Source organism: Hippocampus zosterae, chromosome 6 (genome assembly GCF_025434085.1).
Source record: "Hippocampus zosterae strain Florida chromosome 6, ASM2543408v3, whole genome shotgun sequence".
NCBI lineage: Eukaryota > Metazoa > Chordata > Actinopteri > Syngnathiformes > Syngnathidae > Hippocampus > Hippocampus zosterae.
The window spans coordinates 15,367,601-15,600,845 of record NC_067456.1 but is presented as its reverse complement, the minus strand read 5'-3'; the positions used below and the strand labels follow the sequence as shown (position 1 = coordinate 15,600,845).

Genomic DNA, 233,245 nt, shown 5'->3' with positions numbered 1-233,245 from the left:
CATTGTTTAGTCGCTTGTCATTGTATTGATAGGTTGCACCTATTGCTCTATTGTTAAAGCCACGTAGTTCCAACTATATGCGACATGCCATACTGATCAATCGGCCAGGCCTCTGAGGGGCGCAATGTTCCCTGTGCATCTGTCAGACATTCCAGGCTCACTCATTGTCAAATGCGCTCTGCACTCTTTTTTTGCCGGAGCTGAGATGCAGATTTATGCCAGAGCAATGCCGGTTCTTGCATATTAGATGAAAGCCTTGTTTGCATATACCCACTCTCTCACTCTCTCTCTCCCCCCCTCCCCGCCCTCCCAGTGAGGCGTCACTTTAATATGTATGCAAATGGGCTCCGCTCCACGGGCAGATATGTGTGGAGTCCTGTCCTGCAGTCAGGAGGTGTAGGAGAGATTGTGTTTGTATTTATGAGGCATGGGCCCTGCCGCTCTTGGGAGAAAAATGCAGCGCGTAGTGTGGTGGAGTCTCTGCAGTGCAGGCAGAATGCAGATATGCCAATAACAGAGGTCATGCTTGTCGCTCATGATAAGAAGAGACAATTAGAATGTAGTGTAGCTGTAATGTAACCTCCCCATACACCGTCTTTGCACACACTCCAACAAATCCACAAGGCTGCAAAGCCCCGCTCTGACATAAAGAACAAAGCAAAGGCAACCAGCTGAAGAGAAGATGCCTTTTGGTGAATGCTCTGTTGACTGCTGAGGGTCTTCACTTTGTGTTGGACTTGGATGGGAAATGCTGGGTGATTAGTTTGAGTCAAAGACAAAACTATTGACCCCTTGCATCCCTCAGGGGAAAGGATGACTGTCAGGGGCTGAGGCGGAGACGACAAGGTCAGGTCACCGAGGAGAACGGCACCTTCAGCTCATTTCATCAAGCTGATGACTCCCGGACAGGACGCAAGAGCCTCGGATCAATCACATCTTCTAATTGTACCGAAAGAACTACATTCATAACTGCAAAGCAGACATTTCTCCAATAGTTAGTGTCGGATCACCCGCGCCTTGGCATCAGTTTTTGAATTCAACAATCGCCTATGCAGAGGAAACAAATTCAGAATTGAGTTTTTTTTGTGTGTATAACTTGAAACTATATACAAAGCAAACACATGAACTTTCGCACATGGCGGTTCTTATATTCAACCCATAATAATACCTTGGCTTGGTGCCAATCAGTAATCTACCAAAGCAGCGCACACACACACACACACACACTCACACACATACTTGAACGCAGGACTGTGTGCAAATCAAATGTTCTCTCTCCCTCCCTCTCTCACACGCTCACACACGCACACACACCCCTTCCTCCATCATGAATAAACCATACTGTGTCTATGAGTCATATACCACCCCCACATCCCTCTGACCCACTCCCCTATTCGGCGCGGTTGAAGTAAAAAAAAAAGAAAAAGAAAAAAACCCGCTAATTAACGTGATGGCTAGCTCCAGCTCCTGTCAGCAGCTTGTGGGGGCCTCTCAACGAGCCAGACTCCTCTGGTCTCTGGTTTGAGCTGCTCTCTCCCAAACTGCCATCTCTGGAGAACCGGGGTCCTTCATTCATATTCAGCCCCAGTCACAGGCACCTGGAAGCAGCCAGCACCAGCACTTCCACCCCATGAGCACATTACAACCACAACGTCTATCACCCCCCCCCCCCCTAGTACTGGAAAACACCCCCTCCTCCCAAAATTATTATTTGGTTTCAACCCCACAAGCCCAAACAGAAATTTAAGAGATGTTGGAGCTTGAAACCTCACCTAGGCGGTGACACAACCCAACTGATGGGTTGAATCACCCCGCGGTGGACGGGGAGAGAGATAGAGAAGAGAGAGATAGAAAGGAAAAACAGAGAGAGCAAGAGAGAGCTTGCCTTGGTAGACTAGCTCGGTAACCATGACAACGCAGCCGGGAGAGCAAGAAACAGGAACATACAGAATCTGTTTCTGCTGAGACTTGCACATGTGGCACAGTGCTGCATTTTCTCTGAAAAGTGGAGGGGGCGTGTGTGTGTGTGTGTGTGCGTGCGTGCGTGCGTGCGTGTGTTCTCCTTATGAAACATACATGGCTGCTGCCTCTCCAACTCAAACGTCTCCGAGTGAGTCACACAGACATTATGGTGCAATTGAAGAGCACAGCCTCTTTCAGTGGCAGCTCTTTGTCTTTAGTTCCAATTGCCAAACATGTTGAGGTAGAATCTGTCATGCAGTATGAAGAAAGCGAAATAAAAAGCAAAACATGAAGGCAAGAATAGACCGCATTCTCCCTTTGCAGCCGTTGTTTTTTTTTGTGCCTATTTTCTTTCTGTGCGCTTCAGCGCCGCTCCCCTTCTGCCTGTCTTTCCTTTTCCCTCTTGCTCCCTCTTTCTACAGGCTCAGTCTAACCTCCCCCTCCCCTTTCCTCAAGGGAATAAAGGTCGTAACGCAAATGATTACTCAAACCCGAGTTGCCATAGAAACGTAGTCATGTGACTGGAGCAGGCATGCATAGACCACAACAAAGGGGTGGATCAGGAACCAGCACTGGAAAGAGCTGTGGCTCGCCTTCCTGGTGCCTGAGTGCATTTCTCTCAAATTCAAGCTTTAAAAATAGGCGAGCAGCATGAAACGGGGAGAGAAAAGCGCAGAAAAGCTCAACTCAAAAGAGCTGCGAGCTACGATTATGGACTGTAATGAATCCGGGCTCGAACACTGCAGTGTGCCTTGTATCTTACCATTCACTAGCATACCAAGGGTGTGTCCTATTCATCATGTCCTTCTTGGAGGCAGAACTCAGGCGCCAGTTGTCTGGAATTTGTGAAATGGCGTCAGTTGTAGAAACGTAGAGGGTGGTGCAAAAAAGGAGTCGAAGCTGCCGACTTTTTGCTGCGCAGCACTTTCAAGTCTGTCTGCCCTCAAAGACCAAAAACAAACTTAAATGGACACTTGCCCGAAGCACCGTTATTACATTATATCTTCGGTTGCTCTCTTTTGCCGAGGAAAGATAAATGAAAAGAGATTGTGGAAAACACATTCAGAGTTGCAATAGCAAAGATGTTGAAATGCATAGTTATGGAGGGACACAATGTGTCTGTCCCACCAGATATCTCCAAATTACAGTATTCGTGTTGTGATAAAATTTGCACAAGTTGGGTTGGTCAGGGCACAATAAATACATGACTTAAAACTCATTCACCGTCAGCCATTTTCAGACCCATCTATATACTACCACATGAAAAAAAAAAATATATATATATATATATATATATATATATATATATATATATATATATACACATACATATCTGGGATTGAACGCCTGAATTCTCAAAAAGACATAAATATGCAATATGTCACTGGCAGCGAATGAGTTTCATTCTCAATGTTTTTCACAAACATGTCAGCTTATTTAACATATATACAGTGCGTAGACAGTCAAACGTCTACACACCCCTGTTCAAATGCCAAGTTTTTGTGTTTGAAAGAGACCAACATAATTCGTGTCAAACACCCCCACCCGGTGAATATGACCTATGACCTGTAGAACTCAACTGAAAATAGGAGGAACTATTTTACAGAGGTGAAATAAAAATAACCAACTGAGATATTGTGGTTGCACAAATTTGCTCTTATAAATGGAAATGTGGTTGTGTTTAACATTAACCAATCACATTCAAAATCATGTTCAATGGGAGTCAGCACATAGCCTAAATAAAGTTGTTTCATTTTGCTTTTCCTGACATACTGTATTTGTAGTCACATCTTATAACACAAGCCATGGTCCACACAGTACTACAGAGAACACATTATTACTATTATTATTAATTAACATATAAAACATGTCAGAAATGCTGTTGATTATGAAAGAAATAGTTTGTGGCAGACCTCATTTTGATTGGGAAAAAAATTCTTTCTCTCCCCCTTTGATGCATGCATTTTGATAAGGAAATGAATTCAAACAACAAAGAAATGACACTGGAAGCTACACACCGGTTAGTGGTGTTGCATTGGTGTGATTATGGCCATAACCGTTTTTGTTCTTAATGAAGTGACTGTTGCTAGCTTGTTGCTTGGTCTGATTCATTCAGCAATGCGTCACACGTACTGAGATGTGTGTTGCCACCCAAACATTCCTCTCTGAAAATACAGCAATTTGTTTTTTTATCCGTTTCTGAATCCGAAAATTTTGATCCGATGTTCATTTTTAACAGGCAAATCGCCGCTCTTGGACAGACACCACCAATTTATGCACAACCCAAGTGGTAGTAACTCTGGGAAACCAGTTGCCGTAGTGGCTGGTGAGCAAAACAGTTAATGTCAATGCCTTCAATATACTATGGTACACAGTAAAGTGGAGAAAATATGGCACAATAGTGACAATACTAAGAAATCAATACCCCTACAAATGATGAAAAGACCGAGACGAAAACTGGTCGGGGAGACTGCCAAGAGGCGGACATCGACATAGAAAGGCTACAGAGATTTCTGGCAAGAATTTCTGGCTATTTAGTACATGTGGTAGCAATCTCACATCTTCATATGTCTTGGCTCTGGGGTAGGGTGGTTTATTTTTACTTCTACTACCTCTTGAAAAGATTACTTTTTTTCCAATTAAATTTTACAGGTTATAGGTCACATGAATGGAGGAAAAAATTGGAAATAATTTCCAATCTCTTTTTTGTATATAAAAAAACTGGCATTTGAATGAGGGCGGGGGAGGGGGCGGGAGCAGTGTGGACTTGTTTTATCTACTGTACGTACATCTAATAAATTCAGTTTTTTTTACATTCTCCATTGAATGTATGTCAGACAGGACTGCCGTGGAGGGCTCTGTATTTAGAACCTGGGCCTTCACTTCTGTAACTGCAACCTTACTCAGTTCCCAAGCAAAATGTACCAGTTTTCTCTTTGTCCCATGCAACACCCCTTTCATAGATTGTTTTTTTTCAAATGTTGTTGAACATATAAACACAACATAAAAGACATGAAAATAAATACAAAGAAAAAAAAGGCCAATACATATCTTAGTTCAGTGCAGTTATACTTTCAAAGGGAGAAGGAACAAGCAGAAAAACCTAGCTAGTCCTACCCTTGGTTCTCTACAAATCATTAAATATCATGTTATCCATCCATCCATCCATTTTCCGATCCACTTTATCCTCACAAGAGTCGCAGGGGGTGCTGGAGCCTATTCCAGCCATCTTCGGGCAGTAGGCAGGGGACACCCTGAACCGGTTGGCAGCCAATTGCAGGGCACACAGAGAGGAACAACCATTCACACTCACACCTAGGGACAATTTAGAGTGTTCCATGAAGCTGCCATGCATGTTTTTTTTTTTTTGGAAAGTGGGAGGAAACCGGAGTACCCGGAGAAAATCCACGCAGGCTCGGGGAGAACATGCAAACTCCACACAGGGAGGCCAAAGCTGGAATTGAACCCGGTACCTCTGCACTGTGATGTCGACGCGCTAACCACTGGACAACTAGGTTGATGTTTGTTCTAGTCCTTGATTTTATTTTTTTGAAAGACACTTGTCCCCAGTCAACTAACAACCATCTCTGATTTCAAACAGCTTCCGGATGTAGTGACAAAGTTGCTTGCTGGTTGCTTTGTACATTATTTACAGGATAAAGTATGTCATCATTTAAAAAAAAAAAACTTTTGATACACAGCAAATGTCATTTACATAGAGTATAACTAGTTTAGGACCAAGCACAGACCATTGAGAGACTCCTTCACTTATCTTCAATTCGTTCCAAAGTTTTATGAAAAGCGGTTCGTTATTTATTATGTAATCCTGCTTTGCTAATGTTTCCTGATTTAAATTTTTCAGTCATAAAAGTCAAAAGCCTAATTTGAAACGGATAATTTTAAAAACAAAGCTAGTAGTGGCTAACACTTTTGCACAGTCCTGTAAATGTCATAACTGTCAAAGTTCAAAATTGAATTTATCGAGATACTGTTTGGTGTGCTTGTTTCTCGTACAAGCACTCCAAATGTGACAAATAAAATGCCGAGCCGATGGACGCGGCCAAGGACAAAAAAACCAAGACTCCAATCCATTGTTATTCTTTTGTTTCCCCATGGAACACACAATGATAGGAAGTTTGATTGACAGTCAGAGATGTATTAATTTCACAACAGGTTCCACACTAACTAAATGAATGCTCATAAAGATCTAATATAAGTTAGCAAAGACCATGTGAAATGAATAACTCTCCACGTGTGTTCACCAAAAATGAACAATGACATTCTTGAATGCAGATCTGTCACTTGTAAGCCATGAATCAATTTGTATAATAATTTGTGAGACCAAGGGCAACCATATATTGAATTTCCCACCATTTCCCCATGAATAAAAAAGGTGTCTGCAGTTGAATAAGAAGGTGTCCTGTCCCAGCAGGATTCAGTCATCCTGCAACCTGTCCACCCCCACCGAGATTAGTCCTAGGCCATAGTTGAACCCATCGACACTGCAGCCATCTTTCAATGCTGAGAAACCAACCTACCTCCCCCACAGTATACCCACACGGCCACAGCCTCTACTTGCAAGACGATAATTACAAATATCTTACAACACATAACGTATAGGCACACAGGAATATAGCATGTCAGGATCCAGAAAGAAATCCAAGGTTTGATCTTAGTTTGAGCACCCATCGTTCTAGCGTGCTCCATCAACACCAGAAGAGCAATAGGACGGGGTACATTTTTTACTGATGAAGTCACCACATCTGTGGTTATGAACACTAAGTGCTCTGTGCTTCAACTCCCGCTCTCGCTTTTCCTTGTTTCTTTCCCCATCTCCCACACGATGGTGAAGCATTGCTTGCCTCCATACTAGCAAACACCTAGTTCAAACGAGCACACAAATAAGCACTCAGTCTGAAGGGGCATGAACGTTGTGAGCCCCTAACTGACTGCTGCTGCTCTCAAGTCCACCTCAAGTCCCATGAGGTTTGAGGCAGCAGCTGAGTGTTCAGTGATGTCTGCAATTATCCCGTGTCTAGACAACGTCTAGTGATGCACATTCTGCTCAGGCACAGCTCTATAGGAGAATAGGCCTGGAACGCATATGATTTCTTTCAGTTGATGTCGTGCTACACTTTGTCCATAAAAAGGCTCAGCGCCAGGCTAGGAGTAACAAATAAGCATCCAAATTCAAGTTGTTGTTTGTGGTTCTCGAAGAAAACAACTGCTGATGTCAAATATAAATTTGTTGAGTTAATGACGAATGCAATTATGTATTACATGCCAACATACAGTATTGTGAAATTGTAGGAATTTCATGACAGTGTCCATTCATTCATTTTTTACGGCTTTTGGCAATAGACAGAATGTCTGTCAGAAATGCATCCCCCCCCCCCAAAAAAAAAACACGCAATATAGAATAATGTGCATATTACGGTGTGTAAAAGGGGAGTTTGATTCCCTATACAACTCAGCCAGAATTTTGGCTCCAAGCCGGTGCCCATGTGGCACACAATCAACCAATGACCAGTACAAAATCAGGTACTCCTTAAACTCCTCTTTTCATGTTTAAAGCACACCTGTGCTATGAATACATTTTAACCTTCCACTCTCTGTGGGCAAAGCTGGCAAAAGATGTCTGGGACAAGATTGTTGACCTCCAAAGGCTAAAGGGTTTACAAAACTATCACCTAAGATTATTGGCACCATTTTTTTCAACAGTAGAAGACACAAAAAGGCCATTATTTGTCCTTGGTGTGAAATACAGAATCTTGTGGCATGAGGATGATAGAAAGGTAAAGGGCCTACCTCACTGGTGGAGACGTCGTGGTGACTGCCGTGACTGGTTAGTCGCAGCAACTCAGGAGGCCAAAATATTGCTTGTGCTTTCAAAGGCATTACTTTCTGCGGACACACATTCGCCCCGAACACACCACAGTGTCGATCTCAGAGACCTACCAGAGACCTTGAAAAAGTATTCAAAAGGTCTCTGGAAGAAAATAACTGTGAATTTACTGCGACTCCCTGGCGACTCACCTATTTTTCAAGAGATGTTGCTGAGGCAAGCTCTGCAATCAGCTAAGACTCTCGTCGCTATCAGGTCACCCACAAGTGACCTGAGATACTGTCGGCCCTTAAGGAAGTAGCCTGAAAGTATACTGCACAAACTTGTTAATGAGCTGAAGACATTTGAGACCGCAGTCACCATGAACACAGTAAAGGATTCAAATCTTGTAGTGCCCGTAGGGCCCCTCTGCTCAAGAGGGCACGTACGCGCCCGCCGTAAATTTGCCAGTGAAAATGACATCGAAACGACTCAAGGAGGGCTTGGAAGAAAGAGGTGAGGTCAGATGAACTAAGTTGATGTATTTGACATCTATTGGACCCGTCATGCTTGAAAGATGAAAAAAATGTCAATATGACCCAAAGAATCTACTGAACCATCACCGTGGTCAAGCATGAAGGTGGAAACATGGAATGCTCTAGTCAGGCTCCAGATGCAGTTGACCACAGCCAAAAAGCTGAGAGCTGAATATTCAACTTTCTAAACTGCAGCCAAGCAACTTGAAGGACTTAGAGAGTTTCATCCGAGTATTAAATGCAATTAAATATGGATTTTTTTTTAAATATTGGACTTGTTTGCATATTTGAATAATATTTTGTCAATGATCAAAACCAATAATCCACCAGATCAATTAAAGATTTTTTTTCTTTTTTTTTGTATATCATGAAATTCGTTGAGGCAAAATGCTTATTAAGACGAATCACAAAAAGTTGTGGCTATTTGGGAGTCGAGCAAAATTTCAGTTAGAACCTAAAATGCATTCTAACCTTGATGAATGTAATTAGACACTCTCAAAATTTTCATTACTTGAAAGTGTTTTTTATTTGTTGAATGAGTATAATCTGTCAAGAAGTGGCACAGGGCCAAATGCAGATTTTGAAAATGAGTCCAACGCCATAAGAAACACAATCTATATATATATTGCGCGTCGTCCCGCACGCGGTCTGTCCTTCCATCTGTCCCTTTTCAAAACGTACCTACTTCACCGCGCCGCTGCGCGCCGCCACTGCGCCGCTCAGGCAGTGGCTCACTACGATCGCGCGGGCATCTTAGCGAAAAAATGTTGTCTATCCACAAGCATAGCAATAAAATTGTTAGTTATTTAGTAGAGCTAAACATCTCTTCATTTTCGCGATAAGCAATGAAGATGAACAAAAAGTTGAACCAAGCAACAACACTTTTGTGGGCCAAAGGCCCACCTTACCAGCCTTCCGCAGGAACTAGCTGATAAGCCGCCCGGAGGGCGGCGAACCAGCTAGTATTACATAAGTCTGAATGATGCTGGTAACTTTAAGTCTCCGAATTAACAAAAATGATTTGAAATATCTGGCGTGATGCAGTGCAATTTCAGTGCATACCACGGGGGCAGAATTATTGACAGCAGTTTGTTGAGTGTCATAAATATCAATATCACATATTTGGTAGGGCAGGAAAAGTGAGGTTAATATTGTAGCGGGGAATTTGTGGTCAGCAATTGTCTCAAGAAATATTTTATGAATCAGATCGCTACATTCTTTAGTATGCATTAAATATCTTGAAAAGACAAGAACCATTGCAAGACTTTTATTTTAAAATTACTTTGGAATAAATAAGAATAAATCGTGAGCAATATAGTATGAGCGTCACCCCCTCTTCCCATAGACCTCTTTAGCACTAGGACATTAACTTTTGAATTAAAAACTTTTTTAAAATCAAGATCTAATTGTGAAGAGAAGTCTGTCAGTGAAAAGTAGAATTTGAGAAAATGAAGGCAGTAGAAAACATGCAGGGGCTTGAATCCAAAGGTTGTACGTTAGGGGCTGCAGTGTAAGAAAAGGCTGTGAGAGAACAAGCAGGTGTGGTAGAAAGACCGATGTGCTTCAGGGAGAGAATAGATCAATAACTAATTTCAGTACCAAGCTTCACCCGCACCGTTTTCCAATAAATGCTGGATGGAGAGGACAGACTTAAGCGCCCCCCCCCCCCCCCCCCCCCCCCGCCGCCACTATCTCGATCCTATCACCTTCTTCAAACTGGCCGTGGATACTGTGGAAGGAGGCTTCTTCGTCCCGTTTTAAAAGAGATACGCCACAGTTGATTGCGTGGATTACGCTTCCACGGCTCTGCACAATGTTAGCCAGCTTTGCTATTTCCATGTGTGCTCCACATATGTCATTCTCTGTATCTTTAAAAGATCGAGCTTCCTGCATTTCCCCCTCCCTTCCTCTCTTTCGGCCACGGCCGGTGTTGAGGTTTTGTCAAGAGTATGCAGGGAGATTGAGGCAGACAGGAGAGTGAAGCGTGTGTCATGCAGGGCTGCTGCTGCTGCTGCTGCTGCTGCTGAGGCTCTTCTCCTCAGAGGCTGTGACCTAGATAACCAAGAGGAGCTGGAGCGCCTGCAAGCCTTGGAGCCACTCCAGCCTCAGCAATGTCAGGAAGGGGTTAGTTGTGTAACACAATGTCCTATTTAGTTTGCTTGTCACACATGGATGCAAGCACCATATAGCGTATGGAGCCTATATGGTCAAAACCCTACTCCGATTCTCATATGTGGGCGTTGTCAAAGAGGAGACAAACGGGTTCTGGAAAAAGGAGGGACACCATTAGAGGAAAGAAATCATCCCTAAATGCATCAACATTAAGACTGGTCGGTCAAAGTTTCCATGCCACGGGCTACTGCAGGCACATAGGCACTGAAGTACAGTACAAGCATGCATGGGTCACTCATGCTGCACCTTTGCGGTCAACATATTTGATCAATTTACCCTACTGCGGGTTGGTTGGTTGGTGTGAACATGAACAACGATGTTTGGTTAACTCGGTAGTTTAAATGTGAGAGAAACATGCACACTCCTGTCTTCAGAGTCAGTGAAAGGAAGTAATGTTGCATTCTCACTGCATCATTTATAATTACCATGCTGAATCATTTTTGGTGTAGTATGTTGACCAACAAGACTGTTTCATCACCAGACTGTGACTTTTTATGAGTCAAACTTCAGCTTGAGTGGGAAGAAAACAAACTTCACATGACACTGGCTTTGAGAAGGTAAGTCAATTCAATTGTGTTTTAACTTGAACAGGCTGCAGCCTAAAAGACTCAAAGAGAAATACTGCCATCTGGTGGCATTTACAAAGACTTGCAGCACACTTGACAGCATCAAACACTTCATAATCTTTATGAAATTTGTCTTTTGCGTCTTGCAGTAAATATAATTAAAAAGCACAAATGACTGTTTCTGAGCCCCGTGCCTCAATGGGGTTTTCCCGTTATAGTTGATGATTAACGCACAGCCGCTTTACATGAAATTTTGCATGATATGTGAAATACTGGAACAACACTGTGAAACGGCAGATGATCAGAGATGGCTTTGCCTGGGCTTAAAACGGTCCCAACCAGGCTTTGGCTTATATGTGAGCTCAGGAAGAAGGAATCCTTTCAGTCTGCCTGGTAATGGCAAAGCATTGATTCTCTCTTCCAGTGGCCAGGGTTGGAGGTGGCTCCTAATAAATGCCCTGCAAATGCACTTGAGAGCAGCAGGGCACATATCTTGCATGACTACCTGGCTGTATAAATCTTGAAGAGCTGGAGCACATGGGTGAGGGTCTTGTCCAAACGTAAGCACTTCCAAGATGGGATGCGGGCTCAGTCTGGGGTAGTTCACTCTCGCTAGGTCCAACAACAACTCAGCTTGCTCAAGGAGCTCGGAGGCATAATTCGGATCTGAGCAGTGCCGCAGGGCTAACTGAAGCCGCTGGAAAATAATCGTGGGAGCTTGCCAGCAGGAGTCACTGTCCGCAGAAAACAAAGAGGCTCCGCTCTGGATTATGAGCACAGCCAGTGGGAAAAGAAGGTCAAAGTGCTCCAGGCTTGTTTGGGTCAGGGAGGACTCGCTGTCATTGGCATCGCAGCTGGGGTCCATACCATGGGCCAGCAGTAACTGTGTGGTTTTCAGGCAGAATTTCCCCATCTCGGCAGCCTCCTCGGCACTGCCGTCAAGCGCCTCCTTGACCAGGAAGACCAACGAGGATGCAACTGTTTCACCATCTTCAGTAACAGCTTTGACATCAGCACCTGTGCAGAAGGTGCACATTCTTTCCTATCCTTTGCTATGACTGTGACTGATTTCAACTCTGTTACAATTTTGCTTTTCCAAAAGCGCTTCAGAGACAACAGCAATGTGCGGTCAATACCTCGCTGAAGGAGAAGCTGTATGTTCTCTGTGTTGTTCACGGTTAGGCCATCGCTGCTGGCCAAGGCATGAAGCAAAGGGGTTTTTCCTTTTGAGACAACAACATAACCATCACTTGTAAACAAAGTGAGTCTACAACTATTCAACCTTGTTTATGTGAGACTGCTTTCAAACAACAGCGGTGCTGTTTAGTCCTCCCTTAAACACGAGGATGAATAAAATGCATACTATTAAAAATCTGTCTTAAAGTGATTGTTTGGAAAACGCAGGCTATTTTATTCCCCAGACTATTTTTGCGCATGTGCTGCTCAAGATAAGTAGCTTGATAATGTTGCTACGAAGAAGTGTACACTCCTGTAACTCAAATTTTCAGCTGGCATTTGCCGTGACTAGACCAGCAAAAATATGGTTGGGAGAAGACAAGCAATTGGTGCACTTGTGATAAACTTTGAATGTTATAGTATCTTCTGGTGTGTTTGCAGCTTTGTGTCAATGGGAAATTCACACCTCAAGTCAGAACATTTCAAAAGTGCAAAGAAAGAAAGAGAGAAAAAAGGTGTACTTCGGAGGCTAACATGAAAGCACCTCGTTTATCTCTTGCATTCACATTGGCACCCAGCTCAAGCAAGGCAAGCAGGCAGGGCAAACGGTCCGAGTCCTCACTGGCAAGATCCAACGGGCTGCTCTCATGGATCTAATGGGTGACAAATAAAAGATCTGTACAGTAATCCTTCTTTTATCGCAGGGGTTACGTTCCAAAAAGAACAAGTGATAACTGGATTTATTAAAAAAAAATGTGAGAGGGATGATAAAGTTGTACTTGGTACTTGATAGTTAGCTTTATTTTTTTTTTTAGTTATTATACAATATAGAACTATGTATACAATGCAGACTGCAGCTTCCCCTAAAATGTCAAAAACTAAGTGATCAAATATATGTTTGTATGTACAATTGTGTGGACATTGCATTTACTAAATATGCACCATAACGTGCTCAACTTTTGTTCCGAATCAGCTTCTTATTACTGGTTACAATGCAAGTCTCTTCTCATTTATTCCCACAGCTTCACTATGCTTTAAACTGTGAACGCTGAGCGTCTATCCGCTCGGACGCTGGGCGTCTAGAGAGCTGTCCCAATGCATTGAAACGAGACGAGTCATTGGACAAATGCTGGTTTTGTCCCGCCTATTGGACGCTCACCATCTCTGGGAGTCTATGGACAGTGGGCGTGCAGAAGCTCAGCTTTTCTTCATGATGATCTCGCTGATGCTTAATCATTTTTGATTGACAGCGAAATGAGCCAATGATCTTATGGTGAAGGCATCCTTTTCATTTTTTTTAAGGAACGGAGAGTATAATTCAGGTATAAATAAACTGACACATTTTATGATGTACGCCCGAAATTAAGCTTCCCCTCCTTGACAGACCACATCCGCCACTGATACAATGAAACCAAAGAACCTAAAAATTGCAAGGGTAAATTTGACAAGCTGTACAGAGAAAATGTGCGAAGAATGTTCACGTCGGTCAGTGCCTTAGCCAAACAGGATGCAGAACGCAATTCACTGTATAAAATCATTTAAAAAACTGCATTAAAAAAAATCTGTGAAACAGCAAAGCCGCGGAAAGTGAACCGCATTAGAGCGAGGGATGCTGCAGCTGCTGTGAAAGCACTATATAAATCAGGATGTATTGTATTGTATTGGACTTATGCATTTGGTCAAAAAATAAGGAACACTGGCACAAGCAGTGATACAATACATGAGCCTCGTCAATAACACATACACACACAAACAAAAAAAGGCATCCATTAATTTTCTATCGCACTTGTACCGTATTTTTCGCACGAAAAGGCACCTGTACTACTGTGTTGCCACGTGACTAAATATTGTGAACCAAATATTAGATACAACCCTGCCTCTTGATGTAGCAATGCAATTTTCTGCCACTGTTGCGATAATTAACAAAAACATTTTGAAAAACACTGGTATTTGACTTCATTAGCCATTTAACCAGCTGGTCCTATTTTTTGACTTACCCGGTCTCTTTTTTCAATGTCAGCATTGTGTTCAACAAGCAATTTCACCATATTTGGTCTGTTTCTCAGAACTGCTATATGCAGTGGACTGTAGAAGGACACTGGATCTGGAGAATTGAAGAAAAAAACGTGACACGATAGAATGCAATGTTTTCTCTTTGTGAGGGTTTTTATCATCGCATTATAATAGACCCTGGCTAATCAAGTGGGCAGGGTTACTTGAAAAATGTATTCCAACACAGTTTCAAGTTATCTGTTAAAAATAGAGTCAGTAATGTAATCTAAGTACCATAATATTAAAGTAATGTACTTGAAAAGATATTTTGAAGTACTTTTGGATTACTCCTAAACCAAATATTTAGCAAGAATGCCAAATACGTTGCAACAATCCAAACAAACAAAACAACTCTGTAGGACATATATTGTCACATATTTTTCTGGTCTTTTCTGTCTTCTGGCTTTTCAATATGCATGGTTTTGGAATGCTCGAGGAAGCCTGAGTAACAGCAATTAATTCCACTTGTAGAGCATACTCCAGACAAACAGATAAAAGTCACCATGTGATGGAAAGTAAATTTGTGAGCTATTGACAAGTTTTTCAATCTCTCTCTCTCTCTCTCTCTCTCTCTCTCTCTCTCTCTCTCTCTCTCTCTCTCTCTCTCTCTCTCTCTCTCTCTCTCTCTCTCTCTCTCTCTCTCTCTCTCTCTCTCTCTCTCTCTCTCTCTCTCTCTCTCTCTCTCTCTCTCTCTCTCTCTCTCTCTCTCTCTCTCTCTCTCTCTCTCTCTCTCTCTCTCTCTCTCTCTCTCTCTCTCTCTCTCTCTCTCTCTCTCCTCACCTTCAAATCTAATACTCAGTGAATATTTTCACAGACAAATACACACGATGTGTTGCATATCTGTTTTCTGTATGGACCCACTGAGCATTTTTTTAAGTGGTGATAGATAGATAAAACCCCTGATTTAGATTGAACTCGATGTTTTTAATGATTAAACGATGACACAGGAAAGTTAAGCAAATATTTTATCCCAAAAAACTACAATTGGATATGGTCTACTCCACAGCCTACAAGGGGAATTTGTCAGAATTATCAGTGTGGGAAGAAGGGCATGCAGGGAGAGAGAGGCATGTGAAAGACAAATTATTTTCATTTATTTTCCCATCATTAAATCCTCAGGGAAAAATGGATTTCACAGCATTTACATTTGACAATTTACGGTAAGATATAAAATTTATATGGAGAATAAAATTACTCCCTCTACATTGGACGTTTCTTGAAATAAGCTGACAAGCTGGCTAACCTGACAATTTTAATAGAATTTATGATGTTCAATTTTTTTGTGCCAATTTTAGATTGAAAACCAGAAAACAATGAAACCTGCAGTCAAGAAAGAAGACAGAAGTTTTGTTTCTACTGTTTCATATGCTGAAATCAATTGTGGCATTTGCCATAATATCGTATGTTATATTTAAAAGCACAATATAGGTAATGAATACTTGATCGTTCTAAATTTAAAGACAATTACGGAGCTCACTGGGAAAACACTGAAAGCGAAGTTGTATTTATGCTCACCCTCAAAACTAAGATTTGCTCTGTACTGTAGAAGGACTTCAGCAGCCTCCACCCTTCCTTGCTCAGCCACCTTAAACAGAGAATAGCTGATCCCTTCCAAGAACACTTCAGATTGGGACTCTCGCTCCAGCAGCTCTATTAAAGAACTGCATCGATGTCTCTCATCTTCTGGTCTTCGGTGTCAGGAAACAAAAGAAGAAATACAATTAAAGCACATTATAACTGTGAGATATGCTGCCTGTGCCTTGTTTTTAATACTGAACTGACAAGAAACACACGAAGAAAGTTTTTCATTTTTTCAAATACCTGCTCTCATGATTACCGTCTCCTTCCTGCCCAACCACACTCATGACAGCATCCACCAATGGCTGATACTCATATACGATCCTTCGAAAGCCGTGGAGGTAAGGCATGGCTCGACAAATCCAATCCAAAAAGGCAGTGTTTTCCAACCTTAATCCAGCCAAGGCACATTGTTAACAGTCGAAAAAGCTCACGACACATCACCAAAGAAAACAAAACAAACCAAAAAATATGTAGACGTTATGATAATCTTGACTCAATTTATTCACAAACTTGGTTGAAATGTGAGTCTATTTTGTTGAACACGGAGCTAGAATTCTTTATGAAAAAAGACGGCGCCTGCGCAGCTTTAATTGTATATATATTTAAATACACACACACACATAACATCACTTGATTACTTTTACCAAATGAGTAATTTAAGTATTTTGTTCCAAAATGGCATTTTTAAAAGGTATGCGCGTGTGTGTTGGCAACCAACAGCTTGAATGTCTTAACGAACTCTCTGGCAATTCGTCGAAACACATTTAAAACCTTCCAGAGTGTGACCAAGGTACAAGAACCAAATAAGATCTTGCTAAAAGCTACGTGCTTTTCAACTTCATTGGTAAATTACTCGACTTTCAACCTTCCACTTCTTTGTTGCATATTGCAAAAACAATCAATCACAGAATATGGTAAAATCTTGCCTCGTTTGGTGTCTTCTTTCCGTTGGGTGTTGTAATTAAACATTAAAAAAGGATGACAGAGTCATCGCCGGACTGCAGTATCATATACTGTAAACTTCATCAGTAAACACTCGCTGTCCGCTCTGACATTTTGAAAACCGGAAATGTTTTTTGCTCCATTGATGTTTGTTCCCCAAAGAAACACAATACTAAAATAGTTCCGCTTTGCCCTTGTTGAACACGGTTATATTTCTGAATCATTTATATATTTATATATACATATAAAAGTCGCCCCCCCCCCTCGTCTTGAACTGGTGGAATGGTAGTCGACTGGGGTACGGTCAGAGTTCCTGCGGTTCGATTTCGGGGTCTGGCCTTCCTGTGTGGAGTTTGCATGTTCTCCCCATGCCTGTGTGGGTTTGCTCCAGGTATCCTGGTTTCCTCCCACATGTAAAAAAATGCATGGATAGAAGGTTAATTGAACGCTCTAAATTATTCCTACGAGGCGTGATCATGAGTGTTGCATTATTGGTTGCATTATTTACCGATGTTGCCCCTTAGATGCAAGTGCAGCGATTCAAACCAGTAACACTCTTCTCAATTAAAAATAGCAGTTAAGACCTGTAATCGTTCTGACACTTTCACAAATTCAAACATAGCTCAGGAATAAAATGTATTTCACTGTCTGCTACTTTTGTGACTGCAAAATGGTTATCTAACCCTGGCACTTCAGATCCTGTTTCTCAGGTGTATTGCAACGCTATAATGAGGCTCTCTCCAGTGGCATTAAAGAAAAAGTGACCAAGACGAGTCATTTGGAGAAGAACCCTTCAATCCGCATGCAACTTCCTGAAGTTCTTTGTGGCATTATTCTCCACAGTGATCAACCCTTTTGAGCTATTTACGTGTGAATTTTACTTCATTTAGTGTCAGGCGGCGGCCCAGTGGTTCGCGGGTCGACCTCACAGTGCACGCATAAAATGGTCTTGTTTTTTTTTGTTTGTTTGTTTGTTTTTTTTTTGCTTACAACTTTCAGTGCCAATAGGTTTCTTTTGTGTTGTAATCAGATAGTACTGTTAGTAGAGCTCCAGTCATGGTTAACCTCTCTGCAGAGATTTACAAAACCGCAAAGCATTTTGCCCAATGAAAATAATGTATTGTTGTGACGTAATGTAAGTTGTCGTGTGAGGTAGACGCAAATAGGAGACTTTAATTGTTGCGATTGCAAATGCAAAGTACTTTTGAGATGTGATGACACATACAGTAGCTCAAGAAAGAGTTGCACACTTGGATAAAAGGGGCGGAGTTGAAGGTGGAGTCAGAGAAATGATAACAGAGCAGCACAGCTTTCTGAATTGGTTCTGTTCAGTATGGTGACGAGTTTTTTGAATTATCTGACCAGCAAATCCAGGCCAAATATCCTATTTTGTTGGAAGGATCTTGCTGAGTGAAGATTGTGGCTGGAAATAATCAGCCCCTTTAAATGTCAATGGAAGTTAAGGACACAAAGTGAACCATGACTGTGGCTGATAAGACACAAGTGTCTCTGGAAGGAAGACATCACCGTCTCTCATGAGTTCTTTTCTATTGGGCAGTGAGAATAATCAAAAGGAGGGCGCAGAGAAAATAATGGACAATTTATCATTCAAATGAGTGGCTGGCGACCAGCTCAGCGCGTATCTTTCCTGTTGCATTAAGTTAGCTGGCATAGGCTCTAGCTCACTCATGACCCTAATGAGGAAAATGGATTGCTGGATAATAGCAAAAAACAGACCTTTGTCTGGGATACTTTTCAAGTTTCCGAATGTGCTGACACTACTTGCAACAGTGAAATTTCCGAATTTTCACTTTCAAAACCATGATTTAATATCGTTGATAGATCGATGGTGCATATTGTATATTAGAAAAATCTCGTTACACGCCACTTAACAAAATGTATAAAGAGGTTTATTGTATCTTCTGTGTTGGCATGGTGGTATAGTTGTTCGCACATCTGACGAGCAGTTCTGAGGTGGCAGTTTGATTTTGGGCTCTGGCCTTTCTGTGTGGAGTTTGCATGTTCTCCCCATGCTTGCGTGGGTTTTCTCTGATTTCCTCCAAAGTGGGTTTGGAGATGGAATGGAGAAGTAATGGTCAGAGGTGGAAGGCAGGGGCAGAAGGTAACGGCAGATGGTGCAGATTCAAGGCAGATTATAGGAAGGCAGAGTCTGGAATGTCAAATGACACCAATTAAAGCATGTACAATATTCAACTCAGTATTACACATCTGAAACAGACACTCGGAATAAGACTTGAAGATATAGAAATGAGATGAGAATCTACAATAAAGGGGGGGGGGGCGCTGTCAACATAAACAGTATTTCAACGGCTTTTGGAACTTGGAAGTCTGCAGCCTAAAAAACTCAGAGAAATACTGCCATCTGGTGGCACTTATAAAGACTTACACACCTGACAGCCTCAGACACTTCATAAATCTTCCTTCCCATCCCTTCACAAATGTGATGCTGCAATACATTTGCCTTTTGCGTCTTGGATTAAATATACTTGATCAAGCACAGATGATTGGATCGGAGCCACATGCCTCAATGGGTTGTAGTTTTTTTTTTTCGTTGTAGTTGATCAGAATCAGAATACCTTTAGTCGTCTGACAATGGAGAATTTCCCGTGATGATTAACGTATAGCCGCTTTCCATGAAATGTCGCATGTTGTCATTCGCTTACCGCAGGACCGAATCGGGAAGCAGCCCTGATCGACTGTTTTCTAACAGATCTGAACCCCCCTTTTAGTCCCCCCCATTCTTGCGGTAACACAAGGTCGCGAGGAGACGGACGTTCTTTTACATGAGTCGATCCCGAAAAATATACGGCTAGGTTCCTAACCGCCTTTGATTTCACGAAGCCAATCTGGATCCGCCTTCTCTTTTTCTTAACTCGAATAACTAACCGAGAATCAGAGGTTAATCAGCGACGTTTTGTTTTGACGATGGCTCTCTCTCATTTTTCAATATCTGGTGCAATTGTTAATGACCTATTGTTTGATTCAATAATCCTTGTCAGGATCAGTCTGATTTGTTTTTATATGTTACGCCGGAGTAAAACATTTTATTTAATAAACCAATACGCAGATGGATCACACGGCCCGGGGTTAGTGAGCTCGGAACCTTTCATTCATCGATAAAGGTTGAGTGGCAATGTGCATTAAATTCATAATTCCACAGGGGTAGATGAAAAAAGGAATTCTGACAAATTTATTATGATGATCATTGTAAAACATGCATTAATCAACCGTCATACCTGCAAGACGCGGAATACTAACGTCAATGACAAAATCATTATTTGGATGGTAATACTCAACTTGAAATCAATTAGGAACAATAACACAACACACACTGATTATACTCGTAAACCTGTCTATCATCAGTGAGGTTTTCAAGAGTGATCAAGTCTTAAAGCGCCCCAAAGATTTAACTTATTATTTGGAACATCTCAGCAGCGTAACATGATATCATGTATGCACAATCATGTTGCTCCAACATCTCCCTTGTAATGAACAGGTCTTGATCTTGTCGTATTCTTCATCAGGAGATTTGGGAGTAAACAACATTCTGCAGCAATCATTTTCCACAAAGCAGTTTCAAAGCGTTCATTATCATAACACAAAACTATACTACTAACTAAATGAATGATACCATGTTATTATTTCAAGACAGCATTCAAGAAAGAAATAACAATGAAAGTCATAAAACAACAGTTCACCGTAAACACTGCAGAACTGTGTAATCCAACTATAAAGCTCATCTTAATGCATTACTCTGTCATCATCATTTTGTTCTTTGTTCAGCATTTTTTCAGGGCATTGGCTTTGGTATGTTTGAGTTAACCACGTTTAATTTGTTTACGCTGGAGACGGACCTGTTGCGAGCTGGCGAGTGCTTAATGCACAATTTTTTCTGACCACTTCTTGTGTTCAAATTGGGAAATGCCTTCTTCGGCTGAATTTGGGTCTCGTTCTTAGGCCAATTTATATTTGTTGTTTCTTGTTTTCTGTTGAGAGGGGAGAAATTTCATCTGTGCTGTATGTTGCACATACAGAACATTTGACAATAAAGTTGTATACGATCCAATTTAACTTTAGCAATTGTACCATCACTTTTACCATGAAATGGCACACCTTATGAGAATTTTCAGTGAAACACTGCACTGTGACACGGCGGATGATCAGGGATGGCTTTGTTTGTTTTGTTTCTTAAACATAAAAACATATACGGTCATAAAATTGACAGAAAGTAAGGTAAGTAAAATAGTAAAAGGGAAGAGAAATCTGTCAGCATTCAACACAATTATTATGTTCAAGGACTAGAAGTAAAAAAGCGTATCTAGTTCTACTCTGTGTTATGTGTTTCGATATGTGATTTGTGGGTTCCGTATATTTGGATCTATTAATAATTCGGATTGCTATTTTTTTTGTAGTTTCAGAATAGTGAGTGTGTTTGTTTTATAGGAATTTCCCCATATTCACACAGTAGGTCATATATGGTAACAATAATGAAGAGTCTCTTATTTAGCACATCCTCGGTTTTGTAGAGGATCCCTATAGTTTTGTTACAGCTGTCGCTGTTGTGAAAGCGCTATATAAATCAGTATGTATTGTATTGTATTGTATATCTTCTTCTTCTTCTTCTTCTTCCTAACCGCTTGATCCTCACTAGGGTCGCGGGGGGTGCTGGAGCCTATCCCAGCTGTCTCCGGGCAGTAGGCGGGGGACACCCTGAATCGGTTGCCAGCCAATCGCAGGGCACACAGAGACGAATAACCATTCGCACTCACACTCACACCTAGGGACAATTTAGAGTGTTCAATCAGCCTGCCATGTATATTTTGGAATGTGGGAGGAAACCGGAGCACCCGGAGAAAACCCACGCAGGCCCGGGGAGAACATGCAAACTCCACACAGGGAGGCCGGAGCTGGAATCGAACCCGGTACCTCTGCACTGTGAAGCCAACGTGCTAACCACTGGACTACCGGGCCGCCTTGTATTGTATAGTTTTGGCATTTTTTTTTTTTTTTACGTTATCGATATGTGGCTTCCAACATAGTTTTGAGTCTCTACTAATTCGGGAAACTTGGTTTCAAACGCTCTTTCTACCTCAATTGAGTTTACCATATTTTTAGCTTGGCGTTTGATTGGTCTTGTGCCAAAAACAATTAACTTGGATTTTTTTCAAGTTAAGTGACAATTCATTACTTTCTAAACAGTTTTTTAATTTGTATAATTAGTTTTCTACGGTTGTCAGGAGCTGTTTCAGATTTATTCAAGAACAGTAGAAAGTTGGATCATGAGCAAATGGGACACATTTAAATTGTTGTTTTGAGACCTTGCAGATATCATTTACATACAAGATGAATAGTTTTGGACCAAGCACTGACCCGAGGGACTCCATGAGTGATTTTCTGTTGATTATTTTTTTTATTGTTGAGCTCCACATACTGATATCTGTTATCTAAATAACTTTTTATCCATTTATAAGCTACATATCTAATGCCATATGTTTCTAGTTTATCCAATATTATACTATGATCTATTGTGTCAAAAGCTTTTTTTAGATCTAAGAAAATCCCAACAGTAAATTCTTTGTTGTCTATATTAGTGGCTATTGCTTCCACAAACTCCGTAACTGCCATTGAGGTGGTCCGTTTTTCCCTGAAGCCATATTAATTCTCACTTAACAGCGCATGTTTTTGTATCAAGCTATCAAGTCTGCTCGAAAATAGTTTTTCGAATATTTTTGAGAATTGTGGTAGTCGTGATATTGGTCTATAATTTGAAAACAAATGTCTTTCTCCACTTGTATAAATTTCAATAACTTCAGCAAATTTTCATTTTTGATGGAAAGATACAAGTTTTGAATGACAGGTTGCATATGTGCGTGAAAGGTCGCACTACGAATTCTATACAGTAATCTGTTTTATTGTTGTCATATCAATATCAAAGCAATCAGTTGACTTTTCATTTTTAAAAGTTCTTACAATATTTGATACTTCTTGTTTTACAGCAGTAAGGAACATCATGGAGTAGTTTTTGTTTCTACGTACAGTGTATCGATCTATTTCAGTGTATCTATTTCAAACAAGTTTGTTGGATCAGGAATTTGTTTTGCTAGGTTACTGCAGATATTGACAAAGTACTCATGAAATTCAATTGCTATTTCTGCAGTTTTTTAAAGAATAGATTTTTTTGCCTTTGATAAAATACTCTGGATAATCCACCTTTTTAGGACTATTATTGATAATTGATTAAGTACTTTCCTTGTTTGTTGTTTGTTACTTTTATTCTACTTTTATTCTGTTGTTTGTTACTTTTATTCTGCTCTCATAGTGCATGATAATGGTCTCTCTTGCTGTTTCTTATAATATTTACTAGTTTATTTTTATAGGTCTTATATTTTTTTTCTGCCTCTTCAGTTCTCAATTTTATAAGCAATTTATAAAAATTGTTTTTCTTTTTATATGCATTTTTCTATGCCTTTTGTTGTCCATGGCTTACTTGGGTCTTTATAATTTTTGAAGACTTTAGTTCATGGAAAAAATGTATCAAATATCGAGATTATGGTAGACCACGCATGTCCAGCTCCGGGCCTGGAGGGCCACTGTCCTGCCTGTTTTCCAGCTCTCTCGGCTGCAACACAACTGATTCAGGTGATCAGCTCATCAGCCAGCTCTTAAGCAGCATTACAATGACCCTGATTATTTGAATCAGGCGCGTTGCTCCTTGGAGAGCTGGAAAACACGCAGGACAGCGTCCCTTGAGGACCGACTTTGGACACCCCTGTAGACTGATCTACATCAAACGCTGTATTTGGATCTTCGTTTGAGTAGACCTCCGTCTAGTTTTGTTTTTTAGGTCTTGCTTAATATTCGGGCTTAAAACAGTCCCAACAAGGCTTTGACTTATGTGTGTGCCCAGAAAGAAGGAATCCTTGTGCGTTTGGTAATGGCAAAGCATTGATTCTCTCTTCCAGTGGCCACGGTTGGAGGTGGCCCCCAATAAATGCCCTGCAAATGCGCTTGAGAGTATCTTGCAAATGCGCTCAAGAGCATCTTGCATATAAATTTTGAATACCTGGAGCACATGGGTGAGGGTCTTGTCCAAACGTAAGCGCCTCCAAGATGGGATGCGGGCTCAGTCTGGGGTAGTTCACTCTCGCTAGGTCCAACAACAACTCAGCTTGCTCAAGGAGCTCGGAGGCATAATTCGGATCTGAGCAGTGCCGCAGGGCTAACTGAAGCGGCTGGAAAATAATCGTGGGAGCTTGCCAGCAGGAGTCACTGTCCGCAGAAAACAAAGAGGCTCCGCTCTGGATTATGAGCACAACCAGTGGGAAAAGCAGGTCTTTCCTATCCTTTGCTATAACTGTGACTGATTTCAACTCTGTTACAATTTTGCTTTTCCAGAAGCGCTTCAGAGACAACAGCAATGTGTGGTCAATACCTCTCTGAAGGAGAAGCTGTATGTTCGCTGTGTTGTACACGTTTAGGCCATTGCCTCTGGCCAAGGCATGAAGCAAAAGGGTTTTTCCTTTTGAGAGGCCAACATAACAATCATTCGTAAACAAAGTGAGTCTACAACTATTCAACCTTGTTAATGCGAGACTGCTTTCAAACGACAGCGATGCTGTTTAGGCCTCCCTTTAACACGAGGATGAATAAAATGCATACTATGAAAAACAGATCTCAAAGTGATTAGTTGGAAAATGTTGGCTATATTATTTCCCGGACTATTTTTGCGCATGTGCTGCTCAAGATAAGAAGCTTGATATTGTTGCTCCAAAGAAGTGTACACTCCTGCAAATCAAATTTTCAGTTGGCATTTGTCGTGAGGAGACCATCAAAAATATGGTTGGGAGAAGACAAACAATTGGTGTATTTATTTTGTTGCACTTATAAGTGCATAATATAGGATCTACAGATGTATTTGTAGCTTTGCGTCAGTGGGAAATATTTTGATCACGCATTTACCCAGAACATTCTGTTACTCTGAACTGCTTCATGCAGTGGACTGAAGAACATGTTGTCTGGGGAAATTGATGAAAAATACATGAGTCTTCATTCTGCGTCATCTTCTCTATGTGTGCCCATGATGTCGATCCCGATCGACCGGTAGGTCGATGACTGGACCCACGTCCATCCGAGGGGTGTAGAGGTGAAAAAAACAACAACAACCATTTGTGTCTTTGTGCATATGTCAGTCATATATCCATCCATTTTCCGAACTGCTTGATCCTCACTAGGGTCGCGGGGGTTGCTGGATCTCAGCCGTCTTCGGGCAGTAGGCTGGGGACACCCTGAATCAGTTGCCAGCCAATCGCAGGGCACACAGAGACGGACAACCATACATGTCCACAGTCACACCGAGGGACAATTTAGAGCGCCCAATCAGCCTGCCATGCATGTTTTTGGAATGTGGGAGGAAACCGGAGCACCCGGAGAAACCCCACGCAGGCCCGGGGAGAACATGCAAACTCCGCACAGGGAGGTCAGAGCTGGAATCGAACCCGGTACCTCTGCACTGTGAAGCCGACGTGCTAACCACTGGACTACCGGGCCGCCCATTATAAATATATATTAAATATATTTTATTTGTATAATAATCGGACCAACTGAATGAATTCGGATATTTTTTTTCTCACCATGTATCATGATCTTTCAAGGTGTGTGTGTGTGCGTGTGTGTGTGTGTGTGGGTGTGTGTGTGTGTGTGTGTGTAAAGAGTGAGAGAGAGAGTGGAGAGGACTCCAGTCAGAGCTCTTCAAGGTGAAAGTTGGGGTGAAGCAGGGCTGTGTCTTGGCTCCAGTGCTTTTTAACATCCTCCTCTCTGCCACTATGTGCCTCTTCCACCGTGGCATGGGACATGAAGACGGTGTCCATATGGAGTACCGCCTAGACGGAAGCCTCTTCAACATCAGACGGCTCCAGGCTCACACAAAGACAAAAATGTGTCAGATCTGTGAGCTTCACTATGCTGATGACTGCACTATACTAGCTCACAGTTCAAACTCTATGCAGCATGCCCTGGACACCATTTTCAATCTGTACCAATCCTTTGGTCTTCAGATTAACATTAAAAAAACTGAGGTAATGTTCCAACTCGCTACCCCAACTTCCACATCCCCCACCTTTCACATTAATGGCACTCCACTAAACGTAGTGGACCATTTCATCTACCTTGGCTCCACTTTATCTTCAAACTGTTCCCTTGACACTGAAGTCCACACCCGTATTAATAAAGCATCATCATCCTTTGGTCGCCTACGCAGCAGGGTCTTTGAAAACCGAAACCTGAAGACCCGTACCAAGATTGCTGTGTACAATGCAGTATGTCTCTCCACTCTGCTCTATGGGTCAGAGTCATGGACTCCATATCGCCGGCACATTACTACCTTGGAAGCCTTCCACATCCGCTGCTTGCAAAAGATCCTTGGCCTGTCCTGGGAAGATCGAATTCCCCATACAGACATCCTCAAAAGCACCAATTCCATCTGCATGGAAGCGGCCGGGGCGAAGAAACATCTTCGGTGGATCGGACACACCATTCGCATGCCAGACAACCGCCAGGTCCTCTATGGCCAACTGAGAGGTGCAAAGCGTTCTGTTGGGGGGCAAAAGCGGCGCCTCAAGGACTATAGCAGGGACCTCCTAAAGCGAGCCAACGTCAACCCCACGCAGCTTGAAACATTTGCACTCAACAGACGAACCTGGCAGATCACTTGTGCCACTGCAATCTCTCAAACACACCAAATTAACCAAGCCAGACGAACCGAGAAACGCATTCAACGACATCAGCGGGCAGCTGGTACCCCCCTGGTATCCGGTTTCCCTTGCTCCATCTGTGGTCGAGTCTGCGGCTCAAGGATCGGTCTCTATGCCCACGAGAAGTGGCACCAGCGACAGAGTCGCTGACCCCCCCACCACCACCACCACCCCACACCCAACCCATCCTCCCCTCCCTTGGAGCAAGTGTCATCATCAGACATGATGGACAGCTAACATGTGTGTGTGTGTGTGTGTGTGTGTAAAGAGTGTCACCGAAGGATATGAATGAACATAGTGAAAGGCTCACTTTACAGTGGTGATCTGTTATCGTCCACTCATGGCGGTCTGCTTGCAATTCCTTATGAGCACACGTTTTGTTCTCAATTTAAAGAGATTTAGAAGAGCTACATGCATTGGCAGGGAAACAAGCCAGCTGTATTCACTCCCACAAAGGTGCAACTGCCCGTTTGTACCTGTGGTCATTTACAAAAATCCCAAAAAGAAAGAAAACTCAATCCTGCGCCCTGCGCTTTGCATTAGACTGTTGCTGGGGCCGAAAATAGTTGCCTCGAGTCTTATTTTTTGCGCTTGGGTTCCACACCAGTCACTGTAACGAATCATTCACCTGACGTCTGTGCACTCAGTGTGCGTTCAATTATCAGTCAGTGGCGGTGAGTAGGTGAGGATGAGAAGTTCAAGGTTGTCTGTCCTCATATGTGCCTCGTGATTGCAGGATGTCGTCTCCCTATGGCCCATACTCAGATGGAGTAAGCCACATTGCCCTGCAAACAGGATAAGCGCTATAGAAAATATACGGATGGATTGTCACTGCCATCTGGCATGTATTAAATATTTCTTGCCTGAAAAAGTATCCTTTCAGTTGAAATTACTCCCATGAATTGATGTTTTACAATGATGTTCATTATAGTTCATATAAAGAAAAGGCAAATCTTATCTACAGTCATTTAATGGTAGATGCTATAATCGTCGTTTGAAAAGGCTTTTTGCAGAAATAAGGCAGGAATTGGAAGGACAGACAGTTCTGAATTGTGCCTCGCTGCACTGTAGGGCAGAGGAAGGTCACTCGATTTCTTTCTTCTGGGCATCGGGCTTCAAAATGAAGTGACAGACCCAAAAAGGCTGATAAGTAAATACAGTTTTAATGGCCTACGAATGGATGGTGGAGATCTGCACAGGCCTGGAGGTGGGCAAGGCACAAAGGGCGACAGGGTATTTCGCAGTAGTCGTTATTAATGCTATCATAGATCAGATAGAGCAGAAGGGGAGAACAAAAGGTGGTGATGAATCTGGGCCTCCTGTCCCCAACTGACATTCGGAAAAGCTACTGTGGCTGGTTAAGGTCATGGATGAAGGATACCTCCTCAATAGACTTATGGAATGATTTATTCGACCCAATACAAAGAACGGGAAAGCGTCGCGGTTCCGGCGGCGTCCGGTGAGCCCCCGTCGGCCCTTGAAAATCCGGGGGAGAAGGTGTAAATCTCGCGCCAGGCCGTACCCATATCCGCAGCAGGTCTCCAAGGTGAACAGCCTCTGGCGTGTTAGAACCTCCTTTATCCCAACACCCCTTCACTGATGCTGCGCTCATCTGATGTTGGCCTGCTTTCCAATTCAAAACCTCCTCAAGAAGCATATTTTCAACAAAGCTCATTCAATGACATGAAGACACACAAACACACACACACACACACATGCACGCACACACACACGTGCAGTGACTGCATATGTAATAAATGGAAAGTTCACAAAAAAAAGAACTTTCACAAAGGTTTGTGCAGCCTTACATGTGTGGCATTTCATTCTTTGGGTCAATGTCCAAGGCATGAGAGCTTCAAAGGCTTCAGAGACTTGAGACCTTTTACCATACATCAAAGTCTCCAGTCAGTCTTCCGATCTAAATGCCACATCTGTTCACACACAATCAACTTGATGTTATACTTTCATGTTGCACCTCTCGAAGAGCAAACCCGCTTTGCGTGGGTACTTGTCGGACAGGAGACGGATGATGTGTGCGTTTTTGCAGCCGGCAACACCTCGGTAATTTGGCCTGCAAAATGCAATTTCCATATGGAGAGCCTCAAGGAGTTCAGACATTTTTTATTGACTTGCAGCGACAGAAGATGTAACCTAAGCCACCAGGGCACTGCATGTTGCTGTATTTGCTTTCCAGCTGTTCAATGGACCTCAGTCTGACCTTGGTTTCAAGGGATTTATTGGAGTGTCAGAAAGAAAGAACTCTTTTTGGATGATTATATAAGCCCACCAGCTCACCATTAAAAGGAGCAAGGGGACTTCTCTCTATTAACACTTTATGCTACCCCCGCTTTTAATGCTTTTTGGAGAAAGATTCCAGCATCAAATTGCACACATCTTGGCACTGTCACGTTGCATGGTGGTGGTGGACCCCAAAAAGCAGGTAGGAGAGAGGAGCAGGGTGTATTTGAAGATGTGTATTGATAAAACACAGAAAACTAAATCCTAAGCAAACAAAGTCCAAAGTAGTAAACAAAAATCATGACTGAAGATAAAACATAACAACCAAAACATGACTCAAACAAACATGACAGTAGCAAAAGCAACAATGACTCGACACCGAGTCTTCGGGCAGGAGTCCTTTTATAGGCCTGATTACCTATGACCAACAGGTGTGCAACTGCCAGGGGAGCCCTACAGTGCCACCTGTTGGTCCCTAAACCGAATCGTGACAGGCACAAGCAAATTTCTGTATTTCCTGAAACTAATAGAATGAAAACTCACCAAACAGATGTATTACAAAGTTGAAAGAAGAGGTAGAGTGAGTCTGATCTCATATATTTGCAGTTTATCCATCCATCCATCCATCTTCTATTCCTTTTATGCTCACTATAGGTACAACTTGCAATGATAATGAATGGATGTCCATCCACCCATCCATCCGTTTCTTACCAATAGCATTATGCTTTTCATGACTTAACTTAATCTTAAAATAGAAAATGACTGCAACTCTAACCCGATGGTTCCAAAGCAGTAGTCCTAGTCACAGGTGAGCTACCGGTGCCCTATATTAATCTATTCATCCATTTTCCGATCCGCTTTCTGCTCACAAGGGTCGCGGGTGTGCTGGAGCCGATCCCAGCTGTCTTCGGGCAAGGGGTGGGGGGGACACACCATGAACTGGCTGCCAGCCAAATGCAGTGAATAGATTTCTATAAATAAAAATAATGTGCACATTGCAGCCCTCATATTCTAAATCCTAAATGATCAGTCTTCTTCAAGTCAAGTCAAGTCAGCTTTATTGTCACATACGCTCTACGTACAACATACAACACAATTGAGATTTCTTTCTTAGTACTGTAGTTTCAGAGATCATATTGTAGGAAAAAGGCTAAATCAAATAGGAAATAGACTCAGTGATTGAAAGCCCAAAAATGTATGTTTTAGCTGTTGGCGACTCTTGTGTTTTATTCCGTTTCCAAATGACTTCAATTATAAATAGATTTTTTGAAATATGTTTTATGGGCTACTACAGAGCATGCATTATGATTACTAAATTGAATAATAAACCAGCGTGTATTCAAATGAATGCGGTGACTTTGTCTTTCACAGAGGTCTAATCTGTTCATTACACCTCTTTGTAATATCCACGAAATTATCAGCAATCATGCCTGAACGCCTCTTCGATTGTCAGTTGAGTAGTCACAGCGCAGGGGGTCGCTCGTACCCTCCAAGAAGTGCACGTCCATTCACTTGGCGGAGCAAGTTTGCAATCTCATAAAAAAAAAGTCATCCAACAATACTGCAAATGGTCAACATTATTAAATTACAACAGACGACAGTTTTGTGTCCGACATTGTATTTGGATTCAATGAGATGCGCGAGGACAACATTGTATAGAAGACCTGACGTTTTTGGGTGTGCGTGTGTGCGTGCGCGCGCGTATATAACTGTGAGTGCGTGCACGCGTGCAAATTTGTATTTGTTTAGTGAAGAGCTCGCCCCCCTGATGGGTGTCTGTACAACTTACTATCCCCCGCTATTGGCTTCTTCCTTTCTCTTTTCCCGACGCGTTTTGGTGGCAGGAGCCAATAACCTGCCGGCACACGCACGCTGCGCACGCACGAAGTCGGACTTTCGTAGAATATTTTGAAGCACCTCATGCCAAAGTGGGTTGGAAGCTTTCCTTGTATTCGTCTTTGCGTCTTGTGCAGTTGGAGCAGCTGGAGTTCTCATCCGGACTTGATGGATGCTTTCATGGGAGCGATGTGTGGTGTTTGGACTTGAACTGTTCTTTTGTTTTCGTAGCGCATTTTCCCCCCCGCAGTTTACTTCAGGATCCTTTTGCCACGCAAACGACGAAGTGATGCTTTGAGGAAAGCCATTCAACATATTTCGTACCTTTTTCTTCTTTGGGACACACCATTTAATCCTCCGAAAATGATTGAAAGAGGCTCAAAAATGCGCGCAAGTTTCCCCTCTTCATATTCAAGGCAGAGAGGACGACAAACAATCCAACAACAAAGGCACCTTTTATAAAGGTTTATTTTAGAATTGTTTTGTTTAGCCCGGAAGAAATTTGCATCGTCTTTGCTTTTTTTTTCTTTTATAGAAGGATGCAAGAATTGCAATTTTCCCTTTGAATTAATACATTTTGCTTATATTTTATTTTGGGGTGAGTTCCCCTCACATCAATCCAAGAAACATGTTGAATATCTTTGTGCCGCTGTCCGTGGTGTTCCTTTTAATAGGTAAGAACATTTTCAACCTTTCCTCTACCCCCATTGTCTTTAGTTATACACTTTCACTTTTCATTTTTTCTCAAGAGACAAGGGGTGAATGGTAGTAATTGTGACATTTTATCTTTGCAGTAACACCCAGTATGTACAGTGTGACATGCCAATCGATTTGCACCTGTCTGCCCCCCATAAGCTTTGGAACTATTATACATAACATTTGTCTCATGATTATTTTCAATTGGACTGCACTTCTGATGGCTACATAAGTGTTATGCTTTATTACTTACTACATTATACACATTTTCTTTGAAAACCTGAGAGAGGCTTGTAGGGTTTGAGACCTTCAAATTAAATCAGGCATCACTGAATGGAGAGGGGAAAAAAAGTGCAGTAATGCTGGAGTTTGTCCCTGTGCGGTTCTTGCTGACTATGCAAATATCTGTTTCATGACCATGAATCAATTACCTGGAGCCCCAAAGGAGAGAGCAGTTTAAGGGAGCCTGAAACCAGAAGCCGATCTAAGAGTGAATAAAGCACTGTCGTCTGTGCATCAAATGTAATCCCAGAATCAATTGGAACATATACTTTGCTCAAATTGTGACTATTTCCATAGGTCAATGCCTGACACTGCATATTTGTTGACAGGAAATTGAGCCAAACTGGTAACTCGTTAAGAAACGAACCCCTGATTCACGTGTTAATTTTTTCACGCGTATTTGCCCTTACAGACGAAAAAAAAAAAAAAAAGTCCAGTTCTTACTTTTGAACTGTGATCTGGTCAATGCTAAATGATCGGACTGCATCTGACATGTCAATTGTCTGCACCCACCCTTGAGAATGCTTCAAACTTCACAGATGAAGGCTCTGATTTGACATTTCTCGCACGATGGGGGTTCCTGACTTATTGTTTCTTAATGATGTTTGCCATAGTTCAAGGCCGATCTCAAAAGTCATATAGGATGATCCTAATTGATACAGTGCGCCATAAAGCTGCGGGACGCCACTTCTTACTATATGTTGATGAAAATTGATAACATTGTCTCCGGAGGAAAATATCTGCACAGCATCAAGCGTCCATTCGGAATGGTAGTTCTCTGCTATTGTTGTTTGGCTTGAAATGTTTGTTTTGAAAAATTGCACAGACAATGAGAACACATTGCACAGTAAAGCGATGGTTGTCCATTTGTATTCTCAAAAACACGGGTAGATAATAAAAGAAAAAAGCGCCTCTCTTTTATTGAAGAGAAGATCATTCCAGTGAGAAGACTTGGTGGTATTCCTCAGAGGAATATCCAATCTTCTGTCACTTCGTTTTATCCATAAGCTTAACAAGATCCAAAAACGGATCAAGGAAGCATATCCGTCATTCGACATCTCTAAGTACTTGGTGCACATCCCATGCTGTCGGCTCTTGCACATCTGGATTTGGCTTATCCTTAAGGATTTTTCAGAAGACACCAGCCGTTTATGTAGCCGCGGGGACTCTCTCCATCAAAGGTTCTCATCTGTAGTGCCAGTAAAAGCCACGTTAGTGGCCCTGTACTTCATCGATGGAACAACCACAACTTCAGTTGAGAAAGCAGTGTAAAAGGCAGATGGTAAAGTAGTTGACGTAAAAGTCAGATAAAACACAGTTTCACAAATTGCAAACAGGACAGACCTTAATTATGCGGAAATGAGTTTTTCTCTGTCATCTTCCTTACATGCATCAGGTTTTGAGCATCTCTCCAGCAACTAGTCTAGCCCTCACATTCCTTAGTCCGTAGGAATCTGTTGTTTTTGTGTCCATGACAAATATTTATTTGTCTGCTTCCATTTCTCAAATCGGTTCTTTGTGGATGAGCCACCGGCGCCCACCACCACAAGCCCTCACAATTGCTTCACGATTAAATGTCAATCTGCATGCTTTGCCTGAACGATTTTTCTGAAGCACATTGAGTAGGTGGACACTTAGCTCAATCTCTTGTACTGTCATTATCCTTAAAGTGTGAGTGGGAAGCCGACATTGTTGCTTTCCATTCATTGAATCCAATGAGCCAGCCCCCCCCTCACCCCCCCCCCGCCTTAAATTCATATGTCATCATTATACAGTTCCATACTAATTCTGCTAAATCCATTTGCCTTCTGGTAATTGTGTCGTTATTAGAGCCATGAACTGAATGAATGAATTAATCATAAGGGGGAGGAAATCTGGGAAATCACGGTGTGTGTTGTTGCTGCTAATGTATTTTACGTGATTTTAGAGAGCAGTGAGGGTCGTGGAAATAATTAAACATGCTGATGCAGTGTTGTGTGCACTCTTAGCAGTCAAAGTTGTGTCCCAATAAATCTGTTCATGACTTTACAGCCCGTTTCAACTTGGCATGGCATAAGAAAAGCCATTGCTTACAAATCAACTTGCTAGAACAGTCCACTTCTCAGCACACAAGTATTTGATTGAATTTGTGGGGCTGGTGACATTTGTTTTTACTGCCCAACCATTTCTTGCATTACCAGCATACCACAAACTGCAACACATGCACATGTGAACAGGTTTGCTCCTATTACGCTCGACCTCACCATCTTGCATTTAGTTTCTCAAGCACATTACAAGATTTTTTTTTTTTTTTTGCTGGTGTGGTACCCAACCTAGAGTATGTATCCCTTTGGTGAATATGCTCGGCTGAACCAAGTTCATTTGATTTCCAAATGTAATGATAGAGCGCGGAAATGTCTGTTCTAAATGTACAAATCTGCAGAGCGGGAGTATTTCCTCTGGTCCCGGCCTACTTTATGATTTTCTTTAGCCTTGTGTAGTTCGCACAAAGTACAATCATGCAGCTTAAATATTTAACAGGTGGCACCTTTGGTTTGTGGATTCCCTTGACAGTTATGGTGCAAATTAGGTTGAACTCAAAGAAAATATTCCACAACTCTCATGAAGCAATACAGTTTTACACCATCATAAATTATAACCTCCATAATTAATGTTGATTCGTGCCCAAAGTCGCAGGACGCAGATCGCCCGCATCCCTAATGACATAGGCCCGCATAGGTGTCAAACTCAGGTCCTGGAGGGCCGCTGTCCTGCATCTTTTCCAAGTCTCCCTCCTGCAACACACTTGATTCAAATGAACAGATCATAAGCAAGCTCTGCGGAAGCGCTGACATTGAACCTGCCTTTGATTGGTCCATTTTTCTTCCTGCCTTAGAAAGTGCATTTTCTACTCACAATTGCTATGGCGTCTTTATTTGAGAGATGATAATAATAATAATAATAATAATACATTTTATTTATAAGCGCCTTTCAAGGACACAATACACAATACACAATACACACAAACAAAAACACAAAAAAATACCGGTTGAGCAGCGGCAGCCAAAACGCGCCAGCGTTCACTCAACCTGGAAGTCAGAACGAAACCACAAGGGAGGGAGAGGGGAAAAAAAAACCACACGCTCGAACTACCCTCATTTTGAGGATAATTTGAGTGAGGCAAAAAACTCCTGGACAAGCATATGACAGTTACAACAGATCACAAGACAGATCACGGACATCTGGCATCTGTGAGAACAGAGCACATGCATGTGTGCGGAGCTGTGGCAGTCTATTAGAGGTATGAGCGGCCAATGCATTAGAGGAAATGAAGTGACAGGTACATATTGTCAAGGCCCATTGACTTCTTTGCAGTGTGGCTGATGACTGTCGAGAGTACGGTATGTTGAAATGGTGGTTGTGAGCTTCTCTGTTATTCAAATGTTGTGCTCATGCAGCAGAATTTGGATTTTTAAAACAAATTAACAGCATACTTCTATTGAGCATTTCGTATTATCGAAGTATCTGAACAATGCACTGGGGAAATAAAACCCAATCATAGAATGTGTGTATTTTTTGAGGGGGATTACTCAAACCGTTTGTTGTTGTAGGGCAGGATCTTTTATACATGCATTGATGATGAAATATATTAAGATACTGTGATGCACATTGGATCAGCAAACTGACTTATGTATATGTTTTGTCCATATTTAAATGACATTTTTGTCATATATCTGCCTCGGAAGTGTGTGGTCTTGTGCGGGCCCTCAGGAGCGCTAGATTGTGGCTCCTTCCATCATTTGAGTTGCCAATTCCTAGTCTAAAATACAATTGCATTTTGATTTGCACATCAGGGCATTGTAAAATTGGAATGCAAGTATATTGTATGTGGATGTCTCCAATTAGCTTTGAGAGATTCACTACTCACTAATCAGTGTGATGCTAGTAGCCATGTTAAACACTAATTAGTACAAGTTACTCTGTCAGGCACAATTTTTATGAGCTACCTCTTTCAAACCCATATAAATGAGTGGAGGGGCCTCTATTTTCATTCTAAAGTCTACCGCAAAGCACAATCTAACTGTGTGCATCGGTTGAATTTTCTTTCATTTGGTATTTAGCCAACTTTGCATAGGTAGAATAGGCGGTACGGGGCATTGGCGCCGTTGTGCACCATGGTGGGATAGAACGTGCCTTTTCCTGGCCAATTGTGGTGCCATTCCTCATTTGCATTAAAATCAAGGCGCTTGGAGCGCAGTTTACCCACGTATGCTGCCATACTTGACATTGTGGAAACAGAAATAGACTCACTGGGATCCGTGTAAGACATTGGCAGGCAAACTGCAAGATCTGCTCATGGGGATGATGTAGTCGGCCATGCATGCGACGTGGGCAATTGGAGGCTGCCTTGCACCTGCAGGACTATGAGTCTGCATGTGACATGCAGTCGTAATGGGGATGCAGTTAAAATATTCTTAAGCTGATAAGGATTCATTCAGTGAGTTGATTTATAAACAATGATTAAGAGGAATTGTCCCATTGACATATGTATGATTAACGTCAAACTGTACATGTAGGTTTATGTTTCTGATAGTGTTTACGCCTGCAAAGAAAGCTTTGAAGGCCCTGAGGGAACACCACTGACTGAGTCGTGTTACACCTTCTTAGTCAAACTCCTTTTGAAAAGTTGAAAATGTTGTCAACTTTTGGTCACCAAATTGTGAGATGAGCCACAGGGCACAGAAGTAATACCCAGTGAGACGCAGCATGTTGACCACATTGACAAACACACTGAACTATACCATTGCTCCGGCATGAAAATGACAAATTGTCGGATGAATCTGTGGCAGGGAAACTCCATGTGCCGGAATACCCAAATGGGTGCAACACGGCCCCAAACATGGTGGACTTGAGCTGGCACGAAAATGAAGTTATGCCCGTTATTAAGCCGAGCGCACAGGCGCTAGTCTAGAAGAATCGGGTTGTTAATGGGGTGGCTGGTTAACACATCTACCTCAAGGTGCAGAGGTCGTGGGTTCGAATCCGGCCACAGCTTTTCTGTGAGGAGTTTGCATGTTCTCCCCATGCCTGCGTGGGCTTTCTCTGGGTACTGGCTTTAAAACCAGGAAATGGGTGTGTGCAGTGGATTTCCTTGCCACATTAAGAAATGTCGAGATCTGTCGGCCAATCAGAAGACAGTGATGCTATGGCCGCCACTCAGTGTCAGAGTCGACCTGCCTATGAGAAACATCTCAGAAGAGGTTTTGAAAAGCGGCTCCATTGTGACCACAAGGCCCCAAAAATATCTAATGGAAGAACGACCACTCAGAGCCAAGCAAAGCCGGTCCGTTGTGAAATAGCTAACATGAAAAAGGGGCTTTAGATTTATGGAGTCACAATATTGTCAGTGTTTGAAACATGACTCACTGGCGGTTTGGTGTTCAGGGGTGTTATCCAAGCTTGTGTTGACCCAATATCTGCTGAAGCTGATTCCCTCCCGCCATCCCAGAGGCCGTAAAAACTCTGAAATTGGATAGTTACCCCAAGACAAATGAGAATGGCACAAATAGCAATGCAAATTAGGACTTAAGAGGAAAATACGAGGAAATGTAACAATAAGACAAAATACAGACACCATAAAGTAGCCGCTAGTTTACAGTTTCACTTTACCATCAAAGTTATTAAAAGAAGTATATCGCATACAAGCATCTCAGCATCCATCTCACTCAACAATTCCTCCCGTAGATTGTTTTTTGCGACACTTGATAACAATTATCTTCACATTCTAGATTTTTTTTTTCCATTTACAATCATCCCAACAAGATGATTCTGATTCTGAAGTCTTAACCTACATTTCATTTCTCCAACGCTCCTGGTGTCGATCATTTGACAATAAGGCAGATCTTGATGTGGTTTTCTCAAATGACATGCAAACTGTTCCCTCGCACAAGTTAAGTGTGAATAAAGCAACCTAAAATCACTCTTTGGCTTGGTGAGCTGCTTGTGACTTGGATTGTTGTCTGTTTTGATGCTACTTTTCTTCGTTCTCAAAGGAGTCTGAAATTCAAATTGATGTCTTTATTCATGATTGCAAGTTTTATTTCGTAGGGCTAATTTAGCTGCAAAGAGTGAAGTAACTGAAGTGCTTTTGTCATCTTAGACTGTCCACGTGTCTGACGTCTTGAACAAATTATATTTTCTACAGCTTCTTTGGGATTAACACGAATATGATCTATATTGCTTTGACAGAGGGGTTACAGTGCTAAGTAGGCATAATTCTTTTAGCAACATCCATGCCAAGGACAGGGCCCAGAAAAAAGGATAAAGGACATATAAAATTGCTAAGCTTGTCAGTTGCTGTACTTATCTAGTCTTTTTGCCGATGGGAGGCAGCGGAGTTTATTTAAAAACTTTTTAATCTGACCTGTCAGAAAGCCTGGAAATATGCTCTATGCAGACATGTGGACTATTCCAGCAATATCTAAAACGGAGTTCAGGAACCTTGATATTAGGGGAAACTTTGCCAGGGTAACTTGACTGTCTGTGGAGTAGCTTTAAAAGTGACTTTTCTTTGTCACTCCATGTCAGAGTGTCAGATTACCGGTACCCAAAAACATCTTGCCCTCACCTCATTATAATACATGTACCCTAAATATTTGTCAAGATACAAACACAAAAGTGATGTCCATCAGAAAGTTTGTAGCTCATTAATTTTTATTGAAGTATAAATAGATGACAAATGTCCTCGTCATGTACTATAAGATCCACAAACACGGATTTATTTTAGTTGAAACCTAATGGGTCACAAAAACACAAACACATGACTATTGTAACATTTAAAGGTCATGTTGTATATATCAGTGGAATTAAAACATGCAGCACGTTTGGCCAAGACTTATCCTACCCGCCTCCGTCTCCAACACTGCAAAAAACTAGGCTCCAGGACCCCCCGCGAGGATAAAGCGAATCGGAAAATGGATGGATGGATGGAAGATCAATAATCCAGGTTGTTTCAAAAATAATTTGGATTCATCTTTTTTTTTTTTTTAAACCAAACCACGTTCTTCTTTCCTTTCACTATAATTGTTTTTGTTCTTCAGCTAGTGTTAATTTCAGCCATTGATGATGAAAAAGGAAACCCCACAAAACCCACAGACAGATGTGCGGCTTAAGCCAGTCTTGCCTCAGCACAGCTGTCGTTTGTTTGTGTACAGAAATATGAACCAAAAGTTTTAATTGACTCCGCACACTCACATCCTAAGACGTTAATTTAGATATGTAGTTACTTTTCTTTATTCACTGCAGCAACAATTTCCGCTTGCCTGTCATTTTGTTAACGGATGGCATCTAATTGCTGACTCAGCCAATTGTCAATTCTTTTGATGAGCTCATGGCTGTATTGCACAATCCACTGTTAGTTTCCTGCACAATAAAGTGTACGTATGAATTATATCAGTCACCCAAATGAGACCAGATTTTTTTTTCCCACCATGAGTTAACAGGTTTTTGTTGATGTAATCCAATGAAATCATACTGCAACTCAATAAAATAATGATGCTACGTTTTCCAACTGCTGTCCCAGTATTTTTTGAAAAGAGATCAGAATCTTCCCGTGCATCCCATAGGCATACAGGTTTTTAGCAAGATTTATTATTTTTGACAGCACATTTTACAATCCACTGACTAATTTAGGAAGAAACTGAGTTGAATCTATACACACACAGACATATTTTACACTAGGAAGTACTTTAACGTGGGCTGAATGACTCCACTGGCGCAATAAAACGATGATCAGATAACGATAACTGGCTGTCACGCCATAATATTTACTGTTTCCCAAAGCAAAGAAATGATAGAGAGTGTGCAATATGTGGAAACGTCTCTCAGAAGGCTGGCAGTTTGTGCTCGTCAGAAATAAAGCGAGATTACTGCACAGCACATGGACCTGGATTGTTTTTCCTCTGAAATATATATTCCAATGTCTTGGTTTCAGCTTTGGATTTGCATATAATAGAGCGATAAGTGATGGTCTGGTGGATTTGCTTTCCGTGTGTACTTTTAAAAGAAAACTAAACAGCCTGAAGTGTCCTATTTCCATGATATGAGCAAGTTAGGCAGATTAGTGAATATAGATTATTTAATATAGGAAGTTTTCACCACAATGTCTTATTTTCACAGCAAGAGATTCATTATAATGTGTGTCAATAATGCATCTCCCTCTCTGCTTGATTTTCCATCTCACATTAGTTTACCTGGAAAAATCATGTTTTTGTGAGGCTTGCTGAGAATGACTCAGAGAAGGAGATTTCTATTGTTTCTGCAGAGTAGCATACACACAGCAGCCATGAAATTATCATCATCTTCCATTTCCATGCGAGTTTCTTTTCCTCCTTAACATATCAAAAAGCTTTTCTTGTCTTTGCTGAAGAAGAATCCCTTTTGTCCTTTTGGATCGCTACTGACAACTTGAGCTGGATAGTAAGCCACTGTCAATCACACAATGAAAGTTCATCTTGGCAGCCGGATAGGAAGCCTACGGAAAAAAAGTGTGACCTGTATTGCGGGCTGGCGATGTTTTTATTTTGTCACTGGTGAGTGAAAGCTCTCCACTTTTCTCTCTAATTTAATCTTACGTAGAAGCACTTATCTCGCCTTGCTCGAGTATCTTTGGAGAAATAGAATATTTATTTTTAGGAACTTACTATCTGCTGTCAAAGAAGTTGTTGTGACTTTATTCTGCGCAAATAGCATACACTGGAGAACATGCTGAGTGGGGTCGTGTTGTCACTGTCATCTGATTGTCCGACAGCGATGCAGCAAGCGAGACAGAGCCGCCCAGTCGCCGTCGCCAAAGTCATAGAAATACATTAAATACTTTTAAAAATATGATAATACTGAACCATATTAACAATTAAACATGTCGTAATGGAATGAAATATTAAAGTGTACACAATATTTTCACGAACACACGTGCCACTGTCTGGGTCCATTCACTTGAATGAGAGGTCTTCAGCCACAGAGCGGACCCTCGCCATTCCCCGGGCCCAACAGTTGTGGCTCCCGCCTCGGGGTTGGCGGCTTTTGGGCAGCTGCCGGAGGGCTTCCGACACCGGAGTGAGGACGATGACCCAATGACTCAGTGAGGCGGCCAATGGAATGAGACTGAGCTTTCCACTCAGAATGAAGGAGGGCTGGCGGAAAACTTTGCACGACGCTCGGGAAATCACTATGGCACTATTTCATCCACGGTCCTTACCCATATGAAATTGTGACTCTGGTTCAATGTTGATGTACGAAAACACCAAAATATATGAAGTGTCTATATCGTATTTTTGTCTAGTTAGTGGCCGGCACAGTACCCAGCGATGTCTTGCTGGCTTAAACCGGGAAATAGATTTTTCGTCTACACGTGAAAGCTTCTCTGCATTTGATGGGCTGTACTTCACATAAAGTTGCAGACAAAGAAACAAAACAACAAAATCCATATCAATGAAAATAACCCAATTTGTGGAGCGAGCCAATTGGTGGAGGCTGATCTCAAAGCGGCTGCAGTTGCGGACATTCGTCCTCAATAAAGACACCCTATACATGACTTACACATTGGCCAATGTTTATTGAAGGTGTTGACTTTGGACGGATCTGTACAACTCTGACTTGCCCCGTTTCGCTCTACCTCAGGGGTACCCATTAGGTAGATCGTGATCTACCGGTAGATCTAAGACAGGTCCCAAGTAGATCCGAGGAGTGTCGAGGAGAAAAAAAAACAACAACCATTTGTGTGTTTTTGTACATGTTAGTAATATTTTTGTGTTAATGTACGCTGCACCCTAATCATCCTCAGTCTCATTTACATAAGCAAAAAAATAAAAAATAAAAATAAAAAATGAAATAAAGCAGGTAAATCTTAAATTTACAGTGGCGCCTGAGTACGTCACCGCAAGTTGTTTGCGCTCAGCAGTCTGCAATTGCAGCTTGTAATCAGAGCTGTTGCGCTCTATCTTTGATCGTTATTATTCTCATTCAGAGTTTGCTTCATGTACAATTCACCAAGGGCACGGGCAAAGAATAGGAATCTCGGAGGGCCCAGGGAAGCACTTTAAAACTGTACGTGTGAGCTACGATAGTTAACAGGCTGCAAAAGTGCATCGCACGCCTCAGTTTCAGGCTGTTTCTCATCATGGCGTTCTAGTGTGCGTGTGTGTGTGCGCGTGCCGGTAAGGGTAGATACCGGGATGTTAGTTGATGTAAAAGTAGATCTTCGGTCCAAAAAGTTTGGGCACCCCTGCTCTACCTCATTATAAACAAAAGTCACCCCTCTATGCTAACTGTTTGAAGTTATTAAATTTAATAAATAGCCTGTAACAAGTAGTCTGTTTGAGTTTTTCAAAGTCAGATGTCTTGACATTAGAGAGGTTTCAACACCATTTCCTACATGATGTCAAGCTACCGTGATGATTCTTAGAAATCTGTTTATACATCCTGATTTACAATATCGTTCTCCAATCAAAGCTCGTGTGCGGGATAATTCCGGGGCAGAGTTTATGTTTTAGTGTGTGGCGTAGCCTCAGGAATACTAATTGGTACACAGATATTTGCTTGTCTCAACCATGGAAGCCAAATACTTTCAGCCCCTTTGGCCCACGGCCATGTACACGGAATGGCTCAAAGGATGTGTTGTTTTCAGGAGGCTCTGGGCTTTTGCCTCCGACTCTGCCGTCCACTGTTGTGATAACACTGTTCCCGACATGTCACAGCACCTGGAGGCCATTCTCAGAAAACCCTTAATGACACCCCCACTGACCAGAGCAGCCACTAACAGTGATGTGATTTCTCCGTTCCTCTTTTTTCATCCAGTTTCCCCCAAATAGGCCAGTGGCTCAGTGTTGCAGTATTTATCCTTCATCGGTCGATATTCTTTAATCCCCGAGATGATGCTTTCTCTCATGAACTCAAAATAGCTCTTCCTTCCCCCAAGAGAAGGCAAAAGCCCATTACTCTTTATTACCTCTTAGCATCTTAAATGTGGCCATCCGTTTGAGGCAAAGCAACAAACACCCCCTCCAGTTCCCTTTGCAGCCTGCCAACATTATATACACACATGCACACGCACACACACACGACCTCATTTAAGATAAACATTAAGCAGGAGCAATAAGTGCACATTGAATTCTGCTCATGTCAAACATTAGGAAGCACATTCTTCGTTCAAAACTTCTCATTTTGGTGTTACGTTCCCCCTTGATACCTTGTATTTATCAGCCAGGCGGACTCGGCAGACTTCTGTCTGCCTGAATGATTCTTTTTCTATGCAGGGCGGTAAGGAGTAATACCATACTGTGTCATGTATTGATTTTATTTTTCTACACTCCTCTTTTCTTGAAATTTTCGGCTATTCAAAAGCATAAATCATCTCCAAATGATACCTGAAGGAAATATTGTATTTATTATTCTTGACTCATAGTCACAAATCCATCCATCCATCCATTTTCGGATCCGCTTATCCTCACAAGGGTCGATGGGGTATGCTGGAGCCTATGCCAGCTGTCTTTGGGCAGTAGGCGGGGGAAACCCTGAACCCTGGTTGCCAGCCAATCGCAGGTCACACATAGACAAGTCACAAATCCAATAGCGCTTATTCATTGAAAATGTGATTCAATGGGACGAGACAATTTTTTTCTCATCCTTCATTTCCGTCTTCTTTGGTTGTCAATACACACACAGTGTAATTGTTCAGTTAACTGGAATGAGACAATCTGGATTAAAAAAAATGTTTGATGGTCATTGGAAACTGAATACAATCCAGTAATGGTATAAACACATTTTTCTCCTTCCATCTTTAAAGCTATCACATTTGCTTTCTGCTGATTTCTGTTCAGCTTCTGAGCCTTTCCTCTGGTGAGTCGTGACGTGTTTGATGAAGCAGAAACTGACCATCCAGTCACCCGGACACTTATTCCACTGTGTCCACCTATATTATTTTGGAAATAGGAAGGAGGGACATGGCCCTCCCTTCTTTTCCTGGCGTCCCTCAAAGAGTTGGATGTTCATTTACTTTTCTTTTTGCTCCATCAGTCCCATTTCATCGACTACATAAGCTCACGCAGTCCCCCAGAGCTGGCCTAAGTAAGTCTCTGCCTGTATGATGCTTGGTAGCTACCGCTCATCTGAGACCTGCCTCCTCTCCCTCTGACCAACTTGTAACTGTCTTTGCAGGCTTACTGAATTTTCCTTTTAAAATAGCCGAGGCTTAGGCTACTCGGTTGTCATCAGCATTATCTCATACAACTGATTTTTCCCACCCCTTAGACAGTGAATAGATACCCTCAGGATGAATGAGGCTGCACCAAAAATTTAGGGAAGCAAACATTTTCAACAGAGTCAGCAAATCATCTTTTCGAAGTGCAATGATATTAACATAAAGAGAATGAGAACAGCAAATACGAAAATTTGATTTTTTTTTCTGGCTCAGCATTATGCGAGCTAGTATTTTACAATTAAATTCGATAGGATAGGTTAATTTAATTATGCATGCTGTGGATTACGATTTGTTAGCGGAATGTGGCATTTTTCTCTTTTTATTTCTATTCTGCACTGTTAGTATTATTCAAAACATGATTTATTTCAGAAATATGAATATCAAATGTGGTGTCTTCTGATATGTATAATTAATAGAACCGTTTACCCAACTAATGCCATTAATATTGCACCTTTCATTTGGTGCATTCAAAATTTTTGATACGGAACAAATCAACAGTCATCATATTGTCGTTCTCTTAAATTTGATTTTTAATATTCAATTGTTTGATGTTCATCCTCTGTAATACCTGTTGGATAAATGATTGAACAGTGATGCCATGTTGCCAGACAATAATGCAAATCGATGACCTGTTTGCAAAGTGGTCTGTTTTAAAATTTGCCTTGTTTGTGAATGAAAATGCCCACTGTTGTCAAGTGTGACTCCAGGCTTACAGGTTTTTATACAGGCCGGGCAATTCACACTCCAAACCAATATAATGCCAAACGAATCTATTCATCTGTGTTTTTTCTTAATCTACCAGTATTCATCTTTCTGACTTCGTTTACTATATTTGGGTTTTGATATTTTCAAGGAATATTCTTTTCTCGTCGCTTCAGTTGTCTCACTGACATTTTTCAGCTATTTTCCTGAACGAGGTTTGCTGATATGTTTGTTTGTTTGTTTGTTTATTGAACATAAAACATATACAGTAATAATTTGACAGAAAATAAGGTAGATAAAAAAGTAAAAAGAAAGAAATCAGTCTTCATTCAACACAGTTATTATGTTCAAGGGAGTAGGATGAAGTAAAAAAAACGTATCTAGTCCTACCCCATTATGTGTTTTTATCTACTAAATCATTTTTATATCAATCAGAAAAGAAAAAGTAAGAAGTCTCCATTAAGGCTCATACTTTACCCTTAACCTAAGTAAGTAAGTGTTAAGTAAGTGTTTTTTTTTTTTTCCAAGATGGCGCCCGAGTAGGCAGCCTTCGGCAAGTGCTCTTCAAGAGCCTTGCTTTTTTGTTCTTTTTTGCTGTTTTTGTCTTTTGTTTTGTCACATGTTGTTTGTTGTTTCATTGTGTGGACCTGATATGGACTGTTTTCAGCGCTTTTTGGCCACGACATTCGTCAAAGGAGCAGTATCTGTGCTTGGTGGTTGCGCCTTCTCGGCAGCACGCCTGTACCAGCACAGATTTTGATTGGGAGGAATGTCGGCGCCATTGACTGTCGGTGCTGGACAGACCTGGGGCGCTTGTGTTTTTTGCGCCAGTAATGGGCAGCATTTTTCACAACCCCGATTTGTTCAGTGGCTATGTCAGCGCTGTTGGACAGTTGGCGTTGGTGCGGCTGGATGGATGGCCGCTGAAGTTGAGGATGAGGAGAGAGGAGCGTTGGTGAAGAGCGCCGATGCGTATTTGGAACCGTGAGTTGCCGCTTGGAATTGAAATGGATTTCCATGGGACAGGAGAAGTGAACCAATCTCTTTTTTTGTCAATGGATGCTACAGCTTCTTGTTGACTTTGAAACTTAGCTTGTAGCCGACGTGTGCACATTTTGAGCATGACGTCTCTGATCCACTGGTTAAAGGCCACTTTGATTCTCTCCTCTTTCATCTCAAACCGCTTCAAACAACAAAGCGTGTGACGGAAAAGTGGTTAGGACTGCACGACTGTCTGTGTTTTATGTTATGTGTTGTGTTTATTATTTTACCTTATGTTAACTGTTTTGTAAAGCGCTTTGTTACAGCTGCCGCTGTTGTGAAAGCGCTATATAAATCAGCATGTATTGTATGTATTGTATTGTATTGTATTGTATTGTATTGTATTAACCGTGATATTTTCACAACTTTTGGTTTGTATCGGGATTATATACATCCTCACCCTGGCACTCTTGTGTCAATTTTCTCTTGTATTCTTAATGGATATTTCAATACCTTTCTCTATTTATCAACTTAGTTCTGATTTATCATTATATTTAATGTTTAGAATTTATCATTTTAACTCTGATTGGTGTAGGTTGTTTGTACTATTTTTTTGAATTTGTTTTTGAACTCAGCAAGCGATTTACTCATTTTTAGGTCCGTTTCGAGATTATTCCACAGATTAACACCTTTGCTAGATACACTTCTTTGCTTGATGTTTGTTCTTGTTTTGAGTTTTTTGAATAAGTTGGTACCTCTTAATTCATAGTTGATTTCTCGAATTTCAAAAAACTTCTGAATGTTTTGGCAGAGCAGGTTATTGTGTGCTTTGTACATTAATTGGGCGATTTTAAAGTCAACCAGGTCATAAAATGTCATCGTATTTAATTTGATAAATAGTGGATTTGTGGGTTCCGTGTATTTTGATCTATTAATAATTCGAATTGCTTTTTTTTGTAGTTTGAGAATAGGGAGTATGTTTGTTTTGCAGGCATTTCCCCATATTTCCACATACCGACTGCTGTCAGGCTGATGAATAAAAAATAACAATCATAATAATAATAATAATTAAATGATGTGAAGGAAAATTGTAAATACTACAAATTACTACTTCACATTGTATTTAATTGAAAGATGTTTGTTGTTTTTTTTATTTTTTTTTCTCTTTCTCCTTTCTTCTTTCTACATACATTCTTGCTGCTGGAGGCTGTAAATTTCCCCAGTGTGGGACGAATAAAGCATATCTTATCTTATCTTATCTTATATTTCCACACAGTAGGTCATGTATGGTAATAATAATGAAGTGTATAATGTGTACAAAGATCTCTTATTTAGCACTTCCTTGGTTTTGTAGAGGATCCCTACGGTCTTGGCTATTTTTCTTTTTACGTTATCGATATGTGGTTTCCAACATAGTTTTGAGTCTATTACTAATCCGAGAAACTTGGTTTCATACGCTCTTTCCATTTCAATTGAGTTTACCATAATTTTAGCTTGGTGTTTGATTGGTCTTGTGCCAAAAACAATTGACTTCGATTTTTTCAGGTTAAGTGACAATTTATTTCTGTCGAACCAGTTTTTTAATTTGTTTAATTCGTTTTCTACGGTTGTCAGGAGCTGTTTCAGATTTATTCCAGAACAGTAGAAAGTTGTATCATCAGCAAATAGGACACATTTAAATAGTTTTTAGACCTTGCAGATATCATTTATGTATAAGATGAATAGTTTTGGACCAAGCACTGACCCCTGAGGAACTCCGTGAGTGATTTTCAGTTGATTCGTTTTTTTATTGTTGAGTTGCACGTACTGATATCTGTTTTCTAAATAACTTTTTATCCATTTATAAGCTACACCTCTAATGCCATATCTTTCTAGTTTTTTCAATAATATACTGTGATCTATTGTGTCAAAAGCTTTTTTTAGATCTAGGAAAACCCCAACAGTAAATTCTTTGTTGTCTATATTAGTGGCTATTGCTTCCACAAACTCCATAACTGCCATATGTGAGGTAAAATGGTGTCCTATTGCTCTGTGACGTGTGCTATATGCTATGGTATTCACTGAAATGGCTGCATGTCAAAAAAGGATTTGCACCTACAACTCTCCATTTCATTTTTATTTATTATTTTTTTTATACAGTGGCTGCAGCTGTAACAAAACGCTTTACAGAGCATATTTGTACAAATGAAGCAAGCATTACAAATAATTTAGAGTAGATTTAGTGTATTGTTTTTAAAAATTTATTTAAATGGTATCAAATTTAAATTGAATTAATATAGATTTTGGAATTTTATTTCCTCATCTCCTCTGGACAAAATTGAATGAATTGTGCTTTCACACAAGACACAGCTTGTTGCTTTTCCTTATAATGCATATACAGAATACATTGGACTTCAAAATAGGTAGGCTCAGCAGTTTGACCACAGTATTACATCCTTGAATAAGCTCCACACTCGTTTCATGAAAAGCGCCCCTATTTACCACTGTGCTGTAATTTGAAGTAGGTTGGAGGGTGATTATTCTTGTCTGGATGATTTTTCTTCTTGCTGGTGTCATTATTATCAGAGCATTATCACAGCGGCCCTGCAGAGCTTAAAAAATGCCCCCCCTCTTAGAATTTCATTACTGTTTTGATAATGATTTTTTAAAATCACTTTTTAATCTAAAAAATAGACTCACCACCACCATTTGTGGTTGCTGCACAATGTTCATGAAATTTATGTTACACAATAGACCCTGGGTAGGCAAATCATGTCTATATACTGAATTCCATTCCTGTTTATTTTTGTACTTAGTAAACAGAAGGTGTTTACATCTGCTCCGAGGACAGTAAAATACAGCAAAATTGTGATGGCTTGATACCAGGAGCCTTTTCCTTTGCTTTGACTTGAAAGCTCAGACATAAGCGTAGTGATGTTACCCTGGGACACTGAGACAAGCCTTTGTTCCTGTCTGCGTTTACGCTCGCTGCATATTTGTTAGCCATGTAACGCCTACAACAATTCTTCTTGTCAACAAACAACTCTAACCTGCTGCTTGTTTGTTACTCTGTTGCTCCAAGATCATTTTCCCCTCAAAGGCAGCCTGGATCTGAAGCAATGAGGTGATGCTTGAAGTTGGAACATCACTACATTTGGGTTCAGGGTCAGCAGCTGCATTTTGTCACAACATACAATTACACCGGGTGATCAGTGGAAATAAATAATGTGGTAGATAATGAGGGTGTGGTGCAAACGTGTAATCACAGAGCAAATTGGAGTTTTTTTTTTGAGAAAAAAGTAAATTCTACCTTTTCTGATGTACAGTACATTCTGCAGTTTTTCAACCAGGAGCTTCTGGCACAATCTTATACTTTACTTGAATTCAACTTTAAGCTCATTGGAAGTATTTTGTTGTTGTTGTTGTTTTTTTTTAAGCGTACGGTATTAAAGTTTTACTGGAGACTGATGTCAGTCTAAAAATGTGACTCAACTACTCCCCTCTCTCCCGCAGTTGCCGACAGCCGAGTCGTAGAGGGATTGCAGAGATATACTTCGATCCCCACATATCTACCAGTCACCTACCAGATGCTCAACACTGACTTGGCTTTCTTTCTAAAGGAAAACAACCAAGACTTCATGAGGAACTCTAGCCAGATGTCACGCACCGAGTCTTTCTTCATCTACCAGGCCAGGAGTTTGCCCTCAGTCAACTCCAGCTATGGGCCACTTTCTGTGGAGCAACCGGTCCCCATAGAACTTCTGCAGAATCCAGGCTCCTTTCCCGCCTCTTCACTTTTTACGGTTAATTGGAAGGTTCAGACTTTTATCATGAATACCAAGATCCACCTGGCTAAGCCCAAAGTTCAGGTTCTATTTTACATTGCAGGCAGGGACTGGGATGACTACAGTGCCATTAACAAGCTTCCCTGTGTCCACATGTTTGCGTTTCATGAGACCCAAGAGGTACACGGCACCTGCCAGCTAAAGGGGGAGCTGGGGCTTTGCGTGGCTGAACTGGAACCCTTGGCCAGCTGGTTCAGCCCCCCAAGTGTCGTGCCAGGACGGCAAAAGAAACTGGAAGCATCTGAGGGAACCCCAGTGGAGCTCTACTACATCCTGCAATCCACAGAGAGAGGAGAGTGCCATTCAGAGGAGGTCAAGAAGGAAAATTTCCTCCACTCAAGCCAGGAAGGGCACTTTGGTTCTTATACTTCCACGCCTTTAAGAAGGATCGGCGGTGTGAGGCTCTACCAGAATTCCATTCCACTCCAATTGGCTGAACACAGACTGGATCATAATTTTATGGTTTTGGTGCCTGCCACACCCGTCAGTCGGAGAGAAACTGTCTCAGCCTATGTCACCGTGTCAGCCTATTCTGATGTGGAGATGTTCACTCTCAGGTAAGGAATAACCTTTTTTGTGTTGTTATTTGTCTAAAGTGTATATTTTTCCACGTTTCTGACACAGGTGTGTATTCTATTCAGGTGTGTAGTGCATCACAAGTTATTAGACACAGGCTAAATGGTTTTCTTTTTCCTCAGCACTTTTTTTCCCTTCCCGACATAAGCGGATCTTAATTCAGCTCAAATGCTGCCTGCTAAGAAAGGTCAATTTTTTTCTACCCTTCATCAAATAATGAATACGGGGGAACAATGAAGCTGTCTGACAAAATTAAGTAAAATACAATAGAAGTGTCTGATTGGCTGTGTGGACATTCTGAAGACAGGCAAGAGTTTGATGTAGTTTTTATGTAAACATATTGGGAAATCAAATTTATAGAATCTTCACATGGTGACGCAACACACATTGGGCTACATCTTTTTACACGTCTGATCATTTTTCATTGCATCTCTGATTTTCAGTTGAACTGCTCTAATCAAATATTTTTTGATTGTGTTGATCAAACCTGAGCTTATCATCTTTATGACACCAATTTTTGACACAGTTCTTCTACTGGAGCTCATTAAATTGTGCAGGTGTACCTGCAGTGCAAGCACGCAAGTTCAGTTGAAAATGTTTTCTCAGTAACTGCAGCACAACATAGTGGTGCTGTTGCCGCTTATCAACGGAAATGCTAATTTCAATATAGAATATATATAGATATATATATAGAATATATATATTTCAAATAGAAGGTTGTGGGGTTATGCTCCGGTGACACCTTCATGGTGGGGTAATTGCAGGGCACAGAGGAGTCAAAATTATCTGCATAATTAACGTGATAGAACTGAGGATGTCATTAATTAAAATACTGTCCATTAGTGTAACGACTGAAGCTGATGTTAATCATGCTGGTTAAGAACATTTCGGTCTAACAAACTCAGTGGAGAAGCTGCAGCATAAAGATAAACAATTTTTATACAGAACATAATTACAGTACTGTACATGTGAAACAAATGATTATAACAATATATTTGAGAGACAAAGCATGCTATTTGGCATCATTCAAATCTAAAGTGCAATTACATTTGTAGATGAATGGCTTCTGGTTTTTGAAATGTAAATGACATCATAACTTCTCCTCAGCTGCCGTTTAACTTGGCTGATCTTCGACCCACTTTTCTCCAGATTGTCACTACGTTTCTCCATTTTCTCGTTTTCTCTTCTATTATTTTCTTCTCACCGTTATTTTCTATTTTTCTTCTTTGTGCTACCGTTATTTTATTTTTATTCTTCGTGACGGGTTCACTTTGGCCTGCGGATTGAAATTCAACATTCGCTTCAATGATATCTGGCGCCATCTATCGTCGCGAATGGGTTTAATGTCTAGACCCCGAATATAAGACGGCCTTATTTCAATGCAAAAAACACTGACTGATATTCGAGCCAATACGGTCATTACCAACTTTTTCTGAAAAAAAATTATGCCACGTAAAACTTAATTTTTCAAATAGGATACCGTAACTCTGAGGGGATGTGAATTATTTATTTCAAGAGCCAAACAAGCAGGCTGACCACCGAGGGAATTGTTGTGATGTTTTTATTTGGCAGCGTGTAACAGCGGGCACAGGTTGGTCGTCTGAAAGTGACAGATACGCACAGGCCGGTGTGGGTCTCAGTGATAAGAATGTCCTTGTATATGCATTCATTAGGAAACTTAATCGCACGCGCGTGGAGACTTTGATCTCTGCATTCACAACATCATTATCGCCTGTGTACAACACAGCTCTGTGACAGACATTGTTAGCTGGGCAGCCCTGGATTGCTGGAGCCAGTCAGACCTTCTGCTGCTCTCAAAATGCTCAATATTCAATAACAAGTTTGACACATTTCGAACAAAATCAAAGGCCAGAGTGTTTCTCTTTAGTATACTCGAATAACAGCATGACTGAGTAGAGCACAATTCAACCTAAATTCTAGTAGTATTCTGGAACTATTTGCCTTAAGTGTCACACAAATTGTGGGCAGTATCATCATCTTCAAAAGTATTATTCCAATTGCTTTCTCTGGGGGTAGGGACATTTTATCTGAAAGAATGATAATTTGTTAAAAGGAGTCTTAAAAGAAGCACAAGAATGGTGAAGTTAGCAGACTCACGTAAAGCAGTAAAGAGAGTAAAGTCCAAGCGTTCCTTCTTTAAAAACGTGTTTAGTGCTGTTGCTAGTTTTATTTTGATAAGCCTTTCTTGGGTCCCAAGACAAGAAGGCGTATTCGAGTGAGTACAAATAGTGGTGCCTTGAGATACGTGTTTAACTGTCTCGCATCACAGCAGTGCACAACGATGGCTGAACCGATTTAAATGGATTAAACTCAAAAGTGTTTGGGTTTAAAAAAAAGATTGTTGATTTTAGGGCCCGGTGAAATGGACTAAACTACAAATGGAATACCTTCATGGAAATGGTATTGTCACAATACAAATACAAGTGTAAGAATTATAATGGGAGTATTGTATTTCTGAATGAATTGAATGGTCCTGGCCGGTGTTGTTTTTCTCATCTCGTATCTCTTTATGCTGTTGTTCTCCAGTTTCAGCTCCAAGTTCATTTTGTACTGCTCCTTTGCCTCCTTGGGTTGGATTGTTACTTCCTTCTGCATATACGTGACCTCCTTTAAATCACCATCTTTGAAGGCCTTCTTCGAAGTCTCGGCACTCTTTGGCTTTTTAGATGCCCAGTTTGCTGGCTTTCTACCGAGGTGGCAAGCTGAATTTAATTTGATTGACTCAACGCTCAGTTTATAGGCTTTGTCATTCAAAACTTTGAGACTGCATTTGAGTGTTCTCTCTTCACTTTGGTTGTTGGAATATGAAGTACGAGCTGCTTTTAATTGCAAACTCCTCAATATATTTCTATTTCGTGTCTGGTCCTCTGTCATGCAAGTCATCCACAGGAGATAAGTGACGTCATTTAGGAGCGCCAGGCTGTGGATGTATTTTAAAAGCAGATTACATAAGATGTTTGCTATCTTTAAGCATTTTCATTGCGGCATTAAAGCTGAAGTCCAGTGAGGAGTTGAAGTGGAGGGGATTAATGGCCCTATTTTAGGCAGGTTTATCTTCGGCATGTTAAAAATCATTTTAATTTATTGTTTCAAGAATGCTGATCATCCTTTGCCCTTGAGCCTCACAAAGAGTCCAAACATTAAACTCAAACACAGAATGTCACATTTCTGTTTTTATTTGTGATTGTACATTGTTGCAAAAATCATTTGTATTGTGTTGAACGTAAAATTGAATTGAATATTTGAGTATGCGGATTAAAATGTATATACAGCATATATATATTTATCCATCCATCCATCCATCCATCCATTTTCTGAACCACTTTATCCTCACTAGGGTCGCGGGGCGTGCTGGAGCCTATCCCTGCTGTCTTCGGGCAGTAGGCGGGGACACCCTGAACCAGTTACTAGCCAATCGCAGGGCACACAGAGATGAGCAACCATCCGCGCTCACACTCATACCTAGGGACAATTTGACAGCCTGTTGTGCATATTTTTGGAATAGGACGCCCTATAGGCCCTATAGGGCGGCCCGGTGGACCAGTGGTTAGCGCGTCAACCTTGGAGTGCAGAGGTACCAGGTTCAATTACCGATCATCCTGTGTGGAGTTTGCATGTTCTCCCCGGGCCTGCGCGGGTTTCCTCCAGGTACTCCGGTTTCCTCCCATATCTATCTATCTATCTATCTATCTATCTATCTATCTATATATACACCTGAAAAAACATTTAATATTTTGTTTTGGTCAATACACTACTGTGTTGTTTACGTAATAATCGAAAAAATAAGGATGACTACTTAACGGATTTCACTTATCACGGATTCTTTTTGGAATGTAACCCCCGCGATAAGCGAGGGATTAATGTAGTTCTATTTGCGACTTTGTCTTTGGGCACACAGCCATACAGCAGCAGTGTTTTGATTGTTAATAAAGGAGAGTTCACTGACTAATACCTCTGTAATTCATATTTGACGCTGGAATATGTTAGGGTACCCTAACATGACATTGTGCTACAATGTAAATCTAAATCACACCGCAATCTGTGTGCTGGATTAGTTTTCAGACATAAGTTTCCCTTATGTCAAGAATGGAATAGGGCACCATCTGACAAGAGGTCTGACTCAGACCGGATGGAGTGTGGATCCCACAAACGCAGACTCAGATAAATGGTGATAACAAAAGAGGTTTCTTTACAGAAAAGCAAGACACCGACAAAGTAGTCAACCAAAATCGCTGATGACAAAAAGGCAGGAAAAACAAACGATAAGAGAAAGCGCTTGCCAATTGCAAGGAAAGAACGATCACCGTGAAAAATACAAAACGCAATTAGGTTAGTTCAATCACACAAAACCAAAAACAAATTCAACCAATTAACAAATAATCACAAACCAAAAATTCTATCATTAGGAGAGCAACTAGGAACAACAACGAGAGCTCTTGAAAATAGCACTTGGGCATAAGCAGCAAATGAGCACTAATCCGACAAAAGAGACAAGAAATCAGATTCCTTAAATAAGCAGCCACTTGATTGCCTTGATCAGACACAGGTGCACCGCTTAAGGGTGACACCCGACACTCCACCTGGTGCTGAAACAAACAAAAAAACAAAACAAAACTGAGCAGAACAGGACACCCGCCACAACGTGCCTCCCTTTTCTTTCACCACCGTGCTGCCACGAAAGGCATGTTTGCAATCGCATTAAGGATTTGGGGTGATATGCGTCCTAACTTGCAGACTCTGTTGTTAACACCTGCTTGCCATGACACCTCATTAGCCATAGTGCTTCTGTTTACATCACAGATGACCCGGCTTACTACTACTGCTCATATACGTCACAGACAGGCAGATGGCCAGCAGGAGCAGTGAGTGATGAGCATGGGCATCTTTGCTTCAATGAATAAATAAATAAAACGACTGACAACCGCAACATTCAAATTAATGGTTGGCAATGTTGACGTAGTTATCATTAGTTGACTAATCTTAGTAGGTTATAGGTTATAATGTCTACACATGCTCGATATGAGCAGAATGTCTTCAGTGAGCAGATTCTGTACAGATGCAAGTACGGGTAACTGAAAAGAAGAAAATACACTGAAAGACCATTTTGTACATGGTGGCCATTTAATACTGCAAGTGATTTAAAATCCATTATCATAATTTGAATTTTTTTTCTGGTATAACTATGTGAGCAGTCTCGATATAGAATGGTATTGATAATTAATTATAATCTCTTAGTATTAGGTCATTCATATGCAAATTAAATGCAAGAAGGAAATTGTATTTATTTCCCCTCGTAGTCTCTCGTGGCATGATGATAGAAAAAAAGGTCCTGCTTCACCTTGTTGTCACAAGAATTTAACACATTTCAAGTTAAAGATGAGAGGTCTGTTAGCTACAAACGTGTATAAAGGTGCACAAGTGCAGCACATCTCAGGTTTATTGAATCACATTGGGTGTACAAAATAATCTATTTTCATGAAATCCTTCTTGAACAAGTGTATTGAATTACGTGGAATTTTGTGCATTTGCCAGATAATACCATGCGTGAGCCTGGTTGCAAGTTTGCGCCCATTTTTGTAAAAGGTCAGAGTATTGTTTTCTTCACTTAAGATGATATGGTACCCCTCAGGAATCCATTCTATGACCCAGTCTTTTTTAATATGCCTTACTGTCTAATTTATACAGTGTCTAGCTAAATTTGTTGCTGAAACCGTTTAACATACAGCAGAGAAACCCCCAAAGACTGGATCCATGTTCCCACAGTTACCGGTTGAATTACCGTACACCTATCATTTGGTTTTGCGAGTACCGAAATACCTAGACGTCTAAACTTAACACATACATCCAAGGTGAGAGCTGATTCAGATTGGATCCATGAACCTTGTTGCTTCTGAACCTTTTGATGTTCAACAATTAACACCCCTATGCTTTTGGTATCAGATTCATTCGCTGAATCAGAATCATAACCTGAATGTGTGCAAACTACTTTGTAAATACTGTATGCCCCTTTCCTTCAGAATGTTAAGTTGGTCCTGAATATCTTCCCCATTATCCATAATTGGATATTACAGTGGTGAAGATATTGATCGATGGAAGCGCTTAGTTTAAATGGTTTTGTTGTACAGTCTCCGTCCTTCTGTCTGAAATAAATGGAGTCCTGTGGGACCTGGGCGGTGATAATGTGGTCCATGCTTGCTGGAAATTGTTGCTGCTAGTTCGGATATCCAAATTGTAATGGTCGTGGTTGTACTTTCAGTGTTTATATTTGCATGCAAAGTGGAGGTGGAAGCTTTCCTGACGTGGGTTCTCAGTGTGCAAATCCAATGTGTGTCGAACAGAGCCCTCGGGGTCCGTGTCATCCGTGACCCTGTGCTTAATTGGCCGAATATTTTGTGCATGTTAGAAAAATGCTGACATTTTGCTGCATTTTCTTCCAAGGGAAAAACATGCCATCAACTGCTATTTTTGATGTCGGTTTTCTTTTTAAAAAAAGGCAGTGTATTTGTGCAGCGTATTTACACACGTTCACCAACCATTGACATAACACTGAGCCTCATTCTGGGATCGATGATCAAAGAACAATGTGAAAATGTGGGAAGCATCAATCTACTGCACGATATTTTTTTTTCATTGTCTCACCTGTGTTTGCATATCATGCATTCTGATATTCAGCAAACGCATACTGTATGTTGCATTACCAAATTAAGTGTAATATCATTGTATTGTATCTTCTTTGTTTGTGTTTGTGTGCATATACTGATAAATACCAGAAATGAAATGATGAAATCCAATTCTTTCCCTTCTGGTTACCCTTCTTATTTTGAAGTTGAACAACCCCCCCCAACCCCCATTTCCATCTGTTCCGAATGCCATGCCTCCATTTTGAATCAAATTTGCGGATATGAGACAGTTGCTTTATAACTCACATAATCATTATTTTTAAAAGCCAAGGATGCTGGTTGAACTTTAAATGCATCCAAAACAAAAACAGTCGAACTTGAATCCATGTCAATGTACAAGTAATAATTTTGTGGCTTCACTGTCAGAACGTCCCTTGAGTGAAGACACCCCTCCTCTATACAATTAAAATCAGCGCTGCTCAGAATATTTGTCTGATTCCTTTTGGTGACTCCTGGCATGTTCTTCTCTTCTCATTATGTTATACCAGTTCTCTGATCTCATCTTTTTTTTTTCCTGAACAAAAATTGCAAAAATCCAAAGGGAAATGCATAACACAGCACTGATGCCGGCGGAAAGAAAGTTCTCAATATTCACTGACTGAAGACGTGCTGATGCCATGTAGTATGACAGTTCGAATGTTTTTTTTTGGTCAAACTTTAAATTTCAGCCCTAACATTTACCCTCTAATAACTCGGAATACTTTATATACCAATAAGTGCAAAATATTGGGTTCTCAGAGCAGCATGTCATGTATAGCGCAGGGTTACACCTTTTGCCATGTAAACATCCCATTATAAATGAAGTATAACACTAATTGGAATTTTTGATGCCCTCTGTCTGGTGGGATATTCACTTTGTCTTTGATTTAGTCCCCTTTTTATCGTATAATTAACCACGAAGCAAAGCTAAAGACTAAGCATTGCATTGTTGATGAACAGCTACTTGTAATTTTTTTTTTTTTTATTGTCCGTCTGTTCATCAACGTAATGAGACAGCATTGTCTACACTGGGTACATTGCATTTGGAACTACTTTAATTTCCTTTCTGGAGATGAATGCTGAACATGGCCTGAGGTTAAGTTCTTTCGGATTCGATTACATTGTAACTGAGGACATGACTTAGCATCAAGTGTCTGAATTTCCTTGACTGCACTCACTCACCGACGTTTATCTGTGAACAGAGGAGATAAGCCGGCTTCTTCGTCGGCCCAGCATGATATTGCATACAAACATGCTGACAGTGACATTATGAACAAGCAGTAAGGTCGGCAACTTTATCAACCGCAATTTGGACTTGTCACGTTTGAACATTTGATAATCGCTTAGTTTTTTTTTGTTGTTGTTTTTTTTTTTAGTGCAGCGGGTAGCTTGTATTCTCATGTATTGCTTGAAATTGGGTCTCACCGATGGCGCTGCATGGAAATGTGATTACCGGTCATGCTAAGAAGAGCATGAATGGCTGCACTAAATGTAATTGCCAGAGGAAAAGGCAGGGAAGTACAAAGGCAGTGAATGCAAATCTATATTGTTGCGAAAACCATTCCAATTCATCCACCATTCTTTGCCAAGACTATTTGGGCCTGCAATAATTAAACAAAGGCATTAGTAATGTTCAAATTCAGAATATACTGTATAACTATTGCAATCCCCTTTCTAAAATGGCAATTTATTCATGAGGTATGTCAAAATATCCAAATGAACAAAAATCCACACTTCTTCTCATTATCAATGCTGTCCTTTTATGCATATTAGGTGCTGCGAGCTACTATTAAACAACAGCAAACCAACGCACTTAAAATGTGTCCACGATATTTGTCCATGCAAGAAAAATACTGCCTCATGATTTTTGTCAAGTTTGCCATTTTGATAAATGATTGTAACATCAACCGGCTCCTGAAATGCGAATTGAAGCATAGTTCTATATGATCAAATTGATGAATGTTCAAAAAAAAATGTAAAGAAGGGGCAGCCCCTTCTTTACATTTCATCCTCCTCTTCCTATAATAATCTGTGGAAGAAGCTGTTATTAAGAGTTATCATGTGACCCTGATCTCATAAAATCGGAAGCTCGAATGTGAAACTACTTACAGATTAGATTTTATGCCGGGAATCTGGGAAGGAATCATGTAATATTTGGCTTGCATTTTAAAACCTTGTTTCAACAACCAACGCAAGGAAAATGCTGTCATAATAATTGAATCATGCAGTTGCTTGACTATTCTATCAGATCAGACTGCAATGCCGTTTTGTCTGCTAGAGGTAGTAAACAGCCCTCACATTTACTGAGCAACCAGTGGTTTGACTCCATGACGTGTCTCATTTTCCACACATACTGTACTTCTAAGTGTGCTGCACATTGGACTGATCAACAATGGCAGTCAATTATTTGTTAAGATCTTTTCTGTCAGACTGTTACTGCCTCCTTCTTATCCACTTAATCAGTGCTGCTTCAGTTTAACCGACAGTTTTCACCACTCCAGCGCCAGTAGATATTTAGATGGATGCACTTGTGACCAGTCCTTCCTTATAGATGCATCTTCACGATAAGAGATGATTGCTCCCATTTTCCCTTGCAGCTCATTGCACGTTTCTTTTGTTTCACTGCCACTTACCTTTTTATCAGTGTGGGCCGACATGTAGAATACAATGGCTCCTTACGTGGCAATGCGCCATGATCTGACATTGGGCAAGGGGAAGCAGAGCAAAGTGGATGATGGTCCGAGTGGCTCAAGACCGAGGGAGATGAACCATGGGGGCCTTATTCCCAAATCTCATGGGCTTCCCCTACCGCAGGAAACTCAAGGATTCATGACTGACCAGATGGTCACATGTGCGTGTGTAATCACAGTGGCTGGCTTAGTGTGGGGCTAAATGGAAGACTAATGGGACGTGCGTGCAGGGCTGACGTGCTCCAAGGAAACCTGCTCCTTCTCCCTCCACCTGTCATCCATCACTGATCCTGGAAGATAGTTGTCCCATGGTGATGGGGGTGGGGGTGGGGGGGTGCAAAAGAGCAGTACAGTTGTGAGGTGTCTAGCGGCTGGGGCTGGGCACAGGGACAAGGGCCGATTAAGGCAGTGATGAGGGTGCCACTTATGCACTCAGACCAAATGCAATAATGTACATCCTGCGAACAGGTTGAAATTGCAAAATTAAAATGCAATGCTTTCATTTTAATTCTATATAACCTCCTAGGGGATGAAAGTGATTTACTACAGTAACTTAGTATAACAACGATGTGAATGAATGGCTTAGAAACTCACGGTTAGGAATGGAGCTTTCCCTTGGCACATTTTGGCTTTGTGTCTGCATAAACGGTGCATGTTTTTTTCCTTTTTAACGACTGATGTTCTTTTTTTTTTCCCCACGTGGAGCTTTCAGATGAAACTTTTCATATAATCATTTAGTATGGTTTTCTAAATGAAACGACAGGCGCCTTTACAAGTGCACACATTACACTCTTGTGCACGCCCGCAACAAAAGCCAGTGAAATGGCTTTAGAATGTCCTTTTATAGCAGCAGAGATAAGAGTTCTCTTAAAAACAGATGTCACCTTGAAGGCAAAGAAAAGAGATTATGGATTTTTTTGATCACCTTTCTACAAGGACTACTTTACCAAACCCTCAGGCGACATGCTCTTCAAAATCGGCGGCATTAATCAGATAGACGCACGCCTCGAACATTTGTGCTTATCATAGCAGTTAGATAGAACTTGAACAAGTCATCCAAAAACCACAGTCTGATTCAAATGTAAAATAATAATGTGCAGGTTAAAAACAGCAGCCTCAATACAGAAATGTAAAAGACCAGCCGAATGATTTTTACACACACACACACACGCACACACACACACACACACACACACACACACACACACACACACACACACGCAAGAGGATGTCTGTGCATACAGCCCTATGTCCTCTAGTCGGAAGGACACCTGCGCTGGTGGAATGACAAAGAGCTTTCTGCCCAGAGAGCTGCAGGGTGAGTTCTGACAGGTGAGTCTATGGGCCGTCCTCTGCTCTTTGACTTGTGCGCAGGAGAAGGACAGAACTTCCACTGGCCACTTTAATGCACTGTCTCCTGGTCTGTGATAGGTTCTGACACCTGTCAATAGAAGTTCACTGACGTTGGTCGCCTTGACCCGTGGTGATAATGAACTCAGTCCATTAAATTTGGGTCAAATAATTGTGAGCTGGAATAGAAGAAATGGAAAGGTAATGCTTTTTTAATAACAGCAGTTAGATTATGTCCTTTGGTGCCTTATCAAAGGTTACCAAATGCTTGAGGTATAATCAAAATTCAACTCAACCGTTCTCAACCAAATCATCAGTCATGGTTGTCATATTGTAATGAGAAGCTTGTCACTTTGAGTGTCCATACTTTCTATGGTGTAGAAGAGTCGACACGGACTGTGTAGCCATCTGGACACGTTATCAGACAGCAGCTGCATTGTTGTGTTGGTCTCTATGCAGCATCATTTCAGCACAGCAGGAAGAAGGTTGGAAAGCACCAAGACAGAACCAATGGTTAAAAAGTGTTTTATCTTTCAAAGATGAGAAAAATTGCTTCACTGTGGGGTAGGCTGAAAGTGGGCCAGAGTTGAGTGGGAACTGGGTGAGGTTGAAGTGGAAACCAAGGGGAAGTTGGAGTCGAGGGAAAGGGCTTTTCATTGAAATCCCGCAAAGAGGAGGGATGAGGTGATGATTGAATCGTGTTGGGGGAGCTACAAAAATACAAAAGAATACAGCTTGGTCAATTCAACAAAAATGCAAATTTGGAAAGCACCTGTCCACTTTCAAGGTATTCTTGAACTCAATGATTCATGAAATGCCGGAAGGAGCAGACAGCAATCTTGTCATGTCTACACGGCCACCGTGAGCCTGTTTTTTGTGAGAATTTAGCTGGATTTTGCAACATGTTTAAATTAGCCGGAAAATCTGGTTTCCTTGTATTTCACGCTGTTCTTGTCATTCGTTTGGTACAAATGTATAATGTTGCATATCATTACTTGTCACAGCACAAGATTGATACGCCAACGTTACCTATCAATACTGTGCCATAACACACACTTGCTCAAGAGTTGGATATCGAGAGGGAACAACAGAAAATACATTCTGCTCAGTCTGGCGCATGGTTCTTGTTTTCTTCAGTTATTATCAAAAACCCTGTAGAATATTTTTTATTGCTCTGAAATCTTTTTGAAGTTAGCAGTGTTAAATTAGTTATAGGTAGACTTCTCTTGGAAACATGAAGTGGCTACAGATACCAGATGATGTTCTTTCCCCTTGCAATGGCAACTTTAAACTTCATACAATGCTGACCATGTGCACTAATAAATAAAAGAGGTGTTCATGTATTTTTAGCTCAGTTTTAAATCAACGGATCTGAATATGGAACATGTCCAACAAAAACCATGTACAGTCACAGTGGAACCTTTTATAAAGTGGCTGATTTTTCCATTAAAATGAATGACAATACTATCAAATGAATTGCAGTGTAGGAACAAAGTCACTTTCGCACCCGGTCGGCGCAGATGCCCACTGCAGATGCCCAGGAGCAGATGTCAGGGCCCCTGGCCGATGCGGCCAGCTGTAAATTAGCACAGGCGTTGAACTGCCGTCACCCTGCTAGATTGCCTACCCAGACCACAGCTTGGGTGAAGCATGGTCAGTAGGTCCAGCGCACGCTCAGGCACGCCAAAAAGAGCTTCCTGGAAGAAGTGATTTTCCAAAGGCTTCCTCATAGTACAACCGCTTGCACTTTTCATTGTCTTAGGAAGCATACTGGAGGATCATTTTGAGTCAACATATCATGATACCGGTTTGTGTATGAGTGATTGATTGTAAGAGAAAGCGTAGCAATCGTCATCCGTTAGAACAACAGGCGTCCGTGACAGACTGACGGACCTTCCATCATACTGACGGAATGCCCACCTCTGGAAAATAGAGCCCTCTCTGGAGGTGCAACGTGAATGAAAAACAACCGGTGCAGAGTGTCATCTGCCTTTCTCCTCAGTCATTTGGGATAGGCTCAAGGTTTCCGCGACCTTGAACAGGATTAAGTGGGATAGAAATTTAAAGGGTGGACGATGAAGACAGCTGTCCCGGTGGTGACTTTTTTTTGTTGTAGCAGTAACAAGAAGTCTTCCTCTAATTCATTATGTAAACAAGGGCCAGCAAGTGCAGCGACTCCCTGCATTTTAGGTGTCAGTCCTGCAGATAATGATTTGATTCCTCAACAGCCGATCCAATTTACTCTCCATGCTACCAGGCCCTGCGTGGCTTTCTATGGTTGTGCAAGATTTGAAGTATTATAGCGATACATTCGCAGCCAGTGTCTCTTTCAAATCTAATTGACTTGCGGTTATAAAAAAAAAGGTGCCAGCACAGCCACTCTACGAAAAGAACAGACGGCTGTCGCTGTGGAAGAAGCAGCCCCACTTCACTTGACATCACCGGCGAGCTTTATTGCCTTTTATCTTGTGAGTCTTCCAAATGAATATTTAAGGCCCACTCATGCCGTTTAAAGCTTGCAAAAAGTTGGTAACAAGACAGCTCGATACAAGAGATAGCAGAGCTCTCGTGGTGTAAAGCCGTGGCCCACTTGCCTGCTTTCAGCTCTTTCCATCCATCTGATGTTCTATTGCTTTTGTAATGGGAACATACCACTGCTATAGTTCAAATGACTATAGCCATTTGCACATCTCCCGCAGCCCTCTCTATCACCTCTTTGCTGTCTCATTTAACAAAGCTGTTATTGTTTTATCTCTTAGTCCGTTGATGTGTCGCCAAGGTGGGCGGAAAGTGCTCTCACTGCTTCCTCTCTAAAGGTCATTGAGTCATGGGTGAATTTTGTGCATCAGATGACTGACAGCTAATTTTCATCAAAGGAGCAGCCGTGGGTGAGGCGTCCCAGAGTGCCTGGAAGGGGGGGGGTTGTAGGTTGGAGGGGTGCACTCTTCTCTGAGTACTAAGCTACTGTACTCACTCACTTATTGCCTGCTCATGTGGTCTTGGATCTGTACTTGGAGTCTACGAGAGTCAAGCAATTTTTTTTAGGTTTGGAGAAGCTGTGTCAGATTTTTGCTTTATTCTCTTTTGAGCACAAAGCGGCCAGGACAAACAATCTAAACCAAATGTGGTTGGGTGGACATTAAAACCATCCCTTTGTACAGTGGTCTCCCACCTTTTTTGTGTCACGGACCGGTTGAGACAAGTCCATGTTGTTTGTGAATCGGCCACCATTTTTGTCATCACTTTTAAATTGCCAGTTTTAAAGCGCTACTGACAACAAAGATAATCATTGTGTAATTCAACATTTTATTAACATTCATTCATTTCAAAGAGTTTTTCTACTGCACAACAAATGTAGAATAAAATCAAATAGCACAGTGAACTATGAAGAAATGGATCAATTCGGAAAAATAAATATGCCCTATAATGTATAACCATTTTTTAAGTGATGATCCTACCTACAGTGTTTGAATCATTGCTAGTTGCAAATGTGACTGATCAAAAGGTGACACGACCGATTGCTGTTTCTCTGCTTAGGCATTTGGCTGACCAAAGTGGACCCAGAGTGAGTTTTTTGACTTTTCATATATAATTCCAATGCTGCCATTTTACGCTGGGATGGCGTCTCTTAGTTTCCATAGCAACCACTTTTCAGTGGCGACATTGATTTTCGAGAAGGGTCACCTGGTCTATTAAGGAGAAAAAAACGTTATACAGTAGAAGAGGCATTAAATCTACTTCAAAATATTGACAAGCCTGAGTGGTCACTGGGTAGCTCTTCCAAGCAGCCCCCTCGTGAAGAGAAGCCGTGTCGCCCACTCCACCAATAGTGGCAACCTAGTTCAAGATATTATTAGCTTATCGTAAAATATAAGCTGTCAGATGTGATAGACATTCAGAAGACCAAAAAGCGCAGGCATTTAGCAATATTGAATTTATTTTGTCTTCTTTTGTTTATTTTACAGCCCTTAAACCGAAGGCAACTTTGCCGAAAACCCCAGTGGAAAGGTGGACCCAAAGTTAATTTTTAGCGATTCTTGAACCATTTGGAGTGTCAGCATAGTTTGGTCACTTTTTGAAATATTCACAATGTCACATTTTGAATATTTCTCCCGTACAGGAAGAATTAGTGAAAGTGCTCCTATCACTGAACTATGGATGTTTGAAAACAGAAGAAAAAGGCGAATCTTGTGTCCGTCTAATTTTCTTATATTTTCTTATATACAATATCTGCCTTGAAAATGGATTTAGAATGTTGATTAGGACTTCAAAACACTACAGGATCAAAGCTTAAATCTCCCCATGCTTCGGTTCAAATTTGACAATTGTAACATGTAGGGTACCATTCAAATCGCCAGAAACTCAGCTTTTAAAAGATGTATAACGTGTTCATACATGTCGACATGCATCAGCGTACGGGGCCATCCTAACTCTAAGGGGCTATTCATCCATCAATTTTTCAATCTGCTTATCCTCACAAGGGTCGCAGGGGGTGCTGGAGCCTATCCCAGCTGTCGTCGGGCAGTAGGCGGGGGACACCCTGAACCGGTTGCCACCCAATCGGAGGACACACAGAGACGAACAACCATCCGCGCTCACAGCCACACCTAAGGACAATTTGGAGTGTTCAATCAGCCTGCCATGCATGTCTTTGGAATGTGGGAGGAAACCCACGCAGGCACAGGGAGAGCATGCAAACTCCACACAGGGAGGCCGGAGCTGGGATTGAACTCGTACCTCTGACCTGTGAGGTCGACGCGCTAACCACGGACCACCAGGCCACCGTATTTAACTACAAGGCAATTATTCCTTGAACTGTGTCACCACTTTCAATGGAACGGGCGAGATGGCTTCGCCGGGGTGAGGCTGCTCTTGCTGCTCAGCACGCTATCAAGTGACCACTCGACCTTGTCTATATTTTGTAATGCCTTTTCTACTGTAACTTTGTTATGGACCAAGGAAATCTACATAAAATATCTGCTCAGCTCTCGAGCTATCTAGAAGCAATAATTGAAATCGACTTCTCATGACTTCTACAGTGGCGCATGCCTCCCTCTCTCAGATTTACTGGCCTGCGCTCACCTGAAAAATGACCAACCCCAGGTCTGACCCATCTCTGTGGCAGAGTTAACACGCTACAAGATGTGGGAGTATTTATGCCTGAGTGCTCGTGTTCCATCTCTGAAATTAGACGACAAATTTGCTCAACATGTTTCGCCAATGACATACACATGTATACACATCTTTATAACATGCAGGTGATAAAAAAATCTGTCTTTTGTATAAAAAGCATAGTTATTGTCATCGTCAGACATAAAGTCAACATACTATATTTGGTAAATTTACATACAGACGACATAGTCTGGCTATCCTTTCATATCCGCACAGAATGTGAACATCTGTCAGTCCTTTCACATCCACACACACAGTAAAGAAATACACTATATATTATAGAAGTCTTAAACTCTCTATGGCCACACCTTTATTGTATTCCAAACATGTTTTGCAGTCATCTATTCTCCTATACAAGTTCAGAAGCAGTTTTAGTTGCACAGGGTTAAACAATGCCAGTGTCATGGAATCTGCTTATTTTTTTCTTTACTCTGGGAGATTATTTGAACAAAGATGGATTTCTGGGGATATACTCATATACCATTCCCTTCATTTTGTCCATAAGCAGCAGATGGGCATGAGCGTGTCTCACAGTGTCCCTGCACATGGAGAGCAAGGGTTGGAGGTGTGCATGCTTAATTCTTGTGTTGTTCTAGCCCTGTCAGTAGCAGCATCCGTGATATGAAGCTTATCTTTACAAGAGGGAAACTTGTAAATGATGCACGTGGCTCTGGTAAAGAACCGTGTGCTCAGGAGACAGTAAGAACTTAATACCATGCTGAATATTAAGAGGTGTCCTGAAAGGAACCTATACTTTTTTTTAAGGTGACACAATACAGTTGTCAACAACAAAATAGTCATTGACTACAATCATATTGACCACTATGTTTTTTTTTTCTAGTCTAAGAAGACCTGATTTGTGTTGAAGTAATTTAGTGAAGTTATATTCCAGGAACATCCATATTTTATAAATGAAAAAAATATATACATTGAAAAATAAGGTCATTATAAAAAATTGTCTGGTCTCCTTTTACCATTCATAGGAATGTGTTTGAGTACAATTCACGTTTTTGTATTATTCTATAAAGTATTACCAGCCTAACTCCCACATTCCAAGTTTCTCTGGATTTTCCGTCTGGAAGTTGGGCTCGCCTGGACGGGGTATCTCAGGATCTGGTGGACATCCAACCACACCCGAACTGATATTGTTCTCCACCATGGAGATGAAATAAATACATGAAAAACAGGCGCTTTTATATACCTATTTATTTGGAAAAGCAATTGTCACAGCAGAAGGAAGCAATTTTCGTCCAAGACAACTTTGTCTTTGCTATGGGGTAGTGTGGCCTTGTCCAAACTACTTATCCTCACGAGGGTAGCAGGCATCCTGGAGCCTATCCCAGCTGTCTTGTGACAATAGGCTGGGCATTCCCTGAACTGGTTGCCAGACAAGCACAGGGCACACATAGATAAACAACCATTCACATGGAGGAAACCAGAGAAACCCCACACAGGCACGCAGATAACATCTAAACTACACACAGAACCCTAGACCTCTTTACTGTGAGGCGGGCGTTCTAACCAGTCACCCACCGTGCCACCCATAAATTTTAATATCCACTGTAAGTTTTATAATTCAAGGAAATGTGGGTATTGTTTTACTCCCCATGCCCCCAGCAATGTTAGTCTCAAGGGCTCTGTGTGCCAAAGAGACGAATTATAAAAATGACCAGTCCTGCTACAAATCAATCCATGGGATATGTGCTGCATTCAAATTGTTGTGATATTCACAACACAACATTTTCTACACAGTCCTATACTTCAAAAAGAAGGTAAATATGTGTAGGCGTGGGCTGATTACCGGTTTGATAGTTTATCACGGTTTGAAGAAGTCAAGTTGTTTTTTGTTGTTGTTTTGTTTGTTTGTTTATTGAACAGAAAACATATACACAGTAATAATTTCACAGAAAATAAGGTAGATAAAAAAGTAAAAAGAAATAAATCAATCTTCATTCAACACAGTTATTATGTTCAAGGGAGTAGGAAGAAGTAAAAAACGTATCTAGTCTTACCCCGTTATGTATTTATGTAACGGGTTTTCAATAACCGTTATAACTGTGTGTCACAAGTAATGAACGTTTTTCTTTTAGTTTTTGAGGGGACTTCTCAGAAAGGGCATGTACTGCTGCAATGTGATCGGCTGCTTGCAGAGATTAAGTTAGTCACCAAAAAAGATGCCTCTTTGAAGTGAGTGACAAGAGGCGAGAAGCTTATTTTTTTTCCTGCATGCATGCACGCACATGCGAACACACACACACACACACAAACTGGTCCAGAACGAACCAAATAATGTTTTAGGATCTCAGAATGGTAGACACCAGACAAAACTCCGAAACAAAAAACATTTATTCACACAAAAACACAAAGTAGAAACAGAAATTGCTGGTCAAAAATGACCAGGGAAAGAACAACAATAACCAAAGCGCTTGCAAAAGTCAAGGAAGAGATAAACCCGAGACTACCAAAACAAAATGCAAAGAATCCAATTCACACGACGCAAGAACAAATAACAAAACTAAGAATATACTTACGAATACATAAAACCCAGAGAACCAGTACAAATATGATGAGAGGTCTCGAAAAATAATCACTTGAGCAATAGCAAGGTCAACAATAATCTGACAAACCGCTGAAAGTTTGTCGGTCCTTAAATACATGGCTCCATAATGACAAAATTGGAAGCTGGTGTACACACTGCAGGATGGACTCCAGTCTGTCACCTGCTGGGGAAACAAAAACAGGAACATGACAAATAGCTGAAGGTGTTAGCTTCACTTGTTAACTGTACATACATGAGTTCTTCCATCTCCCATTCTCACAATCTTTTCATGAACATGAAAAACTTGGTCAAGCTGTTACCAAACCTATCGTGTGGAGTACAACACAATGTTGCATTTTGATTTGTATCTGACTATTCATTTTCTGTAGGAAACAATAAGCATTTCTTGCAATTTCCTCCGGGTACTCCGGTTTTCTTCCAAATTCCAAAAGCATGCACGATGGGTTAATTGGACACCCTAAAATGTCCATAGGTGTAATTTTTATATCGTGCATGTGTGCTCTGCGATACCACAATTGGGTGTGGATTGCACAAAGACATCTGGGATCCTTGTGAGGATAGCTGTTCAGATGATGACTCAATAGATGGAAGTAAAAAAAGAAAAAGTTTGAGACATGAACAACACAGCCTTCATCTCAGTTCCTTGAGTGAAGACCTCCTCTGGGTTTGCAACTCTTTAGTTCTCTTGGTTTTCTCAATACCGAAAACAGTTGAAAAGGAGAAAAACAACTGCAGCAGAGAAAACTCTTTTGCCAAAGGCGATATGCTTGAGCAGTTGCCTAGTCACAACTTGACGAATGTTCCTGTGTCTGCGCAGATGCGTGGTTAAGACATGCACCTTGTCGAATGTGTATTTGCCCACACGTGTGCATTTGCTGCGCCTTACCACTGTAAGTTTTTGAAAATGTTTACTGTTGCTGTCAGGTTAGTCCAAATTGACACTCAAGAAAAACCAAAAGGAGGAGACGGAGACTCGATTCTGGTACCAGGAGGGAACGAGGAGAAGCGTTCGGTTTCAGTTCTCCACACGTAACCCTAACGATCTCCCCCTTCACCTCCTCATTTATTGGGAAAAGCTACTACATAGGTGTGTCCAACCTAAAGGGTGGGGGCTGTTGAACACACACTGAACTTGTTTGACTATGTGTGTGTATGTGAGTGCAATTTACGTACATGTGTGCAAATAGACATAAACATCCCGTTGCAGCTGGTGTTGATGTCTCCATTCACGGTTCAGCCTTGCTCGCTGTTTAGTCTTAACAGTTATCTCTTCCCAGCCACGTCCTCGGAAAGGTGGTTGCGACCCTAACTTCTCACACAGTACAGCAAGCAAAAGTGAGCACATAATGAAGAACATATAATGATTATAGATGTGAGTAAATAATAAAGGATAAATCTTTATTGAAAGCATAAGCGTTCTTCATTGCTGGCAAAGCAAACTAATGATTGAAAGCATAAGCGTTCTTCTTTGCAAGCAAAATCAAACTATACTGACAGGCGGAAGCATTCTTCATTGCGAGCATAAAATGACGACACGAGAATCAACCGAATAATACGTGAATGTATGATTACTAAAAAATAATAAATCCAACAGTTGCGCTCAGAATGGAAGGCTTAGCATCGGCCTCTTTTCTGATCTGCAGATTAGCCTGCAGCTGACTGCCCACACCAATGCAGGATGAGCAAATACACACCTTCCAGCGCCCTTTATTAAATGATCACTTGAAATCAGCCTTTTTTTGGTCCACCAGAAATATCCTCTTTATGATGTAACACTTTTCTGGCTAAATGGCGTCTGAATTCGAGGGGGCGGGGTGTAATAGAAAGACTGATGTGAACATTTAGGATATATTGTGGTACCGTGATTTAAGAGTCCTCCCATGTATTATACAAGTTCCATTTGTGCTTAGTTGGTCTTTATTTTTTTTTTTAGTTCCCCGTCACTCATCATTCACCAGCAAAATGGGCGTCCATCAGTAACGGACTGATGGACCTTCCGTCAGTGCTGATGAAATGGCCTCCTCTGTGCAATACTGTCACACAGGGGAGTAAAATTGGCAAAATGTTACAATGGAATTATGAGTCCACTGTTTTCGGAGTTATTGACAAGGGGGAAGACGCTATTGGATTGTCTGCTCTTTTATGCATAGTTTAGTCGCGGCAACTGTACCTATGTTGGTGCAATTCAGGGGGACGCTGCGAATATACAGTAGTTACATAGAAATGCAATTTCATGTTTATTCTACAAAATACCCCACTTTTCACATTGTTCGTATCATCCATGCACTTTATATTTGTTCTATGGTGTCTGTTGCATGTTTAAGCGTGACCATTGTGTCCACATGAAATCGTTGTTAACATTCTTACGGTGTTGGTGCAGCTAGTAAAGGTATATAAAAATGCAGTCGATTCAAGTTTGTTGTGGTAGCATTTGGACAAATCAGCCAACCTCCCACACCCGGTCCGCAGAAGTTATAAACTTGCATGAACCTGTCCGTGGCAGAAAATGGGTTGAGGACTACTGCTGTACACATAGTGTACTGTAGCTTAACCCCCCCCCCCCCCCCCTAAAATCTGAAGAAACATTTGAAGTCACAGCACGGTACCTTGAAGTTTACAGCAGTCCCAGCAGGTTGTGTGAAGCAGAGCTGCGACTGAAGCAGGATCCTTCAATATTTATCAACTGGGCTACGCAGCTGGAACCCACGACCAGCGACCAACCAACCAAACGCCAGCGAGCGTGAGGGAGCCGGTAAACCCACTTGCCACGTTAGAAACACCCAGCAGCAAGCCTACTGGACACGTCACGAACTAGCATACAACCGGCTAGCAACGAGATCCGACAAAATGCCACCCAAACAGAAGCAAGACACAAAGCAGGAAGAGGATTCCATGGCCCTCACTCAAATAAATGAATTACTCCAGCAACAAAAAGTTTTTACGGCGCTCTTGCAACAACAACAGGAAAATTTCAAAGGATTTGTCAAGATGATAATAGACTCAACAAACTCACGACTTGACACTTTTACCAGGGAAGTCCAAGAAATAAAAACCAGCATCAACTTTACCCAAAAAGAGGTAGACGACATTAAAAAAATCTAATCTGTCAAACTGGCCATTCCAAAGACACGCAAACAGAATTCTACAAAGTATGTGACGGCATGCTTGTATTAACAGACAAGGTGGACTACTTGGAAGGACAGTCAAGAAGAAACAACTTAGTAATTGATGGAATTGAGGAAAAACCGGGAGAAACGTGGACTGAAACAGAGGAAAAAGTTCAAAAAATCTTGAAGGAGAAACTGCTGATACAGGGGCAAATTGAGGTGGAGAGAGCTCACCGCACAGGAAGACAAGACCCTGGAAGACCTCGACCAAGGCCAGTTGTGGTGAAATTTCTAAGATACAAGGACAGATCAAGGATCCTACAAAAAGCAAAATACTTAAAAAGCTCCAACATCTACATCAACGAAGACTTTACAGATGCCGTACGACAAAAAAGAAAAGAGCTCCTCCCAAAATTAAAAGCTGCCTACTTAAGACATAACAAACTTATTGTCCACCCCCGCACCAGTACTCCAACACAACAAGCTCGAGTTCAACACCATCGAGCAGCATACTGAGAATTATTCACCACCCGACAATAAAAACTCTGACCCTACTGAAGCAGGAAATTCACATAACAAAAAACATGGACTTCGAATCCTTTGATGACCCTTCCAACCCTTTGATGACTTCCAACCCTACTGACCACAAGACGTTTGACCCTGAGAACAACTTGGACCCGGACAATAACTTTTTCAAGACCAACCGACCACGAGGGAGCCAGCGACGACTGACCGTGAGGGAGCCAGTGATGACCGCGAGGAAGCCAGCGACGACTGCAGGGAAGCCAGTGACCGTGAGGAAGCCGGGAGACAACCAGCCTGCGACCACCGTGAGGAAGCCAACGACGACCGCAAGGGAGCCACAGACCTAATAGGAAACGAGCGACGACTGCAGGGGAGCCAGTGACCGCGAGGGAGCCGGGAGACAGCGAGCCTGAAGCAGCCGGGAGACAACCAGCCAGCGCGCGTGAGAGAGCCGGGAGGCAGCCAGCCGGCGAGCGTGAGGGAGTCAGTGACGACCGCAAGGGAGCCAGCGACCACGAGGGACCCAGTGATGACGGCGAGAGAGCGAGCGACGACAGCGAGGGAACCAACGACGGCCGTGAGGGAGCCATCGACGACCGCGTGGGAGCGGGAAATTCACATCCCAAAAACATGAACTTCCAACCCTTTGAAGATATTGACTATAAGCCATTCGATCCCGAGAACAAACAGACCACCTCAATGGCAGTTATGGAGTTTGTGGAAGCAATAGCCACTAATATAGACAACAAAGAATTTACTGTTGGGGTTTTCCTAGATCTAAAAAAAAAAGCTTTTGACACAATAGATCACAGTATATTACTGAAAAAACTAGAAAGATATGGAATTAGAGGTGTAGCTTACAAATGGATAAAAAGTTATTTAGAAAACAGATAGTACGTGCAACTCAACAATAAAAAAACGAATCAACTGAAAATCACTCACGGAGTTCCTCAGGGGTCAGTGCTTGGTCCAAAACTATTCATCTTATATATAAATGATATCTGCAAGGTCTCAAAACTATTTAAATGTGTCCTATTTGCTGATGATACAACTTTCTACTGTTCTGGAATAAATCTGAAACAGCTTCTGACAACCGTAGAAAACGAATTCAACAAATTAAAAAACTGGTTCGACAGAAATAAATTGTCACTTAACCTGAAAAAATCGAAGTTAATTGTTTTTGGCACAAGACCAATCAAACACCAAGCTAAAATTATGGTAAACTCAATTGAAATAGAAAGAGCGTATGAAACCAAGTTTCTCGGATTAGTAATAGACTCAAAACTATGTTGGAAACCACATATCGATAACGTAAAAAGAAAAATAGCCAAGACCGTAGGGATCCTCTATGAAACCAAGGAAGTGCTAAATAAGAGATCTTTGTACACATTATACACTTCATTATTATTACCAGATATGACCTACTGTGTGGAAATATGGGGAAATGCCTGCAAAACAAACACATTCCCTGTTCTCAAACTACAAAAAAAAGCAATTCGAATTATTAATAGATCAAAATATACGGAACCCACAAATCCACTATTAATCAAATTAAATACGATGAAATTTATGACCTGGTTGACTTTAAAATCGCCCAATTAATGTACAAAGCACACAATAACCTGATCTGCCAAAACATTCAGAAATTCGAGAAAGCAACTATGAATTAAGAGGTACCAACTTATTCAAAAAACTCAAATCAAGAACAAACATCAAGCAAAGAAGTGTATCTAGCAAAGGTGTTAATCTGCGGAATAATCTCGAAACGGACCTAAAAATGAGTAAATCGCTTGTCTGAGTTCAAAAACAAATTCAAAAAAAAAGTACAAACAACCTACATCAATCAGAGTTAAAATGATAAATTCTAAACATTAAATAAAATGATAAATCAGAACTAAGTTGATAAATAGAGAAAGGTATTGAAATATCCATTATGAATACAAGAGAAAATTGACACAAGAGTGCCAGGGTGAGGATGTATATAATCCCGATACAAACCAAAAGTTGTAAAAATATCACGGTTAAGGGTAAAGTATGAGCCTTAATGGAGACTTCTTACGTTTTCTTTTCTGATTGATATAAAAAATGATTTAGTAGATATAAACACATAACGGGGTAGGACTAGATACGTTTTTTACTTCATCCTACTCCCTTGAACATAATAACTGTGTTGAATGAAGACTGATTTCTTTCTTTTTACTTTTTTATCTACCTTATTTTCTGTCAAATTATTACTGTATATGTTTTATGTTCAATAAACAAACAAAAACAAAAAAACAAAAAAAAAACAATGCAATTTAAAAATGTTACATTTTATAGTTTGTCAGGTCAAAAATTTGTAGAGAGAAAATGGTCACTGATCCCTTAATGCACGTGAGGTGGTGGTGCTCGGTTGAGTTACATGGGATGCAGGCCATTGAGCTGACTATTGTGCTACCCTGTTTGTGAAATACCCTTCTGTCTTGTGTTGTTCTGGATTTCCTCTGTATATTTTTTTAACCGTCTCTCTGACAGTCTCATGGTTCAGTCTCATATATCAAGACTATTAAGTAAACCTTTCCAAGTGTACAATCAGCTCTAAGCAAGGATGGCTATTGAAACAGTTCAGAGAGAGTTGAAGGTGTCAGAGAGATAGAAGTATGAAAAGTATGTGTTTCAACAGTTTTTCGTTTTCTTGCATTGGTTCGCAATGAAAATCCTTGACATTAGATTCAAGAGTGAACTGCGCCATGCTCTCTGATTGCCCTTTGGTAGCCTGATTTACTCTCTTTGTTCAACTCAGTGTGGCTCTGACTTTCAGCAGTGCTGATGAAGCCCTGTCAGGTTTACCCATGATTGCTGACACTTTCGCAGAGGTGGATCGAGTGTAACTTTAAACTGTCAACTGAACGCTCTTACCTTTTTAACATCTCTTCCCTCTTTACCCTCTGTGGGCTGTTGCCTCTTTTCCCGTCCCCTTGGGCTGTATGATGCTTGGCATCTAGAAGGCTTTGAATGTGACTCCTCGGCTTCAGAAAAAGTCGATATTCAGTCTGAAGAGAACAGGTACATTGGCTGAAAGTATCTTGGGATTCCACTTACCGGTACTTTTCTTTTTTTTTTTTCGTGACGACAGTACTCTGACTTTTCTTCTCGACCGTATGGTTAACCGGGATGTTGCAAATGAGCGGCACCTCGTCCATGTTGATGATGTAATAAAGGATTAAAATCTCAAAGAAAGCATCTTTATTTAATGTAACGTAGAACATTACACTTTTTACTGCAGTCGTAGTGGAAGATGGCCAGGTTTTTCTTGTAATCCGCCGAATTCGCGGTCGTCCTTAGCCGGGTGAATAGATGGCGCACTTTCATAAAACAAAAGCACCAAGCACCATGGATAAATTGATCTTGAATTCTCTTGCAGCTGCTCAATAGCCTTGGTCCTCTAGGTAACTGATTGCTTGCAGTTTAAACTGTGCTTCTTAAGCGTGTCTCTTCATCGGTGCAATTTTCGAGTTATTTTTTTTCCACGAAACACGTTCCGGCACTATTTACACCTACTGGGGGCGTGCCTTTAAGATTAAGATATCCTTTATTAATTTATTATTATTATTATTTTCTTTCAAGATGCTACTCGGGAGTAGGCAGCCTTCGGCAAGTGCTCTTCAAGAGCCTTGCTTTTTTGTTGTTTTTGTCTTTTGTTTTGTCGCATGTTGTTTGTTGTTTCATCATGTGGACCTGGTATGGACTGTTTTCAGCGTTTTTTGGCCACGACATTCGTCAAAGGAGAAGTATCTGTGCTTGGTGGTTGCGCCTTCTCGGCAGCACGCTTGTACCAACACAGATTTTGATTGGGAGGAATGTCGGCGCCATTGACTGTCGGTGCTGGACAGACCTGGGGCGCTTGTGTTTTTTGCGCCTGTAATGGGCAACATTTTTCACAACCCCGTTTTGTTCAGTGGAGAAGTCGGCGCTGAGGAGAGAGGAGCGTTGGCGCAGAGCGCCGATGCGTATTTGGAACCGAGAGTCACCGCTTGGAATTGAAATGGATTTCCATGGGACAGGAGAAGTGAACCAATCTCTTTTCAATCTCTTTTTTCGTAAATGGATGCTACAGCTACTTGTTGACTTTGAAACTTAGCTTGTAGCCAACGTGTGCACATTTTGAGCATGATGTCTCTGATCCACTGGTTAAAGGACACTTTGATTCTCTCCTCTTTCATCTCAAACTGCTTCAAACAACAACACGTGTGACGGAAAAGTGGTTAGGACTGCACGACTGTCTGTGTTTTATGTTATGTGTTGTGTTTATTTATTTGACTTTATGTTAACTGTTTTGTTAAGTGCTTTGTTACAGCTGCCACTGTGTGAAAGCGCTATATAAATCAGCATGTGTTGTATTGTGTTGTATTTATTTGTCCCGCAATGGGGAAATTTACAGTCAGAGTTCAGAAAGGAAAACACAGAGTAGGGAGAGGGGAAAAAAACCCACGCTCGAACTATCCTCTTCTGAGGATCATTTAAGTCCAGGATAAAAAAAGACCCAAACACATAAATAAGCATATGACAGTTACAACAAGTCACAAGACATAACATGTCATGAGAGGGCGGATGGTTGGGAAGGGGAAGGGGCAGGGGAAGGGGGGCGGGGGGGAGACCGCGACACTGACCAGCTGCACGGTCACCGATGCGCTCTGCAGATAATACTACGTCACGGGAGAAAATAATCAGAGTGATGAAGACGGTGATAAAATAAGATAAGATATCCTTTATTCGTCCCACACTGGGGAAATTTACAGCCTCCAGCAGCAAGAATGTATGTAGAAAGAAGAAAGGAGAAAGAGAAAAAAAAACAACAAACATCTTTCAATTAAATACAATATGAACACAAATGGATAAATCGCAGTACTATTTACGATTTTCCTTCACATCATTTAATTATTATTATTATTAGTCATTCAGTCATCTTCCGAGCCGCTTGATCCTCACTAGGGTCGCGGGGGGTGCTGGAGCCTATCCCAGCTGTCTTCGGGCAGTAGGCGGGGGACACCCTGAATCGGTTGCCAGCCAATCGCAGGGCACATAGAAACGAACAACCATTCGCACTCACACTTACACCGAGGGACAAGTTAGAGTGTTCAATCAGCCTGCCACGCATGTTTTTGGAATGTGGGAGGAAACCGGAGCACCCGGAGAAAACCCACGCAGGCCCGGGGAGAACATGCAAACTCCACACAGGGAGGCCGGAGCTGGAATCGAACCCGGTACCTCTGCGCTGTGAAGCCGACGTGCTAACCACTGGACTACCGGGCCGCCCTATTATTATTATGATTGTTATTTTTTATTCATCAGCCTGACAGCAGTCGGTAGGAACGAGCGTCGGTATCTCTCCTTCTTGCAGCGCGGGTGTAACAGTCTCTGGCTGAAGGAGCTACTAAGTGCTGTCAGGGCGGGCTGGAGGGGGTGGGAGGGACTGGCCATCATAGCTTTTAGCTTAGTTAGCATCCTTCTGTTGCCCACCTCCTCCAGAGTGTCAAGGGAGCAACCCAGGACAGAACTGGCCTTCCTGACCAGTCGCTCCAGTCTCTTTCTGTCCCGGGCTGAGATGCTGCCTGACCAGCAGACAATTCCATAATGGATGGCCGAAGCCACCACCGAGTTATAGAACATCTTAAGGAGTGACCCCTGAACCCCAAAAGACCTCAGTTTTCTGAGTAGGAAGAGTCGGCTCTGTCCTTTCCTAATAAGGGTGTCCGTGTTTGTAGACCAGTCCAGTTTGTCGTTCAGAAGAACACCAAGGTACTTGTAGGAGGTCACCCTCTCTATGTCCATACTCTGGATGTTCATCGGTGCTGGTGAGGACTTTTTCCTGCAGAAATCCACAACCAACTCCTTAGTTTTCCTAGGGTTGATCTGGAGGAGATTCTGCTGGCACCAGTCCACAAAGTCCTTTGTCAGTCCCCTGTACTCCCGATCCTCCCCTTCTGTAATGAGGCCAACAATCGCAGAGTCATCGGAGAACTTCTGAAGGTGGCAGTTTGGAGTGTCGTGTCTGAAGTTCGAGGTGTAGAGGATGAACAGCTGCGGCGCTCCAGTGCTGCAGAGAAGCCGGTCCGACTCACAGCTCTGCAATCTCACGTACTGCGGCCGATTTGTGAGGTAGTCTATGATCCATGCTGTGAGATGGTGGTCCACTCCGGCGTTCTGCAGTTTGCCTCCCAGTGTCTGATTGTCCAGTTGTGTATGTGTATGCGTGTACAGGTCATAGCTTCTTCGTCGAGCTCTGTTCGTGAAGACAGTCCCGGCTTATCAGTCCATGGCCGAGAACGAGGGGGGTGATGGTGGGGGCCCTAGATTCCATGCATACTTCCATCCAGGGGAAAGAAAAATGTTGTTGTCGATCGTACGGAGTTGCTCCAAAACCGGTTGAGCTCAGTCACCACTTGAGTCTGAGTGTTGGACACTCGCGCCAAACCATCCAGAATGACCGGCAGCTTCTTCCCTTCCAATAAAGCCGCTTCCGTCGGTTGAATTTTGCGATAGAACAGAAAGCTGCCAACACCAAACAGCAGCATACCTGTTATCAAAAGGCAGATAATATAGACGTATTCCACATCCTCACTGCCAACACCAAACAGCAGCATACCTCTTATCAAAAGGCAGATAATATAGACGTATTCCACATCCTCAACTGACAGTATTGACGGGCACACCATTCTCCACTTTCTCCATGTATCAAGGGTGTATCCGGCAGCAAATGTCCCCGGAGGGCAAGCAGGCTCCCCACTGCCTGCTCTATTCGGCGAAAAAATTTTGTCGATTGCATCGAGAGACCAGCCAACTAATTCCATGTTTAGTTCTTCGGATTAAAATACGGTAGGAGACTAGGAAAAGTTAGACAAAGACAGCATAAAGACTAAGTGGCGAGCAAGGAGAGGGTGGGGGGAGGGCAGGAGCTGAGCAAAAAGCGTCCGCCTTCGTCGAGAGCCAAGCAGCGTCCTCTTTCACGCCCACCCTTTCCACTTTAACGTCTGCATGCTGTCCTCAGTTATGTCCACCTTTCCTCTATATAAGCAATGTGTTGGCGCAATATCAGCCAATTCACATATTTTGGAACTCGGTACATGCACAAGATGAGCCGCATTATTCGATGCCCCGTCCATTTTGGAGGGAATGTAAGACTTTGATGTGCGTCTTATCGTCATGAAAATACGGAAAAAGCTTATGTGCATTTGATGGGCTATAATTTGCGACATCGCCATATTGTGCAACTGCAATTTATATATCTACAAAACCGAGACTTGCCCACTTATGAAATCTTATAGCAGAAACCTGCACGATACAAATGCGCAGATAATTTGATCTGGCTCCAATCCCGCCTCAAATGATTTGGTGCCTGATGTAATGGAGAAACAACAGAAGCCAGTCCGAGCGAGGATGCGGTGGAGCAGCGCTCGGCCGTTCAGGAACCTGTAAAGTAAAAGTGCCCTTAGGCCGCTGGCCTCATGTGGCCCCGAATCCTCAAATCTAGCCAAAAACTTTTTGTCCCTAACTCATAAACAATATACCAGGCTTCCTACAGGCTTCTTCAAGTTGAATGTACGACTATTTAAGACTACAGAAAAAAATCGATACCAATTTAACAGCCATATTGGGAAATGTGTATGCGTGCGTGTGTGTGTGTGCGTGTGTGTATGCATCATATATATATATATATATATATACGGGTATATATTTTGGGAGAGAGAGAGAGAGAGTAATCAGTATTCACACACCTAAGCTATGGTACAGTTAGAATAATGAAACTAACCTGCCTGTGAGGAGGAAACACATGCAACTACAGTTACCTCCTCAGGAATTTTCCTTGTCAAGAAAATAGATTTTATAATTGTCTTGCTCATACATAAATCATTTCTGAATGTTAAATAATGTGAAAGGCAAAATAATGGGGAATAAAGGCAAAATAATGGGGAATATTGCCAATTACTTCCACAGTTAATTTACTGTTTGGTCAAGAGCATCCTTATCAATAAAAGTGCATCATATGGTGGGTTATGAGGCTATTGAAACACATGTAAAAACATGCATCAAATAGGATGTTAAGACGCTTCAGAAGCCTCTGGGACAGCTTTTATAGGCAAACAACCATCTAGATAATGCATCGCTGGATAGAATCATTTGCTCTGTGCGCCTAGCACCTATGCCTGGATAAAAGATTCTGCTTTGATACAAGTAAACCAACATTATACTGTACAAAACAATAAAGATGTCATTCTTCCCCCACAGAGTGAAATTGAGAGAAGGAGTGATGTTCCTCGGGGCACGTCCCAGTAATCCCACACAGTGGATGGTAAACCAGGATGCGAGGAGTGAAGGACACCGAGTTGTGACCATCCGTTGCCACAGGAAGGAGTCCAGCTTCGATCTGGAGAGGTTTGCACAAAAAAATTACTTGACACACAAATGTTGGGATTGTTTATAATCAGCTCAAATGCAATACATTTATATTTTCTGTCTTCTCATTCTTGTTGGCTTTCATTAATTTAGGCCTCTTGGTCACAGTGCAACAGTGTTCTACAGTCTCATCTGGAAAAAATATAGACCATAAAAGATTTCCTTATAATATTACAGTAAAAGTGCGATAGTAATAGTCGTATTACATTGCTTACTATTACTTCTTTCCTTGTTTGTCATTTAGTTTTGGTTTTATTATATATATATATATATATATATATATATATATATATATATATATATATATAGCTTAAAGACATTCAAGACTTTAAGGCGTCTTTATCATGTAAAATCAACTTTATTCAGCTTTTTAGCCATATTAAAATAGTAATTCCTTGCCAAAATCACCCAGAAAGTTGTGTTTTCCCCGTTTACCCATCTCTGAGCATTCCTGCTACTCCTGTTCTGTAAGCAACAGCACGCCCAATTCAAGAAATCGATTGGGTCCTCGATCTTATACGTAAAAGACAGATCGAGGAACAACCCTCGTACCACCTCTGCACACTAAATACATACCCGCTTTCTCGATCAGCCAGAAGAACGCCCCGACGAGCGAGGCTTGAAATCCACTGGACCTCCTCAGCTCTGAAATGTTTCCACCTCGGTGCACTCACCTGTACATGCATATCCGATGAAGGAATGCTCCGAGCAGCTTCCCCTCCCCAGCTGGAACTCCGCTTTTTCAATTTTTTTTCTACGTAAACGCACGCCGAGTAGACAGCAGAATAGCAGGATGTCCGAAAAGCATATCTTGGAAATGGGTGCTATGAGCGTTACCGGCCTCCCTGGCGACAGACTATTCAGCCGTTGTTTGTATGTGATCGTCATTTCTGTGAGGAATGTCTGATGAACCTTGGCCAGTACAAAATTGGATTGGCTGGGAGATTGAACCTTAAAACTGGTGCAATTACCACCATTAAAGAGCTGTAAATAGATTAGCTAAATTATGATATAATATGATAACACATATATTAATGCACTAACTTTAGCTCTGTTCTCAAGCATGATGTGTCAGACGTATTTAGTTGTATAAAAAAAATCTAAACTTACCTGTTACCCACATCACCATGTGCATGGATGAGTAGTACATCAATTCTGCGGAAAAATTTCCACTTGACTCTGGATCCAACAATATGTTCTTCCATCATTATTACTATTTACTGTGTCAGGGTGTGCACGGCGGACGGTTTTATGGCGAATTCATGACAGGGACGTACGTGGCAGCGACATGGTTAGAGCCGGGTTTTAGTCAGCCATGCGTCTTACTTCCGGGTTAGCCTCACAAGAAATGAGGTCGCTATTGTGTCAAATCTAATATATAATCATCTATATATTTTCCCATAGTTACAGGGTATCTGTGGAAAGCTTTAAATCGCATGATGAAGGCCCAATAAAATAATATTTATATACCGCCATTCGACCAAAGTCAGCTGGTATATCAGGATAAGGGGTGAAGAGAATGGATGGGTGTACCTACAGTAAATATCCACACAATGATTGATGGGTGCAATTCGAGGCAAGATGCAAGTCCCCTCACATCCACACAGCTGACTTTGCAATGTCTATTACATTCTTTTTATCCTGTCATTTTCAACTTAATTTTGATGAGGTTGGGTTTTTTTTTTACACAATCTGGACAGAAATACAGAATGTCTAATCAATGACTGACCACTAATTTGCATAAAAGACTGTTATGACTCGTTGCTGTCTTCCTGACATGCGTTAACAGGACTGACGACAAGGGTGGTCTACGAACACGGTGGATCAACAAATATAGGTCACTTCAACCCCTATTTCTTGTCCCTGACTCACTTGTAGATGAGACAGGCTTGACCCCACAATATATCCTATTGGTCCATCTGTTGCAATCAGCGTTTTCATAGGGCTAGTGAAATTTTGTGTACCACCTCCACGCGAGGCGTCTTTATTTGTCTGAGGAACAGCAGGCTAGTCATCTTTATGGATAAGAAGCACATTTGATGAGGGGTTAGAGAGCCCCGTCCACTGTTACACTTGTAAAAGATTAAATTGACGTCATGTGAAAACCAAATCCTTTACATGTTGTATATGTCATCAAAGTTGCGCTGATGTGGTGAGTTATTCAAGTTCACTGTGCAGGGGATGACATTTAATTGTGTAGGTCTCCTGAGGTGATTAAACATCCTGTGTGATGTGATTAGACATGCTGTATTGACCACAAATGATTAGAAAGCCATAGCAAATGACACCGACCAATATGCCACTGAATGATCCAGGCCTGGAACAAATTAGAAAGAAAAATAAAATTATGTAGACATGATATCTATTCATTTACAACAAAGTGCAGCTTGAAGTGAGAGTGTTACTCAGCTTTGTCCCCATCACAAACCTCAATTTATTGTCCTGGACTGTTAATCGAGCGCACATTTCTTAACTGAAAAGTTTTCCGATTTTAAATTGAAGGTTCAATGGCTTCCATTTTTGATACAAGGGCTGGCTGTATTTGGGAGGAGCTTGGCCAACAAACACACGACTCTTTGTTGTCAGATGTGATTGAATTCTCATTGACATAAATATCAACATGTTTTCACCTAAAGTGTCACACCCTCTCTATGTTATGCTAAATTTGTCACTTGGCTGTGATTTGTGCTCAGTTCTCGGCCTCTATCCCATGTGGGAGTAATATAGCATGCCTGTGCGTGATCGCAGATTATTGAGTGGAGCTACAGCATTTTGAAGCACACAACAAAACGCCGTCAACAAACTGCAGAAGTGAGCAGCACCACTTGGCGCTCAGCAATTTTTAATCATTCTTAAGTTTGTCGAGCTTATGCTCGATGGTTAGAGTTTGGACCTCACCCACTCTGACCCACTGTCCACGAATATGCCTCATTGTGTCCTGCCATTATTTTTTAGTGATTGTGAAGAAGTCTTATTCCAACAATTCAAGCCATTTACGGTGGACTACTCTTTAATCCCTACAGCTGTCAAAGAGAAGACCAAACCTGTCTGGTGATGGCTTTGCAAAGCACAATGCTTCATGCTCAATGCGTCTTTTCCTACTTGAGCCCGATCTTTACAATGAAGCTCTCTTTGGAAGGGGATTAGACACGGCTATCTCATCCGTCGAGCTGTCAGCCCGCCACCTTTATTCCAATAGCTCCCTCCTTAAGGATGAAAGGATGACTGGCTGAGTGGAGGTAGTCTATTGTAGGTCAAACAAACATGGCTATTTTATTGTGTGTCTTAACAAAGCGGTGACCGTGCGTATCCATCAACCAATATCTCTGTGGCTTGTGTAACATTATGTACCACTGCAGTAAAATACAATGACAACTCGTAGAGAGATGTAATGCTTTGACCAATTCATCTTTGTGTTTCTATTGTCCTAATTTGTGAAAGATATGAAAATAACCAATCAGCACAGTATTAATTTCTTCCACTTGCTGTTGGGCAGTCAGCTGCAATCTTATACTATTTCAAAGTTGGACCCAGACAGTGTAGTCTCTTAAAGAACATAAAAGTGGCTTTTAAAATCCAGCTCAGAAAGAGATTCTAAATTGTTTGTGTGTTTGGTTTCACACTCCCCGCAGCGAAAGCACAAGCCCATTTACCATCCTAAACCGCACCATGGCGAACTGGGCTGAGTTAAAATATGGTGAAAAGTAAACGAAACAGGCAGCACAGTGAGGACTCCGAAGGGCAATAATAAAAAAAACAATAATAATTAATAATCAATATGTTCTGATGTCAATCTAAACTGAGCATTATTACAAAGTTATTATTTCAAATACCGGTAATGTTTCTTAGTTGATGGTTTGTTATTTCATTAGCTGGCTTATTAGCAGGGGTGGCACACAACAAGCAACCATCACCTTTTGATAAGGATCTGTATGTCTTCTGTTGAGAATGTGTTTTACAGTATATAGTATTATGGTACAGAAAATGGTTTCTCTAGTGACAATGCATTTTTCTGATTTGTTTACTGTGTTGGCTGGTTGGTCAGTTAGATGACATAAAAAAGAAACATTTCCACAAAACATTGTAGAGGGTTGACATATTTGAATGTACTGTGCAAAGAAATGGCGGCCCGGTGTTCCAGTGGTTAGCGCATCGACCTCACAGTGAAGAGGTACCATGTTCAGTCCCAGCTCCGGCCTCCCTGTGGGGAGTTTGCATGCTCTTCCCGGGCCTGCGTGGGTTTTCTCCGAGTACTCCGGTTTCCTCCCACATTCCAAAAACATGCATAGCAAGCTGATTGAACACTCGAAATTGTCCCTAGGTGTGAGTGTGAGCGCGGATGGTTGTTTGTCTCTGTGTGCCCTGCGATTGGTTGGCAACCGGTTCAGGGTGTCCCCAGCCTACTGCCCGAAGAGAGCTGGGATAGGCTCCAGCACCCTCCGCGACCCTTGTGAGGATAAAGCGGATTGGAAAATGAATGAAACATGCGAATAAATGTATGTTTACTCTTTACAACAGGGGATGTTTTCCAGCTCTCCCAGGAGCAACACACCTGATTCAAATACTCATGATCGTTCTAATGCTGCTTCAGAGCTGCTGATGAGCTGATCACCTGAATCAGGTGTGTTGCGGCCAGGAGAGCTGGAAAGCAGGCAGGACAGTGGCCCTACATGCCCGGAGCTGGACATGCCTGCTTTGCAGGCTTTAGCACAGTTGCATTATGGCTTTCATGAAACCCAGCATTTGGAACTATGTTTAAAAAAGCTTTCTCTGTCATATGGGGAACCCACTTGCACGTTTCGGCCACCAACGGTGCAGTACTCAAGCGAAACAGTATTCCATGTGGAGCATATCATGGATTGTTTGGCCTCTAAATTGCTATTTGACCTCGAAAGACAATGTCCGCTTACTTGTGCTTAACTTACACATCAAACAGCACGCCTCCGAGTGGGCAACTATTAGTGACTGAACTAATGACACCAACAAGCATATAATATGTCCCATCAGTAATGGTTCATTTATTGTCTGACACAGACATGCACACACATCCAAGCGCATATTGAGAATATTTAAACGCTCTGAAAAGCCAAAATGATGTTGAATAATTGCTTAAGGGCAGCGAACAAGACCTTGTGTGTGTAGGTCACCCCTACCCTCCATACACCTACAACACTCCCCCTGCCCCTCACCATCACCACCACCACCATCATACACACATACACACACTCAGACTGATACTCGGATCATCTGTAGTGTGAACCTGCAAATGTGTGGGTGTTTTGTATGTTTGTCTGTGAGCAGAGGCATGCTTCTGGGAATATGTTTCTGTGTATATTGGGGGAAGTGCACTTTTTATATTGTATTTTTCATGTTTTAATTGCACAGGTCTGTGAGTTGTACTTTTATGTATGGAAATTGCTATATAAATAAAGTTTGATTGATGGGCACGTTGGTCTCGTGGTTAGCGCTTAAACCTCACAGAGTCCAGTGCAGAGGTCCTGGGTTCGATACCCACATATTATTCAGGGCATGTAAAATTGAATTAAGTAAACACAAAGAGGATGAAAAGAAAAATGAAGTGATCATGGGAAATGGGATTGTGTTACATGAGAAAAGGAGTGATTTTTCTTTGTTCCAGTCCTTTCAGGCATCAGAAAGGTTTATTGCACATTATTGACTGACATTTGTGTTTTGATCAACTACATACAATATGTACTGTATGTTAGCAAAAAATAATCACTCACTTCACTGGACCGTGCTTGCGACGTGTTCATTTTTTTTTTTTACCCAAGTTGCAACACATCACTTTAAGCTTTGTAACAAAACATTGCATTTAGTTAAACCGCAGAAGAGCGAACTGCTGTACTGTATATACTATACCATAGTGTATGATGCTATGATAACATAAACCCCAAATTATATGATCCATCCATTACATATTATCATCAAAAAACATGCCCGTGATGTGGAAATGGAAAGCAACTGTACAATGCTGAATGGGGGCGGGGGGGGGGGGGGGTGATTTAGCGACATGTAATCACACATATTCAAATCACACAAGGGGAAGGCGTTATTTGTTACTAGTCATTCTACAATATAGAGCCATATAAAATATGTGATGTGTATTATGGGATTAGTTTTTGCGAAGAGATTGTGGCCTCTTTTCTCTGAAAAAAATCTGATTCCCCATGATGAGTCTATAATAGATCACAACATCGAAATAGGTCCTTATGACAAGGGACAAACTTCCTATTTGTAGTGCTCATATTATTGGCTAGAGTGCACTCTCGGAGATTGAAAAGTTCACTTTGTCATCATTAAAGGCTGGCCCATTGGAAACAAAGGCAGTCCTGCTTCCTCAGCATGTTGTAAGCCATAAGTGGAGCCTCAGTAGATGCGCCATGTCTGGGTCTTAGTAGTTCATTAATATTGCCAAGGTGCAGATGGATTTCCTTGATGAGTCACCACTTCATTAATCGTCCATACCAGAGGAAGTCTCTGGACGGCAGTTTGCTCATGACAGAAGAAAGAGCTGTCCATTTCCGAGGAGGTGTGATTCTATTTATTTATTTTTTTTGTCTTGCATCACGGCCTATTTTCGCTGCCTTACTTGTCCTGGCAAACAGAGGCAACCATGGAACCAATTCAAAAGTGTCCTAATCGAAAATGCATTACTCTTACTCGGAAGCAAATGTTTAAATCACATTCATATGAAATAACAATTGAGCTCGACCAGGACCTGACTGTTTGTCTTCATCTCTGGTCTCAAATCTAAAAAGATGAAGAAAACATTTTCTTCAAAAGATGTGATGCAGCAAATAGATTCAGAACATTCATGCAGGCTTGTATCAATCTTTCTGGGAAATGGAATGTCTTTGCGCAAGCAAAAGTGAGGATTTATTTATTTGTTTATTTATTTTTAGAATGCATTTTTCAGGCCTTAGTGCTCAATTCTGGTTTGCTTCTTACACCAGGTGTCTTCTTTTTGGAAGGTGTCATGAGTTTTTTGGAGTGAACCACATAGGATATTGCTGTGTTTTCATTCTCTCAGCATGAGAAGTAACCTGCATGATATTTCAGGCAAAATACAAGTAGACAACTAAAGTATGAAAGAGCTGTCAGTTAATTTGGAGTAGAGTGACAAATAGGTTAAACAGCCAGGTAATCTTGACTTTACTCCAGTGAATGACATTTTAGTAGTCTATCCACCTGTGGTTCTTGCTTTTTGTGTTGAATCCGTCATTTGCGTACTGTAGACTATGGTGTAATGCGTGATAAAAAAGACTGATGGCAAATATGAGCCTAACATTAAACAAGGACCACTCTTCATAAAACACGATCCCCTTTGGAGTACACTGTCGGGATAGATATTTCACCTATTTGCTTTCAGTATCGTACATTTTCAAACATATACATCCGTCTGCTGCGTTGTATTATCAAACTCATGTCATAATTTTAAGAATGATTTTGCAATCAGACCTTCTTGGTGTTGGCTGAGATTTGTCACATTATTCTTGGAATGATATTTGAGGCCACAGGTTAAAGCTTGATGAAAAACCAGCATGCAAATTGCATTTTAGAATCTCCATGTCTTGGGTTCTTTCATCTAAGCCAAAGCCGAGGTTATAAGATTTAATGGTACAATCCCTCCAATAATCAGCACAGTGTCTTGGTTGGTGTCTTGAGTGAGAGATGGGTAAAATGTCATTGGAGTAATCAGCTGGACATCCTCCTCCTGAGTGTTTTCTTGATTTAGACCCACAATACCTCCAGAGGGCTAAACAGCAGAGCCTGGCGCCCTCGGTGTGACCTCCTCTGTTGATCTCCCTCAGCAGTTAGCTTGCATCCTTGTTAAAGTCCTTTGGCTTGATCTGCAACCAGTTGCTGCTTCGCTCTACAGCCTCTGAAAGAGACTTCCCTTCTCAGCGGAAGGCCCGTCCGTCTTTTTACCCCCAACGTTTTCAGGACCCTCGCTTTGGTCGCCCACGACTTTGCTTGCTTTATAGCCTACTCGTATCATCGAATCCATTTCGTCACTGATGCCAGTCTGGTCGTGGCCTCAACATTTGTACACTGTAGTTTACAGTCACTTTGGTGCACTTGTGTTCCTCAATCATGCTGGGAACGGGCAGTTCCAGAACACTGCATCCCAGTTGAGTCATCGCAAGCCTTAATGTATGAATGGGGAAGCTGATTGTCCTCTTCACAAGAAGGCTGACCAGCTGAAGAATGGGCGACAGAACAAAAAGTGTTTGCTCGATCCATATACAGTATGTATATGATTTAATAAACAGTGCAACATGAATCATAAATGTGTTAAACATGGCTACTGGTACCACAAGCACTTATGACAAGGATTAATGGATTAATATTAATGTAACTTCATTCATTAAATGCATTGCACCACACAATGCATTCTGGGAACCAGAGACATGCAAATAGGTAGATATAACATATAAAGCAATGTTAAAACTCGTACGAGCAAAGTCTTGCCACTTTGATTGTTCATGAATCTCACAAAAACAATCAAACAACGGATATCTAGGATACATTTTTTTTGTATAGATAGCACGCACTTTGGTGTAAGTACCGGTAAGCTTTATGAAAATCGGTTGTGAAAGGAACAAGTTTAGACCTATTTTCAATTTGCATGCGTTGCCTTTGATGGTTGGCACTAATGTCTGTGAGCTGGGCTGCCACTTAGCATGGCCGTTGAAGCACTTGTGCATTTTCATTCGCGCTTGCTGATTACATAATAATAAAAAGTGGGTCAATGCACAAGCATTCGCCTTAGTATTTGTATCTCGCTTTGTCGCCGCTCAATCCAGGTAAAAGGCTTCGATCACCGCAGAGATTTGCAATGGGCGGGGGTCGCACTGCAGCCTGTTCTGGACATTCGCCTATGTTTTGTATTTGCTTTTTGGTTTATTTGACTTTTTTTTAACAGTTTAGCACACAACGCTACAATATTCGGTAGGCCATCTTTATTACTTCTTTGTGGGTTTTCTTGTTCTTCTGTCAAAGACATTCCTGTACATCATTGCGTGTGTGCCACCCTATGTTCAGACTGAGTCACCACAAATGAATTAAATGGGAACTCAAGAAGATGACAAACTTGTTTTGCCAACACTCTGGTTAAATGATAGGTACCGTTTTCCTAAATGTTACTTGGACCCCTGATGAATTCAATTTAATTCTTTGCACTTCCTTAAAAAGATGTTGCACAACCATATAGTTTGAGATTTCTATCTCTGGCACTGGATATTTGAGGCTTGGTAAAGCGCTTTGGATAACATGGTGTAAATAAATCTGTACAAGTGCAAAGCACACCTTTTACCATTCACCGTTCTGGTCGAATTTGATTTTTCATTTTTGGGACTCACTTTTTTTCTTTTTCTTTTTTTGCAATGTTCAAAAAAAATCATCAACTCAACAGAGAATTCACACTGTCCTGTTTTCTACTTCATAATGATGAGTCATTGTTTCCACTTTTCAGGTGCACTGCACACCAGAGATTTCTCTTTCACACGACATCGTATATTCACTCTGTCTCAGTCAATTTATCGTGGTGACAAGAAATATTGAATTGCTTGTTGTCGCTGTTCGTGCAGTGAATTTGGTCAGCGCCAAGTGCTAAATGCTTTTATTTGCAGCAAAAGTGAGCCAGATTGAGGTTTGCATGTGTCCCTAGGTTCATGTGTTTCAGATTTATTAAAGGTTTATGAGAGAATATCCTGCTCTCAGAAGTAGAGGTTAATCCTCGGGGAGATTAGATTACTGCTACCAGTGTTCGGAGAGCTGCTGTGCAAGTGATTATATTGTCATTTTTATACAGAAGTAAACATCCTCTCACAATAATGATAGCACTGTCGTAGAAGACATAGTAATATAATAAATAACTTAATATATTTTATTTATCGCGGAATACGGTACTTCATTCATCTCAGTAGTTCAGTGTAAAAAGTGAAACTCAAAGACTTCACTGTACAGAGGTCCAGGTTTCGAATCTCCGTATTGTGGTGTATGAACAGTGCCTCACTGTGGAGTACTACTCCCGTTGTATTTTGGTTTAACATTGATTAGCGTGACTTTTATTCCACAAAATATCCTTTCTGAGACGTGCTGACATTTTAATGAGAAGGGCTGTTGAGAAATGTTTTGAAATGTTATTCTGGGAACGAAGAAATGAAATCAAGCGGCTGATCCCCAAAGAATGAGACGCTGATAAACCGTGCGCATACAAATAGTCTGCACAATGAAGATTTAATCTTCCGCAAAGACAAAGAATGGCTCACCACAATCTTGACTGAAGCACGTGGCTTGGTGACTTCAACACGAAATCCTATTTCCTTCAATTCTTGCCATTCACAGTCTACTTCAGTCTACCAGATTTCAAACAGCAACAGCAACAGCAGCAGCAAAGAACACTCAGTGAAAAGCAGCGATGCCATACTTGATAGCCCTCTGGTTCAGCCTGCTGCTTGTTGAGCAACATTTAACAGCTTTGACATGTATTCAGAGCATGTGCACACCTCAGCGGGTCAAAAGAGGCGATGTGGAGCTGGAACCTGAGTGACTCAGTGCAGCAGGACCAGTGGACTCACGCCAGATGAGAAGCGACACTTCGAACATGTTCGCTTTTACAGTAAACATGCGGGCGTACAGTCTTATCGGTTGTCCTTGTGAAGATCACAACCAAAACATAGCCAAGAACTCATTAGGTGAACATTGATAATGACTCTACCCTCACTCTTTTCAGCATTAACAGTGATGCAGATTGAAGAGCAATATCATACAACAGCACAGAGAGAGTGGTGGCGAGGCTTGAATGTTTCTCATCTGCAAAATCAATGAGTTATCAATGGGAATCTTAATGAGGAGGCCATATACTGTACATACGATGGTTTTTAGTTAAAAATAAAATTGGTCAAGATAATGTAGTTACATGTGCTGTGAACTGTGATTGTACATAAAGTAAGACAACTCTCTACCTGTGGGTTGCCCGAATAGACATATGCCAAAAAGGCTTTTTCCACTTATTATTTGGGGGGAGGGAGGTGGGGCGTTCTGTTTTGTTGTTGCTCCGTGTTTTGATGACATTTTGTCTGAGCTAGTTAAATTATATTCTTCCAGTTAAATTTAAATTTGATACCAAATGCACAATTTGGATCAGATTTATTTAAAACTTGGTTTGACATTACAGCTTCTAATGTCATCTACGTATTACTATACAGTAGGTTTTCACCACCCAAAAGACAGGGAATCAGAATTTCCCCATGTTATTATAGAAGAAGATTCTTTTTCAACAGTGGAACTGTTGAAATCCTCCAATATTCCCATTATTTATAGTTAATGAACAAAAACAGCTCTAATGTGTTCTCATATGTTGTTTTATGTCTTTATAATAGTATGTCCTCACTTATTTCTATATTGCATTGTATTTATTTTTAACCAGACTGGTTAAAAAAAAGAGGCAAGTTTAACTTCACGACTATAAGATGGAAATAAAAGTCTCAAATTTTCTCCAACATAGATGGGGCGCCTAATAATGCACTGGCACACTCACCAGTAGGTGGTTATAATGTCGGTACGTGCATTGCATATACTGGACAACTTCGGATCCTGGAAAATGGCACGTATAAAGAGACACGCTTACGTAGCACCGTTCAAACTTCAAGCGATCAGTTATGCAGAGTAATATGGCAATCGAGCATCCCTAAGGCAATTTAAGATAAATAAATCCATGGCTAACAAGTGGAGGAACCAGGAGAACGAGTTTCGCCAAATCTAGAAGACAAGGCGTGAGTCAAGAGTTTCCGGGGAAACAAGGCGCGCTGGCCCGAGTTGGAAGACCAACTCGAACAATGGATTCACAGTCAATGAAAAGCCGGCCGTGAGAAGCGTCTCTCCATTCATCATTCGACTGAGGCCAAAAACGCTTATAGAAGAAATGAAAATCGAACATTTTCAATGAGGGCCATCTTGGTGCCTTTGTTTCATGAAACGGTGCCAACTACCCATCCGGGCAACGACTGCCGTACCGCAGCAACTTCCAGTGGACTATAAGGAAAAGCTGGCCACCTTTCGTTCCTACTGCCGTAAATAGGTTGCCGACAAACACATCCAGCCCAACCACATCACCAACATGGATGACGTGCCGCACACTTTCGACATCATGGTAAGCCATACTGTTGAAAAATGGTGACCACAGCAGCGATGCGCACAACGGGGCACGAGAATTTGATAGCAAAGCAAGAGTATCGTCTAAGAGGCTGATGTTAAACCGTCCTGACATTCCAGACACTTGTCGTTAGTTTATCATTTTGTGATCTGACTCAACCCATCGCCTCTCTGCAGATCAGCACTCCATCTCTTGAAGGGACTGGTTGGCGGCTGCCACTGTATCACTGTGCTGAATATGTAAATGAAAGCCGTTAAAGCTCTCTTGCTTTAATTATTCTTCAGATTTCATGGCTGAGTGCTTCCGATTATGGATCAATGTCTAATTTCTGCACCCATGACTTTGACGAGGCAGTTTTATTTTTTTTTTGTGTGTGCTCTCTTTCTGTTCTATTGTCAAATTTGTTTCTCATTGCAAATTGGTTGAATTTATTTCATATATATATATATATATATATATATATATATATATATATATATATACATATATATGAATCCTCATCTCACCCCCCGGGTGGTGTCCGTCCCTCATTCAGCTCGGGTCCTCTACCAAAGGCCAGGAAGCTGGAGGGTTCTGCGCAGTATCCTTGCTGTTCCCAGCACTGCACATTTCTGGACTGAGATGTCCGATGTTGTTCCCGGGATCTGTTGCAACCACTCATCTAGTTTGGGGGCCACTGCCCCGAGTGCTCCGACCACCACAGGCACGACTGTCACCTTTACCTTCCAGGCTCTCTCCAGCTCCTCTCTGAGCCCTTGGTATTTCTCGAGTTTCTCATGTTCCTTCTTCCTGATGTTTCCATCACTTGGGACCGCTACATCCACTACAACGGCTTTCCTCTGCCCTTTATCTATAATCACGATATCTGGTTGGTTCGCCATTACCATCTTGTCAGTCTGGATCTGGAAGTCCCACAGGATCTTCACTCTGTCATTCTCCACCACCTTCGGAGTGTTTCCCATTTTGACCTTGGGGTTTCCAGTCCATACTCCGCACAGATGTTTCGGTATGCCAGCCACCTGGTTATGGCTTTCCATGTAGGCTTTCCCTGCCAGCATCTTACACCCTGCAGTTATGTGTTGGATCGTCTCAGGTGCCTCTTTGCACAACCTACACCTTGGGTCTTGTCTGGTGTGGTATATCTGGGCCTCGATAGCTCTGGTGCTCAAGGCCTGCTCCTGAGCAGCCAGGATGAGTGCCTCTGTGCTGTCCTTCAGACCAGCTCTCTCTAGCCACTGATAGGACTTCTTGAGATCAGCCACTTCAGTTATGGTCCGTTGGTACATCCCGTGTAGGGGCTTGTCCTCCCATGCTGGTCACTCTTCCAGCGCCTCATCTTCTGTTCCCCATTGTCTGAGACATTCTCTGAGTACGTCATCCATTGGAGCCTTCTCCTTGATGTATTCATGGAGCTTGGATGTTTCATCCTGGACGTCGGCTCTCACACTCACTAGTCCCCAGCCTCCTTCCTTTCGGCTTGCTTACAGTCTCAGGGTGCTGGATTAGGGATGGAACCCTCCATGCACGGTTAGGAGATTTCGGGTCTTAACTTCCGTGGTCTGAATCTCTTCCTTTGGCCACCTTATTATTCCTGCAGGGTATCTGATCACTGGCAGGGCATAGCTGTTTATTGCCCGGGTCTTATTCTTGCCATTGCGCTGGCTTCTTAGGACTTGCCTCACTCGCTGGAGGTATTTGGCCATAGCCGCTTTCCTTGTTGCCAGTTGGAGGTTGCCATTGGCTTGTGGTATACCGAGGTACTTGTAGCTGTCCTCAATGTCTGCTATTGTTCCTTCAGGGAGTGAGACCCCTTCAGCGTGGACTACCTTTCCTCTCTTAGTCACCATCCGACTACATTTCTCAAGCCCGAATGACATCCCGATGTCGCTGCTGTAGATCCTGGTTGTATGGATCAGGGAATCTATGTCCCTTTCGCTCTTAGCATATAGCTTTATGTCATCCATGTAGAGGAGGTGACGGATTGTAGCTCCATTTCTGAGGCGGTATCCATAGCCTGTCTTGGTGATTACTTGGCTTAGGGGGTTCAGTCCTATGCAGAACAGCAGTGGGGAGAGTGCATCACCTTGGTATATGCCACATTTGATGGACACTTGGGTAAGTGGCTTGCCATTGGCTTCAAGTGTGGTTTTCCACATCCTCATCGAGTTTGCAACGAAGGCTCTTAGGGCCCTGTTCACCTTATACAACTCCAAGCATTCAGTGATCCATGTATGTGGCATCGAGTCATAGGCTTTCTTGTAATCAATCCAAGCTGTGCACAGGTTGGTACGTCGGGACCTGCAGTCTTGTGCGACTGTTCTGTCAACCAGGAGTTGATGTTTGGCTTCTCTGGTATCTCTACCAATGCCCTTCTGTGCTTCGTTCATGTATTGATCCATGTGTCACCTTATCTTAGCCGCAATGATGCCTGACATGAGCTTCCATGTGGTGGAGAGACAGGTTATTGGCCGATAGTTGGATGGGGCTGCACCCTTCGAGGGATCCTTCATGATCAGGATCGTTCGCCCTTCGGTTAGCCATTCTGGGTGAGTCCCATCCCTCAGCAGCTGGTTCATTTGTACTGCTAGGCGCTCAAGGTGTGCTGTGAGTTTCTTTAGCCAGTAGGTGTGGACATTGTCCGGGCCTGGTGTATGTCTGCCACTGTTATGGTAACTGGGTTCTGTTCAGGGAGGTTGCTGTGCTCCTCTCTCAGGGTCACCAGCCATTGTGCACTGCTGTTATGTGCAACCTCCTTCTCCCATATGCCTTTCCAGTACCTTTCAGTTTCCAGTCTTGGTGGGTCAGCTCTGTTGTTAGGACCCTGCCACTGAGCGTACACGTTCGCAGGTTGTGTTGCGAACAGCCTGTTTATTCGTCTGGCCTCATTCTCTTTCATGTACCGCTTTAGGTGACTGGACAAGACTTGGAGCCTTTGTTTGGCAGTTTCGAGTGCTTCAGGTATGGTCATCTGGATGTACCTCTCGGGTGTCGGCCTTTTCATCACACCTCTCTGGGCCTCCGTCAATTGACTCACATCTTTCCGGGCCGCCTTGATCTTAGCCTCCAACCGTCTTTTCCATGGTGGGTAACGTATCTCATGGCTTCCATGGTTGCTCTTATAGCCCAGAGTCTCCAGGATCACTGATGCTGAAGCGTATATCAGCTCATTGGTTTCTGTAATCGTTACGGTAGGGATCGCCCTCAGTGCTGCATTCACACTTTCTATGAGACTTTCAGATGGTACTTCACATAGCCGTTGTAATCGGTTTCTAGGTTGCCCAGCTTTCATTCTCGCCATGATCTTAGCTTTCAGGTCAATTGCTGCCTCGGTCAGCATTTCATTCATTGGGGCTTGCCTCCCAATCTCATCATCTGCATTCATTGGGGCTAGACTCCCAATCTCTTGTATGACCTCCTTCTCTGATCTGGCAGCCTGGGGCCCTTCACCATGGAACCTGCATTGTACCTCATCAATCTCAAGTTGTGACAGCAGTTGCCGTTTGTGGATGTTGGAACACTGAGCTACTAGTTGTTTCGTGGTCAACCGTGACTGTGGGTTTCTAAGTAAACATTTAACCCACATTCTCTGCATGTAACCCCTCTGACTAGGGTTGCTTGAGTAGTAGCATATATATATATATATATATATATATATATATATATATATATATATATATATATATATATATATATATATATATATTCATTCATTCATTCATTCATCTTCCGAGCCGCTTGATCCTCACTAGGGTCGCGGGGGGTGCTGGAGCCTATCCCAGCTGTCTTCGGGCAGTAGGTGGGGGACACCCTGAATCGGTTGCCAGCCAATATATATATATATATATATATATATATATATATATATATATATATACAGAGAGAGAGAGAGAGAGAGAGAGAGAGAGAGAAAGAAAGAGAGAAAGAGAGAGAGAGAGAGAGCAAACAAATACAGACATCATCACATATCAAAACATACCGGTATGTGGTTTTCTTTTTGTAATTCGATTGAATGTGTGTCATTGTGATGCTGTAATAGAAGTCACGGTGTAAAAAACAAATAGCGTTACAAACATCAGTACCAACTACATCTCCAATAGGGCGCAATCATCATACTATTGAATCAGCATGTTGGCAACAACCCAGCATGAATGAATAAAGGTGGCAATTGGAAGCTGTTTGCAACACTCAAACTGTGATATGCAAAGAAGACCGCGGAAGAGAAGGGCGAACATTGAGCAAAAAAATGTTTGAATCTCACCAGGACCAAGCGAATTTACCATTGTCGGCTGGCGGTTCTGATTAAATCTCTGTGTCTAATCTAAAGGAGAATTGGCACTGATGCTCGAGGCTGCTTCACGAAGGACCTTGCTGCTCCGTGCCACTTTGGCAACTATTCTTGGCATGGGGTTGTCAGGGCCCCTCTGCCTGCTCCAGGGTGTCCTCACATCTCAAGTTTACGTTTGTGGGAGTTGCGTACCGCCATGTCCAGCATCTCACTACGTCGTACAGCCAACGCATCACCGGCTATACAGTCAAAGTATTGCAACTCAACCAATGCAAGCAAATCAAAGGAATGCACAAAAATCATGGGGTGGATTTCAGCCTACTTCAGCCACTAAAACGATCTAAAACCTCCCTAGGCATCGGCCGATACAAAATAGAAAAGCGAAAATACTGAAAAATACATCAAGATATTCAAGGAGCTGATAGGCTTACTCATTGTGTCACCTCCTGTTAAAGTGGTGAGGGTGAAAAAACACATTTTGAAAAAAACGGTGACTCACTTACTACGAATCACTTGTGGGGGAAAAACAATTAATATTTTTTTTTCCTGTTCTTTTTTTCAAATTGAGGAGGAATCTGATTGGAATCAGGCATGCTTGCAGTCTGAATACATCATAATACGTCTTGCATGTATTTTGGTCCAAGACCATTTAATGATATATAGATCAGCAGCAATATTTAAAAATGTATTCTTTGACTCATAGGAAGCCAGTGAAAAATAGGTGCGATGTGGTCCAGTTTCCTGGTGTTGTAAAGACTCTGGTGGCAGCATTTTGCATAAGCGGCAGTGCACTGATTAATTTTTATATTTTTCTGTCTTGTTGAGACAAAAATAAATAAACAGAAACTTTACTCAAGCAAATGTAATCAGACGTTAATATGGAGATTTAGTAATAGCTTTTAAGTGCTTGTTATAAGTCAGTAATTACATCAAGATTTCTGTTATAATTTGTAGCTCTCTATGACAGAGTTAAGGTGAGCGCTGATCTTGGACCTTTCATTTTTGGGGGAAAAAAAACAATCACTTCTGTCTCTTCGTAATTGATCCTGGCAAAATTGCTGTAGTGTTTCATATGGGTGACATGTCAACAAATTATTTAACCTTTATTGACCAAACAGTCTGTCACTGATGGTGCAGTCGTTCATTTGCCTGACTTGCGCAGGTAGCTTGAGTTCAGTTCCATCTCAGTGATGGTGCGAATAATGGTTGTTTATCTCTGTGTACCCAATACTGTCATGTTCCGTATTTGGCAGCAGGTGGCAGACGTTCCATTTCGGCCGCCTGCACACCTGCTGCCTATTTGTCGGTGATTGCACCTTCTTATCTAGGCTCTCCGGCGGTTGACTTATTTGCCGGAGTATTGCATGCCGTGCCATTGCTATTGCCCATGTATTTTAGAAAACACTACTCGTATACATTCTTCGACGTTCCATTATTAAGATTCTCGTAATTACCTCATTGATTCCCTTGCCGTTTTTTGGGCAAGCATTTTTCGTTGTTTCGTTATATTAATTCGTGGTTTTTCGTTAGTAACTGGCACTTTCTGTTTTGTCAATTAGACGGTGTAATTTTGGTTTGTAATAAATATTATTTTGTTAGAAGCTCCTTTTTCAGTGTCTGCTATTTCGGAGATCCACTCATTCTCATTTGCTCTGTTACGTACGAAGCAGTTCTTTTTCCTGCTTCGTGCGTAACATGACAGGTACTCTGTTATTGATGACCAGCCACTGCAGAGTGTAATCATGTAAACCTTTTGCCTGAACACGGCCGGGATAGGCTTGAGCTTCTCGCTACCCTGAAGAGAATAAGCAGTATAGAAAATGTCAAAGGTAATAGAAAAGATGGACTGTTTTTGATACTGTACATTTTTTTTACACCAAGGATTGTGGTCAACCATCATTTTCCATGAAAGAATATAATTGAGTAAAACACCTTCAATGACAAATGGATTAAAACTGTTAAATCTGTCTACAACTCAAAATGTACAAATGTACATAGATGACTTAATGGAGCAGTATGGGTCACCCATTTTAGGTATGAATTAAAAAAGAAAAAGAAATGCTCATCATGTCAAACTGCATGAACTCATTAACAAGATGCCACTGCAAATGTATGGCGTCATTTAAAAGAACAGGTGTGCACCATGCGAGCATTTTTCTCCCTTCCAAAAGTTGGAGTAAAATTAAGCATATGTGTCTTCATCCCTGTCAGCAGGCTGAAGTTCATAAATGCACAGCCATGAATGTCTGCTGCATGCGTAAATACCAGCTGCTGAAGTCAAGTTTGCACAACATAAGGGCTGTTTGTTCGTTTTTTTGTTTTATTAACGACTTGTATTGTTGAAGAAACATTTTTTTGGGTGTGTTTGAAGTTGAGTTCATAAATGCACAGCCATGAATGTCTGCTGCATGCGTAAATACCAGCTGCTGAAGTCAAGTTTGCACAACATAAGGGCTGTTTGTTCATTTTTTTGTTTTATTAAAGACTTGTATTGTTGAAGAAACATTTTTTGGTGTGTTTGAAGTTGTCTCACTGGATATGTTTCTAGATGAGAGCACACAGTTTGCTGCTATGCACGGTGTCAATTTAAGTTAAAAAAACTGTTGAAAATTTAAAAAAGGACACTAATTGAGTGTGCATTATGAAGTGAAATGTTTTTTCCCCCCCTTGCATCTTTAACCAAGCAAAAATATATTTTATCCCAATACTATTTTGATTGTCTGGTCACCCCTTTGACTGGATGCTCAGTCATTAAACTCAAGTTCTTGTGTTCTCAGGTACGTGTCCAATGAACAAAAAGCACTACAGTGTAAAATAACATTTAAATGAACAACTTGAGGAGGACCTGTGCGGGTCATGAACATGCTTCACTTCCCCTAGCCCCTGTGAGTCACACGTATTTGAGCCTGAAGGACAATTAAGGTAGTCATGCCCACACAGCCTGTGCATGACTCACCTCGACCGTAGTCCTCACCTGAACGTTGCCACTGTTGTGTACTCTAAATAAAGCACAAGCTTCTTTGGATTGCAGTTTGAAACTTTGAATATAATAATTTTATTTATACTGTGTAGGCTGCCTTTCCAGCAGCTCCTATATTTTGTTGTTCTACTTCTTCCTTTCATAACTTTGCTGCTGTGAATCGGGAATTTCTCCATTGCGAGACTAATAAAGGTTTTCTTATTTTATCAATCAAGTACAGTAGTGATTGGCATATTGATTCCATGTATCAATTGGGTGTCAACTATGCTACACTCCGACCTTTTAGAAGTTTAATTATTCAGAGGTCACACTCTAGTAGTCAGTGTGCTGTGGCTGCTCTGACTGCGGACACAGAGCGTCAGAGCTCAGGCAGGTCAAGATGGAAGCTTTACAAGCAGGATGCAAGAGTTGTGCGCTAACAAGAAATTAGAATTTATTTCACAACAAAATGTTTGTACTGCAAGCAAAGAAAGGGATTCCGCTCTGCCTCGTGGAACACTCGGACTTTCAAAGTCGAGTTATGGTGACAGGTTGGATTTCCAAATGCACCCTAAATAATGAATGAAAGAAGTGCATGTGTCAGCCATGAAGCCGTACGGATGTACAGGGCAGCTCCATCAGGGCTCATACAGGCTGGTGACCAGTCCAGAGTGTAGCTTGAGTCTCGTCCAAGACAGCGGGGATAGGCTGAATTTTTGCTGCCTGCGCTTCGGTGCCTTCAGTCAAAAGTATAGACGTTTTGCTGCCTTTTTAATGCCCCCCCCCCCCCCCCCGCCCAAGAAACAAAAGAATAAGAAATGTTGGTTTGGAACTGACAATACGGCCACGATGGATTGTGGTCATATGTTTCAAGTATATGCACGATTGGTGCCTTGGCACAATGCTGCAGGATCTCAACCACCTTATCACAGATAAACCTTCACAATCGGCCCAAGTGTGGATGACCAAATGAGCTGCGACTTTGCTCGTCATTCCCTTTCCAAGAAGGTCTTTTGTTACAACGCATTACCAGCACCAAACAGAGATGCGGCGGACTCTGGCTCCCCTCAACATTCTCAGCTGGATAATTCTGACACTTAGTTTGAGCGGATTGTGATTGCCACTTCAAAGGCAGCTACAAGATTGTAAACCCATGGAGATGTCCCAACGTAAGAAGGGTATTGAAAAAGTTGAAGTTGGAAGGACATTAAGACAGACGGAAGTTAGAAGTTCGACAGACAATCCAATCCATTTTGTGATGGCCGAAGAGGTAAATCTGTCCTGCTTCGAGCAAAGTTTCTCACAGAATGGTGTCTTTTCCTGGTGGCTCAAATTTACCATTGAAGCAAGCCGTTCATTCGACCGAACCTTCCAAAGAAGGAACACGAGGGGGAGAGAGCTTGACATCAGGAGCTGAGAAAGTGACATGACCGAATTGAAATCTATTTGGTTTTCGTAAGGGGGATATAGTATCTCGCTGCACATCGGCCCCTGGCATGAGAAACGGACCTCAGCCAGGCAAAATGAAAACTATTTCATTGTTTCTTTTCAATGCTCGGAGTATCAGAACCAAGGACTCACTCGCATCATAGGGCGTTGCTGGCAAACCTCCTGAATGGTTTCAATAATAATAATAATAATAATAATAATAATAATAATGCATTCAAGTATTTTTACAATGGTTCAAAGGGTTTGATTTATGCTGTTTTCATATTTATGAATGCAATACAACAACATCCATGGGTTTTGGGGAGTTTTTTTTTTCTGCTATGACGCAGATCTTAAATGTGCAAAATAAAGCTGGATTGTGTTACTTAAACCCCATATGGTAAACCCAACCCAGGTCAGTTTCAAGTGGACTGCTGCCCTTGTCTTTAAATATACATTTTAAAGACTAAAGATTCTTTCATATTCATTCAACACAGCAAGATGATGCAAAGAAAATGATATCAAAATGGTCTCTGCAAGTTTGGTATGATTAAATACCCTTTATTTGAATTTCCTTTATCTGAATTGTCATACAAAGGTGAGCCAGATGCTGCTGCTCCAGTAAATTTGGACAACTGTACCACTGACCTCTTTGCTTAGCTCACGTTGTCATGTCAAATTGATCTTTTCGAGCCCAATGTTACACGCACACACACACTGCCAGTGCTGATACTTCCACTGGGTGGTGAAGCCTACTGTGCAAAACGGTCCCAATCATCTGATCATCTCGGACCTTGAAGTCTTTTGCCATGTCCACAGTGGTAAGGATAAAGGCACCAAGGATTTAGAAATCTAAATGACATTGTACAACACCATGGAGGCATAGAAAGAGTCACAGCTCTTTCGATTGCAAGGGCAACACCCTCCACCGGCATGCAATAATGACATCTTCAACCCAACTAGGGTGAGCGGATCAGTGCAGAAGAATGGTTTTCTTTTAACGTGGAAACGCGCACGGTCGCTAACACACACACCTCTCACTGTCTGCTGCCCCCTAGTGTGTGTGTGTGTGTGTGTATGCGTGTGCGCGCGTGTGTGGTTGAGATGAGCTTCTCTGCATGTTGCTCCCAAAGCGGTCAGAGCTTATTAGTTAGTTCAGGGCACAAAAATTGGGTGGAACTGTGGGAACAACTCACAATTTATTTCATTGCCATGTGCAATTTAGCAATAATTTCCTCAAAATGAGACAAATATTGAGTGCAGCTGACTGGGAAATCACAGGTCTGAGGTCACCAGTAATGATAACCACACTCATTAGGGATCCATTACACCGTTGGAGCCTATACCTCCTCCACTGATGGACCCTAATGCTGTACTGTGGGAAAACATTTAGTTTTGATTAGGCAGTTGTTGGCATCTCAGGGAATTTGAATGTTATACTGTTTAAGATGGGCTAAGACAGCGACTATGTTTCCCATGAGGCAAGTTGAGGAAACATTACCGTACTTTGATTTGTTTGAGTTCTTTTGTGGCATTCTTCACCTTTACATTGCAATCTTATGTGTGACAGGTCAAGCCTACTTTTAAAATGTGCAGTATCAGTATACATACTGACAAAAATAATGGTGTGCATGAAATAAAATCATCTGGATCCAGATGCATTTTGAAGTCGACTATACATCGACTTCAAAAGTGTATCGCAATCCAGATGATATTATTTCGTATTGTGTGTGACAAAATAAAATCAAGTAAATTCAACACACCAATTTTTTGTTTTTCAGTCTTTGCACTTTTGCACATAGGATTTCACTGATGTGACCGTGCGACAATGGAGCCGCACAGTCAATTTTGGTTTTACTCCAAGATTAAAAATAGTTTTGTGACCAACAAAAAAAGAGTACTTTTTAGTCCCTGAACTCGAGGACAAGAGGTAGAAAATGGATGGATTTTTCCAATTTCCTTTTATTTGACTTTTCTCTTCTTTTCTTAAACAAAGGCCATCCATCCTTATGAAAAGTGTAGTGCAAATCACTCAACGTAAATCCTTCTGCTCGTTTTTCTTTGGTGTATTTGTGACGCTATCCCATGACAATCGTTCCAGCAATGCATTACAATATATATACACAGTATCTAATGTATTTTATGTATGCTGTCTGTGGTAAACTAATGAGGGGGAAAGACCATAAGCCTGTATCCCTATAAGCAGAGGATTTTCTTGTAACAGCCTGCTTTACAATCTCCTCTTTGGTTGAGCCAGTTTCAATTGCTGTAAATGAATGTCAGTTGACATGCCATGAATCAATGTTATTGGTTTAGTATGTTGGAGGAAACGGTCTCAAAATGAGGGATGCGTCATCTTGCTCGATTTGATCTTCAGCCATTCAGCGCAGCCTTCGTGTTTAAATATAGCAATTGTTGATGTGGTTCAATCATCGAGGCAGGCATGCGTATGCATTTTCCTGCCCCATGAAGGACACCAACACATTCAGAAGCAACGCTCTTATATGATGCCATCAAATGTAAACCTGCTTGAAACGCCTCTACAAGATAATTGTAAAAGTTGCCGCTGATGTCTGTCAGTGACCGTTTTCTGAGTGTTCTTTGTATGCGAAGAGATTGGGGTAGAGATGGCCCACTGTATCGGAAAACGTCTGTAGAAATAGATGCCTTTCTTTGAGGTGGCATTTTAAAATGAAGACAACAAGGTGTAAGAAGCGGATAACCTGCCTGTAATGCCATCCTGGGACAAAGGCCATGTCTCCACATTCTGTCTCATCTGATAAAACCGCAAGATTAACTTCAGCTTTGCTTTCCACATGTGAGTTTTAAAAAGTCACGTTTATCCAGGCTGGTCTTCTTACAAAACTCCAATGGTATATACCGGTACGTGTCTGGTTGAGCAAGGACCTCCAAAGCCACAAATGTCGGTGCACCCACATTCATCACACAACCATTCTCATTCCCGCCTTGCCTTTATTTCCCAATGTGTCGAGGGGCGTTTACGTATCCGTCTCCCACTTTCATTATCTTTCTTTTTATTCTGGAAAGGTTGAATTGAAAAGGTCCTCTGTGGGTATGCGCCTACATATGCTGATCCACCTTCATTCTTCAACTGTGCAACCCACAATTTTCAACACTCTGGCTTTTTTTTCTCCCCTTTCACATTTCACACACTTTGTTTGAATGAAACCCCTTAGAATAGAAAAAAAATATGTATACAATAGTGCCACATGCGTGTATGACATAAATATTGGAGTTTTTTTTTCTTCCAATTGGTACTTTGGGAGGACCAGAGCATTCGAAAAGGTTCCTTGGAACAGAGGACATTCTTTGAATGATAACAGATTTGAAAGTTTTGCAACTGTATTCACTACATTTCTCTTGGAATCTAGCCACGTCTTAAACATTACACTCCTCGACGCTATACTATAAAGACTTTAAGAACATACAATACACACAACATTGAATTATTCAGAGGTCTAAGAAATTGTTGAAACAGTATTACATAAAAAAAGAGTTGATTTTTATACCTTAGGTTGATCCTTTGGGAATTTGTCATTGTGTATCTTATTATTAAGGTGATGCTATTGGCTGGCAACCAGTTCAGAGTGTGCTCTGCCTACTGCCCGAAGTCAGCTGGGATAAGCTTCAGCATGCCCGCGACCCTCGTGAGGATGAGCGGATTAAAAAACGGATGTATTATTTAAGTGGAGGCAGCAGCAACTGCATAGAAGCCTTGTACAAACAAGATGACTCGGGATCAGATTCTCCCATTCGTGCATAAACCTGGCTTGTGCTTCCGTTACTGACGTGCATTCTTCCATCCAGACTTCTGACACATCTACCAAGCGTAACCTAGCAGTTTGTGCACAACCACCAAGAGGCGCGCGACTGACTGGAGTCTGAGGCTGGCTGTAAATCATGGAGCATGGAAAATGTAGCACACCTTAAATATGAAAGTACTTTCCGTAACAGATGTGTCAGGCTGTGAGAAGTGCGTTGGTCACATCGGTGTAACGTGCGGCACTTTGAAGGAGGGCATGTTCTTTTTTTTTTGTTGTGCATAAAATAAATCCAATAAAAGGAATTTCATCAGAATACTGATTGTATGTTTAGATTTCCATCAATTAAAAAAGGAGCTGTGCTCGCCATGCTGTAGATCAGCAGTGCCATGCAACATTCCTTGTGTCGCAGACCGCTGGGAAGAGGGTTAAGTGGGTTCGGTTTATGTTTAATGAACGACACTGAAGCAAATAAAAACAACTGATTCATAGCAAACTCAACTTTGCACCATTACAATGACTGTAGTTGTCGTAATGGACAGCAGTAAGACTCAAGTCCAATTTGTATTCATTTGCATGCGCTAAAGGCACGAGGCACCAACTTTTAACAGGTGAATCAGTTGTAATTAGGCGATCAAACTGAAGCCATTATTTAGCTATGTGCATTATCAGTTTGACAGTATAATTTTCAACGGACACATTTTGACTTAGGACGTGACCTCGCGTTGAACCAAATCAGATAACGCTGTGCATGCATCCCCTTCGCTGACTTGTGGTTTCACACTTAAATCCTGTTCAAACAAGCACCGGAACTGTTTCTAATTTCTAGGTAAATGAAATTACTGCAACAGCTACTGTAAACAAACGTGCTGGGACAGCTTTTAGGGAAAAAGAATATGCCGCGACAGCAATTCGGGAAACCGAAAGCGACGTATCCATTGAAAGCTACACCCTGTTTAGAGTATAAAAGATTTGCCTTGGGAGATTGCCCCTGCGCATTTGTGCTTTGACCACAGCCATTGTCTGTATCACACTGCCCTGAACGTTCTGATAAAATCTTGAAGCCATTTCCAGCCTCCGATTTCACACTTCAACCCAGCATGAATTCAAACAAACACACGGAGGACTCAGAGGATGGCGAACGGATCCGGATCCGAGCACAACGTCCTCTAGCTCCCGCCACCCTCCAACAAAAAATTCAATCATTCAGTCAAAAATTATCTTATCGCGTTCAGGGTTGCAGGGAGCTGCATCCGATTTCATCGACTTTGGGCAAAAATGTCATGAGTAGTCATAAATGCCCGCACTGGAACATTTCTTCACATAGTGGTATGTGGTGGAGAGAAATGTAAAGTATGCTGAGATTCTTTTTGAATGTTTGGGTATTTGATAAGCCAAGTTTTGCACATGTGGAAGCCTGCCCCAATGTGCTGTGTTCTGTCTCACTGTACTGATTATTTTAGCCGGTTATTTAAATTTAAGATGGCCAGTCATGCATGAAACCAGCTAACAGTTGCGTGTGCTTACTAATGTAAATCCATGCATTGCTTTGTTTGTGTCAGTGTATGTGTATGTATGTGTTCTGGCCTGATTGTACTGGCTGTTTTTTGCTAGTTCCAGTTGACAGCGCATGGCAACAGTCAAGTTTCAAGCACCACTGAACCCATAAATTTAACGTTTTCCATCTACAAGTCATTTGGGTTTTTCTTGTGAACACACTTATGCATGGTCTTCCTTTGGTTCCGCCTGCCTACATTGTCGTCATCTTCATCTGCCATTTCTGTTTTCTTGTTTTGTGAATCCACGCAGTTGCGTGCTGCCTGCTGAGATTTGTCCCAGGCACCCCGCGGTATTTATACAAAGGGTCTTATACATAATGGATCCATCCCAAATAGGACCTTCATTGACCTTCAAATGTTTCACCAAAGTTCTTATTGATGCAATAATCCCACCACCAGTCGAGGGAAATATAATTTTGGAGTGCCACTTTGTTCTTGAGACAAAAGCTAGAGATTTGTGTCACCCTGTTGTATTCTCTTAACCCAATTGAACGCGTAGGACAGATGGTTCGGGCCTGTTTGGTAGGGATGAAACAAGGAGTGGCACAGTGGCACAATGAGTTTGATCGTTGAGACAATAGAAGGCCTTTCAATTATCGCTTCCTCTGGAGGAATCGTTGCAATGGGAACCTTTCCAATAACTCTTTTCTGTGACTGTTTATTCTTTTGGGCATTTAAATCTAGTTTTCTTTAGCTTGGATTTAAGAGGGGGGACTGTTGAGTTTTTTTTCAAGGTTAATATGAATCTGGATCACCTTAAAGAAGATGCAGGAAACTGATTTTTGATGTGTCACCATTCAAAAAATATGCTCATTGATCTGCCACAATATGCATGTGTGCATACCTATACATTCATATGTCCTAAATCCTGTGTGGAGGATTGAACATAATGACAATACATTTCAAGATAAAATAAAGTGTATTCTCATCATGTATATTTTCATATTGATTGCAGTTGTGTCTAGTACAGTAATATGGGCACACACACACACACACACACACACACACACACACACACACACACGCACGCACGCATGCATTTATATGTATATATATTCATTCATCTTCCGAGCCGCTTGATCCTCACTAGGGTCGCGGGGGGTGCTGGAGCCTATCCCAGCTGTCTTCGGGCAGTAGGCAGGGGACACCCTGAATCGGTTGCCAGCCAATCGCAGGGCACACAGAAACGAACAACCATTCGCACTCACACTCACACCTAGGGACAATTTAGAGTGTTCAATCAGCCTGCCACGCATGTTTTTGGAATGTGGGAGGAAACCGGAGCACCCGGAGAAAACCCACGCAGGCCCGGGGAGAACATGCAAACTCCACACAGGGAGGCCGGAGCTGGAATCGAACCCGGTACCTCTGCACTGTGAAGCCGACGTGCTAACCACTGGACTACCGGGCCGCTCTATTATATATATATATATATATATATATATATATATATATATATATATATATATATATTTTTTTTTTAAACACAATACATGTTTATATATATAGCGCTTTCACAACAGTTGCAGCTATAACAAAGAGCTATATAGAACAATTTAGATGTATTACCATATTTTGTTATTTTAACACATAAGACATGATCAGTCATGCAATCGTAACCACTATTCCTGCATACGCGTTGTTGTTTGAAACAGTCATTCAAGTCCAAGCGCCGACTTTAAGCACCACATATACATCCGTGCACCACGCCGCACTCCTCTATTTTCATCCTCGGCTCTGGCAGCCCTCCATCCAGCCACACCAACACAGACTGTCCAATAGTACCAACATCACCGTTGAAGAAAATGGGGCTGTGAAAAATGCTGCCCATTACAGCCGCAAAAAACACAAGCGGCCCGGGGCTGTCGAACAACGACAATCAAATCGCCCCGAAGTCCCCCTATCAAAATCAGTGCTAGTACACGTGTGCCTATCAAAAGGGTGCAACCATCAAGGAGATATTCTTTCTCCTTCGACAAATTCCGTGGCCAAAACGCTAAAACTCCACAACGGGTCCACACGAACAACAACACCGTATGACAAAATAAAACACAAAAACATTTTTAAAAAACAGAGCTATATGGGCATGGGTTTATGTATGGCACTGTATATTGCATTACAATGAGTGATCTCATGCCCTGTAGCGAGAGACAGCACTAACAGGAAATCATACATACTGTTCATACATTAAGGTCATTATTCAAAAAATAACACTGTTGGGGTTTGTGAGAAAAGTGTCTTAACATGTTGGAATGTATGCATTTACCAAGTGAATCACTACTGCGTTACATAACATACATAATTTAAGGAAAGAAAGATGTGACTGTTGCTATGTCCATTGCCCTGATGCAGAATCACCAGTGATGTTGTCCATAGTTCGTATTTTAATGCCTCCCAGTGACAAAGAAAGTGATTTTTCTTTTGTGTGTGTGTGTGAGTGTGATATACATGAGTTCCCTAACATAGCATCATAAGCAATGGACTTTTGTGTTGAAGCGTAGCAAAAATTATTTGCAAAATAACATTGCAAAATCATTGGTTTGCAGCATTCTGCACACCCACAGAAAGATGGACTCTGAACAATTTAGTGAGTCAATACTCAATTGTATTTCATTGTTGTGTCAACTCAACAAACTTTCTACCCAAAATCAAAGCGAGTACAGTACAGTAAAACATCTATGCGCATCCTAGTCGGCTTTTCTTGTCTCACCTTTTTAGCAAAGCAGCCTGTGTGTACACATTGGAGAGAAAGTAGGGCATCCGAGCTGATAGTTAAAACAGGTTTTAGCAACTGCGTGGTGCTCATAGGTTTATTTCTAGACCAGTTTATTTTTATTTTTTTGCCCGACGAACATTCTGGCTTTAGCTGGTCTCTAAGCAAGAGGGCATCATCTGTCTCTTTGCACCATTGTGGAGCAGTTATATAACCCTGTGAGGTCGCACAACAAGCCACTATTCTCTAATCGCTACGCTGTTATGAAATGTGACAAGTTATTTGTGTGTCATCTGTATTATTTATACACTTGCCGTTGTATGCGAAATATTGTTTTTCCCTGCTTTGTTGCCAAACTGATCTTTCACTCGTTCAGAGTAAGCCTGAACAGTATGTGAAATTAGTGTAAGACTTGCAATTTCTATTATTTATCATTTTCGTGTTTTATGTCTGTATCTATAATTGAAGATATTACAAAGTACATGTGCACTGTTGTCTTTCCAAGATGTTCAAAATATGAATTTCCTCACTTCGTGACGTTACATTTTGTTTGCCAGAAATTGTGGTAGACCCCAAAAGTACTATACTTTTTTGAGTTGTGGGTTTTATTGTATTGTTTGACATACATTCCTCTATCCCACTTAAGTATCACATGGAGTTATTGGAGTTACTCTTTTTGACTCTTACTTAAGTTATACCTATGTTAGTACTTATGTGATTTACATTATGAAGGAGGACTCCTGTACAGTAATAACTGTATGGTACACGCATACATATCCTTATTATCACCGTCTTCATCGCTCCGATTCTTTTCCCCCGTGACGTAGTATTATCTGCAGAGCGCATTGGGGACCGTGCAGCTGGTCAGTTAAACTGCATCACGGTCCCCCCCACCTCCCCACCCCCTTCCCCTTTCCAATCCACCCGCCCTCTCATTACATGTTATGTCTTGTGACTTGTTGTAACTGTCATATGCGTATTTATGTGTTTGGGTCTTTTTTTATCCTGGACTTAAATTATCTTCAGAAGAGGATAGTTCGACCGTGTTTTCCTTTCTGAACTCTGACTGTAAATTTCCCCATTGCGGGACAAATAAAGGATATCTTAATCTTAATACTGATGACTTGACATCCATCATCTCAAAGAACTTATTCCGTGTCTGATGTCTGCGGATTACATGATAAGTGATGTGATGTATTAATTGGTGTCACGATACTCAGTTCCTTTGACATTTCAAATCCGCAGCTGCAGTTCTCAGCATCCAAATTCAATTTCTTGTAACAATTGCCATTTATTTGTATAGTAAGATTTTTGGTACCATCCCCCGCCACCTCCAACCCTCTGTTGAAAGATGACCTTTTTTTCTCTCTGGGCTAACACCCAAGACTGAAAGCATTATGAGGATTTTTACGATCAGTGCTCATCATTTGTCTGACTTAATTCGGGGCAGGTGTAGATTGAACGGAGGCATGCTGTGTGATTTACATTCTGTTACGGAAAACAGGCACTTGTGACAAGGTCCGGCATCAGTTTTGTTCTCGGGGTGACAACAAGAGAAAAAGTACATCCTTGAAGAGACGCAGCATTTAATATGTTTGCAGTGGACGTCAGCATTGGTAAAGCATGAGAGAACTGGAATAGAATGGTTCATATAATTCCACAAAATAGAACAGTATCCAAATAGTTCAACACAAAGGAACATGACGTTTGAAAGAATCGCTCTTAAATGTCACAGATTTAAGAGTACCACCAGCTGCCTATGGTATCATAGATACCGCAGGCAGCTGGTATCGACCGTTAGTTACATTAGAGCCGACAAGTTCAACAACTGTTGAACAAGCATATATTTGTACAAACACACGCTCACACAAAGTCGCACATTTTGGCACATCATTTACATCACAGAAATCTGATGAATCATTAATTGGCACCATTTCTTTTCTGCACTCTACTAGGGAGGACATGGGAGTCCAGAGGGTGTTGCAAGTGGATCTGAAAATTGAGAGTTTCCCAGAGCTGCCGGGTAGCCGCTGGATGGCGTGGCAGGTGGAATACCCGGCCAGTCGCTCTGCCACGCAGGACGCTGACACTGAGATCCGACTGGCACAAGAGGATGTGGCAGGCATCGTGCCCTTGGCCATGGTGAGGTGACGCCAGAGACATGGACAAATGGAGTGGAACCTCCAAAGTTTATAGTTGAACAATTTTTGAGTTTTACAAAAAACTGTTGAATAATGTGCACACCATTACATGTGCCATTCAACCTCAGCTCAGTGGGCAACTAAATGAGTCATTCCAAAGTGTGTCTTGCCACCACAGATGGGGACCATTGGAGGCATGAGATTAAGCATCTACAGAACCAGAAATAAAATGTATTATGACATAGTAAAATCAAATTACACATCTTTGCACTGCCTTCCCAAAATAGTTGGCTAAAGTGACACAGAGAAGCAGGTGTTGCACACTGTATAGTGAGTTTACTAAATTCCTTACACAAAGTCGATCAAATTCCAAACAGCATCTGTAATCCTCCCTCTTTTCTTGCCATGAAGCACCCTGACTGATGAATGAATGAATGAAAGGTAAATAAAACAAAATAAAGTCGCTTATTGTATGTTGTGGGGCTGTACTGGTCAGCACATCTCTGCTACATCACGTGGAGATGGTGGGCCAGTGCCTTCAGAATGCCAGACTAGGGTGGTTGTCCCCTGTTTCAGAAAGGTGATTAGAAGTAGTGTTCCAACGATAGGAGGATCACACTTCTCAGTCTCCCTGGTAAGGTCTGTTGAGAGGTGCTGGAGAGGAGGTTCAATCGGGAAGTCGAATCTCGGATCAAGCAGGTACAGGGTGGTTCTTGTACTGGCCGTGAGAGAGAGCTAGAATGTCCCCAATCACAGCTACACCTCTGTTACCTGAGCCCTGAGCATCTGCGATGTCATTTTCAGTCGACAGTAAGTCAGAGTCAAAATTTTCTGTGGCCTTCTACACTAGAAGATACTCTGATGATGATAATAATAATAATAATAATAATACATTTTATTTATAAGCGCCTTTCAAGACACCCAAGTACACTTAACAATAACAAAAAACACAAAACAATTCCGGGACTCAACCCGGAAGTCAGAAAGAAACCACGAGGGAGGGAGAGGGGGAGAAAAAAAAACATGCTCGAACTATCCTCATTTTGAGGATAATTTGAGTTAGGCAAAAAAACTCCTGCACAAGCATATGACAGTTACAACAGGTCACGATACACTTTGGGAAATGATTCAAAATTCTAGTTGTATGATGAAATATTCAGCAAATTAATTCCGTGACAATGGTGCAAACCGCTACACCTTAGATTAGAACCATCTAATCATCACTATTCTGACTACACTACACTTATATCTGAGGAGCACCATCCAGACTTTCTTGGGTTTTTTTCACCCGTGACAAATGCAACGTGAGGATGAAACAATAGTTCTGTGCTTTGAGAGTGTACTTAGGAGAGAGGCAGGAAGAGATCTCTGCTTTGGGTCCCAGCAGGCCTCAGATGGGTTCTGGGGATTGCTCTGGCCAGAGAGTAAAAGCCTGTAGCTCCGTCTCCCTCAGCAGGGTAAAGAAGGGTCTGTTGCATACATTAACACTTTGAAGCTCACATGGCAGGTCTTTGGTACTTCACTGGAGCTTTGCTGAACCATCAAAGGAAGTGTCGCGTGAGAATTTCGACGCGGAACATTCAGATGAAAAATGAGCAGCATCGACCACATGAAGACAAAGACATCAGCACTGATTACTGAAACAAAGCCTCCATAGCTTCCATTTCTATTTCGGAAATGGAAGCTATGCAGCATACTACAAACCAGACTGCAGCGCTATGTGATTCTCTAAGTAGTGCCTATAGCGGTAAAAGATAATAGATGTCTGTGGGTGGCTGTTCCTGGATGCATAAGAATGTGACGCATCCACCGCCAATGCATTCTTAGGATAATTGAAAGTATGCTTTTAATGCTGGATTCTTCGACTTGCTTCTCTCGCGTCCTTTTATGTCACTGATGTATCAACTGCCTGCTTGCCTCGCTCTAAGACTATGTAGTCTCTGCACCCGCACTTGCCGCTACAAAAAATAAAAACAGCCACAATTATTGGAATACATTTTTCAGCAAAGGCTCCATTTGAGGATGGCAGTGGAATTAAACAAGACTTCCTGCTCAAGGAGAAAATGCTACACCTTTTATCATATACCGATACATATGGTATTTAACTTGTTCTCGAGGAAAATTGTGCAAGAACATGGAATTCCACTATCGTATCTGGAAAAATGAATTCCTTGAATGATAGCGTACTCCTGCAACGTCCCAAATATATCGTCATCAATCAGTTCCAGCAGTGTCTGCCTCTTCACTCTTATTATTCTGCCCCTTCTACATTGAGGAGGGATTTGATGGCTTACTATAAATCATGCAGGTTTTTATCATTGTGGCAGAATCAATTTTAGTTATTTGAGATTACAAACAATTTGCTAAACCTGGCTCAATCAATTAGAGGCAGGATAATCTGGGAGCAGATCTCCAAGAAGATGAATAGTGCGTCGTGTGTATTATAATAGATGATGCACGGTGAATGTGGTTTGATATTCCCTTTGCCTACTTTGATTTGGATGCAGGTGCTTGTTATCTCCTCTAATATTGGTACCGCTGCCTTTCTTTGCAATCCATATCGCTGGCTGGTTTCTACAACATTTTCAATAAAATGTGGTGCAGGTAATCCCATCTTTTGTCATGTTGATTTACAAACAATCGTAATATTTTTTTATTTCATTATTTCTAACAGTAGTAGAAAAGTCCATTGAACTTCAGACTAAATCGGTCATGGACTGTACTGTGAATTCTTTAAAGCTGAGCCCTCTCTCCACTTCTTCTCCTGAAAGGAACATGCTCCCCTAATAATGTGACGATAGAGACACTCAAGTCTCATCAGGGCTCTGTGTTGACGCTCGACATGTAACCTGACACAAAATGCCACCACCTCTGTGAATAACAATAACAGCAGGAGAGCTCACAAACACTCACCAAGGTAGCCCAGTTCCATTATTTGCCATCGTAAACACTACGTATACAGTATACACCGTTGACTTTGACTTGATTACAGCTTATTAAGAAAAAAAAGTAATATACATGCATCTTTTCAGGATGTGGAAAAAAATACGATTTATGTAAAAACGAAACTAGATCAGTTTATACAAGTGCTCGACTTATAAGGATTTTTCATTTAGCCCGTTGCTGATTCCAGTGGTTGACAGAAACAAATTCCAATAACTGTCCAGATAATTGGATGATTCATTTAAAAATATGTAAATTGAATGAAATAACTTTTTCTTGGTCCCTTCATGTTCAGAACAACAGTGATGTAAATTGTTGGTATGTCCTTTGCATTTTCAAGTACAAAACGTGCACACAAAAAAAGCATTAATTGATGAATTTGCATTTATTAATTCAAGCCATAGAGGGATGAAGTACATACTGTCAGCAAAACAATGAGGGAAAATAGTCAAACCATTATTTATGCATGAAGTCCTTTAATGTTAAATCAAACTTATGATCTTTTTCATATTTGTTTGAAAAGCAGAATTGTCTGAAGAAATGTGTGTCCAAATGCAAACACTGAAACTTACCTGAAACTTCCTCCATCTGATTCCGATTATTTTGAAAAGGGTTGAAATCGGAAGAGAAAATCCCACGCCGGGCCACAGTATATACTTTGTAGATGTAGCTGAGAATAATTGCGGTGTGTTGAAAAAAAGTGAGGACAGTTCAGCATCCTTATATGTCCACATACATTTGGAACATAGCAGATATTACTCCAAATCAAAGCATGAAGAAATCGATTTAAATTTGTTAATTATTTTCAACTAAGTGCCATAACAACACAATACTAGGCAACACAGTAGTGTATTTTTCCTTTGCAACCCAACATAACCCTGCTTTTTTTTTTTTTTTTGCCAATGAATCACTGGGCTAATATTTTTATTTTTGCCTCATCACTGGCTTCGCATCTGTGTTGTGTGGAGACAACCAACTTCTGGCACCTGAACCTGCTCCTTTGCAAACTCTTTTTTTTTTTTTTGGCTCTTTGCCAGGTGGATTTGTGAAGCAAACTTGTAAGACCATCCATCTGGCTTGTTGGTGATATGAAAATGCTCATTATGTTGGGACTGATAAAGTCAAGAACATCTGGACTCAGCACAAGTGGTCAAGATTCAAATGACCCAACATTTGCTTTTCACATGGGCTGGTGGAACAAACTGAAGAAAGCCATCGGGTATAAAGATAAATAGAAATATACTGTATGTTCTGCAGAACTTTCTTAATTCCATTTAAATTTCGTGTCTGTTGTCTCATCCTTGTAAACAAGCAATTTGGAGGGCATGGAGTTGATTTGTAAAATTATGAGTGATTATTTTGAAGAAAAAAAAATCACTTGATTTCACGTGAATTCTAGTTGATGAGATTTTGCAATTCTCTGCGGGATATAAGAATAGACAAGTATTCGCAAATATCCTCAAATAGTTGCCGGGACCATTTTTTTACACAATTTTATCAAGAGTATCAGCTGTTAAATTGAGAAGAGACATACAGTATCTGTGTAAACTTGGAGCGAGACAAGTCGCTGCCTGTGGATTGGTTGAGAATAGTAAGCTTCATATTCACATGTGAATCCCGGTAACTGCGTCCCTCTCAATAACCTTAAGTGTTGGCTTTATTTGTTTGTCTTAATAATGCAGTACTTTTGGAGATAGAACTAATTGATGTGTATTTAATTTTCTGGACATATTGTGACACATATCGATACTTTAGACATCAACAAAGTTTGGCTGAGGCAATGCAAGTGCCTTGGGAAGGATACCTCTTAAGATTTGACTTGCTGGTCAACTGGATGACCATGCTGCAAATCTGAACCAATCTACATCCCCAGGATGTGCGTTGTTACGTGATATTTCCATTTAATTTCATTTCTCTGTACAGCTACACACTTTTTCAAAGGTTTCTTTCGCAATTGAACTACCCAAGGTGCACAGTTTGTGGATCCACTCCACAGTACTTAACACAGAACACAACTACTTCTACATGCAGACACATTCAGAACTCATTAACTCTCTCGGTCTTGCCCTGTCCCCTTTTGTCCCTCTTCTGTCCCTCACTTCTACTCGTGCGTGCACACACACACACACACACACACACACACAGAATTAGACTTCTGCAATCTGCATGCAGCAATATGAGAGAGGCACACAAGCGAGAAAAAGGAAGACGGAATTAGATTACTTGGGATCACTGTGGCATGAAAGGCCCCACGGATAACTTCCACTCCCTCCCGCTGCTCTACTCCTGGCTGAATGGAAGTTAATGTAAGAGCAGTTGTCAAACCCTTCACACACACACACACACACACACACACACACACACACACTGACATGTCTGCCTTCCCCATCACCAGTGAGGAGAGAACAAAGCCCAGAAATTGGAAAAGGAAACAGATCTCTACACAGACTTGTGAAGTAAATGGAGGAGAGTGAAGGAAAACAGGAGAGAGGAAATGTGATTGGCCAGTATATGTAATAATGAAATATTCATGCTGAAATGTATTTTTACAAACAAGTGTAAATACAGGAAGAATGAGAATAATAATTAAAGAGGGGCAACATCTGGCAACGGTGAACACTTAACAAATCAAACAAATGCATGGTGACCACATTGTAGCGAGCAGCACTTTGCAATCGGAAGCATGCAATTTGACAAAAATAGGGCAAAACATGGAAATGATTGGCCTTTTTCAATGAACCGCGCAATGTAAATTTGAACTTTAGTCATCATACAAAAATCTTAGTCTCCATAAAATGAAAGTATATGTTTTCTAAATGTGACACATAACATAGAACTGTGTTAACAACACTGACAAATTTGAATGAGTCAAAAAACTTCAATAAATCAAAGTATATAAATCATTAAAAATCAAGTTACTCTCACCGCTCTTGAATGCTGTGGCCATGTCGGACGAATTCACTTAAACCGCGCCCCGCTTGAATCTTAGTCAACCCGTGTTACGACCTGAAAAAAGGGATTCAATTTTTCTATGCCATGGCAACAAAGCATTCTGAAGTGGGCACAGCAGCACAAAGCTTTGACCACACGCTGCCAGTCACATTGTATGAAGAAAAAAAAAATCATTCCACCACACTCTTCTGCCTTTCACTGTGTGATGTGCCCACACTCACTGTGTTGAATTTCTCGGTGTCAACTCACAGCAAACAATGAGGCACTCTAAAGTAAATTGCATTTTTTTACCTTGTTATCTTTTTTTTTAAATCACACCTTTGGAGACCCAGAGTAATTTCCTTCCTTCCTCCTCTTTTATGTTCGGCATCTAACCTCGACGGGTGCGCAGCAAAGTCACAAGTCTTCGGTTACGTGTAAATAGTGAGGGTTCAATGAGCGGTGAGAAATGAAATTACGTCCACGTACCCAGGTACAAACGGAATTGACTCAACCCAAGATACAAGCCCGAGAGCTGATGAAGTACACGACGACGTTATATCCAGACAGCAGGAAGATGATGATGAGGGTCCAAAGAACGCTTCCATGGTCCAGTTACATCGGGCTAGCAATAGTCCAAAAATTTACAGCAGACTCTGCATTCACATGTTTCAGAGAGTATTTTTAACCACACGGCCTCTCTAGTGTTGATGTCCTTAACTGCTTAGCGCACAATAAAGAATGAGTATTGACCTCTCGAACGTTCCATGCATGACTCCGCCCACCACTACCTAATTGAACATTACAGATGTATCACCCAAAGTTGGGAAAAAAAAGGTTGGCGATGATGATGCTTGAAACATTTTAATTACACTGCATATTTAACAGTAATATCTATTTGAATAACCGTATACCGTACATTTTGAATCAACTTAGAGGATAGCAGAAATTTTAGTCTGGGCTGCAAATGTGTTTCGGAAGAAATCTCTGAATTCACTTCACAGGGTCTGTACCTCGGCAACACAGATTATAATACTATATGTGCTTTACAGACTCTTTTTCTAATTCTTGGGGAGGGAAAACACTTCCATGACTCAAATGGAAGACCAGGAAAATAAATTGCTCAAACAAAAGTGAACATTTCACTGATTTCTGTAATTCTGTTGGTCTATCAATTTTTCAGTCGGTCGCCAGGTTCATGAAGAAAAACATAAAGTGACATTTTATATTGTCACCTGAAGATAAATGATAAAAGTAATTACTCTATTCCTATTTGATCTGAGTTTTTTTGCTGCATAATCTAACAAACAAACTGCTGAACAGCAATCAAGACAATATCACTTGCCCTTGCAATTTTCATGATGGCAGAGATTAAAGCACAGAATGATTGTACTTTTTGATCCTTTAGTCATTTCAAAGATTCCAGATCATTTCAACTCTGCAGATTCATTGTGGCAAGCTTTAATATTGATTTGGTATCCAGAAACAGAGTGCTAGTGCTATTGACATCCTGCCTTGGTCGACACTCAGAAATCACGCTTGATGTTCAGATGTTTTAACTTCTAGTTCCGCTCTTTCACTGTGGGCAAAGATGCAGTCTGAGATGTTGATTCTTCAATCAGCTCTTTGGGGTAATTGTAAAAAATTCTCTTCATCTAATTCATTTTTATTTGTAAGGGGGTCGGGGGTAGTGGAACAACGTCACAATCCTGGTTGATAGTTGATAAAGGTTACAGATGAAAGGAAGGCTCATTTGGGCACTCATAGGAGAAAGCCGAGAAAGATTTTATCAGAGGGATGGAGCAACTAGATAGTTTTCACTCTTTTTTTAATCAAGTTGAAAGCTGAGACTTTACAGAGCTCGCTGAAGGCATGTGTTGACACACCGTTTCTGTGATTTAGTTCGAGAAGGTCCTTTTATCCGTGATTAGCACTAATTAGTCTAATAAGATAGACGGTCGCATGTCATAATGGAAAAGCTGCTGTAATTAAATGTTGGGTTTTGACCTGGGATAATCTTGTCAAATGAATGAAGACGCATGACTGACGAGAGTATGTCTCCAAAGACCTTGACACAATAAAACTAATGAGTATTGCTAATGGAAGGCTTATTTTGTTGTGGTTTAGTCAAGTCAAGTCAAGTCAACAGTATTTATAGATTACTTTCAAACAGCCATCGCTGCATACAAAGTGCTGTACATGGAGCAATTTAACATGCACAATAAACAGTAAGACAAATTGGTAATAAAGGCGGTAGAAAGTACCAAACAGTAAAACCAAGAACAAATCTAAGTCATGCTGAGTCGAATACCAAAGAATACAAGTGAGTTTTGAGGAGGGTTTTGAAGATGGGCAGCGAGGAGGCTTGTCGAATGTTCAGTGGGAGGTCATTCCAGAGAGAGGGACCAGCAACAGAAATGGCTCGATCCCCTCTAAGCCTCAGTTTTGTTCTTGGTACGTCTAATAATGTCTGGTCCACAGACCTGAGGCGCCGGGCAGGTGCGTACGGGCGGATGAGCTCAGAGAGGTAAGGTGGCGCGAGATTATTCAGAGATTTGAAAACAAATAAGAGGATCTTGAAAATAACTCTAAAATGAATGGGGAGCCAGTGAAGGGATGCCAGAGTTTAGGGACTGTGGAGGACTGGTTAGCACGTCCGCCTCACGATGCATAGGTCGCGTGTTCGATTCTGGGCTTTGTCCTGCCAGTGTGTAGTTTGCATGTTCTACCCATGCCATTGTGGGTTTTCTCCGGCTACTCTGGTTTCCTCCCACATTCCAAAAACATGCGTGGTAGGTTAATGAAACTCTCCAAGTTGTCCCTAGGAGTGATTGTGAGGGTGCCCTGCGATCGGCCGGCAACCAGTTCATGATGTACCCCACCTACTAGGGGGTACAAGATGGCCGAGATAGGCTCCAGGGTACCCGTGCCCCTCATGAGGATAAGCGGCTCGGATAATGGATGGATGGATTTTACGGTTTATCTTTAATTCATGACGCGTCTGAGATTTTTGCAGCCTTGCTGGAATTGATTGTTTGACCAACATGGTTTATTGCATTTCGACCACCAAGTGACACCTCAGGGAGAGCAGCAGCCCTATTTTGAAAAATGAACTTTAAAGAGTGCCTCCTGTGTGTTGTCAAAAACTCACCTTCGCTGCGTGTGCTCAAAACACTCTCTCAATTTTAAAGAACATGGAGTGAACTCAGAGTATACACATTCCAAAAATTATTTAGTCCACTTTAATGGTGCATGTATGTCTTGCTTTCTTTTAGTCGGCTCTCTCAGATTATGTACTGTTTTGACCAGATTCTAGTTCTTACAGTGAAATATTCAATTTATAAATGACCCCCCCTACCCCCTCCCCAACCTCCCACCCCCCACGGTCACCTTTTGTTCCCTTTAGTTGCTGCATTCCATTACAGTTGAAGGAGCTCTGTTTTTTTTTTAGGTCATCTAGAGCTGAATCTCAAAGGCAGTAATTGGATGTCTGAGCGGATTCCTCTGCACAGTCGGAGGCTGGTCCATTATCTTTTGCCATTGTAGAGTAACACACTCTTGTCCAGCCTGCCCTCATCATTACCCATGCTGTGGAAGTGTGATGATGGAGAGGGAGCAGGAGGACAGTGCATAAATCATATCTGGACACATCCGTCTTCCTCTTGGAACCCAGGCACCAAACTGTGCTCTTGCTCATGCTGCGCATGCATGGAGATGAGGACGAGCCAAAGTATACTGTTGGTGTTCACGTGCGGCTTTCAATGCATCCTTAAACAATATATCATGACTGTGGCGGCCACTACTGCATTCTCACAGTAAAGTCATCGATCAACACCCGCCGATGAATGTCTCATTTTATTCTTCCATTCTACTCACTCTGCACTGCACATCTTGTCTACACGGGAGAGTGAACTCATAAAAGCTATTTGTCAAGAACAGCCAAATATACAAACAAGCATTTATATGGTAATCCAGAAGACGTGCCCCATATAAAACAATAATTATGTCCTTTTTTTTTCTTTTTTTTTAGCAATATAAGCTACTGCACACCTTACCTGTCAGTCTTATCATCGTTATGGTCCATTAGTGTCACAGGCATACTGTCTTAGAGGGATGAAAAAGAACATTTCGAGAATTGTTTGAGTCACAGTTTTTAACAAATAAGAGTCTGATAGATAAACTTCAAGTCTGCTACTCATCAGCATTCAAACAGTCAAGGTTAGAGTGTGATGATGAAGTATTAGGCTATATGCAGGTGCAATGTAATAAAAGCACATGCTTGAACATGATCCCACGTCACCCATGTTCATATTGCCTTAAATTCAACCTCCACATTTTATCTTCTTGTTATTTGTCGTTGTTTCCTGAGACTGGAACAGCATAGTAATTGGGAAAGTGGGTAGGGAAGTCTGTCGTGTTTTCACCCAATTTATTCAACATAAAACAGTGGACTGTAAAAAAAGTGGATTTGCACTGTCACTCAGTCGTGCACAGGGCCAGCCTGTTTTTTGTTGGTCTAAAAACCGAGTTTATGATTGATGTTTTAAAAGACATAACACGTAAACCTTATTTGGCATTTGATTGCACGATTGAGGGGTGCAAAATTACATTGCATCGTGGCAGTTGACATAAAAAGGCTCAGATGTGTACCCTTGGGTAAGCCTTTTTAGTAATGCATTGCAAATTATGATATACAGTATGCCAATTTAGTCGAGTTTTAGTTCTGTTTCATCTTTTTGAGAAATGTTTGGACGGTAGGACAAAAAGCAAGTAGTATGAAGTGAATGCTCTTGTTCAAAAAAATTGCCTCTCTTCACTCTGACTTATACCCTGGCCCACCGAGCTCTGGGAAGAATGTGCCTATTTCTTGGTGGTAATGGACTCCAAAGTGAGGCTGACCTTTGTGCCCGCTCTGAGAGGTCTGTGTCCAGAGGGCAGATAAGTCAAGCTCAGCTGGTACTATAGATCTCGATCAGAGCCGGGTGAAGAAAATCCGACCAGAGATCAGGAGGTCGTAACACACTAGCATTGTTGACTGTTCGTGAAGAACTCATTTTCGATCGACCAAGCAAAAAAATTTGCGGGGCTGAAAATGAGCAGAATGGTGTGAGAATGGTTGGTTCCCATCCTCTGGGCCCAGGCCCTCAACGGGCAGAACAGTAGGAGCATCACTGAGGCATCGCTGCACCATTGCCAACATCAGTCAAAGCTCCAGGCAGCTCCCTCCCCCGAGCCCCCGCAGCGCTCTCACTCATGAGGTGAGACGAGAGTCCCACACACATGTCCCTGGTGCCTGACCTTGATTCCGCCTCAGATAAGACCGCTCGTTGTTGACATTCACAAGGGTCTTACACTCTTGCCCCCTGACACTTTGATCTGTGTGTATTATACAATACAATACAATACATGCTGATTTATATAGCGCTTTCACAACAGCGGCAGCTGTAACAAAGCGCTTTACAAAACAGTTAACATAAAGTAAAATAATAAACACAACACATAACATAAAACACGGACAGTCGTGCAGTCCTAACCACTTTTCCGTCACACGCTTTGTTGTTTGAAGCAGTTTGGGATGAAAGAGGAGAGAATCAAAGTGTCCTTTAACCAGTGGATCAGAGACGTCATGCTCAAAATGTGCACACATCGGCTACAAGCTAAGTTTCAAAGTCAACAAGAAGCTGTAGCATCCATTGACGAAAAAAGAGATTGGTTCACTTCACCTGTCCCATGGAAATCCATTTCAATTCCAAGCGGTGACTCACGGTTCCAAATACGCATCGGCGCTCTTCGCCAATGCTCCTCTCTCCTCATCCTCAACTTCAGCGGCCATCCATCCAGCCGCACCAACGCCAACTGTCCAACAGCGCTGACATAGCCACTGAACAAATCGGGGTTGTGAAAAATGCTGCCTATTACTGGCGCAAAAAACACAAGCGCCCCAGGTCTGTCCAGCACCGACAGTCAATGGCGCCGACATTCCTCCCAATCAAAATCTGTGCTGGTACAGGCGTGCTGCCGAGAAGGCGCAACCACCAAGCACAGATACTGCTCCTTTGACGAATGTCATGGCCAAAAAGCGCTGAAAACAGTCCATATCAGGTCCACACAATGAAACAACAACAACATGTGACAAGACAAAAGACAAAAACAGCAAAAAAGAACAAAAAAGCAAGGCTCTTGAAGAGCACTTGCCGAAGGCTGCCTACTCGGGCGCCATCTTGGGGAGAAAAAAAAAATATATATATATATTATATATTATTTGTACATAATATTTGTACATACATATTACATGTAAAATATTACAGGTATGGAAGTCAGGAGAATTGCAGGGGATGTCTCCTATAAACTTACAATGTTCTTGCCCAAGTGGACCCATGTTTTATTCACAAGCTCATTTTCACAGCATGAGGTGCAATTCTTGGCCACTGGGATCAAGAGAGTGGCTTCCTACTGCGTTAGCACCACCCCGCAATCAATACTACAAATTATATTATGAAGACTCTGACTCTGGACATGCATTTTTGTGCTGTATATTCACCGTCGGTTTACATTTGAGGATGAAAATATAAAAATGCAGTTATTAAGAAACACTGCATGAAAATAGGACATCAAGACCCTATACAATGTACACAGACTACAAAATAGAGCAGAATTAATCATTTCAAGGGCATTTGTCATGTCAGCAAAATGTCACTAAGATGCTTCTCTGCAAAGTTTACTCATAAATCATGTCCTCTCAAAACTCATTTACATTGGAGAGCAGTTTGGTCTGACTGAACCGTCAATAGCATCCACAAAATGTCTATATTCAATAACAGACAACTTATTCATGCAGGGAACATTCTAGATCTAACTTTTATTTTGATGTGGAAGCAAAACTTGGATGAATTCAAGTTCACTAATGCTCCAGTAAGCCCGAGAATGTACTCACAATGCATTATCTGCTCTGATGCAAGCTTTTTACTTTTTGATACACCGCTTATAAAGGTTGAAAAAAATGAAAACCTTTAAATTCATTTCAATCAACTGATTCATCCAAAATAACAAATGTGAGTTCTGAATAATTCTCCGATTCCAAATGAGAGACATTCTTTTCAGATTTTGAAATGAAATCTGTTGGTAAATGAGCGGATATCCAAAATAGAACCCGTCGCTGATGGTGGAGTGGTACACTTGCCTGACTTGTGAGTGGGCAGCGTGGGATCGGTTCCCACTCAGTGACAGTGTGAATGTGGGTGTCAGTGTTTGTTTGTCTCTATATGTAACCTGTGACTGACTGGCGACCAGTTCAGGCTCTGGTTTGACTACTTCTCGAAGTCAGCTGGGATAGGCTCCAGCCACTCCCCATGACCCAGGATGGTTGGTGTTGAAAATGGATGAATAAATGGTGGAACCCACAATGGTAATAAAATGAAAGCAAAACTAATTTGAACAGTTGGATGCAATACTTTTCCATGATTGAATTACATGCCTTCCACACCATCCCACTCCTCTTCCCAAAATAATGTGGTTCACCTTTACTGTGAACTTTGACAGAAAATTAAGCAACCTTTTCCACAATGTCTCTATTGCTTGAGACATTCACCATACTGGAACTTGACACACCTGCTAATTTAGAACTGTCAGTTTTTCCTGTTCATGTGATGATCATCTTGATCCCTCATTAGCTCTCTATCAGGTGACACCTTCTGCAACAGTCCACTATCTGGGCAAGTGCTAAGTTAATCTTCTCTTGACCTTGGCCAGCAGTAAGACAGGGCACTGTGTGCTAATCAATAGCAGGTTAAGCATTCTTCTTATATACAGTATATATAAGGCCGCCTGGTCTCTTTATGTGCCATACACTGACTGCAGCCACTTACATAGATCCTTTTAGCTGGACGGAAAAAGGGATAGCAAGAGAGGAAGAGCTGAAAACCGTTTCGCCTTGGAGGAGCGCCGATCGGAAGAACTGAGAATACTGTCAAACAAAGGGAGAATCATTAAAAAGCGACGCATAGGCTTATTCTCAACCATCCTTATCATCCTTGTGCTGTCATGCCGTGATGTATCACTCTGCAAGGGGCTTCCGTGTTCTTTATTCCCACTCTCTTCCGTGTGTCTTATTTCTGACCAATTAAGCACCTCCTGGAATAAGGAAGTAGAGATTTGGCATTGTGCATGAAGGGAAACGCTGATGAAAGGTCATCTTGGTAGCTTTGGGACATTATCTGATTTGTGTTTAATGTCTAAAGCTCATAAGCAGCTCTCCTCTATTCCCATTTCACTGTCCTTTTGCTCCTGTCTTTTATAATTCATCATCAAGTGATGGAACTGTTGATCAGAATTGAGAATATTTCATTCATTTCATGTTAGTCGTTCATCATATCCGATTTTATTGCCTTTGTTCTTGAAAGACTTGAAAAATGCTAAAATGTCATCAAGGGTTGTGAAGTATGGATAACGATTTATGGTACAGCTGTAATATACATCAGTGAGCTGACCCCCTTGCTCACTGATGTATATTATCCCATTATTTAGTCAGCTCACAACCCTCACATTTTGCTTTTATAGCTTCTATCTTTTCCTGCCCGACAGTCTGACGCTCCCTGTCCCCAGTCAAACCAGCCAGAAAACCGGGCACTCCTAGAGTGGGGCATTTTGAAGAACCCAATGGCGCATTCCAACAAGGCTCTAAGTTTTCCCAAGGGTCGGAGTGGAGCGGAGCATGCTATGAGCGCATTTCCAAACAAACTCTTAATATTGATACTTTTTGCGCATAGTGTATAATATATATATATATACTGTATATATAAGCCCACACGCCTGCACGGGTTTTCTCTGGGTACTCCGGTTTCCTCCCACACTCCAGAAACATGCATGGCAGACTGATTGAACACCCAAAATTTGTCCCGAGGTGTGAGTGTGAGCGCGGATGGTTGTTTGTCTCTGTGTGCCCTGCGATTGGCTGGCAACCGGTTCAGGGTGTCCCCTGCCTACTGCCCAAAGGCAGCTGGGATAGGCTCCAGCACCATGACCCTTGTGAAGATAAACCAGATGGATGGAGACACACACACACACACACACATATATATATATATATATATATATATATATGTATACACAGCACCAGATCCATTGAGGCCCAGATATAACACACCAGACAAGACCCAAGGTGTAGGTTGGGCAAAGAGGCACCTGAGACGATCCAACACGTAAGATGTAAGATGCTGGCAGGGAAGGCCTACATGGAACGCCATAACCAGGTGGCTGGCATAGTCTACCGAAACATCTGTGCGGAGTATGGACTGGAAACCCCAAGGTCAAAATGGGAAACACCTCCGAAGGTGGTGAATGACAGAGCGAAGATCCTGTGGGACCTTCAGATCCAGACTGACAAGATGGTAATGGCGAACCAACCAGATATCGTGATCATAGATCAAGGGCAGAGGAAAGCTGTTGTAGTGGATGTAGTGGTCCCAAGTGATGGAAACATCAGAAAGAAGGAACACGAGAAACTCGAGAAATACCAAGGGCTCAGAGAGGAGCTGGAGAGAGCCTAGAAGGTAAAGGTGACAGTCGTGCCTGTCGTGGTCGGAGCACTCGGGGCAGTGACCCCCAAACTAGATGAGCGGTTGCAACAGATCCCGGGAACAACATCGGGCATCTCAGTCCAGAAATGTGCAGTGCTGGGAACAGCAAGTATACTGCGCAGAACCCTCAAGCTTCCTGGCCTCTGGTAGAGGACCCGAGCTGAATGAGGGACGGACACCACCCGAGGCGGGGTGAGACGAGGAATTTTATATATACGTGTGTGTGTGTGTGTGTGTGTGTGTGTCCATCCATCTGGTTTATCCTCACAAGGGTCATGGTGCTGGAGCCTATCCCAGCTGCCTTCGGGCAGTAGGCAGTACAATGACGTTTTCTTCTATTAGAAACAATGCATTGACTTTCAAGCAAATGTTATCATGCAAAAACCATTGACAAAATACACCTGCATCACTGGGGGGCTGTGTGACTTGTCGATACAACGAGTCAGGAACAAGATAGCTTATCACAATATAATTCACACACCTGAATTGTGTGAAATGAGGGGAAGTGAATTGTATGTAATATGTCGCCTGCTAACTTGCAGCTCTTCGAATCTGTTATAGAATTCAGCATGCCTGTCTGTGAGGTCATAGGTCCAGCAAAAACTCTCAACTAAGTTCTGGCTCCACTGTGTTTGCTCATTTATAGCAGATGCAACCAGGATGGCCCGGTCAGAGTGCCACTGCATTACTACGGCAAGGAGGAGAAGCTAATTACAACACCAGAATGGGCGATGTTGCTATTTCTCATGCTGCCCATGTCACTCAGACTGACACCTTAAATCTCACTTATTTTCAGATCCAGCCGAGACACGGCAGAAATTACGGCCCAGAACACATTACCAGCAACGGCATTGTGCTGAATGCTAAAAAAGAGATCCTTGAAGAAGCAGACAGTCACTTCTCACAAAGACATCTCTCCAATACTGGTGAATTTGCCAGGAAGAGCAGCACAAACAAGGAAGCTACATGAAAAATATTTTCACTACATCTAGTCGTAGAGCAGCGTCCAGTAGTGAAGTTTGACACACACAGAATCATAATTTCCATGCAATAAGGGGACTGAGATTGGCTCACACAAAACTCAATGTAGAAGAATGCATTGGATTAGGACAGTGATGTGTTTTGCGACGCAATAGAAATGTAAACCATAATCTATTATTGTGAAACATACCTTAACTGTGCAACTGTGAACTATAGTCTCGCAGTAAAATGGTCATTAGGGTGTGTCTACCTTCACAGGCGTCAGTGTTCAGTCAGAAATCACTGACTGAGAAAACCCGCCAATCGCGTTATTAGTCCCCATTTTTGCAGTTAATTGTGCTGCCCATGTCTTAGCGTGTGGCCCATTGATGCATCACTGTGAGATCCCACTGAGGCTTATTAAGTGCCCTTCTCTCAGCTTGCTCTCAGTCTGCTGGGTCATCTTCAGACTCAGTAATCTAACATTAGCCTCGGCTTTCACTGCTTCTCAACCATTTACCGAATCATTTACATTAAACTAGCCTCTGGAAATCCTTGCTGACAGAATTAATTTAGACAAACCCTCCGTTTAAAGGAAAATTGACCCTCGGGAGCGTGGAAGGAACGGTATACAGTACCTCCTTCCATGTCCTATTCAGACTCTCATGCAGTTTTTGTGTAATAACAATCTCTGCGTGTTGGCTGTTGTATCTGTTGCCTCAGTTAATGATAATCTCTGGCTCTGAGAGGCTGGTTCGTGGTCGCTACTGTGTGAATTTAAGAGCATCCTGGAAACATTACTCCACAAGAGACTTTTTCCTGTTTGTCTTTTGGCAGCATTCTTCAATGTCAGACTTTACTGTGCTTCTGAGAATGATACAGCAACCTAATTGAATAGTAATTTCTCAGAGACTGAATGTTACCACAAACATATCTTAATGGGCCCTCATTATCTTCTGTGACAACCCCAGTGTGTGAATATGGGCATGTGTGACTAAAGGTTGTGACTTGTGTTCAGAGAGATGACGTTGCACTGATAGCGTTGACAAAACTTAAGCTGTCATTTGTGCACTAAAGAACCCCCAATTAAAACTGATAGGCTCAACATTCTCTCCTTATTTGCGTGATCTGCTTTGGAGTATTTGTTTGTCAAATTCAAAATTCTCTGTGTTGCCAGTTGTGATTTTTAGATTTGCAGCACTTAACAAGTCCAGCTTTGCGACAGCAAGCTAGCCGCAGGGACAAGACAAAGACACTGTGACGCCCCTGGGTCTTATAGAAGATGGATGCTTCAGGGTATTAGTCTGCCTGGAAGCAGAATGATTACTCAGAAAGCCTGGGAGAAAAGAGGCGACAGTACGTGGCAGAAGTGGCACGCACTTTGAATTCTCAAACTGGCACAGATGCCTCCTTGAAGTTATTTACCAGGCAATTATGTATAACTATGCCGATGTACTCTCGAAGAATATCATAGGGCCTATGACATAGGCACTACTGCAAGTTAGTATATAAATGCTGGAATCCCATTTTATTGCAAAATTAGTATTGCTGTTTACTGCATTTTTTTTCTTTCCCCAAACCCCTTGAAGGGGGAAAAAATATATTGTTTCCATAGTCAACTAAAAATAAGTCTTTCTTGAAGATCTGGAAAAATACTGCTCTCTTGATACATTATTTTGCTCAAGGTAAACACGAATAAATTTCAAAGTGGTACGGTATTCTAGGGGCTGTGATGTCTCACAATTCAACCATTGTTCAAGAAAGCTTTTTGAGCTTTAATTTGTTTAGGTTTTAAAGTCAAATAGCACATTATCACAACCACCATTTAAGTGTAAAAATAAATTATACAATGAACTGTAGTCAAATTTGTGTTACATTTCCTACTTTTTTTCTTTGTTACCATGTTCCTCTTTGGTATATTACTTTCAACCACCAACCTGTCTTGGTATAATTAATAACTATTGTCTTAAATCAGACATGTCCAGCTCCGGGCCTGGAGGGCCACTCTCCTGTCTGTTTTCCAGCTCTCCCGCCTGCAACACACCTGATTCAGATGATCAGCTCATCAGCCAGCTCTGAAGCAGCATTAGAAAGATCCTGATGATTTGAATCAGGTGTGTTGCTCCTGGGAGGGTTGGAAAACAGGCAGGACAGCGGCCCTTGAGGACCGACTTTGGACACCCCTGTCTTAAATGATGACCATGGTATGCATAAACTACTCATGTGCCTTGGCATAACGTCTCAGATCAAAACAATCCAGTTGTAACCCCAAACATCACCAGAAGATTGATTGGTGGGTGGCATGGCTCAGTGGTAGAGTGGTTGATCCCTGGCCATGGACCATGTCGAATTGTCCTTGATCAAGATACTGTACCCGCACAGTTGCTCCTGATGCTGGGTCATCAGTAGGTCAATGAAGTAACAGTGGAAAGCCTATTTACCATTAGTTGTTGGTTAATTAACAAGCAACAGTATTCAGCCTGTTCTTAATGATTCTCACTTCCTGATACTGTTCGATTCCAGATTCGACAAATGTTTTCCTCTTACTGTGCTGATTATGATTTGGTTTCCTTCCATAGAATACTGATATTTTAAACACAGCAGTCCTGACCGGAAAGACTGTTGCTGTTCCTGTGAAGGTGGTAACCATCGGAATAGACGCTTCCGTTACTGATGTCTCTGAAGCAGTGGAGTGTCGCACCACAGATGAAGACGTGGTCAAGGTTAGTGGTATTGTACTCATTACTTTCAAAATAAAATATTACTTTTCTCCCTGAATCAAAGACTCATGAGACTTACAACACCATAGTTCTGAAATGTCCATTTTGTTTGGAAGATTGTTGTGTCGTATAGGGCACAATGGCGGTCCTCCTTTACTCGAGGTATTTTGTCGTTTGAGTTTATACTTATTCTGTCCTATGTGTTTGATGTTTTTTTCTTCCATCAAATGTCAATTATACAAAAAGACTCACATTAATTGTTTATTTTTTAAATTTCCTCCAATCAAATACATGTAACCAGACAGAGTTGGCAATGACTGTATTTATAAGGACTTGACTTGGAGTCGGAGTTTCAAATATTGCTGCAAAACATATAGTGGAATCTCCAATGTCAAACAATACTTTGTGAGTAGCAACGGCATTGATAAATGATGTAGTCTATAAGGTGTTATTATTAGAGAAACTATATCCTGCCCTGTGATATCCGTTTGACGTCTGTAAGTGAATGTATAGACGTTTTGAAATTTTGGTAAGGGGAAACATAAGACCACCTCTCTTATGAAATATACAGTTCAAAAAATATGCTCACTTACCCATATCGTTGATGACCCACACAAACCCACACGGCATGCATCGGCCGGAACAATGCAAGGTCTTCTAGATACTAGCCTGCTTCCCGAGCACTGTTGTAATACCTCTGAAGACCCCGCTCCAATGTTTCTAGAACTAAATACATTTTATATGAACAAGTGAAAGTAAACAAAAGCACACTGGAGTCTAACACAACTTATGTTCACTAACTTGTCACTGTCAAATTCAGCTCAGAAAGCGTCAAAAACAAATGTGTTCATTCTCTGACAATTACCAATGATGATGCCTTAAAGCAGAGAAATAAACATGATTTGACATCCATAAATATGTCGCAGATGCATTGATTTCTATGTTTAGCGAGGCTGTATAAATTATTCTGAAAGTCTAAACAAACACCTGGAAACTACATGAAAGAGTGTTTGATATTCACAGCTGACAGCTTGTTCCATTTGTCTCATATTTTTAGAGGGCCTCTCAAACCTGGGTCACAAGATTTCGAAAACACAACGCATCCCTTATAACTGAGGAAAGTTGAGCCTCCAATCAGCAGCTTTGTTTCCGTAGATTCCCACAAACTCTTGAATAATCTATGCGAAACAGTGCCGGGTCTGTGTTTCCGGTGAGAGAAGTGGTTAGGAGGTTGCACAGTAGCATCTTGATGTGCCACCCTGCTGTGCAAAAAGCTTCTTCCACTTTAGTTGTCGTGTTTGCAACTGTCGGTCTTAGAATGGACGGCCTGATGAGGCAGATCAGGTTCAAGTAATGCTCTTTAAAAAGCTATGATTGCACAAAGTCAAAAAGAAGGATATTTTGTCACTTGGATCCACTTCATCATGCGATATGGGAATTTGAATTGTGAAGGGGAGCTCCGCCGGGAAATTAAATTGTCGGCAAAGTTGTTGAAAAGGAAAAAGTTGCAGCTCCGCTTGTGGGATCTTGGGTCAGAGCATCCAGCCTGCACGCTCATTGCTCTCAGTGAATGGAAACACACAGTGACATTAAACCTGAATAATGAATCACTGTGCACAGAAAATGATGCGCTCACTTGTGGCCTTATGAGTATAGTGAATTTGAAAAAGGAAAGGTCACCCGGGGTCGCATTTTCTTTCCTTTTAACCTATGTAGAGTTTTGTCTTGCTTTCCCTTAAATCTTGTCTGACGTGAAGACTATAATAATGCTCCGGCCTCATTATTTAGCACGAACACTTCTCTTTTCAAATTTATAGTTTTGGCAGCTCAAAGACCGACTGTATAAACTGCTGCATCTGGCCTGTCGCTCGCATAAGCAGCCTTAGATCTAAAGGACAAGTGTGATGATACTCTGTCGAGTGGCTCAAAACTCTGTTTTTCTTCATGCCTTTTCATTGTTTGTTGTCATTTGTGTGGTGCAAGCAAAGAAAAAAAATCAGTAATCTGCGGATTGAGCTGCGCAGGTCAGCATACAGTGTCAGTTTGTCATGTAATGTAAGTTTTTAGCGCTTATATCGTCTGAAAATGAACTCTCAAGTGATCCCCACAGCTCAAAGGAAGAGCCTTTCACCTGAGTGATCAGAATTTTGAGTTCACTGTTTCCACTTTCCTACCACTCCATTTGCCACTTGTTGAAGAAGACTCACTTTTGTTGAAACAGACACACTTGTGTTTGAGAGGAGCAATACTTTTCATGGACAATATTTCAAGGTTCCATTTTGTGCAGCGTACAAATGTCTTCTATGCCATGCTATTATTTCAATTTGCTGTGATCACTATTGCTGCAATGCAAAGATTCTTCACATTTCTCCTTGTCTTCCCTACGTCTTTGTCATAATGCGACTTAACAGAAGCGTTGTTTTTTTTTTTTTTGCCGCCATGGAGTCGATGCTTAATGACGTATACTATGTAGACACTGGATGTCGGGTTGCCACCTTTCAGATCTGGAAATTAAGGGACACTCCTCACGGTGTCGCGGCAAAACCACGTGGGTGAAAAAAAAATTGAGGGTTTGTCTCCAAAAAATCCTGAAATGCATAGAATCACACCAAAACAAAAAGCCTGATTTGATTTAATTGACTTTATTTAACATGTCAAATTAGCCTCTGGGGACACTTGGTGGTCAATAGGGAAGGAAAAGTCAAAAAAACATTTACACGTACTACACTACAATTGAAAGTGCTGCATTAGCATTGAACATGATTTATTTTCATGGATTGAAATAGCTTGAACCTGAGCTTAGCCTATAGGCTTTAAAAAGTGCTGCAAATTAAAGATTTATACTTTAACATTTTTAACAATTATGAAATACTTAATAGCCTGAATTTGAGCATATAGAACTGGCGTACTGTATTGCATACATATAAAGCACTGTAAATTAAACCAAGCCTGTATGGGGACTTTCATGTTTTACAAAGTGGTGTGTGGAGGAGTAGGGTCGGCTGAGAAAAATGTATTTCAAAAAAATTCTAACAGGAGTATAATGGTAAATACAAACTGAAACAAAGTCCTGAAAAACCACAGGAAACCAAAGTAACAAAAAAACTACGCCACAAACAAAAACATGACAGGAGCTCCCAGACACACCTAACGATCCACTAAAGACTGACTGAAATCAGGGAACTAAATACAAGCAAAGTGATGAGACAACGAAAAATACTTGGACAAGACACTAAGGGTTGAGGGACCTGATTGGTTAAACACAAAAGGGACGGCTGACGACAAGAACAAGTGGAGACAAAAAGGACACCTGAAGGAACAAAACCAAATGTAATCTAAACAAACATTTAACTTTTACTGAAAGAGAACAAGACATAAATTAAATAGCCTCTAAAGTGCTGTCAATGCAACAACTGTGGACACCTTTACTTTAAGATGAAGAAAAAAAAAGAAACGCTTGTAAACGTGTATGTATACATGTTCAAGGCTGAGTAGGCTGAACTAGGGTGCACTTGAGCATACGGCATTACACGCACATACTGTAGAATGCTGGAACAGATGTAACAAAGCCTGTCTGGCAACACTTTTACTTTAATAAAGATAACTATAATAAAAACAAACATGTGTGAACCCAAATGAATAGATGAAAAAAAATGGGAAAAAGTGCAAAACAATCCTCTTCCTTAACCCCATTTGTGTGATCATTGTTGCTAAATCAGGACTAACCCGTCAACAGCTTTCCCTCTCTTCCTCACTGTGCTACTTACAAGAGCACTTCGAAAACTCCGAACGGGAGAGCTCAAAGTTGAGAGTGATCAGGAGATCATTTCTCGTCGATATTTTTGTTACTGTTTCCTCTATTGAGGACATGGTGGAGTCTCAGGAGTATCTGCTGTAGTCAACACTTTTCAAACACGTGCCACAGCTTGGTGTTTCGTGTGTGGTACAGAGGATTTGGCACAGAGCGGAGGAGAACACACCAGATGCAGGCTATTCTTGTGGGTCCTAGGTAGATCCTGCATATAGAACAATGCTTTTTTAATTTGTTCATTATTGTTAAATTCAGCGTTCACGTTTGTGTGTGACAGACACACCGGACAATTTGGAAAATATGGAACAAACCTCGTCCCGTACCGACGCAACATTTAATTCCCAATTAATGGACGATTCTGTATTTTACGGGACAGGTTGACAGCCTTAACTGGATGCAAAGTGAGCGTACGCAAAGTGAGCGCATGTTCAGCAGGCAGTTTGTAAGTTGCAGAGGCTTCTCAAAACAGTCTGCAACAATAAATTCAACAGCGGAACGCAGTGAGGTTGACACCACCGTACAATTTAGTCATTTCTGCCATACTTGATTTTCAGCAAAAATTGTATTCATGGTTTATAATTTTGAAAATCTGGTCACCTTAAATCAGCATGCACTAACGCGAGCGAGCGATAGGTTCCAAATCTCTACTTTTGAGCAAATTCATACCTAATATTGAAATTGCTGTCGAAAACACGTACCCCAAACCTGAAGCAATGTGTTTTTGGGACAGCACTGGCTTCCTCCAAGGATATCAAATTTTGTTTGATGTTTTACCTCTCATAGTTTTGCTAACACAGATCTTAGCATGTGACAGCCATCCTTAGCCAACAATTTATTCTCCTCATTGAGTATTCTGCACTGTGCTCTTGCACTTATCATGACAGGATAGGGGGGGAGTAGCAACAGAACTGAATTATCTCCATTTATCGACTGTCTCACCATGGAATGATGAACATCAAGGCTTACTAAGGAGATACTTTTGTGACCCTTTCCAGCTTCATGCAAATAGATCGTTATTGTAAGATATTCTGAGCACTCTTTTGAGTGACGTATGGTTCACATCTTGCAATGCATCCTGAAAATTGATGAATATTCGTGTGTTTCTTTATTTTTTATTTTATGAAGCAGGGCAGCTTTAACGTACATCTCCTATCTCATTACATTGATTGAACTCTAGCTGACAACTAACTGACTGATTTGTGCTCTGAGTCTGCACTGTGAATGTTTCATGGGGTGTACCGCAAAACAAAAACTTGTAATTGTTTTTTCGTTTAAGCTGTTTGTGTTAGTCAAATGCTGTGTCTTAGATGAAATATACTGTAATAATTCCTCGTCTCACCCCTCGGGTGGTGTCCGTCCCTCATTCAGCTCAGGTCCTCTACCAGAGGCCAGGAAGCTGGAGGGTTCTGCGCAGTATCCTTGCTGTTCCCATCACTGCACATTTCTGGACTGAGATGTCCGATGTTGTTCCAGGGATCTGTTGCAACCACTCATTCAGTTTGGGGGCCAGTGCCCCGAGTGCTCCGACCGCCACAGGCACGACTGTCACCTTTCCTTCCAGGCTCTCTCCAGCTCCTCTCTGAACCCTTGGTATTTCTCGAGTTTCTTGTGTTCCTTCTTTCAGATGTTTCCATCACTTGGGACCGCTACATCCACTACAACGGCCTTCCTCTGCCCTTTATCTATGATCACGATATCTGGTTGGTTCGCCATTACCATCTTGTCAGTCTGGATCTGGAAGTCCCACAGGATCTTCGCTCTGTCATTCTCCACCACCTTCGGAGGTATTTCCCATTTTGACCTTGGGGTTTCCAGTCCATACTCCGCACAGATGTTTCGGTAGACTATGCCACCCACCTGGTTATGGCGTTCCATGTAGGCTTTCCCTGGAAGCATCTTACACCCTGCAGTTATGTGTTGGATCGTCTCAGGTGCCTCTTTGCACAACCTACACCTTGGGTCTTGTCTGGTGTGGTATATCTGGGCCTCAATGGCTCTGGTGCTCAAGGCCTGCTCCTGAGCAGCCAGGATGAGTGCCTCTGTGCTGTCCTTCAGGCCAGCCCTCTCTAGCCACTGATAGGACTTCTTGAGATCGGCCACTTCAGTTATGGTCCGGTGGTATATCCCGTGTAGGGGCTTGTCCTCCCATGATGGTCCCTCTTCCAGCGCCTCATCCTCTGTTCCCCATTGTCTGAGACATTCTCTGAGTACGTCATCCGTTGGAGCCTTCTCCTTGATGTATTCATGGTGCTTGGATGTTTCATCCTGGACAGTGGCTCTCACACTCACTAGTCCCCGGCCTCCTTCCTTTTGGCTTGCATACAGTCTCAGGGTGCTGGATTTGGGATGGGACCCTCCATGCATGGTTAGGAGCTTTTGGGTCTTAATGTCCGTAGTCTGAATCTCTTCCTTTGGCCACCTTATTATTCTTGCAGGGTATTTGATCACTGGCAGGGCATAGCTGTTTATTGCCCGGGTCTTATTCTTGCCATTGAGCTGGCTTCTTAGGACTTGCCTCACTCGCTGGAGATATTTGGCCGTAGCCGCTTTCCTTGTTGCCAGTTCGAGGTTGCCATTGGCTTGTGGTATACCGAGGTACTTGTAGCTGTCCTCAATGTCTGCTATTGTTCCTTCAGGGAGTGAGACCCCTTCAGTACGGACTACCTTTCCTCTCTTAGTCACCACCCGACTACATTTCTCAAGCCCGAATGACATCCCGATGTCGCTGCTGTATATCCTGGTTGTGTGGATCAGGGAGTTTATATATTCATTCATCTTCCGAGCCGCTTGATCCTCACTAGGGTCGCGGGGGGTGCTGGAGCCTATCCCAGCTGTCATCGGGCAGTAGGCGGGGGACACCCTGAATCGGTTGCCAGCCAATCGCAGGGCACACAGAAACGAACAACCATTCGCACTCACACTCATACCAAGGGACAATTTAGAGTGTTCAATCAGCCTGCCACGCATGTTTTTGGAATGTGGGAGGAAACTGGAGCACCCGGAGAAAACCCACGCAGGCCCGGGGAGAACATGCAAACTCCACACAGGGAGGCCGGAGCTGGAATCGAATCCGGTACCTCTGCACTGTGAAGCCGACGTGCTAACCACTGGACTACCGGGCCGCCCCAGAGTTTATATATATATATATATATATATAATCCTTGAAAATGTGAATGAATGAATACAAGTTCCTGATGGGACATCGGTAGGAAAAAATGGGTAAATTAAAGGTCATGTTGGAGTCACTATGTGATATTAATTTTATTTATCACTGATAAATGCAAGTATTGCTAAGGAATACATTTCACTGTAGTTGATTGTGATTTTCTTCTTTCTTCGGCTCCTTAATTCCTGGCATTTCTTCACCAAATAATAGCTAATTTCCACAATTTATACATCATCAAAAAGCCTTTTTTACTTAAAAAATGCATATGTGTAAGTTCTTATACTTGACCCAATTTAGTGATCTCTTTTGTACAGGAAAATCACATGTTATTTGTTTATTTATAAGCATCCATCCAAGTATCCATCCAAAGACAATCCACAGGAGGAACACAGAGTTTCGTTAGCAGACATTATTTTCCCAACAGGCCCCCGTTGGATTAATCCTATTCATTAATATAATAAATAATAAATAAATAATAAAGGATATCTTATCTTATCTTATCTTAACTCTGCCTCTTTTACGTCTTACTCATGCTATTTACAATTGAGTGTTCCCAGTTCAGTTTTGTACTCTAATTGGGTCTATTATTAGCTGTGTAAGGACTCGGCAATTTGCCATAATACTGTATGAAGAGGCTCCAATAGCCATCAAATTTCTGGAATGAACATGCAATACACCTAATGCATTGAAGAGAGCAGTATTGTCAGTGTAGACGAGTCTGAATGGTTAATTTCTTCTGTGAGGGCAAAGAAAGCCTTAGCCCACCTTCATGCTGTCTGGTCCCGTTGTTTCATATGTACCATGAATTGTCTCTGTCTGGTGAGTTGTTAATTTCCTGGGCTGAGTCCAGAGACAGCCCTAATGTGCGCTGTAAGTATTCGCCCATTAACTGCCTAATGTGTCTGATTAATGTGCCAGTGGATCCTCCCGGACATTTGCGGGTCTTTGTGAATTGGAATGGCAGAAACTCAAATTCACACTCACCTTGGGGGATGGGTTAAAGGCACAGTACATACTGTAAATTGTATAGTCCTCACCTGATTTGGAGCTATATTATCAGGAAGCTCAACACATGAAGTGTGTCATGTCAGCTGACGTGTTTTTCACAATGTCTTCTGCTTTGATTATAGACAAGAATAGACAGAAAAAACTGTTTTCATTTTACTGTGGTTGATCTCATATTGCATATTGGTTCTTTGTGCATGTGTGCTCGGTTTCTCCAAAGTCAACAGAGATAGACTCTTGCGCACCCATGAGCTGAAAGTGGGTAGCTCCAAGGAAAATAAATTGAATGCACGTAATGCTGTGGAGCAAGGACACTGCATTGCAAATCACCGGAAATTGCACTTGCGACAAAATGTTTGTTACTATGCAGTAAACTCAAGGAAACGTTTAAATTGCATCCTGTAAGACTCCAAATGTTAATGATTTGATTCTGGTTTGCACTACGTTCTGCTCAGCTCAGCAGTTATACGCTAGTATGTTTGTGTGTAAACACGACCCATCCCCAGACCAAAAACGTAAGGAGGGCCATATAAAATGAATTGGGGCGTGGGGGGATATTATTAATACCCTACACCACCACACAAAAAAACTTGCAACTCACTTGGTAAAACGTCCAAAACTCTTGCACTCTAACATTGACGTTATTTGTCGCTTATAGGCCTGTGCGTGTGTGTGTGTAATACTATTTTCAGTCAGGTTGTGGTCTGCTATTGTCTCCAAGACTGGCTGTTAACCAAACAAATTCACACCATTATTTCTTCATAGTTTTTAATGTCATAGTGATAAACAACTCAATATTAATATTTTACAGCACAAGAATAGCTAATTGTGATGAAATACAAATTACATTTAAAAAAAACAAGTTTCGTTTTACCAAGTGAGGGGACACAAGCATGTTGGTGGGTGGCCAAGGCCCCCCTTATGGCCGGGCATAGGGACAGGTCTGTTGTGAACAATAGCATCGACTGGCCGAGTTCTTGATGTGGGGAGACGGCCTTGTTTGTTTCAAGTGAATAACTTGCAGATATCAAGTCAAGTGGCAGTTAATTAAGAAATTGATCATTTAGGTGATCATTCATGACACAGTAGCCTGGCCAGTAGTTATTCAAGAACTGGGTGACTCAACCTGCAAGGAGAGTCACAGAAAGAACATTATTAAGCGTAAGGTACACTCAGAAGACTGAGCACAGTGAGCGAAAGAGCGGAACAATGATTTGCAATAAGAAGGAGGGGCCCCTTTGACATCTTTATCAGTTCAAACTGTCTCACGCTGGGAGCGCCCAATCTTCTCCATGAGTGGCTGTAGCCAAGGGAGAGATGACCCCCCCCATACCCCACCCCGCCCATTGAATTCTTGAAATCTCTTTCTCGATATTAGATTGCAGTGCTGGGTACTTTACAGCTAATGTTTTGGTCTCGTGGCGACAAGTCAAGAGTGTGCCCAGACTAAAGTCAGCTGGAATAAGTTCCAAGTACCTGCGACCTAAATTAAAAATTACCTTTATCAAAAATAATTGGATAAAAAATAACATTCCTCTTGGGAATTAAAAATGAACATGCATTGATAAATTTTACAGCTGTGTCTAGAATATACTGTGTTTGGTGGCAGCATAATCACCACGGCAAATGTGTTACCATATTTATTTTTGAGTGTCCAACTCATTGTCACTGCAAGCGTTGTACAATTTCAAAAAGACACTGTGACACTTATGTTACTGGAAAATAATCTGTTTCATAAACCATAGCCTTTGGCCTTATTTTTATATATATTTACTCATTCAATTCCCATCATAATATACATTTTATAACTGCTTCAGCTTCATTGTTTGGGTGATGCTATTCATCAGGGTAATAGTAAAGCAAGGCAAGGCAGCTTTATTTATATAGCGCATTTGAAATTTCATTCACAAGGTAACTCAGTTTGCTTCTCATAATTAAATGCACAGCATTTAAACACATATACAGTTCAAACAAAAGACTTCAATGCATTTAAAAGCAAAAAAATAAATATAATGTTTATTTACTTACTAAAATGACGAAAAGAACAGCGCAACAACAAGATTTTGGAAATTTAAAACATTATTGAATCTGAAAGCCATTAATCATTAGTGTAGAAAAAAGAAAAGCATAGTTTTTAACCAGGATTGGGGCTGACTTCACTTCTATCAGCATCTTATTCCACTCGCGTTCAGCATAACAGCTAAATGCTGATTCACCATGTTTACTTTGAAGTCTGGGCTCCACTAGTTGACCTGAGTCTGTGGACCTCGGAGCCCTAGGGTTTATATTCTATTAGCACTTCCTTTATGTATACAGGACTGAAGCCATTCACTGATTTATAGACCAGTAGCAGAACTTTAAAGTCTATTCTACAGCTAACTGGGAGCTAGTGTAGGCACTTAGGACTGATTTCTTTAGCGCGTCGACCTCACAGTGCAGAGGGATCAGGTTCAATTCCAGCTCTGGCCTCCCGGTGTGGAGTTTGCATGTTCTCCCCGAGCCTGCTTTGGTTTTCTCTGGATTTCCTCACACATTCCAAAAACATGCATGACAGGCTGATTGAACACTCTAAATTGTCCCTCGGTGTGAGTGTGAGCACGGATGGTTGTTTGTCTCTGTGTGCCCTGCGATTGATTGGCTGGCAACCGGTTCAGGGTGTCCCTCGCATACTGCCCGAAGACAGCTGGGATAGGCTCTAGCACCCCTGCGACCCTTGTGAGGATAAGCAGAAATGAAATGGATGGATGGGATCATTTCACTTTTATTTCTCTCTTCACAACGGCAAGTTTCAATTCATCATCGGTAATAACATTGGATGTGTTGTGAATATGACCTTGCAACTGATGTGTGATTGTTCCACACTGTAACGTTGATGTGAATGTGTTGGAAACACCAAGCCACCCAATAAAAAGTTTGTTTCCCGGTCACAGAGAGGTAGACAGATGTCTTGCCAAAGTCTCTTGATGAATGGCTGTTTATAGACGGTATCTCACAGTGGAGAAACAGACATCTAATTCAAGTCATAGAAGGTTGCTATTCGAGAAGATCAATGAGGTTGATGGAGCGCCAGAAAACAAGCAATATCTGGTTTTGCCTCGTTGATTAATTACCTTTCTAAGAGCTAGCGCTTTAAAAAAATTTTTGGATAGCCCATAAGGCTTTTCGTGTTATTTGTTTGTAGTGCTTCCAAGGCTTTATCATAAAGCTTTTAAAAAGGGGGGAACATTGTGGGCATCCTTTAAACTTTGGTGCAAGTGAAAAAGATGCCAAGATACAGTTAAAACACAATATGCCAAGGCAGTAAAGAGTAGTATCATTCTATAGCAAATAACTGTACTAGTCATTCTTTTGTAAAGCAATTTATGAAACAGATGGCTTTGAGTTTGTTCATTTTATCAAGAGACAACTGTTCTCCTTTTACCAGTTCCCATCTGTTGGTACCTCTTTTAGCCGTAAGCAGAACTTTAAAAGAAGAGTTTTTTTTCCCCTTGAGGTTCAAAGATGTCCTTGCTGGCCTCCCTTTTTTTTCAACTAAGAGTAGAGCATATAGAGGACCTTTCATCTTGTTCAAAGTAGGTACGCTCATGAGTGCTCACTGCTCAGGAGTTTAAAGGCTTACTAAGTCAACTTGGAGGGTGTAATGACCACACTGTTAAGAGTTTCCTTCACTGTTAGTGCAAAAGCTGAACTTCACTCTTCTTCTACTCTACTCCTCTTCCTCTGTAGGTGTCGGAGAGATGTGACTATGTTTTTGTAAATGGCAAAGAGATGAAGGGCAAAGTGAAGATGGCGGTGATCTTTACCTACGCCTACCTGAGTGCTCAGCTGGAGCTCAACGTGTGGATCCCTCGGCTTCCCCTCCAAATTGAAGTGTCTGACACAGAGCTGAGCCAGATCAAAGGGTGGCGGGTGCCCATCATGGCCAGCAGTCCCAGGTAAAGTGCTGCATGATGCTCTTATTAACTGACACTTGTTTGGCCTGCCCCTGAAATGAACTTGATGTGGTGTGTCTTATATCATATTGACTGGGCTACATGGGATTTCGCACATCACATCACCTCAACAGAGGTGGAAGTAAGTCACATATGTGCAAGTCACAAGCAAGTCTCAAATTACTGTGGAAAAGAAAAATCATCTCGAGTCACCACCAAATTTCAAGCAAATTGAGTCAAGTTGTCGCATATGGGTCAAGCAAGTCAAACGTCAAGTCAGATAATTTAGCTCAGTCAAAACAACTATTATACAGTGATAATACAATGTTTTTTTAATTTCCTCTAATGCTAACACCAAACCGCCTGTTTTTACCTTAAAAAGTTTAACAACTGAATTTATGATTGAAGGATTTTATTGCACTTAATTGTTTTTAAGTTGCATTTCAAACACAATTAAACTTTATTTCAACCGAATTACCATACCATTTACCATTTCTTTTTTTTTTTCACCATAAATATGACCGAAACTTGGGCTTTCACTCGTACAGTGCTTTTCTACCTTCAAGGTAGTTATAGCACTGAGCACTGTCATTCGTGATGACGCAGCATCAGGACCAACTGGCGTTTCAGGAGCTTTCTCAACGTACATTTACAACTTAAATGAATTGCAACAATTTATTTCCAACAATGCATTATCTTCATTTCCTAGCTTGTCTCTTGGCTGCACTTGGCTCTTTTTTTTTGCGTGTGTGTTGAGTCGTTTATTTTGGGGTTGTGGTGGGAGATGCGGATGCCGAAGGGGATAGGGGTTGGTTGTAGGGGTTTGCTGATGTATATTCCCCATTGTTTAACCATTGGGGGCTGCCAAATGGCTTACAGCCACAGACTGGTGGTTCACATCCCATTAGGTCACAGAAGGCTTGGAAAAACTAGCCTATTGTCAGACAGCAATGATTGCTTTTATTACCGCTGACATTTCTACCGCCGTTTGAATTATGGCAGGTGTGGATGACTGATGAGCATTGTCCCTTCCCACTGACACCTCCAGGCAGATCCGAAAATGGCTGACCAGTGCAATTCAGCTTGCCAGACAGCCAGTTTAAGGTGGCCTGTCATCGCACCTCTCAGTCATGAGCTGAATTGACGTCAGATTTCTCCAATTGGGGCTCATCACCAGCAGCATCTGCCAACACCTCCACTCTTAACTCTTGACGAATTGCATCAAGTGATGGAAAAACTATTAAGTCTACCTTGCCCTAATTACATTTGGAAAACGGTGAACTTGGGAGTCCTCCTGCACATCGGTGTGTGAATTACTTGTGCCCCCCTTCTAGTCACAAAAGACGGGAGAAAACCTTGCGATTGACTGGCGACTAGTCCAGGGTGTTCCCTGCCACTCGCCCAAAGTCAGCAGGGATAGGCTTCAGCTTACCCATGACAATAATGAGGACAAGTGGTATAGAAAATGGAGCGAAGGATGAAAGTAAAGGATTCCCATAAGTGTGCTGAATGACTTTATCAATTGGGACAGCTTGGGTGTGTTGTAATTGTTGATGCCAACATAACTGCATGTTTTTTTTGTCCCTTGCCTGTTTTGTTTATCAGGGGGTAACAGACATGACCTTTTAAAGTAGCACTCTGTCTTTTGGAGAGAAAGGCCACTTTTCACACGCTTAGTGAGCCAAGGAGCGTCTGTACTAATTCGAGGAAGTTCTTCTATCAACCAGGCTGGCAAAGTGCACTGAGGGAAAATCAGCGACGTCAGGCACGTTAGTCGGATTGTTGCAAAAGCTCACCACTCTCAGTTTCTGACTGGCACTGCGTGTTTTGCCTCACCCCTTCCCTCCCTAATCCTTGTCAAAATGGAGACAAGATAAGCCCTTGCAGACGACAAACTTGTGTCGGAGCAGCACTCGGGCATACCACTTCTTAAAAATGGTTGTATTGAGTTTTTTCCTTGCTTCATACCATTAAAATAAAATGTACGGTACTTGTTTTTCGTATTTTAGGTCTTATTTTCTCATCTGATCACATCTTTTTCATTTCAATTCAAACAAAATGAGTCCCAACTGAATAACAATCACCAAATAAAGATGTATTTTGTCAACAACAACAACTATGAAATTAAAACTGTACTGATTAAAAAAAAAAAAACGTTGAATTTACTGATTGGCTGGCAACCTGTTCAGGATGTGCCCCGCCTACTGCCCGAACACAGCTAGAATAAACTCCGGTATGCCTGCGACACTTGTAGCGATAGGCGGATCAGATGATGGATGGAGGGATGGATGGAGGAATTTACCCAATTTCAATTTGTCAAGTGGTCGCATGAATTAAGATCATCTGGATCCAGGTCCATTTTGAAAGTAGACTACTGCTCCACTTAAAAACGTATTTTGATCCAGATATTGCTGAAATAAAATTGAGTTTCAGCGTAGAAAATGGGTAAGACTGCTCTCTGAACCAGGTTGGCTATCACGCAGAGTAGTATCTCTCTTTAGTTTAAGTTTAAAATGGCAACTTGTTTGCCCCTTTCTTGTCTCATAATAATGTTGTCTGTCTGTTTCAAATTGTACAAAGTTAAATGGAGGTAGCCTATGTAAATCAGTTTTTAAAAAAAAGCCCCTTTCAGTTGAAAAAACAGCACGATATAATGAAAGGAGAAAAACAAATTATAGCCCTGCCTTGAATATAGGAACCGTATTCCTTTTTTTGTGAGGAAATATACATAAAAGTCACAAGTGGGAGATTTAGCGTTCATGAATATGCAATAAACGTGTCATACAAGGCCTGCTTAGAGACAACAGATCTGCTATTTTAAGCTAAAGCAACAAGCATCTCTAATTCAGTGTTAGAAATTGTAACCCTGAGACAACTCAAAAGTGTTTTGCAAAGAGGCAACAGCTGCTTGACAAACCAATTTACTGCACTGACACGTCCCGGCTCCAGATCAGAAGACCATGCGTTTCTCCTTTGCTTCTTGTTCCATTGATGTTTCATTGATATGACAGAGTTGACTAAATTTTATAGCATTGAAATGTCTTGTTTAGCTTGAAAAGGTAATCAGAATTTGGCCTCGCTCTTCAACTCCAGGTGCCTTTGGGAGCATCGGTTTCAACCATGAGGTCAAATTGGCTCAGGTCTGGGCGTTCGGTAAATTCAAAAGCATTTGATCTCTCTACTATGCAAAAATGTTACGTTATAGTCATAGTGTGAGTTGACCTGCCTCTCTACTGGATCACTTGCTGCTCTTGAACCTTAATGGATGTGAAATTATTCCCACTTTCTATTATCCACGGTGGCTGTCTGTCATTCATGTGCATGGAAAATGTGTCCAGTAAAGTAGCTATTAGGTCTTCGACTCCAAATCTGACAAAGGTTGCTGCTTTGACTCAGAGCAGCTAACACACACAGGGTCTTCACCTTATTAGAATGTTAGTTTCTACAGTATATGATGCACATGTGTAAATAGATAATTAACATAACTGAACAAATATCTGGCTTCGTAAATGAATGGCAAAGCAGTTTTGTGATTCCACAAACCGAGACTGAAGGTCTGTTACAGCTGTTATCCTCCCAGATCATTTTTTTAATTGATGAAAAAAATAAAAGCCAGAAAATCAAAAGTTGAACATCAGTGAAATTAAGAGGAGGCGAAGGAGCGATGGTGAGGAAGAACAATGCTCAGCACGCATTGCGTTGATCCTCCCACAGTTTTGAAAACATTTCCTGATCTTCATCATCCCGCTGTAAGTTTGCCTACTCTGTGTGTGAACGTTTGTCAGTTGTCATTGAAATGTGCCAAAAAAGCCATGCAACAAAGCAGATATATCTCCCTCAGCCCCTGCCGTCGTATCAAACACAGTTCTTGAATGTCACCATATCTGTCATAGAGAGTAAATTTAATCACCTGAACATTTCGAAGTTAGCACCCATCTCAGGGGAACGCCTTGTCCAAGTATCGTCTTGCTAAGCCTGCCACCCGAATTAAGGATTCTGAGTCCTGCTTTGCAATTGCCAGGTCCACACGGGACAGCGAGGATGACGATGATGAAGACAGACGAGGACGAGGCTGCACCCTGCAGTACCAGCATGCCATGGTCAGAGTCCTGACTCAATTTGTTGCTGAATCCGCCGATCCCCGAAGCCAGACCAGCTACATGCTGGGCACCGATTGGCAGGCGGACATTACAGAGTTAGTGTGGGAATTCCTGAAGGTGGACAACCCTCAGATCGCACAGCTGCTGGACAGACGGATACTTATGGGACGCGATGTGGGAATGACCACAATTCAGGTAGGTCATGTCTTCGGAACAAGTAAATAACATGACTATTGTACATTCTAATATCCAAACACAAGAAACTCATTACAGTGCTATATTTGTTTTCAAAATGGTGGGGCACCCAATACCAGGACAGTTTCATACAAGTGATTCTGCTTTATTATAGCACTTAGTGGCAATCCTTGCCGAGGTTAGGGTCACTCGATGGCTAAAATCTGTGTTGTTTTGAGTACTCTCCTGTACAGCGCTCAAACAAGATACTGAACATTTCCAGGCATTCTCTCCTCCTGCTAGTTAATAATTGCTTCTTTGCTCACAGGCCTAATGTGAGTGTGTCCTGAGGCTAGTTTTTTACCGCACTTTTATTTTCAGTTGGTAGCAGACAATACCTCAGAGCAGACATGTCCAGCTCCGGGCCTGAAGGGCGACTGTCCTGCCTATTTTCCATCTCTCTCGGCTGCTACACACCTGATTCAGATGATCAGCTCATCAGCCAGCTCTGAAGCAGCATTAGAACAATCCTGATGATTTGAATCAGGTGTGTTGCTCCTAAGAGAGCTGGAAAACAGGCAGGACAGCGGCCCGCGAGGACCGACTTTGGACACCCCTGCCCCAGATAGACCAAACTAGTTATGCTGTATGTGACGTTTAAATGCAGTCAATGCTATTTTTAAAACAGTATTCAGGGTTTTAGCGACCATGTACTAAAAATGCACGCACAACTCGATTATGGTCTTTTTCTGTTTTTTGAGAATTAAAAATAAATAAATAAATAAAAATCTGGTCGCTGGGATAAACCTGGAAAAAAATGCACTCTCAACATTACAAAGTTGCGCCTAAAAAAATACAAAAACAAAAAAAGACAAACTTAGATTTGCTCTTGGTTTTACTGTTCGGTACTTTCTACCGTCTTTGTTAACGATTAGTTTTACTGTTTATTGTATATAAGATAAGATAAGATATCCTTTATTCGTCCCACACTGGGGAAATTTACAGCCTCCAGCAGCAAGAATGTATGTAGAAAGAAGAAAGAGAAAAAAACAACAAACATCTTTCAATTAAATGCAATATGAACACAAAATGGATAGTTAAATTATATATATATATATATATATATATATATATATATATATATTAGTATATGTTAAATTGCTCCATGTACAGCACTTTGTATGCAGCGATGGCTGTTCGAAAGTGCTCTATAAATACAATTGAATTGAATTGCTTCTGTTTGCCATTCTCATATCCAGTTCTTTCCAAACGAGGAAAGGCCTTTGTTTTTCGAAAGGTGGGTTGTCCATCATCGTTTCAGGCTCTTAGCAAAGCTTGTAATGCCAAAGATAAGAGGTCAGTGTAAGGCCGAAGGAGGGTGCCCGCATTGATTGTGCCAACGATTGCAGTGCAATGTAAATAACTGGCACCTAACTCGTCAGTCATGCTTTCTGCTAGTGTTTTTTTTTTCCCTCAGGTGCTGTCAGAGAGAGTTCTTTTTTTTCCACATATCATTTTGCTCATTTTGCTATTCCTTTCAGGTTGAACTGACAAATATGACCCCCCACCCACTTCCCAAAAAGATTTTTGTTTGTTTACGAGTTCCCACTTTCAGTGAGCTGCTCTGTACTACATGAAATCATCAATCTATTAGCAGTTGTTTTGGTCAGTACTTGCTGATCTCCTATTTGGCGCTTGCAAATTGATGGCAACTGTGTCACATCTCCAAATCAAATATACAAGAGCGGAATCTGTTTCCTCATTTGTGAACTTGTCTCTGTTCTACTTTTGACACGCCAAACACATACAGCAATGAGCATGACGAGTTGACACAAGGGATTGCTTGTGTCACACACCTGCGACTGACAGAAGAGCATTCTTTCATGTGAATATGCATGGAAGAAATAAAGGTTACACTTTAATTACACAACATTCATCATAAACAAAAGTGTGACTGTCTGCTTGTGTTTTGGGGAGAAAGTGTGTCTCTTTTCTGGATTATGAATCAAAGAAATTGATTCCGACCTGCAGGAGGTTTGGAGGTTGGACGGCAGCCAAGCGAGTTGTTGTCTGATCCACACAGCTTGAGAAAACGGATGAAATGAAAAGTAGTTTGGGGGCATCATTTCGGATTTTGCACGGAGGCTTGTGAGCCTTTTATGTGAGATGAAACACTTGGAGAGATATTTTCTTAAATCACCTATAACTCAACTTAATCTGCAGTTTTCAAGGCGGAGACATTTTCACAGCTAAGTGGTCATTGACGTGATGCCGTTACCTTCCATTGCAAGGGATCGCCTGCCAATCAAACAGTGTCTTATTTCTGTTTGGATTTTCATTTGTGGAAGTTTTTACAGGTAATCCTTTTTTTCCCCTGTGTAGCTGTACTTGTTCTTCCTTATGATTTCTCCAGAGAAAGACACAATGTCTGCAACAGGAAATTAAAAAGATTGCGTGAAGAGGCTGTAGAATAGACTGAGACTATTTTACCGAGACACTTTTATGTTATATTTCTATACAGTAAAGGCAAAGGAAAACAATATTTTTTGCACTGGCTGTACTACGTTTCTGTCTTGTGGTAGGTACTGTCTCCTCTGTCAGACTCAATCTTGGCAGAGAGGACCATCACGGTGTTAGACGACAAAGTGACCATCGCAGAGTTGGGGGTCCAGTTAGTCACAGGACTCTCCATGAGTCTGGAGCTCAGTCCAGGAAGCAACAGAGCCATCCTCGCTACCACGACCGCACAAGAGGTTCTGCAGAGCCCCAAACAGGTGAGAACACTGCAAGACAATCACCAAAAATCCACAACAAGTAAGAGTAGTGTTACATGCTGCTTGTCAAGCCCGCCGTATGCATAAGGACTGGGAGGCAAGCGCATGTGTGCAGTGAATATTTTCGGAACAAGGAGTCTTTTACATTTAGAGATGGGACACGGCATGCAGGTGACATTAAAAACCAACGGCGTTCCGAGTATTCTTAAGGAGCCAACGGTGAGAGATGATCTTAACTGAGTGAGGGAGGATCTGTGTGTCATCCCAGCCACCGATGTCACAACTGGCAACATCATCATTTTGCCCAAAATGCGAGCGGAGTCTGAACTCGTAAATTAAGCCGCTGAGACAAACTGCTTTGGTCCATTGTCTCAGCGGTATTTATCATGCGTGCAAGGTAGGAGGACACACTCAATTAATTATTACAGCATCCCCAAAATACACCTTTGGTGCACACTGAACCAATCACCCTATAATCAAGTGTGAATGATGATTGTGCAAAAAAATACTGATTTTAAAGATTATCCTTCCCTGGGCAGTTAAAAACTTTTTTTACTCTGCGAACAATCTGTGGTTCAAGTTTAACAGAAAGCAGTAATTATTGAAACACTTAGTTTTGATAAGCAGGGAATTACAGTGATTATAATGATTATGAGAACGACGGCAAGGCAGGGCGTGATCAGGCTGCAAGTAAGAACAGTGGTGGCATTCACAGAGAAAGATTGTGTGTAAGACTTGTGATACACAAAGTTCTCATTACAAAGTAGTGCACATTTTACTCTTCACCAGTGAAGTAATACAATCACTGGGTGTGAAAAAATACGAACAGACAAGTGGTACTTCATCATAGCCTTGTTAAGCGGATGTGAATTGTGCACCGAGCACACAGTGTGCACCTGAATTCTTTTTTGAAAATAGCATGAAAATGAATGAAGGGGTCTTTTGGAGTCAATGCTGAAAGGAGTCTCTCTTGATGGGATTTGTCTGTGGAACACATTCAATTTGAGGGGTCGCTAAATAATTGAATAAACATGAAGATGTTGTGAATTGGGCAGCACGGTGGGCGACTGGTTAGCACGTCACCCACACACGTGCACAGGATTGTATTCCAGCTTCGGCCTTCATCTGTGGAGTTTGCATGTTCTCCTAGTACCTGCGTGAGTTATCCCCATGTACTCCGGTTTCCTCCCACATTCCAAAAACATGCATGGAAGGTTGATTGAACGCCCCAAATTGTCCCTAGGTGTGAGTGTCTGTGTGCCCTGCGATTGGGTTAGGCTCCAGCACCCTCTGCTACCCTTGTGAGAAGTGGATTCGAAAATGGATGGATGAATGGATTTTGCAAGTGTCTTTTTTTTTAATGAATGATATCTATACTGTGTGTGTTTAATTGAATCACAATAATACAAATGGTTAAAAGTAAAGTTTCCCTGTCTGCGTCAATTAAAACTATGCAACATTATCTTTTCAAAGACTGTTTTTGACAGACGTCCTCGTTAGGATGTCTTTAAATGCAAATCCTTTATAACAGGGGTGTCCAAAGTCGGCCCTCAAGGGCCGCTATCCGGCCTGTTTTCCAGCTCTCCAAGGAGCGACGCACCTGAATCAAATCATCAGGATTGTTCTAATGCTGCGTCAGAGCTGGCTGTTGAGCTGATCATCTGAATCAGGTGTGTTGCGGCCAGGAGAGCTGGAAAAAAGTGGCCCTCCAGGCCCAGACCTGGACATGCTTGCTTTATGAGGCAAGCAGACAATTCCATTTCATGTGTCTAAATTTCAAACAAACAAGGACCGTTGCAAATGTGCACTTGCTGTCTATTTATTTGCTCCAGATATCACAGACCCGCTTGAGTCAAGACCTGAAAGTGACAGTGTGACCAAATGCGTATCCTTGGGCAGATGATAGAAGTGGGAGCTTCATCTGAGTGCATGCAATTGCAACAGCACAGTCTCTGTACCCAAATATGACTTACAGCCCAACTTGGCCCTCAAATCATATTTTGCTTCCCTTTCTCATTTCCCCAAGCTACCATTCATTGTGGGCTCTTTGATCTCCCCATCAAACCTCGTCTCTGAACTACTTCTTCACGTTTCCCGCCACTCTGTACTTCCACTTCAGAGAACATTAAAAGACCATATATATTTTCTTCATCACCAAGTCCTGTGGTTTGAAGTCTAAATGAAACGGATGAGAAGGTGTGAGATGAATTAATATTGCGGGGGCAAGGGGGATTCTATTGTTTCCACACAGCAGTATAATAGCAAAAACAATGCAGTTGGGTGGAACTAAGTGGCAAGAAAATGTGAATCAAAGTCAACACACTCAATGATGTATGTTAGGGGGTAAATGTAAGTAACATGGTGGGTGTAAAATCAATCAAAAACAGGTTGACACATTGTAAGCCGCTTGGTATCTAAATGCCCTCGCCTAAACCTCAGAATCTCATGTTTGTGTACGGGCAAAATAATACTCAACAAGTTATTCACACATTGAGAAGGAAGTCCCAGGTTTGTGAAATGAAGCTGGTAATTGTATTTAGGTACCACATGCATTATGTAGTGCTAAATGCTTTCTCTTTACAGTTGTGTGTTGGTGTTTTCACAGGAGGCCTTGATAAGTGCCTGGTTGCAGTTCAGCGACGGTTCTGTGGCTCCTTTAGACCTGTACAACTCAGACTTTTTCAGCCTGACAGCCACATCCCTGGATGAGGACGTGGTGACGGTGCAGCAGAACCCTTCGTGGAAATGGCCTGTCATTGTGACGGAGGCCGAGGGCCAAGGGCTGCTGGTCAAGGTGGAAATGACTGTTTGCGAGATTTGCCAGAAATTCAAACGGCGTAGTGTCCTGGCGACGGGCAACTGTAACGTCAAGGTGAAGTTTGGTTATAGTGACAGCTCCAGGGGAGGCAGCAACGATTACGGCACCGATGGCGAGGAGATGGAGAACAGAGGAAGGACGGCCTCACCAGACAGAATTGGGCTTGACGCCCACTACTATTACGGCAGCTCAATATCTGACATGGAGCAAGGCAGGGCCACCACTACTGGAAGTGCAATCATGCGCAGACCGGATGGGGATAAACTCTCAGGTGATGGGAGTGAGAGGATGCCGATAGACTTTTCTGACTTCCCTGCTCAAGTGGACCTGCCCCGTGAGCGCAACATGGAAGATGAGCTCATACGGACTGCTCGTGGTCTCACAGATCTGGAAATTGGCATGTACGCCCTCCTGGGAGTCTTCTGCCTCGCTATCCTCGTGTTTCTTATAAACTGCATCTCCTACACGTTAAAATACCGCCACAAAGAGCTGTCCATCGAGGGCCAAGAAAACACGAACCACGCCCACGACTGGGTGTGGCTGGGAAACGAGGTGGAGCTGCTGGAGAGCGAAATCAGCTTGTCGCCCCAGCAGGAGGAGCAGACTTCCATGATAGACTCGAGCAGCGGGCTGGAGGAAGGCAGCCACTTGTTGAACGGGGGCTCGGCGCAGAAGAACATTCAGAGTCAAGTACACCGGGCAGCCGACACAGGCTGCCTGGCCAGAGAAGGCAAGGGAGAATCCCCGACAACTAAAAGGAAGCGAGTACAGTTCACCACATTCACCACCATGCCCTCGGACAGTAGCTACCCGACTGTTAGCACGCTGACCCGATGCCACAACCAGGACATTAAGTGGGTATGTCAGGACGTTGCCCTCGTCGACTCCAAGGAGTTACGCAATTACATGGAGCGGTTAAATGACAGTGCTTTAAAAGAGGTGGCATAATAAACAGATGCAACTCATCACAACTCACCCTTTTGCCTTTCAGGGGAAAGTGGGTCTGGATTTCAAGTGAACGTAGACATTTTGATTGAGAATCATATACAACCTGCCAAAGGCTCAACGACATCAAAGCTTGTCATTTTGCCGCAAATGTAAAGTGGCACATGACAAATACGTCATTGAATGAGGACTCGGTGGTATACATATTTTTTTCCTTTGGTTCCTCAGTTTTTTTGTTATCTCATGACAGGAGTAGTAACTTTCCCAAGTCATGATCTGCTGCCGATAAAGCTGTGAAATTCAGATGGCACGTAGAATTTAAAAGAAACCATAGATGTTCCGTGTTGATGCACATTAAACAGTTTTGCAGCATTGTGTAACATTTTCTCTCAATTTCTCTCATCAAGTTGTTAGTGTTTTAGGAAAATCAAACCTAATGCGTGCATGTTGTTTGGAAGAGCTCAGCACAATATTTTTGCTCCTCATCAACCCCCAAACAAGGCCAAGTGTACAATCACATATGAGGCATTGTATTGTATCTCTGTGTATTGTATTTTCATAACATTTAAGGAATATACAGCAATGTCAAGAGTGTGTTCCAGCTTTTATCGAGTGCGGCGTCCTCAAACATCTCATTTGTGTGGATCACTGTTGCTGTTTTGTAAGCAGAGGGGTTGAGAACGGGGACCAAATTACACTTTAATGCTTGTCTTAAGCGTATTTTATGTGATGCAATAAGGCAAGAGCTTTAGTCCTTTATTGCTGACCATAGAAGGAAAACAGTGGCCATTAAAGCACCCCTGTCCTTAAAAATTAGTTCTCACAGGACAGCGCGAGCATTGAAGGGCTTTTAAGTGGCTGGACAACATGGTAATGTGACATTTCTTATGCTGCCCCTGAGTTTTGTGAGCTTTGAAGAAAATACCAATTAAGGTCTTGTTAACCTCTGCCCATAGCTGCCAGGAGAGCATACTGATGGACAAACTGGGGTGTGTTCACAAGCTTTCCCATAAAAAGAAAAGAGGTATAATTACGAGCAAGGGTGGACATGTATTTTTTTTAAATAATTACACGCAATAATCATCTTTCAAAATGTCGCAAACGCAGCCGTCTGAAAATTTTCTTAGTGAACGTTATTACCATCCCAGTGGTGTCACTTTTTTTTGTTGTTGTTTCTGAGTGGGTTATTATTTTCCATCAAGCCGAGAAATGTTCTCATTATGTTAACCGTGGCTGCAGTGTTGCTCAGATTCGAGATTCAGCAACACTCACAATATTATAGTTTGGATGAGGGGAGACCTGAGATACTTCAGCCGCCTTCAGTTTGAGTATAATTGGCAATACACACAAACACACTTGAAACCAAGTTCTTTGGCCTCTTTTGCACTCGTTTAAGTCGTTCGGGCAGCTTGTTGGCTCTCACTTATCTCCTTCGGTGTTCCTGAAATTAAGCGCATTATGAACCGAAAAGTTGAATGAATTGATAAACAAGCCATAATTTGATAAAACGACATTTCAGTAAAATAAAATGACACCATAATAAATCTCCTTGCTTTAGCTCTTGTTACACTCACTCACACAATGATTTTATTTTATTTTATCTCCATTTAAAACCCCGCCCAAATTGTGTCTCTTGGTATGTACGTGATGTGATGTGTTGCCTTCGTGTGGCTCACTGGAGGCTTCCAAGCGCAAATGAAGTAGCCATGAGAAGAATGTGCAGTGTTGGGACAGCGGCTGCGATACTCGGGCACCAAATTGTGAAGGGCAAGGAGCACCACTGTTCAGTCTGGGAGGATTTAAATCTTGGCCGCAACGGGCGGGAGGGGGAGGGGGTGGGTAGGCGTCTGCAATTTAAAACACCACTGCGACTTGCTGTGACCAGAACCAGTGGCTTTGACATCTTCAGGGAAGAACAAAGCCAAGTATTTATAAAGTATTTACCCCCTCGGGTTCTGCTTTAAAATGTAGCTCTGGAGAATAATGATTCCAATTTTGCAATATGCAAACTGAACACTTGCTCAGTTAAGTCAAGGCTTCCCTGGAATAAAAGTCAGCAGGATCTCCCCTGAGGCCTCCATTTTAAGTTGGCTTTTAATGAAATGAATGATGCGAGTACAACAAGGTCTCACTAATGCATGGCAGTTCTCCCTGTGGTCTGTGTTTGCAATTTCCAAATGATTCACGAGCTGTTTTTTTTTTTCAGAGCCATTTTTAAAATAAGTGCACTGCAGCTTTACTTCAATTTCCACAGAAAGAAGGATGGCAGAGTCACTGGAAATCACCAACACAATTTTATCAAACACAGCTTCAAGGCACATTTTCTTGAAACTGACCCTCAACTCCACGATCAATTATATCCATCCATTTACTGTATTTTCTATACCGCTTATCCTCAGGATCGTTGGTGTGCTGAAGCCTATCGCAGCTGACTTTTGGCAAAAGGTGGGGTACACCCTGAACTGGTCGCCTGCCAATCACAGGGCTCACATAAAGAAACCATCATTATTCGTAGAAAAACCATTCCCACTCACATTCATACTTAAGAACAATTTACTGATATCACATACCTAATATGAATGTTTATTAAACTCAATATAATCGTGTGGGACAAATAAAGGATATCTTATCTTATAAGAAAGCCACAGGCCTGATTTGAACCCCCATCTGCAGACCGGTGAGACAAATGCCCTACCACTGACCGACCATGCCACCTATTACATAGTCATCACTAGTCTTCACTACATTATGTATTCCTGTATATTTTATACAGGAATACATTTTGTACATTTAACCTTGCTGAATCCATCGAAACAACTCTAGGATATCTGCAGCACGCTCTTTAGTTTTGAGAGCCTGTAAATTACATTTATAAGTACAGTAATTGGATTTCTATATTCTGTGTAATTTTTAGGTTGCTGCAGTTTGTTTCTCTCTTCCTGTGTGTAGGCCGACATCAAAGGATACTTAATTTTTTTAAATACAACGTATTAGACTTTGAACAATTACTTTCAACTTGGTTCTCAAAGATTGATGAACTGTCTTTTTTTTAAGGCAACTGTATTTTAAAATGCATTCTTTGACAATAGCTTCAATGAGAGATGTTACTCCAAGGAAAAAGAGATTCCTTCAATTGCCGACCGAATGGATCACTACAATGAGGGAATGCAGCCAAATGGAACTTAGTGGAATTATGTGTTTCAGAATGAATACAGATTAACTAAACATAACAAACATCTGCGACACACGTAATTGTATGGCTCAGCAAAATTGAACGGTGGAAAATCAGTCACATCCGAAAAAAAGAGTCTGTCGTATCATCAGACAAGGAAAACACTTCAAATGACCATCAAACTTTTCCTGCTGACTGCTTGGGAGCAGACAACTGTACTCACAACCAAGATATATCATGCCTGACTCCAAAAGCCAAAGGCAAAAACACAATAGCATTTGCTGTCTAAATCCTTCTTGCAGCTGAGGCTGGAACACCATCCAGCATGTCATTATCAGTCCTGGAGCACCAGCAGGGCTCCTTGCGTGGAGCAACATATCAACCAAGACAAATTGGGACGTTTTCTGCCTGCTGGAAAACAACAGAAGGCTACCGAGAATCACCTGGCACCGGTATGGTAGGAGGGTGAGATATATTTATTCTGATACCGGCAAATGAATGCATCCATATTATGATATTTATGTATAGGTGTGTTTTATATGTATACACACACACACACATTCACACACCGTATTTTACGCACTATAAGGCATTCAATTTTCTCAAAATCCGACAGTACGCCTGTTGTGGGTCACAAACTGACGCTCACATCGTGGGTGCATGGCAGTCGTCACATGCACTGCTGATTACATCATCTGCAAGAGGAGGTCTTGCAGTTTACGTGCCAATGTCATGCATGAACCAGCAAGTTTCTTTCTGTTTCTTCAATATGAAGCCGGTGTGCGCTGCCACCTCTCTGATGTTAATGCAAATGAGAGATGCCACAACAATTGGCCGGAGGAATGCTGCGTTTCATCCCACATGGAGCACAACAATGCAAACGCCCCATTCCGCCCAAGTCTACCAGTACAAAGTCAAGCAAATTGCAAAAAGAAAGAAAGCTCCACCCATGGGCAGTTTGACCGCGCTTTGCACTAGACCTGAGCTGGGAATGACAATCAGGCCCAATGTGTTGACGTTGAGTGGTCAAAGTCCAGTTTTCCACATGTCCTTTTTTTAAGGAAAAGTTGGACTAACTGCTCAAACTACCGTATTTTCTGCATTATAAGGTGCTTTGGATTATAAAATGCACCTTCACTGAATGGCCTATTTTAAAATGGTTTTCATATATAGGGTGCACGTCATTCTAAGGCGCATAGAATAGAAGCGACAATATTAGTTGCGATTGTGCTACGCTAAAGAGAATACAATACAATATAATACTGTACAGCTTTATTTAGAAGGAGCCCTCACAACCGCTGCAGCTGTAACAAGGCCATAAGAACTTTGTTTGTTGCATTCGAACTGGTGACAAACACCAAAATGAAACATATACAAATGGCAAAATGAAAGACGAAAGTTATGAGGACAATTAATTCAACAAAAAGGCACACAAACCTCGTGGGCTCACATCCAACAATATCTTTAGCAGTCTTGCTTGTGTGATCCTTCCTTTGTTTAGTCAGAAGTTAACTATGCTTTTGGTATTATCTTCGTTTTATAATGGCTGCGCAGATCTCACAAAGTACTGTAGTTCTCTGTTTGAGTGTGTGTTGGCGAATGCACATGTCAGTTAGTGTCGGGCAAAACCCTTTTAGGTTACAAATGGTTCTTGCTAAAAACCACCTTAGTAACACTAACAGGGAAACACTTCAATGGGGAATATAAAGAGAGTTTAATCTCTTTATATCAGGCGCATCGAGAAAATTGAATGCTTTATTGAGAAAATTAAATGCTTTTAGGCGTGCCTTGTACTCCTATGACTGGAGGACTGCGTACTTACTCTTAGCTCAGTCACAAGAGGTGGGAGGAATCCGGTGGCTTGAACCAGTTTTGACACAGAATGGTGGGGACTGTATTTTTGTTGCTAAAATATTATGTTTCCATCAAGTACTGTTTCACAGACGGTTTCTTGAGTCTGTGAAAAGAGGAAAAACATTTCAAAATTTCAAGGTCTGTCAAATTTTGAGGGTGCTTTGATTTATTTTCGGGTGCTTCAGCAAACCCCCAAAATGGCCGAGACACGTCTATGCTTCCATACATGATTGCCATACTGCAGTGCAGCATTGTGGATGAGCTGGAGCCAATACAAGCTGACTCGGGCAAGAGGTGGGGAACCTTAGGACTCGCAATTGCTGGGCACATTGGACACTTTTCTCACATAAACATGTAAGTCCTTTTTAAGGTGTCTTGGCAAACTCTTCATTTACGCATATTCTCCCATCTAGACTTCTGATGCAGGCACAGGGCATAAGTTGCGAATGAACATAAAACACCAAAAAAGTGTGATTCACTGGCAGCTGAGGATGGCTTAAATTCATGAAAACATGGATTCCCCCACCTCCTGAGTCATTTAAATCCACGAAGAAGATAAAATACACTTTACATTTACAAATACTTGAAGCGGACTTGTTGTTGTCCAGACAGTTCCAAACTTTTAAGGATTTTTTTTTCAACCCTGTATTATATAAATCCAATACAAGTACTTTAATCAGAATACAGTTTTTAACGACTCAATGAACTTATTCATTTGGACTTATTCTGATGGACCGAAGCAGTGTTGTTTTCATCAACGATGACGAAATCATTTCAATAATGCCCCTTTTTTTTCATGATGATGAGACGATGACAACCTAAACGTGTCTTTTGATGACTAAAATGTGACATGACGTGATGTGAGTTTTTGTTGACGAGACTGGACGAAATTGTCAGACATTCAAAATTCATCACATCTCTTCCTATTGTGCATGTAATCTGACAAAAAATATAAATTCTGCTGCAACCTATCCCTGTTTGGTCACGCCCACCACCTGGCCAGCACGCAGGGCACACCGGCAAAACACAACACAACACATCTCTGATCAATGGTCACACACACGGACACGCTTTTCATTGATGGGCCATGGCGGCAGTGTCAACAAAGGGGCTTGGTGGTTGGAAACGAAGAAAATAATTTTAGGGCAGAGGTTGTGGTTGTGTTTGCAAATTCCATCATTGTATTGGATTGTAATTGTATGACATAATTCAGTCCGATGATGACAATCGGAGTGAATCGTGTCATATTTCACTGGGAGCTGCTTCATGTGTACCTTAAATGTGTCGTATCTTTGGAGTCTTTCAAGAGGCATATCACATTGGCTTTTGAGATGAAGTACGGTGTACATGTGCCTGATCTGAATGCTTTCAACCAACCAAAGTACCACACTTCACCAATGAAAGTGAGTCTACAAAAGCTACTCTTTCAGTCTGTGGGATAACTCCCAGGCATATCTCCTCTACCAGTCACAGAAAAGCCATGGGATGCAGATTAACAAAGACAACCCTGATAAGATAATTACGCCTCTGTAAATGCAAGCGATTAGCACCCATAATGGTTACGTCTGCTCTGCTATATTCTTAAACAGCGGGTCTGCAGTAGTTTATCTTAATTATCGTGGTGCTGATACCCACTCATCCCCCAATTACTGAAGGAAGGTTGTCAGCAGCATCTGCGCTCACTCATTAGACAGGTGAGAGTCAGTATAACATTTGGAAGCATATATTGTAGTACATTTTGTCAGTGTGTCTCATAACCCCGGGAATGTCGTTGAGAGTTCACATGTTGATCTGAAGACAAATCTCCTAACTGTCCCTCACAATAATCGGAGTGCTTTGCATTGAAGAATGATTGGCGCTGACTGTGAGGGTTATACAGCTGTGGTTGCAGCCTCAGTCAAACAAGAACCAGCACAAAAGGGTATTTAATTTAAAAAAAAAGTGTTACTCCACTTTGACTTCACTCGAAGTCCAATAAAGCCTCATCCCTACAATGACATTATGACACCTCCTCAACCTGTTTCTTGTAAAACTTTGTTTACATCAATATTAGACAAAAGCAATTGTTTCGGTATAATCCGTAACAAGTGTACTCCTTCATTTGTCAGTTTTGTCACTCGCATGGATGCTCAGTAATGTTTTGTGTTTTTTCTTATTGTAAAGTGTCCTTGGGTGTCTTGAAAGGCGCTTATAAATCAAATGTATTATTATTATCAGCTTTTGAAATGATGAAGCGCAACTGATTCAATTTGAAATATCTTTAAGGACACTGTTCGATTCCAAAATGGAGAACAGACAAAAAAAATGTAATGCAATACCACAGGGATTATTTATATTTGTTTAATTGATCAAACACAAACAAAAATAATGCTAAAAGCCAATGCAATTTTACAAATGTAACACATTTATGCCACGATGTAAACTCTGATATACATTCTCTAACGGCGCAGTTTTAAATGCATGAAAGCGGTAAACACTCTTCCTTAAGCCATTGAGTGGTTTCTCATTTTAGAGACAGTTTTGCAGAACTTGAATTGGAAGTATGACAACACAGCAGCTCTTCATCTGACACTACAAGGGTATCGAGCAGTCCAATATATATATTTTTAAAAACATACAGTAAAAAAGGCTTTGTTAAATTTGTTGAACCTACATTTGCCATGCATCTTTCCAACAGTGAAGGAAATTACAAATTAACTGCATCTTCAGGCCATTGTTCCAGTATAGTTCCAGTTTCCTCATATATTGCCAACTTTTTACCAAACTGACCGTGACTATTGCAGCTTTGCCCGCCAAAACAAAATAATAATCATTGAAGACTTCTTTGGAGTCATTTCAACATGTTGCTCTCAGAGTATATCCAGTGGACTGAAAACATAATTGAAATGATAAAATAAACACAACTTGTTCAGTCAATGTCTCCGCAAACTAGAATCTTAACAATGTGAACGTTTATGTCCACTTTAATTACAAACTGCATTCCAGAATCTGCATTTTAATCAATGATTGTTTCTGCATACTATCGGTAAGCGCCAATCTCCAACAGTCGCATGTTTGTGTTTAAGAAATACTACATTTAAACACATCATTTATCTATAAATCGTTTGAAAGATTTGACAAAATACTGATGTTTCACACCAAGGTCGTAAGTCAAAATTGTTAGTCAGAAAAATAGTGCACTGCTGACTGAATAGTAAGAACTGCTCAACTACGATATATATATTTTGACAGTATTCAGCGGATATAAAAAGCCAGGTTTTGTGATATACTATAAAGAAACGAGAACAAGATAAATCATTTCAACACTTCTTCCACCATTAATGTGATCTACAACCTGGACAGTTTTTTTTTTGGCTTTTCAGCAGAAGTCTGAAGACTGACTGTCATTTGGACTGTTTATCATTCCTTCCATCAGGTTTTTCAAGAAAAATCACCCCAATGGATGGTGTTCTTCTGACGATGAGAGATATTTAGAAATACCTTTTAGAATCTAGAATAGCAACAGCAGAAGTCACGTGACCGTGCTTCCCTAAATTAGAACCTCAATTAAATTGTCATATTATTTGACAAAGAAAACAAAGAATTATTTTTTTACTTGATGAAACGTCCTCGTAAGTGGACGCCAGGCCCTTATAGTCCAAAATTTAACATTATAGTCTTGAAAGCCAAAGACGTCATGTCCACACACGTGGACGCACAAAGTTCAACCTTGGTTTCATCGGAGCCGAACACATGAGTGTGAGTTTGGGAGAGTTCAAGTGTGTCTTTTTCTTCACTGTAAGACAAAGCCCAAGTCCAGACATCTGAAAAAGGGAGACCGTTGTCACATGTACGAACATGGACTGTCAGCCTCTTATTACGCTTCTAGCAAGAGTCTGTGATGACAAAAATGCCAGGAATAGCCGACTAGAACATCTGAAGTTAATTTGGGGGTTTCATAAAGGCACTTTCAATCATGGTAGGTGTGAGATTTTGAGATGAGATTATATGTAATTGATTAATTCTGTCAGCAACCACATGGTGAAAAAAAAATAATAATTTACTTCACTTTCTGGAAAATATTGTTTCAAATTGAGCTTGACAGGTTATGGGTCACATTGATAACATTTAGAAATGATTTCACTTGTTTTTAATATTGGATTAAAAAAACTGCATTTGAAAAGAGACTTTTCTAACTATAATCTTCTGGCACCATGGCGGGTCTCGTGCAAATGAAGGCAGCGGAGTAAACTGAGAGCAGGAAACGAGACTCCTGCAATGGCTCAACATTTTGCAGAAGAGCCTTTCCAGCCACGCAGTCTTTTAAAAGCATTTGTCAAAGAAAACAGGCAGGTGGGATGTGAGCGATACAAGCCAAGTGTGTCAGGGTCAGGACGAGATGTATCTTTGTCTTTGGCTTCCTGCTCGACCCCTCTGCTTGTCATATTTAAAAGTAACGATCAGGAAGATGAGGAGAGTTACGCCCTGAATTCCGGCCAGGAGAAAAAAGTAGTAGTGCAGTGAGCAGTCATTGATGTTTCCTGGAGAGAGAAAACAAGACAGTCTTTATTCTTCACACCTACTGCAAGTTCAGGGAGGTGATGCTTTTTCACAGAGTGGATAACTGACAAAATGACACAGGTAAATTGTGACGAACAAAAGAGTCTGTCTTGGCATGTTCTTGTGCTTTGCGTTATAAAAGAATCTTGCAGACATGCTGAATGACGGCCGTTTTTTAAATGCATTTTTTTGTTTGTTTTTTTTGACAGACCAGAACATTTACTTTTGTAGCAAGAGTCTCAGCAAAGAGGAGGTACGATTCAGCAAGCTGGCTTCATATTTTTCAAAAACAAACAACGTTGATCCCCCACTTTAGAACAACCGAGTGATGACTGAAGAATCAGAATATACAGATCTATGTGGGCATATTTGATACCTATAAAAGGAAATACTTGTTTTCCCCTGAGAATGAGCGCAATACGCAGATTGCAATTCCCAAGCTCACTTGCGGTTAAAGAAAAAAACATCCATCTTAAATCAAAACTACAGTGAAATGGTAAATAAATATGGTGACAACATAATACATTAGATGAATATTGGTAAATATTGGGTCTGGAAAAAGAATGAGACGGGTAGTAAATTGAACTTGGGCACCTCAACCGTCAGAGTCAATACAGCCCAGGAACACATTTTTGAAAACTAAACCATGGCAAACCCCAGCCTTGGTGTTCTGTTTGTCCTGACAATGCTCTAAGACGTGACGGTTGTCAACTAAAGCTAACCTGCGGGTCAGACGTTTTTTTTTTTTTTTAAATACACATCAAAATCAAGACAAATCTTGATTAAACCTTCTTCTTGGGCTTTCGCAAAAAGGGGAAAAACAAAAAACAATTTTACTGTCCCCAACTGACGTTGTAGGTATACATTGGATTGGAAGTGACTTAGACAGACTACTTGACTGGAGCATATTCAAGAACAAATATTTAGTTTGCGTAACAGGCTGTGCTTAAGGCACAGCTTCTCCGGTGAATACTGTACATATGGCATATTGCTGACAATGTAAATGTAAAAGCCCCCGAGGCGATGTTCTGTCTGCCTCAGAAAGCTCCAATTAGTTTCTCCAAGTGGCGCTGTCACTGCAAATAAAGTTGGAGGCAGAGACTGAAGCTTGATGGTGGTTGCATCTGGGTGCAACTACTGCCTATTTGCCATCATTATGCTGAAGCATGGAAAGAGGAATTGGAAATGACCTTTTAGTTCCTATATTATTCAAATGAAAAAGGTTCAGGATTGCCAACAACTGCTAGCTGGGGTAGCGTTATTTAGAAGTAGCAGATGTCAAGAGCAGCATGCCCGCCTCGTGTTATTTGTCACGTGGGGAAAATTATATTTATATGCTAAATGACTATCAGGAATAGAGCACATCTCATGATGTTACCATCTTAAATATTTCTTTGAAAAGTTTATTTTTGATTCTTAAGATCAGGATACAAAAAAATTCTTGACAATTTATTGATTGGCTATTTAATGGGATCAACTTTGTGATGTTGAATCGACTAACTTGTTGAAGCAGAAGCAAAATATGTAACTCCCCTGAGACTCGGCAGAGATGGCACTCTTGAAGCTCGTTACAATTTTCCTCTCAGTCAATGACTGCCTCTGACTCTTTCGCTAAGACCACTTCTCCATGTCATAATGGTCTCCACAACGCCTTGTCAAATGATGATTGAGAAATTTTAACTCTAGCTCAGGAGGGCAGACCTCAAAGGCTAACTTGAGAGTTAGGTAAACTGACTTTTTGAAGAGAAAAAAAAAACATTTGTGCTTTTTAGAACAGGTTTGTTGCAAGAGAGTTGGATGGATATTTTTTTGCCTTTTGATGTGTTTTAATTGGTAGTTCATAGTTTCTGGGAGTCGTGCAGTAATGGACAGGGCCTTTGCCATGTTTTGGCTAATTAATTGTAGTTAATGACGCCAATTTTTACAACGTGTATGTATGAACAGAATGGTGTGAAATTCCCTTCATCGAGGGTTTTATAACCACCAAGGTGGTGCTCATTTTCTGTAGGGCCACACAGAAAGTAGGAAAAATAAGTGAATGGTTTATATACCGGTATAGAGGAACTTTTGTTAGATTAACCCCATTGGGCGTATGTGATTAAATGGGTGACTTGAGCCAGGCCGTTATCTAGCTGTGACTTTTCAATTGCTTTCACTTGGCTTCCCTTCTCTATGAAAATCTTGACAGGCATAGTAATTGATTTCAGTTTGAACCGTGAGGTCACACATTGTCACATGGGCGAGATGGAGCCACCCCCATGTGGGTGGGCGGCCAAGACGGTATAAGAGTAGATACTAGTTTGGACAGATTAGACCTTCTGATGCATGAGGGTGGAATAAGGCTCCATCGCTGTGTCTCGATCTTTATGGCATGCACTCAATAGTTGAACAGATAATATGCAGTTTTGTGGTCCATTGCTGGCCTCAGACCGTCGCAGCAGCAGAAAAAAAGGAGTGCGGCCACTTGCGTGCTAAAGAGGACCCACTTGGCTTAGCACGTAATCTTCGTGCTAGCTAGCAGCTTGTTTGACAAGCGGATGGATTTAAATTTGGTCCAAAACAATGAGCGCTTCAGAAAATGGATGCATGGATGGCAGGAAGAATACGGTAGTTTTTAATATTTGACAGAGTACGACAGGAGATTCTGGAAGTTAAAGTATCTTAATCTATGTACATTTGATATGTTTTCATATCAGCTTTTATCAAAAAAGTGAATTTGAGTCTTGGCGTTTGGGACAATAAATGGTGTAGATAAAGCACTATAAAAGTGCAGTTCATTTACCATTATGAGAAAATTGGAAGTCTCATTATTTTGGGACTATATATGATATGTTTTGGGGCAAAAGTACAATTAGTAATCCCTTCAAATGGATTCAGGATTCTAAATGGTTAACTAACAGTGATTGCGGATTAGAGGTAGGACTCCTGACATTGTGTGTTTATTTGCATCATATTCAGGGCACGACTACCATAGGCATGGAAATGTGTTAGGCAAAGACTAGCCAATCGATTTGGCTATTTGCTAACAAGCCATTCCAACATTCCATCATTTGTATCACACATGTTTTTCATGCTGCAGACATTCCGTCATAATATTCACATCAGAGGCATGATGTCCTAAAATATTCTGTTCTAACACAAATCCCTTCATGTTCTTACATGATTTAACGCCCTGTTCTACCTTGCTGATCAAAGTCCTGGATTAACTTGCATAAGATCTTCAAGCTTTGCATGATCAGATGATCTCAGTGGAGCATCACAACTCCACAATGTGCTTGCACAAGGTTATTTTACCAGTCTCGCTATTGTGTGCACACTCTTATTGATAATTAGACATTTAGTAGAAGAAAGACACACTGAGATGACAGGATGCGCCATACACAACGGATGCGTCTGTTGATGTGTCTTCAACACAAAAGAGCGTGAGCCATTTGATCATAAAACAGCACAGGTGAATGACAATGAAGCGCCACAGTGTTCAGAAAAGACAAAAAGGAGAGAGAAAAATCTGTCGCAGCCCATATTTATTCTGTCATCATCTTAATTTGGTCAAATGTTTAGATTGTGACAGGTGGACCAAAATACCAAAAAGCTGTGTCAATAATTCATAAAGCCTAAAACAATCTGGTCGACAGATGAGAGATGAAGGAAAATGGGGGATGGGGGGGGGGGGGGGTCCATTTGCTGTGAAGACACTTTGACATAGTAACTTGTTAAATTACTTTCTCGAATGATAATCCAAGTCATACTGATGTCGTCTTAATTGACAAACTCATATATATTGTTCAAAGGTTTTACAGACTGAAGTAATGAAATGCTAAAACCAAATTGGATTTTGTTGTGTAACTCGTTGAAACGTAAGAATCTGTTACATTTAACAACTCCATGAACATCACCACGAGAGGATATTTTAATCTCTTCATGAGAGGTTTTATATGTCCAATTTAGTCTAATTTCTTTAAAAGTAAAGTACATTCGAAGCTCTATTTCAGATGCTGCCCCACAAGGGCCCACAGCTGGGCGATTTCACAAACTTGGCCAATATTACACAAGGACAAGATGGCAAAACTACTATAACGCCGACGTACGATATATTTGACAGGCCTTGTAAAAGCAGGGGTGGATTACACATTGAGCATTTATGAGAAACAGAATAAGAATCCGATTTATTGGCCATGCCTGCAAACACCACACAAGGAATCGTGTGCGACAATGTACCCAACCACGGGAAACCAGACAAAATAGGTCAATATCAATTTTAAATATGAAGATGTCCAAACCCAGAAATAGCATGACAATTTTTTTTTGAAAGGCTACCACATTCAACACCAGTTTCAGCTGCAGAATAAATCTTGAGGGCAAATCAATGGATGTTTTGGCGATCGGACAGTTTACAGTTCAGCCATCTGATCTGCGCTGCAAAACACCTTCTTAGCCCTTCCTTTCAAGTCTTCAATTTGAACTGTGAGTTACATTTATATTACAGCTCATGTTAAGTTAGATGGCCTCCATTAAAACACTGACATTTCACTCAATGTGACCCCAAAACTGCTTCAGTGGGATGGGCAAATGTCATCTTGCTCCGGATGTCCTAAAAAGTCCTGGAAATCTGATATTAGATTGAACGCTTGAACACTGGTAAAACAAAAGACCATCTGCCATCATGGGACTAGAACAGCTCAAGAAAAAGCTCACTTGGAAATACATTTTAGCCACAAAAAGGATTTGAAATTAAATGCGCAAAAGGGTATTTCACGAAACAAGAGTTTTGTATGTGAAGGAAATGCTTGTGAGAAGAGTTAAAAGTGAAGCTGAATGGACTACCGTAAATTCCGGATTACAAGCCGCTACTTTTTTTCCCACACTTTCAACACCGCGGCGTGTAATATGAAGCGGCTTTTGAATATATTTTTTTTCCATCGCAGGAAAAACATGGACCAATAAAATGAATGAGTCTTTCACTGAGGTCCAATGAGATTGTATGACTAATCACAACGTCCGCTCTTTTGCCATAGCGGGGAAAAATGTGTTACCTGGCAACAGTCGACCAAGAAAATGAATGAGTAGTACACAGGGGTCCAATGAAACTGTATGATTACTGTTAATCACAACTTCCTTATTTTAGTCTTTCTTCTAACTCTGATCAATATGGAGAATACCAGACGAAAAGCATATGATGCAGCTTTTAAACTAAAAGCGATCACTCTGGCAGTTGAAGAAGGAAATCGAGCTGCTGCCCGTAATCTTAGCATAGACGAGTCGATAGTGCGAAGGTGGAGGCTCCGGCAAGAAGACCCGAGCCAGTGTAAAAAGACAACGAAAGCTTTTAAAGGTGGGCCGTTGTGGTGTTATAGACTCATGAAACGGAAAAACCTCTCTATTTGTGCACGTGCGACGTTGTGTCAGCAGCTCTCTCCCAATTATGAGGACAAACTTGCTTCGTTCCGCACATTCACACAAACAAAGATAGCGGAGAATTTTTATTTAGAATTAAAATAAAATATACTTTCAAGATTAACATCGTCAATGGTTAAACCTTGGTACGCTCACCTTTTGGCTGTGTCAAAATGTGTATAAGAATGTACGTTTGTAAATTTGGACCTAAGTTAGCAAAATCCACAAAACCAAACTGTCTGCAAAATGACTGTTTCCCTCTCTGTAAACATACCTGCCAACAACATCAAGCAAGATGGAAAGACACTTTGAGACAGAAACTTTTCCAGGATGTGCGGGTGGAGACAGAGTGACAGCGTCAAGCCGTGTGATGCCGGACTAGCAGTTCCACTCCATGTTAATGCTCAGGGGACAGCTTTACTAAAGTCGAGCAGCGAGGTGTAATCAGACCCCCGGCCTGTGATTAATGTTCCTCATCTATCATCAGGCCAGTGTGCCTCAGTAAAACTCAGAACAGTTCACCCAGAAAGCTGTTTACCGAACACCATTATGCCTGCAGCCATGGAAATGAGCTGAATCTTTCCCACCTTGAGAGCTAAGAGGACTCAATACGGTAACATCTAACAAGCTGTGAAAAACAGCCACAAAACCAACGGTACAATTCTTGACCGTGCTTCATACCTAACTGATGACACAAAGCTTATTTATTTATTTGTTTGTTTTGCTTTAATCTGTGGCCAGGAGGATGTTTTGTTCCATTTCTTAAGATCACCATTGAAATGATGTGTCTTTGAAAAACAAAAGGCGTCTTTCAGGCAATCTGGCTCTACTTAAAGTGCCCATTAAATGAAGCTAAGCTGAGAAACCGATGGATTTATGAAGCGTGTAACCCACCTTCCAGAGCTAACATACCGGTAATCAAAATCACACTCATTCCGGAGGCACATTGGGTAAGGCGCTATTAGGGTTTTGTGGGTATGTTGTTTACATCTTTACCACTTGCCCATAGAAATGTGATCTGGGTCGGCAACCTTCTGTTGGTAGGAACTCATCAATCTGCTGGCATGTCAATCATGGAAACAATAAGACTGCACTCCATAATTGCGCCACTACGGTGCCCACACCACATTGAGTAAGCATTTGGGATAAGTCACGCACATCCCAGTTGTCATTGAACGCATCACATGCTAAAGTGTGAGTTGTCGTGCCATGTGGACAACACAGAGGCAATCATCTGTGATGATGATGATGATGATGATGATGATGATGATGCACATTAACTACCCAATCACACCAGTCGGCCCTACCAGGATACTGTCATTTCAAAGGGTTTCCATAAAGCAAAACACACTTTTTTGTCAAGATAGTATTTGTTCACTGTTATGACTAAATTTGTCTCTGGCTAAACCAGAAATGGGATCGCAGATGACCAAATACTGTATGTGGTTGAAGAATGTTTGAATTTTTAACCATCATAAGGTTAATATGTTTCCATTGATTTTCATGATTGTGGTTTCAATTTCCAAATGTGTAGAACTGCCCATTATTGCACAAACATTTCAAATATTTTAGAGAGCTATTTGGCTAAAAAAGAGAACCAAAACACTAGAAACATTTGTGCGAACCGCGTTAAGATGCAGGGATGTGTCACCCTGAAATGTCATATTTTCTTACCAAAATCTCTATGGGATGACATCCAGCCAATCGCCTTCAGGGACACGATGGCCAACAAACCCGAGCCCACAAAGGAGCCTATCCCAGAGAAAAAGAAGAAGAGCCCCATGATGGCACTCTGCATCGACTTTGGCGCGGCAGAGTAAGCAAACTCCAGTCCTGCAGAACAGAGAACACATTTGTTTTCTTAGTTTAAATTAAAACAGGGCGTCGCTTGGCTGCTTCCTTTATTGGCTGAATGAATGACTGCAACAGTAGGTAGGTACGTTGTTTGGAGTGTAAAAAAACAAAAACAAAGAACTCGCTGGCTTTAAGTGTAATGGTCAAGCAGCATAGGGGGTCATTAGTCTGACGGCATTTGCTAGTGGGTTGTCAACCTGCTACGCTATGCCATAGTCTGGAAGACAACAACATTTCTGGAAGACAAATCACACTGTTTGCAGAGACAGATGGAAAGCATACGGGGGGAGTCTTATTTTCCACCACCAGACCTGCCTGCCTGCCTGCAAGCTGACATTGATAATTTCATGGCACTTCATGTGATTTTTCAAATAAGGCCCGATAGCTACATCTGTCTGGAGAGATTACAGAGCGGTGGTTGAATATGTTTACTTTTTAAAACTCAAAGGACAGCTTCCTCACAGATACATACCTATGTTAGGGCGATAAAAACATTGGTATTAGAGCATTGCAAACCTTAACTTTCTAGTTGTTTTCAATGGCATGTTTGTATCCTTGGATGACCTTTTCATTACAACTTACTATCTAACGCACTTTGCAGAAAACTGAAATGCCTGCAAACTTACATTACGAGGTAAGATTTTGCAACAGAAATCTCAGATATAAATGATGTTTACATCGCCACCGTGAATGAACCAAACAATTTAACCTTTTGAGTCTAAGAATAAAAGCTAAACAAACGTGGGGTTTGAAATGTGCTTTTTTTCTTCTAAAGGAGCAATTAAAGTGACTTTCTTGAAAACAAAATGTCAAGGCCCTTCCTACAAAACAAAGAACTGGCATGGTGCACGTGAAAGTTTCTTGTCGTCTTTTAAGACAGGGGACTTGATTAGGTTTGACAGCAGCGCCTTTTTCAGATTTATTCAAACAAAAGTGGACTAAGGGAAAATATTTATTTTCATTTAACGTACTTAATGTCACAAATCTGTCAGACTATTCTCCTCGAAGTTAAAGCTAATGTTTGGAAAGGGAGCGAGGGAGACAGTGATGTTTTTTAATTGATTTTTGCAAACTGCAGTACAGTTTTGTCTGTGTTTGGATTTGAAAAAAACCTATCTTTGACAGTCCCATGAAGCTCTCCGCATTGTAATTACTAAACTCAATATTCAATTCTGTGACATGATGCTGATTTCTATCGAGGGTTCTGTCAGATCACAGCGGGCTAAAGCACAAATAATGAATGAAACAATGAGCAGAAAATGGTCAAGTACCAATACCGGTCTTATTTCAAGGTATCGGGTACTCGCAAAGGTGGTCAAAACTGTTATCGACGGCCCTCTTGTGGCTGTTTTACGACAAGGATCTAAAAGGTTTTTCTCAGTAACCATTATCCATGTTAACCCCATCATATACTCTTCTTCAGGATCAAGCTGTCTGAAAGTGCTCTATAAATACAGCTGAGTTGAGTTGAGGTTTACATTCATGCTTCGTAGGAACTGACCCAGATGCCACTATTTTATACACAACCTGTCAGCCTGTTTAAAAAGAAAAGAAAAGAAAAAAAAACTGAAAAAAATCAAACAAATGTGACAGTTAAGTGCGATACACATACAACCACTAGGAACAGAAACACAAAACGCTATAAATTGATTTTGTATATTCTGAAAAAAAAAGGCATTTACTCACACGGACACATTTTAGATTGTCAAAACAAATCAGGATTCATTGGCTCAGTGAGAGCATGGTAAACAGAGGTTGGATGCTCGTATTGCGTATCTTTCTCATATCAATTTATTTTGTGGCTCATATAAATTCATTTTAGGGCTATCTGTTTTTATCCTTCTGTCCACCTAAAACAAATGGATGAGCCATTCAAAGGTTCAGTTTACTTTATGTTCATGGTGACCATCGCAATCCCATTTGAGGCAACTGTGGACCAAATGGCATGGTTGTAACTCAAAAAAAGCAAGGGTACAGAATGGGCATATGTGACAGGCTGTCAGTAATGTGGATGACTGTTGAGATGTTTAACCTAACCAACAATTTACCATTGCGATCACAGTGCAGAAGAGAGATCTAATCGTCTGCAGTAAAACGAGATGAGCGCAACAAAACCTGGCCGTATGTAAAAGGGCGTACTACAACTCGGAAGCTGTACGGAGTGGCACAGAAAGCTACAGTATGTATTCCCCACCATGTCACGCTTGCCAACTTCAACTCTAAGCTAGGTTAAGCCAAGGTAAAACGTGTTTAATTTGCCTACATTGCCTGCGGTGGCATAAGTGTTTGTGTGAATGAGCAAGTGTGTGTGTATGTGAGGGTGTGAGCGAGAGTGACAGAGAGAGAGATAGAGAGAGATGTGAATGTGAGAAACAGGCTGTTTTGCAAGTTTTGATACAAGAGATGAATTACTGAATTAATTGTACTCATATCGAACTAATCTCGTCAAATAGTTATGAAGCAAAGTATGCGCCAACTTGTCTGGCAGGGAGCCTCAATTGATTCTGCTGGTATCACAAACATGCTCCAATGCTTTGCCAGTGGAAAAGCCTCGACAATATGTGAGAAACATGAGGGACCCCATCCGTGGTAAACCGCAGGCCTGAACTGTAGTACGGCATTGAGCCCCCACCTTTCACTAAGAGTAGCATTTGTCATCTGGCAATTACAGAACCTCCCACTCGATTGAGTTACGCTTGGTGCAAGTAATGGGATAACACAAGGATGTTGAGACATCAGCATATTTGCCATTTTTGCTGGCAATCCAGTCAGAGTGACTTTAGTAAAGGTGAATCAGGAGTTGCCACTTCATTTTGTTTATCTGAAATTGAAGGTTGCACAGCAGCACCAAATTCACAGTACCTGCAATGCTGGCGAATATTTCACTGATGCCTATCAGCACATATTGAGGCACTTGCCACCAAATGGGTAAATCCGCTGCATAGTAGACTACGTTGCCAAGCACTTGGTCAATGGGACCATTTGCTTTGACGATCTCCAGGCGTTTTGTCTCCAGAATACCTGATGGGCAGACAAAAACAGGCAGTATGACAGTAAATGTGAGCACAAGTAGAAAGCAAACAAACAAAAAACATGCAAAGTTCTAGTTGTGTGACCGCTATTAGAACTCCTTTCTGAAAAAAGCCAGAGTCGGTCATCAACCACTACTTCATTCTTAACTTTAATTGGTTGCTATTTTCTTGCAACCAGCAGCTCCAGTACTGGCAGAAAACATCCTAAGGCAGCTTCATATCATAACTACTTAACTTAATGCTGCACTTGGAGAGCAGTTGTAGTCTTGTAATCTGACCAGGCAATAATACCAGTTTTCCATCTTAGTCCATGCACACAAACCTGCTTGCCCCCTCCTGACAAACACCACACAGCCTAACATGATCCTTAGTCATGAAAATCTAAAGGCAATTGAGCTCCAAAAGAAGCACATGAAAACACACAGTTTTCGAGCATAAAGTAAAAAAAAAAAATAGAAATAAAATATAGTTCATAAACGATGTCAGCCCTGGTTTCTTCAGCTTCCCGCAGCTAGTTCATAAACAAAAATCTAATAACAAATCAATCATTCTCTGCAGGCCAGCATATTTCTGGCAGTCTTTACTGCATTGGAGGTCCAACTTTGCCTCACAGCAAACCCTGTCAAAGTGCACTGCACTTACTTCATTAAGAAAGAGTTGCAGGCTGAAGATTTAGGGCCCTATTTTGGGAGAGTGGCGCTCAGTGTAAAAACGGGCATAATTTCATTTTCTTGCCATAGTCCTTTGAGATTATTTGCAAATGTATAGCCTCTTGGGGTTAAAGGTGGGTAGGCTGAAGACTAAAGAGTGTGAGGCAGTTAGTTCCCAGGAATCAATGTATGCAATTGACAGCAAGCACAGCTACACTGCTGACAAACACATTCATGTATTTGTATGATGTATGAAATAAACTGCTTAAATACTGTTCCTGGAAGGTTTTAAGGAGGAGGCAAGCATATCTGCGTCACAGTTCTGAGGTTGCGAGGGATTTAATCTGGGCTCCGACTTTTAGTGTGAAATTTGCATGTTTTCACTGTGCTTGCGTGACTTCACTCCAGTATTCCGGCTTCCTCCGACATTCCAATGTCATGCAAAGCTCTGACTTGTCCATACAGGTCTGAGAGAGACTTGATTGTTTTCTATATGTGCCCTGCAACCAGTTCATGGTGAACCCTGTCTGCCCAAAATTAGCTGGAATAGGCCCTCATTTACCCTAAATGTGGGATAGTGATTTTGAATATGGATGGATGGAAAGTGTAGAGTACATTATTGTCAACATGAGATCACGTTGTCCAAACTGACTGAATCCAGCATCACAGCTTATGTGTAAACTCACTGTTGTGTGACCAATGCCCACACCCCTGCTCCATCGTAAACCCTTTTACTCCACTCCCAGAAATTACTCGCTGCAATCTTCTGAATTTGTTTTGCTGTGAAAGGGCTTTACTTTCCCCACCCAAGAAGTGGGGCGATAAAAGCGGATTCCGAAATGGACTTTCAACAGCATAACTGAATATGTCAGAACATCTAGAAATACCGATGTCCTCTGAAAAGAAGGTATCTTAAAATTAGATACAACACATGTATTTCGGATACCTTTCACAACATCACAGATGGAAGAAACCAAAATTGTTCACCCTCAGCAATAAGTCTTCGCCCACACTCCCCAATTTCATCCAAACAATATAGCAAAGATATGCGGCCACCACTCATCCTTATAGAACAAAATGTCTCTCAAAAGGAAGAGTTGCACATCCATTTTTGTTCAGACTGGGGTCTTCTGCCGGATACTTGTATAGTCGGGCCAAAATCAAACATAGAAAGAATAAAATACGCCACAATTTTAAACAATTAATTGAACATCTTTGTATTTTATTTATTCAGAAATGTGTCTTGAATCTCCGCTTGGTTGAATCAAGGCAGTCATTTCCCCTAGAGATGCTAGAGTTAAACTTTCAAATAATTCACAGGTGAGAACCAAAAATGATCCATGGCAAGGAAGCAGTCATTCAAGGCAAAACAGTGCAATGCCTCAACTGCTCCAGAAATGCAAACCATATAGGCTGTCAGCAGTAAAGTGATGTGTACGCTTGGGAATTATTTATCGATCTTTGACAGAATCTAACTTTCTGTAATTACAAATCGGTCATGTTCAAAATATGCTATATTCCAAACATTTGCGCTTAGGCTTCATGTCTTATAGTCTTGAAGATGTCATGTGGTGTGGAAGTATAGGTCCTCTATGTATGCACTTTGAAATTGACAACATAATCCCTAACGTTGTTCTTTTTTCTTCACCTAGTAAATTTATAAGAATCTTTTCTATCCCTTTGTGAACTCACCCGCTGCCACAGCCGACCACATGACAAAGAACATCCCCACTGCAATCCTCTTCAGAGAGGAGGGCAGAAGGCCACGCCGTTTTAGAATGGGGTCCACCACTTTGTCCTTAAGAGGAATCAGCATGAGGATGAGCACAGCATCAAACATGGTGAGCCAGGCTGCCGGGAAGCGAAATGTCATCTGGAGGGTTCAGAGAAAATCGATTAAATAAAACTGTAAAAAAATGCAATAAAGCGTGAACGCTGAGGTGAATTTTTCCACAGTCTAATACAGCTGACTAAGTTTGTGTGCGTTTGGACTCTTGGCTCGCCATTACTTTGGCACCCCCAGGTGGTCATAGTTAAATATACAGTAACTGAAAATTGTACCAAGGCAACAATATCTGGATATATTTCAATAACATTCTATTGACCAAAAGACTAACTTTTGATCCGCAAGCAGACGTGAAGCACGACACCTACCAGGCAGGAAATCACATGGAATTTCTTAAGCACATCTACAAGTTTTTAAATGATGAACACAAAGAACCTGCAACCATTTACATTCAAATGCCAAAGTGTCTTCCGAGTGTGTCTCTGCTTATGTATTTTCGAGCTCAAGTCATTTTTGTTCCATTTGTCTATTGTTAGCACATTGTAATTTTCAAATTGATCAATTTCCTTTTCCAAATAAAATCCCATTTCAGTAACAAGTGCTGGATTGCTCTTTCTTTAATCCATCGCATATGACACGAAAAAGGAGAAGTGGTGTGAAAAATAGATGGACTGATGTTAGAATACCGGTAGCTATTTCTAGGATGAGGTACAAGTTGACTACCGGTAGATACACAAGATAACCATTTGGATTCAGCTAAACTGGATTATTGTATACTCTTTATGTATTTGATACACAACATAAAAAGTAAACTAATAAAGCAAGACGATGGCTGCAAATCAGACACATACACACATCGTTCGTCATGTTCTAAATGCTTCCATTTGATTTGTAGCAAAATGCTTGACATCGCAATGCACGTTTCAAAGAGAGTACGCGCCTGATTCTGCAGTAAAAGTACATGACAAATTGCTCCGTTTCTCCTCATGCATATTCAGTAGATGTACAGTATTCACAAGAGGGCCCAAAGACAAGCGTGGATTTCGTGCAAAGAGGACGAAGATGCATGATGAGAATTGTATTTTATATTCTATCTACGAAAACAGTGGGGGGAATGCCTATTACTGTGGATCTATTTTTAGATCACGAACCCTTGAATTTCTGTGTATTGGTTAAGTGACTGAATTGATTTGCTAGATTTGGAGTCACACTAAATGTGGTTGGAAGGCAGTGACAAGCTCACTTTGTGCACTCAGCAATACATCGAAGAAAATATATACACAGTACAAAGATTCTACATACGCTTCCAACATTCTCCAGCCTGTCCCAGTCAAAAATATACGCACCCAACCACACATGCGCGTGCGCGCGCACACACACACACACACACACACACACACACACACACACACACACACACACACACACACACACACTCTCGCATTGTAACTGAAGAGATAAAACAATTGCATTTAGCTTTGAATGTACCACACCATAAATAATTACAACACATTCGTTCGCCTGCAGCTCCACTTTCAGTGTGTTCTGTCTCCTTGAATAGATCTAATTTGTTCAGTTGTGCCATTGAACTGTGTCAGGTGAGGAAGTAAAAACACTGCGGCATCATATCTCATTTCCCTTTTGATTTTGAGAAGTGTCAAGACATGTAGCAAACAACGTCTGGGTTTCATTTTTGATAGTGTGTAGGGTGTAATTTATGGGGAGAAAGAAAACCACCTGCCATGTTGGCTCTTATATGACTACCACTTGTCAACAGTAACTACGGGATCCTGGTTTGGTGAAATCTAAAGGCAAACATATTTATCATTTCCATGCTATTAAGATCACTTGACACATACAGCATAATATGCAATAGATCTGAATGTTGGACTTCTGTTTTATAGATTCGAAAGCTAGACTGGAAATGTATCTGGGCATCCTTCATCATCATATGTTTTCGGATATCCCGGCCTATTATACTCTTGTGTCAAGATGGAGACAGGTTGGCTATGTCAGACTTATTAATCGTGAACCATCAAATGGAGGCAGATGTGCTGATGCACAGTACACAAAATAAATTTCCACTCTTTGCTACCAAATATGTATATCACGCTAGTTGCACCATTACTTGTTTAGTTACCATGTGGGAGTCTCTAGTGCTATTTGAGGTAGTAACTGGAATTCTTAGATGGAGGCCTTGCAGAATGTATGTGGTCTGCATCTGGAACATAAGAGGGAGATTAGCATTAGAGAATTCACTTCCCATATCTATTCTTAAACGCTATAGACACCCCTTCGTGTTAACACATGGCAGTGGATTACCTTTACATTTTGTATCGACACACTTCAGCCACTTCACAAAATACATTGAACACATTTCAAATGGATAATTTACCTGGAAATACACCGTCCAGTATGGAATAAGGGCTAAGAAAACTGGTAGAATTTTCACCAAAGATTTCACTTCCTCCACTTTCTCTTCTGGAAATTTTCCTCCATAGGTCACCTTGGCACCATCCAATAGAGTTGGGTTATTACTTCTATGAAACAAGAAGGATTCAATTTACGTCTGTGACCGACGGTGTGAAATGATCAATGTCAACACCCCAATTTCCAATGAAGGTGGGATGCTGTTAAATGGTTGGCACATCTTTTTTTCAACCTATGTTGGAGTGAATACATTTTAAAGACAGATTATGTCATTCAAACTGATAAACGTTGTTTTTTTTTTTTTTTTTTTTTGCAACTACTCCCTCCTTTTGAATTTGATGCCTGCAATATATTCCAAATAGGATGGGAAAGGCGCAAGAAAAGTACTTGAGGAAGGCTAAAATAACACCCGTTCAGAATATTCCACAGGATAACCGGTGAGTGTCGTGATCGGGCATAATACGAGCATGCCTAAAAGGCTCAGTTGCAAGCTATGATGGGGCAATGTTCAAAACTTTGTGAACGCCTGCATGAGTAAATAGTCCAACAGTGTAAGAATGTTTCTCAAAACAGAGTTGCAACCAATTTCGGGTTTTCATCATTAACGGTACACACTATGATCAAAACAGACAGATAATTTGTACAAATCCTATAAGCAGCAAGGCTATAAACCACCACTGAATGTGGTGGCATCATTGTGTCAACATTGCGCTATAAAGTATAATGCCACATGGGTCGAACACCCCTTCAGAAAACCATTGTCTGTTTACAGTTTTTCGCTCCATCTCCAAATGTAATTTATAACTCTATGATGCAAAGCAAAAGCTGTATAGCAGCAACACCCAGAAACGCTGCCATTTGAGATGGACTGACTCAAAGTGGAAGAGTGTCCTGTGGTCTGACGAGCCAAATTATTTTTGGAAATCATGGACATGCGGGGCAAAGAGGAAAAGGACTGTCGGGATTGTTCTCGGTGCAAATTTCAAAAGCCTGCACCTGTGATGATATGGCAGGGTGTTAGTGCCAATGGCGTGGGTAACTCGAACATCAGTGAAGACATCATTAATTCTAAAAGGCAGATATGGGTTTTGGAGAAATATATGTATGCCATTCAAGCAATGTTTTTCTTTCATGAACACCCCTGCTTATTTCAGCAAGACGATGCCAGACTACATTCAAACAGTGTGTTTTCGTCATAAATGAGGGTGGGTACAAGACTGGCCTAGCTGCAGTCCAGACCTGTCTCCCATCAAAAATGTGTGGTGCATTATCCATCCGTTCATTATCTGAACCACTTCGTGCAAAATATGAGAATGGGGACAGTGGACTTTTGAGCAACTCAAGTTGTACATCAAGCAAGAATGGCCAAGAATTCCACCTATAAAGCATCAAAAATTAGGGTCTTCACTTCCCAAACTCTCATTGAGTGTTGTTAAAAGGAAAGGTGATGTAAGACAATGGTAAACTGCCCCATCTTTTTTAGATTTAGCTGCAGGCATAAAAAGAGTGTATCTCACCCTCCTCCCCTAAAGCATAAAATAAAAATAAGAGCTATTCAGTTTGATAAATATCCTGCCTTTTACTGTGTTTAATTGAACAAAGGTTGAAAAGGATTTGACAATCACTGTCTTGTTTTTAATCGATGTTTTTCACAATGTCCCAACTTCAACTTAGAATTGGGGTTTGTAATTAATAATGAATTAAGGTATTCAAAATCATGAAGAGAGAATATTATTCTGCCTTTGAGAGTATCTTACTCTCAAATAAGAGTGCTTTTAGAGATGGATAAGAAACGTGAGGCAATAAAGCCTCTAATCACCACCTCAAGACAAAAGGCTTAACCGGGTTTTCGTTAAAGGCACTAGGAGTTGGTATTTCAGATGCGATGTCAGGTTTTTGGACATTTCAGTTTTAAAATGTTCATTAGTTTTTAGACACAGAGCAGAACAACACTGCACTCGAGCAGAGGAAGACAGACCTCAACAACAGAAGAAGAAAATGCATCAGGATCAAATGAGCAATAGGTCTAACCGCACGTTGTTGCATTATTCTAAAGAAACACTTTCATGTGCATAGATGTTAGCTGATAATACTGTCCCCACTGTAGTCATTTGACACAGCACTCTATTTTTTATGAGGATGCTATTATGTTAAGTTTCAATAATACAAAGTAGACAAGTGTGATGGACGTATTACCGAAGCAAGTCAGGCTCCTTGGGTTTTGAGGAGCAACAAGCGAAGCTCAGTATCTTGAACATATCGGTAAAAGCGCTGCCATCAGCCGGCTTGGTGATAAAAACTGTGCGGCCCAGGAGGAAAACGAGGAAGGAAATCCCAAGGCACACAGTGGGGATGATGTAGCCGAGCTCAAAGCTGAAATTTTGCTGGATATAGGCTACACCTCCCAGTGACAGGATGGCACCGAGGTTAATGCACCAGTAGAACCAATTGAAGAATCGGCGTGTGGCTTCCGGTCCTCTGTCTTTGACCTATTAGACAACAAAAACAAATCATCATTCTTACACACATGATACACTGGGCTTAATAAATCATAAAGCCACCTCATAGAACCGCTCGTGTCCTCAAATAAATCAAACGGTTCAAGTTGAACGCAAGTCAACTTTTGACATTTCACAGAGCAAAGAAAGAGCAACAAACAACTACAGCATATTATCTATCACTGAAAAAAAATAACCTTAATGCCCTTTTGTACTCAGGATACATCTAGAAGGTTTAACAGTTGAAACACCTTTGCTGTCTCGACACATTGGGCTTATTTTAAGCAGTGAGATGTTAAGGTAGAGATGGTGATATTTGGGCTGTCACTATCAAATATTTTTTTAATCGAGTGCTCTATCAATTATTCTGTCAATTCATTGGTTAATATTTTATATTGCATTTCATATTGTTATTCAGTATTGTTTAGTGATTTAAAAAAAACTAAACAATTAAGCAATATCACACGATAGGGATTTGATGTTATCGTCACCAACCTTTGTGAAATCGATTAGCACTGTTCGGTCAGAATTTTCCAAAGCAGATATTTGCTAATGTCCAAGTTTCATTAATCAGTCAGCTTTCATGTACTATGATGGAAATCTGAGAATAAGTATAGTTGAGAAGCTGAAATCAGAGGATATGAACAATTTTACGTTCAACAATGGCTCTTAGCGATTCCTCAATTCTAAAAATAGTTGTTGATTAATATGATAATTGATTACCGGTAGTTGTCTATTGATCATTTAATTCTGACAGCTCTTGATGACAACATAATCAGCAAAAGAATACAGAACATTCAGTTCAATTTACAGGCAAATAATAATATACTTGTGACAGCGGTGACCCACATAGGGGGGAAACAAACAGATATTATCTATATGTGATGAATAGGAGGAAAAAGAAGAGACAGTGGTTCACGGCACAATTAACTTCTGAAATTCCATTTCTGGTTTCATGTGGATTTTCGAAATACATGTCATTTCACGACAATGGAATCAGTCTTGTAATCCCTACAACTTCGAATGTGGAGGTGGTGGGAAGTGTGTTACCTTCACGGAGGTTGTTATTTTGATTGAGATTGAAATCACGATTAATAGAAACAGTTGGCAGTTGACTTGAAAACTTGATACTTATTCAACAAATAAAACATATTTGGAAAACTATCATCACAGCCTCATGCCCATTCATCCCTGCACGATGAACACTTTATTCTTGAACTCTCGATTCTTTTTTCAAGTAGAAAAATGATCGGGTACCATCTATCATGTGAAATTCAAGCATCTTGTATTCTGCTACATCCACACCTTTGATGCATTGCACCTCTGCACGTATTCCGGCCATGAACAAGCAACTCCCTTATCTCTTTACCATATTTACTTTGACTATCTTATGTCAGTTTATTTTCACAAGTCTTGTAAAAGTGTGTATGTTTCTACAGCGTTTTTGAATATTCATTCGAGAAGTCAACATTAATTTTGCATTCGCATTGCAACGGGATTTTAAATGGACTTTAGCATAACCGTAAGCGATGTTTTTTTTTTTTAAATAACGCATGTGTTTGATTTAAAAATGCAATATGTGTAATTATGTTTGTCGTGTTTTTAGTTTTACATTAAAATCCAACTATGGTGTCAGTAAAAAGCTTAAAGCATACGACGGACGGCAGAATCACACACGCTACACGCTCGCTATGCAAGCGCCAGCCTGCATTTCAGCTTATTTTCACAGCGTTGGGAACTCGAAAACGCACCACGACATTCTGCACATTAAATCGTGTTTCTTTTATTACAACATTGTAAAAATACGCAGAAGCCAAATTTCAATGAATTGTCCTGCCACCAATTAAAGGTGGTGGTAATCATGAAAAATAAGAATCATGTACTTACAGCTCCACATTTGCTATTTCACTTGATTAAATACTAAACAAAACAAGCAATATATATTTTTTAAAATCTATGAATCATTTAAACACAAATGTCTGACTGATCTACTCTGTATACTGTTATGTTTTGACTGTTGTGAAACCGAAGCTCTATTTATTTCTGCTTTTCTCTCGTTTCCCTGTCCTATTTGAACGGTGTGTTGGTTCAAGATCAAAAGCATTGTCACAAAAGTCAGAACCATGTAATGAGCACAGGCTTCTCCCTGAGGTAATGATATCAGCCCTCTTGTGAAAATGTTTGCTCAAGCTAATGTGATTTTGTTGAGAAAAACAATGACTGTTTTTGTTAACATTTGCATGCATCTATGCAGTACAGTTTTTCCACCCATGATTCACTTCTTATTGTCTGGATTATAGGTGTCAAAGTCAGGTCCTGGAGGGCCGCTGCCCTGCACGTTTTCCAAGTCTCTCTGTTGCAACACACCTGATTCAAATGAACAGATCATCAGCAAGCTCTGCGGAAGCATGACATTGAACCTGTTCATTTGAATCAGGTATGTCGCAACAGGGAGACTTGGAAAACATGCAGGACAGCGGCCCTCCAGGACCTGAGTTTGACACCTATGGTCTAGATGTTAAAGCAGGGGTGCCCAACCACCGGTCCACAGACCGGTATTGGGCCTCGGCCCATTTGGTACCGGGCCACACCGAGACAGAACTACAAGCTGTGCGCATATTGACTCCATAAGACAGGGGTGCCCAAACTTTTTGGACCAAAGATCTACTTTTTGATCAGCTAACCTCCCGGGACCTACGCTTACTGGCGCACGCACACATGCACGCCATGATGAGAAACAGCCTGAAACTGAGGCATGCGATGCACTTTTGCAGCCTGTTAACTATCGGAGCTAACACGTACAGTGTTAAAGTGCTTTCCTGGGCCCTCCTAGATTTCTATTCTTTGCCCGTGCCCTCGGTGAATTGTACACGAAGCAAACTCTGAATGAGAATAATGGCGATAAAAGATAGAGCGCAACAGCTCTGATCACAAGCTGCAATTGCAGACTGCTGAGCGTTAACAACTTCCGGTGACGTAATCACGCGCCACCGTAAATTCAAGATTTACCTGCTTTATTTTATTTTTATTTTATTTTATTTTAGTGAAAATGAGACTGATTGGATGATTTGGGTGCAGTGTACATTAACACAAAAAATATATATTTATAACATGTACAAAGACACACAAATGTTTTTTTTTTTTTCTCCTCGACACTCCTCAGATCTACTTGGGACCTGTCTTAGATCTACCGGTAGATCAGGATCTACCTAATGGGCACCCCTGCCATAAGAGGTGGCGCAAATGTACACGCCTCTGGCCAATCAGAGTCCTCCTTGTCTTGAAAGGCGCTTATAAATAAAATGTATTATTATTATTATTATTATTATTGGTTGGTAAGTTCAAATAAACAGAATCAACCAACAAATGAAAGAAGAAACAGTAAAAATAAATTAAGAGTAAGAAATTGACTAAACGACATGGAGGAGGATGCTGTTGTGCATGCTATGTAGTCAAAAACAAGGTAATACTAGAAACCTGTTGAATCATTTGAACAAGTAGCACCCAAGTGATCAAGTGGAAAGCATGAAAACGCGAGGACAGTTTGCAGTCTGCCCACGTAAACATTAGCAGTTTCGTCGCTATGAGCTAGCCAGCAGCCAGTGGAAAACAGTCATTAATCGTGTCATCTTTTGATCAGTCACATTTGCAATGATGCTGATGCTGTAGGTAAGATCATAACTTAAAAAAATGATTTTGTTTATATAATAAAGAATATGGATTATACCTGATTGGTCCATTTCTTAGTAGTTCACTGTTTTATTTTATTTTGTTCTACATTTTTATATAGTAGAATAATGCTGGAAATTAAATTTACAAAAAATACCGGTATGTAACGCGATCACAATTTTTGTTGTCAGTACCGGTGCTTTAAAACTAGCAATTTAAAAGCAATGAAGAAAACGAACGGCATGTACTTGTCTCAAAAATACAAATAATTGGCTGTGACAATGAAGGAGGTGCTTGTCTAAGTGAACCCTCATGGCAAAGATAAAGTAAATCACATGTCTGACGACACTAGGTCTGACTGCATTCCCAATTATGCGGGCCCACGTCAAAAGACTGACCACAATTAGAGACGTTTGAGCGATGGGATTGGTATTAGCATTCTTAATTTAACCGTTAAAAATCACAATTCAATGCTATTCATACAATACCTGGTCTGCCCCAAATGGAGTGATGTTTGACTTGACAGTCCCTACACCCAATGCAATGAAAAAAAGTCCACTGTAAACTATAGGGCCACAATAAGGTGAACGGATGGGGCACGTCACATTGCTTGGAGGGGTACTGTTTGTGCTGAGACACTCAGCGGGTTGCACTGGAAATGCTGCTTCTTCACCACATACATTTACTCTGGTGTCTTCGTTTGAAATGAAAGGGAAAAATAGAATACCGAGAAAATACAAAATCAAACTCCAGGCAATAGTGCAAAACTTTCCAAGGTATGCATCTGCCAACCACCCTCCAAATGGGGATATCAGGTACGTTACCCCCATGAACATCAGAGGAGCCTGGCTGGCTTGTGTGCCTTCCCAATAGAAAGGACTGCTATTTAAAAAGAGAACAAGGTTGGATGTAATGCCATAGAATGCAATCCTTTCCAATGACTCTGCCAGCAAGATAGCAGCACATGCAAGTCTTCTTCCCTGGAAAACTGATGGGGGTGATGTTCTCCCATTCGTCTCATTATCCGAGTCCAAGAGAGGGGTGCTCTCGTTGATATGCTTGTTGATAGCCATCGTCTCGTGAATCTCGTGAATCCTTACATAAAGAGTTCAGTCCTGCAACGAAGAGTACGTGTAAATACGCGGGATTTTAACAGTGATCAAATCTACAATACAATACAATACAATACATGCTGATTTATATAGCGCGTTCACAACAGCGGCAGCTGTAACAAAATCTACTGGAATTAAATAAAATATCGAAACCAACAGTATAATTCAGAGAAACACACGACGTGGTTATAACACATTAATGTTGGCACGTAACAGTCGTCCTAACTAGCATACTGACAGTTCGATCCGAGTTTAAGTATACATTACCGTCAATATTCCTGACACTCGTCCAACGCGTGGGTTATCTCCATGAATCTTTAGGTTGTTTATCCCGCAAACATTGACTTTGTCAATGGAGAACTGGAAGTCGCCTAAAGTGTCACAGCACTACCGCGTGACACTCGGGTCAACAAGCTGTCGGATTTGCGCGTGGTTCTAGAAGCGATTTATAATACAATTGTTACGCTGTCCCATGTGTGAGCTGGTACATCCACGTCGTTTGTATATCTGCTAATACGCGTCTGACGCCACAAAATCGAAAGGAGGAAGTGGAACTTGGAAGTCTACACGCTGACACGTCTTTCATGTCGCCCTCTTTACGGTTGCGATAAACTTGCGAGAAGCGTAAAGCATGTGCTGGTTCAAATGTTTGTTCCCCGATTCATTGTCGTGTTCAGTTTTCAAGAGGCTAAATTCACATTTTGAGCAGCCAGTAAGATGGTTCCAAAGCTATGCGTTTCCAGGGAACCATAATGGAGACGGACATGTAAACAGTCCAAGTAAATTCCCTAGTAATGAGCAAGCCTCCGGGAAATGTGTTCGAGCAGTCTTCCTAGTCTGCAGTAGTAGCTCGCACAGGGTGACCTCATATTTACTGACGCACATCCGTATATACTAGTCTATTATTGGGAAAAATTATGATTTTACTTTTTCTGGCTTGTCTTGAACCCAGATCAGGGAACCGTACCACAGCTGAGCGAATCAGGTAATTTACCCCTTATAGTAGTTGCATCTTTCCGGTCATGCATTTATAATTCAGGTGAGACAGCAGTAAGCAACAGGGCAGAACTCAGGAGTTAATCGTTAACCCGGGCAGCATCCATGCCTGTTCAAGTTCTAGTTTTGGTTTTTCCACACTGCTGCTCCTTCTTAGGGTTCTGATTTTGACCTCTTCCGCGAAATAGTGTAGTTGAAATGAGCTTTCGGTTTTACTGTAGTGGCGTAGCCTACAGTGTCTGGCAAATGGAAACATGCCCCCATGAACCTTTCCACGTTGTAGTCTTATAACGTCAAAACTGAAAATATTTTTAGAGTTGGGATTTTATGTGGCAGACCTCCACAGTCTCACAACTGTGAAGTGAACAGCAAAATGAACCATCAGCTCTGAACTGGATGTGCAATAACAACATTCAAGTGTTTGCGATAACTGGTGATGAGTCTCTTGCGTCATCGTGGAGGAATTTCCTTCTTTCAGAATTATTTCCCTCTTTTAAATGTCCTAACACAGCATCAGAAATACATTTAAGCAATTTAGAGGTGGACCTTTTGGTATGTTTTACCATGAAGAGCGTGGTGACGACTGGAGAGTCAGTGACAGCCCGGAGAGACGGCAACCGGGGCAGAACGGGTCAGCAACCCAATCTGCATCCTCTGAGAGGAGGGACCCAACCAAGCTACGATGAACTCAATGGAAAAATACCCCCAGGGGTGCCCGAGAGGGGGGGAGGATGAGCACCCCAGTCGGACGGACACAACGGCTACAGACCCAGGCAATGGACAATCGACTTTGATTAAAACGTGTACATGCGGCAAAGTCTGCAAGAACATCCATGGCTTGAAGATCCACCGAGCGAGGATGAAGTGCCCGTTGGGAGCAGAAACAACACAACGCACAGGTGTTACACCTGGTGAGACGCAGGAGGTGCCAGGCCCGGAGTCACCCCACAGTGCCCAGAACCTCCACGTGTTGCAAACTAATCCCTCGAGCATCAAGTCTGAAACGAGGCGGATCAAATGGCCTGCAGCTAGCATGACCTCTCTCTGGAAGCAATTCGACGACGATGTCGACCAAATTCTGGAGGCTATGGCGAAGGGACACGCCGACGGGAAGCTACAAGCTATGACAGCAGTCATTGTCAGCTTCGCAGCAGAAAGGTTTGGCGAGGAGGAGAAGAAAAGCCCGGGAACAACATATGCAAAGAATCAAAGAGCGGTAAGGATCCACAACATCAAGCAGGAGATGAAAACGCTGAAGTCCCAGTACAAGGCGGCAGGACAAGAGGAATGCACTGGCCTGGCCCAGCTAATGTGCATCCTACGGAAAAAGATTAGAGTTCTCCGCCGTGCAGAGTGGCACCGGAGGCGGCGACGCTATCCAGTCGACATGCACGGAGTTGGATGGCTGGCTGAAATCAGTGGACAAGTCAGGCCTACCGGGGAAGTTTAAAGCCTGGGTATACCAGCACGGCATTCTTCCCAGGATCCTGTGGCCCCTCCTGGTCTACTCCGTCCCCATCTCGACAGTTGAGACCTTAGAGAGGAAGGTCAGCAGCCACCTCCGGAGATGGCTAGGACTTCCAAAGAGCCTGAGCAGCATCGCTCTCTACGGAAACGGCAACAAACTGCAACTGCCCTTCAAATCCTTGGAGGAGGAATTTAAGGTCACCAGAGCCAGAGAAGTGGTTCAATACAGGGACTCAAGAGATCCGAAGGTGGCTAAGGCTGGGATCCAAGTGAGGACTGGCAGGAAATGGAGGGCAGAGGAAGCGGTTGAAGAGGCAGATGCAAGGCTCCGGCACAGGTGCTTGACTGGAGTGGTCACACGAGGTCGAGCTGGGCTAGGATCCTTTCCATCTCCCCAGCTGAACACCAAGGGGAAGGAGGGCCGACGTCTTGTCCAGGACGAGGTGAGAGCAGCAGTGGAGGACACAAGAACCTGCAAGGCTGTGGGAATGAAACAACAGGGTGCTTGGACAAGATGGGAGAACGCAGTTGAGAGGAAAGTGACCTGGGCAGAGCTTTGGAAAGCAGAGCCTCAACGCATTAAATTCCTCATCCAGGCAGTTTATGATGTGCTCCCAAGCCCATCAAATCTGCACACATGGGGCATAGCAGAGACACCAGCGTGCCCACTGTGCTCCAAACGAGGAACCCTGGAACACATCCTCAATGGCTGCACAAGGGCACTTGGAGATGGACGGTACAGGTGGAGGCATGATCAAGTCCTTAAGACTATCACGGAAGCCATTACCGCAGGGCTGGCATGGGCTAAACAGTTCCGCCCCTCCAATAAAACCATCGCCTTTGTCAGAGCTGGGGACAAGCCTACCGCGGCCAGCAGAACATCATCTGCAGGCATCCTGACATCTGCAAGAGACTGGCAGTTGTTGGTGGATCTCGAAAAAAAGCTGAAGTTCCCCAGCCATATTGCAGTTACCACCCTACGACCTGACATTGTCCTCGTATCGAAGTCCACCAAACAAGCAGTGCTGCTGGAGCTGACAGTGCCATGGGAAGATCGCTTGGAAGAAGCCTTTGAGAGGAAGCTCTCCAAGTACGCAGGACTGGTCAGCGACTGCCAGCTGGCTGGTTGGAGAGCAAGGTGTTTCCCTGTGGAGGTTGGTTGCAGAGGATTTGCAGCCCGTTCCTTGGCCAGAGCCTACTGTAGTTTAGGCATCGATGGAGAGAGGAAAAGGAGAGCCATCCGCAATACCACTGAAGCGGCAGAAAGAGCCTCAAGATGGCTGTGGCTCAAAAGAGGAGATCCATGGAGTCATGGTAGCTAGCTAGCTGTCTGGACACAAGCCGGGACTTGATCAACCCCGGCTGGGTCACCTGGAGGAGGGCGTCTGATAGTTGAAAGACCCGAAACGTCCAGTGAATCCAGGAACATCACTGATGATGTGTCCAGACTAGGCATCAGTAGATGTATGTACACAGTGGGTGAACGTCAGGACACAAACTGACGTTCACCTGTCGGATTTTCTGATAGACAGCTGAATTCATTTATCCATTCTTTTCAGCCAGTCATCCGGATCCTCGGTGAGCAAAGCAACCCCAGGCAATCACACCACTATGTTTGGGTGTTTTTGTCACACGCTGTGTTGTTTTAATGCCAGATGTACTGTCATGGGCTGCATACCATGCAAATGTTGAACTTTCACCTCAGTCAACAGCATTATTTTCCATAAGTCTTCCATCCATCCATCTTCCGAACCGCTTGATCCTCACTAGGGTCACGGGGGGTGCTGGAGCCTATCCCAGCAGTCATCGGGCAGTAGGCGGGGAACACCCTGAATCGGTTGCCAGCCAATCACAGGGCATTCCATAAGTCTTGAGTATGCTTAAAAAATGTATATGAATTGAAGTCTTTTTATGTGATGTATTTCTTTTTTTTACATCTTGTAGCCTACTTCACTTTGTGTGACAGGTTCTATGTCAGTGATTTCTTGATTTTTTTTTTCAATCGGGCCATACTCGAACCTTGATGTGGCCAGTAAAATTGAACACTTTTTTCACAAAAATTGTAGTTAATTGCCATTAACTCATGAATTAACATGGAGGGAGATCAAATAGGTTTGGGCTTTTCCTTCATAAAGTCAGTTATGTACCGGTACTTAATTTTGCATTAACTTGGCTTTTCTTATTCATTCATTCATTCATCTTCTGAGCCGCTTGATCCTCACTAGGGTCGCGGGGGGTGCTGTAGCCTATCCCAGCTGTCTTCGGGCAGTAGGCGGGGGGACACCCTGAATTGGTCGCCAGCCAATCACAGGGCACACAGAGACGAACAACCACCCACGCTCACACTCACACCTAGGGACAATTTAGAGTGTTCAATCAGCCTGCCACGCATGTTGAATGTGGGAGGAAACCGGAGCACCCGGAGAAAACCCACGTCTTAATGATCCAAAACACTAACTTTTTTTTTTTCGCAAGGAATTGTAGATACTGTATTGAATTCCCCTCATTTTTTAGGTCCCACATTGAATCGGCAGGACACACATGTGAGCTTCGACATGCACACGATTTTGAGTCTTCTTCTGACGTGGCAAACCTGCTATCGCAAAATCCTCAATTTGAAGGTGCACTGGCCATTCATCTGTTCAAGGCCGGCAGACTTCTGCTAGGTAAAATGCACGTTTCTTATTCTATCCATTGTCTCATACCGGACAACCATCAAAAAGATCAGAAAAGCTGTTTGATTTCTTATATCTGCCTGAACAAATCTATTTATGTGTAACCTTCAAAACAGACATCCAAGTACCCTTTGGCATTATCTTTGGTGGAACAGACATCAATGAAGATGTGAAAGTTGAGACGAGACGTGTGGTTATGGAAAAAGTTCTACATAAAGCACGGTGATATAGCTGAATATCAGAGTGAATCTATGAATCTCATCATATTGGTTTGACGCATCACACAATGTTTTCAGTGGGCCAAAAAGAAGTGGGAAAACCAGGTGAAAGGCACCGCAAACTGTGGGTTGTGGCGCTGGAATGCAATTGCCCTGTTAATTAATAAATAAGAGACACATTAGAAATAGGTCTTTTTTTTTCCTTTTCATAAGTTTAACCCTTTCATGCACCCTATAACCTGATAAGATAATAAGATGCCCACTGTCCTTGAAAGGGTTCATTTAAAAACTTGGTATTTTTCTTTCATATTTAATCATCTCTATTATTTTGCTAAAATGTAAACAGACAGATGGGATCTGTCGTATCAGCCAAAGTGGCTTGTGAAATTTTAGGATACATGCGTAGAAAATATCTGCAATGACCCTCTAGTCCTCTGACATTCCAATCTTGGTTATCAAATGCAGTCAGCTGTTAGCCTACTGGCCTCTTTATTCTCTATTCTTTTCATTTATTTTTTCTACCTACTTTACCCTTGATTCAAAACAGGAACCATTTGGGGTTTTTTTCTGTTGCTTTGTTTTGGGGGTTTTATAAAACTTTTTGAATCAAGTACCGGTATTTTGAAATTGTTGTTTGCTTCTTTTTAGTCTCCCATTGGAATTGTTGTATTGTTGAATACAAGCCTTTGATGTACAGTAAATTCATGACCAAGTATTTTACTGAAATGCTTTCCGCAAAGTTGAGGGTGACAAGAAAATGTGTTTTTGAACAGGTTTGCTGTTGCATTTACAGACAAATTGAAAAAAGAGGCTGAGCTATATTTGGTAGGGTTTTACTTTTCTGAATTCCATTCGACCGTCTGCAGTATTTCAAGTGCAGTAATTGCTTCAATGCTAGGTCTGAGGCCTTTGGTTTGCCAACCAGTTGCAAATATCTCCCTCTTAGGTGATTATTCATGTGCTAAATTATTCACAACGATGTTTGTGTCTGTATACATTATCTTTCATGCGCACACAGTTACAACTGAAATAAATATATACCGTAACTAAAATTAATGCCTGAAGTGGTACTTTATTTTGGATAAAATGTCAACCTTAGACGACCCATTTCGTATATTAGAAGACACTATTTTGCAAAAGAAAAATGCAATTATTTTGATTTAGTTGCGATTATGGCACATCAACAGCAGGAGCGACTACTTCATTAAAAACAACAGAACGACTTGTCGCACAGATGCATACCCAATGCCAATCTGACATTAAAACAGTCTTACGTTGTTTTATTTTCTGATTACATTCTCGCAATGACTTGCAGATTGAGGCTTGTGGCATGCTTTAGTGCTTCTTCTTTGTCATTTAGTGCTAGCAGTTGGTTGACAGAATACACATTTGCCCATTTTACTTCACAGAAAGAAAAAAAAACATTTGTGGATCCAGTGTGATAACATTCCATCTACGCTTGATTTTTTATATAGAAATTCAAATTATCCTGCCCGCGTTTCTTTTTAAAGGACCCATTTAGTCTGAAAATCTTGACAGTTCAAGATAATTGCCTTGTCCCTCATTTATGAAGCAGTTACTGTACTTCGTAATAATCAAAGTGTTCTGAACAAAATGCACAATAATGCTCGTGTCTTATTTTAACCAACATTTTCTGCTCTCTGTGCCCCCAACACCCAATCTTAAGCACTCCCAGAGCAGCAAAATCTTTGTCCAGCCACAAGGTAAGCTCTATAAGAACATTCATTTTAAGTTATTTAAACTAAAGAATAAGAGACAAATTCACTGCGTTAAACTTCATCTGTCAGACGCAGGTAAGATCGCAGTGTAGTCGTTGACACAAAGATAGCTAGGTTCGCTCAGTTGTGCATTTAGTGATGAGACAGATAGATTAGACCTTATGTATACTTTTATCATGAAATGCTACCATTGAACATCTTATTCCGGTTTGGAAATGTATACGTAGACTCCACTTTTGTGTTCCTTTTCTGGATGTCAGCATTTCCACCATTTGCTATACTTGATCTGGCAGGGCCCCATAAAGTAATACATGTGAACTTGGCTGCACTTCATAAAGTGTCAACCTGCAAAGTGCACAAATTGAATGCCTCTCATTCACACATTTACGGACACAAATGGATTTAAGAAACAGATTGCCCCCCCCCCCTCTCAAAAAAATACAACATGGTTATCTTGTTTCTACAAACCCATTTCCAATGATGTTGGGGCATTGTGTTAAACATAAATAAAAGCAGAATATAGAGATTTGCAAAACCGTTCAACCCAGATTCAATTGAATACACTAAAAGGACATTGTATTTCATCTTCAGACTGTTTGGGAATTTCTCCATTGCTCGACGAATAAAGGTTTTCTTACCTTATAAACTGTATTTTTTTAGCAAATAATCATTACATTTTTATGGAATTTTATGGCCGCAACATGTTCCAAAAATGAATTTCAGGAATGCTCATAAAACACCTGTTTGGAACATCCCTCACATACAGCTAACTGGGAACAGGTGGGTGCTATAATTGGGTATTTTAAAAAATGGCTCCCTGAAATGCTCAGTCATTCACAGGGAAAGATGGGGTGAGGTTCATCTCTTTGTGAATAACTGTGTTCTAGTTAAAAAGCCAGCATGGTTTGGCACTGTGTCAGTGCCAAAGGCATGGGTAACTTGCACCTATGTGAAGGCACCATTCATGCTGAAAGGTACATATAGGTTTTGGAGAAACAATTGCTACCATCCAAGCGATGTGTCTCATTCATGCCCGTGCTTATTTTGGTTAGACAATGGCAAACAACATCCTGCATGTGTTATTTTCAACAGCATGACTTAGGAAAAGAGTGTGCATACTAGACCTTTCTCCCATTGAAATTATGAAGCGTAAAATAAGACATGTAGACATACTTGACTTCAACTTTTACTGCTTCATATTTACATTGCTCCTATCCGCATTATTGTTAAAAGGTATTGAGACGCAAGCGACAGAGGACTTCAGCTGGTCTGAATTCTTACGGAGATCAGGTAACGGTCTCAGTTTTTGTTCAATTTTCTTTGAAAATCTATTTTTCTAAACTGTTCCCTTCAACTCATGCTATGTGAACTGTTTCTGTGATGTGAACTGTTGAGGCAGTTGTTGCATGCAAACAGAGAAGCGAAGCAAAAGGCCATAGAACAGGAGTAGGGAACTCCGGTTCCTCGAGAGCCATATCCTGCCTGTTCCGGATCCCTCCCTTCTCCAGTGCACCTGATTTAAACGACCCGCTCATCATCACACCCTGTGGAATCCTGAAATGGTCATGATCATTTGAATCAGGTGTCTTGGATTAGGGAGAGCTCTAAAACAGGCAGAATATGGCTCTCCCTACCCCTGCCATAGGAAGTTGGAAAGAGAGAAATGAGATGAGCCCTTTCCCCTCCATCCATTGTTTGTGCATGTTTTTTTTTCATGGATGCTTTTGCGCAAATGTCACGTCACTCCCCAACACAGAGCAAGAGAACGAAAACTATCCTTTTTGGAAAATTACAAAAATAGTGAAACAGAGTGAATTGAATAAGTAGGTATGTGATTCCTGGTCTGGAAATCGAAACGTTTTTGACTGTTTATTCGCAAAAAAAAACATGTTTAAAATAGACTAACGGGAGGAGTAGCAAAGCATTTGACACACAGAGCTCGACGAAAGAACAGGAGATGGAGAAGTTATGCTAATTGTTCAACTAATGTGAACTGTAGAGTCACGAAATGCCACAATAAGTTCCTAGGTGTGAGGAATGGTACACTTTTCACAGATATTTGTCTGGAACTGCGTTAAAGCAGAGCACATGTAACTATGAACAGCAAGTTAGCAGGTGCATTAGTAGTTCTCTGTAGTAGAGAGAAAATCACAGAAGAGTGAACAGCTACACAGTCGGGCTCCTCGCAAAAAATAAATAAAATAAATAATAATAATGGAAACATACGGGTCATTGCGTACATTAACCAGGATAAGGAGATTCTATGGTCAACATTATATTGATGCATTACATATTTACATGGAATATCAGCAGTTATTTGTGTTTGTTTGCTGTATTTGTCATCATAGGGTGTTGAGTTTTATGAATTTTGAGACCTACACAGTGATAGTTCTCATGGTAGCTGAAATGGGCATCAGTAAACCAAGACACACCCTTAAAGTTGTCTGCAAATAATACACTATTTTACCCAATGACAACTGCGGCAGTTTTTATTGCCACAGTACCCAAAAAGTCTCTCTTGCTGTGACATAAGGTGTCATTGTCTAAGTCCTTGCAAACCATATTGCATGATGTGGGAGCGAGAGAGAGAGAGATTCATTCTAGCAATTCAAGTGAAGACCACATTCATGCACTCACATACCGAATCTAATCTTCTGTCAAACGCATCTGGGGGATTGTTCTGAAAAATGCCTCTGAAGTCAAAGGCAAACAAAGAAACAACATTTTTTAGAGAGAGCTCAGTGAACTGCACAAAAGTGTCGGGGAGGTGGAGAGTCTGGCATATTGGGCTATTTTTACAATTATACCTTGAGAAAATGAATTGTGGCAACGATTTCGGATATTGTGACAGGTATCCGTTTCAAACTCTTAACCCAGGTATTTCCAGCTCCGGGCCTGAAGGGCCACTGTCCTGCCTATTTTCCATCTCTCTTGGCTGCAACACACCTGATTCAGATGATCAGCTCATCAGCCAGCTCTGAAGCAGCATTAGAACATTCCTGATTATTTGAATTAGGTGTGTTGCTCCTGGGAGAGCTGGAAAACAAGCAGGACAGCGGCCCTTGAGGACCGAGTTTGGACACCCGTGCCTTGACCCATAGGTGTCAAACTCAGGTCCTGGAGGGCCGATGCCCTGCATGTTTTCCAAGTCTCTCTGTTGCAACACACCTGATTCAAATGAACAGATCATCAGCAAGCTCTGCGGAAGCCTGACATTGAACCTGTTCATTTGAATAAGGTGTGTTGCAACAGAGAGACTTGGAAAACATGCAGGACAGCGGCCCTCCATACCTGAGTTTGACACCTATGCCTTAACCAATCTCAATCATAGATTACGGAGATGTACTGTATGTATAATTTTCACAAAATGTCTTCAACACGCTAAGCACCATACACTGTACCACACTGCCACCCGCTTTGTCACCGGTGCTTCCTTTCACTCACCACTGTGAGCTGTTCTCCGTGGTTCATTGGCCCTCTCTGCACTCACGCAGACATATTCATTGGTTCATGTTTATCGATGGATCCCAGCCCCCCATCTTTGCTCACTTTGAATACACCCATCACACTGTCCGTTCCAGTAGTTTTATAAACCTCTTTGTTTCCAAAGTCAGCACTACTTCTGAAATTATTTTCAATTGTCTGCCCCAAACTACTGGAACACTCCAGATTCTAGAACAAACAACGCACACCTAATTCATCCCAATATGATCATTGAAAAAAAGGACTGAGGGATAGCCATACAATTTCATCGCTGCCGCTGAATCTTGTATCCATCATGCCAAGTAATGTAATGGGTTTAATTCTATCACGTTGTACAGTTTGATGTATACGCTATATGGACAGTCATACCTCGGTTTTTGAACGTCTGTGTTCTCGACCAACTTAGTTTTCGACCAGAAGATTCGAATTTTTTAAGCCTCGGTTCCAACGAAATACCGGTTTTCGTCCAAACTAAGCAAAGGTGACTATTCCACTCGACTCCTCTCGGCTTCCTTACATGAGGAAGTGACGCTCCTTGTGTAGACAAGGAAGCGAGGCTTCCTGGTTTCCTCGTGTTGCGTTCATTTTGAGCAGACTTGTCTTTTGAGGTTGACGCAAATCGGACTGTTATTTCTGCATTGTGTATTAGCCCCTAATAATGGCACCAAAGAAAACAAGTCGAAGTAGGAAAGCTGGTCAAGAAAAGAGGAAAGTTGTGCGCAAAACTATTGCATTTAAGAAAGATTTGATAGCGAAATATGAATCCGGTGTGCGCGTGTCTGTGTTGGCTAAGGAGTTCGGCATGCCGAAGTCGACTATAAGCAGCATCCTAAAAAAGAAAGAACTTCTTAAAGTAAGTGATGTGGCAAAAGGATCTAGCGTGCTTAGCAAACAAAGGCCACAGGTATTGGAGGAAGTGGAGAAACGTTTGCTTATTTTCATCAACGAGAAACAGCTTACAGGGGATAGTGTTAGCCAAGATGCGATTTGTGGCAAAGCAAGACAATTGTATGGCGATTTGATAAAAAATGATCCTAGCATTGTTCCTGCAGAGTTTGATTTTAAAGCAAGCAGAGGGTGGTTCGAAAAGTTTAGAAGAAGAAGTGGGATACACTGCGTGATTCATCATGGGGAGGCAGTCAGTTCAGACCAGGAAGCTGCCGAAATGTTTAAAGTTGAGTTTGAAAATGTTGTCAAGGTTGAGGAATATTTTCCCCAGAAAACTTTTAATATGAACGAGACTGGACATTTGGGGGAAAAAATGCCACGAAGGACCTACATCACGTGTGAGCAGTCGTTTCCAGACCACACACAAAGTGATGACGAGGAGCTAATCGCCGAACATCGTGACGAGCTCACGACAGAAGAACTTCAGCACCTTCAGGAAGAACATAAGAAGTTGTTGAAGGAGGAGATGTCTTCCGATGACGATGGGGGGAGGAATGATGCCTCTACTGCTATTATCAAAGAAATGTGTGCAAAATGGAATGACATCCAAAACTTTGTGGACCTGTATCATCCAGATAAAGCTGCAAGCAGTCGAGCTGTGTATGCATTTAATGACATTGTTATTAGCCACTTTCGTAATATTCTCAAAAGAAGGGAGAAACAAGTTACACTCGATAGATTCTTGACGAAAAGGAAGGAACAACCCGTGGCAGAGTCTCCCCAACCGAAGAACAATGCTGGAGTAGAGTTACCCGACGTTAAGGAAGAGGATTCTCCTTTCGAGAATTAACCTTCCTTCCTGTTACTACAGGTACTGAATACCCCCCACCACTACATTAAACATTTCTACCATTTATTTTTCAAAGATTTTGTTGCCTCGTACCATAGCACAGGGTTGCAGAGGGAGTCCATAATTGCAGCCATTACTAATGGATTTATTAGTTCAAGGTGTAATAGAATGTAATCTCCACTTGTCATGATGAGAGATGTATATACAGTTTATGGTGTTAAATAGCTTATAAAATGCTTTTAAAACGTTTTCTAGACTTGGAATGGATTAAAATAATTTACATTAATTATAATAGGAAATATTAACAACAAATCGGTTTTCGAACAGCCTTCTGGAACAGAGTATGTATCGAAAACCGAGGTATAACTACAGTAATCCCTCGTTTATCGCGGTCAACAAAAGGACCAAAACCACCTGTGATAAACAACCCCCGCCCCCCTCCATATAGGTACATGTACATAATATTTATAAAACCAAATTTAATGGTATACATGCATGTAGAAGTAAATTTTGAAGTAATTAACATGACTTAATGCTGTATACTTATAGATTTAAACATTGGATTGGATTGGATACAACTTTGTCAAATGTGCTGTATGTGTACAGCACAGATGAAATTTCTTCCCTCAACATAAAACAAGAAACAAGAGGATGTATAAGTTAGGTTAGTTTATGAATAACAAAATACAGTAAACATATACATGTAGTACTGTATATAAGTAAGATATCCTTTATTTGTGCCACAATGGGGAAATTTACAAATGTTATATCTTGCTCTAAGTGACTCGCTGTTGTTTTGCTGACTCGCTGCTTCTCGCGGACTTATAAAAAAAAATTATGAATATGTTTGAAAAAATATGCGATGCACTGAAGCCACGATAAACAGACCGCGAAATCGCAAGGGATCACTGAATTAATTTTTTGTTGCTTTTTTTTCTGTATGTCTGCAGCCACGTTGCCATTGCAATCTGTCCTCAATTGCCAACGCCTGATTAATGTTCTTGTACCTTGTTCCATTGTTTGCATTTGGGCGTTAACCCGAGTTAATGTCCTTTTGCATCATTCAACTCACTGCAAGAACTTTGAAGAGAATGAGGCACTATACTGACAATAGGCTCCAGGGATCTGGGTCAATGCCCAGACTCCATGCTGTCACGTTTAGATCCTCTTTAAGAGCTTTAAAGAAGTGCCTCAGCCTCCTGATCTGGACTTAACTGACAGCAGGGGATTTCTCCTATCACGGTACTTTTGACATGTGCATGTGTGTGTTTGTGCTATCGTAGGGTGGTTTGTTTACAGTGCACTCTTCCCAGCATCAGAGGAAATATTCACTTTCCATTGTCAATAGGCAGCCATTCATCTACCAGATACACAATTAGTTTGCATTTGCAAATTATTGTTGCAATGACCTACAGTATATCCATCCTGGACTTATTTCAGACAAAGTTGAATAGTCATCGAACATTTCAAAGAATAGTTTAAAAAAACATGGCAAAGGGTTCTTTTCGTGTGCAAAATCTCTGAAGTCTGACTGCATGACAGCTTCCTCCCACACAAAACTATGAAAACAACTTTTCCTAATTTTCACTAAGTCCATGCAAGGTAGTGTAATTCAGGTGTGTGTGTATGTATTCGTGCATGCATGTGTTACGAATACGAATCAGCCTGTGTGGTAATGTCCTAAGGATTTTACGCCTTTTGAAGGTCAGCGGCTGAACAGTAGTCATTGGCATTGTTCTCCAGCTTGGCTGTAATCTCTGGATTTCATCCAACATCGGGCACATTGGGCAAAGCGCTGACTCAGTAGTTTCCTCAAACAATTCAACATCATTACTTCTTTTCCAGCAATTCAAGGCTGCTCTTGACCCTGCCACGCGGTGGCTGTGTAGTTATGACTTAGAATGATTAGGCCACGGCCTTTTGGTGTCTCCCAATTTCCCTGCTGAGCATTACGGCTCTGATCAGGGAATTGCGCAAACACATTAGTCACTGCTGTCTTGTTTTCCTCGTGACCTTGGGTGATGCATCACTTTCATTACCTACCAGTACTTTGGATGTTCATTATGCAGTGTTTTGTTATTTTAGCACTGTCGTTCTGTGTCTGGCCTCTTTCCAGATGTAAGTGGTGTGCATGTACAACGGCTCCGCGTTTTCCTGTTGATCTGTGGCCTCAGAAGAGTCAAGGACCCTCTCTATTTAGTGGAGCATTTCTCAGGTACATCATCCATTGAAACTTGCTTGCCATCATTTAGGCAGAGGTGTTCTGGCACCACATTCATTGAAATAAAAGAAATGAGTGTCCTAATTCCTAAAACCCCTAAATTGCTAAGTTTTTCGTGACTGTGTCTCTTCTCACTTGAAGCTGAAGCAAGGCCATTATGCATTCAAGATGGCGCTCAATCGGTGATTATCATCAAATTGGAAATGTATGTCAACAAGCAGACAGCCTTTTCTGACAGCTCATCATTGAGGTTGTTGAATGCGCATTTTCCTCATGGCATTTTCTTTAAGCTGTACATAAGAGAATCACCACTTTTTCAAAATAACACTCTTACTCTTTTATTTGAATTCACTTCATTGACACTCCGGAGGCGCCACATTTTATTTCAATTTTTCTCATTTCTATGATACAACAACAGAACAGAAATATCAAGGTGTCATTATCCCTCTCTTCAAATTGCCTCATTGCCTGTGTTTTATTTTTTGTCTTACAGAGTGGCATAGTGAGAATCCTCAGAATGTGCTTGTTATAATTGGTCCAAAGGTAAGTACACTGGCTTAAATCGTCTGTTTTTCCTCTTTCGCTTTGTATCATGACTTTGATTATTGTTGCTACCAGTCTTTCACATAGCCATCAGCTGCTAACTGGACATACTGTCTCGTAGAGATATTACTTTAAATATTTTGTTGCAAAAGTATTCAGCGCAGTGGCACGGTGGTTGACTAGTTAGCATATCTGCATCATTCACACACACACATATGTATGTGTGTGTGTGTGTGTGTGTGTGTGTGTGTGTGTGTGTGTGTGTGTATATATATACCGTATTTTCACGACTATTCGACGCATCGTACTAATGGCCGCAGTCTCATTAATGGGTGACATTTCTGTATTTTACACATACACAGGACGCACCGTACGAATGGCCGCAGTTTTACAGTGGTAAAACATACGCCAGCTTAAACATACGGCATGCATGCGCGCACTTTAACACGTTAGCTTGAAGCATACGGTAGCATGCCAAGACATACAGATAAGATAAAAACACGTTTTTAAAAAGGCAACGAAAGCAGAACTGAGTTCGGGTGTATTTTATTTGGCCATCGTACAATGTTCTCACGTTTTTCGATCAATCATCACCCAGAAATCCATCAAAGTCCTCATCCTCTGTATCAGAAGCAGAGGACTGCACATCTCGGTTGTCATTGAATGCATCACATGCTAGTGTGAGTTGCTACGCATTGCCGAGCGGAAAGAAGGAGTAGCAACAGCGAAGTCAACATTTCTCTCGTGTGAAGCTTTCCCACATTTGAAAGTAAAGAACAGAGCGAAACATGGTGGCAGCGCGTGTGTGTGTGTGTAGAAAGAATTGAACAATTGTGCAAGTACCGTAATCCATCAAAAACGCCGCGTTCCCTCTCGTTGTTGCGTATTGTGGCGTAACTTGCCAAGCGCTGCCTCTCACTCTTTGTAAAGTTGTGTTTGCCATCGATCATCCATTGTTCCCATGCCGTTCGCAACTTTACTTTGAACGCCCGGTTGATGCCAATGTCCAGCGGTTGGAGTTCTTTAGTCAAGCCTCCGGGAATAACAGCAAGCTCAGAGTTCATTTGCTTGAGTTGGTTTTTCACCGCTGCTGTGAGATGGGCACGCATGCCAAAAGCCGGTGGCTTTAAGTTTGAACTGAGCTTCGTAGGCGTGTCTCTTTGTCGAATTTATTTTCAGGGGTTCTTAGAAACCAAAACCGGAGTTGTTTTGCAACAATGCACATTGCCACACTCTATACAAGTGTTGGTACTGGCTTGAGGCGTCCACTTACACGCCCACCCTTCACCATTGGCGGACTAGCTTGCCTGTCCTCTCTCTCCTCTCTCTCTCTCTCCCTCTCCATATATGGATATATACACGCCCACCCTTCCCTGATTGGCCGACTTCTTTCCCGCATGCCTGACCACAGTCACTTCCGCCTTTTCTCTATATAAACAGCGTGTCGGCTGTCAGTCAGATTTTGGAACTCAGCGCATATAAAGGACGCTCCGCACCATAAGGCGTCCTGTCCATTTTGGAGAAAATTTAAGACTTTTAATGGCGCCTTATAGCCGTGAAAATACGGTATAAAATATGTTGGTCGACTGCTTGGCACACTGCCCCCATAATTCACAGTTCGAGTCGGGGCTCTGGCCTTCCTGTGTGGACTTTTGCATGCTCTCCCCGTGCCTGTGTGTTTTTTCTCCGGGTACTCCAGTTTCCTCCCACATTCCAAAAACACGCACAACAGGTTTATGGAACACTCTAAATTGTCCCATGGTGTGATTGTGAGTGTCAATGGTTGTTTGTCTATGTGTGCTCTGCGATTGGCTGGCAACCAGTTCAGGGTGTACCCCGCCTACTCCTTGAAGTCAGCTGGGATAGGCTCCAGCCCGCCCGCAACCCTCGTGAGCATAAGCGTCTTGCATAACGGACGGATGTATGAAATCTGCACTGAGCATACGTTTTCTTCAAACGGGCTGAGAGTCATCAGGCAATTCCCTGTTGTGTCAAACTGCCATCTGCTTATTGAATATTTCAGATGAGCACTTACCTACCTAGCCCTGTATACAATAGGGCTCTGTCTTTTTGCTTTTTGAATGTACGGATGGATGAGCCTGGATCTTAACATGCACTGACATGTAATATGACATAAATCACCCACCTGATGCCCTGTCTCACAAATCGTTTCTCTTCTTTGTATTTTATTTTTCCTCAATGTCAAACATTAAATGACTCACTGTACAAACATGGATAGCCCAGTAATGTTAGTCTCCTGATTTGTGAAAAAATCTTCCATCCACAGAAAGCAGCAGCCACTTAAACTCCCCTATTTTATTCTCTGTGCCTCATAAATTGATATTTTGTTCACTATATCTTCACCTCCTCCCGAATTGCTTTGACATGACATCAGTATTATATCTGCGACTGTTCTCCATTTTGAGCGGTCGCGTCGAGTAAAAGTTATGTTTTGCTTCTTGAAAACAACATCATTAGACATGGCCACGGGCTTATCCTCTGTCTCCTGCCGCAACATTCGCCTCTGTTCTCCTTTGATGAAATGATTCAGCTGAAGCCGAGATGTATGATTCATCTCAACATGCCTGAATCACAGTGAAAGGTTTGGTTGTTTCTATGAGAAATGAAAAGGTATACAGTTTATGTAAATGCAACGTTTGTCTGATTGCCACTTTGGGCCACAATTGTTCTGGGCTCTCGCAGGAGTCCAAATAGGCATTGTCAACCCGCATAATAAAATCAAAGTGGCATCTAAAAAAAAAAAAGACTTGTGACTGCCCAAGTGAGAACTACTTTGCTCAAGCTGTCGTGGTGCTCCATATAAATCCACAGGAGGTGAATTCAGATCAGTTCGTCACTGATGACACATCTCACTCCTCTGTTACTGCCACACAAACTCCATGCTCCTACACTGTTGTGTGAAAAAATGTTTTGAGCATGATCCTGTATTTGTTGCAGTCACATAAAATAGTTGATAATTCTTCCATCACTACGCTGTAATTTCTGCTGGAGCTCCTCTTGACTCCACCTCTTAAATGTTACACTTCTGTTTGGATTTAATTAAACCTGGCTTGTGCTATAATGAAAAAGCTTGCTTGGCAACATCTTTGACCCAAATTGATATGTGACTTTTTTTCTGAGGTTAAGCTAATGCACACAAATCCCACATTGCAATTAATCACATTGGCCATCCACCCTACCCTGACCCCAATCTCTGAAAAAGACCGGATTTTCTGAAAATGATTTGCTTTCTGTAGATGTCTTTGTGTCATTGTTGATGTTGTCCCCCCCTGCACACTCAATGATTGTGAAGCTTTTCTCTTTCCCAGATCGATCCTGTGCTTACTGATGAAGTCGAAGCTGTTGTGAAGAGGTAAGTGGCCATTTAATTTTAATCGTCAGTTGCACACTCGATAAAATACCTTGGGACTTGGGAAACGGCTCATGAAGTTGCTTTGTTCCTCCCAAAATGTTTGGCCGCATATGCAGCAAAACGGCAGATAAAGCTTCATTCTGTAAAGGGAAACTGAAGTGAATGCAAATCTCTTTTTCACCTCCTCCCATTTCATGATCTTTGTTTTTGGGCCGTGGGATTTCATCACCACAAAGTTGGTGCTCTTTGGTTCGGACTTCACCTGAAGTCACCACAAGTAGTGCAGCTGTGTTTCTTGCCCGAAGCTTGTTGATGCTGCTCACCATCATTCACGCCTTTGTGAGCCCTGAGTCACGCCAGTCCTGAGCTTTGTCACCGCTTCCACAGAACAGCGGGAGTCTTCTTAGCCCGGGAGAGGAGCCGGCCGGAGCTCCACGCCGCCATGAAAAGGTGCTTTGCTGTCGTCAACAGTTCCGTCTCAGAAGGCATGTCAGCAGCCATCTTGGAGGTAAACATCTTCTGGCCTCAAGTCACATCATCGCAATTAAAGCATCGTCAAACATTTCATAATGCATAATGAAAACTAACCGGAGGGTGATTAAGCAAGACTGGCAAATCCACTTTATCCCTTCAAAACACACTTAGGACACTTCATTGTAGTCTTAATGTTGGATTACTACCTTAGTGTGTTTGTCTCAACAATCTGCTAGAGGCATGAGTTGACAGATTAATTCTGAAAGGGATTTGGAGTGATTGTCCCCAAAATCCCATGTACTCATATTTAGTTATGCTGTTTAAATGTCATCTGATTCAAATATAGTAGCACGACATGGCATGCATGGAACCATTTAGGGTGGAGGAACAAAGCCTCTGTCAGACACAATTTTAAAATATGATTATGTTGGATAGATGGAATTGTTCCACTTTGTTTCGGGACAATCACGATTGCTTCAAACTTTTTCACGGTATAACCTGGACAATGTCTCACCTTTGTGTGACACTGCTGCATTTAATGCCGACTGTGCACTGTGCGGATTAGCATTTGGAGCAACCATTTTAACTTTCCTTACGTACGTACTTTCTCGGCAGGCGGACGAAAAGCTTATTGAACTCTGCCTCGAGGCCACTGCAAAATGGTGCCTCTCACTCACACAAGCATCCGTGTGTGACAAGAGCAGAGAAACATTTTATTTCACCAAGCATGAAGTTTTTTGATAGCGCTGCAGCTTTTCATGACGATTTAGTTATTTATGCCAATGTTCCGTTGCAACAGTCAATGGGCTGGAATGTCATATCAATTTGAGGCTTGTAATGACGATACACTTTTTGCGAGAAAATTTACAACGTACATTTTCCGTTAGTATTTCAAACAAGATTTAGGTTTTAAATGTGTGTTTGTGTGAAAATTTCTCTCTCTCTCTCTCTCTCTCTCTCTCTCTCTCTCTCTCTCTCTCTCTCTCTCTCTCTCTCTCTCTCTCTCTCTGTATATATATATATGTTTTTATGTATATATATATATACACTTTGTGACATGTAATTTGAGAACATGTATTTCTGAAGCGTATATCAAACTGGTAGTCCTTTGTAATAGTGAGTACCCAAGAAATAGCCTTCTGTTTGACAAAGGTTGGTGATCGCTGCCCTAAATTTTATCACATGCTCAAATTTTGGGGAATGGTTTCTTAAAAAAAACGGGTGGCTCAATTTACCCTGGTCTCTCCTATGCTCTATAAACATTGCAAAGAACGTAAATCAATCATCAACTCAATTCAAAATGGCATTTATGTCGATGATGGGGGAGCTTCTCCTTCTGACCAGAACAATATTACATTTTGGCAACTAGAAAACGATTTGCAAATTTTGACACCCCTCTGACAGTAAACAAAAGATGTTTTGGATGAATGTAATATTTGTGCAGTCGTTGCTAGTTTTACTTTGCCGATTCCCTGCTCGACAACAGAAATAAGCCACCAATTACATCACACAATGTCTGGGTGAGGAAGATTGAAATGCCTTGCGCCGTGTCCACTCGTCTATGACTAGAGAATGTAATTGCTTCATCCTCCGACAGGCAATGGATCTGGGGCTGCCTGTGGTGGCCAGGGACATTCCAGGAAATAGTGCTGTGGTACAACATGAGGTCACGGGTCTGCTATATTCTTCCCCTAAGGTAGGCAGCCAAAGCACTTAATACCTGCTCTGATACTACGTTAAGCTTGATAGGATGCTCTGAATTTGTACTGTAAGGCTTTGGCCAAAAAGCTGCTGCAGCTATCCCACAAAAATATTGACCACTCACAGGCATCATTAAACCACCAACTGAAAATGAGCATGTCCCTTTCTTTCCAAAGATGCATCCTAACAGCAGCTTCATTAGCTTCAATCATTTTAACTCACTCTGTACTTCAATCTCTTACTCCTACAGACAAACCATAGCTAAATTAGGTTTGGAAAGTAGAGTAACACAAGTCACAGGAATTTGAAATGGGAATATAACATAGCCAAACATCACTCTTTGTAAGTCCTGTCAACGGGTGGTGGCTGTGGGTAGGGCAGAGCCTCACGTGAGCAGAGATGGGCTTTCCTCAGTCTGCTGAGCCATTAGGGCCATAAAATGCAGTGTGGATGCACCATATGTCAAGTAACGCTGCCTTCACTAAGCATTGATCATGCTTTAATTGGTCTAATTTTCATACTGCCCTCCCACCCAGCAGGTCTGTGTGACAGATGGTGGCTAATGGTCTTCCAAGTTAATTTTTTTCTATTCTTCATTAGAAAGTTATAAGTGTCAGCCATTATAGGATACATTAAAAAAGTCCACCGGTCTTGATTTGGTCCTGGAGCTACAAATAGCTCCATCCTTTTGAAGCATTTATTTATCAACGCAAATACTTTTATCTACATTCTACTCGCATGCCTCGTAATATGGCTTCGTGCTTTAAAAACCTCTTCAGACAACTTCAATGGCAGGCCTCAAGTGGCCATTGGCGATAAATGATTCATTTTGCCTTTATCCTTGCCAGGAATTTGTACATCAGTCTCAGAGGCTGTTGTCAGATCATGAGCTGCGAGCGAGACTGATAAGGAATGGAAAAGTCTACGTGGTGAAGCATCACAGCCTGAAGCAGGAGAGAGAAACTTACCTGAGGTTGATGGACACGCTGCACTGAGGCCACATCTCTCAACTCCTATGTTTACTCTGTCCTTGTCTACACAAGCACAAATATTTTTGTCTGAGTTTTGGTACGCGACTGGGGATTTTTTTGGGGGGGGGGGGGGTCTTGTTTGCATGTCATCTCATTGTGTAAAGATTCTTAAACAGGTGATGTGACTGGATTTGCAAGATATACGTATTTCATTGGTGGATATAATCATATTACACACTACTGTATTTTATAAAAACGTACTGTAAACATGTAGCAAAATTCTGTTGTTTTTTTTTATTATTGGTGCTTGGATCAAAGGGATAACTGAGGCAATACAACAGCAAAATGGTTGCAAAAGTAATATGCTTTGTACTTTTGAAATTGCACTATTTATTCAAATTTAATACATAAAATGTTGGTGTACTGCATTCTCTGTCTCTTTATTTTAATGGAAGGGCAATAACTTACTCCGGGTTTTATTTTGTTTGCGCTTTTTGTTTGATGAAGTGCAAAAGGTGCCTGTTTAAAGGGTCACAAGGACTCATTTTCGAAAAGTACATGGGGAAACATTTGCTTTGACATAGCACATTGCTTTTGTTGCAGCTGCAAAGATATTGACCATCCAATCATAGTATGCCATTTCATATAAGCGCCTGTTTTGTTTTTCTGAACAAATCTTGATACTCTGCCAGTTAAAAAGTCACATTTTGGATTCACCTGCACAAGTATTAATCTACATTTTTCCATTTGACATGACCTAAATTGGGTTGCATTTCTTACTCATGTCAGGGCATCTCCGATTAAATACACGGGAACGTTTGCACACGAGGAACACTTCATACGGCTTAATTCCGGTGTTAACACGAACACTTCCAACAATTTTCATATTTTGCAACAGGCTGGTTATTAAAGGAACTGGTCAGAATCAGGTAAAAAAAAATCAAAATACATTTCAAATTTATCGTGGGTAACCAAACACCAAATGATAACACCCACCAAAAAAAAGCCTCATCTGTTGCTTAATAGACATAGACACTATATGTGACTATCATGGATTTAAAACCCATGTGGGCTCTGTATTTCCGTATTGCATTTTATAAGCTCTTCAATGTCTGTCATCAGGAAGAGCAAACATTTGAAGAATTGTATATCCACATGCAGCATAGCATTTGGTGGCTTATTATGTCAAGTCGGACATGGACTCATTTCTTTATTATGAACAATATTTTACAGTATGTGTACAGTACACCTAAAAAGGCCTTAACAGGTTATGAAAAGGATTGGTGTTTATTTTCATCCCGTCCATGTTTGTGACAGCGCGTCAACAAAGGCATTGAGGTGATCAAAGCCACATTATTTGCAATGTGAAATCTGATCAGACTCACGATTGTCCACTGTCCCTGGGGTCTGTAATGGGTACTTGGGGTCCCTCGTCACAATACTCTTCCTTCCCAACCCAGTGGATGCCGTGTCCATTCTCCCTTTGTGAGAGCTGCGGTGAATGCTGGTACTCCAATGTGGAAAAGGTGGTGAAGTGGACTCGCTTCCTCTTGCTGGTTGGTGAGGGTAGGGAATCTGGGGGCAATGCTTTGCTCCTGAAGGCGCCCACGCAACTAATTGGAGAGTCTGTGACTGATGCCAGGCAACTGGGGCTTCTGGACAGTGAGGCGGTTTTATCAGGCCCAATGTCTATCACAGTGGTCATAGTTTGCGAGTCTTGTTGAACGGGACTTCCCGGGACGCTCATTACAAGTTCAGCGTCCGTACCAAGCCACACCCAGTCATGCCTATGACCTGTGTGCTCCTGGCCATGTGACGGAGACTTCTTTTGTGTAAACTTTACAACATATGATATGCAATTTACAAGAAATACCAGGATGGCCAGGCAAAAGACCCCCAGGAGAGCATACATCCCAATCTCTAAGTCTGTCAGGGGTCTGTTTGTCAACATATCTTCCTCTCCGCTGATCTCCACCTCCACTGACTCTTGTCCAGGCGCAAGAATTTTAGTGGGGAAATTATTGGAGTTGACCAGGTTACCGGGAGCTTTGACAGTACTTGTGAAACGAACACTGTCCACTATCATATTGTCAGGGCCAGACGCTTTTCCGCCGTCGCCGGGGCTGCTCATCATACTGATATTGACCGCGCTGGTGGGGCTGCTTCCCGAAGTGCTTGGTTTCCCCACGCCCCCGAGGCTGCCGCTGGTCATGAACGTTCCTTCTGGAGATTTGATTGTGGACTTTGCCAAGGGGCTCTCATCTCTCGTCAATGTGATGTGTGGAGAAGGAACCTCTGATGGTCTCCTTTGCTTCCTGTCAATCTCTTCCCCGTCATTTCGGAAGTCCACACCGTCATTCTTTTTGTCTGGTGGTCGACTTTTCACCTGAAACTTGACCTTAAGATTGCCGTTGCCCACAGCTACAGTGCTTTTCCGTTTGGACTTCTGACAGGCCTCACAGATAGACATTTCCACCCGGACCAGAACTCCTTCGCCCTCTCCCTCTGCCACCACGGCTGGAGGGGCGCCACGCACCGACACCACGCCCTGATCCAGGGTAGACACCGTCACACGGTAAGAGGCAGCATCGTATATGTCAAGAGGTGTCTGGCTGCCATCACTGAACTGGACCCATGCACTGACCATGGCTTCCTAATGCGAGAGAAAACAAAAGAAATTGTCACTGTGTTTTGGAATGACCATTCAATCATGGTGGAGTTAAGTTGATGGAGAATATCACCTGTTTGGGCAACCTCAGAACTTCCTCTGTAGTTGTGGTTGCCACAATGACCCTGTTGCTTCCGGTGCTGAGCTGTAGGGTCATTGAGAGACCTGCAACCATCTGGACCCCCAGTTCAGTAATGGTGACTTTTTCATCTGTGACTTTCACCATTGTTTTGGCCAAGACTGCATCAGAGAGTGGAGAAAACACCTGTCGCAGAACAATGTCACATCCAGTAAGTTGAATCACAAATTAGTTCCGTCGGATTCGAAACACAGTTTGTGTGGTAAGTTTATCTACTCAAGTCAAGGAATTTTATATTGTCATACTAAAACATATTTGGCCTTGATAAGCAACGGAATTTGATACCCAAGGTCCCAGCTTAGTCCAGTTAAGTCCCAAGACTTGTGAAATACCATTAGAATTAGAAAATACAATTTAAGAAAAAAAATAAAATACTTGTCTAAATGTGTGTGTGCAAAGATGCAAATGGAGCATGGATGTGGATGCAGTTGTGATTTGTTATTAATTTCAATGTATGTCGCACGGCTTTACAATTTGTCGAATGAGGATTACATCAATTCGCACCAGATACAATTGCTTATGTTTGCTCAGTGAGATGCCTTTGAGATGAGAAATATCCTCAATCGTGAATGCAGAACTGCACTTTTCCGTCTCTTCTAGGAATGAGCAACTATTTGCCGTGCATAATCCCAATTTTGTAATTGACTTTACATGGTCTTGTCTGCTCTCAGTGTCCCCTTTTAATGCCATTTGCATAAGCCACTTTGACAGCTGTTCAGGCTGGGAATGCCGCTCCACTCGTGACCTTACTTTTGTTTTTGGCCATTATGTACAATCTATTGCTGTAGGTTTTCTTTCTGCAGTGGCCAAATAAAAAGATGCCGGAATTCTTTATTTTAAATTTTGGATCAGTCGCCCTCGCAAAGTTTCAGCCCACGTTTCCTATGTTGACAAAGTTTAAATGCTGTCTGTAATAATACTTGCCAGCGGTTGTCGCAAAAGGTGTCATTAAAGATTGGGACATAATCCAGTGCGATTCTGTAGTTGTAGGATAATCAAATATATGGAGCAAAGTAAGTACTGTCTGCGGGGTCTTCATAATAATCAGGCCCATCCATGCATTTTGTGTGCCCCTCTTATGGCTGAGGCGGAATCTGATCCTACCAAAGACATCCACTTTTTGGAACCAAAAACTAATGACTGTCCATGAATCAAACGTCATGATTTGAATCTGCATTTTTTTGGGGAGGAGGGGGGCAAACGTCAATGCAAAATAAGTAAAAGTAACTGATGAAAAACACATGGGTTAGGGCTTATATAAATGAGTTACCGTAATCCTCGCCTTGCTGCATGACCTCTATAACAATATTGAAATGTGGTTTACTCTGGTCTCGCTGGCCTGAACATACAAGTCAGCCGCAATCCTCATGCAGTTCTCTTGTTTTCTACTTGCCCTCCTCAATAGTTCACATATTATTGGTTGGATGTATTTACCTGGATGGCAGTGGTCCCAATGTCCTGGCCGGATAGCACCCTCCCGGCACGCAGCTTTGCCACACGAGGATCTTCCACTTTCATAAAGTATCTAACAAGTCTTGTTACATCCACCTGCCAGTCAGAGCCCAGGAAATAGGCCTGAGAGTCCCGAGGGTCCGCCTGCTCGGCCACAAAGTGGGTTAGCACACGCACCAGAGCGTGCTGAAACTGCAATGTACAGCCCTTTCCCTTTTTTTCATCGATTTGGCTGTTCCAGCCAGATCTGAAACAAAGAAAACACACCACCAATTAGATCATTGACTCGTAGGTTCTCATCAGTCAACCCTGGCTCTTTTTTTGTTGGCTCAGAGGGCAAGCAAAAACAGGTAATACCAATTATTTGAATTGTTGAAAAGGAATGGCTGGAGGGTAAAGAAGGTCGTCCTTTATTGACAGAAAGCTGTAACCCACCTCTTGGTCGTTAGTATAGGGACCCTCCAGCTTTTGATTTGGCTCAGCTCTGTGTCCGACACCTCCAGTCGGAGAGGGAGCCGGGGCAACCACACATTCAGCTCAAGTTGAGCACTGAGGTAGCTGTAGGTAAAGTTTACTACCATCTTGACTTTGCCTTTTGTCTCCTTGCCATTTACAAAAACATAGTCACACCTGTCCGAGACCTGGAGAGGAAGAGAAACAGGGGTACTTTGTCAATTTAATGTCCTTGATTATATCACCGAGTTTGTCCAGGTAGTTTTTTTGTGAACTAACCATATCCACAGATGATTAGGCTGTCAATGAGGGTGATGTTAGTCAACTAAGTCGTGACAAACAGTGGTCTTATAGATGCGGTCAATTTTCCCTAAATTGAATGTCCTTGTGACAGTTTAACACTGCAGGTGTTAGGCTAGTTATGTCAGTTAGCCGCAATAAACTACTGTGATGATCGCTGATCCAAAGCCTTCGGAAGATGTGGCACTGCAGTTTTATGTTAATCAAAATATCATTTCCCACAGCGCTCAACATCAGTGCTTCACAGCCAAGTGCATTCATTACACGCACATTTCAAAAGTGACCTTGGAGAGTTGAAAGTACTACAGAAAGATCACATGGGCAATCGAAGACATGAATCAGCTTTTCGTCGGTCCTCTGGACAGACCCCGTTCCACAACAAACAGGACAATTATAACGCCACATTGAAATTCAGTCACCAGCCTCTGGAAATGCACACAGGAGTGGAAAAAATAATGTGACTTTGACTGATAGCCTGAGGAGGAATACAAATCTTGCTCTTATTTGCACGAATCCAGCACTTGGCTTACACGATGGGCTGCCACGTGCGCGTGCTATTTTAGAGAGGATCATCAGTGTAGTACAGAATCATCCTGCAGCCGTGTCCACAGCTAAAGCTTTTAAATGACCAACCGCATCACGACGTGTCACCCCGCGATGGCCTAACTTCCTGACAAATAAGCTCATGCATGAATTAAATCCAAACAGTGCATTTGCAGTGTGGCAGTGATGGAGAATTCCGAATGCACGCATGGATCAATAGACAAGAAGTTAGGGTTTTTTTTGTGTTTCAAGCTAGAAGGAGTCCTCATGTTTTAATTCATTGTGAACGCAGTCATCCACTCATCCATATTCTGAGACACTTTGTTCATTTCTTTTTTTTTAACCGGGACATCATCTTGAGCTTCACGCTTAAACTGAACTTCAAGCCATGTTCAAATAATGCTTCACAACATCATTTTAAATAAAATATCTTTCAATGTGGCAGCCGCCCTCTCTTCTTGGTCACAATCTCATTCTGTCAACAATCGTAGCACCCAATGGGTTTTTATGTCATAAATTGAAATGTGTTTTTAAATGGTATCTTCTTTTCATGAGGCAGTACAGACAGAGTGAAAGGCAGGCTTTCAATGATAATTACAACTCTAGCTTCACCTGAAAATATATTTGAAAGATTCATAGAATGGTCTGTTTTTCTATTAAGAAGCAAACTAGCAATTTGCCAAATTCTGAGAACTCTAATGAGTCACCCCATCAAGATCCTGACTCGTCACACAAGTCAGAAAGTTGTTCGATTCTGACCTGAGGAGAAAAAAAAACCTCTCATAGATGTGCTCATACAATCCAAACTTCATGCAATAAAGATGACATGTTGATCCACTGGTTAAAGGACACTTTGATTCTCTCCTCTTTCATCTCAAACCGCTTCAAAAAACAAAGTGTGTGATGGAAAAGTGGTTAGAACTGCATGACTGTCCGTGTTTTATGTTATGTGTTGTGTTTATTATTTTTCTTTATGTTAACTGTTTTGTAAAGCGCTTTGTTACAGCTGCTGCTGTTGTGAAAGCGCTATATAAATCAGCATGTATTGTATTGTATTGTATCTGCTTGTCTCACATTGATCTTTGGGTTCTCTCTTTCAACACCAAAAATAATGGGATTGTCATTTCTCTTCCATCTGGCTGTGGAGGGAAGTCAATGTCCACGCTGTCTCCCCGATTGATGTCATCATTACATATTCGAGGATATTCTTCTTTGTTTTGTGAAATGCTAGTGCTATTAAAAAAAAAAATACTTCCCACGTCTAGCGCCAGCAGATTTGATCCCCCTCAATCACCGCAGATGAAAAAACATAAATGTAAATCAATGTAAATTTTCATATTCTGTGACCCCGCATTCATGGGCCTTGACTTTCAATTTCATCAGTCAAAAAAGCCGGCTTTTGGCACTCAGCCATGCCCAGGTTTCGCAGGATAAAAGAGAAAAGTCACAGGATGAGAGCAGTGTGGCAGACTGCAAGGTAATTTGTGCTGAGCGATTTAGCTCAGCGCCTGTTCATTGAGGAAGAGATTGATGGGGGATTCTGTTGAATCCCGACTAACAGTTTGTTTTACTGAGTGGAAAAGAGATGGAGAGAAGAGGTGACTTTGGGAGAACGTATTTGTCTACTGTTGTCCTTGCTGTCACGCACATGGCACGCCGCTCCCCCGGGTTTTGTGTCAAGGAAGAAAATATATATTCAGAAAATAACTGTAGCTCCGATTAAAAACGATAATAATACGGTAATAATAATAATTTAAGTCGTGTACTGTACATGCGAGTGAGCCAAACCTTGAGAACATCTTCATCAGTAGAGCTGCATTCTGCATATTCCGAAACATCAGTGATCTGGCCATCTTCGTCAACAGCGACTGTTCTTACAGGTACCACCACCTTTTTTCCAGTCAGGATTGCAGTGTTCAGGATCTCGGTGTCCTGCCGTTCAAACAATACAACAGGTCTGTTTGTGGTTAAGATTAAAAAAAATGGAACACTGTATGCTACAATATAGCAGATATTTGTTATGTTGAGCATTCACACTCATTTTATTGTGCATTTCAAAAATACCAGTACAGTATACGTATTGTACAACCTCCGAAGTCAAATGCTGAATTTGACTGATCTAATGAAAAATATGGTCCAGAAGTTATTTAAAAAATTAAAAAAACAGAATATGCAACATCACCTTACCTTTCTTTAGCTTTTAGTGATTTTATCGCAATACGTAATGTATTCCAAAAAGGTTACTGTGACAGATTGCGCTGCCAAGCCATCAAAATATGTGAGAGGTTCTTAGCACACCTCTTGATGATAGAGAGAAAAGGTTCAATCAAGTACCAAAAGATTAAGATGCATTTAGCTTTTTTCTTGACATTGTGGCTTTTTTCTGACCCTCACTCCAAAAGAGTACTTTAAAATGAGGTGTTTCAAAAAGAAAAGTCACCAAGAATCGAAACCAGAGATGACTTTCAGAGCAGAAAGACTCCAATTTCTTTTTTTTTTTTGGGCAGGTATGCACCACCTTTATGATGCAAATTATGGTTTTCAGATATGTATTATGCAAATGACGCTCAGCATAATTTTCAAGTCATCAACTGATTAATGTGAATATTTTTAAACAATTCTCTCAATTATAATATATATATACACACACTTCAATTTTGCAACGGTATTTCTCAGCACATTCAATCACAGCCATTTATAGATAAAATGGTACATACATTTGGTTGTAACCTTATTATCTTGCTGAATGCACGGCACACATGCTAGTGGGCAGTCATGAATAATCAAATTGAAGCAGATGGATGTGTGTCTTCCTGTGTAAAATCACACTGTCCAAATGAAGTTGAAATAATTGTCGTGTGTGTGTGTGTGTGTGTGTTTTAGTGCGCACATGTGCATGACAGTCTGAGAGTAGTGGAGCGTAGCTGGGTCGGGTTCTACGAATGATCAGTGAAATTCACCAAATAAAACAGATGGATGCTTGTCTCTGAACTGTAAAACTGGTCTAAATGAGGCAGAAGTGACTTGTCTTTTTTTTTTTTTGACTGGCATGACAATATAGTTCAAAAGCAGATGTCAAGTCCGTAACTGTGGCATTTGGCATCGTCGAGTATGTTATAGTACTAGAGAATAAATCTCATGCTTGGTCCGCCGCCTGAGGTCAACTTCTAATCCTTAATGGATATGGACTATGTCAAATTCACAAATAGGGATAACATATCCTCCTCATAACTTCAGGCCCCTCAGGACCCGTGCAATAAAAATGAAGCAGACAGCAATATGAATGTGACCCACTCTGGTCACTGGTTCAAATGACAACTACAGCAGGTTCACTGCCACTGTTACTCACTTGTAAAAATGTCATGATGTTCATTCAAAATGTAAAATTGTATTCACTGGTTGGAAAGGTAGCATGAAGCAGACCGAGCACAAAAATAGAACCACACGAGGCAGCTACCGCAAGGAGCGGATGACCACATTACTGCATGTCTGAACGGAGAAGAAAGACATCAGCTTGCTGTCTGTCAATAACACAAGGTCATTCTTTGCTTAAAATAGAACCCATTTGCTGAACAGTCCAAAGTATAGTCAGCCAGACAGGATTGGATCAGAGCAAAGTGCATTTTGTATTTTCGTGTGCTGATGCGCAAAGGATGCAATCCAAGCTTTGGAATTATTACAAACGCTATCGCCAGTAATATCAACGCCGGTTCATAATGTGGCATGCGAGCTGATGCCGACTCACCATAATAAGAGAGGCCAGGCCAACAAAGTCTCTCTGAGTGGTGTAGATCCTCATTGCTCCTTCAGTCTTGGCTGTATTTTTGGATGAGAGCTCCAGCTTCCATATGATCACTTGACTGTTGACGGGGCTGTTTAGCTCATCAACCTCAAAATCCATTTGAAGCACCTCCAACAGACTGCTTTCAAGCCTAAGAGGGGAAGCACGGGTCTTGTTAGAGAGGCATATAGTTTGAATCTAACTCAGAAGAGCACAAGGTTGCCCCCCCCCAAAAAAAGTTCGAGTTGGTTTGTTTGTTCAATGTGAAATAACTCCATGTAGTGGTCCGTTTGACTACAAGGATAAACTAACAAAGTGCATGGAACCTGAGAAAAGTTCACAGTAACATAAGAATCCACGTTATCGATACATTTACCATTGAACCAGCGAATGTTGATTCCCTTTAATAGGCCACTAATTGTTTGATGAATACCTGGCCATACACTTGCCAACAGCCGAATCAAAGGTGTGTGGGTGTGTTTTTTTTAATATTTTGGTAAAGTTTTAAAACTATCCGTGTTCTGTCATAGTTTCTAGCTAGCACTAAGCTAACCTGGGAGCGTTTGTCCCTCACATCCAGCATTCAAGTTTGCAAACTCTTTTGGTACTCCGACAGTGTCAGACGCGAACAGGGAAGTGACGCCAAATGCAGTGACAGAGAGCCTAGTCGGGTTTTATTGATGCATAATCGTGCTTAAACCGTTTAATTTCATTCATTGAGTTTGTCCAAACGTAAAGAGCCGCATGCACAAACACTGTAGCGTCATGCAAATGTACTCTACGGTTGTTTTTTGGGAGAGGAATGATCACTTCAATTACTACCGAAAATAGTTATGGACACTTGAAAAATGTTTTCTTTTATCGACTATTTTATGAATCCAAACTAGCCCCAACCCGATAATTTGTCATACAAATTCCTACTGAGTAAACACATTGGACCCCGGGCATTGTTGTTATAACCAAATGAACTCTTGAGGGACTGCCCATCAGCCTACTTTAGAGTAACAACAATATGACAAACACCAGCTCATTTGTTAATCCTCCATTAGTTCCAAACTCAATAACAACTGCAATGCTTTGCATCCCCTTTCTTCTCACTCTATGATTGATTGTATCTGCCTGTCCTAAAGCAAAAACAGGGTCTTACAATAATTGAATAATCTCAACATATTGCACCAAGACCTGGTATTAAAAGATAATGTCATTCCAATGAAGTATCAAAACAAAAAAAGCTATTGACTTGACAAAAGCATGCATCCATCCCTTTAAGTATGCATTAACACAGATGTGGATAAAATGGGATTGAGGCTACTATATCCATGTTCTTTAAAGCTTGCAGGGCAAAGCAACCACTGCATCTTGTTTATGGTCTGCGAGTAGCTGTCTGTAACAATAAGCTCAAACTACTGAAACGCAGGATAAATACGCTTTAAATGCAAGCGTACAGCAAATGCATTTAGAAACAGAAACTCAAGGGAATTCCATCTGTGGTGTGAGTGACTGTGGATGGAGACCGCAAGGGATTTGTTGGTTTCATGTCGGGATTAGTCAGCATGATGTATGTTAAACTATAAAGATGTTGTGGTAAACAATGGTTTTATCCATGCTGAATGGGGAGAACAACACAATGTGGTCAAATCAGCAGATAATATCTGTAAAAGCATAATGTATCTATTGTAGTATGGCCTGAAAAAAAATCAGTTTCACAAACATGCATGAAAAAAAAATAGTGATTTAATTGCACCTTTTCATATTCCTTATACTAAATACTAAAAAGTCTAATTTTTTGGCTTCCTGTGCAACTTGTGTGTTCCCTAAGTGCCAAACCATCACTCGCAGATTGCACCTTTGCTTTTGAAAGCCTTTCTCCGAGGGAGAATTAATCTTGCAGTTTGAGTTGAACCTTGGCAGACCTCTTTTAGGGCAATACTGGGAAGTTTGAATGAGATGACCTGAATTAAAAATCTGAATACTGTTCAGACAGGCCAAGAACAACTTGGCCCACATGCACTCACCGACTGTCCAACGGCTATATGTGTCCCTACTACATTACGACAATGGCTGAACATCGACATTATATCATATGTATTGGTGGTGGTGGTGGTGGTGGGGGGGTCATCGCCTACGGACTGTTTTCTTAACCTGTGAGGAGAATTTCCTCATGATGATGGGCCTGAAATGACACAGCAGACGTTTTGTATGGCTGTAACTTTGAGAAGAGTTTAGAGAAGTGTGTTTTTTTGTTTTTTTTTTTATCATGACTGTGCCCCGGTCCTCAAAGCACAGGCCATAAATGAGGCATGCTTGGATGAGTCTTGCATGGAAGAAGCTCATCAAACAGCTTTGGAACGAACTATGACAGAGATTGTGATCCGGGCGCTCCCTGACACAAACACTTCAACACTTGTCTCCCCTTTTCAAATGTTTTGGATGCCTGTGCAAGAATTAAAGTGACAAAGTGTCCCAATGCACTTATTATTAATTATTTTGATTTTGAGCCATTCCTAATTTTTTTGGTGGTGGTCGGATGGAGGGGCCGGGGGTGAGGGGGGGGGGGGGGGGCTGGAAATGGCTATAATGTGCTGAGAGTATGATTTGAGGATTATTTTGGCAATTTTCATTTTTAAAGAAGTAGCTATATTTACACTACGCAACACCTACAGCCAGCATGTGCTTCCAGAGTACAAGGGATCCCCTCCTGGGACACAGTATGAATGTTGTGCTTTGCTCTTGTCAGGTAAGTTTGTCTCTTCCTTCACAGTTGCCAACAAACAAACAGTGATATGCGCCGCAAGAGCTACATAAGAACTGCTTTTATATCTGACACAGCTCTTTGCCGATTCCCTTAGGACTCCAGAAGTGTTGTTTCGTCAGGCAACTGAAATTTCAACTCATGAAACAGCTCATAGATATTCAAGTGGAATGTGAAAAATAGACAGCCTTGCCTTTTTCCAGGTATGGGAGCCTTCCTCTGACAAGTAACAGAGATGGCTCCATCTGCACCCGTATCCAGTGTGATGTCCCACAGTAATGAGTTACTTGGTGTTGCTGTACGAAAGGTCACGCCGTTCTTTATTGTTGCTCTGTAAAAATAAGAAAAATAATTACAAAAAGAAAGTTCAAGAAAGTGGTCAATAAAAATATCACCTGTTGCGAGTCAGTGAAATGTAGGGAAATAACTGACCATTCAGACTTTGTTTTCACATTAAAATGACACTTTTATCAATGCCGTATGCAACATTTACAACGATGTGTGAAATCTGGAGCGGAAGTAGCAAACATCAATTCGATGAGTGTTCACATGAAATCCATCATGCACTTTTCTTTCCGCTAAAAATCTATCCCCACTAAGCATGTTACAGCAAGAGATATTCTTCCAATTTTACAATCCAGGCTTGCATGCGCTAAGGAATTCATGACAACAACACAGAGATACAATGCTTTTGTTTGCAAAGCCAACAACATAATGGTACATTAATAAGCAAAAGACACAGTAAGATTCATTCCAACTGCCCGTGCGGAGTAGCCTCCGCGTGTAATTCTTCTTGGCTTTCATCTGCATGCAAAGCTACATGGCTTATCCCTGAACCTTTCAGATAATTACCAAGTACTGATCGCACTGTGACTCTCTAAGAGGGATGTCATCTACATTAAGAGCACCAGCGATTATGGTTCAAGTATGGCTGTAACAACCCCAGAAAAAGGAGAGATACTGCTCCTTGACAACACATTATCGCTCACTTTAAAATATTTAATGAAACCTGAAGATGTTTTTGTGCTAAGTTTCTGTGCACATGTGCGTGTTTGTGTGTATGACACCATCTGCAATGTTCAGCTTTACTGCATTCGAGGGGGAGGTTTGAAATAACAAGTAATCTTGGCATGCAGGCATCTGCTGTATCATCACACAGTGAAATGACGCTACACGCTTCCATGCACTTCAAGAGAGCCGCTGCAAAAGCTTCTCTTTTCTGTTGGCTGGCTTTGCTATCCTCCAAAAGTTGTAGTCAAGTCAAGCAGCTCACAGAAACAAGAACCTGAATGAGGTTCATATTTGAAAGAGCGGAGATTCAATTATGAAATCAGAAGACATAGGTTAACGTCTATATCTCTCCCTCTTCATATATACAGTGTGTGTGTGTGTATATATATTTTTCTTTATTATTTTTTTTACTGTAGTCATCTTGTCAATAAACACTTCAAATGTTATCAACTATGTAGTGCTTTAATCGCTTTGGTATGTATTCCTGAGAAAGGTTCAACCCTCTCATACTCGCATTCAAACTGCAGTGTTGTGAAATATATTGCTGCTTATGACCAGCTCTGGCAGACGGCATGTGGTCTGCACGGTGACAGCAGTGGCAATATATGTTTCTCACAACAGTATATTTTGATCTTAACACTAACCCAAGATACAATACAATACAATACATGCTGATTTATATAGCGCTTTCACAACAGCGGCAGCTGTAACAAAGCGCTTTACAAAACAGTTAACATAAGGTAAAATAATAAACACAACACATAACATAAAACACAGACAGTCGTGCAGTCCTAACCACTTTTCCGTCACACGCTTTGTTGTTTGAAGCGGTTTGAGATGTATGATGTAAGATGTATGAAGAGTGTGATTGTTGTTAATGTTGTCAGTAGTAGTTAAGGCCAAACTACAATTTTATTGAATTATGATTTGAATCAAACTTTTACGTTTGTTTCGACTTGACAATATTTAAGTGGATATTTGAGAAAGTAGTAAACAGAGCTTCCTGTGGGACAATTTACTTTGCCCATCTAGCGTCATATTTTTGTGTGGTAGCTTTAGAAAAAAATGTTTTCATGCCATTTTCATATGACGTTAGACTCAATGTGGGGATAAGAAAACCAAGGTGGCATTCAAGCCAGGCATAGCTGTGTATTAAGCCGAGAGGAGCAGGATTTAACTAATAAAAAGTGACAGCAACAAGAAGACTTATCCGCCTGTTTTCCCCCTTTGTCTCTCCCTGGGAAGAATAAAATCCCCTGTGATTTGAGGAGGGCTTTTTTTTTTTTTTATACGGAGTAGGAAGCAGTGTCCATGGCGTTGGTTAGTGGGCCCCGAGGAGGCGGCGAGCAAAGGGAGGCACCGGGGCAGGCAAGATCGATGGCCATGCAGACTGAAGCTGACAGTGTGTGAGGAAAAACAGCTCTCAGGTGCTGCACCTGCCATCCATCTCACTTTTGACCAGGCAAGTCATGAGTGGCCCCTTGTTTCACCTTCTATCTTCTCAAACATAGAATTTTGAAATGGCTACTGCATGTACATTCCCACATACTTGATTGAAAATACACAGAATGTTGCACGTCCTGGTGGTGGCACACATTTTATGATAAATATTCTGTTCTTTAAATTGTTTTATGAAAGGCTGACAGTAATTTGTTGGTATGTCATAAAGTGTATCAAAAATGAAATACAACTGAGTAGAACATAGACCTCTATCATTGTGCAAATGCTCTAAAAGCATTTCATCGCAGAGGCTATTTTCAACATGCTACAGTGGGTTTGTAATTATTCCCGCATCTACATAAGTTATTTGTTGTTCCCGTCTCTGGTTTTGTGAACGCATCACTGCAGGGCCGGTCGTGTAGACAGTAAAGAACAGATGCAATTATTTATGCAGGCAAATGTCCAGTGTTTAGCCAGTCTGATGACCAGCTATCAGCATCGTGCTTATTGCACTCATGGAGCTGTTTAAGGGGTTGAGTCCCATTTTATGCCAACATCGCTGCCAGATGGCAGCCCCCACAGCACTATAAATGGTTGTAAAAGCCGCGTTTGTCACATAGATAAACCAATAGGCTTCCTGTTGGAAGAGATCACTCACACAAAGTCATGCCACTTGATCATACGACAATGATGCCGTGCTTTAAGTCAAAGCCATACAAACAATACAAATCATTATCTAACAAAGAAGAAGACCAAACGCTCTCACCGACTCACCTCTCCTGAGTCATGTGATCACACCAAGATAGTGGTACGGCAGATTTATCTTTGAGAATATATTGATTGTTTCTTCCGTTAACTGAAAAGATTCTGAAAATCGACCAGAAGCCAACACAAACAGGCTTTGGGACCGCTTTGGTCTCACCAATAGTGTCTGTAATGATATTAGTGTTTCTTGTTAAAAACATCCTCATGGCAGTTTTCTCAAATACGTGACAAGTGAAGCCAATCCTTTTTTTAGGCAGCCTCACATGATCTAAATGTTTATGCAAAACAAACCAGTAATAGAAAACATATCAGTTACTATCCACCCATCCATCCATTAACTGATCCGCTTTATCCTCACAAGGGTCGCTGTGGTGGTGGGGGGCGGGGGGTGCTGGAGCCTATCCCAGCTGTCTTTGGGCAGTAGGCGGGGTACACTCTGAACCCGTTGCCAGCCAATCGCACAGCACACAGAGACGAACAACCATCCGCGTTCACACTCACACCTAGGGACCATTTTTGAGTGTTCAATCAGCCTGCCATGCATGTTTTTGGAATGTGGGACGAAATTGGGAGCACCCGGAGAAAACCCACGCAGAACATGCAAACTCCATACAGGAAGGCTGCAGCTGGAATTGAACCTGGTACCTCCGCTCTGTGAGATTGGTGCGCTAACCACTCAACCACCAGGTCGCCCAAATCAGTTCCAAAAACATTAAATAAAATCATTTTACACCACCTGACAGATCGTTATTCACTTAAACATGCAGAAGCTGTTTGGAAGGACAGTAGAAATGTCTGAGCAAGTTAGTGTGGGTGCCTTACAGTCGAATTTCCTTTGATAACGGATAACAAAAGGCATTATATTGTCAATGATAATTAAAGTAGCGTTTTGAGATATTTAAGTTAAAACAGATACATCTTCAAGTCACCTTGAAAAGTGCAACTTTGACTAACTAGTATTGAGTATTATCTCCCAGCACATCCACATTAACATCAGTCAAATTTTTGTAAGGCTCTTTGTAACACTGATCTCTTTTTAATTTTGGCCAACATTTTGACATTGTAACAGTCTGTGCTACACTTTGACAACTCCTATCTCTTTGGTCATCTGTTTGGATGGGATGAATTCAGTTTAAGGAAGTGTACACATTTCTTGAAATACCTAATGTCAAGCACACACCTCCATCACAAAATTCTTCACAGTAATAATGGTGTGATGTCACAATTCCTCAATCGGTGGTGCATTTCCCGAAGAGAAACGAGTCTTTCAACGGTAATCTCCGATCCACTGGTTAAAGGACACTTTGATTCTCTCCTCTTTCATCTCAAACTGCTTCAAACAACAAAGCGTGTGACGGAAAAGTGGTTAGGACTGCACGACTGCACGACTGTCCGTGTTTTATGTTATGTGTTGTGTTTATTATTTTACTTTATGTTAACTGTTTTGTAAAGTGCTTTGTTACAGCTGCCGCGGTTGTGAAAGTGCTATATAAATCAGCATGTATTGTATTGTATTGTATATCCGAGTTCAAGGTCAACAACATTAAACGATTTAACAACATACCATCTTAATGAATTTAAGTGTCTACAGGCTATGGGATTTCATTTGATCCATGTCAGTCTTGAGGAATACGACATTTCAGCCCTTAATGTCATCAGGCTGTATAAACTCAAACATTAATTCCTGATACATATTATGTTGAATTATCCACCACGTCTCCAGGAAAGAATCTCAGTCTTGGTTTCCAAGAAATGCCTCATTTCCTCGAATGTGCCAGTTTCGGAAGCCCCCTGAGGCTTATAGATGAGTGCACATGACTGGCTCGCTTTTTGTTGAATAGCAAATGAGCTTTTGACCGTTGTAGAATCAATTCGACTCCGAACGACATCATCCAGATACGCACTGACAAGGAGGAATAGTAAGGATACCAAAATCACGAACTTACCTGAGAGTGAAGTTAGTCAGCTGAGCAGAGCTGGCCATGAGGATGTAGAAGGTAGCGATGTCGGTCTTCTTCAGCGGTTTGGAGGATGTCCGTATGATGATGGAATTGCCAAGTTTGAGTCGAGAGAGTGTGGCCATTCCTTTGGGCACCTGCAGGAGACGCACGCTGCCAATCCTCTGCATGGGCGTGACGGGGACGTATTCCCCCTGCTGCTGTTGTGAGCTTCCCCAACGAGTCCCATCTAGTGTGTTACACTTGCCGCTGACTTTGGGCTGTGCCTGGTAGTAGAGCTCTACAAGGTTCCCAGCTGATGGGGCCTGTTTCTCCCCGCTGGTGCTTTCAGACCCCTGACCGAACCAGCCAGGCAAAGGTAGTAGCTCAGCCACGCAAGTTCCCCTCTCACCTCCCATGGCACAGGAACACCTCACCTCCTGGGTTTGCCAGAAAGCATAGACTGTCACACATGGTAGCTCATCCTCAGCTCCTTCGTCCCTGTTCCAGTCTCTTCCTGCCACGTAGAAGAGCACCCGCACTTTGGGCTTGGTGGAGAAGACCCGAGGTGTTAGCACGAAGGCCTGAATCTTCCAGTTGAAGGTGAAGGCGTTAGGGGCATTGAAGAGCTGCACAGACTGGACCAGATCCAGAGGCACAAGCTGCTCTGTGGACATTGGGCCATAGCTTGCGATGACAGCCGGCTGGCGGCCTGCTCTCAAAATAACAAAGGGCTGCGTGTTACTCTGCATGCTGAAATTCCTCATTAAGTCCTGCCCTGCTTCTTTCAAGAAGAGGAAGTCAGAATCCTGAACCTCGTAGCTGACTGGCAAGAAGATGGGGAAAGGCACTGGACTCTTTGTGTCAGTCAGCTCCTTATTGTTGAAGTCTACAAGGTAAAGAAAAATATATATTATACATCACATCATAGCATTAAAAACTCATCTGGTTCACAAGGGTTCTGTCAGGAGTTAATTATTACAAAGGCATATCGCCTACAATTATGGTAATGTTCAAATAAATAGGGGATAAGAGATGTACTATTGCCAAAATTGCCTTAAAATGTCCTCAAATGTAAAGTTAATGTTCGAACAAATAAAAAAGACAACAAGAAATTTTTGGTTGGGTTCCCGCACGAGCATTATACAGGATCTCTGCTCAATAAAACAGAGGGAGCACTTACATTACTGAGATAACAAAGGATACTCAAATGAATTCTGGTAGATGGTCATGTTTTAAGTAGGACTAAACATGTTTACTTAATGTCGCCATTGTATCCATCAAGTGAGCTTGTTTGCCTTCATTTTCCATAGTTCTTTCTTCTCCCCTGCCCTAGTTTCCTCACCCACCCACCCACCCAACACACACACACACACGTTCTGCTTGCTCTTTGTGTGCATGCGAGCGCATGCGTGCGTGTGCATGCGTGCGATCGGGTTTTGGGAGGGGACAGTGGAGCAGGGGGCAAGTTGAAGGTGGGAGCTGATGCATCTGGCTCATAGATGAAGTTCGCCACCGTAAAGCAGGATTAAAAGAGCTTTTCAGATTCGGTTAGTGGACTGTGAATAGCCAGCAGATTAAAAACAAGTCATATTGTGTGAAGGCCACGTTCACGTGTGAATAGGAAGAATACTTAGACAACTGAGCTGATAAAATAGAGTAGACAGCACGACGAGACATATTGTGAGTTGCACACGCTGGTCACAAATCATCATCTGGGTCACTGGATCAGTATCACTGTAAAGTGCTGTTGGTGTTCTCAACAGATTCATGCAGTCATCGTGAAATTGCATTGAGTCGATTGCATCTACACGATTGTGGCCGTCTCAAAAAAACGCTTCGCCTCTCCCCTGAGCGGGCTTATCCGCTCATGCAAGAAAGCTTGGCTAGGATGACACAATGCAGTCCAGAGAGTTTTTTAAAGATATGTTTCTTCATTTTCTAAGGCTGCATGATTTTGGACTAATATGTGATATGCGTTATTGGTGTTGAATGTTGCAATACAGTGATCCCTCGCTATTTCGCGGTTCGTTTATCGCGGCTTCAGTGCATTGCGGATTTTTTCAAACATATTCCTAATAAATAAATAAATAAATTTAAGTCTGTAAAAATTCCGCAAAGTTCCAGGAGAAGCAGTGAAAGTCAGCAAAACAAGAGTTAGTCACATAGAGCAAATTATACAGTACTACATGAATATGTTTACTGGATTTTGTTATTCATACACTAACCTAACCTAACTTATACATGTTTATATCTATTAGTATTCAGCATTAAGTAATGTTAATTACGGCAAAATGTATTTCTACATGCATGTATACCATTAAATTTGGCCTTATAAATATTTTTTTTATACTCATACACATGTACATGTACCTATACGGGGGGGGTGCATGGTCGCTACTTCACGAATTTTCATTTATTGCGGGTGGTTTTGGTCCCCATTAACCGCGATAAACAAGGGATTACTGTATTGATATGATTGCAATATTTAACATGCACCAAAAGAAATGACAATATCTTAATATCTTAGAGAATTTAAAAGGTTAAAGTCAGATCAAAGCATACAATTCCATATCAAACGTATTGCCGGTCTTTGCACAACGTATGTTGCTTGGGCATTTATGGCAATATTTTTTGGTATATAGTGCAGCCCTATTTTATACGTTTTTTTATTGTATGAACATGATTTTTGTATATATGTTCCCCATGCTGCTCTGCTAACTAGTGTGTGCAGTAAGTGTTTAAATGACACAAAATCAGGTTTTTTTTGCATGGTTATATTTTCCACAAATTATTTAATAAAATGAGTCATTTTGATCACTTAGATTCTATTTTCTCAGTCATACTGAAGATTTGGCATGTGTCACTGAAATTGTTGTCTACCCTGTCATGAGTACTCACTTTTATTAAGAACAAATTTGTTATGTTTCCGTTTGGTTACGTTTGGTTTTGTTCCCTCGTGCGCCCTTTTTGTCACCACCTGTTCTCGTCATCAGTGTCCCTTGTGTTTAGCCAATCAGCTCCCTCACCCCTTTGTGTCTTGTCCAGGTGTTTCTCGTTGTCTCATCACTTTTCTTGTATTTAGGTCCCTGAGTTCTGTCAGTCTTTGGTGGGTCATTGTGAGTTGTGAGTGCCTGTGTGCCTGTGTGCTCAGCTCCTGTCACAGGTTTCGTTTGTTACGGGACTTTGTTTTCTTGTGATTTCCAGGACTTTGTTTGAGTACTTGTAGTTAGTATTTTCCCAGTGTACTCCTGCTTGTATTTTTGTTAAATACATCTTGGTCAGTTCCACCCTGCTTCTCCAACTGCCATCACGCAAAACGTGACAAAATTTATCATTTACAACTGAGGAATTTGACAAGTATTGGATCTTGTGCGCCTAATTGAAGATGGGATATGATTGTTTTTTTTTTAACCATATACTGTACATACAAATGTCAAATCTATCATTTCATTCATTATTCCTTTACTTGAAGAGGTAGTGACAACACAGGCTTTTGAGAAAAAAACAAATCAGTCAAGTATAAAAAGTAATAAATACGTGATCTGATATGCAATCTGCTTTTAGCGCTCAAGTGTAGCCTGCACTGCCCGTTCTCAGTCTGTTCTGATAGAACCAGCCTGTGTTCAGTTGATCATTTGGGATAATTTTCTGACTTAGTGAATTAAGGACAAAAACACTGGTGTTTACTCTGCAGATTATCATAAAAGGGATAAAGCTGCAATAAGCATGGTATTGCATTTGAAAACCCGTATTAGAGGCAACTCACACCCAAACAAATCGTATCTGCGCTGCATTTAAATGTGCCGACTCGAAATGTTGTGCAAGACGCATTAGTAGGATGTCGACCTCTGAAAAACGGCGTGAATGAAATCTCAGAGCCTTTCTGTGTCAAACTCAGTCATCATGCCCCTCCAAGGAAGTTGACATTTCAGGAGTTCATCTACCGTCGTCTCCTCTGGTTTTCATCTTGACTCACCCAAAAAGCCTGCGATGGCGTCTGACAGTTCACAGGGCACGCCAGTACTGTATGTGTCACCCTCATGACAGCCCAGAAGCCTTTAGTAGAGCACAATGGCGTCTTTTCCCCATGCTTTTCACCTTGCTGTATGTGGCAGACAAAGCGCAAGGAAACGGAGGAGGAAGCTGGAAACAAGGTTGTCCTGACTTAGCCCAACAGGCCCCACAGTGACAGATGTGCAGTTTAATACCAGGGTTGGCAGCATCTCTGGCCAGAGGAATATAAACTGGATCCAGAATGCAGTGCAACAAGGTACTTAACATGCAATCTCTTCCCTTTACAGCCTGTATATGTCCTTCTCAGGATTTCACCTATTTTTCAGTGCACGGAAATCACAATATTAATCTTATGACCATTTCCAAAGTCCATCCAAAGATGCATTTATCCTAGTCTCTGTACGATTAAAAAACATGATTCCTCATTGCCACGTTCCGTTTTTTTCATAGTTTGGCCAGGCGGTGCGATTTATACTCCGGAGCGACTTATGTGTGAAATGATTAAGACATTGTATCATTTCACATGAAACTGCAAGGGGGTGCTCTAGGCCTATGTTGACACTTTCTAGATTGGCGGTAACTGATAAAAATAACTGATGATGAGTCTGACATAAGCAACATAGAAGAGGAAGTGCCGCCGGATCTTCTACCTCCGAAGTTCATGGAGATCTTTAAAAGTGAAACGGAGGATGAAGATTTCATTGGATTTGGTGACTTGGAGTGACACTGATGGTTTGGTAAACTTGTTAGCATGTTTTTAGTTCTCAGTTTGCTGTTTATATGTCATGTAACGTTAGCATATCGTACACTTATTCAGCCTGTTGTTCTCTCTTTTTACTTGCCTTTCAACTTTCTTTTCAAATGACATGTCTGTTCTTGGTGTTTGTTTTGATGAAATAAATTTCCCCGAAAAATGCAACTTGTACTTACAGTCCGGAAAATACGGTAGTTAAAAACTTGGAGTATGAGCCAACCTCTTCACTTATCACCACGCGAGCTGCTTTGAGCTGACAAACTTCAGAGCAAATATGTTGCCCCAGCTGCTCCGATCTCTCATATTTGTCATATCCATAAGACCAGAAGCTTCCTCTTTTCCATGGCAGAGTCAGAAAGCATCAGTGTTGCCATGCAGAAGTTACAATAGCTTCCGATAGCCACCTCTCCCGTTTTGCACAACATAACCCACCGACCGCGAGGGTGAAGAATACAAGCTGATACTTGGACCCGGGTTCAACTTCTACTGATCCCAAATAAAAACGTTACATGGATGAAATCAAATGCAAAATCGTGCAAATTTGAAGTGCAGCAAGCAGAGCGGAAAGTGAGCTTCAGATTGTGATTGTATCTGGAGCTTGTTCACTCCTACAGAAGGTTAAATCCCTCCAGTTAAAATTGAAATGAGAAGTATAATCATGCAGTCCGGGAAAGGTTGAAAGTTTATTCAATGGTGTCTTCTCACAAGTGCATTTGTAAATACCATCCCATATTACCAGTTGAAACTAGCCTTTTATTTGAGTTTACCAGTAATTTGTTTTGAAGGGGGAAACATATATAAAAATAATTTCAGTTTCATTCTTTACAGTCCTTTTTTTTTCTTTTTTACTAAGCCATTTTCTCATTGCCATAATTCTGCTAGCCTCTTTGAATCTACAACCTTGAATCAGCATTGGGAATTCTAATGAGCCATAATGGCTTTTAGCATATGTAGCAAACAGCTGGCACTCACAATTTGACTCCCAATAGAATCATTGAAGACAAAAAGAATTGTCTGCTTTCAAAGCTAATACGGTAGATGGATACAAAAATGTCTCGTGTTGTTAGTCAGTCATTTTGAGAATTTGCAATTGTTAAGCAAAAATGCTACATTTCTCCTAATAAAGTTTCTATTAAACGGAACTATTATGTTATTAATCAAATCTTTCCAATAGATAGTATTTTATTTCAGATCATACTGTTTAGAAATATTTTCCTTGCTATAACTGCAAACTGAATAAAATCTTTTTTAAACGGTCATCTCTCTCGGGTTCAAATGTCACCCAATCCATCCTCTTCTCTCAACCACTTTCACTCACTTTCCAGTTGTGAAACAGCTATACTGTCTGCATGCACAATACATACAAAGGTACACACAGTACTTTGCAATCCATACATGTTCATGCATTATAAATGCAGCTGTATTACAAATTATGACTGCTTTTCAGTGATATGGTCAGATGACAAAGGACCATGGCATTGTTTGCAGCAATAGTGAGAGTTGTTTCCTTTCATTGAGGCAACCTCACTTAACAACATAATTGGAAGAAAATGTTGGAAACAGCTCCCAGTATGATGGAGGGCAGTTCTATAAAACAGAAAACCCGATACACAACAATGAATAAAACATGTTTTTCTTATTATGTCTGAAAGTCTACAGCAAATATTAGCAGAATCAACATAAAATGTACAGAATCTTATTCTGAGGTTTATGTAATGTGCGCTGTTGGGTGTTTAGTCATTTATACGATCTATTGACATGCATTTAAAAATATTGGCCTGACTTGATACTCAGTTTGATCAGATTTGTTGTTGCCATAAATTAGGAATCATGAGCTGAATTTTAAGATGCATTCAAAAGATTTTTTTTTCAGAAAGACTTTGCAGGTGAGACAATTACTGCAGCAGGATACAAACCAAATCCACTTAAATCATCAAACATCTTTTGACAGCCTCATACACTCTACGTATATCTTATTACTTGCTTTAGCGGGTGCCTTATAAAATCATACATAAGATGATATATGTGGTGCCCACACAGCATGCACCCCTGGAGGCGGCAAAGTGAGAAGCTAGAGAAGATAAAAAGCAAGGGGGGAGGCAAGCTGAGTGGGGTTTAAGCTGGCACGGCGATTGGTCGACATTGTCGTGCCCAATAAGATCGTTAAAAGCTGATTTAGAGGAGAAAAATATGCAATGTTTCCATTTCATTATTTGTTGACATTATCTCCATAGAAATTAACTCAGATTGCACTGGGAAATTAAATGATTGCATTAGCTTTTGACTTTTGTTGCTCCGGTATTTGCCCCCCCCTTGTGAGCGTGGCCGTGCATATGGTCGTGCGCGTGGGTGCACGTATTACTTCCCATAGAGAAACGATGCATTATACATTCGGCATGGTTTAAGTTGCGCGACATTAAATATTGCGCTCTTTTGACTTATTCCTTGCTAAATGTTGCATATGCCATGATAGCTTTTGACACAGTGTGACATGTGTAAGGTCGCTGAAATGCTGTATTACTGCAGAGAGAAGATGTAAGTTTGTGTCACAAACGAGGGCATTTATCTATTATTTAGACTGGGAGAGAAAGCCGATTTTCGGCTTGCATGGCAGATCGCTGCCTCCCCCTCACTGATGGATGTGCGCAAAATAAACAGTTCATTCGGCGGTTGCTGTTACTTGTCCTTTTTGTCCATTTTCGAAACCCAGCTGCTAACTATAGTTTTGGAGCCTTCGTTAATAGTGTTTACTGTTAGTGCCCCGGGATGGTGTGATAAAGTTTGCACAATGCAGTCTTACCTTGGGCGACGACATTTGAAAGGGTGGCAAGTATCAGATGTAAGATCCTCCAGCGGGGGCAGTTACAGTTCATTTTGGCACCCGTCGCGGCTCTTTCTTCTTCGACAGAACTTTCAATCCTTGCTCGTTCGCTCCCGCTTCAGTAAATTGTGTTGCATGTGTCTTCATCCATGTCCACATGCGGTACGCCGACTGCCATCACACCTGTTGGGCTATGCGTTGTGCAGGTGCCGAAGAAGGCACGTCGAGATCCGCTCATCCGCGGCTCCGCTGTGCTTAAAAAGTTGCGCCGCACGAGCCTCGCAAATGGCGTTCTTTGAAATGTCAGCCCAAGAATGATGAAATCCTTGGATTTAAAACGAAAGAGAGCAAGAATGCTCCGGGATGGTTGTTAAACATCGAAACGAAGTTCCTCTCTCCTCGGGTGCTCCAGATTGATCGGGACTCTGCGGAGGTTCTAGCAGATCAGCGAGTGTCTTGAGCTCAGCCTAGGGCACTAATGTCATCATCATCTGTCACAGTTCGTCCGTCCGGGAAACCACGGCCACTGCGCAGCTGGTCGGATTAACCCTACTTGGTTTGACTTGCAAGCCAATCGTGACGTAGTACTTGTTTTCTCAAGGGAGATCACACGTTAACGAGGCTTCCCCTCAGCCGCTCCACTATAGCTTCCCGATTGATTCAAATGAAAGAGGTTGATTAGAAAAGGTTTCGCCTGGCGCGATCGAAAATATATTCGGCATGCCTTGCGCGCATGTTTATTACGTAACCTCTGGTTCTTTGATGCTTTGAAAAGAAATTCTTTCATGTTTGTGTGTAGCTATTACTTCGTTATTATCAGTTTGTTGATCCCGGAAACGTGACAGCACTGCTTGCGTGCGAAATCTCCACTGCGCTAACAGAAATAAGTGAAACCTCATTATAGTTCAAAACACAACTCCTGCGTCTACTGCAGCATTCGTGGAAAAAAAAATAATCTCTGTGAACTCCTTTTATCCTACAAATGTAAACAACTGAATGTGCATCCTCTGAGACCGGTGATTCCGTAATTTTTGCCAGTTGTAGTATGCTACAAGTGTCACTGTACTTGGGGTAAACCGGCCGTTACTAGTAAGACACGGGAGTTAAACTAGTGTACTCGATTGTTATGAGTGATTTTGTTTTGATTGACAGATTGCTTTCTTTGTGAGTGAGCATAAGATCTTCAAATATATGTTTAAACCGTCCCAAACAGTATGTGCCCGTTGTCCGAGTCGAGCCACAATGGGTTTTTTTCCAGTTTCTTCTTTTTTGTCCGCAAATCTCCATAGGACGGATTTATTATAATCCGTTATAATATTATGAACTATAAAAATTCCATTAAAATTCTATTCCCTCACGTAAAGGCTGACTTGATTGGTCTGAACATTGGAACAATAGGTCTGTCTGTAAAAGTATGACTGCACTAAAATTCAACCCCCTGAAAAACTCTGTA

The 233,245-nt window shown here is 41.5% G+C and overlaps 5 protein-coding genes across 7 annotated transcripts; 2 read left to right on the top strand and 3 right to left on the bottom strand.

Moving 5' to 3' along the window:
- Positions 1-11,165: 11,165 nt before the first annotated feature.
- Positions 11,166-16,957, bottom strand: asb6 (ankyrin repeat and SOCS box containing 6). Its single transcript, XM_052068031.1, has 7 exons — positions 16,796-16,957; positions 16,110-16,256; positions 15,804-15,976; positions 14,234-14,340; positions 12,781-12,889; positions 12,197-12,283; positions 11,166-12,077 (listed from the first exon to the last, which is right to left on the bottom strand). Exons 2-7 carry the CDS (start codon positions 16,214-16,216, stop codon positions 11,362-11,364), a joined length of 1,299 nt encoding a protein of 432 aa, XP_051923991.1. The 5' UTR covers positions 16,217-16,256; positions 16,796-16,957; the 3' UTR covers positions 11,166-11,361.
- A 13,529-nt stretch (positions 16,958-30,486) lies between these two features.
- si:dkeyp-14d3.1 (transmembrane protein 132C) lies at positions 30,487-153,750 on the top strand. The gene is made up of 9 exons (XM_052068003.1): positions 30,487-31,329; positions 49,044-49,932; positions 80,301-80,447; positions 111,331-111,517; positions 130,505-130,648; positions 142,354-142,562; positions 146,581-146,854; positions 149,416-149,607; positions 152,213-153,750. Exons 1-9 carry the CDS (start codon positions 31,284-31,286, stop codon positions 153,371-153,373), a joined length of 3,249 nt encoding a protein of 1,082 aa, XP_051923963.1. The 5' UTR covers positions 30,487-31,283; the 3' UTR covers positions 153,374-153,750.
- A 6,972-nt stretch (positions 153,751-160,722) lies between these two features.
- Positions 160,723-185,795, bottom strand: slc15a4 (solute carrier family 15 member 4). The gene is made up of 9 exons (XM_052068016.1): positions 185,628-185,795; positions 184,737-185,363; positions 180,278-180,570; positions 178,047-178,191; positions 177,792-177,872; positions 175,558-175,738; positions 173,046-173,204; positions 170,004-170,162; positions 160,723-162,916 (listed from the first exon to the last, which is right to left on the bottom strand). Exons 2-9 carry the CDS (start codon positions 185,319-185,321, stop codon positions 162,765-162,767), a joined length of 1,755 nt encoding a protein of 584 aa, XP_051923976.1. The 5' UTR covers positions 185,322-185,363; positions 185,628-185,795; the 3' UTR covers positions 160,723-162,764.
- A 324-nt stretch (positions 185,796-186,119) lies between these two features.
- On the top strand, positions 186,120-207,387 carry glt1d1 (glycosyltransferase 1 domain containing 1). Of its 3 annotated transcripts, XM_052068041.1 has the most exons (13): positions 186,157-186,345; positions 189,759-189,796; positions 190,338-190,489; positions 190,615-190,720; positions 191,490-191,541; positions 192,404-192,440; positions 193,689-193,745; positions 199,793-199,891; positions 200,391-200,440; positions 203,770-203,813; positions 204,201-204,321; positions 205,885-205,983; positions 206,837-207,387. In XM_052068041.1, coding segments are annotated over exons 2-13 (966 nt in total). In that variant the 5' UTR covers positions 186,157-186,345; positions 189,759-189,794; the 3' UTR covers positions 206,984-207,387. The 3 variants fall into 3 exon arrangements, 2 of the variants coding, with proteins under 2 accessions (XP_051924000.1, XP_051924001.1); XM_052068040.1 differs by lacking the exon at positions 189,759-189,796 and having other exon boundaries at positions 186,120-186,345; XR_007962708.1 differs by lacking the exons at positions 186,157-186,345; positions 189,759-189,796; positions 190,338-190,489; ... (6 more) ...; positions 205,885-205,983; positions 206,837-207,387 and adding an exon at positions 195,533-197,697 and having other exon boundaries at positions 200,391-200,439.
- A 115-nt stretch (positions 207,388-207,502) lies between these two features.
- Positions 207,503-232,592, bottom strand: LOC127602122 (transmembrane protein 132D). Its single transcript, XM_052068002.1, has 9 exons — positions 231,772-232,592; positions 224,210-225,089; positions 219,241-219,378; positions 216,260-216,446; positions 214,303-214,446; positions 211,654-211,859; positions 211,201-211,465; positions 209,701-209,892; positions 207,503-209,612 (listed from the first exon to the last, which is right to left on the bottom strand). The coding sequence occupies exons 1-9, from the start codon at positions 231,842-231,844 to the stop codon at positions 208,341-208,343; spliced, it is 3,357 nt and encodes a 1,118-aa protein (XP_051923962.1). The 5' UTR covers positions 231,845-232,592; the 3' UTR covers positions 207,503-208,340.
- Between the last annotated feature and the right edge of the window lie 653 nt (positions 232,593-233,245).

Excerpts from the sequence above, each read along its gene's own strand:
- asb6 (XM_052068031.1), bottom strand. The coding sequence starts at position 16,216 with ATGCCTTACCTCCACGGCTTTCGAAGGATCGTATATGAGTATCAGCCA. Across the intron at positions 14,341-15,803 it reads AGCAAATCTTAGTTTTGAGG|ATCCAGTGTCCTTCTACAGT; the intron begins GTGAGCATAAAT and ends TCAATTCTCCAG. Across the intron at positions 12,890-14,233 it reads ACATTGAAAAAAGAGACCGG|ATCCATGAGAGCAGCCCGTT; the intron begins GTAAGTCAAAAA and ends GTCACCCATTAG.
- si:dkeyp-14d3.1 (XM_052068003.1), top strand. The coding sequence starts at position 31,284 with ATGTTGAATATCTTTGTGCCGCTGTCCGTGGTGTTCCTTTTAATAG. Across the intron at positions 80,448-111,330 it reads TCCAGCTTCGATCTGGAGAG|GGAGGACATGGGAGTCCAGA; the intron begins GTTTGCACAAAA and ends GCACTCTACTAG. Across the intron at positions 130,649-142,353 it reads CAGATGAAGACGTGGTCAAG|GTGTCGGAGAGATGTGACTA; the intron begins GTTAGTGGTATT and ends CTTCCTCTGTAG.
- slc15a4 (XM_052068016.1), bottom strand. The coding sequence starts at position 185,321 with ATGGCTATCAACAAGCATATCAACGAGAGCACCCCTCTCTTGGACTCG. Across the intron at positions 178,192-180,277 it reads AAGGAGCCTGACTTGCTTCG|AAGTAATAACCCAACTCTAT; the intron begins GTAATACGTCCA and ends CTTGTTTCATAG. Across the intron at positions 177,873-178,046 it reads ACTGGACGGTGTATTTCCAG|ATGCAGACCACATACATTCT; the intron begins GTAAATTATCCA and ends CTTATGTTCCAG.
- glt1d1 (XM_052068040.1), top strand. The coding sequence starts at position 186,278 with ATGATTTTACTTTTTCTGGCTTGTCTTGAACCCAGATCAGGGAACCGT. Across the intron at positions 203,814-204,200 it reads GTCGAAGCTGTTGTGAAGAG|AACAGCGGGAGTCTTCTTAG; the intron begins GTAAGTGGCCAT and ends CCGCTTCCACAG. Across the intron at positions 205,984-206,836 it reads TGCTATATTCTTCCCCTAAG|GAATTTGTACATCAGTCTCA; the intron begins GTAGGCAGCCAA and ends TATCCTTGCCAG.
- LOC127602122 (XM_052068002.1), bottom strand. The coding sequence starts at position 231,844 with ATGAACTGTAACTGCCCCCGCTGGAGGATCTTACATCTGATACTTGCC. Across the intron at positions 216,447-219,240 it reads GCTCCCATACCTGGAAAAAG|GCTTGAAAGCAGTCTGTTGG; the intron begins GCAAGGCTGTCT and ends TTCCCCTCTTAG. Across the intron at positions 211,860-214,302 it reads CTGATGAAGATGTTCTCAAG|GTCTCGGACAGGTGTGACTA; the intron begins GTTTGGCTCACT and ends CTTCCTCTCCAG.